The 257,297-nt window shown below is 42.2% G+C and overlaps 8 protein-coding genes and 4 long non-coding RNA genes across 24 annotated transcripts; 7 read left to right on the forward strand and 5 right to left on the reverse strand.

Moving 5' to 3' along the window:
• Positions 1-5,647: 5,647 nt before the first annotated feature.
• On the forward strand, positions 5,648-17,947 carry LOC101171341 (solute carrier family 2, facilitated glucose transporter member 8). Its single transcript, XM_004072805.4, has 10 exons — positions 5,648-6,021; positions 6,563-6,725; positions 7,769-7,975; positions 8,121-8,220; positions 13,141-13,352; positions 13,431-13,580; positions 14,693-14,801; positions 14,877-15,029; positions 15,372-15,517; positions 16,981-17,947. The coding sequence occupies exons 1-10, from the start codon at positions 5,933-5,935 to the stop codon at positions 17,125-17,127; spliced, it is 1,476 nt and encodes a 491-aa protein (XP_004072853.1). The 5' UTR covers positions 5,648-5,932; the 3' UTR covers positions 17,128-17,947.
• Positions 17,948-20,469: 2,522 nt separating this feature from the next.
• On the forward strand, positions 20,470-39,707 carry LOC101162764 (protein HIRA). The gene is made up of 25 exons (XM_023958805.1): positions 20,470-20,506; positions 24,013-24,075; positions 24,166-24,276; positions 26,454-26,544; positions 26,617-26,711; positions 26,787-26,882; positions 27,151-27,311; positions 27,395-27,562; positions 27,644-27,757; positions 27,840-27,910; positions 27,994-28,099; positions 28,448-28,663; positions 28,803-28,888; positions 29,683-29,877; positions 29,960-30,103; positions 30,178-30,391; positions 30,469-30,597; positions 31,796-31,944; positions 32,879-33,040; positions 33,113-33,171; positions 37,046-37,151; positions 37,268-37,390; positions 37,462-37,625; positions 37,843-37,931; positions 39,214-39,707. Exons 1-25 carry the CDS (start codon positions 20,470-20,472, stop codon positions 39,328-39,330), a joined length of 3,066 nt encoding a protein of 1,021 aa, XP_023814573.1. The 3' UTR covers positions 39,331-39,707.
• Positions 39,708-42,357: 2,650 nt separating this feature from the next.
• Positions 42,358-61,771, forward strand: LOC101163013 (interleukin-12 receptor subunit beta-2). 2 transcript variants are annotated; one of them, XM_011479669.3, is made up of 16 exons: positions 42,358-43,031; positions 43,819-43,923; positions 46,624-46,741; positions 46,826-46,956; positions 47,026-47,156; positions 49,399-49,558; positions 49,875-49,957; positions 50,204-50,405; positions 51,574-51,756; positions 54,166-54,264; positions 54,674-54,814; positions 54,890-55,015; positions 55,436-55,520; positions 56,531-56,612; positions 60,386-61,380; positions 61,588-61,771. In XM_011479669.3, the coding sequence occupies exons 1-15, from the start codon at positions 42,959-42,961 to the stop codon at positions 60,788-60,790; spliced, it is 2,124 nt and encodes a 707-aa protein (XP_011477971.1). In that variant the 5' UTR covers positions 42,358-42,958; the 3' UTR covers positions 60,791-61,380; positions 61,588-61,771. The 2 variants fall into 2 exon arrangements, with proteins under 2 accessions (XP_011477971.1, XP_023814574.1); XM_023958806.1 differs by lacking the exons at positions 60,386-61,380; positions 61,588-61,771 and adding an exon at positions 60,140-60,188.
• A 1,502-nt stretch (positions 61,772-63,273) lies between these two features.
• Positions 63,274-69,771, reverse strand: nudt12 (nudix hydrolase 12). Of its 3 annotated transcripts, none has more exons than XM_011479670.3 (8): positions 69,694-69,771; positions 66,766-66,976; positions 66,309-66,603; positions 64,725-64,998; positions 64,474-64,641; positions 64,243-64,356; positions 63,820-64,019; positions 63,274-63,648 (listed from the first exon to the last, which is right to left on the reverse strand). In XM_011479670.3, exons 2-8 carry the CDS (start codon positions 66,969-66,971, stop codon positions 63,538-63,540), a joined length of 1,368 nt encoding a protein of 455 aa, XP_011477972.1. In that variant the 5' UTR covers positions 66,972-66,976; positions 69,694-69,771; the 3' UTR covers positions 63,274-63,537. The 3 variants fall into 3 exon arrangements, with proteins under 3 accessions (XP_011477972.1, XP_020561944.1, XP_004072854.1); XM_020706285.2 differs by having other exon boundaries at positions 64,725-64,875; positions 69,539-69,762; XM_004072806.4 differs by having other exon boundaries at positions 69,539-69,762.
• Positions 69,772-74,031: 4,260 nt separating this feature from the next.
• On the reverse strand, positions 74,032-99,458 carry LOC101171840 (solute carrier family 12 member 2). Its single transcript, XM_004072807.4, has 26 exons — positions 98,792-99,458; positions 96,127-96,249; positions 95,893-95,968; positions 94,827-94,922; positions 93,477-93,616; positions 93,282-93,392; positions 91,316-91,424; positions 91,073-91,200; positions 90,425-90,509; positions 89,470-89,618; positions 86,945-87,052; positions 86,510-86,633; positions 86,322-86,423; positions 86,043-86,198; positions 80,726-80,825; positions 80,216-80,327; positions 80,004-80,144; positions 79,787-79,893; positions 79,469-79,548; positions 78,439-78,579; positions 78,197-78,316; positions 77,238-77,349; positions 76,929-77,015; positions 76,572-76,707; positions 76,409-76,476; positions 74,032-74,466 (listed from the first exon to the last, which is right to left on the reverse strand). The coding sequence occupies exons 1-26, from the start codon at positions 99,251-99,253 to the stop codon at positions 74,331-74,333; spliced, it is 3,309 nt and encodes a 1,102-aa protein (XP_004072855.1). The 5' UTR covers positions 99,254-99,458; the 3' UTR covers positions 74,032-74,330.
• LOC110015658 lies at positions 80,924-86,035 on the reverse strand. The gene is made up of 2 exons (XR_002290910.1): positions 85,790-86,035; positions 80,924-81,778 (listed from the first exon to the last, which is right to left on the reverse strand). It is a non-coding gene; the product is annotated as an uncharacterized LOC110015658 (long non-coding RNA).
• Positions 99,459-103,605: 4,147 nt separating the features above from the next.
• On the reverse strand, positions 103,606-122,316 carry gramd2b (GRAM domain containing 2B). 2 transcript variants are annotated; one of them, XM_020706286.2, is made up of 15 exons: positions 122,081-122,151; positions 121,951-121,985; positions 121,382-121,501; positions 116,349-116,436; positions 116,156-116,225; positions 115,825-115,928; positions 113,196-113,291; positions 113,047-113,118; positions 112,568-112,654; positions 111,592-111,685; positions 110,205-110,339; positions 108,090-108,165; positions 107,906-108,010; positions 107,721-107,805; positions 103,606-105,469 (listed from the first exon to the last, which is right to left on the reverse strand). In XM_020706286.2, the coding sequence occupies exons 2-15, from the start codon at positions 121,953-121,955 to the stop codon at positions 105,428-105,430; spliced, it is 1,179 nt and encodes a 392-aa protein (XP_020561945.1). In that variant the 5' UTR covers positions 121,956-121,985; positions 122,081-122,151; the 3' UTR covers positions 103,606-105,427. The 2 variants fall into 2 exon arrangements, with proteins under 2 accessions (XP_020561945.1, XP_011477973.2); XM_011479671.3 differs by lacking the exon at positions 121,951-121,985 and having other exon boundaries at positions 122,081-122,316.
• A 9,673-nt stretch (positions 122,317-131,989) lies between these two features.
• znf608 (zinc finger protein 608) lies at positions 131,990-218,949 on the forward strand. 8 transcript variants are annotated; one of them, XR_002290912.2, is made up of 10 exons: positions 131,990-132,944; positions 174,759-175,029; positions 188,860-188,947; positions 202,454-204,854; positions 205,765-206,233; positions 209,242-209,408; positions 209,478-209,554; positions 210,425-210,572; positions 213,187-213,243; positions 216,546-218,949. XR_002290912.2 is itself a non-coding variant. In XM_011479675.3 (9 exons), the coding sequence occupies exons 1-9, from the start codon at positions 132,135-132,137 to the stop codon at positions 216,555-216,557; spliced, it is 4,443 nt and encodes a 1,480-aa protein (XP_011477977.3). In that variant the 5' UTR covers positions 131,990-132,134; the 3' UTR covers positions 216,558-218,949. The 8 variants fall into 8 exon arrangements, 3 of the variants coding, with proteins under 3 accessions (XP_011477977.3, XP_011477978.3, XP_020561947.2); XR_002290911.2 differs by lacking the exon at positions 209,478-209,554 and adding an exon at positions 211,592-211,668 and having other exon boundaries at positions 216,546-216,604; XR_002873900.1 differs by having other exon boundaries at positions 209,242-209,554.
• LOC110015660 lies at positions 137,531-137,951 on the forward strand. The gene is made up of 2 exons (XR_002290915.1): positions 137,531-137,678; positions 137,763-137,951. It is a non-coding gene; the product is annotated as an uncharacterized LOC110015660 (long non-coding RNA).
• On the forward strand, positions 142,182-142,781 carry LOC111947935. Its single transcript, XR_002873904.1, has 2 exons — positions 142,182-142,508; positions 142,593-142,781. It is a non-coding gene; the product is annotated as an uncharacterized LOC111947935 (long non-coding RNA).
• On the reverse strand, positions 187,315-196,875 carry LOC110015659. 2 transcript variants are annotated; one of them, XR_002873903.1, is made up of 3 exons: positions 196,566-196,875; positions 187,738-187,852; positions 187,315-187,646 (listed from the first exon to the last, which is right to left on the reverse strand). It is a non-coding gene; the product is annotated as an uncharacterized LOC110015659 (long non-coding RNA). The 2 variants fall into 2 exon arrangements; XR_002873902.1 differs by lacking the exon at positions 196,566-196,875 and having other exon boundaries at positions 187,738-188,851.
• A 1,987-nt stretch (positions 218,950-220,936) lies between the features above and the next one.
• cep120 (centrosomal protein 120) lies at positions 220,937-238,049 on the forward strand. Its single transcript, XM_011479678.2, has 20 exons — positions 220,937-221,194; positions 224,745-224,901; positions 224,976-225,090; positions 225,197-225,341; positions 226,107-226,255; positions 226,326-226,523; positions 226,600-226,818; positions 227,087-227,261; positions 227,331-227,523; positions 228,204-228,353; positions 228,581-228,763; positions 228,839-228,935; positions 229,309-229,476; positions 229,546-229,635; positions 230,450-230,542; positions 231,739-231,900; positions 231,972-232,094; positions 233,840-233,938; positions 237,299-237,444; positions 237,634-238,049. The coding sequence occupies exons 1-20, from the start codon at positions 221,146-221,148 to the stop codon at positions 237,845-237,847; spliced, it is 2,925 nt and encodes a 974-aa protein (XP_011477980.1). The 5' UTR covers positions 220,937-221,145; the 3' UTR covers positions 237,848-238,049.
• The last annotated feature ends 19,248 nt before the right edge of the window (positions 238,050-257,297 follow it).

Below are 257,297 nucleotides of genomic sequence, written 5' to 3' on the forward strand. Positions count from 1 at the left end.
ACTTCTGTCAGTCTTTTTTAACTCCTCTCAACATCTACCTGTTTTTTTTACTTGTCTTGTCCAACAGCTGAGCAAACAGATGAGAGCTGAAGGCCTTTTGTCTTGGACATATTTTATTGTTACTGCATGGAGTTATGAATCTTGTGATACACAAGGTACATATTTGAATAAACCCCTTTTGTAATTTAGACAAAACTTTATTATTATGTTTATGACCATTTTTTGTTTGAGCGGATGGAAAAGAAGAAGATGGAAGAATGGGGGGGTAGGAGGGTGATTATAGAAGGCGGGGGGTAAAATCAGAAAACATAACGCAACAAGTTTCTGGAAGTTTATAATCATTACTGTCAGACAGCACATCTAAAAGGGGCGGGGCCTGTCCACAGACACTCAAATGACATAAACCTACCTGTTGGCTCCAAAAATGTTCACATACAAACATGTCAGCATGTACAAAATACAACTACCGTTCACTCAAGCATACTTATGCATTCAGACTAACATGTGAAACATTTCATTCAGTCATGCAAACTATTTGTTGAAGCCCGGCTTTACTTGAGCAGCGCAGCTGAAAGCCTGCAGTCACAAGGAAAAGGCCTCTGTCAAATAAACACTGACCCTAAGGATACACAAAAAGCAGAAACATCAACATTTCATGTTTGCCTGTTCATGCAAGATTACAAATGAAGCGGCTCAATCCAAACAACAGCAGAACAAACAGGAATTACACAGTTATTCATGGTTTTAACTAGGCCTGCACAATAAATCGCAAATTTATCGTTGTCACAATATCAAGCTCTGCAATATAGATATCGCAAAAGACGGCAAAGATTGCCATAAATGGTTACCTTAAATGTGCTGAAACAATCTAATGAAGTAAGCTTGAAGAATTTAACGAATCAAATAAATCCATGTTTGACCAATCAGATATGTACGTAACTATGTAGACGAGGCAGCAGAGAGGAGATCCATTGTAAAAAAACTGCTGCTTTGATAGATTTGGTCAAAGCTCAGGATACAAAATAAATATAAATAAAACTCAGACACTCATGTTTAATTGCGTTGCAAATCAAGGTTTAAAGGATTGGAAGATAAAATGGGATGCCAAATCACTTGAGTACCTGGGGGTGAATATACCTAAAGACCCAGGAAAACTTTATCAGAATAACTATGAACGTATAAATATCAATATCAGAAAAGACATAGAAAGATGGTCCACATACACTCTAGGATTAAGTGAAAGAATACATGTTATAAAAATGAATATACTACCACGCCTCCTTTACCTCTTTCTAGCTTTACCAGTAGAGATCCCACAATCCCAATTCCAAAAATGGGATAAACTTATATCAAGATTTATATGGGAAGGAAAACGACCAAGAATACGATACCACACTTTACAACTACCCAATATTAAGGGGGGAAGAGCCTTACCTAATCTAAAAGAATACTTTAGAGCTGCCCAAATACATCGTTTAGTATACTGGTGTAATACAGAGTATGTTGCCCGATGGAAAGATATAGAACTTTTTACACCCAAATTCCCAATTCAAACATGTATGGGGGAAAACGGGGTCCCAGCCACTGCTAAAGAGCATTTAGATCTAAATCCAATAACATTATTTACTCTTGAGAACTGGTATTATGTTATAAAACAATTAAAATTAGGTAAAGAAATCAGATTGTTGAAATGGACAGCATATGACGACAAATTTAGACCTGCACAATTTGATCACAGATTTAAACAATGGGCTGACAAGGGTATTACGGCCATGTGCACAATGATAAAGAAAGGTGAAATGAGAGAATTTCAGGAACTTAAGGACACATATGGTCTAATAAATCAGGACCTATTCAGATATATGCAAATGCGAGACTACTATGAAAAGCAAATCAAAACAGAGGAACACAAAGTACACCCAATAATTAAGACATTTATACAGGCCTACAGTGAAAATATTCCCAAGATTATATCAGTTCTATATAAGCACCTTATGGAATCAAAAATGGGTTCAACTCTATATGTCAAAGCAAAATGGGAAAAGGATTTGAGAGAGAAAATCTCAGAGGAGAAGTGGGATGATATGTGGAAAGTTCACCAAACCACTACGCAGTCACTAAAATGGCGAGAATTTGCCTGGAAAAATCAAATAAGATATTTTATAACACCACAAATCAAGGGCAAACTAATTAAAACTCAGCAACTCTGCTGGAGAACTTGCATGGATGAGGACTCAAATCATACACATATTTTTTGGGAATGTGAGAAAATAAAGCCCTTCTGGGACACCATCCACTCTGCTATATGTGAAACACTCAGGTATAAGATACCCCAAACCTGTCTTGTGATGTATCTGGGTTACTTAGAGGGAACAGTACATAAAACGGACCAAAACCTAGTAAAAGTTCTTCTTGTGGCAGCAAAGAAAGCCATAACTAAGAACTGGCAGAAGGCTGAAGCCCCAACACACAAACAATGGATGTATATTGTGGAAGAAATCCAAACAATGGAGAGACTTACATACAAACTAAGAATGAAGGAAGAAAGATTTCTGAAGGACTGGGAAAAATGGTTTTTGTACAAAACAAGAAAAGGTTATGACATATTGTTAACTCTGTGATCAATATCCTGGTTAGGAGGAAAATTTCAACCTGACAACTTTACGTACCTTCTTGTACTAATTTTTCATTTTCTTTGGATTTTTGTTCAATATATGCTGTTTCACTGCTTCTAACTTTGTTCCTGTGTTTAAAAACAATAAAAAGATATTTGCAAAAAAAAAAAAACTGCTGCTGAATGGAAGTCACAGAGCTGCAGGAAGGCCTCGGCCTGACTCGCACACAGCGGAGGCTGAGACACAGAAAAGGTGTGACAGCGTTGGAGAAGCAGACTCATGCTCTGCCCTCGTCATTGCCTGCGCTTCATCTGAGCAGCTGTGGAGACAAACATCAGACCTGCAGAGACTCTGTTAAGTATGGTTCTGACCTGGGTTTAGGGCACATAAGAATCTGAAGAGTTTCACAACAGCCCAGCTTTAGCGTCTGGATGGCTCAGTTGACTGGGTGTAGGAGTGCAGCATGGGAAACCAGGATTTGTCTCTCAGGGGACTTGGTGAGCTTCATCCATTGTGAGTCCTTGGGAAAGATCCTTCATGCTTCTGCCCATCTTTGTAGCTTAGGAATGTCCAAAGTCTGGCCAATGGGCCAAATGTGGCCCACATTCAAATTTCCACCAGCTTTCAGGCTCCTGTCAGCTTCAAAAATGATATTCACAGTATTTTGATGAAAATGAATTTTGATCTAGGACCCTCTTGGCACCAGAGTTTGCCATGAGGTCCCGCAGCCGCCTTTGAGGGATAGAACTCGGATGGAAGTCCGAGATGAGGAATGGGTCGAGAATGACATTGGAGTGGACCCATAAACGTACCCCTCCCAATCCGCGAAATACTGCAGCTGTCCTCGCCGGGAATCCAGTAGTTTCTTGACCAGATAGGCTTCCTTGTTACCAACGATCAAGCGGGGAGTGGACACATTGGAAGCTCCTGACCCCCCGTCCCCAGGTCAGCCAGCGGGCTTCAACAAGAAGATTTGGAAGGTGGGTGGCAAGCGAAGGTGACATGAGACAAGAGTGACTTGTGTTAGAGTTCACGTAATTGTCCTTTGCTTACACGCTATTATCACCATAACATGATTGTCTTAGTTCTATCCTTCAGTAAGAAAACACTGACATGCTTGGTGCTGACTATACAAGATATGATGTTCCTGTTCTGCCTGATTGAATGACCCACTTTCATGTTTTCAACCCCGGCCACCAATAAAACCAGACTGGATCCACTGGGAGGGCAGAACTCCTCTGTGACAGCTTGTGCTGTGACAGACGGGCTTCTCCTTCAGCAGAAGTCTGAGAAAAATTCACATTTCCTGTGTGGTTCTTCTCTTTCATAAGGGAAACTCATAACCCTGAGCCTTGCTTGACTATTTGAAGCAGACCCACGTACCTGGGACTGAGCTTGTTGCTTGGAAGACACAACTGGACATCAAAGGTGGACAGCCAGACCCATTGTCCGGGAGCCAGACACGGCCCTTCTCAGCAATGACGGTCTGCTCAGTGGTCCTGCGGACAGCGTGACAGAGTTGCACGTGAGCCGTCACCCACGCCCCGCATCGAACTATGGAACTATGCATCCACTGCCAGTAGTTCAGACGGAGTCCCTTAACAGGGAAAGAAAAGTGGTTGTACTCCTAACGGTGACAGGCTAGTGGCTCCGTCTTTGTTTTAGTAGTCTATATGCTTTAATAAATCAAACATATGGTGCAAAGATTTGAAGAAAAAAGCCCACTTAAGACACCCCCTTTTAAAAATGCTAATTTATTTTAACTATCCAGATTATAAAATGCTTTTACACAACACTGACCTGTGCAGTTATGAAAGTTGTGCAGGGAGGGTGTCCTGACTTTGGGTTGTTCTGTCAGGAATTTGAGTAAATCATCTGCTGATTATACTGATTGTTCAAATTGATTAAAGGTTATATAAATAAATCAATGTCTTTCCTTCAGATAACAGATATTTACTTCTGGGTGGCGTACTGCCTTTTAGTGAAGACTTAATGATGTTTTTGAAACAAAGAAAATACTTTTTGCAGAAAATTTGCTGTCTTCCAAAACCTGAAATAATTATGAGCAGAGCACCATTCTAAGATAGAAATGCTGTGTTTTGTCATTGAAATGTGTTTACTTTAAAAAACACAACAATCTGACCACTAATTGGCACAAACGTAAAAGCTGATATTTTCAGTTTTTTTTACCTCTATAACTTTATTACAAATTAAGCTTGAATCAAATCTTGGAAGTCTTGAAATCAGACAACCGTAAGATCTTTTTGTTAAAACAGGACGCCTTGAACTTTCGTTTTTTATTTTATTTTATTTTCTATTTAGATCCAGACAAAAAAGGAATTTCATATTGACATTATGACAGTTTGTTCTTCATATATTGAAACTTTACTGACGATATTCATCCAGAATCTGAGCCGATTGAAGTTTTAAAAAAGAAGCATTTATGTCACCATAACAGGAACCAAGGGCACAATTTTAAACCATACGAAACTGCAAACATGACTTTTTTTAAACTTCGGTTTTACAGTTTTTTGTTTTTGTTTATATCTTTAAAAAACACAAGGGTTCTACAATATTTACAAAATATGAAAGAGATTTTTCATGATTTGCAAATGAATCAACCTACTTAACTTAAGAATGTATTTTTGTAATAATTAGCATAAATGATTGGCCTTTGGGGAAAAGAGTAAGGTGAAAACATAAATATTATTTAACTAAACTATGAACAATTTTAACATAGCAACAAATAGGCTTTAGGACTTGGAAGTCTACAGTATTCTTGAAATCCTGGCTTCTGGCTGATGATTTGCGACAGTTTACAGTTTTAAAGGCACAGATTTTTTAAGGATTTTAGGCATTCCCCACTAGTTTTCAACTAACAAACAAAGCAGAAAATTTAAAGGTGCTCTGAAAAAGCTGAAAATTTCAATGTAGTCAAGATCACAGATGGTCTTGGTGTAAAAGAATAAAACAAAATGAAAAAAATCTATTGGATGGACTTTTATTTTGAAAGCAACGCGTGCCGGATTCAGCTGGCGCACGCGGCGGTCAGGTGACCTCGCTGTTGACAAAGCGGATCTGCGCGCAGCTGCAGAGGCAGAGGTTGGTCTGTCTGCCGCGGCTGTGGGTCCGGGCTGGGAGCTACTGAAGGAGCGCCGTCCAACGTGCCTCGTTCTGGTCCTGGTTCGACTTCCGACCCGCTTCGTGCTCTCAAAGCGGCTCGTGCTCCTTCGGTACTTTGTGTTCCAGCCTCGCCCATATCCAGCGGTCCATGACAGAGCTGAATCCGGGAAGGAGCAGGCAGCGCGGCCGCCGGTATGGACAGCGAGAGACGGAGGCTGCTGGACGCCGAGAGCGGCGACGAGACCCCCGCGGGGCTTATATCCGAGCAGGACGCGTATCTGAGGTGGGTCCACGCGAGCATCACGGAGTTCGCGCTCCAACAGGTGCGCTTGATTTTTCCGGCTGTGAGCACCTGGTTCTGCCACGGCTGCAGTCCAGCCTCAGATCATGTGATCGGGATGACGTTACTGCTGCGCATACCTGCGAGCTTCACGGAGGGAAGTGTTCAAAATGTTTCCAGTTTGAGATTAGTTTCTCCAAAACGACCAAGACTTCTGAGAAATGTCAGAAATCCTGCACGCTGGGGTTAAAAAAAATTTTTTTTTTTCAATTGAAAGAAATCAATTATTAGAAATAACATTTTTTATTTGGGGATAAAGACATTTATCCACAAGTTGTCCCAAAAATACATGTAAAAACTAGTCAAAAGTAGTAGATGAAGATTATTTTATTAAGTATACTTGAGTATGAGTATATAGCAAATAGGATATTAGTGTGTAGTGCAGAAAATAACTAAATACTTCTACAGACTAAATTAGGAACTATTTAAATTTCATAAGCTGCACAACTTCTGAGTTGTTCCAAACTTCCTTTTCTCTCCACAGTAAGGTAAAGAATGCGAAGCTCTACCTGGCCACCTTCGCCTCCGTCCTGGGCCCCATGAGCTTCGGATTCGTGTTGGGATACAGCTCCCCTGCCATCCCGGAGCTCACCAGGATCTCTGACCCCCGGCTGCGGCTGGACGACGTGCAGGCCTCCTGGTTTGGGGTGAGATGCCCGCTGGGACCATTCATTTCTGTGTCTGGAGGATCATTTTTAGTCTCTTCTCAGCATTTCTGTGTGCTGCACAAGCACATTTTTGCTGTAGTGTTAAACAGAAAAAAGGGTGATAAAATACAAACTGAGTTAAAGGAATAAAGTATATAGCTCTGAGAATCAGACTCGGTCCAGAAAAAGGTGCTCAGTTGTCTTTATGTAGAAAAACACCAGGATTTTTTTTAAAACGTTCAAAGGTTTCACAGGAAACAACAATTCTGTTTGGAAACACTGAGTACTTTGTTCACCAGTCTACCACCAGTTTCCAAAACATTGAACAAAAACATTTTTAAATAAAACTGGTACTCTTAAAATTACAAAAGACAATTGGTGGGTTTTCTTTTTCATTCTAGTTTTAGAGCAGTTATATCCACTTAAGTTATCATTAAATCATCCTTTCAACTATTTTCAAAGCGTTCCCAGTGGTTTTTGCTGTTAGAATTATGTCATTTTTAGCCAAAAACAAAAAAAAACTGTGTTGTTTTTTAGGCCATAGTTTCTGCAGAGCAGCTGTAGTTCATTAGAAACTCTGAGTTGTGGGCGGGACTCAATTGCATGGATCAACCTGCCCCACCTTCCTCTTCCTGTTCGCTGAGAGCTCTCTACAGCTATCTTACAGCCCCTCACACCACCGCCCTAACATTCGCGGTGCAATAAAAATGGCGAGCAATATCGAAGCCATAAAGCCGTAGAGTTTAGATCCAGATCCCAGCTCGGGTGAGAAAACAAAGACGTTCATGGATCCATTTGTCTGACAGTGGATGATCAGAACGGAGCGGAGCAGGGAGCTTGTGATGTATTTGTCATTTTATTTTATTTTAGTTTATCTATCCCCCCCCCAAATAAGCTCTTTTCTTACCCCCCCCCCCCCTTTTTTTTTTGGCTGTGAAGAGGACCAGTGGGGGCTGCTAAAAGTATTATCTTTGCTCAAGTCTCCATTGGATCTTTGGATCTAATGTGTTCGTTGCTTGTTCTTCTTTCTTTTTTCTTTTCAGTCCATCGTGACGCTGGGAGCAGCAGCTGGGGGGCTGGTGGGGGGCTGGATGGTGGGGAGGATCGGCAGGAAGCTCAGCCTGATGCTGTGCGCTCTGCCCTTCGTCTGTGGCTTCACCATGATCATTGCAGCGCAGAACATCTTGATGCTCTACGTGGGCAGAGTTCTCACCGGCATGGCCAGCGGGGTCACGTCTCTGGTTGTTCCGGTAACTCTCATTTGAAGGGGCAACTGTCACCCCTACATATCTGATGTAACCACCTAGAGTTCAGAGACGTGCTCATTTGAGTCCTCTGAAGCACAGACTCTCCGTCAGCTGTATCCGATTGACATTAGTGTCTGTCCTTGCACAGCTGTACATCTCTGAGATGGCTCATGAGAAGGTGCGGGGAACGCTGGGCTCCTGCGTGCAGCTCATGGTGGTGCTCGGCATTCTACTGGTGTATTTTTTAGGTAAGTCGTCGTTTTCTACAACTTTGAAACTTTATTCTGTAATTTAAGACGAATTGGCAGTATTGGGTTGAAAGAGCTGTAGTCTGTTCTTTTTTTTTTTTTTCGTTAACTCCATCGGCCAGGTCTGCAGTGTTTAATCTGATGTTACCCAACTGCTCCGACACTCTCATGAGGAGACCTCATCATCGTCAGAGGTGGTCAGATCCCTCCTCCTGCAGGCTGCTGCTCTCTAATCTAGTTAACCGCATACCAGTCATATTTGTTCAGACAGTCATGCTGCCTCCTGTTATTCTGCCCCCTATGATGCTCAGGGCAGCCGAGCAGCACGGATGCAGCCCCGTCACTTCATAGTACTCGAACCTGATTGGCTGTCAGGAAAAGCTGAACAAAGTACGAATAAACAGAAGAGAGAAATGCAGTTTGAGACAAAACTTACAATAGCTTAGAATAATCTTAAACTCTTCGACCACCTGTTTTTGACCCAAAGTCCCTGAAGCTCTTCCTAAAAGACCCATATCATGCAATTCTTAAGTCTTTCAGAGAATCATTAATCCACATATATAATATATTACCTTTGGCATATTAAAAAAAATGTTTTTTTAAATGAAATGCCAGTTATTTTTGCAGCTCATTTTCCTAGTAAGACCACTCTATCTCTGAGGCCCCACCTTTTTCTACTAGTGACGTCATCCTAGAGTCGGCCTCGGCAGCGTGTCTGCATTTCACCCACAAAAACAAACAACATCCAAACTTTTACAAAGATCTATGTGCATGTTGTGCATAGCAAATGAAAGCGTTTAGCCGATCACCGCTAGCTCCGTAAAAGTGGGTGTGTGTGTGTTAGCCTTGGGGGACATAGCTGGCAGCTCAGACTCTTCCTGGAAGGGGCGGTTCCTCACTTTGTGACGTCACAATGTGAGAACCTGCTTGTTTTTGTGGATTGGGAGGGGCTGGTGCTCAGGGAGCAGGTTTTTAGAGGAATACTCAGAAACGCGTGAATGGATCAAAATACCGTTTTAGGGTTGTTTTTTGTGAGGAATTAACATTATACAACACTAAACGACTCAAAGAACTTAAATTTGGGCATATTTAAAACCATGCTCCATGGCAGAGTACATACACTTAAAATATGTAGCTGTTGTTATCTGACCATTGCATCATGATAAATATCCCTATGGTGGCTCAGTTGACTGGGTGGAAGACTGTCACACAGGAAACCTGGGTTCCTGACGCGTGCAATCCAGTGTGGGTCTTTAGGCAAGACCCCTTGAGCTACAGCTTATCTGGGTCTCCCCGTGCCTTGAAAACAGTGTTGTGTGAAGAAGGGCATCCGGCGTAAAAAATCTCCAAATCAACTGTTTAAATCCATGAAAGCTGAGTTGCTGTGGCGACCCTTAACAGGATCAGCTGAAACGTGAAAAATGACTGTCAATGAATCAAGATCATCATTTCATTTGGTAATACCCCACTATGATTATAAGAGCACATCTTTGTAAAATAAGAAGTTGAAGCAGGCGGGAACGAGAACATAATAATCAACCACGGCGGACGATGCTGCTGAGACCAGTCATTGGAAGGGAAGCGAGGTCACCGATTGGATTCATGTTCGGGGTGACGGCTCCATTCAGGCCAAACTTGAGGACTCTTATCGCAACCGGGCATTTTTTTTAAAAATTTCCAGCGAAATGGCCGAGCGGGGTGTTGAACCTTTCCAGGGGTGACTTTTTATTCCCTTTCCGACCGTGGACAGAAGCGCGGGGGACCGAAGGCGGATCCTCCTTTGGGGTTCACTTCCCTGTTCGGACCCTCAGATTCTCCAGAGAGGGTTAATAAAGAGTCAACAGCAGTTCTGCTGGGGGAAACCTTCTTTTATAATCGTTCTCCTTCCTCCCTAGCAAACATGAATGCGCACCCCCACTGCCCCTCTCACTGCCCCTCAGAGAGGAGAGAGCACGTTCAGTAGGCAGTATTCCCCATGCTGCGCTGCATGCGTTCTTCTCTCTCTCACACACAAGCGCGCGGCCCCAGCACTTTTTCTTTTTTTCGGCCCCAACACATACACATCCCCATTCCACAACTGTGGGTACAGACGATCCCGGCTCCAATGCCTTCTTAAAATGAGAAGATTGTTATTGTGCTGGCTCCTTTGTGAAAATGAATTTAATAATGCAAAAAGAGATCCGCTGTTGACAACACTGTTGTTGACATCCATTGTTAACGTTAGCTACTTCCCCCTATATACTCTTCTGCACATGCGGGTCATTTCACAGGAGATCACAAAAGTTCGCATTTTAATGAAAATGTGAACGGCCTTGCAAAAAAAATCGGATTTTTTCAAAAAATCTGAATTGAGCATTAAGCCCTGCAGTGCTAACGTTGCCTAAATGACTAATTTGTAAAATGTGATGTCATTTTTAGCAAATTCCTGAAAAATGAGGCAGATAATTGTGAAAGGAGAAATGAAGGGGGGGATATTTCTGTCCAGAATCAAATCAGTGAAAATGCTTTTAAGTCCCTGAAACAAGCCAGCTCAGAGTTGGAAGCTGCTCATGAATCAGGCTGTTGTCTGTGTGGACAATTCTTTTATGTCCTTTGGATTCACATAACGGCATTACTGGCAAAGCTGAGACTGGACTTTCCCTTAGGTTTTTCATTTAATCCTTGTGAGTCAGAAAATCTCCAACTGTCAGGTGAACTACTTGTTTGACTGTCTTCTCTCTTTACCTTTGGCTTTGTCAGAATTTCTTGGGGTCTGCCATTTTGTAGAACTTGTGTTTGCCGTTTTTTAGGCCTGTCCTAATCCACGATTCCAAAATCCAGTGCACTGGAGTTTTCCCAAAAATGTAGTGTCCATCAATGCCAACTTGATTGGTGAATGCAGAATGCAAATGGATTGCCTTTTATATACATTTATTTTTTATTAATCATCCAAGTTTTCATCATCAGAACACAGTGGATTGTAAAATATTAATATTTAAAAGTGAGAATGTGTATGAATTGCGTCAAAATCTACGGCACTGGATAGTCCTGCACTACATAGTCGTTTAGGGGTTGGTTGTCTTTATGTAATAGATGTTCAGGCCCATTAATCACTTGTTTCCAGCCTTTTCCATACCTACCTCTTTATTTTTGCACTTCCTATTAAAAACTCATGACTGAATGTTTAACTAGTTCAACCAGTTCTTCCCAATAAACCAGCTGCCCCTGCCTGACTTGTTCAATCTCTTAGTTTGTTGGCAGGATATTTCAGGACTTTATGGCCCATGTGTGCGTGATATTTTTTAAGGTAGCACTTAGCTATAATCGTAGGGGTTACTATACTTTCCTTGACAACACATTTTACCGTGCCATTCCAACCCCCAATTTTTGACATGACAGCAGTTGTATGTTGCCAAGGTCTGTTGTTTGGATGTACCAAAAACAGACATCACAGTAAAGATCAACTGTTCCTTTACAGAGGGAGTACGCCACCATCTGGCACATGCTGGTCATTGCACTAAAACTACAGAAGTACAGGGAAGTCTGTGTGTGATTTGGTACTGAGTTAGCCAGTTCAAAGATCTGACATTGGTCCTGTAGTGTCACATATTTAACTGACATTGTAGCATTGAAAGTCCCTCCCTGGTCCTGTAGTGACACACCAGAGACGTGCTGTGTTAGAACACGGTTCTGCTTTGGAAAACCTCTGCAAGCTGGCCTCAGTGCGGTTATATAGGTTATATTGGCTCATGTACAGTTGACCTGGTTTAAAGACTCTCTACAAGAGTCTTTAGATCTATTGTAAAAGGGTTCCCAGTGGTCTTTTAATTAGGTTGATGCGGTTTTTAGCCCAAATCAAATTACTTGTGTTGTTCTCCAGGACTTAGTTTCTGCAGAGCAGCCGTAGTTTGTTAGAAATTTGTCTCTGAGTTGTGGGTGGAACCATTGGTATGTTGCGACCCCTTCCCCTCCCTGTCACAAAAACTCTTTTCCCACTAGCTTACAGCCCCTCACACCTCCAACCAAACATTAGCGATGCAACAAAAATGGCGAGCAATATTGAGGCTATCCAGCTGTACAGTTTAGATCCAGATTGCAGCTCAGACGAGGAAACAAAGACGTTCCTGGATCTGTTTAATGCATCAGAATGAAGAGGAGCAGGGAGACTGTGGCCCGCCCAGCATATTTTCGACGTCACAAATATATATTAATACATAGTAATAATCATTATTATTAATTATTAATATTAATTAATAATAATTATATCATAACAATAATGTATTATAATAATGGTAATGATATACATTAAGCGGCTGGGTAGCTCTGTTGGTAAGGTAAAGGGCTGCCACACAGGAATCTAGGGTTCGATTCCTGGAGGGCAATAAACAATGGCACTGGGGGAAATTACCATATTAATGGCGAGCAATTAGCATCACCCAGTGGGGGTCCTTAACCCTAACCGTACTGCCTCCCGTTCAGCTGCAGCCCACCGCTCCCCCAGGCAATGGGTCAAATGCGGAGAAGAATTTCCCATTGTGGGTTTAATTAAAGTATCAATTATTGTTATTATAATCTTTTTCAAGAAACATGTTTTTTGTCTGCTTTTGACTTACAATGATATGAACAAAGAAACGGTCAGAAATGTAATTTTAAACTTAATTTTCTTTATCATTTGTCCTCCATGAGATAAAGGCCACAAGACCATGTTATCATTGGAGTGGCTCTTTGTGCAACCTAACCGGAGCCAGATGAGTTCATCAATGCTACGGAGAGTGTAGTTGGGCAGCCAAGTCGGCCTTTTCCTTTTTTCCACAACAAACCAGTAGCAGTTTTAGATTGATGCCAATTTTTTTCTTCATTGTGAAACGCAGTGGTCAGACATTTGATGTCCCCCTCCAATGGAAATCCTGTTTTTTGAGTTTTGACGTGCATGTGTGGCAGGTCTCTTCATGGATTGGCGCTGGCTGGCCATCTGCTGCTCCGTCCCTCCGACGCTTATGATGGTCCTCATGTGCTTCATGCCCGAGACGCCCCGCTTCCTGCTGTCTCAGGGCAAGAGGCGGGAGGCGGAGGAGGCGCTGCGTTTCCTGCGAGGACCTGACGCTCCTGTTGAATGGGAGTGCGCCCGCATGGAGGATGCCAGTGACAGCCAGGTGAGATGATGACTCATAACCTCACGGGGTAAGGCGTGTTCATGGCTGAGGCTGATGGGCTGTGCTCCGTCTCCTCAGGGGACCAGTTTCCACATATCTGACCTGAAGGACCCTGGTGTCTACAAACCCCTCATAATCGGCGTCATGCTGATGGTGTTTCAGCAGATGACTGGGATCAACGCCATCATGTTCTACGCTGAGAATATTTTTGAACAGGCTCACTTTGAGGTAACGGATCTTTGTAGACGTTTAGGTTGGCGTTTCGGAAAATGTCTCGTAACAGTCCGTCTGTTTAAAATATAAACAGACCCACAGTCAGCTTTTCTTTTATTTTTGAATTTTTCAAAATCTTGTTGCACTTTAATGAAATACTAAAGTCATATTTGTCCATTTGGCCTTTAGATCCTTTAGTTTATTGGTTAAATAAATGTTACCAAAAACTTGAGTTGGTTTAAACTCCGATCATTCATTCAAAAACCAGATTATTACATTTTTAATAAAACCCATAGACATTGTTTTATCTTATGAATGTTTTGGTAAATCATTAAACCAATTAATACCTGGAAAATACCATATTGATGCCTCTAATCTATCAATTAATTATCAAAACTTATATTAAACAAAAAATTAGCTTTTTTCAGATTTTAAATTGAAGACTCTAAGACAGTTTTACCTTTTTGTTCAGTTAAATATTTGAAAACTATTGTTTAAAATCAAACACACATTTAGACATAGAAATTTAAATTTAATTTCATCCTGTTTCATTGAAATAGTTTATTGTGAATTAAAATCCGATTGATTCAGTAGTTGTGGCACTAAACCCACCACGAAGATTTACCCCCACCCCCCAGTATTTGTTGAATAAATGAGCTCATTCTCATCATCAGATCATGGAATTAGACTGAACTTAAAACATTAAAGCGTATCTGACATTAAATGCTCTTTCAGTAAAAAAAAAAGCTTTTCAAAAATGCTTCCTATCTTTTGTGGTTTAGTATCTGTGGTGCAGAAAACATTCACCACCATGACTGAGAAAGGGAAAGGGCTGAAAATGACCGAAAGACGAATGTAGAAACGGTTTATAAAGGTTTAGAGAAGAATGTCGATTATTGAGATAAAACTCAAAAGTCTGGAGAGTCTTAGTCACCAAAGCTGGGTTTGTATTGTACTTTAAAATATTTAGATTTATTGAAACAAAACAATAACATAACACATTATAAGGTAAATGTTCTGCATGCGATTGATCACTAATGTATACATTTATTGGAACATAAGTGGAGAGGAACACGGTCATAAATCTTTATGTTCTCGTCTAAAAATGAAGTGTGGATGTTTTGCAGGAGAGCGACCTGGCCTCCGTGATTGTGGGTCTGATCCAGGTGGTCTTCACTGCAGTGGCGGCACTAATTATGGACAAAGCGGGCAGGAAGATCCTCCTCATAATCTCAGGTGTGCTGACCTCATCAGTTTGCAGCGTTTAGAGCTGTTATTCCGACGAGCCTCACTTGATTCTTTCATTTCAAGGTGTTGCCATGACAATCAGCACTGTGGCGTTGGGGGTCTACTTTCACTTGATGTCCAAACTTGGCAGCGCTGTCACTGACTCTACGAGTGTCACCGCTGAACAGCCAGATCTGTCCTGGCTGGCACTGGCCAGCATGGCTGTCTTCATCTCAGGTGGGTCTCAAACACTTGGACGTTAGATGTAGGTGTCGGCCGCTAGGGATCGAAGTTAAAGCAGTCATGTCCCAGTCATGAGGTTAATGGTTTCATTTCCGGATACCTCCGTCACATGGCAGTGTCCCTGGGAAACACGCTGAAAGCCCCTCTCCCACAGTTATCATGGAGAGAAAACACAGAATTTATTGTCAATTGAAAATTGCTCCTCCTGTGGTCGTTTGAGGAACTGCAAAAGTTAGTACTTCCTGCTTTGCTTCAAATTCAGGAACAGAATGTGGGGGCTTCCTTAGACTTTATTGGTTGAAATTGAAACCGCGTTTTGACGCCACTTCTTTTCAGGGTTTGCCATCGGCTGGGGTCCGATCCCGTGGCTGATCATGTCAGAGATTTTCCCCGCCAAAGCCAGAGGTTTTGCCAGTGCCATGGTGGTCCTCTCCAACTGGGGCATGGCCTTTGTTGTCACTAAAACCTTCCAGGACATGTTGGTAAGTTCTTCATTGCAAAAACCAAAGGTTCTGCAGCTTTTATGTTGGATTCTTGCTGATCCTGGTGGTCAATATCAAAAGTTGTTTCTCACATTTGATTCCTTCAATGAGTGGCGAAAAGTTGCAAAGAAGAGGATTTTTTTTAATCCAGTTCCCATGACTCAACTTCAAGACATTCCTTCTAATGAAATTGGAAGAGAAATTTGTTTTAGTTCTATTTAAAGGGCCTATATCATGGAAAAATCAACATTTTGAGATTTTAAGTGTATTGTAAAGTTTGATCCATTCATGCCCCTCCGAGTATTCCTCTAAAAACCTGCCCTCTGAGCACCAGCCCCTCCCAATCTGCGAAAATGAAAGGGTTGTCACATTGTGATGTCACAAAGTGAGAAACCGCCACTTCCAGGAAGAGTCGGTGCTGCCAGCCCCGCCCCCAGGCTAAAAGACACGCCCACTTTCTCAGTGAAGATAGCGATCGGACAAAGACTTTCATTTAATATGCACTTTATGAACATCCATCTTTGCAAACGTTTGGAAGTTGTTTTCGTGGGCGAAACAGACACAGCCAGCTCTAGGTTGACATCATGAAATGGGCGGCACCCACTAGGAGCAAAAGGCGGAGCCTCAGAGATCGAGTCGTCTTACTTCCGGGTAGGAGTACAGCTGCGAAAATAACTCGGATTTCATTAAAAAGTCATTTTATAAATGTATAGTGTACCAAAGGTAAGATATTTATATATGGATATAGTTTACGCTGAAAGACTTCACAAAAGCATGATATAGGCCCTCTTAAAAAATAAAATAAAATAGAAAGCCCAAATCTGGCCCACATTCCCCCTTAAATAAAACAGTGTCTGAATTAAAGGTGCATAAACTCAGACCATCGGCTGCATACATGCTTATCAGTGCAGCTTTAACACCAATGCTTGGTTTATGCCCAACACAAGAAAGTATGAAGTCTGCAGATGCAGGAGAGATGGAGGTGGGCGATACGGCAAAAAGAAATCAAATGTCCCCAATATCTTTTTTTTTTTCCTTCCAAACTCGATTTTCTGGTGTGAACGTAATAAGAGTTGTATTAGATTCAGTTTATTTATAACGTACTGGTTCACTACTTAAACCTTTGCACAAAATCAGCTTAAATACTTGATTTTTATAATTCAGTTCTGTCCAGATAAAGCAGATAAACCTAAAATACTTCAATTGGATGCTAAGGACGGCAGATTACATCGAAGTGTTTTCAATGAAATCTCTATTGATCAAGCAAATGGTGCAGAACATTTAAACTAAACCTGTTCTGGACTAGATCATCATAACACAGGTTGGATAAACATCCGTTCTGAGCAAACTTTGCTCGGCCTTGTTGATACAGATTCTCTAAATAAGGCTTGTATTGATTGAAGGGTAAATGGTTTATAGCTCTGTCCCTCTGAGACCTCATGTCTGTTCTGTGGTTCTTGCAGATGTCTCTGACCAGTGCAGGAACCTTCTGGCTCTTCTCGTCTACCTGCGTCGTCAACATCCTCTTCACTGTATTCTTCATCCCTGAGACCAAAGGAAAGACGCTGGAACAGATTGAGGCCATTTTCAGAGGCACCTCAGGTCCATAAAGGGCGGAGCCGAAGGACTTGTAGATGAAAGTGGACGTTCCTTTCTCCACGCCGGAGAGGCCAACTTAAACACATCACTACTGTCGCTGATTCATTCACGGTTGATGTAATGATGCCAACCCCGGCCTTCAGTCAGACCGGCCTGTTTCCCATTTGTTTAAAAAAAAAAACTGCGTCTGGAACTGAGCGGCTGACCAATCATTGGATGAAGATTTCTTTGAACTTTTCAGTCCGTTAAACGGAGGGTTTCAACTCTGCTGCAGCTGTTCTGCCGCCCTGCAGATCTCTGCGCCGACACATGGAAAACGGGGATGTTTGGGCACACTTGCACCAGAAATGTTTGTTTTACTGTTGGTAATGAATAAATGTTTGTTAAGCTCAACCTCCTCTAATCTCCCCCTGTGTTATCCTCGTGTTAAGCTTTACTTTTTACTGACCCACTTTACTCAAAGTCAAATGTAAAGACCAGCTTATGTCTGATTAAAGCAGAACTGAAACTTCTGCTCATGACCAAAATTCAGCAGAAGTCTTGACTACAAAGAATACATCATGAAGTGTTGAGATTGCAAGCTGACACATAAGGATTGAAAACTGACATAAATTCTAAACAGAGATGTTTTGAACTTTTGCTCGCCTAGTTTTGGAAAACTGAAGCTGTATAACTTCATTCTTCTGAATGAATCCAAACCAGAAAAGCTTTAACTTTTTGAAAACAGAAATAAAAAAACATGTTCTGTATACTTCAAAATAATGGATTCAAACGTGATGTTTTCTAAAAGATGGTGGCTTAGGTTTCTACAATAAAAGTGACTAAAAATGTGATACTTTCTTTACAACACAATACAATTTTTTAACATGTTGGGAAGATGCTTTCAGAGACAAGGCCCTCTGAAAACACTTTACTGAAGATAATTATCAAAAAGAAATGGATGTGATTAATGCAGACCAGAAAACATCTGGTCTTTGGTGATCAGAGCTCCTGGGACGGTAACCCCTCTTTCCAGCAGATCCCTGGAAAAACCTCAGACATCTCAGTCTAGAAAAGCGCAGGTCTAGGAATGTTAAGAGTACTGAGCAGGATCCTCAAACCCCCAGCCTCTGGTAGATGTCACGTCCAGCTGGACGTAGTAAAAATCAGGTGGTCTTTTCTCCAACAACGCCTTTCATCAGGGTGAATCATTGCTTGAGGTTGATGTAAAATAAATGGATTAGCCTGTGAAGGTTTGGATGTAGGATCATACTCAAAATTAAAGTGGAAAAACTAATCAAACTTCAATGTAATGTCTTTGAAACCAGTCAAAATGAGGCTCAGTAGTGGGTGTGGCCTCCACATGCCCGTATCTGACGTCCCTGCAACGCCTGGGTTTGCTTCTAATGAGGTGGTGGATGGTTTCCTGGGCAACTTTACACTTACACCGAATTCCTTCAGTTCTACCAGAGCCCTGTTTCTGTGAAGGACTTTTCGGTTGTTTTTGATGCCGTTTCCCTCAACCTCACCTATCTTTATAAAGGATCTCCATCTGCTCTCCAACCACAGCTTCATGTGACGGACACTGCTGTCGGAAAACTCTGCTTCTCTGCTTTGAGAAATCAAAACAAAGCCATCCGAAGACTATTCCAGCAGGAGCTAAAAACTGAATCCCCGGCCATAACTTTCTGGACTTCACTTCATGGTCAAATGTGTTGGGAAAAGGTTTGGCTTCTGCCAAACAAATATCTTCTAAACAACAAAGTGAAAGAGGTTTCGTTCAAGATCATTCATAGGTTTTATCCAACAAATCAGGATATGCAAAGGCTAAAAAGGGATATTGATAAAAACTGTTCTTTCTGTTCTCAGTCTGAGGAAACGTTGGTGCATATTTTTTGGACCTGCAAGTACACAGAAAAAATGTGGGACAAATTAACAAACTTGATTAAAACTCAAATTTATCCACATTTTACCTTAACATGGAAAAACATCTTATTTGGTTGCGTTAATTATAAGACATTTTTATTTCAATTTATTTAATAAATCTTCTGATTTTATTAACCAAGTATTATATTCACAAATCTAAATTCAGCAATAAAGCTCCTAATTTTCTTGATTTACTAGCCCTTGTTAGATGTTACTTACATTCCATTTCCCCCAGTACAAACAAAAAAGCTATTAAAACGTGTCACCTTGCTCAGCTGTATAATTTAATATAAGTTTATTTTCTTGCTTGTATATCCCTTGGCGTTTATTTTGAACATTTGATGTACAGTTTATTGTTCCTTGTTCTTTTGCTGTATGTCACTTTGTTCTGCATCAATTAAAAAAAAAAGAAAAGAAAAAAAAGGATGGTTTTCTGGGGTTCTCCTCCCAAACCTGGACCAAAGCATCTGCCAAGTGCTGGACAGTCTGTGGTGCAACCTGGTGTTGGTGGATGGACTGTCCCAATAGTGCTCAATTGGATTATGTGTATATTATGTGTATAGTTTAATTACACAAAAGTGTAATCAAACTATACACAGACTTAATTTTTTTAGCAGTGTGTGTATATAAATATATATGTGTGTGTATAATTTAATTTATATTTAATACATTAATTAAATAATCTTTCAGCTGATTCAAAATAATTCAACAATTGCATAACGATTAAAATAAAAACAAAGAAGAGAATGACAGAAAAAACACTGTGACCTCACGCGCGCACAAACAACATATACAGATATGCAATTGTTAATTTATTTTAAATTAAACAAAAAATCCTGAATGATTCCAATTGTTTGACTGAAATATTACTACGCTGACGAAGAAAAATCACTTGTAAAAATGGTAAGAATGAAAGATAAAGAAAGAAAATAGCAGACTTTTCTTTCAGGACTTTTGAATCTGGACACCCAATGGTTTCTTTTCAAAATAAAAGCATTTTAATTGTATTATTATTATTATCGTACTTAGGTGAGGGGTTTGATCGACGGTTTTATAATCACTACTACTGCAATGTAATAATTAAAAACCGGTTGATAAGACATGATTGGAGAGTGGCTGTTTATGCGTTGGTTTTTATGAATTATTTTTTAAAATCCAAAAGCCACCGCACATCCGCTTCCGGTCCGCGGTCAAAGTAACGGAAACTGGCTCGTTAACCGCCTGGTGTTACCCCGTTTGTCGTCCGGGCCACTGAGTGCTGCTGCCAGCCGCTTATCCTCAGGAAGATGCCCGCCGCAGGGATGGAGTTCGGTTACAATAAAAGCAAAGTACCGGACGGAGTTTGAGACAAAGAAGGGACGCTCGGCGATAGTTCTCGGAGTGAACTGATCGCCGGGGAGGGTGGGGGGCTTTTTAGTGCGGACAAGAAGCTGCAACTCGGGGCAAAGATGAAGCTGCTGAAGCCGAGCTGGGTGAGCCACAACGGTAAGCTTGTGCAGGAATCTGTTGGACCAAGTTGGGCTTTTGTTGTCGGAAGGGGGCGACCTGTTAGGGAGGTGTGATGGTGGGCGACACTATTTGGTGTAGTTCGTGACGGTAAAAAGTCTCTCTGAAAGCAGCTTTGGTTGAAAACCGGGACCGTCGTGCTAGTCGGTCTTTGGAACATCCATCGCTCGGGCTCCAAGTGTTTTGAAATTCGCTAACGCTGTTAGCTCGTTAGCCCCCCTCGGCTAGCTCGGATGCCCAGACGGTGGCTAACTCACTTGGCAAACGAGCCGTGGCGAAGTTCTTTAGCCCCGCGTGACAATTCCCTTCGGATGTGTGGTCGGGTTTTCCACGGGAAGGGGAACGTGGCTCTTTAGCCTGACTGTGGAAAGTTCGACTTCGAGGAATCGGCCTGAGCCGAGGTGATGGTGGTGCATCTACTGTCATACAAACTTACGAGGCCTCCAATAAAAACACCAAACCAGGAGCAAAGCGACGCTTCAGGAATGAAAAGATGCAAATCGTGAGGTTTTAAACCCGCAACCATCTGTTGTTCACGCGATATTTGATTATGTTCTTTAAGTTAAGATAGTCTTAAATCCTAAATTTTAAAATGCAAACCAGACCAGTGACCTGGGAAGTTCTAGAAATCCAACAAAGATCCTTCTTAAACTTGACTTTGTGTGGCTAGAATTAGTGATAATTCACCTCTGATATTATTAAGATTTTTGTCTAATTATGCATCCTCTTTATATTCAGGAAAAGACAGATGCCGGTTGTTCGAAATACTAAAAAATGCAAAAAAACACCAAATACCGATATCTTAGGAGAGACCTGGGAAAACCGACAGTATTTTCTGCCAGTTTAAAGATTTGATCATCTATTTTTAAATTGTTCCCAGTTGTCTTTTAGTCCTGGCAGTTTGTAGCCAAAGAGAAAAAAAAACGTTGTGTTCTAAGACATAGTTTCTGCAGAGCGGCAGGAGTTCATCAGAAATTCACCTCTGAGTTGTGGAGGAACGTTGGCGCGAAGCAACCCCGCCCCCCTTCCAGTCCCCCGCAGTGAGAGCTCTCTGTTTACAGGCTCTCCTGCTAGCTTACAGCCCCCTCACTCCTCCAACCTAAAACGCAACAAAAAGAGCCATCCAGCTCAGACGAAGGAGGACATGGATGTAGTCGTCTACAAGCATCAGAATGGAGCAGAGGGGGGAGCTTGTGGCTTGCCGTCGTAGCTCCTACATCACAGCTACAAGCTTTTTCTGACTGCAATTCTTTTGCCTGCTCCTGTTTCACAATGATTTGAATAAATCTATACTCAAAAATGCCATTTTCAGATTAATTTATGTCCCCCATTGTCAGAAAAATACCACAAGAACACGTTACAAATACCAAAAGCACAATTTTCATCGGAGAGGGTCTTTAAATATATACTGGGGTCAGCAGATTCATTTTATGTTACCCATACTGCAGAAAATGCCGTGCTCAGGCCAGAGGGAAAAATAAAACTTCAAGCTCTGTAATATTCCTTCCTTTGAGGTGATTCTATTGGCTGAGACGGTGGCGTCCACACGTGCACTGATCTGTATTGATGGAGATCATCCTCAGCAGGCTGACTGGTGGGAGCATGCTATAAATACAAGGGTAACTGGAGCCAGAGATCCACTGGAGGGTCTTGTCCCACAGTTTCTATTCACTCCAATGCAAAAGGGTCCAAATGTAACAAACTTAGATTCTGGTTGAAACTAGGGCTGGGAATCACTGTGTACCATACGATGCGATACATTGCTCACAATAACGATACCATCATGATATGGCAATAATGTGATAATCGATATATATCGTCTCTAACAACTCACGATATGTCAATCTTTAAGAAATAAGAATATGAACTTTTGGAAAATATTTCCCCATTTATTTTTAGTTTTTAAACACAATGATAATAAACAACTTGTGTCCTATTTAGTGTAATGAATAACAGACTTTTGTGTAACATTGCTGAAATCAGTAAAACTCTGTCTTTGACAAAATATGACAATTTTCATTTGGAAATATCAGTAAAATTTGGTTTAAACAATAGTAAACATGAACAGCAGCCATTATTTGGTACAAAATTGCTGTAAAAGGATAAAAAATGAATAAGTCAAGTAGCTGTCAGGTACATTGGTATTAACTTTTGAACAAAGCCATTGCATTATTTAAAATAGCTGTAAATCAGATATTAATTCTGTGAACAAATTATAGTGTCTTTGTTAAAAATAAATGACACCATTTAGTGCATTTTCTCCCCCTCTGTATTTAGATTTACTCTCCTGACATCTGTACCGCGAACAAACCTGGTTATTTTGGGTGAACGTTGAAGATGTGCATAAATAAGGATGTGGTCTTTTCATTGATGGGTGAGATGAGGTCAAAACCTTGTCCTCAGAACGGCTTCTGGGTTTGGGCGCAGCACTGGACTGGTTGTAGGATTCCTGTTATGGTTTCCGTTTTAGAGGCTTAGTCATGAGGTGGTCGTCGGGCAGAGGTCGAGCGGTCAACATCTGACCACACACATGTGTGGAGGTGTCAACGTTAAGGGACTGTGCAGTGCTTTGAGCCTCAAAGAAGGTAGAATAGCCATTTAAAAGTAGCAGACAATTGCCACTATTAAAAAGGCATTTTGACTTATTTTCAGTTGTTCCTAATAATCTGTATCACCATATTCTTGTTCATGGATCACCATAGGCCTGTTCGTGTGGGGAAATGCTTGGAACTGCACAGAAACAAAAGTTTTTGTGAAGACAATATTGAGGGAGGAGCAGAGCAGAAACATCTCTATGGGCTGAAGAGGGTAATGATGACTATCATCCAGTGGAGGAAAAGGATATATGAAGGGGCTCCGAGCTATAAATGTATGGGAGACTTGTTTAAACGTATTCAGTAGATGAAGAAGATGAGCCTGCTTTAGTTGAATCCTCTGGACTCGGTCTCTCTTCCTGAAGCCGGTTCTGGATTTTCTTCACTCGTGCTCTCTTCAGGTTTCAGGGAAATCCATCAGACCCGGCCTGTTTTTGGAAAATGTATTTTAAGAGGTCATATCAAAGAAATGGATGTTTGTGTAAGTTAGACAGTTTTTTTTAACAGAACTGTCTTCAGAAATGAAGGCCATGACTCTGTAGATAAAAAACGACGGGTTATGAGACCAGTTTAAAAGGTGTAGATCATCTGACCTTAAAGAGATTTTGACAAAAGGGCTTAAAATTCTCCCTGAAAGCACGCGTGGCGTCACCGTAAGGAAAAACACGGCTGCGGATTTCCCCACGCTATGACTTCTCTGTGGAAAAGCACTGCAGAGCTGGGAATTTTCCCCTAGAATTCAGGTCACAGAGGAGTTTCTAAGAAGAGACGTGTCCCGACAGATGCTGTTTCCTCGAGCTGCACGTGTGGGACATGATCATGTGACCTACCTGTTACTCCAGGATCTCTGGACGTTCAAGGATCATCCACCTGTTGCTTCTGTCTCCACAGGCAAACCCATATTCTCTGTTGACATCCATCCAGATGGAACCAAATTTGCAACAGGGGGTCAAGGTATGCCATGAAGACGAACACGGGCTGGGTCCGTTGCAGATGTGAGAAATGAATAAAAAAAAAAAACAAAAAAAAAACTTCTGTTTACAGGGGAGGACTCTGGGAAGGTGATGATTTGGAACATGGCTCCGGTCCTCCGAGAAGAGGACGAGAAGAATGACAACATCCCCAAAATGCTCTGCCAGATGGACAATCACCTAGGTAACCGGTCACGTCTGACCAGCCTCCTGCCAAAAGAAGCTTCTGCTCATCAGATTAATGTTTCATTTTTAATGAAGGCTTCAGTCAGAAGATGCCAACAGAAAAATCAGTAAAGTTCAACATTTTCATCCATCCATCCATCCATCCATCCATCCATCCATCCATCCATCCATCCATCCATCCATCCATTCATTCCATTATTCATCCATCCTTCCATCCATCCATCCATCCATCCATCCATTCATTCCATTATTCATCCATCCTTCCATCCATTTATCCATCCTTCCATCCATTTATCCATCCATCCATCCATTCATTCCATTATTCATCCATCCTTCCATCCATTTATCCATCCATCCATTCATCCTTCCATCCATTTATCCATTCATTCATTCATTCATCCTTCCATCCATTCATTCATTCATTCCATTATTCATCCATCCATCCTTCCATCCATCCATCCATTCATTCATCCATCCATCCATTCATTCTTTCATTCCATTATTCATCCATCCATCTATTCATTCATTCCATTATTCATCCATCCATCTATTCATTCATTCCATTATTCATCCATCCATCTATTCATTTATTCCATTATTCATCCATCCATCTATTCATTCATTCCATTATTCATCCATCCATCTATTCATTCATTCCATTATTCATCCATCCATCTATTCATTCATTCCAATATTCATTCATTCCATTATTCATCCATCCATCCATCCATCCATCCATTCATTCATTCCATTATTCATCCATCCTTCCATCCATCCATTCATTCATCCATCCATCCATTCATTCATTCATTCATTCCATTATTCATTCATTCCATTATTCATCCATCCATCCATCCATCCATTCATCCATCCATCCATTCATTCTTTCATTCCATTATTCATCCATCCATCTATTCATTCATTCCATTATTCATCCATCCATCTATTCATTCATTCCATTATTCATCCATCCATCTATTCATTCATTCCAATATTCATTCATTCCATTATTCATCCATCCATTCATCCATTCATTCATTCATTCCAATATTCATTCATTCCATTATTCATTCATTCCATTATTCAACCATCCATCCTTCCATCCATCCATTCATTCATCCATTCATTCTTTCATTCCATTATTCATCCATCCATCTATTCATTCATTCCAATATTCATTCATTCCATTATTCAACCATCCATCCATCCATCTATCTTCTAAACCCGTTTTTGTCCCTTTCGAAGTCACGTGGCTGCCGGAGTCTATCCCAGCCACTCTGTTCAACAAAATGTTAAAGGAAAAACAAAAATATTATTAATATTATTTATAAATTTACTGTTGCTTCACTGTTGTCACTTGAATAGAATGTTGGGATGTCATTTCCGGATATTATTCCACTTTTCCAATCCAGTTCTCTCATTTTCATTCAAACCAGGTTTAGCTTGATTTTAATTTTATTTTTATGTTTTTACTCAGTGATTTAAAGTGATAAAAAGGGACACTAGTATTAACAAAACTATGAATTATTGCATAAAAATCTATACATATATTGGAAAAGATATTTAACATTGAATTTTCGACCATGTTTGTGTTCCGATCGGACTAGCGACCCGTTTTTCAGAGCCTCACTTTTGGTGCTTGAATGTTTTCGCCTCCATCAGAGTCTTCGGACTCGTGTGCAATCGAACGATTTGTTTCCAAGACTCTTCCGTATGTAGAAGAGTAGGCCTGCACAATATACCGCAAATTTATCGTTATCGCAATATCAAGCTGTGCAATATGCATATCGCAAAAGACAGCAAATTTGCAATAAATGGTTACCTTAGATGTGGCCAAACAATCTTATGGCAGCTTGAAGTGTTTAATGGATTGAAAGAATCCCTTTCTGCATTTGACCAATCAGATGGACCCCTTCACGTTGTTAACTAATCGGATGGCGCCCTATTATGTTGTATGTTCGCCTCTTATGTCAACAAGGGTCATTTGTAGTATAATTTTTAAGCTGTTGTAATGGAATTGGAATAATAATTTTGGTTGTTTTGCCAATTGTTTATATACCGCAAATTATATCGTTATCGCAATATTAATCACTGATATCGCATATCGCGAGTTTTCTTCATATCGTGCAGCCCTATAGAAGAGCATAAATCACCCGGCTGCTTTTGTCCCTGCAGCCTGCGTGAACTGTGTGCGCTGGTCCAATAACGGGCTCTACCTGGCCTCTGGAGGCGACGACAAGCTGGTCATGGTGTGGAAGAGAGCTGCGTACGTACACCGGCATGTCTGAACTCTGCAGGACGGAGGGTTCTGTGGCTTAACGGCACGCTTTGTCCACAGACTGATCGGTCCCAGCACGGTGTTCGGCTCGAGCACCAAGCTGGCCAACGTGGAGCAGTGGAGGTGCGTCACTATTCTGAGGAACCACACTGGAGGTATGGGAGTCTAACGTTTCCAGGACCTTCTGTGCTTTCTGTGACTCAGACCGGGTTCTGCTGCCCTCTCTGCAGATGTGATGGACGTGGCGTGGTCTCCTCATGACGTGTGGCTGGCCTCCTGCAGCGTGGACAACACCATCGTCATCTGGAATGCACGCAAATTTCCAGGTGGGAAAACCGGAGCTGATTTTTGGAGGAAAAGTGGTTTTTGTCTTCGTTTCTTGGACTCTTCCTGTCAGACAAAGGAGGCAGAAGTTGGTTGATCTTCACCTTTGCATGTTGACACGGAGACCATGTGCCGGGTCACATGACCTCTGGGATGCAGTTGTAGTAACCATATAATTTGAGGAATAACCGTAGATACTAAATAGAAATCCAACAGAAAATCTGTTCAGGTTTGGGTAGTTTATTCTCCTGATTCGCCGGTTCCCCTCAGAGATGGTCACTTGCCTGCGAGGTCACACTGGTTTGGTCAAAGGTCTGACCTGGGATCCGGTTGGGAAGTACATTGCCTCCCAGGCGGACGACCACAGCCTGAAGGTGTGGAGGACCGTGGACTGGCAGATGGACGCCAACATCACCAAACCCTTCACAGAGGTACAGGGTCTGCAGACACGGCTGCAGGTGGGATGTCTGAGCAGCGCATTGATGGCTGGCGTTGGTGATTGTCTGTGCTCCAGTGTGGCGGGACGACCCACGTCCTGCGCCTGTCCTGGTCTCCGGACGGCCAGTACCTGGTCTCGGCTCACGCCATGAACAATTCAGGTCCCACGGCTCAGATTGTGGAGAGAGACGGCTGGAAGACGAACATGGACTTCGTGGGCCATCGTAAAGCTGTGACTGTGGTGGTGAGATGCTCGGCCTGCAGATGTTCTTTTTTTGGGGGAGGGGGCGAGCTGTGTGCTGACCGATCCAATTTGTGTCTGCAGAAGTTCAACCCAAAGATCTTTAAGAAGAAACAGAAGAACGGCAGTTCTCCAAAGCCCAGCGCCCCGTACTGCTGCTGTGCTGTTGGCAGCAAAGACCGCTCGCTGTCCGTCTGGGTCGGTTTGGTTCCGTTTTTTTCCCCTTGTGCAGGATCCTGAGGACCCGGCTTGTTTCTAACCAGTTTTTGATTTTTACCAGCTCACCTCGCTGAAGCGCCCCCTGGTGGTCATCCATGACCTCTTTGACAAATCCATCATGGACATCTCATGGTGAGGGATGCGTCCACGACCTTCAGGGTTTTGTAGCTGCAGCCTGGTTGTGGTTTGTGTTCGTGACGATATGTGTGCGTCAGGACGTTGACGGGCTTGGGCATGCTGGTGTGTTCCATGGACGGCACCGTGGCCTATCTGGACTTTTCTCTGGATGAACTTGGGGACCCCCTGAATGAGGAGGAGAAGGTGAGGTTCTGCTCCTCCATTTCAACTTTACCGACTAACCTTAGGATGTTCAAGGCAGTCTGACCCGCGAGCTGGTATCATACTCGGCATTAACCTGAAGATTTCGTTCTTCTCCCCGTTGGCGAGCAATCATTCTGCGTTTTAAGCCCCCAATCCAGCCCTCGATGCTGTCTAGTAAGGAGGCATTGGGCCCATTTCAATGTTTGACCCAACTGGATTTGAACCCACAGTCTCTCCTAATTTCAGGGCTGACACTCTAACATTAGGCAACTGAACTCGCTAGAGGGGCTTCTGTCTTTGCTTTCCTTAAAAGTCCATGTCCTTACCGGCTCCGGTTCTGTCTCCCAGAACACCATCCACCAGAACATTTATGGCAAGAGTCTGGCTATAACCAACATGGAGGCGCAGCTCTCCACCACCATCATTGAGAACCCAGAGATGCTCAAGTACCAGCAGGAGCGGCAGACCACCACCCAGGCCAGCATGGCTGCAGCCGGACCCGAGTCCTCGGCTCCCAAAGTCAACAGCGTGATGAACGGAGAGTCTCTGGAGGACATCAGGAAGGTGCTCATCCCAGATGTCCTGCTCAGGAACATTTTTACTGGTTTATTTTAAGACTAAACGATAAATGAGGAGTTCGGCAATCGGCCAAGTTTCATTTATTCATGTAAGTATATTTCATGGATGTGTGTTTGTTCGGCAGAACCTCCTGAAGAAGCAGGTGGAGACGAGAACAGCAGACGGAAGGAGGCGCATCACGCCGCTCTGCATCGCTCAGCTGGACACCGGGTGAGAAACAGGAAGTTGGCCATTTTTTTTAAATCCAACATCCAAGTTCACGTTTACCCCTGTGAGCCTGTATGAGCGAGCGTGGAACAGAGCTGAATGGAAGTTCAGCTGGAAACAAAAGGATTTCTTTGCACACATCCAGAAGTTGACATCTTAACCTGAACACCAACAGATTAGACATGCCTCATTTTATAATTCCATTCAATAAATCAGAAAGAAAACGGCCCCAATTTATTGGAATTTTATGGTCAGTTTTTTTTATTTGCTTTTTTTTTTTAAACGGTGATAAAGAGAAACCTTTGAGTTCTTGAAACTGGCTAAACCTTTTAGCCTCTCAAGCAGTGATGTTCCTGTCAGAGCTGCAGCTTTTCCTACGTGTTTCTGGTAGAGACTGTCCTGAAAATAAAAAAGAATGGCAGTTTGCATTTTTCCTCACTGTCAGAAAAGGCTGTGGAGGTAAAGGCAGGAACATCTTCATTGTAAAAGTTAGATGGGTCGATAAAGGTTTGCTGCTCCTTTCAGAGACATGGCGGTTGTAGCGGTGGGGTGTGTGTGGTGTGATCACACCCATCAGCCTGAACTAGACGTATTCACAGTAGCGCGTGTGTCCCTGTGTCCGGGACTTCATACACTTCCAGATTCAGACTTTGAGGAGACCTGTCTGACGTGTTGACCTGTCTGAGACGCTCACAGCCTCGGCGTTTGCTTCTATGTCTGTTTTCTTCTGAACTTTGCTCTGCCAAACGTTTGTTTTGTTTTTTTCAGTCAAAGTGAGCGCTCCTGTTTCTCTGCAGGGATTTTTCTCCCGCTCTCTTCAACAGCGTTCCCATCCTTCCCTCCGGCTCCTCCATCTCGAACCAGCTCGCTCCTCAGCTCAACTCAGACTCCAGCCCAGGACAGATGCCCTCAGGGCTCAGGCCCGGCCAAGACCCCGTGCTCACCTCTCCCCCCAACAGCGCCACCAGAGGCCTGGAGGACCATAAAGATAGGTGTGTGGGTTGTCCTCTTCGCCTTCCTCTCATCTTTGCTCCTTCACGCCTTCACCTCCTTCTTCTTCTTCTCTGGTTTTAGTATGAAGGCCACTCTGCTGCTCACCTCTGCCTCCAAGATCGAGCCCATGAAAGCCTTGGACTCCAGGTTCACGGAGAGGTCAAAGGCCACGCCTGGGGTCACAGCTGCCATCGCCTCCACGGCCGGACTTGCTCCTCTGGACAGGTTAGGAAACTCCTGTACTCAAGAGTCGGATGTGATGCCAGTGACCCAACAATTCTCGTCTGCTTGCATCCCAGGCCAAAAGAAACCCCCGCCGCCCTGAAGGAACCCAAAAGCAAAGAGGAAACTAGCAGTGACAGCGAGGACAGGACGCCCGCCATCAACAAGAACCTGGCGCTGGCCAAGAGGAAACCGGAACTCCTGACGGACGGAGGAGAGGTGGTGGAGAAGAAGAAGAAGGGGCGACCCAGGAAAGACAAGATGCCCTCCCTCCCTCAGCCCTTTACGCAGGTAAGGACGGGCCGAGCCGCCGGGTCTCGACGGAGCGTCGGAGCTTCTGAAGACTCGTTTGTCCCGTCTCCTCTCAGATCACCCCTCCAGCTGAGCGAGAGCCCAGCAGGGCGCCGGCCACACCAGCCCCTACTGCTGCTGCTGCCGCCGCCGCCACCATTCTCAGGCTGCCAACGCCAAGCATGAAGAAGTCTTTCAGCCTGCAGGTACGTCACAGACGGTCTGTCAGAACAGTGGGAAACGACCTTCACCCTTTCACACTGGAGGTGGCGCCAGCAGACAGGAAATGACCTGCTCTTCAAACCGCCGCAACTGTTCTTCTGCTCCATGCTTTTGTTACATTCAGAATCCGTTGGAACTATGTGACAGAGTTTTATTAATTCAAAAATAGTCAAGTCCGCAGCCACAGGATGAATTTGAGGTGAAAAATGGTCAACTATGAAATTCTCTTTGGCTCCCTCTGGTTGAAGGAAGCAGTACTGCAGGTGGGCAGGTGTTCTTCGTTCTTACTGCGCCTTTGAGTGACGATTTCACCACCACCACACACTCAAAGACTCTCCAAAACCTGCACACTCCTAGAACCCCATGAAAGTTCATGTGGGGCTCAGTGAATGACGCCCACTCAAAAATGATGACGTCACAATGGGCAAAACCGTCAAAAGAATGGCGCCAAAGCATCTTATGGGGCTCAAAAAATACTGCCTAATCCACTGATGACACCAAAACACACATGTTGGAGATATCCTAAGGAAATAATTATGGGATGGTCACTGATCCTAGGGCTTGCCGGCCGTTTTTTGGCAATTTTAGCAATTTTCAAATTTTCTCACAATATGGGAGAAGAAACTTTTGTTCGAGGAATCCTCACAAACTTTCACACATGTTGCCAGGTGCAATAAACAAACACCACTCAAGTTTTTTTTAAATTTGACCTAAGGAAGAGGTTTCTATCTTAGATTTTTTCAAACAAAAATCCTCTTTAGTATCAGCTACATATTTAAACTCTAGATTTCTATTTATCACCTCCTTGAGTGTCCTTGGAAAGCTACTTTACTGCTTTTGAACAGCGTTTGTACCGAGCTGTTGGCTCTAGCTGAAAGAAATGATACCACTAATATAAACATATAACAAAAAAAGAAAGCATCAGTGTCCAAGGAAACTCAAAAGTTTCCTTTTGCAGATTCTTTTAAACGTTTCATGCACCTGTTCGTCGCCCCCCAGGTGACCAAAAAGTCAAACGGTTGCTATGGGGCTAAAATGGCCAAAAGGCTTAAATTTAACAGTAACACAAACAAATAAGAGTTTGTTTTTTTTTCTATGCGCTTGAGGATAGAGATCTACTCTAAAGCTCAGATCACTGATGAGAGCTTTGTGTCTGAAACCTTGATTGTTTGTGTTGTGCAGGTCAGCATGGAGCCGTCAGTCTTCCTGGAGGTGGAGAACGAGCTGACCGTGGTTGCGGGTTCAAAGCTCAGCCAGCTGCGATGCACCAGAGACGGGCGGGACTGGAGCACGCTGCTGCCCAGCTCTGTGATGGCTGCTGCAGGGAGCAGGTAGGGGGCGCTGATGAGACCTCGGCGTCTGGTAGGGACGGCGACTCTACCAAACCAGTACTTTTTAAATGCTTTTAGTGTCTTAGCTGGGCTCCAACCAATGTTTCACAAAATGTAAAAAAACTTGCCAATTTTCCCCAAAACCTTTACTTTTGCCGTGGCGGCCTCACAGAGGGACGAAGGGCACTTGTATGCCTAAGATGCTTTATTTCATTCTTTCTAAATCTGTACTGCAGCGCAGCTTGTCCGTTTTCGCTTGCGCTGAAGTAAACCTGTAGGTCAGCGCTCATCGCCACGACAACGGTCTGTTCTTTAGAACAGTGCACACGTCGTTCTCATCCATCAGGTTGAATGAATCTGGATCTGTAGCTGTGAGGTGCAGCAGAACTCTTGCTTGCTTTACGTTTGGTATTTTGAATTGAATGAAACTCCACCTCTTCACCGCCTCGCCTGTTCTTTTATGCCCGCCCCTTTTGGGCCCACCCACAATCGCCAGACAGGTCAAATGATTGGCTAGAATTTTACAGCAGAACTGAATAGAATACAACTGATTGACGTGTCTGAAATGAATCACCAGAATCAGCTTTTTATGTTATCAGTTGTCCTGTATACATTGGCAGCGGTACCAACTTGGCATTGAGTTTTGGAACCCATCTCCACGTATCCTGGTCACAGAGCGGGTGGTCGTTGTTGGGTTTAATGTCACAGGTCCAAATTCTCTACCCATCAAAAAAAGCAGTGAGCTAAAGTTGGAAGCAGATTTTTCCTCAGGAGCTTCTGCAGCTGCTTGGCTTTGACTCTGGAGACGTGTCTACGTCCTGCAGACCTTCTGCCGCCTAAAACCAGCAGAGCTGCTGTGATCAAGACGATGCCCTTTGACCCGCAGTCACCCTTTAACCATGACAGAGTCAATAAACTCCGCCCTCTTTCACAGTGACGTTCTGGCCGTCGTCTGCGTGGACAGAATGCTGTCCGTGTTTTCGGCCTGTGGGCGGCGGCTCCTCCCCTCCATCCAGCTGGCCACGCCTGTGTCTGCGCTGCACTGCTCCGCCCACTTTGTCATGGTTCTGACGGCGGGGGCGACGCTGTCTGTGTGGTGAGGAAGCCAGACTGCTCCCGGGGGTCCTGGGTGTGAGGACGTGCTCATGAAGGTGTTGTGTGTCTGCAGGGATGTCCACAAACACAAAGCTGTGGTGAAGAACGAGTCTCTGCAGAGCATTTTATCAGGTGAGTCACATCAGGGTTAGGCCTGCACAATATATCGCAAATTTATCGTTATCGCAATATCCAGCTCTGCAATATCCATGTCGCAAAAGCCGTAAACCTTAACCCTTGTGCTATCCATGGGACTTTAACGTTGGGAGTTGGGTCATCTAGACCAGCGTTTTTCAACTAGGGTGCCGTGGGAAATGACCCATTAACTGATCTAAAAACATTTTCCATCTCCAGGATATCACCTCTGTGTTCATCCATACAAGACCCTGATAAAACACAGGGGTTGACATAACCCAGAAATTTGCACTGGCCCACAGGGCCAGTAGTTTTTGAAAGTTACTGGCCCGACACCGCGCACAGCGAGACCCGCCGCTCCGCAGGTGCTTGCAACTTTAGGGGGGTCCGGGGGCATGCCCCCCCGGAAAATTTTAATATGGTGCAATTTGGTGCATTCTGGTGACATCTAGCACTTATTTATACACTTTTCAATGACTAAAAATAGAGCATATCCAACTTAAATCTGCTCTAGTCTGTTTCAGATGTTTTGAAGAGAGCGCTGCAGTGTAGTAGGTAACACTAGTTAAGATGTTTTCATGCTGCTTCTAATCACTGCTATTTCACATTTGTTCCTAATCAATAGTTAAGAAGTTTTATTGACTTTTTTGCCCTGACTGCCTTAAGGTTCTGCTTTTTGTTACTGTTGCAAAGTTACATTTACTTTTTAGTTACTTTAGTTACCTAATTAAATTAAATAATTGAAAAATTAAATACAATTAAATTACTGAGATCATTCAGCTAACTAGAAATACTTACTGCTTACAGTGTTGTAAAGAAAAACAAAATTAAGTAGTTTGACCTTATACTCCATTTGAGTCTGAGATTCAGGTATTTTGAGTTGCCTTTGATTCTTTGACATTCAGCTTAAAGCTTAGTGCATACAGTTTCATCTTCAATGCATTCATTAAATATCTTGCTGTCCATAGCACTAATTCCACCCGTCACTCCATCTAACATATTCCTATCTATTCCTGCCATGTCTTCCACATCTCTGACATGCTTCAGTCTCTCTTCAGTGACGGTGTTGGATTTATGATCATCGCGGTGAAAAACCACCAGGGGGCGCTGATATGTGTGTCAGTTTAAATATATCTGCCTAAAATGTAATAATAACCCACTGGCTTGTTCCTTCGTTGTTGCTGTTTAACATTTAGTATTGAATTGTTACATTCAATAAAGTTTGAAAAAAAAATTGAGTGAGCGCGTGCCGCGTGGTGCTCGGCAGTGACAGCCGCGGTGCAGGCGGGAGAGGAGGAGAAGAGTGATAAAAGGTTTCCCATAGAAACCCTTGAAGTCTGAACACAGGACTAGCAGAAAAAGTGAATTATAAAGACGAGGTAAATCTACACGTTTTCGCAAAATATACTTTATTGTAAAAGGTGAAAAATATATTAATTGTTAGATATTTTAGTGGCCCGAATAAAGTCTTGTGGTCCGTACTGCTCGAAAAACAGGACCGGGCCAGCGGACAAATGGCTATGTTGAGCCCTGAAACACTGAGTAGTTGGGAATATGAAAGATCGTAAAAGAGTTTTTTATTTGTGTTTATTTGATTCGTTTTGATAAGACTGACGGTACCGCGATTTAGCTGCAACTAAAGGCGTTTTCTGAAAAGTCCCGCCCCTTTAACTGTCTCCACCAATCATTCTTGGAGGCTTAATCACACGTCATCAGTCTGACCAATCAGAAGTGGTTAAAGTCTTCACTTCCTTGTTCTGATCTGCTCATAAAGTCTCTCAGTTCCAACAAAAATACCAGCTAAAGCTCGTCTTCAGCCGTGTAGCTTTCCACAGAATCTGGTGTCAGACCGTGGAACAAATGAACAAAACAATGAAGCTCAGAGAAGCAATCTCCGGCCGTTTGCGCACTACATCTCCCATGATGCATTGGGTTAAAATGACAGCTTCTCGGCGCACAATGAGTCTCTCCTCTTAACATCTTGAAACCACAACGAACACACAGTTTTAAAATCTTCTAACTTAACTTTTATTACATCTTTTAGAAGAAAAAAAACAGCTTTTCTGCAACAATTATCACAACAATGCATGTGAGATTGTGGAGGAGCTGTAGATCAATACAGACTGATTTTCTCCTTTTTTTTTTTTTTTTTTTTTACTTTTGGATGCTGGTGTGGCGTGGGATTTTTGTCAAGGGTAAAGTATGCTGTGGCTCAAAAAAGGCTGAAAAACACTGGTGTAGACCCACTAGACAGTGCTCTGAACCTTTTTTCTTCAGTGATTTGTGATCTTCACTGGTGTCCATGGATTACATGAAATCTTTCCACCTTTATCCACCTTTGTCATGGTAGGGAGAACATGTCAATGTAAGGGTGGGGTCATTTAAGATAGCACAAGGGTTAAATGTGCTAAAACAGTCTTGTGGCAGCTTGAGGCCTTTAACGAATCAAATAAATCCCTTTATGCATTTGACCAATCGGATGGACGCCTTCACGTTGTTGACCAATCAGGTGGAGGCCTATTATGTTAGATGTTTGTCCCCTATGTCGACGAGGGTCATATAATTCTTATACTGTTGCAATGAAATGGCAATGATGTTTTTGGTTATTTTGCTATTTGTTTATATACTGCAAATTATATCGTTATCGCAATATTAATCTCTAATATCGCAAGTTTTCCTCATATTGTGCAGCCATAATCCGGGTTCACCTGAGCCCTGGGGTGAACCTGTAGTTTACGAAGGACCCGGTCAGTCAGAGACCAACCGCTAACAGCATCAGCAGACTGCTCTGCTTAGTGTTGTTGTCTGGATGGTGATGATCTGAACTCGCTAACATCGCCGTGACAACGAGCTGCATTCTGAGGAACAGACTTAAAACAGCAACATGTTCTGAGTCTGAACCCAGACTCACTGTGGTTTAAGCCTCACATTCGCGGCTCGATGCTCCTCCACACATGTGTTTATAAACTTGGCCCTCCCACTGCGTGTGGGAGGAGCAACAGTCTAAAGTTATTCGCCTCATCGCTACACTAAAGCATCGACTGTACGACTCATTTACAATCCATGAAAGACACGGAGGATGTTGAGAAATCAGGTTGGTTTATGTCAAAGAGCTGTACAAAAGCATCGGTGATGACGTCTCCATGTCTGGGTTCATGACGTCAGTCAGAGACTCACTGAGCTTCACCGTCTGCAGGAGCTTTCAGCGCTACTTCCCTCTCTGTGAGCCACTCAGAGAGGCTTTGCTGTCCTGCATTAGTCCAAGGAGGGAAAATATACAAGTGAGGAAACAATCAGAAAAACGTTTTACTTTGTCTCCATACAAATAAGAAAACTATCTTAAAGATCAGGAGTAGAACCATCAGATTCTCCTCCGATCTCGTCATCAACTCATCACAGGCCAGATCTGAGTTCTTGATTAGTTGATGCAACACAAATTTTTTGGCAAAGTTCCGATATTTGAACTTTGGAAACATCACGACACCCAAAACGCGCTGCTGCCAGTCCGCCACGCCTGACGCCTAAAACGAGCCGCAGGACCTTTAACGGCGTCCATACTTTGACTTAACGCTGAAGCTGGACGCCTCTGACTCACAGATAACATTCTGTTTGAACTTTTTTACGCTTTAAATTATTTGATCATGTTGCCAAACTCTTGAGTACAACTAAAATTCTCTTTATTCTTTGAAACTTGTCTTTTTGTTTCACAAATGTCAGCTGAAGGAAGCAGGTGAGGAATTCTCAGTGACCTTTGAACCCGCAGCAGCACGGCTCTGGCCGCTTGCTCTATAAAACGTCCGGTTCTGAGCCGTTCATGACCGCGTTTATGATCCGGTTCTGAAGAAAACTGTCCTGGGCTCCGTGTGTTCAGGTGCAGACACCACCGTGTCCCAGTCCCTGCTGACCCCACAGGGAGTGCCGGTCGTCGGCCTGTCCAACGGGAAGTCGTACTGCTTCAGCTGCGCGCTGGAGTCGTGGTGAGGACTCGTGTGTCAGATCCTGCATCCACAACAGCAGATGCGTCATATTTTCTCTGTCAGAGCTGTGCTGTAACCCCCCTTTCTGAGCCTGGTGGACTCTGTGTTTGTGTCAGGACTCTGGTAGCAGATAAAGGAGACTCTCTAGTCCAGTGTGCCGACTTCCGGAGCTGCATGGCTTCCCATGATGCACCTGCGTCCTCGGGGCCGCTGGCTGTCATGCAGGGCCGCAACCTGAGGTAAGTTTAGAGGCGGCAGCACATTCCCCGGGGAAAGGTGATTGTAGAGTGACTCTGTTTGGTGTGGATAGCGCCGGGCGGCTGGCGTCCCGCCTCTCCTCCACCCCCCACCACCTGCAGCAGAGCATGACCATGGCCTTCCTGGAGAACCAGCTGGCGTCCGCTCTGATGCTGCAGTCGGCGCAGGAGTATCGGTACTGGCTGCTCATCTACGCCCGCTTCCTCGTCAATGAAGGTGATCAGAATCTTCTTCTTTTTCGTTGTTTTTTTTCTTGTACAGCGCCACCATGAGGTGACATGCAGCCATAACGCTGAAAAACGTCCAGAAAAAGTCATTAGGACACCAAGGCATGGGCGTTTGTGGTCAAAACCCACAAGTTTCCACCTCTAATTTAAATGAGTGTGCATGTGTTTGTGCGTGTGAGTGTAACAGCGTGTTTGTGTGTGTGCAGGCTCAGAGTTTCGTCTGAGGGAACTCTGCAAGGAGCTGCTCGGCCCCGTCCATAAATCTGCAGCTTCGTCCTGGGAGCCCACCACTCTGGTATGAAAGTACCCCCACCCACCCACCCACACACACACACACGCACACACTGTAGGGGGGGCCCTCTGGGGAGTCGGTGTGGTAGAAAGAAATGACTCTGTTATGAACTGTTTGAGTGGTCACAGTCAGTTAATACTGCAAAAAGGAAACAACTAAACTGTATTTAAGACAAAAGAAATCTTCTATGGAGAGTCGGTGATGTTTTCAGTTTTATTTCTAATCCGATTCTGAAGGAAGTTTTATTTTGAAAAGCTGCTGGATTCCCTCTGCTGCATCCGCCTAATTCCTGACGCATGTCCAGTCTCTGATTCCCAAATCCTAAAACCCCCAAACTAGTAAAGTTAATGGTTAAAGTTAACTTCTTTTGGCCGCAGAGAGCCAGTGAGGAAACAGACTTTGACTTCAAGATAAAAGAATAAAAGGAGTTTTTACTCCAAATATGTTTTTCCCACAAACCGTCCTAATAATGCATAATATTCAGTAAACCTGCTGTGTAATGGGATGTGGATGCTGCTGTTCAAACAGTGGAATCACAGTTACTACATGCAAAAACAGTTTTCACACCTTAGAAGTCAGACTTGATGAGCAAAGTGTCACAGACCCACCCCAATGAGGAAAAAAAGAGTCAGGTTTTTTTTACATGTTCTTGTGGCTAACCGCTAGCTTTAGCATCTTGTAAGGAGAAACACTGAAACGAAACACTGAACGCACCAGGCAGAGGATTTTTGGCAGCAGCAGACTTGAAAAGGGTTTTGCTGCGTCTGGTTTGATGCTCCAAGTTTGAAATCACGACCAAAAAAATCCACATTTCTGACACACAAGACAAGTTGACTGGTAGTTAAAAAAAAACAATCAGCCAAAATATTCTATTATTTAACAAAGAAAAACTATAGCATTTATTTATTTTTTAAAGTTTATACGTTAAATGCAAACAGAGGAAGTCACATCATGAAAATATCAGAAAAAAATAACTTTTTTTTTTGTTCTAAGGAACTACTGGATTGATTTCTAATCCATCTTTGTTCTCTGCTTTTGCCCTTTTTCGCGCCGCCTATAAAATGTTTGATTTTCAATCACAAATGAGTCGTTTCTGTTTTCCTGTTTTTACTCCGAACGGCGGAATCGCAAGAGAGCTGGGAAATAAAATCTGATAACCCAGCAGTCTGTGCTCAGAACGACCTGCACCGGGATCTAACCGATTGAAGCTTCTTGTCTTAGTGTTGTCTCGTTTCGGGTAGTTGGCTAAAGTAGTTCCTGATCCGCCTCCTGTTCCCGTGATCAGGGTCTGCAGAAGAGGGAGCTGCTGCGCGAGGTGCTGCCCGTCATCGGAGAGAACCTGCGCTTCCAGAGGCTCTTCACGGAGTACCAGGACCAGCTGGAGCTGCTGCGCGGGAAATGACACGGTGCCACCGCGGCCACGGGTGCTTTCGTCAAACCGGAGATCCAAAAACGTGAGCCGCCGTTTCAGGTCGGCGCGGTGTCTGTGAGACGCTCTGAGGCACAGCTGGAGGAGGACTTGGGCTATTTTCTTAGGCTTTCCAGATTTAAGTTTTTATTACTTTCTCTTCTGAATGTGACATTTCTCTCCTGCCCCCCCCCATACTGCCCGATCATGTGATCATGAAGAAAAAGGTGGAGGAAGGTTGCAGAATGAGCACGACGGTTCAAAAAGGACAAACGTCGGCCGTACGATGCGAAAGAACCGCAGGACGAGGCGTGCATCATCCTGCAGCACAGACGTCCTATCAGAACCAAAAATAAAGTTTGTTTGGGGCAGCAGGACTTTTTCTGAGGATGTGCAGTGTTTGAGTGTGAAGCAGAAGCTTCAGCTGCTTCTGTCAGTCAAGTTCTCCTCGGATCACGTCAGGAATCCTGAGGCCTCGGAGCTCCCGATCATGAAATCAATGACTGTCTGGCAGAAGTGTTTGAAATCATGTGATTGAGAGCTGGTTACGCTTGTAAATAATCTGAGTCCGAAACCGGAGCAGAACATGAAGAATCCAGGCCGTTTGTCCGCCGCCGGGATGAAACCACTGCTGTGAGTGGAGCAGGTGCTGCCCCCACAGGCTCAGAGTGGAAGTGCAGCTTCCACGCCTCGCCTTTCTTTTCCCTTTGCTTTCCCAAACCATCAATTTAAAACGTTTGTACATTTCTCTTTTTGTTTTCTATAAGAAAAAGGAAAATGAAACCAAGTGAATTATTGCTTTGGAAGAAAAATGTAAAGATTAAAAGAGATTTTGGTATATGCTCGTTTGTTTTTCTTTATTTACGTGTAACACAAAACAATCATGACATCCAAAACTGAAAAAGTTGACTCCAAGCTAGAGTCCTGGCTGGACCAGCGCATGATCTCTGAGGAGCTGGGGAGGGAACGGTTTGGACAACACAGCTGCAGATTCAGGACAGCTTTTTCATGTAACATCAGCAGCTCCTGATGGACCTTCAGCTCGTGTGGAAGGAGGCAGAGGTGTCCTCAAAGCTAAAGCAAAATAAAAGAAGACATTTTGTTCCTGCTTAGTGGAACTAAATCTGGATTCCAGAACCTCATTCAGAAAGGACGGTATGCACAAAAAAAGGTGGGAAACGGGACTTTATCAGTGTCTTTAGGAGCATTTTTTTTTGCAAGCGTTGGTATAAATATGTGGAATTTCCTGCTGCCACGAAACCTTAAAGTAACCACTGCAACGTTTACCTGCAGCAAAACAAAAATCACAGCATTTGCAATCTTTAGAGAGATGCCTTAGCAAAAAGTTGAAGTTTTTTTCCAAGTATCATTGAATGTAAGTATATGTGGAGTGTAGGAAGAACGTTAACTGAATCTTCTAAATGGGAACATTTTAAGTTTATAATCTGCACAGGGCTGGACAGTGTTTCGTCCTCACATGGTTCAAATCCCAGCTGGGTCCTTTCTGCATTGAGTTTGCACGTTCTGCGCGTGCACGTGTGGGCTTTCTGCAGGCACTCTGGCTTCCTCCCACATAGCTTTCTTCCTCAGAGTTCATTGGTTTCTCCAAAGTGTCTCTAGGTGTGCATGTGGGAGGGATTGTGTGCCCTGCAACAGACTGCTAATCTGCACACCGTGCCTTTGCCTATCAGTGGATGGAATAGGCTCAAATTCCTGCAGTGTAAATACCATCTTTGGTATGACCTGAGGACCAAGTGCCTAAAAACTTCAAGGTTACTATGAGCACATGTTGAATGACTGAGTTTCCTGTAAAGGATGTTTCCTGACTTTTGCAAATATTTTTAGGGTGCGTTCAGACTGGGAAGTTTGATTCAGATCAGGGTTTGTGGGTGAACTGAAGGGCGGAAGTGAAGCAGTTTGAGTAAACGACGTCAGTCCATAGAAGTGAAAAAAAAATCGAAAGAGAGAAAGAAAAAGTTGTGACATGTTTACTCAGAATTTCTAACGGAGTAAAAGTGATGCAGTAAGAAAACGTAGCCATAGATAATAGCTTTTCCCAATTTGAAATTAGTCAGGCTGGTTGAATTTTCTTCTTTTTTTCTTGGTTTGGTTGAACAATAAGTTGTAGACAATGTGGTTTACTGTGTGTGAACCACACTGTTCTTCGTAAAACTCCTGAATATATATTTCTGCAGCCTCACATTTCTTATATGTCTACAATTAAATAATACATTTATATAATAGTATATATAATAGTATTCATGCTACTCCTCTTTAAGGATTGAAAACGATATAATTATGCAAAAACTGTGCAGTTTGTCAAGCATAAACAAAGATTTCTTGAAGCTGACCACCACTTCTCAGTCTCTTGATGACTTTCTTCTTTTTTTTCTTGTCACACTTGAGCCCATGTCCTAAATAACAGTTAAAAGATGAACATTTGGAGTTTGAGAGGAAATCAGACACACAAGCAGTATTTCTTATCTACAATTCATCAGGTTTCCTGTGTTTTGCCTAGAATGACTTCCTGTCCAAAACGTGTCCAACTGGAGGCAGCAAGAAGCACAAAGAGGAAGCAGAACTTCCTCAACTTTATTGAAGAGAGAGTTCCAGGTAGAACAGAAAGTTTTGCTTTTTAATAAAAAAAAATATATAAAAACTTCAGTTTTTTACTTTTCATTTGTTTTGGTGCAGTTAATATAATTTTCAACACCATTTTGACCATCTGCCTTTTCAACAAGTTAAATCTAGTGTAATTTAAAAAAAGCTGACATCTTTAGAGGGAAAAATTCCTGATAAATAAACCTACAGCAGCTTTTTGTTTCCATGAAATATACCTAGCTTGACGAAGAATTTGTGCAGCTGCTCCACGAGTAAGGAAGCTGCGGAGATGATGCTCCAAACCTCACTATGCGATGAAGATGAGAGGAAAGGACAAACACTGCATATCCTGAGACACAGCAGAGCGGACGGCATCATCACACATGGACCTCGCTTTTTCAACAGTTTCTTCCTGCCACAGTCAGACTGATGGCAAAAAAACAAAACAATAACTGAAATGTGACCAAAACTACGTCACTGCAAATTAACATGCAATACAACCTTTGAAATCGGCAAATGTGCAATATTATGTCTCTCTTATTATTTTTGCACTGTTTCTAGCTCTCTGTGTACCAACTCACATCTTTTTTGTACTTAACAGTATTAATATTATTATTTTCTGGTGTATTATAGACTTCTCTATCCATGTCCTGCGATTCTTCTTTCTTTTCCCTAATCTAAACCGTGACTCTGAGAGTTTTGCACAAGAATTCCAATTTGTTTCAATGTAAGTTGACGCCTACATGTTACTAAAACGTCTGGTTGAGGACTTCCCGAGCTGCTTGCATCATCTCATCTACTTTCATGACAAACAAAACTGCCGCCCTGAAATAGATGAATACGTAGCATAAAGCTGAAGCTCAATTGGGTTCAAATTAAATGTTGACTGCAGGACTGCAGTAACCTCCTGTGCAGCCGCACTCTGTCCTCCTCTCTCACAGTTTCATCATCCGTCCTGCAGGTCTGCCCCCCCCCTGCCGCTCTGGCTGACCTGCCTGCTTGCTCCAGGTTGCTGGTTCAAATGGACCTTGGTGCCGCTCAGCTGTTCTGTGTCGCCTGGTTCCTGGAGAGCGTCCTGGCCCTGGTGTGTGTCGGTGAGTTTCCCCGTCAGACGGGATCACAACAAGGTTTTTTTTTTTTCTTTCTGCCCAGCAGCTGATCTTTGAACATCAACTGTCTGTCAGCCGTCAGCTCAAAGTCTGACGCTGGCCTCACTGTTTACCCGTTTGTGGTGACTGCTGATCATGACGGCTGCTCCTGAAACCACTGCAGCTGCTCTTCTTCTAAGGAAACCAGACTCATTTCAGCACTTCCAACTGGGGTTCACAATAAGAGTTTTGAGGAAAAAAACAGAATTTTTATTTCATGTGAATGTGGAAAATGTATTTCAACAGCAGAGACAGGAATAATTCATAGATAAACAAAGGAAATTAAAAGAAAAAAAGTTTAAATGTTTGAATAAATTAAAACAAATTGGGCTGAACTTTAGGTTTTTAGTTTTATAGGTGAATTCAATTTCAATTATTTTGAAATTACAGTATAAATATGTTTAATGTGATAAAAAGAATCAGAGACAAATGAAAACAACCTAAAATTTTTTAAAGAACTGCTTAAGTTTCTTTTAAAAACAGTTTCATACAAGCTGATTTGTTCCGATGAAAATTGCCTTAACAGAAAAATCATTCTAAAAGATCAAACAGGTTGATCTCACAATAATAGCTGTTATTGGTCACGGCTGAAATGCTATAAGATGAAAAAAGGAGCAGAAAAGTCTTTTGGACTTTTTACTTTGTGAGGTTGGTTCTGTTTCCGATTCACCGACCCGTTCAAAACTCAGGGTTTGTGGGTCTCAGTGTTGCTTTGTGTTCTTTTGTGCACCAGGAGTGACGGTGACACACAAGGAGCTGAAACTGTGTGAGGAAGATGAGCGAGTGTGCGTCAGCGACCTCAGGGACTGTGGAGCGCACCCACCTCCATCCCTGCAGCGTGAGGACTCACAAACACATTTCTTTCTTTTGAAAAGCACAGGAAGGCTGGTAGAACCAGGAAATCGACAGTGTTTTTGCCCCACAGACACTAAAAGACTTAAGCCTGTTTCCATGACCACAACAATCTGAAGTAATCAGATTCCTTTCCTAGTAACCAAAGAACCCAGTTTACATGTTTTACTGCAGATTTCTTTCAGGTTTTATTGTCTGTCTGTGAAGCTTTGAGATCCACAAAATTACACAAAACAAGAGGTTTCATGAATGTAAAGTGTTTTTATTGAGATAATTTGTGTAATGAAAACCATCCAACCACTTTCCTTTGTTTTTATTCTGGACAAGTGGACTCCCGTTTGACTCGAGCCTTCTCCGCTCTTCCATAGCGTGTTTCCAGTCCAGATGAAGTATGGACTGATACAAATTTGGAGCCACAGACTGAAGGATGGGAGACTTTTACAGATTCTAAAGTCTTTTGCATACAAAGACATTTTAGACAAATCCATGCTCCCGCTTTTGTGGGAACCGGTTCCGGAGCGCTCCTTCCCGTTCCAGCATGACTGAGCCCCAGAGAAAAATGCAGGTCCTTAATCGTGTAAAGCCCACAAGGAATTGACAGAAAATGTCATTATTTTGTGGGACTGAGATATTTTTAAGCCCTTTTAAGAAATCCACATAAAAAATGAATATTGTTGTTTGATAATATTAACAAATGAATGAAGTTTTTGCTCACAACAGTGTTTACATCAGACGCAAAAATATTGACATTAAGCACCTTATTTACCCACTGTCTCAGATTTGATCCTCACATTTTTAACATGATGTAACTGTATTATACAGAATTATTTATAAGTACATTTGGCATTCTATTAATACAGCAAGTAGTCGTTCAAAAAACAAAACAAAACAATAGATGAGTTATTCTCCCTATAAAGGTCAGAAAATTAGGAAAACTTTTTCCCCCGCCAAAAGTGTTAGAGAGTTCATGGACGCAGCCATTTTGAAATGAGCAGGAAAAGCTCTTCCACTGCCCCTAGAGCAGGGGTCGGGAACCTTTTTGGCCAAGAGAGCCATAAATGCCACATATTTTGAAATGTAATTTCGAAAGAGCCATACAATAATGTAGTGTCCCTTTCCCACACTGAGGCACGGAGACTTAACCTCTTTTAAAGTTCTTTATTCCGATTACTGCAGACCGCAACAAACGCCGAACAATTAATTCAGCAACTCCCGAATCTCTCCCGCCGAGACGAGTGCGCTTCTCCCAACTTTATATTCCCCTGCTCCCGCTCCGCCCTCCCATTTCCCTTATTCGGCCCATAGCTGAACCCCATTGGTCCAAACTACCTAACAACAGGCTGAGCGACAGAACTGAGGGCCAATCAGATCTCTGCTTGACGCGTTCAATGAACTCCAGAACTTTTAACGCGGCCCAACAGCCAAGTTAAACTCAGTCCGCAACAATATGTTTAAAACTAAATATACAAATGAATGTGTGCATTTGATTTAATTTCAACATTTTTAAAGTACAATAAGTCTGTGGATTCTTTTTAATAACATCGTTATTCTGTTGCTAATAAATGATGAGTATTTCTCGTGGTAGTTTTGCTGATGGTCTAGTCTGGTTGATACGTGGTGAGTTTCTGCTTCATGCAGGCGTTGAGACTTTAAACGTGATCGTAGGTCTGAATGTTCTGTAGATGTGACAAAGACTGATCACATGCAGACGGGGAGCCAAACACACACTCACGCTGCAGTGAGTGACAGGCAGCGGGTTTTACGTTTTTATAATCCCTGCGCGATTCACCTGCTGTCCCCACAACACCTCAGCCTCACCCTCTGCTTTCTCCCTCACACATCCCGTCCCCGCATCTGCACGCTCTTTCTCAGAGACGGGAGCGCGTAGTTTTAGGCACGTCAATTCACAAGTTTCCAGCTGGTACAAACTCTGTGAAATAATAGATAATAGTAAACTGATAGCGCTGGCGCAGATTTCTCTCTCTAAGCACCGCTACTACTGCGCGCCTCTGGCATCGCATCGCGCCCGAGAAGGACTGGTCTAATGAAAAAAAAAAAACTATAATTAAAGATTTGTCTGCGAGCCACATGTGACCATCAAAAGAGCCATATATGGCTCGCGAGCCATAGGTTCCCGACCCCTGCCCTAGAGGAATGATGATGAACTGCAGAGCAGAAAACATGGAGCAAGTTCTACGAAATGGGTTTGTAAGGAATGTTTGGATCATGCTAATGAGGGGTCTCCTCATTAAGGTATTTAATACCTGTATTAAATATGACACCAATGGTTATATGGGGTTATGAGAGGCAGGCCTTGTCATCCAACCACAGCCACTGCACTCACAAATGTGCCTCTGGATTATCAGACCACCCTGTAAAGAGTGGGTAGACTGACTCAAAACTGGCACAAAACAGCAAAATGGGTCAAATAAACATGGTTCTTGACAACAACAAAAAATACACAAAGAATTCTGTTCTTTTTTTTTAAGATCTAACTTTCATCAGTTGGGAGTTCAAATCCCAGGCTCTGTGAGCCAGTGTGCTGACCTTCTCTGTCCTTGTAATTGGCCTTTGTACAAACAGAGGCCTGTAGAGTGGGAGCTGCTGATTTCACATGAATGAGTTTAATCTCTGTGGACGGAGGAATTCCAGATCATTTGAAGACTTTTGTCTTTTGTCTCTGCAGAGAACCTGAACATGTCCTGTTACTACCAGCAGTCTGCAGACGATACCAGTTCCATAAGCTGTGAGTGGAGTGAGGAGCTGGGCTCTCACAGCTCTGACGTCTCTCTGACCTTCAGCAGGTGAACTCAGGCTGACAGTGGAGGTCATGGTTCTAGTTTTGGACATCTTCAGAGATCTTTTGTTTGGCTGTTGTTCTTCATCAGACGGAACAAAGTCATATCGTGTCAGGGCATCTTCAACCCACTGGCTGTCTTCAGCGTCACGGCTAGGATAAAGAACCCGCTGACCGGGACAGAGATCTGGTCTCGGCCTCAGACTGTGTCTCACCCTAAAGGTTAGAGGCTATGGATCAGCTGCTTCCCGTGGTCCTGTGATGGTCCTTCATGAGCTGCTGTGTCCTCAGAGAAACCCTTTCCACCTGTGGTAACTGTGCTGGCCTCCACCCACGACTCGCTTGTTGTGTCCTGGAAAAGCAACACATATGGGAACTGTCAGCTTCGTCATAGACCCAGCAGGACGCCGGCGTGGACACAGGTTAGCTTCATGGAGACGTTGAACATCGTCATTTTCTGGGGTCTTCTGCGGTCCATTTGGACCACGTTTTGACACACAGGTCGTCCAGATGTCTCCTGCTTGTGGTCAGCGACACACTTTAGCATCCAACACTGCCTCACTTTCTGCTCACTCTTGTGTGCGAGTGTGTAAAGAAGACTGAAGAGCTTCCTGTTCTGTGGTGATTTGGTATGCTCAGTTAGTTTAGACCTTCAGAGCTGGTCCAGATGTGTTTGGAGATAAAAGTCTTTCTTAGGATTTGCATTGCAGGATGTGCAAAACTACAAAAGTGCATTGAGGAGTATGCAGATGCGTGACACTAATGTATACGTCTTTGGTAGTGTCAAAAATGTGTACCAAAAGTATTTACTGAAAGCAAATATGGACGTAAAAATGAGACACACGCTCAAAATGTTGGATCAGAACACACAGTCCTCTGATTGTGCAACATCTGAGAGACACTTCTACCAACTGAAGTGACTGAGTCACAAATGAGTTTAGGTCCAAACAAAAACAAAATGTTTAATGTCAACCATATCTGTGTGCAAGTAGTATCAAATTAACCAACCAGGTTAAAGGAAACTATAAAATCACTTGTCTTTTCTACTGTCTTGCTGTTGCAATAATCTCTCTTTGAAAAACCTTTATTTCTTTTTAAACCTGTTAGTCAATGAAATACCATTAAAGACATACAGCGCATCGAAATAAAACATTTGTGACCGGAACTTTTTTGTTAGGTCCGGTATATCATTTCTTAATCCAGACCTAGAGGCCAATCAGAATCGAGTATTCCCCCGGACCGTGCTATAACTTGTAATAAAGCACAGAGGAGGTGCTGTGATGGTGCAGCCAACAAAAGGAAGAGTAAAAGTAAAAACCACAAAGTGCTTTGCAAGACACGATTAAAAGCCAATACAAATGTAATAAAACAAATAAATGAAACATCATAGGTAAAATACAATGAAGGTTAAAACACATAAGAGGCAGTCACAAGCAAAGGTTAGCTACAAGGTAAAAGGACAGGCCTCCACAAGTTTTAAATTTGATTCTCAGGACTTTAAAGAGGTTTTGATCCGCGGACCGAAGAGATCCCTTGGAGGTGTAGGGGGTTAACAGGTCAGAAATACATTTGGGAGCTTGTCCTTTTAGGGCATTAAAGTTAAAACTAAGGTTTTAAAATCTATTCCAAATTTGAGTGGTAGTCAGTGTAGTGAGAATAAAACTGGTGTGATGTTCTGTTAAAAGCCTTGCTGCCGCGTTCTGGACACGCTGGAGACTGTCATGGTTTGGGTTTCTTTGTATTGGTTTTTGCTTTTCGTTTTGGTCTCTGACATGTTTGAGTTCTGTTTCCTGTTTTATTTTGAAAGGTTTCCTGTTGTGTCATGTTTTTGAGTTTTACTTCCTTGGTCCCAATCTGCCCTGATCATGTTCACCTGTGTCTTGTCTGTATTTAAGTCTTGTCTCTGCCTTCCTCTTGTGCTGGTCCATTAATGTCATTAATCTCTCTAACGGCTCTTCCCTGACTCCCTTCTGCCATGTTTCCATGTTTATGCCCACAGTGAGTTTTAGTTTAGTGTTCCTGCTCTGCAGCACTTTTTGTTAAGATTAAACTCCTTTGCCCTGGAACCCTGTGCCTCCCGTCTCTGCATTTTGGGTCCTTCATGCTCCCCAGCCCTCCCAACCTGACACAGACGGGCAACAGCAGATCTGTTAAGACAGATAAAAAGAGTTGCACTAATCTAAACGAGAGGAAATAAAAGCATGCATGACCAACTTTAGGTCAAATTTAGAATGAAGAGACTTCAGTTTGGAGATAGATCGTACATGTAAGAAAATATTTTTAACAGAGTGTCTTAGATTGGCGTCCAGGGACACGGGCTGCTCAAAAAAGAAAACAGAGGTTTTTGAATTGTGGTTTGGGGGTGGAGCATAAATAACCAAGGTGTGATGGGGTGTTGGGATTTTCTATTCAGGTGCAATAATCAGAGTTTCAGTTTTCTTTGGCATTTCTTGGTTCAATTGAAGCCATTTATTGGAAACTCAGTCTTGATTCAAAGAAACGGGGTTCAAAAGCTGTGCACCTTTTAAATAACTTGTTAAATGAACAGTAAAGTTGAAGGTTTTGTTGCTTAGATAAGAAGAGAAGTCCCTGATAGTTTTATAACACCCTGAAGAACCTCAAGGCTCTTTAGAAGCTCATGAACTCATCTGTCTTTGTGTCAAGGTTCCAGATTTCTTCTCGATCCATTCGGGCCAGAACCTGAACTTCAGCATCACAGGCCTCTCACCTTTCACAGAGTACAGATGTGCTGTGGCCTGCAGAGGGGACTCCGGCATCTGGAGTGACTGGAGCTCTGACGTCAGAGGAAAGACACTGGACAAAGGTAAAGGATCATCAACACCTGGAGGAGGTGGAATTATCGCAGTGGAGGAACTCCTCCCGCACCGAGGTGACCACAGCACTCCTGGTGGTCACCTATTTGAAGCTGCAGATATTTAAACCTTTTCCTGGGACAGCAGTTATGGTGAAGTAGTTAATAAAAGTTGAGGACAGGCAAAAGGGGATTCTGCAGCTGACAGAAGAGCAGGGAAGCTCTGTTGATACAGTAAAGAGGAAGAGGGGTTCCAATTCCGTTCAGGCTGTCACAAAGAGGGCCCTTTGAGGTTGGCCCGGACCTTTACTTGTCCTCTGCTCAACAGAACCGTCCAGGCTGGCAGAGGTCTGTTACCGTGTGGAGGAAACCACGTCTAGAGAAGCTCTCCGTCTTCATCTGGTCTGGAAGGTAGATGTGAAAATCTCAAGAATTCTTTTTAAAAGCAAACTTTACTCATGTTTTTTCACATCTTCTACACAGCAACAGCAGTGTTGAAAAAAAATTCAGCAGTTTTCGCTTTCTTTTGTTATGTATAGCATTAAAAATGAGTTTAAAAAAAAAGCTACATTTTACGCTTTTTAAGGTTTTAAAATAAACAGTTTATTTTTAGTTTATTTGTATATACTGTCAACAGATCTTGTCTTTTGTTGTCAGGCTGCAAACCCTCAAAAGGGCGAAGGTCGCGTTTTGTGGTATGAGCTGAGCGTGGAGCCGGGCGGAAAAACTCGAAACATCACAGAGACAACAGCACTCCTGGTGGTCAAAGAGGGAAACTACAGCGTCTCTGTTCGTGGCTTCAACACAGCTTGTTCTGGTCCAACAACACATGTGCAGATAGACACACAGAGACGGAGCAGTGAGTGTTAGGGGACGTCACTCCAGACTCTATACTCTCCGGCCACTTTTTAGGCACACCTGTTCAGCTTTGTGTTAACACAAATTTCTAATCAGCCAATCACATGGCAGCACCTCACTGCATTTAGGCGTGTAGACTGCAGTTCAAACCAGCATCAGAACAGGGAAGAAAGGTGATTGAAGTGACTCTGAACGTGGCATGGTTGTTGGTGCCAGACAGGCTGGTCTGAGTATTTCAGAGACTGTTGATCTACTGGGATTTTCACCCACAACCATCTCTAGAGTTTACAGAGAATGGTCCAAAAGAGAGAATATCCAGTGAGCAGCAATTCTGTGGACGGAAATGTCTTGAGGTCAGAGGAGAACGATCAGACTGGTTCCAGCTGATAGAAAAACAACAGGACCTTGAAGAACCACTGGTTCCAACCGAGGTCTGCAGAAGAGCATCTCTGAACGCACAACAACACGTCCAACCTGGAGGCAGATGGACTACAGCAGCAGAAGACCACACCGGGTACCACTGCTGTCAGCTAAGAACAGGAACCTGAGACCACAATTCACACAGAATAACCAAAACTGGACCATAGAAGATGGAAAAACGTCTGTTAAAATGTGATTAGTAAAAAATAATATGATAATAATGTGAATTTATCTGAGGAAGAAATGGCACCAGGGCCTTCCTGCATTATTAACGGCTTTGCAGTTCATGTTTCAGTGATTGTTTTGACACAAAGTAGCACAGCTGTCATCAGGGTTGTGCTCACAAACCTTCAGTAAGGGACTTTCGTGATGTCAGACTTGTTTGTGATAATTTGTGATGACGATCATGTTAAGGGTGCGTGTTTTCACTCTTGTAACATCCTGTCAGTGTTTTTAGATTTTCATCTGAGAAGGAAGTTTGGTGACAGGATGTTCAGACAAGACGGCACATCTCTCACATCATCTCTGCTGTCGCTTATCTGAGAAACCAAGTGTGAGGTCCACCAGAAAGGAAAAACTGCAACAAAAACATTTAGTCCTAAATTCCATTCTTACCTCATCTTTTAACTTTATTTTTAACTTAAAACACACTTATGGGACACACTAATGTTTTAACATTTCTCTGAGAAAACATGTGTGACTTAAAACATCTTATAAGAACATTTGAAACGGATGGTTTGTTTCTGCAGATCCCCCCTCTGTCAGGAACCTGTGGGTGATCAGCTGTTATCCAGAGAACCGTACGCTTCAGGTGGAGTGGGAGATCAGCGCTGCAGTGAGCCATGTCATCGTCCAGCTGCGCTCCGACGCCAGTCCGTCCACCAGCCGATGGCTCAGAGTCCACGGGTCCACCACCTCTGCTGGTCTGCCAGGTCTGGGGGTCCATGTTTATTCCAGTCAAAGTCAGGATTACAAAGCTTCACTGTTCAGCTTTCCTTCCAGAGACCAAACCAGAACACGTGGAGCCTTGTACATCCACTTGTGGACCATCCAAATGCTCTCTAGGAGACTTTAGGTCTGCACATGGACTGGCTTTAGCAGGGGGACACGTATGCCACTGCAGGAATTGAGTCCCTGGTGGTGAAGTGTGTTACTGATGGTAGTCTTTGTTACTTTGGTCCCAGCTGACTGCAGGTCATTCACTAGGTCCCCCGTGTGCTTCTGGGATTTTTTACTCACTCTTCTTGTGAACATTTTGACCCCACGGGGTGAGATCTTGCAGGGAGCCCCAGATGGAGGGAGATCATCAGTGGTCTTGTGTGTCTTCCATATCCTTATATTTGCTCCCAGAGTGGATTTCTTCTCACCAAGCTGCTTACCTGTTGCAGATTGCGTCTTCCCAGCCTGGTGCAGGTCCATAATTTGGTTTCTGGTGTCCTTAGACAGCTCTTTGGTTTTGGCCATAGTGGAGTTTGGAATGGGACTGTTTGAGGTTGTGGACAGGTGTCTTTTACATAGATAATGAGTTGAGGACCAGAGGATCCTCTTACAGAAGACGTTAAAGGTCTGTAAGAGCCAGAAATCTAGCTTGTTTGTAGATGACTAAATACTTATTTTCCACCATGATTTACAAATAAATTCTTTAAAAATCAGACAATGGGATTTTTTTTATTTTGTCTCTCATAGTTGAGGTTTACCTAGGATGAAATTTACTCTCATCTTTTTTTAGTGGGTGAACTCGACCCATTGGTGGCTGATAAATTTTTTTTCCCGCCACTGTAGAAAGTTCTTTACATGATGGTTGCAGACGGCTGTTAACATAGTATAAATAGTTACCTTATGACATAAAAAACCCACTCTGATCATGTTTGATGAATTTTCAAAGCGTTCCCAGTGGTCTTTTAATTTTGATTTTCCGTTTTTAGCCAGAATCAAACAGCTCGTGTCGTTTTCTTGAGCATAGTTTCTGCATTTCTTTAGAAATCCACCTCTGAGTTGTTGACTGTTGGTGTGGAGCAGCCGGCCCCCATTTTTCGTCATTTATCTGTTCTCACTTCCTCCTGCTGGGTTACAGCCGCTCACACCCCCATCCTAACACTACTGGCCATAACATAAATATATCTGAGCCACACTGCTTTGAGCCAGATTGCGGCTCAGACGACAAAAACAAAGACGTAGATGGATTATTTGTCTGCAGGCGGATCCATCAGAATGGAGCGGAACAGGGAGCCACGCCAGCTGTGGCTTCTATGTCACGACCACAAGCTTTTTCGAACAGCATTTTTCCGTTTGCTCCCAATTTACAACAGTTTCAAAACAGAAATGCTCAGAAGTACAATTTTAATCTTAATTTTTTCATATGTCCTCCATCAGAAAAATGCCATAAAACAAGTGGAAAACACCAAAGACACCATTTTCATTTTGCGCTGGTTTTTACTCTCAGTGATGCTAAAACTCTCCAAACAGCATTCTTAAAGCTTAGATAAACAAACCTTATCACTTTATAAAGGTAGACATTTATTGTTTTTCATTGGTAAAAAACAATCTGGCTTTAGATGGAAAACTGACCTCCCATGTGCAGACAGACAACTGAACTGCAGACGCAACATCAATAATTATAGGATGTTGTAATAATTAAGTAATGATGTGGAATGGGAAAGGATTAAGCCCCAACTATAAATTCCAGAATGTGATGCAAATCAGGAAGTTCCTCATATGACCACTGGAGGCAGATAGAAGAAGTTCCCATCAATACTTGTGTTAAAAAATCAGATTTTACATCAAACTAGACATATTTGCATCATTTTTTTTTTCAAGGAACTTTCTTGATTTTTTTCATGAATTAATTTTGGGTGGAAATTTTCTTTAAATCTTCTGGGAGGTGGACCCAACAAAGCTTTGACCTTTTACTTTCCAGTTCAGTGTCCGGTGGGATCAGATCTACGTGGAAAAAAACTCGTCAAAATGTTTGGATCATATTAACAATTTCAAAACCAGAGCAAGTAACGTGGAGCTCTACAGGGCTCAATATTTGTTCCAAAACTTTTTATACTAGTGTCAAAAGTTCAATAAAATTGATGACGTTATTAAACTGTTTTGTTTTTTGATGATGCCACAGCTTTAGAATTACTGTTGTGTAAAGTTAAAGTGTTGAAAACTATTAACCAATCATCCATTAATGACAGGAATGCTAAATTGATGGATTTTGGACATTTGAAGGAGGGAAATAATTTGTCACACAAAGTTTGGAGAAATCTGTTGACTGATCATGAACATAAACCTGTTTCTATTACATCTGTGCAGCAGGCAGTCCAGGGTCAGACATGTTAACTTGTTTGCAGACGTTGAAGCTGATGAGTCGTACCAGGTCACCGTGTTCCCCGTCCAGAACCAGCAGTGTGGACCGGCCCGGTCTCTGAGCGCCAGTCTGCCGCATGGAGGTTTAACACAAAAAGATCTGTCTCATTTGCTTGCATAAGAAATTATTCAACTTGATTTGACATGTAGACATTTGTTTGATTAGTAAAACATATTCCTCTGCAGTCATGTACAAAATGTTTAAGTCCAAAACAAAACCACAGTGAAAACAATTCGCAAAAAAAAGAATAATCTTTTGATAGGCAAAAAAATTAAGTTTGCCAGTGGGGTAAGAATTCTTTTTTTAAGAAAAAGTCCTAGTCCCTAAGACATGTTTTCTCAAGCGACGATTGTTTGGCTATTAAAAAACTTTCCTGAAATGCTAATTTTTCTTGATACGTTTGTTTACCTTCTATAAATTCAGTCTCTGCAGTGCATAAAGCAGAGAATCGAGTAGAAACAGGAGACCAACCAGAGTCTGTTTGTTCTCAGCACTGATAGAGGCGGTTGGCCTGAAGGTCCTCAGAGTGACAGAAGCAGAGGTCACCATCAAGTGGGCGTGGCAGCCCAAGTCTGGACCAATCAGAGTGAGCAGATACATGGCGGCACTGCGAGGAGACCCACACAGCAGAGGTACTGTTTCCTCCTGAAGCTGCTCCAGCTTTACATTTGAAAAAAACAAATCACCTGCTTGTTTTTCTTTAAAAGCTTGGAGATTATTTCCGGACGAGAACCAGCACACCTTTGTCAACCTGACCCCCGACACAGAGTACACCGTCCTGCTGCTGGCTGACAGCCGTCCCGTGAGCTATGTGGCTGTGAAAACAGATCTCAGTGGGTTTCTGCTCACACATTCCTCTGTTTTAATGTTTAGGTTTTTTTTAGAAGCTGCAATAGCTTTTGATTTTTTGTAAATAATCTGATTTCTAGGAAAGCTGTTAACATTTAACCCTTGTGCTATCCTAGGCACTCTAACATTGGGAGTGGGGTCATCTAGACCCACTAGACAGTGCTCTGAACCTTTTTTCTTCAATGATTTGTGATCTTCACTGGTGTCCATGGATTACATGAAATCTTTCACCTTTATCATGGTAGGAAGAACATGTCAATGGTCATCTTGACCCCAAAGGATAGCACAAGGGTTAAGCTGAAATTTAAAGCTTCTTGGAGCAAAAGAGCGCCCCCTAGTGGCAGTGTTTTAGTTATACCTGCTCAGCTGAACTTAACCCAACCTTATTCTTCATGAATGTGCAGGTCAGGGGCCGGGCGCCGTGGCGATTGCGACTCCTCTGCTGCTGGCGGTCGCTCTCTTGATCCTGTCCGTTCTGTCCAGGACTGTGTGAGTCAAGCCTTTTTCGGTCTCAAGGATCTAATGTGACATTCGAAATCAAGGAGCAAAACATGTAAACCAAGAACAAAACTTCATTCAGAAAACTTGAAAGTGAAAATTAACTCCAGGTATTCAGGGCCGGCGCTGCTTCATCTCCACCCACCTGTGTAGTTCCAGCTTCTGACTGGCTGGACATACCTGAAATTGGAGGTTAAGACAGGATATCTGAAAACAAAACAGGAACGTGGCGCCCAAATATGGAAGACGTTCATTTAGAGTTTACACTTTTAAACAATTTTCTACTTTTCACTTCCTTTCAGACAATTTCTTTTTACTTGTCTTGTCCAGCATCTGAGCAAACAGATCAGAGCTGAAGGCCTCATGTGTTGGACACATTTTACTGTTACAATAGCGGATTGTGAATCTTTGGACACATCAGGTGTACAAACCCATGTTGTATATAAAGTCAATATTTTCCTATTTAACTCATTTTCAGACAACTCTTCATAAAAAAATATGTATTCTAGTATTTTGGAAATAATCTGTGCTAAGGAGGCACCAAAACCCAATATAGAAACATTTTTAGAGATGTGATGGCCAACGCAATGAGGATATTTAGTATTTCAACCTTTTTTTTGTTTTCTTTAAAATATCCCTGCAAGGTGAACATTTGACTCTCCCTTCAGCCTTTGAAACATCATAAATTTGAGCTTTGTTGTCCTCCTCTGACTCTTCCAAACATCTACGCGGCTGACGACCTGCAGGTCGCAGCAGGCGCTCTGACATCATGACTGTGAGCGTTAGTATTAACCTGAACTTTGGGGCAGGAACACGGTCTTCAAACACAGACGTTTGACTCTGTCCTTCAAGGACACAATGAATGGACTTTTTTTTCTCCAGATCAGGTTTTTATTTAGAAGCTTCAAGAAAATGAATTCATTTCATCCACCAAATTATCATTGTAAAGTTCTTGGTTTTAAACTCATGAAGCTATCTGGATCGTTTTCATCTGTGTGCAGGTTCAGGTCCCTCTGCTTCCCGCCTGTGTCGAGCCCTCGAGGAAGCACAGCCGGCCTCTGGCTGATGAACTCAGACCGGCAGGTAAGCGGACTTTACCGCCAATGCCAGACTTTGTGGTAGTTTTTCACCCTTTTGTTTTTCAACATTTCCATATCTGTTTATTGAACTCTTTAACATTTATTTTCCATCCATCTTCTAAATCCACTTTCAGGGTCACAGGGTTGCTGGGACCTATCCCAGCCTAAACAGAACTGCCATAAATGTCCACAAAGGATTAATACGACACCTTTAACATCAAATGAGTCATTTTAAACATCAAACTTGAATAGTTTTTCTTCAACAGTTGTTGCATTCAGGGATGGAAACACCTGCATTTACCTGTAATGTGACAGAAGTTAGCAACTCTCGCTGTAGCTTCCTCACACTGATAAATACGCTTTTATCTCGTTATGTTGCATTCGTGGCTTTGTTCGTGTTCGTTTAGGGAAAAGTTAGCATTTTGAGTTCATTTTTTAGGCTGTCTACACACTACATACATATTGCTCATGTTGCATGTATGAAAATTAGTCATACGTGAATATACGTGGAAAAAGTGAGAAAAGTTGTGGTCTTTATGTGAACTTTTCACAGATGTATGACGAATGAACCACCTTAAAACCACAGAAGTTCGAATAAAACACGCAAAGAGCACGTAGAATCAACATAGAACATGAAGCTGGAATGGAGATTGGAAAGAATTTTTTCAGATTGCAGTTACCAAAACTCTCCAAAATCTCCAATGTGACCAAATAAATAGTTTAAAACAATCACAATGAACATGCTATTGCCAAACAAACAATGAAAACAGCCACAAATGAATAAAACACACATCCAACAAGTTTTAAAGTAGCAAAAAAAGACTGAAACCAGGCTTTTTGAATCAAAGTACAGCAGAAGATGACTGAGCAGCTTAAACCAAACTCAAACTGCGACTGCGCTAACGACACAAACAAACATGGAAATTCACAGTAGAGTCCTAAATGATACCAAGTGAACACAAAAAAACAAAACAACGTACCGCCAGAGCAGAAACACCAAGTAGAATTCATTTACATAACAAAATAGACAAATGCACGCCTGAGACAAAAAAACAAGGTTGTATGAGGTCCTAAAAAGTTCTTCAGGACTGTTTGGTTCTGTTCCTTTATCCCTTGTGCTATCTTAGATGACCCCACCCTTAAGGCCCGTTCACACCGGGACGAATTTCGCCGGCGAAGTTTAACGCCTCGTGACTAAACAAAGGGCACCAATGAGAGTGTGCACACCGACGCGAAAAAATGTTACGCGTCAAAGCGTCAAAAAAAACAAAACGCCTCGGGTTCATTTTTTTTTTTGACGCCTCGCGTCGAAATCTATTCGACCAATGAAAATGGTGCTTTTGCACACGTGTCTGGAGCTTCTGAAGTTACAGTAAAAAACAACTTGGGGGCGCTCAAACACAAAACTGCCTTGCTAAGCACACATACCAGCGAAAAAGATTATAATAATGACGGACATTCTAAAATATCCCCGAACCAAGCACCAGTTGGAGCTACTGGTGCTTGAAATATTCATGTTTTCTTTGTATTATTCTGACAAGTGCGTAAATACTTGCTCTCTTCTTCTGAGTGAAAAGCGACTTTAAGAAGCGTAAAGTTGCACAGCGCCACCTTGTGTACAGGAGTATTTCTGTTTTACATTAAGCGCCATCTAATGTCAGGGAATGAAATTGCATGTTCGCTCGGCTCATCGCCTGGGTGTGAACACAAAAGACGTGGCGAAAAACGCTGGCGAATAACGCCTGGCGAATATTCGTCCCAGTGTGTACCGGCCTTTAAGGCCTGTTCACACTGGGATGAATTTCGCGCGCGATATTCGCCGACGTTTAACGCCTCGTGACTAAACAAAGGGCACCAATGTGAGTGTGCACACCGACGCGAAAAACGCCACGCGTAAAAGCGTCATTTTTTAAAAAGCGCCTCGGGTTCGTTTTTTTGGTTTGACAAACCGCGTCAAAAACTATACGGCCAATGAGAATGGCGCTTTTGCACACGTGTCTGGAGCTTCTGAAGTTACAGTAAAACACAACTTGGGGGCGCTCAAACACAAAACTGCCTTGCTGAGCACACATACCAGCGAAGGAGATAGACGCCAAGTAGCGTCTACACTGCCGCAAAGAAATAAGACGAAGAAGATGCACTCACTGACGGACATTCTAAAATATCCCCGAAAACGCTCAGGATACATTTTCAGCTCTTGTACCAGTCGATAAAACTCCCCATGTTCTTCTCTTCTCGTAACTATGGGATGTACCCAAAATCGACGTCTTTTCCGGCATCTTTCATCATTCAACAGAACAATAATTTCTTCATCGCTGGAACTGGAGCTACTGGTGCTTGAAATATTCATGTTTTCTTTGTTTGATTCTGACAAGTGTGTAAATACTTGCTCTCTTCTTCTGAGTGAAAAGCGACTTTAAGAAGCGTAAAGTTGCGCAGCGCCAGGAGTATTTCTGTTTTACATTAAGCGCCATCAGGGAATAAAATTGCATGTTCGCTCGGCTCATCGTCAGCGAAAATCGCCTGGGTGTGAACACAAAAAATGTGTTGAAAAATGCTGACGAATAACGCCTGACGAATATTCGTCCTGGTGTGTACGGGCCTTTACACTGACGTGTTCTCCCTACCATGACAAAGGTGGATAAAGGTGGAAAGATTTCATGTAATCCATGGACACCAGTGAAGATCACAAATCATTGAAGAAAAAAGGTTCAGAGCTCTGTCTAGTGGGTCTAGATGACCCAACTCCCAATGTTAAAGTGCCTAGGATAGCACAAGGGTTAAAAGTGAACTCTAATGTCTGAGAGTAAATGCGAGCAGAGATCCAGAGACAGGAGGAAGGATTTGGCGAGACATTTACAAGTTACAGCATTTAAAGACCCACTCCGAGGAAAAGGATGTTTTTGACATGTTCTGCTTTTTTCTGATGAAGGACAAACATAAAGAAACTTGAGCCTAAAAATGGATTTCTGAGTATTTCTTTATTCAGATTGTTGAGAAAAAAAAGTGTTGAAAAAGAGCTTATTTGGATGGATGGGTCACAAGCTCCGTGCTCCGCTCCATTCTGATGCATTCACTGTCAGACAAATAGATCCGTGTACGTCTTTGTTTTCCTCGTCTGACCTGGAATCTCCATCTAAACTTGGTTTCAGAGGCTATAAGCTAGCGCGAGAGCGTGTAAACAGATGGATGACGGAAAGTGTGGGCAGGCTTACTCCCTGCTGATAGTCCCGCTAACAACTCAGAGGCAAATGACTCCTGAACTACTGCTGTCCTAAAAAAAGACACAGGTTGTTGTTTTTTTGGCTAAAAACGTCATTATTGTTATTACAGGTCACTTTTATTTTAGCAGGAAGTCCCTTAAGATGAAATCTCTTTTTTTTAAGGGTTCCTGGCCAAGAGACATTGGCACACACAAAAAACAAGCATAAAAAAAAGAAAATAAAACTGTAAAAGGATTTTCTGTACAACATGTGCACTCTTCTGTCCCACACTCAGAGATGCTTTGTTGTATCCCTTGTGCTATCTTAGATGACCCCACCCTTCCATTGACGTGTTCTCCCTACCAGGACAAAGGTGGATAAAGGTGGAAAGATTTCATGTAACCCATGGACACCAGTGAAGATCACAAATCATTGAAGAAAAAAGGTTCAGTGCACTGTCTAGTGGGTCTAGATGACCCAACTCCCAATGTTAAAGTGCCTAGGATAGCACAAGGGTTACAAAAATCAAAGTCCATTAGCAGTTAGATGGTTCCGTTCTGTTTTCGTCCAACAGATGTTCACTGGGAGCATCCTGGACACTGCAGACTTCCAGGTGACGGAAGCTCTTGCAGAGAAGACGCTGTTTTCTGTTGACCTGAGCGTACATCGACCCTCTGAAGAAGCCCTGGATGAAGACTTCTCTCCAGCGGCGGTCAGCAGCCGCCATGACCAGCTGCCGGCGCTCTCACTGTTTGCTGCGCAGATCACAGATGAGACTGCCGAGCATCTCCATCAGCGTGAATATGACCTCTGTCGGTCTCAGGAAGACGAAGAGGGTTGTCCGTTTCGTGAACTCCTGCTTGATGGATTCTGCGGTGGCCTGATGACGGAGACTCTGGGAGGACAGAGCTGCTCTCCTCTCATGTGTGAGACGGAGTATCTGTCCAACAGCTGCTTCCAGGTGGAAACGGAAGATTAGAGCGACCAGAGCGACTGCTCAGGGGAGCCAGTGGAGACCCCTCCTCCCCCAAATACACCCTGTGATGCTGCTTTCCAGAACAAGTCAGGAAGATGAACTGAAAACACATGTGAAGCAGCTTCTAGATGTTACCGTCATGATGGTAGTTTTATCTACATTTTTCTGATAGCAATGTGCAGCAAAAATGGATTATTTAGCATAAAAAGGCTATCATATTATTTTAGAAATTACAGCTATGCTTAATTTGATCAGATAATGTACCCACTTCTGTGGAACCTGCAGGAAAATACCAGGATGCTAACATTTTTCCAAAGAAGATGGAACATTTTTATTTTTATGAATAAACATGTTTTCTGGTTTCATAAAACACGTTTGATGCAAGGCAGCTGGTCTTTTGAGAATGTGAAGAGGTTAGAGGTCATTTTGGATATGACTCCCACTGTTGTACAGCAGGCGACTGGCATTTCATTGCATTCTGTTTCCATGGAATCAAATCCCATTTAGAGTTGTACAGGCTACACTGTGTTTTACCTAGGTTAACATTTTTCAAGCACAATGAGAAGAGATTTACGAGGAAAACATTCACATGAGTTTAACCCGTGCTATCTTAGATGACCCCCCCCTTACATTGACGTGTTCTCCCTACCATGACAAAGGTGGATAAAGGTGGAAAGATTTCATGTAATCCATGGACACCAGTGAAGATCACAAATCATTGAAGAAAAAAGGTTCAGAGCTCTGTCTAGTGGGTCTAGATGACCCAACTCCCAATGTTAAAGTGCCTAGGATAGCACAAGGGTTAAAAGTGAACTCTAATGTCTGAGAGTAAATGCGAGCAGAGATCCAGAGACAGGAGTAGGGATTTGGCGAGACATTTACAAGTTACAGCATTTAAAGACCCACTCCGAGGAAAAGGATGTTTTTGACATGTTCTGCTTTTTTCTGATGAAGGACAAACATAAAGAAACTTAAGCCTAAAAATGGATTTTTTGAGTATTTCTTTATTCAGATTGTTGAGACATAAAAGTGTTGGTTGAAAAAGAGCTTATTTGGATGGATGGGTCACAAGCTCCGTGCTCCGCTCCATTCTGATGCATTCACTGTCAGACAAATAGATCCGTGTACGTCTTTGTTTTCCTCGTCTGACCTGGAATCTCCATCTAAACTTGGTTTCAGAGGCTATAAGCTAGCGCGAGAGCGTGTAAACAGATGGATGACGGAAAGTGTGGGCAGGCTTACTCCCTGCTGATAGTCCCGCTAACAACTCAGAGGCAAATGACTCCTGAACTACTGCTGTCCTAAAAAAAGACACAGGTTGTTGTTTTTTTGGCTAAAAACGTCATTATTGTTATTACAGGTCACTTTTATTTTAGCAGGATGTCCCTTAAGATGAAATCTCTTTTTTTTTAAGGGACCTGGCCAAGAGACATTGGCACACACAAAAAACAAGCATAAAAAAAGAAAATAAAAGAACTGTAAAAGGATCTTCTGTACAACATGTGCACTCTTCTGTCCCACACTCAGAGATGCTTTGTTGTATCCCTTGTGCTATCTTAGATGACCCCACCCTTCCATTGACGTGTTCTTCCTACCATGACAAAGGTGGATAAAGGTGGAAAGATTTCATGTAATCCATAGACACCAGTGAAGATCACAAATCATTGAAGAAAAAAGGTTCAGAGCACTGTCTAGTGGGTCTAGATGACCCAACTCCCAATGTTAAAGTGCCTAGGATAGCACAAGGGTGCCACATAAAATGATAATTTTCTGTTGGGATAATAGACAGTAACTGCATTCCATTCCAAAGCCAACAGTATTAATGGTCCAGTATTTCATTTTCTTTATCATGTGAGCACACTATGGTTTGATTTTTATGTATTCATGTTTTGACTGTTTATGTTGTAAATGAGTGTTTTATGGAACTACAAATATGGCCAAGAGACTTCCTGCGGATGACTTCCTGTCTCTCAGGTGTGGCTTATTACAGCTAATTACAGCAGGAGGAGGGAATGGAAGTCAAGAGGAGGAAGAAGGAGAAAAAAACTGGATGGGTTTGACGTTTGACTGCCGCTTGATGGATGGATTAGCAAAGGATGGTTCTAAACAAAAGCTGAGGAAAAACCCGGAACTGTCTGTCACCATTCCAAAGGTCCTCCTTTATCAGAAAGTCACACGATTTCCGACACAGCTGATCCGGTAAGAAGCCGTTTTCCATCGGAACGCGGACGCAGCGTCACAAGCCCCACCATCTTTGAGACAAAAGAGCCAGAGAAACTTTAAAGTATTGTGTAAATAATTCAAAGACTGGGTTTATTTGGGTGGTGGTTTCAACTAAGGATGGATTTTTTGTATATATGTATATTTTTTTTAAAAATAACAACGTAACTGGGAAACATCATCGTGTTGTGTTGGAGTTGTTTTGTATGACTCGAGAAAAAGAAACAAACAAACGCATCCAGTTAGAAAAGAAAGGAGAACCCTGATTAATTTTTTGTAAATACTCTATTTTCATGCTGGTTGTTACAACACTTTGAAAATGGATCAACAGACTCACATGGTTTTGTTGGACATGCGTTTTTCCAACACATTTTATTCGCCTCAGAACATTTATTCAAATGGTTGTCTGCCAACTTTCAAAATAAGTGGAGAAATATTTATCACGAAAAGGTAAAACGTGTCTGAATCTTTGTGTTTGTTTGTTTTTTTTGTGTTTGTGGAGCACGTGCAGAGCTTTGCGTTTCTGAATGTTAGAGGTTGGAGTTGATGCCGATCCAGTGTCTGATCAGCTGATGGGCGATGGTCTGTCTGGGAGGGATGACTAAGGTCTGGTGAGCTCCTCTGAACATCGAGTCCACCACCTGAAGTGAAAGGCAAACTTTCAGCGGCCTCATACGTCTCAACATAAATGACTAACACAGGAACCAAAGGAGTTTGATCGTGAAGTCCCCGAACACGCAAACAAAAACGGACATTTTATGGAGGATTCATTTCAAATCAGAGCTCTGAAGCCTCACACAGATCGCACGTACCTGTTGTCGTGGAAACCATCGGGCATCCTCAATCTCATCCTCGTCCACTTTGATGTCAGTGGACGTGGCGATGGCATGGCAGCCAATCATGAGGCTGGAGGGCATCGGCCAGGGCTGGCAGGACACATACTGGACTGGACCAACCTTCACCCCGCTCTCCTCCTCCACCTCCCTCCTCACCGCCTCCTCGATGGTCTCCCCTGTGTGAGGAGGGGGGGAGGTTAGGATGTTTTTATCTATTCACATAAATATTATGTATTCATCAATCCTGGTTCTACATATCTACTCTCCTGTATATTTTTTGGGTCACAAACATTAAATCCATGTTCAGGACAGCAGCGCCACCTACTGTGCAAACTAAGCAGTGCACGTTCTGTAGCTCGTGTGTGAGTAGCGTGTGCGGGCGGACCCGTGTGCACGTACCAGGCTCTACGAATCCGGCCAAGCAGGAGAACATGCGTGCAGGGAAGATGCTCTTCCTACCCAGCAGGCACTGGTTTCCATCAGGGTGGATCACCAGCATGATGACAACCGGGTCTGAAAAGATCAAAGCAGAAACTGAAGCTTTGAACATGAAGCTATGATGAATGAAGCAACGAGTCTTGATGAACTGGTTCTTGTTAGAGTCCCGGTTCTGAGGATTGGTGCTCGTACCGACTCGTGGGTAGCAGGTATTGTGGACGCCCTTCAGGCTCCTGCACTCAGGGTTCAGGCAGCTCCTCTTGTGCCCCCCCTCCTGCAGGCTGGTGGGGCTCCCACAGGTGGGGCAGAAGCTGTAGCGGCTGTGCCAGGCCAGGACGGAGCGGGCCTGGGCCACCACGCCTCGGGACAGAACCGGAACACAATTTCAGTTAAAGGACAACTAGGCAGGACGGAACAGGTGACAGGACTGGAGTCTTCCTCACCGGCCTCTTCCTCATCGAGTCTCAGGAGGTCACGGTTTGGGGTCTTTGGGAAGAAGCAGCCGTTGTCTTCACAGCGTTTCAGTAACTCCGCCGCATCTTCATCGGCGTTGATGGCAAACCAAACCGGAGTATCTGGGGTACCTGGCTCCATCTGAGAGGAGGAGGAGGAAGAGTTCTTTGTCCTCTCAGCACCGAGGAAGATGAGTACAGTCGCAGGTTTCTGGAGAAGGTCCTTCACTGCGTTGTACCTGAACCGGCACAGTTTGAGGTCTGCCTGTCAGAGAAGATGTCTTTAGAGACTTGAAGATCATCAAGACACTGATGGGCTTTCCGTTCCCATGCTGGACATCAGACATTCAAGTCTTCAACCTAACGCCGCCGCCTCTGTTTTGTCGCCCGTCATAGTCATGATGTTTACCCAAACTGTGATCATAAGCTTTACGCTCCCGCCGCATGTGGGAGGAGCTGCTGTCAAAAGGCTTTTAGCCTCATCACTACATGAAAGACACGGATGACGATGAGACATCAGGTTCATTTTTTGTGAAGAGCTCTAAAAAGGCAGTGTGATACATCTCCACGTCTGGGTTCATGAGATCATCCAGAGACTCTTCCAGTATGCTGAGCTTCACCATCCAGCTAGAGGACCTTCTTATTATCGGCTCAGCGCGTAGGACTGGTGCATGAGAAATCAGGGTTTGATTCCCAGGGGGAACTTATCTGGACCCCAGCCCAGATAGATGACAGGTTTGTGTCAGGAAGGGCATCTCTGCCAAATCACCTGTGTGAATCCGTGAAAGCTGATTCGCTGTGGCGATCCCTAAAGGGGTGTGCCGAAAAGTAAACTACAAAAAATAAAGAAAAATGTCAAAGTTCAGGAGGAGAACGATTAGATCCGCCTCCCATGTTTGTTCTAGACTTCACCCGCTGGTTACATTCCCAACGAGTTACGGGTCAAAGCTGAGTTCCTGGATGATTGACACACAGTGGCGCCTAAAACCTTTCGCCGCTGGTGAATCGTGCCACCAGAAGTCCCACTTTGATCATCTTTTGATCAAAGTCTTCCCAGTTGTCTTTTCAAACATAGTTTCTGCAGACTGGAAGAGGTTAATTCGGTGCAGAGCAACCCCGTTCCCACTTCCCGTCACCCATCTGTTTACATGCTCACCTGCCAGCTTACACCTTCAACCTCACAGAAAATGGCGAGCAACATTGGATTCCAGCTCAGACGAGGAAGACAAAGACGTACACGGATCTGTTTGTGAATGCATCAGAATGGAGCGGAGGAGGGAGCTTGTGATTGGCCGATTGTAGTTTTTACGTCACAAATATGATCTTTTTCAACTCGAATTTTTTCATCTGCTCCTGATTCACAAGGATTTAAACAAAGAAAAAAGAAGAAATGAAATTTTAAGATGACTTTTCTTTATCTAGGTCCTTTATCATCAGAAAAATGTCTTGAAATTGTGCCGGATCATGTCTGTACATTCACTTAACATTGAAACTGTCCGGCCCCGCTGTGCAAATCCCGTTAGGTGTGAACATAACTTTACCCTACTGCATTCAGCCACAGGTAGAGGTATGTACCCCGTCTCCGCTGGTGTCCTTGGTCACGGTTGCCATGGGGCTGAGGTTGGAGAACAGGAGGTAGACTGTGTCCGGGTCTCTCTGTTTGGCTTCTAACCAACCCGCGTCGCTCCTCTTCCCACTAAGCCGGTCCAGCGTCTCCCTGCTGAAGTAGTTCTCCTGCGGGTGGAGCGTGCTGCCATGCAGGGTGCCGTCGTCCGCGCGGCTCAGGAGCCGGGCGATGTGTCCGTGACCCCAGAACTTAGCGATGTCGTAGGCGGTCTGAGACGAGCTGTTTGTGCAGAGCTTGTTGCAGCTTGAAGGACAGATTTACAGAAGGAAAGAGCTTCTATTCAGACACATGTAAACCGGGCCAGACTGCCTTTGCTGCCTTTAACCTTTACGCTTGTTAACTTAAACCAAACCATCATCTCTAGAAAGGTATAAGCGGAGAGTTTTCAGAGGAAGTGGCGTGTACCCGAGTGACAGCAGCTTCTCCGCCACATGATGGTGGCCGTTGCGTGTGGCTAGCATCAGCGCCGTCCAGCCGCTGTATCCAGTCTGGTTAAGGAGGGAGGGGCTGTGGGACAGCAGAGCTGACAGCTGGCTCAGGTCGCCTCTGGCGGCAGCATCCAGAAACTTCTCCACCATCTCCTCCTGCGCGCTCATCTGCAGGCTCGTCATCCGGCCTGAGGAGGGAAAAGGTATGAGAAGGTCCACACTATTTTAAATATTGTTAACCTCAAAATAATTGATTTTGCTTGGGCTTTTAGTTTCTTTCCCTTGTGCTATCTTAGATGACCCCCCCCTTACATTGACGTGTTCTCCCTACCATGACAAAGGTGGATAAAGGTGGAAAGATTTAATGTAATCCATGGACACCAGTGAAGATCACAAATCATTGAAGAAAAAAGGTTCAGTGCACTGTCTAGTGGGTCTAGATGACCCAACGTTAAAGTGCCTAGGAAAGCACAAGGGATAAGGGGTTGAAATATTCTGCTGTTTTATCCCAAATAATAACATAAAAGAAAAGCTTTAAATACCAACACACTGTGGTTTAAAAAAAAAAAAAAAACCTTCAGCGAACTGTCCTCTTCAAAGTCCCACCCCAATCTTTCTTGACCTACTGCAAGCATTCTTTCTATGTTGATGATGCCGTTTTTTGTCTAGATATAAAGAACTTGTGTCGTTTTCTAGGACAGTTTTCGTTTTCTACAGTTTCTGTAGAGCGGCTGGAGTTCATTAGAAATTCCCCTCTGATGTCGTCGCCACTTTGGGTTTAAGCAAACTCTCATCTACTCACCAATCCATTTTTCTCACCTGCCCTAAATGATTTTGGTTTTAAAACCAAAGGAATTGTGCTTTTTACTGATTTATTTGTTGATGGTTCATTCATGCCTTTGAAAACATCTGTAAAAAGTTTTATATTCCCAAGTCTCATTTTTTTCATATACCTAAAGGTCCGCAGCTTCGTAGGGAGACACTTCACCACCTATCCAACACAATCACTTCCTGGTTGCCTGCAACCTCAATTTGCCACCAAAGGTCAGATTTCGCAAATATATCATCAACTACATCTCATTGATCCTACGTCACTAAATCCGTTGAAAAACTCCTGGGAGCAAGAGTTGAATTTGGAGATTCCAGAGGAAATCTGGAACATAAGTATTACTCTCATCCATTCAACATCCATCTGCATTAGACACAGTTTGACACAATTCAAGGTTTTTCATCGCTCATACTTCACAAAGGCTAAGATGTAACCAGTCACCTGCCACGATGAGTCGCATGTTCTGCTCATGCACTGCCTTAGGAGAGGTCTGGGACTCTGCTTTTAAAACTTTTTCACATCTGTGTGGGAGGAAAATGGATCCCGATCCATTTACAACAGCTCTCCTGAACTAAGAGGGCCTAAGCTCACATCAATTGAATGCAATAGCTCTTCTATCTCTCCTGGCACGAAGACTGATCCCAGTGAAGTGGAAGGATAAACAGCCCCCCCCCTTCCTTTGTCCAGAAGCTATTATGTGTCTACAAAAGGTGTGGCTCAAAAGCCATGTATATGTACATACTTGTTTCTTTTTTTTCCTCTGAAACTGTACAGTTCTAAAGTTGCTTGTTATGCGTGTTTCTATAAAAATGTGAAAATCTTTAAATACAGCGTTAAAAAAAAAAAAAAAAATCACCTCTGATTGGAGGGCGGGACTGTTGGGGTGGAGTAGAGCTGCCACTACTTCCCATTATCAGTCTGTTTACACTCTCTCCCTCTAGCTTACAGCTCATCTCAATCCCAAACTATTAGCAGTAGGGGAGCGATCTCGTAGCTTTGCAGCCGTACAGTTTAGAGTCAAACATCAGCTCAGACAACGAAAACAAAGACGTTCACCGATCTGCAAGTGGATGCATCCGAATGCAGCAGAGCAGGGAGCTTGTGGGTTGCCGTAGTAACTTGTACTTCACAGCTACAAGCTTTTTCCAACGACATTTTTTTGTCTGCTCCTGATTCAAATCAATTTGAATAAAGAAATACTCAGAAATGAAATGTTGAGCTTCACTGTCTTAATATATTTTCTTCATCAACAGAAACATTCTACATGTTAAAAACATTTAAAAAAATCATTTTCATCTGTGTAAGTCTTTAAAGATCAAAAACCTTTATTTAACCACAGCAAAGTTTTGATTTATTGCTATTTTTTGAAATAATTTCAGCCATTCATGTTTTTAAAGCTCTATTTTTGCAAATGTGGCTTTTGTTTCGTCATTCTTTATTTTTTTAAACCAACACATTTCTCACGTATCCAAGAAAACTTTAATATATCTGATTATACATATTCTGGATATAAATATGTATTAAATAAAGTGGAAATGTAAAAAAAAAGACATTGCCCCATAAAACAGCGTAAAAGTGAATTAAAAAAGTCTTGATTTAATTTTAATATTAATATTGATTAATAGCATATTTATTAAAACATTTTGCAGTTTCTGTATAAATCAGAGCTAGATTGGACTTTTTTTCTCTAAAACATGAAGAGTTCAAAGTGAGCCAAGCACCTCTCATTGGAGAATAGAGCTGTCAATCAACATAAGGCTCCACCCACCGGTTATGAATGATGTTTTCCTCAGTAACATAACTGACACGTGCAACAATTTAAGGTTGAAGTCCACGGTTTCGTTGTCTCCTAACCGGGTGTTTCTTACATCCACGCGGGACTTAAAGACACCTCAACGGGCTGCTGGGGGGTCAGACTCACCGTGACTGAGAACGCAGCTAGTAAGTTCAACGACTCTGGACTTGTTTGCCGGTCCTCTGCCGGTTCTTGAGTTCGTTTGAAGTGTGTGAAGGTGACGAGTTAATCCCACGGAACAGAGTGTGTCCACGCTTCCTATAGGGTCCTCGGATACTCACATAACTCAGTCAATGAGTCCTCTTCTCTGCGGCTGCGTGCTCAGCTCTCACTTTCTGAGGGCGTGTCCTGTATGTCACGTGGGGCGTGTCATCCAATGGCTGACTAAGCTGCTTGATAAACTGTCAAACTACCGGAAATTACTTATTTATTCTATTTTTATTGAAAAACTAGAACTCTACAGAACAAGCCATGGCTTGACATTGTAAAACAGAATCTTTAAATAATTACAAGCAAACAGAGGAGACAATTGCAGAATTGAACAACAAAAACAAAGCTAATAAAATAAAGATCAATTTGAGCAAAGTGAGACAAACAACATTGTTTTTCACTTAAAAAATAAAACAAAGGGGACGTTTTCAATCTATTATATATTATTTTTATTTTTGGTCACTTGGTGAAGCAGGAAATTTTAGGTAAAAGCTGCCTTCTTGTTTTATTGCTAATACTTAAACTGCAATGACAAACATTTATGTGCAAAGAGTCAATTCACAGCTACGATAGTCTCAAGGGACCATGTAAAACACTGATGAAAATTGCTTAAAATGTGAACCATCATGACCGTCATTATGCCCTATATCAAACAGTGACTTGTTAGATCTGCTGGACCACCACAGGACATCCTGCCCACGACCAAACACACAACAAATACCCCCTGAAGAATGTTTTCTGTTGATGGTTGACATATAGTTAAGCTCAAAATTGCATTTCTGAGCATTTATTTTTTTTAGATCTTTGTGAATCAGGAGCAGAAAAAAAAAAGCTGTTTGAAAAAGGCCGTACTTGTGATGTTGAAAATATGCCGGGCGGGACCAAAAGCTCCCTGCTCTGCTCCATTCTGATGCTTCCATGTACATCATTGGTTTTTTTCTCATCTGAACTGGCAAATGTTTCAAATCAGGTTTGTCACATGGAATGATTGTAGTTAATAATTCCAAAACATAGATATCACCAGATTAGGTCAATTCCGTTCATTTACTTCAAATTTGGAATTATCTATTTGCAATATTAGTTTTAAATTATTTTAATGATTTATACTTTGTAAAAATTGATATGCTTTTTGAAGGTCATAATGTAAAAAAATATTTGAAATGTATATATATTATTTATTGCAAATATTTTCTGTTTTAGACAATACCGACAGTGTTAATGAGGATAAATTATTATAGGTTTTGATTTTTTTAAAAAAATCAAATAAGTGGTTGCTAAATAAGTGGTTATTTTCTGTTTTCTATTAAATCTGTAATAAAGAAAAAAGTTTAAGAGTTTCAAAAATAATGTTTGCACAAAAATATTTGAGTGTAACATGAGCTAAATTGACCTGTTTTTTTGTCTTGTTTTGTTTTTCTTTGCTAATAATCCTGGAGGAGTTTTGAAGCAAAAAAATAAATAAATGAAATTCATAAGTTGACTAAAACCCATAATAACTAGTATCCACTTTTGTTTTTTCTTTCCAATTATACATGAAACATCTCATGGATGCACTGGGATTCGCATCCTCAGAGATGTATCCTGAGGTCATCGGGTGTTTCGGGTCTCACAACATCATACACCCTCACTCAGGCGACCCAGCCGGGGTTGATCAGACCCCGACTTGCGTCCCAGCAGCAGTCCACCGATCAGCCCTCTTCATCCACAGCCACCTCATAGCCTTCTCTGCGGCTTCGCTCACGGATTGAATGGCCCTCTTTTTGGCCGCCCCTGTGATGCCTAATCGGCAGAGGACTTTACAAAGAGAACGTCCAACTTCTACAGGCTCAGAACGTTTTCCAGCCTCTTTCCCTGCACCCCTCAACCAGTTCCTGGTACTTAGCGCGTTTCCTCTCGTTTGCTTCCTTCATACGCTCTTCCCATGGCACCGTGAGTTCCAGCATGATCAGGTGTTTTGAAATCTCAGAGATCAATAACATGTCTGGGCGGAGATTTGCACTCACAATGTGCTGAGGGAACCTTAGCTGTTTTTCTAGGTCGACCTGCAGCTGCCAGTCTGAGGCTTTGTGGAGGAGGCCTGTTGTTAATTGTAGTCGCGCCTGAGGTTTCTCCCCAGCCGTGATGAAGGGTACTGCCTTCTTTGGAGTGCGCTGGTTTTTGCTGGTTTTTATGGCTGAGGCTAAACTCTCAGCAAGTGCTTTAAGCACCAGGGGCCTCATTTATAAAACTTTGCGTAGGATTTGCGTCAGAAGTGGCGTACGGATGAAACATAGGACGTGCGTACGCACAGAAATATTCGGATTTATAAAACCGTGCGCACGCACATCCTACGCATCTTTCCCTTAATAAATCACAACCGATTCTAAATGCTGCGCAGCTTTTGCGGCCTCATGACACGCCCATAGTTGCCCATAAATAGTCCGTGAAACGCCCACAAATGAATATTCATTGATTGCGAAACCACGGCAAACACCGTGAGGAAATGAAAAAAAACGTATCTTCACTCAATGTGAAGTAGAATTTATCGTTGGCGAGGTGTAAAAGAGGAGAAAAGTGTTGTTTGGAGGGCGCAGTGTGGGCATTACTAATGCCAAAAAGCCACGTGAGTGGCAGACGCCGTTAATGCTGTAGCCTCACAACCTCGGACCGTGGCCGAAATAAAAAAGAAATGGTCGGACATCAAAGTCAAGGCAAAAAAACGTCTGGCGCTGCATCGCCAGAGTGCGATGCAGGAGCTGACCCCTCTTGATGAGAGACAAGCGGCAAGAATTGGGGAATCCTTTAGTGGAGTGGTGACTGAGGCGCAGGGGGACACCGACGCGCCAGATGCACGGGGTGACACCCCCCCAAAAGCCCGCAGAGGTCCAACAGGACGGCTCGAGGAAGTCGGAACCGGCTCATAAGCCACTCGTCCTCGTTTGCCAGCACGTCTCCTTGCTGTCTAAAGATGCGTTCACTCCGAATTCTTCCATTTGCCACATCTTCTAAGAGCGCAAGATCAGCCATTGTGCGTCAAGCTACAGATGTCGGGAATAATCGATGTGGAAATGGGAAATTGTTCAGCGCAAATGTAATTTCTTGTTGCTTTCTGAATGGTTGAGACATACGCCATACATTGTTTTATCAAAAATAAAACAAACTAAAGGCATATGCATGAATACCATAATTCTGTAGCTTATTAAGAAATGTTTTACTATGAAAACAACTTTCCCTAGTGGACAATTAATGCATCTCTCTCTATCTATCCATCTGTCCGTCCGTCCGCCCGCACCTATATCTGCTCCGCCAGACGGACACACTGACGAGAATATCAGTTTTGTAAATTATTTCGTTCTGTTAACTATATTATTTATGAGGATGAATTGCACAACATGCCAATATTGCAGAACATATTTCACTTTTCTTTTTGCAAATAAATGTTCATTTGAATTTCTGTTGTAATTTTCGTTTGGTTTTTTTGTTTGTTTCACTGCTGATCGATCAAACGGGTGTTCGTATAGGCTGTTAATTGTAAGTCTTGCTTTGTGAAGTCTTCATGTTATTTATGAGAGGCAGTATTGTCATTTTCACTTTCACGTGTTTCTTCCATCTGCCAACGGTGTCGCCGTTTCTCATTTCACCCGTTTTTGTGCGTACGCCTGGGTCAGAGCTTGCGTGAAGGACCGCACATTTTCCCGTCAAGTTTGCTTTTTATAAATCTCAACTATTGCGTAGAGAGTGGCGTACGCCTTCTTTTGTGCGTACGCAACGTTTATAAATGAGGCCCCTGGTCATGGCGCCAGCGGTTGCGACTATCAGCCAGGGCCCTTGGGCAGCTGCTAAGGAGATGTTCTAAAGAGCCACTCCCAGAGCAAAGAAGGCAGGATGGTGTTTCACTCTTTCCCCAGACATGGAGGTTTGCTGGGCTTGGCAGGACATCATAGACAGCTTGTACCAGGAAACGGACCCGATGGAAGTCTGCCTGCAAGATGTCTGCCTGCACTGCAGTGTACTCTCCCACCTAGTCCATGCTCCCTGCTGCCGAAGACCCGTCAACCTGCTCGCTCGCTCTTCCTCCACACCTGCTCGGACCTCTTCCTGGAGAAGACGGTGTCTTTCCTTGCCATGGGCCTGGCTGACCATAGTCTTTGGGAAGTAGCCCAAGCCCGCTCCGCCTGTCGCCACGGTGCCCACCAGTGCCTTTTGTTAAATATAAAATTTAGAGTCATTCTGCCACAAATGTTTCTGCAAAGTAACTGGAAATTGTTTTTTAAAATGTGTTCTGAAACATAATTTTTTTGAGGACTGTTTGGAATTTTTTTTAGCAGCAAGACTGATTCATGTTTAGCTAAAACATTTCATTTGATACAAATACTTTTCTTTGAATAGTTTTTAAATGAGATTTTGATTTAGAAAATCTGAAACATTAGAAAAAAGCAACAATTTTTTATTTAAAAAACACACACACACAATTTAGTTAATACTTGAATAAAACAGTGTACAAAATTAAGTTAACTGTTACTTTGTTCTGCCTCATAAAAGTAAAAATACACCTTCAGAATACAATCACATATTCAGAAATCACAGTCAATGCAAAGAAAACTTAAAGACTGAAGTTTTACTGGAGTTAAAGCCTCCATGAAAGAAACCAAACACTGACAGAGTGGATTAATTTATTAATGGAATCCAAGCAAACATTCAGAGCAGCCAGCAGGACCGTGTGCGGGTGTTAGGAGTAGAAGGTGAGGACGCTCTGGTGGTTCCCTCGCACCAGCAGCAGCGGCGGCAGATCTTTGGACAGAGTCTCCAGCCAGCACATGTAGAGGGCGCTCGACACCGTACCCTTCCTGGCCAAAGGCATGCTTCTGCACACACACACACACACACACACACACACACACACACACACACACACACACACACACACACACACACACACACACACACACACACACACACACACACACACACACACACACACACACACACACACACACACACACACACACACACACACACACACACACACACACACAGAAACATTAGTCAGTTTCAACGTTTAAAAAATAAGTTATCTAGAGCCAAAGACCAACGCTTCAGTTTGCCGAGAGAGTTAGGTTTCTGGATCCCACAAATATTTGAAGCCATTCAAACAAACTTAAAGTTTAGGTATTTATAAGGGTTTAATAATTAATCAACTTATCGATTTCTATTCCTATGATCAAACCAAATCGACCTGGCTGAAGCAGAATCAAATCGAATCGACTAATACCATTAAAAATAGTTTCAAAGTTAGATAAATCGATCATCGAATCGAAATAGGAAAATACCATTTGGATTGAGACTGGATAGGTTTATTTTACTACAACCTAACGATGACCAGATCTCATCACAGCTGACAAGCAAAAAAACATCAATTCATCATTCCGGTCCAATGTGTGGAAACACCAAATAGTGATGATTAGATGATTCCAGCTTTATGACATGGCGCCTCATCCTGCTGGATAGTAGCATACGATGATGGTACACTGTGGCCAGAAAGGGATGGACATGGTCAGCAACAATACTCAGGTAGCTGTGGCATTGGAACAAAAGTCAACTGGTACTAAGGGGCCAAAAGTGTGCCAAAAAATATCTCCCACACCATGACAACACCAACACCAGCCTGAACCGTTGAAACAAGGCAGGATGGATCCATGCTTTCATGTTGTTGAGGCCAAATTCTACCATCTGATTGTTGCAGCAGGAATGGAGACTCATCAGACCAGACAAAGTTTTTCTGACCTCTGGGATCAACAGGGCGTTTCCACCCACAGAACTGACGCACACTGGATATTTTCTCTTTCTCTGACCATTCTCACAAAGGGTAGGGATTATGTAACTTTGCTTCCTTCCACTCCCTTTCAAACAATATTTTATTTTATGTCTAATTATCCTAAGTTTGATACATCATTCTCTGTAAACCCTAGAGATGTTTGTGGGTGAAAATCCCAGTTGTTCAGCAGTTTCTGAAAGCCTCATAGCAGCCCACCTGCGCCAACAACCATGCCACGTTCAAAGTCACTTCAATCACCTTTCTTCCCTGTTCTGATGCTGGTTTGAACTGCAGCAGATCATCTGGACCATGTCTATATGCCTAAATACATTCAGTTTCAGCCATGTGATTGACTGATTAGAAACGCGAGTTGACTAGCAGTTGGGCATGTGAGTGTATTTTAACTTATGTGGTTTGATGATGATAGATGACACTGTGGACATGGCTGTGTGAAGTTACATGCTTAAGACAAAAGGACTAGCCATGTGTTTCAAACCATATCGAGGTTTACTCACTGTCTTAACTTCCACAAACATTCTCACCAAATTTCATTCTCTGCTTCAAATGAGGAATCCAACTCTCAACGCCTGTCCACTGGTGTTCCACAGGGTTTTGCTCTGTCTCCTATTTCTTTTTCATACCTTATGTCTGAGCTCCTTCATGGAAACATTTTACTGTCAGCATAAAGCAACAATTTTTTTTCTTCAGTAGATTGCCTACTTTTGTTCAAATGGCTTCCTCGTTTATTGGCTTAGTGCCCAGGAAACCTCAAAAGTACCACCTGAAACTGCTTTAGCCTCCTCTTTCAAAAGCTGTGTTTTTAGGGAAAAAAAAAGTTTTATCATAGATTTTCGTTATGATAAAGTACAAAGAGCTGTTTGGATTTGGTAGGTCTTGTATATATTCTGTTACTATTAATATGTGCCAAATATTAATTGTTATTGTATTGATGTTGAGTTTCTAAACAAAGGCCAGAAAAAAGGCGCTCTCACATCACGATGAGCTTGGCGGAGCTGGAGTGTTCCCTCAGCAGCTCGTTCAGCCGGATCTGACGGTTGGTCTGAAAGTCACACGAGAAGTGCAGGTGAGTGCCAGTCTGGTGTGCAATCAGAGCTTAGCTCAGTAATTAGTTAGAGCAGTGCTGGATGGGCAAACCTTGGCCTTGTAAAGCTCCAGTTCATTGTCCGTGATTCTCCAAGGTTCCTGAGCCTTCAGCCGCTCCGCAGCCTCCTGCTCCATGTCGTCCTCCTTCAGCCTGTACGGCTCAATGAGCTCCTTGAAGCTCAGCTTACTGGTCCAACGATAAAAACAAAACCAGGTCTTTACAGAGCAAAAACGTCATTGTTTATATGCAGCATCTGTTTTATGTTAAAACATTCATAATCTGTTGATCACTTAGACAAAACCTTTCTGCCATTTCCGAACGGCACTCTCTGGACTCTCAGGTCCTTGTCAGTGTAAATTCTGCGGCACAGAGCGGATTCATGTCTGTAGACTCATCAGAACTCTTACTTGTGCTTCTTGGGTTTGGTGTTGATGTCCCCGAGGACGTTGATGTCAGAAAAATCGATTCTGAACTTGCTGAGCAGCGTGGCCATTCTGAGGAAACACAAACAGGATGTGTGGAGCACAAGACTCAAACATCTGAAACACGAGCTGCTGTTGGTTCATGAACGTGAGTCGTAAAAAAATGAGACTGAGATGTCTTTGATTTACATCACTCTGGATTGTAAAGTACTGCGTGTCTGGCAGAATTAAAAACTGCCTAATCCTGACTCATCTTGCCAACAAAATGAAACCTGGTAACATCTGAGGACTCACGCTCGACGGTCATGGTCGATTCGGTTGATCTTCCCTCCGATGAAGACTCTGATCCTGCAGTCGCCCCACTTACTCCTATTGGTCAGCAGGTATGGAATGAGCAGAGTCAGACCTGCAGACACACAAGGGACAGAGTGAACTTCAACCAGTTTGTGTGACGCCATCCATCCTTCCATCCATCCGTCCATCTATCTATCTATCCACATGTCCATCCATCTGTCTATCCACATGTCCATCCATACACGCATCTATCTTTCTATCCGTCGAGAAGTTCTGAACCGTATTTGTGACAAAGTACCTCTGGCTTGTAACAACTGTACACGTTTTAACATTACCTTAGTATACAGTAAGGAATCATCTTTTTAGAAGTGTCTACAGCTTTAGTTTTCATTCGAATCAAAATAAATAGTAAATATTTATTCATAAATAATCAAAGAAAAGATGTTCCATAGAATAGTCATCAATAGTAGATCAATCTTAAAAATTAAATTAAATTGTTATTCAATAATTATTTAATTATTGGTGCAGTGGACACTACAGTGATATTTTAAGTAATTAATAATATAATTAATAATATAATAAGTAATAAGTCACTCGTTTGAGTCCAGGCCTTATTGCACTCTGGCACAACTCTTTGAAATGAGACACAACTAAAACACAAAACAACCCACCTCAGTTTGCATCTGATTTAAGAAGAACACTGAAATTTGACACAAACAAAAACGATCCGGGGTTTAAACTAACGGCCTTCTGTTGTGAAACTGACCCCTAAACAGCTGCCCTAAAGAAAGACATCGAAAGTGAAGGGCATCTTTTTGATGCAACAACTCGTCCTTCACCCCGAATGAACTTTTTCTCGTTTATTTGTCAAAATGTTGTACTCATTAGGCAAACACGGGTTTGGTATTTTGCAGAGTTGTAGGGGGTGTCACTGATGTGGGGGTGGGCTGAAAACTGACCTCCGTCATCAAACAGCCACCACACATCGATGCTTCCTTTGCCTTGTTTCTTCTTAAACTGTTGGCTGCTCTCCAGCAGCCGCTGGTCAGTTAGACTCAGAGGAGACTTGATATCTGTAGCTGCAAGGAAACACAACAACAAAACATGTTCTAAATACACAAAGTCACACTAAGTCCTATGATCTTTAGTCAGTGGGGAACGTTGGCAGTCCAGAACAAATGGAAATGGTCTGATTCTTAACCTCGTATGATGAGTGGGCTGCTTTGGTTGCTGGTGGACTTTGAAGGGCAGGAGTCCGAGTCCGAGTCTTTCACCAAGTTGACAGATATTAAGGCATCTTTGGCGCCCACTGGTGGCTTCTCGTGGGATGACAGCAGCTCATCTGTGGGGGAGAACTGAGACGTTAAATGACTTATCATAATTCGGAAACTCTGTGCTGGAAAGAGAAGACTTCAGGAGTAAACAGAAGGGGGGTCATCAGGGTGCCAGAGCCAATCCCAGCTACTGTTGGGTAATAGGGGGATGCACCACCCTAACCAGGCTACATCAACACAGGGCCACACAATCACATTGACACGAAGGGAACACCTGGAATCATCAAGTAACCTATGAAGCATACTTCTAGACTACGGACAAACACCATGCATGAAAGGTCCCAGCTGGGATTTAAACCTTTATGTTGTGAGGCAAGACTGCTAACCACTATACCACCATGCAACCAAGAGCAGAAACATCTTAAGGAAATGTTCTTTCTTCAGATTGCTCACCCTTTAGAATTCCCAGAAAAACACAACCTACAATCTTATCTTCTAAAGCGTATATGACTCAAGGGACTTCCTAAATAAATCTACCAAAAAATGGAAATTTGTCATTAACAGCTTTTTAAAATTATGGGTAAGTAATCTAGATTTCGCAAGGTTTGATTCAAGGATTGAATGATTCAAGCCTTGGTGAAAATGTCATTATGTCACCATGATGTGAAACTTACTGATCTGATGAGGTTTAAAATGTTTCCTGAGTCAAACTGTCCTTAGTAAAGGACTTCTCAAAACCTTAAACCCACACACCTACGGGGATGCTAACAAACCTGCATGGTCAAGTCTTCTTCTACTTGATCTCTTCAGCTACCACACACTAAAGAGACACGTCCAAATGTGGACAGGAAATGGCTTCTCCCTGAGTCTTTTCTACAACTTTACCAGCTGCTTCATGTGTTTTGTCATCAATTGAAGCCCTGTGGTGCCCAGTGTGGAACCTTTAGAGAGGCGTACCTGGTCCCTGAATGTGAGAGATGTCCAGTCCGTCCAGAAGTCTGAGGATTACAACTCCGAACTGCAGGTCAAAAGCGTCACTGCAATGACAGATTTCTGCTTCAACATAGAAACCCAGAGTTTATCTTTTGACTTTTAAAACTCTGAGATTGATTTTCCTTGACAGAGCACATCCAATCCAGACATGTTAAGTCTTTGTAACATGCTGCTTTTCTAAGGTTTGGAGCTGCTTTGTTGCACTGAGGTTGTTCTTCTTTGGTCCACTTTCAAATTAGTTTGATGAAGAAAAGAAAAACTCGACCAATGAAAGGTCTTTACTGTATGATGTTGATGTAGTTCTCCACATCTCTCATGTCTCCATCACTCCAGTTGTTCTTGAAGCCCATGACCAGTGTGTTAGGCTTCAGACGTCCCAAACCAACAGCCTGAAAGAAACTATGAATTGTTTAGCCCAATTCTACACAAAACTTATTTTTCACATTAATGAAAGTTATTAAATGTGCTCATATTTAAAATGCTGATGTGCTGCTCATACCTGCAGAAGTAGCTGCGCTCCGTACCTCATGTTCTCTGCAAAAACTGGAGCATAAAACGCCTTGATGCGTTTCTTGGAGAGCCAGCGCTGACAGCGAGCGTAATCCTGAGTCAGCTCTTTGAAGTTGGGCCTTCGGGAGACCTGCAGGAGAAACAGGACTTTGGAGGACTGGTTCCATGTAAACCTCAAGAGTTTGGTGTGTCGGTGTGTACCGTTCGGATGTGACCGCAGACCATGAGGCTCACATTCTTGGTGAAAGAGTTGACCAACTGAAGCAGAGCGGGTCGAGAATTCGGATAACCGGCCAGCACCAAGCACTGTGGCCTATTTGCGGGAAAGAAAGGCATGTTTAATTCCCACAATTATTCCTACAAATCAAAGAATACAAACTGCTTTCATCTGATAGTATTACAGCTGCACACTGAATCAGAATTATTCCTTTGAATTGGGAGTCAAGTTGGGCTGATCAAACCCTAAAGCGATTAATTGGTTAGGAGTTCATGTGTTGAACTGACTGTCATTATGTCTTTTTGAGTAAAGCTTCTAGCCCACTTCGCTCCTAACAGTACAAACACTGAGATGAGTGACAGGATCCTACAAATGCAATGTAAGGTAGAATTGTTTATGTGATCATTTCTTCAAACAGCATATACTGCACACAAAACAATTGGTTGACATAAAGTCCTGCATTGTAATAACAATTAGAGTCTCCTCGCACTGACCTGAAGTTTTTCACATGTTCTTCGACTGAAGTCAAGTTCAGACTATGAGTCAGAGCCTGGTTGTAGATCAAAGCCTGAGTGGATGAACCCCAGTTCACATCTGTGGCAAACAGCAAATCACAGGATGAGGAGATGAACTGATGTTACTATGGTGATGACTGTACCAATTCAACTAAATATCTTACCTAACCACTCTTGGTTTTTTTTACCAATAAAGTGAATAATAGCTCACCAAAAATGGTCAGTTAAGCTGTTTTGCTAAAAAAAAAAACAACTATAAAATTAAAAACTGACCTGGGTTCAACTTCAAACAGTTATAGCTAACTTCATGTTAGTATTAACATTCTGCTCTAAATAAACACTGGACTTTTTCCATTATCCTTCATTATGGGGCTGCCATGGCGCAGTGGCAGGGCGGTTGACCTCTGATTGGAAGACTGCATGTTTGATTCCTGGCTTGCCTCCCTCTGTATCCTTGGGCAAGACACTGAGCCCCACATTGCATCTGGTGGTTATTGGTTGGTGCCAGTGTTCAGCAGCAGAGGCACTATGAGTGTGTGAATGGGACTGTGACTGTGAAGCACTTTGGACCTTTGAGGAAGGAAAAAAGCGCTATACGCTCAGTGTACACCATCTACCCCATACACGCTGCCTCTGAATTAAAGAAACTCATCAGATTTTGTGAAATTCACTTTTGTAAAAGTCACAACAAAGGTTCTGAAGTGGACTAGGCATTCATTTACATTCTGTCTCTCTCACAGTTTAACATTAGGTCTATAGACCTCTCTCACGTTTTTAAGTAAGACAACTTTCAGAATCTGTGATTGACAAATACTTTTTTGTCCCACTGTGACATTGCTGCTAAAACAACAACGTAAACCAAACTGACATGACGTTCAATAAGACAGTCCATGTGGAAATCAGAAAAAAAAAACAGTTTTGTCCCTAAAACACCTTTTTGCAACCTACCCACATCTCTAAAAAACTAAAAAACAATGTAATTCTACTTCTATGTTGGTGGATGGTGAACCAACAGAGACTGCAAACTGCTACCTACTGCAGTGTTTTTCAACCTTTTTTGAGCCACGGCACACTTTAACCTCGACAAAAATCCCGCGGCACACCAGCATCCCCCCCAAAAAAAAAAAAAAAAGCAGAAAGTCATAGTCTGTTTTGATCTACAGCCCCCCCCCCCCCCCCGGCAATCTGACGTGCATTTTTGTGATAATTGTGGCAGAAAAAGCAGGAAGTTGCAGATGTTTTTCTAAAAGATGTAATAAAAGTTAAGTTACATACAAGCTGTATGTTCGTTTTGTTTTCAAGACGCTGTCCCTTTAAGCCAATGCATCATGGGAGATGTAGTGTAAAAACTGCCAGAAAACGGCAGAAAGACTCGCGTCTCTAAGCTTCATGGTTTTGTTCACTTGTTCCACGGTCTGATACCGGATTCTGTGGAAAGCTACACCGCTAAAGACGAGCTTTAGCCGGTGTTTTTGTCGGAACTGACTGAGTTATGAGCTAATTTGGAACAAGGAAGTGGAGACTTTAACCACTTCTGATTGGTCAGACTGATGACATGTGATTAAGCCTTCAAGAATGATTGGTGGAGTCGTGGAGACAGTAAAAGCTGCGGGACTTTTCCTTACACAGTTATAGCTGCAGCTATTTCGCGTTACCGTCATTCTTATCAAAATGTCTTTAATAGAATCAAATAAACACAAATAAAAAAGTATTTTATGATCGTTTATATTCCTAACTACTCAGTGTTTTATCAGCCACAGGGGTTGCAAGCCAGTAACTTCTGTGCCGGTCCCAAGCCCGGATAAATAGAGAGGGTTGCGTCAGGAAGGGCATCCGGCGTAAAAATTGCCAAAATAACCATGCGAATCATCCACAACACTTTAGACATACCGGATCGGTCGAGGCCCGGGTTAACAACGACCGCCACCGATGCTGTTAACCTACAGGGTGTCGGTGGAAATTTGACTACTGTTGGTGGAAGAAAGAGGGGAGGCAGAAGGGTCCGTGGCCAGAGAGAGAAGGGAAAAGGCAGGAACATAGGTTTGAGAATAGGGACTCTTAACGTTGGCACAATGACAGGGAAAGGCAGAGAGCTGGCAGACATGATGGAGAGAAGGAAGGTAGATGTACTGTGTGTGCAGGAGACAAGGTGGAAGGGCAGCAAGGCACGTAGTATTGGAGGAGGATACAAACTGTTCTATCATGGTGTTGATAGGAAGAGAAACGGGGTAGGAGTGATTCTGAAGGGGGAGTTTGTAAACAGTGTTCTAGAAGTGAAAAGAGTCTCAGACAGGATGATGAGCTTAAAGTTAGAAATCGAAGGGGTGATGGTGAATGTAGTCAGTGGGTATGCGCCACAGGTTGGCTGTGACTTAGAAGTGAAGGAGAGATTCTGGAGTGAGTTGGATGAGGTCATAGAGAGTTTTCCCAGAGGAGAGAGAGTTGTTATTGGAGCAGACTTTAATGGGCATGTTGGTGAGGGCAACAGAGGTGATGAGGAGGTGATGGGCAGGTTTGGTGTGAAGGAAAGGAATCTGGAGGGACAGATGGTGGTGGACTTTGCGAAGAGGATGGAAATGGCTGTAGTCAACACTTACTTCCAGAAGAGAGAGGAACATAGAGTGACATACAGAAGTGGAGGTAGGAGTACTCAGGTGGACTACATCCTATGTAGACGAGGTCATTTGAGAGAGGTTAATGACTGCAAAGTGGTGGTAGGAGAGAGTGTAGCCAGACAGCACCGCATGGTGGTGTGTAAAATGACTCTGGAGGTCAGGAAGAAGAAGAGAGGGAAAACAGAAAAGAAGACCAAGTGGTGGAAGCTACAGAATGAAGAAACTTGTGAGGAATTTAGGCAGAAGTTGAGGCAGGTCCTGGGTGGTCAGGATGAGCTTCCAGAGGACTGGGAAACTACAGCAGAGATTATCAGGGAAACAGGTAGGAAGGTGCTAGGTGTGTCATCTGGAAAGAGGAAAGACGGTAAAGAGACTTGGTGGTGGAATGAGGAAGTACAGGAATGCGTCCAGAGGAAGAGGTTGGCTAAAAGGAAGTGGGATGTAGAAAGGACTGAGGAAGGTAGACAGGAGTACAAGGAAGCGCAGCGTAGAGTGAAGAGAGAGGTGGCAAAGGCCAAACAGAAAGCTTACGATGAGCTATATGACAGGTTAGACACAAAGGAAGGAGAAAAGGACTTGTACAGGCTAGCCAGACAGAGAGACAGAGATGGGAAGGACGTGCAACAGATAAGGGTGATTAAGGACAGAGATGGAAAGGTGCTAACAACCCAGGAGAGTGTACAGAAAAGATGGAAGGAGTATTTTGAGGAGCTGATGAACGAGGAAAATGAGAGGGAAAGAAGGGAGGAAGATGTGGTTGTTGTGGAGCAGGAAGTAGCAGAGATTGGAAAGGATGAGGTTAGGAAGGCTCTGAAAAGGATGAAGAGCGGAAAGGCCGTTGGTCCTGATGACGTACCTGTGGAGGTATGGAAGTGCCTAGGAGAGACAGCAGTGGAATTTCTAACAAGGTTGTTCAATAGGATTTTAGAGAGTGAGAAGATGCCTGAGGAATGGAGGAGAAGCGTTCTGGTCCCGATCTTTAAAAACAAGGGTGACACGCAGAGCTGCAGCAACTATAGAGGAATAAAGTTGATGAGCCACACAATGAAGCTGTGGGAAAGAGTAGTGGAAGCCAGGCTTAGGAAGAAGGTGGAGATCTGTGAGCAGCAGTATGGTTTCATGCCCCGTAAGAGCACCACTGATGCCATTTTTGCTTTGAGAATGTTGATGGAAAAGTACAGAGAAGGTCAGAAGGAGCTGCATTGTGTGTTCGTAGATTTAGAGAAGGCGTATGACAGGGTGCCGAGGGAGGAGCTGTGGTACTGTATGAGGTCGTCTGGAGTGGCAGAGAAGTATGTCAGAGTAGTTCAGGACATGTATGAGAGAAGTATGACGGTGGTGAGATGTGCTGTAGGTCAGACAGAGGAGTTCAAGGTGGAGGTGGGACTACACCAAGGATCAGCTTTGAGTCCTTTTTTGTTTGCTATGCTGATGGACAGGCTGACAGACAAGGTAAGACAGGAATCTCCCTGGACAATGATGTTTGCGGATGACATTGTAATTTGCAGTGAGAGTAGAGAGCAGGTGGAGGAACAGCTAGAGAGGTGGAGGTTTGCTCTGGAAAGAAGAGGTATGAAGGTCAGTCGTAGTAAGACAGAATACATGTGTCTGAACGAGAGGGATCAAGGTAGAAGCGTTAGGTTACAGGGGACTGAGGTGAAGAAGGTGCAGGAGTTTAAGTACTTGGGGTCAACAGTTCAGTGTGATGGGGATTGTGGAAAAGAGGTGAAGAGGCGAGTGCAGGCAGGTTGGAGCGGTTGGAGGAAAGTGTCAGGAGTGTTGTGTGACAGAAGAGTGTCAGCAAGACTCAAAGGAAAGGTGTACAAGACAGTGGTGAGACCAGCTCTGCTCTATGGGTTAGAGACGGTAGCAGTGAGACAGAGACAAGAGGCTGAGATGGAAGTAGCAGAGATGAAGATGTTGAGGTTCTCCTTAGGAGTGACCAGGTTAGACAGGATAAGGAACGAGTACATCAGAGGGACGGCTCATGTTGCCTGTGTTAGCGACAAAGTCAGAGAAGCCAGACTGAGATGGTTTGGACATGTTCAGAGGAGGGATAGTGGATATATTGGTAGAAGGATGTTGGAGATGGAGCTGCCTGGCCGGAGGGCAAGAGGACGACCAAAGAGGAGATATTTGGATGTCTTAACAGAGGACATGAAGTTGGCTAATGTTAGGGTAGAAGATGTCCATGATAGAGTGAGGTGGAAAAGGATGATTCGCTGTGGCGACCCCTGATGGGAAAAGCCGAAAGAGAAAGAAGAAGACTCAGTGTTTTATCAGGACCTGTTTGGATGAACAAAGAGCTGATTTCCTGGAGATGGGAAATGCTTTTAGATCAGTTAATGAGGGCAATTTTCCACGGCACACTTGACCATCTCCCACGGCACACTAGTGTGCCGCGGCACACTGGTTGAAAAACACTGACCTACTGTATGGGAACTCATCAGATCATTATGGACAAAAGAACGCTGGACAGGTAGAAGTCAGACTTCTCTGTATTGTCTGGTGTTAGTGGCCCCCGTCTGCTTTTCTCACAACACTGCTGCTCCACAGGATGAAGGATTTCACTGCTACAGCAAGGGTGTCAGGTCATCTTGGCGTTCATGAGCATTTATTTACAGCGGTTCCAAAAATGTTCTGAGTTTGCTGTGTTTATGTAGGCACCATGGCGCCCCCACCTGGTTTCTTGTAACTGACGTAGATGTACAGAGCAAGCACAATCAGCAGGGTGACCAGGGCCGCCCACCAGTTGATAACGAACATGACCACGAAGCACAGGATGGCTCCTGCCAGGGATACCCACATATTGTAGTACTTGAAGCTAGGACGCCACCCTGTAGAGAGAAAAACTCCAATTTAGCTCAATTCAAGAACATTTAAAAAAAAACTGTAACATTTTAGTCATGCTCCTGGTGAGCGTCATCCTAAACTAAAACCAAAATGGCAGCAGAGTTTACCTGGAGAGTTGGCCAAAGAGGCGTGGAAGACAGAAAAGTTTATGAGTGCGTAAGAAGCCAAGAAGAAGTTGGAGATGATGGGAGCAATGACGTTCAGCTCGGCTGGAGGAGAGAAAAACCACGAGTTTGTTACCCAAACCAACTGTTATGTTTGTTTCTGACACAGAGGAGTCGGGTTTACAGCCTACCGATGAGGATGAAGGCGAGGCCGATGCAGAAAGTTAGGACGTAACCCCGGAGAGGCTCGTTGTTCTTTCCATACCCCTTCGCAAACACACTCAGCCCGGGATAGATGTTGTCTTTGCAGAGAGCCTGAAAACAAGACAGCCTTTGTCTCTTCATTGATTCAAAAATAAGATCTTGATCCCCTGTTGAATCCTGCAACATTTCTGAACTATTTTTACACTCATATGAACCAAAGTGAAGGGTCACTTCTTCTGCTTTTCTTCGAAGAGCAGATCCTTCTTCAGTAGCAATAACTCTCCAAGAGGCTCTGTTTCTCGGGTGACAGTGATGTTTTTTTGTTACTTCTTTGTGCAAAATTATTCTTGCTGCTCTGCTTAGATCATTGTATGAACCCTACATTTTCAGACAAAACCAATAAACCAAAGGAAGAGCTTAACCTGAAAGACTTTGGGAGCAGAGACCAGCGAGGCCAAAGCAGAGGACAGAGTAGCAGAGAAAATGCCTGCAGAGATCAGAGGGCTGAAGGCCGACACCAGGCTCATCACCTGTGCATCACACAGAAAACACACAAACTCACTCAACACATCACTGTCATTTTGCTGTCGTGAAACATGCCGCAGGTCTTTGACGAGATGTTTCTTCTGTCATGTAAACGAAAATGTTACTGTTTTCAAGTTCCGACAGAATACAGATGGAAGTCCCACTCTGATCATCTTTTGATCCATTGTCAAAGCATTCCCAGAGGCATTTTAATATGAATTTTTTCCTCTGAGTTGTGGGCGGGGAAGTAAGCCCGATCCAAACTTTGCGGAGTTACTGTGGTAATACACTACCGCTAGGAGCAGTCACACATTTTATTTGAAAACATTTGTCCTCAGTTTGAATGTGTTTATGGCATTAGTGCTTATGTTTTATGAATCTTCAGTGTGTCATTTCACTAAATGTTTATGGATAAATTAGGAAAACATTCCTTCATGCAACTCCACTGTTGTCTTTGGCTGTCATTCTGAGGGTTTGGGACACAACACTGCACCTTGTCAGTGATATCAGTGACAGTGTTCATGTATCTGTGCGTACATGCATTTCAGTGCACAGTGTGTAGGTGGTTGGTTCTCAATGCTCTCATTCAGATCTGTGTGGAGCAGCTTGTGACTCGAGACAACAGTCACTATTATGTTTGCTGCACTTTGTTAGGGAACGGCTCTGTCTGTCGCACACTCGCACAAGTGTGTGTTTGTATCCAGAGAGGCAGCACCAAGCCACATCATTTACCTGATAAGCCACAAAAAAAGCTGAAGTTCAAAGTTTAAATCTTGATAAACTTGTCTCTGTTTGGTCAAAAAAAACCATCACTTTCATGTTAACATGTTAAAATTAAGAACCGAAAGGTTACAAGGTCGGTCCACGTGGACGAGTTTGTCTGAAGTGGATGCGTCAGCATACAGAGATCAGCTGAGAGGACGGTGGGAAATAAGACATTGTTCTATCCTGACAGCCTTCATCGTAGCCACCGTGTTGCCTTTCAGAGCAAACAATAGCTGCGGGCGTGTGGACACACGTCATTGCGCTGAGTGCCTTCATTTACACACATTCCTCCTCGTCCCTGAAGGGTTACTGTCTATTATTACAAACACTTTGAACCCTAATGCCAAACCAGCCATTGAGTACAGTTTCAATACATTTGAAAGAACCACTGATGGAAATAGTGTTTTGAACATACTGTTGAAGCATTTTTCTCATGAGGGAGGACAAATAATGACAATTAAGTTGAAGTTTTGCTTTTCTGAGTATTTCTTTTTTCAAAATGTTGCAAATCAGGAGCAGACAGAATGCATTTGGAAAAAGATGTAGCTGTGACGTAGAGGCCACAATCAGTGGGCCATTAGCCCCCTGCTCCGCTCCATTCTGATACATGTACCTGCAGACAAATAGATCCATGTCTGTCTTGGTTTTCCTCGTCTGAGCTGGAATCTAGATCAAAACTGTATGACTGGATAGTTCCAATATTGCTCACCATTGTTTTGCATTGCTAATGGTAGGTTGGGGGTGTAAGGGGCTGTAAGCTAGCAGGAGATGGTGTAAACAAACTGATGGATGATGGAAAGTGGGGGGAAGGCTTACTTAAAAAGTTAACTATATATATAAAAACATTTCATTTGTAATAGACAATGGAAGAATCAAAATGTTAATATAAACTTGAGAATAGTAATTACACAAAACATTCTCATCAAAATATTCTAAAGGCACATTCCAATGAAACTAATGTTTTTGATGTTTTTAACATATTATTGTGGAATTTTTCTGATGACGAGGACAAATATAAAGAAAAAGAATATTAAAATTGCAATTTTCAGTATTTCTTTATGAATTAGGAGGAGATGAAGAAATGCGGTTTGGAAAAGATGGTATTGGTGACAGAAGACACGCTGGGCCAGCCGGCCACCAGCTCCCTTCTCCGAGCTCTAAGCAACAGAGAGGGGGAGGGAGGGCGAGTTTGCTCTGCATCAACAGTCCCACTCAGAGGTGAATTTATGATAAACCCCTGCCGCTCTGCACAAACTATGTCCTAGAAAATGACACAGGTTTTTGGATTTTGACTAAAAATAGCATAATTCTGATTAAAAGACCACTGGGAACACTTTGACAATAGATAAAAAGATGATCGGAGTGGGTTTTAAAAACAAAAACAAAAATGAATGTATTATGTTTTACTATCCCACATCAGCTTTTACCTCTAAATAATCAAAATGTAAGATGGTCTTAACTCTAAAAATCTTACCCTTCATTGCTATTTTCTTGTTGAATAAAATAACTACCAGAAACCAAAATATGGCTGACGGAGTTAAAGCAGCTCAGAGTTCTGTCCTCTGCAGAGGATTTAATGAACACAACATGTTGTATTGTAACAGGTTTTTTTCAAATTACTTCAAGCATCAGTTGTGCGTCTTTTTATTGTTTTCACCTGAAAATCGTTCATCAGGCCGTACTTGCAGCCCCCCTCTTCACAGATGGAAAAGTCATAGCCGAGTGTGCAGGCAGCGTCTGTGCAGTTCACTGTGTCCACCACTGTGTCGTTATGGTCACCGGTTGCATCTCTGACAATAGTTGCACCTTAAAATGAGACAAAATAAACACGGTCAGACATTTTTTCGAGGCACTAGCCAGAAATCTGACCAGTTGTTTTGTCTTGAAATGTTGATTCTTCAGTTTGTATATGTGTATGTATACGTGAGTATGTTTATGTAGGACCTGGATGTGGGTATGTTTGGGGTTGGGAGGGATATGGGGAGATCAATGTATCAATGTTAAAAAGTCTTACCTCTTGAAAATATGCTCTGTAGTTTAAGGTTTAAATAAGGTTTAAAACATAATTAAAAAAAAACCTTGGAATAAAAATAGTATGACTGTAATTATCCAAAAGAATAATTATACTCTCCCAACTTAATGTTAACATCCGCGCTAACATTTTAGTATATTTTTATTAATATTGTTGACTGAACTAGATCTTTTTTTTTTTTTCATCATCTAAACCATTTTGTCCCCTTCGGGGTCACGGGGCTGCTGGAGCCTATCCCAGCCCCTCATGGGCAAAGACAGGTTGCCATTCTGTCGCAGGGCCACAAATCACACACCCGTTAACACCTATGGGACAATTTAGAGCAACCAATTAATCTTTAATGGATTTTTTTGGATGGATGGAGTCCCCAGAGAAAACCCACGCATGCTAACTCCACACAGAAAGGTCCCCCATTGGTTTTCTGTTTCAGGTCCCCCAGCTGGGACTTGAACCGGGGGCCTTCTTGCTGCCAGTCAAGTAAGAGCGCTAACCATTGCGCCACTGTACACCCAGAACAAGAACTTGATCAATGTTAAATAAATCCCAATGTAGATTAAAAAAAAGTTAGACTCAAGCCTACCTGTGGAGATGGCAACAGCCACATAGGTGAGTCCTGTAATGAGGATGGCCAACAGGGTTCCTTTAGGGATCGCAGACTGAGGGTCCTGATCATGGAGACATCATAAGGGTCAAAGTTGTTTTGCTAAACCATAAAATATGCATTTGGGTACAAGACAAATTTACTTTACATGACGGTTAGTCCATAAAAACTAGAATGCCCAAAACAAAAGCTTCACAGGAAACGGAACGTCTGACACTTAAAAAAACCTTAAAATATGTTTTCACTCTGTGGCTCACTGATTTGATCAGCCTGTCTGCCAATGGTATGATGGTTAGGGGCTCAAATCCCAGGGGAGCCAAACACAGAGTCCTCAAAGGTAACTAAAAGACTAACACAACCAAGCATTACAACTTGTCAAGCACCAAAACATAAATTAAAGATAATTTGAATAACATTAAACTAAAGTCCCAACTATCTGACAGACAAACATCTGAATCAAAAGAATGTTGGCCAATCTATTGACTGTCTAAACTGGTGTTTTGTGTAATGGAGCTTTGGCTGCACCACAAATGTTTTGTAGAAATGGAAACATCAGTCCTACATCAGGTGGAGCTGGAAATCTGGAGTTATTTCTCAAAACTGCTTTGTTTACGTCTAAAAACCCACAGCAAGGTCACCGGAGATGTTGGCTCCAGCCAGGATCCCAGTGGCTGCTGGGAAAAAAATGGCAAACACAGAGAAGAAGGTTTCTTCATCCCTAAAATCTGGTCCAAAGTTCTCCACGAGAATGGCAGCTGCCAGAGAGCAGAAGTAAAACAAAATTACAGTTAGTACAACATCACAATGGGGTATGGCTTTTTACACAACAAAAATAATATTTGAAAAGGAAAAATCACAGTAAAGACTGACTTTGATAACCAAAGTATCCTTTTGGCTTTTTGTTTTCGGATGGCATGACGGTTCCTATGAAGAAGTTGGCGATGGCTCCCAACAGGATCACCAAGAGGACAATCTGAGCCTGATGCACAAAGAAAATAAATCTATAAAACATATATGTGCATGTTGAATTACAACACATCAATCTCATTTACAGTATAATATCAGTTGATAAACATTTCTTTCCTTGATTCTGGCACTAACTAAACTCATATGCACTGTTCTTAATGATGAGCCAAAACTGAGCAATAAAGATCAAATAATTTCACTAAAATTCCCTAAATGGTCATATTAAAATTTTAATATACCTTTAGCCTATAATTTAAATATAGGTTTAGAAAAAAAACTGTCACTGTGTGTATAATCCAACTTTGACACTCCAAGTATGTTTCCTTATCAGTCTTCCAGGACTACAATCTAGACTCCAATTCAAATTCAAAGAATTTGCCAGACTTTGTTCACATGTTTATTCATATGTGGTCCTCCTGTACTGCATGATTTCCTTTTTTGGGGGCTAAGACACCTGATTCAAATAACTATGACTCATTTTCAGGTCTCTATGCAGCTGATGATTGGATTAAAGTTTCTCAGACAAACGAAAAAGCTACTATATGCAGGGCACTTGAAGACTGTTGTTTGTAAGCAATGGTCCAGATCAACTAATCCTGTTTACTTAACCCCCCCCCTCCGGAAATTATCAAAAACCATGGAACTAAGCCGGAACTATGCAGATGACTCACAACTTTTTATTTCATCTATTTTGAACAGACCAATAAATAGTTTTAACCGGAAGCCTGTCTGCACCACATTAAATTTGGATGTCTTATTGACTTCTATTCTTTAGTCCCACCAAAACGGATGTGATTAGCCTCGACTCTAAAACATCTACCATGATCTGTTCCTCTGATGGATTCATTCCTGATCCATTCATTCCTGATCCCTCCCAAAGAGAACCTCAACATCTTCATCTCTGCTCATTCCAGTTCTGCCTCCTGTCTCTGCATCCGTGTCTCTAGCTGCTCCCACCACAGTCTTCTACACCTTTCCTTGTATTCTGGAAGACACTGTTTAGTCACACATCACACCTGAAACCTTCCTCCACCAGTTCCAACCGGCTTGCACATGCCATTTTTTCCGTCTTTCCCACTCTATGTTGTTCTGGACAGTTGACCCTAAGAACTTAAAGTCCTTCACCTTCTCCACCTCTGCGCACTGTAATCTCACCGTTCCACCACTCTAGATGTTCCTCCACCTCAGGGCTGCTCATTCCTGGTTCTCTACCAACCTGCCTGTTTTTCAGCTCTCCCTGTACTGCTTACTGCTGATTAACTGGGCCAGGTGTGTTCATTCAATCAGAATCTGGAAACATCTGATTGAGCTAATCAGCAGCTAGCAGGGCTTGGAGATCTGGAAAACAGACAGAGTGGTAGATCTCGAGGACTAGGAATGAGCAGCCCTGCTATACATGTTCCCTACTTTCACTACAGATCAAAATGTCCTCTGCAAACATCATGGTCCACACAGATTCCAGTCTAATCTCATCTGTCAATCTGTCCATCATCACAGCAAACAAGGAGCTGAAAGCTGATCCTTGGTGCAGTCCCACCTCCACCTGGAACTCCTCTGCTTCCTCTACAGAACATCCCACCACTGTCTTCCAGTTCTCATGCATGTCCTTTGACATTTTAAGGAATCTTACTTGTGGAATTTTACTTAATAGACATTTTACTATATTTATTAAATTAAGCACTTTGAGTTGCAACTTTGTTGCAAATATACTACAATCATTAAAATGATGTCAACTTTTTTCATCTCAGATTTTTTTTTTTATCATTGAGCTGTGCTGCTGGAAAGTTTGAATGAATTTTATGAAATATCAAAACCTTTTTTATTCCTTTAAACTAAGGCTACAGCAAAAGAATTGAGTGTTCATCTCCACCTTGGCTTCCCATTCCATTCCGGCCACAGAGATTCCCAGCAGCAGGATGACGGTCAGAGTCCCAACGATGCGAATGTCATTCAACTCGTCAAACATCAGAGCATCCACATCCTGCAGCCAGTAACCATGTCATTATTCATTTGACAGCTCAGTCAAGAAAAATAAAGATGATTCGTTATAATAAAGTTTCCTTACGTTGAGCATCTCCACAACAGTCTCAGCAAAGCCTACAACGTACATGGCCACAGCCACTGCATTGGCAAAGGCAAAGATGAGGCCAATGGAGCCTCCAAACTCTGGCCCCAGACTCCTGGAGATGAGGTAATATGCACCACCTGAAAGCAAATGTTTACAGGAGAACCTCAGAGAAAATAGTGTTACAAGTTGGTGTCAAAGACTCGTAAAGGTATTGGAGAGTTTTAGGGAATGCAAACACTCTGGTGGTTTCAGTTGTTCTTTCTGGGTCTGAGAGGTTTCAAAAATGTCATTAGAGGCATGAACGTAAGGGTGTGATCAGAATGGAAAAGTCTGTTTGTCCAGACTGAGTCAGCTTAACCCTTGTGCTATCCTAGGCACTTTAACATTGGGAGTGGGGTCATCTAGACCCACTAGACAGTGCTCTGAACCTTTTTTCTTCAATGATTTGTGATCTTCACTGGTGTCCATGGATTACATGAAATCCTCTTCACCTTTATCCACCTTTGTCATGGTAGGGAGAACACATCATCTTGACCCCATAGGATAGCACAATGGTTAATTTGGTGCAGATCGAGTCCTGAACCTTGCGTTTGGTCTGTTTTCAGACTGCCAGCAAGCAGACTTTCCTGTTTTGAACCAAAGCTTGTAAACAAAACAATGTGACTAAAGATCTCTTCACTCATCGGCCAGGAATTACGAGCAATTTTGAATGTCCGTATCAACGTCGGCTTTTTACTTTGGTCCGGTGGAGGCATGCTGCAAGATGGTTACTGAGGAGATGACGGCTAAGAAGGCACACTGCTCAGTGTTTATGACATATGGATTGTGAAAAGCAACGTGAATCACGTTAAAAGTTGCCCTAATGAATCTGCATTCATTCGACCACATTTGAATGAGTTGCTGTGTCTCATCGTTGTGGTGTTATGGCATTGTTTTTAAGAGAAAGTTGCTAAGGACCTACAAGATAGCTTTTAGGCTGACGTCAACACGACAACCGTTACTTTACATTTGTCCACGGATCATCGGTTGCTACATTCTACTTGTGTTTAGATCATTTGACCCCTACGTTGGCCGTTTTGGTCTGCTCCAAGCATGGAGCCTGATCAGACCGAAGAATCTCAGTCGAATTGGAGACGAACTGAAATCACCTTGAAAAATGGGTCAGATGTATTCAGACTGAAAACTTGCTCACGATTATTGGAGGACATAAACTCTGGTTAACTTAAACCAAACCAAATGTGTCCAAAGGAGTCGCATATTTATCTTAACATATACAATTCAGGCTTTCTGTGTTTTCTATGTGGCTTTGTTGTGCAGGCTGAGTGCCGCAGAAGCCTCAGGACTCACCTCCTCGGACAAAGCCGTTGGTTGCTATAGCTGAAGTGGACAGACCGGTGATGGTGGTGACCACAGTAGCCATCAGAATGATCGCAATCGTGAGTCCTGTTTAAAAAAACAAGATGACACAAAACCCTGTAAACATCTGTTTTAAAAATGGAATACTTTAGGAAATGTCAAGTCAAAGTAAAAAAAAAAAACAAACATCAAATGATTACATTTGATTTATTTCAACTCTTTAAAATTAGGATGAAAAGCAGATGATTTTGCTTTAAAAAAGATCTGTTTCTTAACTATTGGTTATGCAAAATGTGAAAGGCAAAGTCTAAACTGTATCAGATAAATGCAAAATGTTGGATATTTTTTCAAACAATTAAGACATTACGAAAACTTAGTGCACAGAAGTGTTACAGAAAGTCAATCTCAGTGTTTTCCTGTGGGACAGAGGAGTGTGTGGAAATGCTCAGGGTCACGGGGTCACAGGCAAATACATCGAGTCCCGAAACATCGATTCAACTGAGCGAGCATGCGCTCTGAGGCTCGTTTATTAGACTAAAACATTATGGGCCAAAGGTAATAATATATTATCATGTAAATGTATATAGTTTCCTCTGAAAGGCTTAAGAAAAGCATGACATAGGAAATTTAAATGTTATTAATTTTACACGAAAAAGAAGTAACATACTCCTTAATCTGAATGTATTAGAATTGACAACTGAAAGAATCTGACCTTTTAGAGAACCCGAGACCAGGATGAAGGTAGAGACTAACTACAGATCATCCGCACTAACATAATAAATCAAAGGCATTTTATGTCCTAAGGTTATTCTTTAATAATCCTACATGACTTTTGTCACTAAAGAATTAAAAGCAGGGAAGCTGAACCTCAGATTTCGGTGTTTTTCTGGTTTTTTTTCAAATGTTGGTGTTTTTAGTCAGTCATAATCTGGAACGCTGCTCATCACTTGCTACTAGGAACAGAAAGTGAAAGAGTAAAGAGCAGATCTAGTTCAAGGCATCGTGATCCACATGAAAACAAACCATCTGATACCATCAAGGTCTCATTGATACTCACCAATTCCAGCCTGACCCACAATCCAGGACATCCTGATGAAGAGCATCACGCCCCAGATGTTCAGCATGCAGCGCACCTGGAATGAAAGGAGGACACAAAGTGATGAGGAAGAAGGATGAAGAACCAGGGCACATGTGCTGCTGTTTATTGTCCCACAGCAGATGATTGCCAGCAAACAAGAGGTCCAGATTTCACTAAACCGGCTTTTCTCCACACGCTCCACCTGAGACTAACCAGGACTCCTTTGACCCAGCCGAACTTGACCATCCCTCCTTTCGCCTCTTTGGCCATCAAAGCTGCTGCCTCTTCGGCTGCCGATGGTTCGTCTCCATTGGCCAGACCGTCCTCGAATGGTTCCTGATAAGGCAGAAAAGCAGAATGAATAATGAGAAAAAGGTCAGAGGTGGAAAACCTCCTATAAAGTCCAAGTTTTATTTGTTCAACTTTCAAGAACAAAAACATACAACCAGAAAAATATTACAAAGTATATAATTGTACAAGTTAAAATGTATTTTCTGGGGTATCTTTAATGCTTTATGATTCACAGCTTTACCTGCTACGATAGGTTATGACTTTGCTTTTGACTTTGTGACTGCAATGCATTGTGGGACTGAGTCAGAAAAGATGTTCTTCTGCTAAAGAAGATGAAAAAAAAGGAAAGCCAAGCCACCTCATTTGCTTTTCAGTTTGCTGAATGTCCTTCTCAAGGGAAACACCCAGAAAATAAACGTTAATAAACTCAGTAAAAAAATAATGGATAACTTTTCAGCATCGGAAGGCTGAAAAGTTTACGCTTTAATTTTTCTTTCACTTGTTTTCCACGATCCTTTCTAAGCACAGAACTAAAGACAAAAACAAATCAAACCACGTTTATTTTTTTACATTTTTTTTAACATTTGCTCATGTGGAGGCAACTACCCCCCTCTTGCCTGTTCACAAACAAAAAAACTGAAGAAGCATTCGTCCCTCCACAGCCTTTCATGTTCACTTTTCATGTATGTTATTGCCGTGACATCAGATTTGCTCATTTTGGGATGTTTTTTTTCTCTCTCCACTCCATGTGTTGCACTCATTTTTGTTCTTTGGTGTGGATAGCAGGTCATTTATGTGAATCCCACCACAGTTTAGGCCCTTTGGGGTAGCAGGAGGTTAGATGCAGAGTCAAATACTTGACTTTGATAGCAGGTGAGCTCTCACTGATGACTTCAAGCTGCTCCTTAACATAAAACTTCAATAATAATCATTTTTTTGATGTCCTTTTAAAAAAAAATCAAGTTAAAGTAAAGAAAAAACGTAACAATTTGAACTGAGTGTTGTTATTTAACTTACAGCTTGTCTTTTTTTCACAATCAGCTAAATTAAAATGCAGACACGATTCTGCTTATTTCAGGAGTTCAATGGAAAGTTGATTTGTTTATTGACTGCTTGTTTACATTTACAGTGCGACAAAAAAAAAATTGTCTGCCACAGACAAGAGTTTTTGTCTCTAATGTCCATCATCGAGACACTTCACCTGTTGGTGTCATGGTTTGGGTTCTTTGTATTGGCTTTTTCTTTCCGTTCTGTTTCCTGTTTTATTTTGAAAGGTTTACTGTTATGTCATGGTTTTGAGTTCTACTTCCCTGGTCCCAATCTCTCCTGATCATGTTCACCTGTGTCTTGTCATTGCTGTTTGTATTTAAGTCTTGTTCCTGCCTTACTCTTGTGCTGGTCCATAAATGTCTCTTCCCTGGCTGTCATGTCCATGGCTTCTTCTGCCCTGTTTTCATGTTAACCCACAGTAAGTTTAGTTCTGTTTCCCTGCTCTGCAGCACTTTTGTTTAAGAATAAACCCCTTGCCCTGGAACTGTGTGCCTCCCGGTGTCTCTGCATTTTGGGTCCTTCGGGTTCATCAGCCCTCCCTCCCTGACAGTTGGAGACTTGAGTTTAACAACAAATAATTTAGCAGCAATTGTTAACATTATTTTCATAGCAAAAACAGAGGGAGGAGGGGGGGGGGTTGAATTTCTGTTTTTTCTTTTGGGGCCAATTAGGGGATTTACCTAATCTTTCTCTTGCATGACGCAGTTGGAGTTGAAAAAAGACAGGAATGGCAAATACACAGTTTTTATTTACTTATGTTTTTAGTTGAGCATTGAAAATCTATTGAAAGATGAATTAAAACCTCTCAAAAGTTCTGTTTTTTCTTTTTTAGTTTTAGGGTGACTAAGCCCTGTAAGGATGGGATCGAATTTCACTGGTTTGCATTGATGGTTAAGGTAAAGCAACACATGAGCACGCGCACTGGCTGCCTAAAACTATGCTTCCTCACATGTACCCTAACTACACGCATGCATGCACGCACAGACAGGCAGACACGTATTTGCAACATTCAAAATTCAAAGATATTTGCAACATTCAAAATTCAAAGTTAGTCAGAGCTGAAGGATTTCCCTAGACGCGCCCCCTTTTAGATGTAGACACACCTCGCGTCAGACTCAGAGAAGCGCTTTCGAATGCGCGCTCCCCTGGCTCAGATCTGGAAGAGGCGCAGCTTCAATTCTGCTGGAGGTCAGAATCGGACAGTCCGTTGAACAAGCTGACACTTCTAGTGACCTCAATCCAAACGTTTTATAATGTAATTTGAATTTTCTTTAGCCTGGAATTTTTCATAAATTGTATTTTGGTATAGCTCGGGTTCAGATGGTCTTTATGAGTTGACTTTATTTTAGGTTGAAACAGTTAAAAGAAGCACAAATCCTGATTTTTAAAATAATTTACTCAAGTTGAACTAAATTGGTCATTTTCTGCTTCTTGGTCATTTTCGGCGCGTAAACATAACTATTGTAGGTACTTTTCATCCAGAGTTTTTTAATTTTCTTGTAGGAAAATAAGAAGAAAATCTTTCAAATCGAGTTACTTTATCGAGTTCATCGTGCAGCTCCGACAGGGACGGTCTGGTCCTCTTCTCCCCGAAAGGCGCCGCAGTCTGCCGGTAGAACTCGATGTTGGGGACGGCGTCGATGGTGTTGTGGCCGAAGGTCCGCATGTAGTAGGTGTTGGAATGGGAGTCAGAGATGTGCGTGTGGCCCGTGCCGGTGGAGTGCAGGCTCACTGAGTCGCTCTTTGTACCGTCCGGCTCGTGGAAGACGTCCGGGGGGAGCCCAATGTCCGAGGCGGTGCCAAGCGCACCGGGGTCCAGAAAGCCCACCACCCTGAACCGTCCCCTGGACTCCTCAGGAGGCCGCAGGCCATCGATGGTCCCAGGGACCGGAGGGGTTTGACCCGCAGATGCAGCGGACGAAGCCTCCGTGACCACGTCAACCTGAAAGCGGCTTTGAGCGGAGCCGCCGGTCTTCAACGACGGTTTCTGTCCCGACATCTCAACCACCGAAGCAGAACCCCCCACCAAGCTTTAAAGCAGAAAAAAGTCTTTGGTTCCAAAGCGGAGCCCCTTCAGAACGCAGCGCTCGCGTCAGGGCGCACTGCAGAGATGTCCTCGCGCCGTGCGTAAAGAGCGCAACTCCCCCCTCTTCTGTGGCGCTCCACCTTGTTGTGGCTCAAACAGTTTATTGTCATCTGTTCTTGTCTCCTCTTTCCCCCCTGTGGTGGAAGGGGGGGGGGGACGCACAGAGGGAGGGGGGGTCGTTGTCGTTTGCACTCCCTGCGCTCTGACGGCTCAGCGGAATCCTGGACTTTCATTTACGCATCAGATAAAAACAGTAGAAATAAAGGAGCTTGGTTTCATTGTCATTTCTCTCTTTACGCACGCGCCAGAGCGCGTGCCAAAGTGAACACCACGAGAAAAGCACAGCATGTGCGCGTGCATGAGAGTTTTCAACAAAGGCATTTGTTATCAGTGCTGGTGACGCACTCTGAGGCCAAGACACTGATGGGAGGGGGGCATTAGCATAGAAAACAAAAGCTACTGTTGATGCTGAAGCCAAACACCAAACAATAAATAGCAACTTTATCAAAGTGAACTAGCGTGGTTTTGGTTAGCTTGCGCATCAGATAAAAACTTTGCCACCGGGGCTTTTGTTGTGCTTTACTCAGAGATCACGTGACATGCAGGAGATCTGTCTGTGGTGCTGAAGGGACACCTGTGGATGCAGATGACTGCTGCGTTTGACTCTGGAAAATCCTGGCACCTTGTGGTTGTAGATGTAATTGCTGGACTAACCTTGTCTGATTTAAAGGGCATTTCATGTCTAAAATAGATCAAATGTCTGACATTCTTTTGTTTTCTTTAGTATTTAGTATATTTTGGACGAGAATGAAGTTCAAACTCCAGGAACTTCAGGAAAGCAATCAAAGAAGAAACTCGTCCAAGCAGCAGGAAATAATGATCCTCCCCTTCAAATCTTCTTGATCTTCTTTTTTTTTTCACGGCTTCTCACTATGATTGGGGCAGGGGGTACGTTTGACCTTTGGGTTTCTGATTGCCTTGAAAAGATGAATGGCACAGTGAGGAGAAAGCAACTTAACTTGTAGAACGCCCAAGTAGGGGGAGCCAAATTAGAAGGGCAGGTTGGACCTATGGACTTCAGGCTGGGGGTTGTTCTGCGGCAGCCTGTAAACACTCCAAGAAACTCCAGGATAAGACCCTGCCACAATTCGGTTAACACATGATGAGTGTTAACTAAGGGTATTACGATTTATTTTAACAATTTGTTTCATCTGATTTATTGTTGCTGATCTTATTCAAAGTCGATATTTGTTCATTTTGAATGATCCGATTCTCTGATCTAAAATGGATCCAGAACATCTTTATCCAAAACGTCAACCAGTGTGACTCAGAGAGAAATTCCTGGTACTGAACAGTGCAGGTGAAGTTTTCCAGATCTCTTGGATTTCTTCAGGAGAATCAAGTGTAAATGAAATGTGTCCAAACAAACGAGCCTAAAGCTCAGCTCACGGTTGTTTTTTCACATCCAAAGAATCCAAAGGGAACATTCTTAGAACATTCAAGCACACTTTATGGTCACATGTCTTTACTAAATTGAAAGAGTTTCCACACATTTAACTGGAATGATGGACTAATCCGGTTTTGCTGCATCGCATGTGTATTGTCTGCTGCAATGACACGTGGTTGTTTTTGTGTTATGGTAAAATAAATCTACCATGTTTCAATCAAAATGGTATCATCTCAAATTGATATAACTGATTTATTTCATTTTGTGATGATTCGATTTAACCCTTGTACTATCCTAGGCACTTTAATATTGGGAGTTGGGTCATCTAGACCCACTAGACAGTGCGCTGAACCTTGTTTCTTCAATGATTTGTGATCTTCACTGGTCTCCATGGATTACACGAAATCCTCTTCACCTTTATCCACCTTTGTCATGGTAGGGAGAACACGTCACTGTAAGGGTGGGGTCATCTAAGATAGCACAAGGGTTAACATCTTACCTCAGGCAGATCTACTGTATTTGGTTAAATCATAGCAATAGATAGCGATTAATCAAATAAGTCGATTAATCGTTACACCCAAGTGTCGAAACAACCTTGCAAAACTCTAAACTACCACTTAGATTCATGAACCGTCTCCTTTTAGAATGTTTCCCAGGACCCAGAGGAGAACATTATGGGCAGATCCTGTATGGATTACATTCCTGTTCATAGCTTTGTTTTCCATGACAGGGTCTCAACTCTGAATGTTGAGTCTATCTCCTCTTCTTGAGAAACAAGATTTCTGTTTGACCTGAAGTCCAAGTGTAAGTTGAACTCCACCTGTGCCAGCAGGAGTTCAGTATGTGATCTGCTCCAACACATCTCACTGCCAGCGGGTGGCTGGGAAACATCGGAGGAGCGAGCTTGTCTTTCTAGGTCAGTCCTTCATTGCTGGAGCAAAATGTGAGGAGGAAACCACCAAGAACGCCAAAGCAGGATAATAAAGTCAGAGGAAGCTTTAATCCAAAAGTGCTAAAGATAGTACTTGAAACATGAATCCAAAAAGTCTACCTAAATTCTTGAAGGATCGACAACAGACCAAAAAGTAAAGACACCGTAAAACACAGAGGTGGATCATCAAAGAAAATAACACAAATGAGCACAGCTGTGTGCTCCTCCATGAGGAAGTGGATGGACATAAAATGGGAGGAGCCACAGTAGACCACGACCTGTGATAAGCCCAGCTCCATTTTTAAATTTCCCATTTGACCAACAACCACAATACTGCGCTGCAGTGTTTTTTTTCCTGTGTTTTGGCTGTAAATATAATGTAAAAACCGAATCTTAAAGTAAAAAGATATTTTTTTTGTGACAAAATGCCAAATAATCTTATTATCACAGTTTTTCAATGTCAAAATAAGCTTAGTTTAAGAAAACTTGTCTTGGTGACTCAACTTTTTTTCTTAAAATAAGAAATCTTGGTAAGACAATTTTTCTCACCCCATTGGTTATTTAGAGAAAATCTGGCATTGGGGTAGGAATTTCTGACTATTTCTATAGGGAGTATTATTACAGTTTAAAGGTCTGTTGCACTAGACTATGTTAAGGTAAAAATGTGTCGAAATGGACGAGCTTCTAGATTTGATGTGAGAACTTGTAAAATAAGACTAGGTAACAACGTTAGGATGTACATAAATGAATGAGTCCAAAACATGATGGCATGTTGCTGACAGTGTTATGTGGATTCTCATGTTGCTATTTTGACCATAACTGTGAGTTAGTTCTCTGAAACACATCAATAATCACCTGAATCATTAAAGCAGAGCAGTCATAGTTGGTTGAGTTGACCTAAATAGTTTTTGGAGATGTTCACATGACCGTACAATGAAGCTGGAGAACACAGTCATGGACCGTGTCACCTTAAACAAACGGTCAAGAAACTAGCTCTGTCCTTATCTCTCGTTCTTGTTCACTACCTAATTGGGTCTCGGTAAATGTTTTTTTTTTACGATTTATGATGAGTCATCGTGTCACTTCAAAATCTAAAAAAGAAGTTTACTTAGCTTAGAAAGGTTTCTTCTTATAAGCTTTTTATGAGCACAGCAGAAAGATCCCTCCATGGTCATCCTGGGTTAAAGTTTCTCTAGTCATTAGAACAAACTCCTTCTCCCCCTGCAGAGGCAAATCATCAGCCAGCCAGAGACCAGCGAGGTCAGCAGGTTTTAGGACAGAGGCTGGAAAGCAGCACAACCCAGGTTTGGTGGATTGACCACCTTCGGATGCTTTCACTCTAAACAGGAATCCTCCTTGTTATCTTTCTGCCCACAGCCAACACTTTAAGAAAAGAGGATGTGCTTTGGCCCCAAAGTGGTCATAAAATGACACTGCAAACGTTCAGGGAAAAGACAGATTAGATTTTATTGAGTTCATGTCATTTCACTGAGAGCTTCTTCCTCTCAGAACAGCCTGAAATTTAACCTGATGTTTACATTGGGCAGCCTCTGGCCAAGGAAAGCATGTGCTCAGCAATCATTGTAAAACAAAAAGTGGGGGTGGTGGTTATATCAACCTACATTTTTTATAAACATGTCAGCTTAAAGGTTGTGTGACACTTTTTGACACGCATATTATTCTGAGCATGGACGTAATTTTCCCCATTTTCAAGTCATTTATTTTATATTATATAAACTGTAATGCACAGGGACAACAGAGTGCTTTAAGGACATCACAAAGAAGTTTGTTAACTTTGTTTTCCCTTCATATCACTCAGAATAAAAGAATACTAGGCTCACATTTAACTTTGTCAGAGAAGAAAAGAGAAAACACAAAAGACTCACCTTACAGCAAAAATAAAACTTTATTTATATAAGCTCATTTTACAAATTAACATCACATCTTTCCATTCTTCAGTTTCTCTGTTCTTACTTCCTATGTTACTTTACACTCTGCTGAAAAAACAGAAAGAACACGGTCTGGTCCATATCATTTTTAAAGTTTATTCATTCATTTTTAAAGTCATCATCCAGCTATTAATTTAATAAATTTCTCACTAACTCTTGTTTTTTTTTTTTTTTTTAAAGATAACCTTCCACTTTGAATTTGCTTTTTTTCTTTTTCACATTTAGTCCTCAATGAGGACAGAGGAGACTTAGATTTGTAACTTAAAAGAAAACGTCAACATAACTAAAGCAAAACTTGAAGCACGATAAACGAAAAGCAGGAAAATGATGAGGCAGAGGACAACTGAAGTCCATAGAGATGAAACACAAAACCAGATGTGCTGTGATGGGGAAAACAAAACAGAACTTCATATAGCATGACTAAAGAAAAGAAAGCCAATACAGCTAAACTGAAAACAGGGAGATCACCAAACTTTCTCAGCCTATTACATCATTCTGACCAAACTCAGAGCTCTGCTTCTTTTTGAGTTGGAGAAATGTTTTAGCAGAACCACAAAATGAAAAGTTCTAGAATGTAGCCACGTGGGAACCAAAAGACCAACATTTTTCTTCTCCCTTATTTTAACATAGTTGTAGATTTGAAAACCTAAAAAGTAAGAAATAAAAAGAGATGGACAATAGATTCATTCACTTTATCACAGATCATCCATCCATCCATCCATCCATCCATGCATCCATCCATCCATCCATCCATCCATCCAACCCACTGAATCCCTTTCCGAGTCACATGGTTGCTGGAGCCTATCCCAGCCACCGTAGGGCAAAGGCGGCGTACACCCTGGACAAGGCACCAGTCCAGTGCAGGACTGCACACATACACATTCACACATAAGGGACACTTCAGAGTCACCAATTTACCTATGAAGCAAGGTTTCGGCTTGTGAGGAGAAGGCGGAGTAAAAGCCTTGAGGCTGCTGTCAAAATTCCACCATGTATCCACCGACCATGTATTTTTTGGGGGGTTTCCATGCAACATGTCTAACACCTGGCCAAATCATGTCAAATCAAGTCATATCCATCAACTTCCTCTTCTTCCGCTCATCCAGGACCAGGTCATGGGGGGGCAGCAGTTTAAGCAACGATGCCCAGACTTCCCTCTTCTTGTCCACTTCCTCCACCTACTAGTCTCTTCAGCGTGTCCTTGGTCTTTCCCAAGGCCTCCGCCCAGTGGGACATACCCAGAACACCTCTCCAGGAAGGCGTCTAGGAGGCATCCGGCTCATGTGGTCCACATATCACAGCTCTGTTACTGAACCAGAAATGTGCCAAAAGTAGCCCAGATTAGACCCCAACCATGCGTGTCATCTGTACATCTTGAGGAGACTGAGAGCCATCAGTAGATTTCATGTGCAGCAATTTTGGACCACAAACATTCATGATTATTGTGATGATCAGCAAGGTTTTACTGGCTGTGCTGGTGAGTTGGTGAGGTGTCCATGCTGGGTTTGTGGTTTGAATCTACAGATTGATCAGTAAAACCGCAGACTTCCCTGTTTGACATTCGGGAGGAATGGATGGATAGATTTAAGGATTGGGATGCTGCATTGGAACGCTGCTCCACAGCGTTCGAAGCAGGTCTAAAAGTGAAGTCCAGGCAGCCATGTGATCTTCCCCTTATGCGCCAGAGTCCAGCCCTGTCTGTAACAAGGGCTAAAAGTGAATTCAATATTTACAGGATCAGTCCTCTCTATGTAGGAGCTTCAGACAGCTTCCTCCAGCAGCCTCTGGAGGTTCTTCTGCACCTAAAAATCAAACAGTCATTTAGTTATTTAGATTGACACTTGTAGCTGAAGTTCACAACAATCCTTAAAAGGCCGGAGCACGTTTGACCCCAAAGGCTGGATTGTATATTTGACCATATATATGACTTCTCTGATTGTTCTAAAGTGAGCCCCAAAAAGTGCAAAGCCGAAGTTCTCTAAAGCCCTGATGATAATTGACTAACATCCCAACACACATGTTAACGGCTAGAGACAGCTCAGACGGGGAAAGACTGGTATGTTGGTCTGGAAATCAATTCAACGTACTTTACAGAGAAAAAGCACTTTTAAGTGAAATCCCAAATAAAAATCTAAAATCAGGAATTGTGATCAAAATAATGTAAAACTAGAACAAAAGAATGTTGATAAAATACATTAAATAGACATAAATGAGTTAAAACAAACACTTTTGTCCTAGAATGTAAAACCCACTTTTAGTTCTGTGAGATCTATTTTTTCTATTCACCTGTTTCTGTTGTTTAGTTGCTGGTGGATGGTGAAGCAGAGTAAAGAGTGCTCGCTGCCACCTTTTACATGGGGAAGTTAAAGAGTGACATTCATCCTCATGCCTGAACTGATTTGGAAAATTCGAGCATTGAGCCTTACATTTCAATGTGAGCAGGAACTTTGTCACATTAGAATGAAAACCTCACAGCCAAAGGACATTTCAAGAGGCTGATGGGATTTATGGGAGTGGCTGTAGGGTTAGACAGTCCAGTCCGCTGTGGTTGATCACACAGCAGAAAGGTTGATTGGGCCACTGGATGCTTCAGGAAGGGGGTATGTGGGCCTGGATGAGGGAGTTCAGTTAGGAAGGTGCTATTGAGCCAGCCTTAGTCACAACTGCCCTTATGGGTGGATATAGGGTGTCTGTTGGTAAAAAAAATGGGCAAATTCGTTCGGGGCACGTAGGTGGCCTGCAGAAAAAATACTTGTCACGACAGCTCGGTGAGCCCGTAGAGCGAAAATGCACAAGAGGCCAGTAAGTACTGTTCAAATGATGAGTGAAAGATGAATTATGAGCAGCCTGACTGTCAGAAATTTGGTGAATTGGACAGTTCCAGTGTGGTTTGTGTGGACACCTATGGACATCCTTCGGGCACTTACGTATCACGTGGACATCCCGTGTGTGTGTGCACATGCGCATGGTCGGTAAGGGACCAGTACTCACACCTTACCAATGACTAGAATGTGGCATAAGTATACGAAAGAATCCCCCGTACGTCGTAAGTGTGTGCAACTCCCATTTGCCTTAGGAATACTTTAAGATATTTTTACCACACGCACGATAATGGGACGTTCCATTTTCATGACATTCCTTGAGGGAACTGTCTTTCTTCTCTATGACCCTCCATGGGCCCGGACAACAAAAAACCTGCAGTGTCTACCCTCCCAAATCTAGGGTTCAATGGCAGGCATCTTGCAGGTGTTTGTCGCAACTTGAGGCTGATTACCTGGATCAGGTGTTTTTGCCAATGAGAAGAGACAACGGCAGATTAGTTGGAAAACATGTAGGACGACGGCCCTCCAGGCCTGGAGTTTGACACCTGACACCTGTGATATAGACGATCTTTAGAGGTTAAAATCTAATGGAGCAACGGGAAACTGGTGCTGATCTCTGAACTGTAGTGTGACGCGTCCATGTTTGGCCGATAAAATATGGAACATGCTGCAGCATTTGCATCAACTGTAGATGCTCGTTTATGATGGTGAGGCGGTGGATTGGCAGGAAAGAGGAAATTGAGAGACTAAGCTGAAGATGCGTTTCTTTCAAGCAAGACCAAATCTAGCTTCTGCTGTTGACACGACCTGACTGAAACGCTACTGCTAAATGATGCAGAGCCCTACAGGTGACACCTCCACTGATCAGATCACCAACCATAAATGTTTCATTAATTCCAAGAAAGCTCAAGTTAACCTTCACTCTCTGTGAAGCCTCAATGTTCATTCTGCTCATTAAGATGAAAGAAATACAGTTACAGCTTTTTTAAAAACAATGATCTAAATAAGAACATATTTGACTCAGTCATTACTAGCTCCTAAAAAGATCTAAAGTAAATCTGAAGTTGTTTTGGTGAAAACATCTCAAAGAGGTTAACATCTGTAATGTTTACATTTAAAACTTAGGAATTGGCACAAAAAAAGGAAAAGAATTGTCAGCAGGCATCGATGGGGAGGGCGACACTCTGGGTGTTCTGTCTGTTTTAACATGAGTCAGACGGGAGCAACCCACCTTCTCCAGCTTCAGCAGGTTGACGGTCAGTAGTTCAGAGAAGAGCTCAGTGTTTACCTCAGCACTCCTCGAGAGAATGCTGTTTCTGAGAAGCAGACACAAAGCAGCGTGTAAGTTTATGCGTAAAAACACAGGATGGCTTAGAAAAGTTTACTAAAATAAGAGTAACCTCCAGACATACTTACTCATGAAGCCTCAAGTCGGGCACTAAGCTGAGCGACGATAGCCTTTGCTCCAGCGACACGATTCTGAACGTCAGGTAACACGAGGACAGGACCAAGATGCAGACTCTGATGAAGGGCATGGACAGGTCAGATCCGTGAGACCGCATCATTCAAAAAAAAACACGCAGGACTGAAGGAGCCTTACAGGAAAATGTAGATAATCAGCAGATTGTTGAGAGAAACTGGTTTCAGGAGGCTGTTGTCAATGCTGACCTCTGAGCCTAAAAGGAAATACAAAAAAGTTAAACTTCTCCTGTTTTAAACCCAAACAAAGCTGGAAAAAGGTTAGTGTCACTGCTACTAAAGAGGCAGTCTTAAGCTCCTGAAAGGCCTGGAGTCTGAGGTATTGTGTTCGGGTCAAAATTGACCCATTTTCAAGTGTGAAATTGGGTCAATTTTGACCCGAAAAAAATATAAAGGTAAAAAAACAAGTAGGAAAGAGAAACTAGGACAAAACTGCAAATTAGAATATCATGGGAAAGTGGAAAAGTGTTTTTATTTCCATGAGTCTATTCAACAAATTCAACTTTTATAGAATATAGATTCAGGGGCCACTGTTTAATAATATCAAGTAGTTTTGTTTATTTTATATAAATGGGGTTTCCAGATCAAGGAACCCACAAAAGCAGAATTTCAGAATGATGTGGAAGAATTCTGTGGAACACAAATGTTTTAAACTGAGTTTCACCAACTAATCATGTTCTAAACTCAAAGCACAGGTTCACCAGATGTCCTTAGATCAGTCCAGTTTGGAAGTCCACAACAATATCTCTCTCTCTCTCTCTATATATATATATATATATTTATTTATGTCCTCTACCAGAGGCCTGGGAGCTTGAGGGTCCTACGCAGTATCTTAGCTGTTCTTAGCACTGCGCTTTTCTGGACTGAGAGGTCTGAGGTCTTTCCAGGTATCTGTTGTAGCCACTCCTCCAGCTTGAGGGTTACTGCCCCGAGTGCTCCAATTACCACAGGCACCACTGTCACCTTCACTTTCCAGGCTTTCTCCAGTTCTTCCTCCAGTTTCTCATGTTCCTTCTTCCTGATGTTCCCATCGCTTGGCACTGCCACATCCACCACAACGGCTTTCCTCTGTTCTTTATCCACCACTACAATGTCTGGTTGGTTCGCCATTACCATCCTATCAGTCTGGATCTGGAAGTCCCACAGGATCTTTGCCCTCTCATTCTCTACCACCTTCGGAGGTGTTTCCCATTTTGGTCTTGGGGTTTCCAGTTCATATTCTGCACACATGTTCCTGTATATTATTCCAGCCACTTGATTGTGGCGCTCCATGCATGCTTTCCCTGCCAGCATCTTACACCCTGCAGTTATGTGCTGGATTGTTTCAGGCGCCTCTTTGCACAGCCTACACCTTGGGTCTTTTCTGGTGTGGTAGATCTACACCTTGGGTCTTGTCTGGTGTGGTAGATCTGAGCCTCTATTGCTCTGGTGCTCAGGGCTTGTTCCTGAGCTGCCAGGATGAGCGCTTCAGTGCTGTCCTGTAGGCCAGCCCTTTCTAGCCATTGGTAGGACTTCTTGATATCAGCCACTTCAGTTATGGTCCGGTGGTACATCGTATGCAGGGGTTTGTCCTCCCATGAAGATCTGTCCTCCAGCACTGTATCCTCTGCTCTCCATTGCCTGAGACATTCACTGAGCATGCTGTCAGTTGGGGCCTTGAGCTTGATGTATTCATGCATCTTGGATGTTTCATCCTGGATAGTGGCTTCCATACTCACTGGTCCTCGGCCTTCTTCCTTGTGGCTACCATATAGTCTCGGGGTGCTGGATTTGGGATGGAACCCTCCATGCATGGTGAGGAGCTTTCGTGTCTTAACATCCGTGGTCTGTATCTCTTCCTTTGGCCATCTTATTATTCCTGCAGAGTATCTGATAACTGGCAGTGCGTAGCTGTTTATTGCCCGGGTTTTATTTTTGCCATTGAGCTGGCTTCTCAGGACTTGACTTACTCGTTGGAGGTATTTAGCTGTTAGCATATAGCTTGATGTCATCCATGTAGAGGAGGTGACTGATGTTGGCCCATTTCTGAGTTGGTATCCATAGCCAGTTTTGTTGATTATTTGGCTGTACAACGGCAAACGTAGAAATTCAAAGGTAATAAACACAACACTGATGTGTTTTAAACTCATGAATTTGAGGAAAGGATTCAATCTTTCTAAGGCAAACAGGTCAAAGCAAGTCATGAGGGAAAAAACAAACAAACATCAGCATTTTGTGATTTGAAAGAGTCTCTGACCGGTGCCATTGGGGCTGTGCTGCTTGACATCTGTGCTCTGCTGGTTCAGATGCTGCTTCTTGGCTTTGTGCTGCTCTGCAGCTGATGTGTTTTCAGCGTGGCTCAGAACATTCAGAAATGGAGGAACAGTGAACTCTGACGAAAAGAAGAGATAAGAAGTTACTCAAAACACAATTTAACTTTGCTGTAAGCCTTTAAACTCATTTGTTCTCTGCTGCAATCTATTTGTTGTAATAAATACTGATGAACTGCGTATATATTCTTTTATAGCGGAAAAATGAAAATGTTTTGATGTGTGCCAATAAAGGTTTGTGTAAAGCAGTGGATTTTAATTGCTGCACTGAATAAAACAAAATGATGCCAATTTGCATATTCAAACTTGTTGAAATGGTACAGTAATACATTTTCTGACTGAACACAACAATATGGCTAAAAAGAATATCTTATTCAACAATTTTGGCAAATTGTCCAGGAGTAGTTTCTTAGCATAAATGAAGCTGTTGGAATGTTTAACTTTTAAAGAAGCACAAAACCATCTTTTAGAGAGGTTCTCTAAAAGCATCACTTAAATCCAAAATAGACTGAACTTGAAGCCCCCCTGGACCAAACATCTACTGGAAAAAGAAAGTCTAACAGTCGACACTTTGTCAACAGCATAAACAAATAAAGACAGGACAGATAATCTTTGAAGTCGCTCATAGGATTTCAAAATTCAAAAATGAAGCCTGAAAAAGGAAAGGCACACTGAAAAGTGTATTTTGCCAAATTTTAGCAATGTGCTAAAAATGGTCAAAAACGGGGGGAGGAACTACTTGGCAGTGGCCCCCCTCCCATGGTTGCTGCATGGGAGCAACTACGGTGCAGTTAGACATGTGGGACCCTTGGTGCTTGGCCATCACTGCCAGCAAGGAGCAGATGTCCTCTCAGTGCCCTACCTGCCAATTTTAACTGCACCCTTTACTACACCTCTACCCCATCCCTGCCGGTGGGAACCAGACCCTCGGCAACGGCATCTGAGCCTGGGGGTGTGCGTGTCCCTGTGGTGCCGGTTCTGGCCCTTGCCCTTGAGCAACAGCCTTCTCCAAAACTCCTACAGTGGGTGAACCTGGGGTCATTTTCACAACACTCCTTGAGGACCCACACTTCTCTTGGCCATTCTCCTCCCGGGCAGGAGGGGGCGGCCCCTGCCTTGTTCTCTCCAGGACCTCCCGTGGGCTAGGTGGGTGGCTGCCTGGAGCATGTTACAGCCATGCAACAGCATGTCAGCCATTTTTCTAACTCTAGGAGACTGTCCATGCACAGCAGAGAGGCCCACTCATCCATGTTTACCACTTCAACTGGAAAAGGCTTTGGATGTTTGCACTATATGTTGGTTTTCGGTGGTTACCTGCCATCTTGTCGTATTCTAGATTCTGAGAGTCGGAACTGCTGCTCTCCTCGGACTCCGGACTCCTCTGCCTCCTTCCTCCAACTCGGTCACTCTGCAAGAAGTCCATTATCTTCAATGTACTTTGTTCTCTAATCAGTTTTTTCTTTATTTTTTTTTGACAGAAACTCTTCAAACATGTTAACGAAACATCTAGACTGGGCATCTACTATAGATACATTTAAAAGTTTGACCGTAATGTTTGATAGACGAGAAACACATGTTCGTGTCATGTGTAAAACTACATTCCAAACAGGATACAGAAGAGTTTACATCCTCTGGTTTCAGTTTAAGCAGAAGATTGATTTTAAATTAAGTTTTGCTGTTGTAATCACAAAGTTGTTTGGAAGTTTTACTCTGACCAGCATTTCTGATTGCAGCTTCAGCTGGACCAAATCCTCCTGGGAACTTGTGTCCTGGATGGTATGTTGATGTTGTTATTTTTGCTGAGGCTTTTGGTCAGAGTCCAAAGTCAAATGGATGTTTCTGACATTCTTAACCTGCAGTTTGGCCTCAGTTTGACCTCCAGAAGAATCAACAAGAATCCACTGAGCTGGACCTGAGCAGAATATCTCTGTTCTGACTCAGGAAGACGTTTCTGAGCGTCCGGTAACGGATGTAGATCTGTGTCGGGATACAGGGTCATGTGCAGCTGCATGTCATCATGTTGCATTTAGTTAAGATAATTCGTTTTGCTTGTGTCAGAGAGGAACCTGGTTAACCTTTCAGACCACTACAAAAACTTTCCATGGATAACTGAAGACAACAACAAAGTCATGCCCAGTTATCCATCAAACTGCAGCAAATCGTCCTTGGTGGGGGTTTGGGAGGGGCAAGGCAAACGAAGAGACCAAAAATGAGTCCTATGGACCCATGTTGACCTGTCAGCGATTTGACCCCCCCCCACCACCCAGTTGTCTGTCATTCATGGACCCACCAGAGGAAAACGAGGCGACAGCGGCGACCTCTGGCTTGTGAAGCTGTGATCAACTGAGGATGGGATGGGGCTGCTGCACGGACTCTTCTGTGCACATAAAAAAAAACAGTTTTCAGGCACGAGTCTAAGAAACATCTTCAAATTTTGGTTGCAATAACTCTTTAAAACAATGGGTGTTGTGTTGCACTTTGATCCTTTTACTCAGAAAACGTTGCTCCTATACATCCTTTGCCACCATTTAATTTCGATAGTTATGTTGTGTCTTTAAGCACTCAGTTTCAGTTCACCTAAAAAACAATCTCAGATGATTCCTTAAATCATTAAAAACCATCAAGTAGTTTGTTCCCCAAAAGATCCTCTGAAATTAAAGCTGAAATTTTTTTTATGGATTAGAAAAACGATTCTTTTATGTTTGATTGTTTTCAGGATCTCAGCCTGATGTCAGGGACAGGAAAGGTTGTGTGGGAAGACTTTCTGACCTCCAGGTGAAGACAGGCGGAGATCAGAAACTTGTAGGTGTTGTCTCTTGACAGGAAGGACACAAAGACGTACTGCAGAAGAACCAATTGAGAAAAATAGTCAACAAAAACAGACAGCTGCTCTTTAGGAATTAAACTCTGCCTCTCACCCTGTCGTGTGCGGTAGCAACCACCAAAGCATTTGGCAGAAGGATGGCAGTTTTGGTCTTCTTGATGTTCGTGATGGAAGTCACTGGAATGGCAATCTGGGATGTAAAAACACAGAGGTGATTCCAGATTTTTGCTTAATGTTGGGATGTTTTCTGTCCTTCTTTGTGGGACGCTAGTGTCAGAACTAGGCTGCTGTCTAGTGAACCAGAGGGACAAACCAGAAAACCACTTAGGGATGATTAAAAAAAAGTAGTGTCTCTGAATAGAAGCACTGGGAATTGAAGGATTCTTTTTGCTGAAGAAGGTTTGACGTGTAGACCAGGGTGAGGCGCTGGTGAGTATTAGGGTTCCCAAATGGTGAGAAAGAGAAAGACGTGTCCTGAGTTTTATTTTAGTAATCCATGAAGATAATCTTGTGATCACAGAAAGCCCTTAGCATTGCAACTTGTGGTTTGTACGGGTGATTGTTGAGAACTATAGGTAACTTGTGGTTGGGACAGGCAATTGTCAGGAACCTGACATGGCCACTTGCTGTAAGGAGCAACTGTTGAAAGTGCAGTGTGGTAACTTGTGGTTAAAAAGGAGAACAAAGGTTGGAAACTGCGAGTTGAAATTAAATGAACAAGACACGAGTGATTTACTTTCCCTTGATAATAATAAGTGGAAAAAGGCACAGGAAGTTCCAAATCCTCCTTATATTAGACAGAAGAGCGTAACATGTCAGAGCTTCTATCTTAACAATCGTTTTAATCAAACCTGCTGTACAGATAGAACTCTGCTTTACGTCTCATTCTCTTTAGATATCAGAAAAATGAACTCCACCTTCATCCCTTTAGCTACACCTGCCCTGAAACCCACAGTTATATTCCAATCAACTAACTTCAGAGAACACAAAGTCTTCTCTCTGTCCTATCTCCCATCTTATATGAGGTTCCGTTTGTGCCAAAAATCTATACGTTTTGCGCATTTTTCGCATATGAAACTTGGATCTTTTGTGATCCATGCGTAATATACGTCATTCATAAGTCTTTCTTGCGTTCATCGATGTGCGCAGGTGTCTGTTGAGGGTTTCAGCTGACAGGATTCACTTTATGTGAATTCAATTTTGAGCCGTTAAAAAGTTTTGGTCAGTTGAGAATAACGCAGTTTATTCGTATTTTACATTGTTTCTAAGCAATTATTATGTAAATCTTATGTTATTGTACGTAATTTTTGCAAGTAGCATGAGCAAATTTGTCTTTCCCCGACCCTTCAACGTTTGTCTAACAGACTTTTCACGCATGTGCCACTGATGTATAACTTTTATAACGTGGAAACAGTGCACATATGACAATAAAATTGCGTTGTTGTTCTTTGCGTGATTTTTTTGTGTGCGCCTTCTGTGGTTTTAATGTGTTTCATTCATGGTTAATTCATGACACAACACGTAAAGACCCCAACTTTTCTCACTTTCTCCACGTGTATTTACGTATGACCAATTTTTATATGTTAAATGTGCATAGTGGCTGTGAGACACGGCCTTTACAGTGGTTTTGTCTGCATGAAATGTTTCTACTTAGAAAAAAAATCAAGTCTGTCATTTAACCCAATGGAGATGTGGCTTCTCTACCCACATGTTTAAAGTTAGTGTGGGGCTGTTTTTACATTCATCTCTAAGATGATCTGAGGTGGAACAGATGAACCTCATCTGTGAGGATTATATATAAGGCTAGATCAGTCTCAGAATTACACTTCAATGAGCTGCACAGTTTCCAAACTCTGAAAATGTTTCTGAACGTGTTTCTGTTGATCAGAAAGGAAATGACCAGACACATGTTTGCAAGAAGAAATGTCTGCAGAAATGCTCTTCATTTCATTATCTTGAACTCCAAACGATTTGGAGCGAACAGACTAATCATTTTATTGACAGCTTTGTCTTGACTTTTGTTTAGGTGCTGCTTGTTTACAACATTAAAACTCTTAAGAAATACACTACATTAGTTAAAAAAGTAATTTTTAAAAGTCCAAGCACAATTCTGTGCACAGTGAGCGGACATCTGCACATATTCAAATGCGGATCCTTGCAGACTGCCCTGGAGTGATATTGAGCTTTTATGAATGCAGAAAAGCTCCACATGAATGGATTCACAACTGAAACGGAACAGAAAGTTTAGCTCCATGACATTAAATGATCGTTGTGGATCTTTGGCTCGATTTCACTGAGGAAGATCTACCTCACTTCCAGGTAACCTGGGTTCTTACATCACTCACTCTGCACGCCACTCATCAATTAAGCCTTCGCTCTAATTGCTAAATACCCCGCCTTTTCTTCTCAGCCAATCACAGTCACATTTTTCTCTCTCACTCTACAGTCATGGCAGAATTACCGATGGTGGGGGGGGGGTTTATTTATTTATGATCCGAGGCTATCCCACCAGCATTCAGGACGTCATTGGCCGCCAAGTGTGGAATAATTTCATTCACATCTTTTGTGTCAGTCTTTAATTTTTCTCATTCTCCTTACTGAATTATCATTTCCAGATCTTAAACGAGGTCAGAGATCATCAGAAGAGGCTCATGACGCGTGACATCACAGCATTTATCACTGGTCAGCAGCAGAGTGTGAGGAAGATGGATTGTGTCTCCTACCTTGGTGTCTCTTCCAAAAACTTTGGAGTGAAAGCAAATCCAGTTATCGGAGACAAACATCCGCCCCTGATAGAGGATGTCCTTCTGCAGGGCGCAGGTGTAACCTGACAAACAGGTCAATTTCATCAGGTTACATCACCAAAGGTAACCCAACCCCCTACTTTTAAAAGCAGTAAATTATGGAGAACCATTCCGAACATGTTCAGTCGATCAAACTGGGATTCGCTCCTGAAACATCAGATAGTAACTAAAACATCTTAGTGGCACCAAACTCTGAAGCTTCATTCAGTATTTAAGGTGGAATGGTTTGTTTGGATCAGTAAAGACTCACTCTGTCTGAGCTGCTCGTCTTTGCTGATCTCCTTAAATATTTTATGGTAGTGGCTGTTGCTCTTTGAAAGCTGAACCAGAGAAGAAGAAAGAAGCACAATGATGAAGAAGTTCAAGTACATTTTCATCTTCAGAACTGCATCAAACAGACCCTGGATTGTCAAACGGGATAGCGGTAAAAGGTGACGCCTCACCTGGCTGTAGTGAGACTTCTTTCTGTCCAACTTGGAGTCTGCGTCTGTTTGGACTGACGTCAGCAGCGAGTTATCCAAAGTTTTTGACCTGAAAACAGAAAAGTCGGGAAAGGTCACTTTAAAACCATAACATTTAAAAACAATTCAAGCAAAAACATCACTAAAGATCAAGTTTCCAGCAGAAAAGAAGTCACAAAGCCTGAGAGTCAGAGAAGGTCTTCTTTAGAAAAATGCCACACCACTGCTATGTTGAGAGAGTTCCTCTCAACTACTCTCTGAAGGCTGGTTCACTTTCCACGAGTCATGGTTAAGTTCTTAGGAAAACTTTTTAAAGCTGTTTTCTTATCTTTTGCTCAAAAAACATTGTGTGTTTTATCAGCAAATTAAAGCAGACACGGTTAATGTAGTTAATTGTGTTTTCTTCTCCTCTTCCTTTAGGACTTAACTTATAATACTGTAAAATCCTGACCCCCTTCATTAGGTCTGGTTTTAGGAGAGAACTAAAGACTGAAGTGGATCAAACTACCAGAAAAAAAATCCCAAAGTTCCTAGCACTGCTCATGTGGTGGCAGTATTGGATCAAATGAGCTCTGACTGAGATTTAAAGAAAAAAAAAGGTTATTATCAGAAAGCCAACAGAATCTTTGGCTGCCATGCAAGCACTTCACCATTCATGGAGGACTTACTGCTCCTCAACTTCCAATGATCTATGTCTTCAGATACGGACTGTGGGCTGTTGTTTGTTTTGCAGTATTGTCTCTTTTTTTTCTCTCCTTATTTCTTTGATGTGTCTGCTTTCACATTTAAGTGAATTGCACCAGAGTTCATCTGCAAGTGAACATAGATCATCGTTCTCTAAGCCAGTGTTCTTTAAACTTTGGTACTCTAGTGTACTATGAGAAATGGTCGGGTGTGTCATGGGAAATTCTTCAATTTCAACTAATTGGTCTAAAAAACATAAACTCTACGATCATCCAAACAGAACCAGGTTTTTAACTGAGTTGGTAGAAATATGATACATCATCATAAACTTTTATTATTTTATTGCTTCCTGTTCAAGACACTTTGATAAGAATGACTGCATGATGTTAATACACACTCCATGGTTTCTTTTTTTGATATATTTTCAGTTGGTGGTGTGCCTAGTGATTGTCATCAAGAAAAAAGTGCATCTTGACTGAAAAATGGTTGAAAACTACTGATCCAGAGCACTATAGTTTGGCCTACTTCAGAGCTCAGGTGAGCTTTCACACCTAACAAATGAAGAGGACTACCTGAGGAAACAACATTTTAGTGCAGTCAAGCAAGTACCAAACATATTCATGTGCTTTTATTGTCTATAATCAATTGTTTTTAGAATTACATCTAAGTACAGCGTGGCTATAGACACATGAAAGTTGAAATAAATCAATCCTAAAAATATGTAAATATCTTCAATATCCTTTATAAAAATATGACACAAAAAGGCAGGTGAATCAAAAGTCACTAATGCAAATTTTCTTTACTTTTTAGAGAAAATGTTGAAACTTTGATCAATTCTTCAGTCTGTCCGTAAACAAAGAAATACATCTTAGGGTCATGATCATGATTTTACGGAGCCCCTAAAGTGACATAGCAGTAAAAAAAAAAGGTTGTGGTGAGCCCGAAAAATCAGATCATTTTTTATACTCCTGTGTCCTTTTAAGGGCTCTGCATGATTTGGTGCAACTGCAATTATTTTGATCTCCAATTAAGTTTAGTAAAAATATTATCTAGAAATCTCTTTGAAGCAACTTGCATTGTTTGCTCTAAGCCAGGGGTGTCAAACATGCGGCCCGCGGGCCGTATCCGGCCCCCCAGATGATTCAATCTGGCCCAGACATAAAGAGTAAAAATTATAAACGTTTCTAGTCCATTCCTGTGGCGAGTTATGATTTTTTTAAAGAAATAACCGAAATGAGCAATTCCGCCACTAGGGGGAGCAAAGGAAAAGCAAAACAGGTGAAACAGCTTGCTAAAAGCAAAACCAAACAGCTCTGCGGCTGGGTAAGAGGAAGTTTGGTTCCCTGCGAGCCTCACCGCTGTTACATTGCTATAAGAATGATCAGTATTGACACAATAATGACCAAAATGTTGTCAAAAAGAAAAAAAGGTTAAGGTGGAGTGCTGAGCTTTCCACGAAAAATGAAAAGCGTTTTATTTGTTCACGGAGCTGAATGCAAACCTGCATGCTTGGTATGTTATCAATAAGTCTCAGTGCTCAAAGAATATAACATTTAGCACCACTATGAGACTCAGTATAAAGAAAAGCTTCACCAGTTGTAGTTAAGAAAAGAGAAGATTTATCAAATATTAGTTGGACGGAAAAACAACCGTCTGCATTTACTGCAGCCGTGACGTCAATGATGGAGCAGTGAAAGAAACCTTATTGCAAACAAGTTGGAGCAAACATAGCGGTCTGTCAACATGTCAATGATTACGATTGCAGATCCAATACCTCTGAGGATACTTGGATGCCAAATGAAGGAATCCAGTCATTTATTTCATTTTTTGTTACTATTGATGAAAGCACTGACATCACAAATCTATACAGCTGTGCATATTTATTAGAGGTGTTGAAGAGACGTCAAAGCGGAGTTTCTTGAGTTGAAGTACACAACAGCAGCTGATAGTAAGCTCTCTTGTTACTGCGCCAGACTATTTTGGAGTGAACTGGTCACGTTATGTCAGTCTGGTCACTGATGGCGCTCCATTAAAGGTCAGGAAGTAGGCAGGTGTTGACACAAAATATCGGACAGCAACCAGGAAAAGACTCTTGGACATTTCGTGGTGTTTTACACACTTGAATGACAGTAAATGTGTTGCTGCTCAGGATCTGAATCCTGATATTAATGGCCGGGTGAAGTTTCAGGAGAGAAAGGAGGTTAACTTCAAATTCTTATGTTCATAAATGTTTGCAAGTTTAATTTCGTTTAATGTTTTATTGATTTGCACATTTACATTTTAGGCAGGGTGTTTCATTTCTTTCCGTAGCCCCTCTTGAGTTTATTATCGGGATTACTTCAGTGTCAGATGTAAAATATTCAATCTGTATGAAATTGAATAAACCAATTTTTTTAAAGTGAAATGCATTTTATTTGAGATCCATTGGCCTCTGTGAATGAATGTGTAATAATAACTGATTAGGCGACCATGTTGGTTGAGGCATTTTTTCCAACTGAGTAAAAAAAAAGAAGCTGTTTTTTGCTTTTATGTTACTGGTCCGGCCCACTTGGGATCAGACGGGTTGAATGTGGCCCCCGAACCAAAATGAGTTTGATACCCCTGCTCTAATCAGTGGGGGGTTGTCACTATGCCACTTTATTCTCAGACTTTTTAGTGTACATACAGTATGCTAGCCCAAGAAAAAAAAAGATTTTTTTATGGGAGTGTTTAATTCAATTCGGATATTTATTAAAAAAGGTGTATTCAGACTGGAAAAGTCTGTTGGTCTGTACCGAGTTTGATTAATCGCTTGAGTCCTGAACCTTGTGCTTGGCCTGTATACAGACATTTAACCGGAAATTGTAAACAAAACCAGATGAGTAGAGATCTCCTCAGTCACTGACCAGGAATTACAGTATGAGAGCAGGGCAAAGCAACAGGAGAAAGAATAATGGAATTCCTGCGCTTTGGAGTCTGTGTCGGGATAGTTCACTGATTCACACTTTATATTTGGCTGACCAGTTTTGAACGTCTGTATCAACGTCGGATACAACACTTTTTACTGCTACTTTGGGATGGCAGAGGCATGCTGCAAGACGGTTACTGAGGAGAAGGCAGCTGATAAGCTGCGCTGATTAGTGTTTGTGACATGCAGATTGTCAGCAAAGCAGCGTGTATCACGTTAAAAGTTGCTCCACTGAGCTTGCATTCATCAGACCAACAGGTTTCTGTGTCTCACTGTTGCTCCGTTCCGCTACTCCATTTACATTCTGGCTACGGTGGCAGTTTGGAGTCTATTCAGGCCTGTTCAGTAATTGTATAACAGTCAAAGTATTTTATATTTTAAGTTTTGTATCTTACAGAATTATAAAATAAATTCCTTTAAATTTAAATTAGACAAATATTCTTGATAGGGTTCCTTTAGTCCACATTTGCTGCTTTACCTCATGAGCCAACTTAGAACATAGGAACGAGGTTGTGGGCTTGTTTTAGAAGATCTGCACTCTAAAAAAGAGTATTTGGGCTGTAGTTGGGAAATTAAAATTAAATTAAATTAAATTATTTAGTTTGGTGAAAATAAATCTTTTTTTTTTTAGTTCAGTCAACTTAAAAATAGCACATAGTTGTCCGACATAGTTATTTTACTTTCAATCAACTTTATTCAATTAAGCTGGTGTAACTTTGGTGTGAAGCTGTCAATGCATCATGACGTCATAACGTAAGGCAGCGCAAGGAATTGTGGGATACCATTTTCTTTGCCTGTCTGGGCAGATTGGGGTTTAAGTGTGAGTTTTTGTCCTTGTGTTTTGTTGTCTAACTGTTTTACTCTGTTTTAAACTGTTATGTTTATTTCTTTCTGCACCATGAGTTAGCGTTTGGGAGAGGATGGTGACCAACCCAATTTAAGTTGTATAAACAAAATTGAAAAAAAACATTTTCAATTAAGTTGGATAGACAGAAAATTAAGTTGAATAAACTGAATTCAATTACATGTTACCAATTGAAGTAATTCATTTAAGTTGGATCAACTTTTTCTTTTTAGATTGTAGACTAAAGTGTTAGCACCTCTGTTACAACAGTTTTGTCATTTGAGTCTATATGTGTTCCGCTCAAGATCTTGAACAGAATACTGTAGTCCAAACACTCCAGCAGATCTACAATGGACTGAAGAGAAAACAAGGATCTGCAATGATGCAGAAGTCCAGACCTCAACCTAACCTAGAATTCTGAGTGGATCTTCAGAGATCTGAACCTTCTTTGAACTGTTGCAGTGTTTGACACTGAGTTCCTGAGAGTAGCCTTTAATTGCTGTCAAAGAAAAATTGGACAAAATTGGACATTTATTCTACCTGACCAGCACAGGTTTCTTCCTGCCTGGAAGCTCCAGGTGGTCCTGGTCAGCCTGCAGAGCCTCGTCAACCATCCTCCCACATCTGTGACAATGTCCTGTCGTATTTTCAATGTCGGAACTGCAAAGGAGAAATATAAAAAAAAGAAGTTCACCTTCAACTCAACGGTGTTTCAAGTTCCATGAATCCATTCCCAGATCAGTGTCAATTGGCAACAACAAACAGATCTGATTGGTTGGAGGTGTGGCTTTCAGCCTCTCCACTAGCCAACCAGAAGACAGTAAATAAATATTTTACTCTGCTTGTTCATGGGATCATGTTGATCATGATCCTGTGTTTAAAACTTAAAGACGTTTAAATGATCAATATTGGAATTCCATTCACAATTGAATTTTCATTCTGATTTGTCTTCCTGCTGAGATCATTTTTTTTTTTTGTTTTTAATCAAAAAAAAGTCATGCAGATTATTTTTAAATATAAAATCTAAATTTCTAAGCTCTTGATTCTGTAGTTTTTGGTGCACATCATCTTTAGTAACCCAAAGACTGCGCTCACAAAGTTGACAGTACCTCATGTTACCATTTCCACACGCTTGATGCAACCTCTGAGGATGAAGCTGAGATCAATTACTATATAAACTCCCTCAAGAAGATGAAAAACATCTTCTAAAGCATCTGGATCCAATGAAGAGGAACTCACTGGTAGTCTCTTTCCTCAGACTTTAGGGTTCCTCTGTTGCTCCCCCGGACGTCCTCCTGCGATGTCTGCTGCTCCACACACTGCTCTGTCATCACACGCTCTGGATTCGTCCAAGCCAGCGCCGGCGTGTGAAGCCGTGAGAGCTGAAAGCTGAAGCCTGATCTGCTGCTCCCGCACCTGGGGGTGGGAGTGTCTGCTGGGCTTCTGGTGTCACATGTCATAGCCAATCACATGGAAAGGACAGGGTTGTGTGTGCGTGAAACAGCATGTAAACCTTTGATCTGGCTTTTCCTTCAGGTCTGTTCAGAACTTCCATTTAACAGGAGTCAGGACTTTTCCAGGATCTGGAGGAACCCCTGACACTTCCTCAACCATCGTGTGTGTTCATGTTCTTTGAAACAATGTCGGCTGTGTTTCACACTCAGTGATTAACAAACATGTTAATGTTCTGCAAAACAACAAACTACTTCCCTCTATGATTGTGCATTTTTAACAGAGCATGCTAAAGTTCTGTCTTCATTTGCTTTGTCATGGTCAACTTCTGAGGAAGAAGCTGCCATACAGCACAAACTGATGACTGTCTGCGGTCTCCTAACGTGTTCTGATATAAAAAAAATCGTAGTTTTCAGCCACACGATACTCCTGATCAAATTTAATTGGGTATTCAAATTTCATGCAGTACAAATGAGACCCACTGACAGCCTGTCTACTTCCAACCTTATATCTTAGTTTACCATGTTTTTTATGCAGCAATTTTAAAATATAAAAGTGTGACTGTAAGAACATAGAAGAGTTAAAACAGCATGTTTTATGTGGTTAGGATGGCAGCCATTGGACAGCTTCACTTAATTCATCCTGAATGTCCACAGCCTTAGTCTCTCTTGTTTTATTGCACACCGGGACATTGGACTGCTGTGTACTACCATATGTCTGCCACCTACAGTTGGAAGTGGATCGGTGCAAAACTTTGAAGCGGTGCAAAACTTGGCAGTGGTCCCCCTCCCCTGGTTGTCATATGTGAACGCCCCCCCCCCCCCCCCCCCATCTCGGTTTTAAATTGCACCTTAGACATTTCAGGCCCCTTGGTAAGGAGGGTGATTGGACATCACTATGAGTTGTCAGGAGATGTCCTGTCAGTGCCCTACCTGCCAATTTTAACTGCACCCCCTTAATACACACACCCTTTACCCCCCAAAAATATACTTTCCAACACACATCCACGCACGCACACACTCATGCTTACAAACACACACACATACATTATACAAGGACGGTGGGACATCGAACCATCTGTCCCCTACCCCATCCCTGGTAGGGGTTACCAGGCCTTTGGCGACAGGGGTCGTGTTCTTTAGGTGCTGGCTTCGTGGGCCCGGCGGCCCTCTCTCCACGCGGGGAGAGGGATCCCTGTGCTCTCTGGCAAGACCAAGAGCCAAGGATCACATCACATCTGAACCGGGGGGTGTCTGTATCCCTGTGGTGTGGGTTCTGGTCCTTGTTCTCGAGTGCTGGCCTTCTCCAAAAAATGGTAACAACACTTCTTGTGGACCCCACCGCTCTGGGGTGTCATCCTCCTGGGCAATGGTGGCTGGCCCCTGCCTTGTTCTCACCTGGACTAACCGTGGGCTAGGTGGGCGGTTGTCTTGAGCGTAGGGTCTCCCTTGGGGGCCCTGGCCCGTGCCCGGGTTCAAGGTGGGGGGATGCCCAGAACTGCTGGGTGGCGGTGGGTTGCTTGTTTGGGGCTGGGGGTGTGGGGATGACTGGGCACTCTCCTTCCTTCTTTATTCATTCCATCATCCACTTTAGAAGAACATAAAGATCCACTCGAGCACAGGTGCTATCTCACCTCTTAACAAATATTTTGAGTGATTGAATAAAATATTTCACATGGGTCGGTCCGAATTCATAAGTATACGTGTGTGAATATTAGCTGTATGGTGTACATGTTGACATGTGTTGTATGTGGGCATTTTTTGAGCCCACAGGTATGTTTGTGGTATTTGGGTGTGTGTGTGTGGACAGGCTCGGCCCCCTTTTGAATTTAGATTACTTTTAAACCTGACTGTAATGATTTTAAACATCCAGCAACTTATTGCCTTATGCTGCCTTACAGTTCTACCCCCCCCTCCTCTTTATTTACCCTCCTACCCCTCCTCTCTTCTTCCCTTCTTTTCTTTTCCGTCCGGTCCTACAAAAGACTGTTACAGATATAAGTAAGTTCAATAAAGTTTAGCCTAAATTACAAAAGGGGTTTATTTAAATATACACCTAGTGTGTCAAATGTTTCATAACCTCTATTGTAACAGTAAAATATGTCCAACACAAGAGGATTTCAGCTCTCATAAGTCTGCTCAGCTGTTGTACAGGACAAGTTAAAACAAATTAAACAAAAAAAAAGTTTGACCTTGTTTGGTGGACAACATTCAATGGGCAAGCATTTCATACGTAGAGCACAAAAATGGTCATAAAAACTTGCAAAGCTTCATGTGATATCAAGACTTTAGAAAGTGGAATCTCAAAATGTGCGTTTACATAGTCTTTTCATTGGAAGTGGTCACTTGAACGCAGTTTGCCGAGGGCGGTGTGAAGACTGTTTAGCCTATAAAGCCAAAGTGCTGGTCTGTCACCTCTGGAATTTAGGCATGTGATAGCAAACTGGCTGTCAATTCTTAAAAAAAGGCAATCTTAACTCTCAGAGCTTTATCTTTGCACTGAAATGGAATGTCACATGGATAATGAATAAGTGACAGCAACGTTTTCTCCATTTTTACCCATCTGCCACACAACAGCAGCTAATCAGTTTAACCCTTAACACAGAAAAGAGCTACAAAAAAGGACTGGGTTACATATAATCATGGCGTCTGTTTAAGATATTTTGTTATTAAACTAAAAATTACAAATTTAACTTAATGATTTCTCACATTAACTTGTCAAATGTGTTGTTGTAAGAGCTCCCATGACTTGACAGAAAGTCTAATGTTCTACTTAAGCCCCACATTCTGCTACCAAATGTACAACCAACCCAGGAGGACCAAATGCTGCAGTTCCTCAAATGACCACTAGGAACTGGTTTCAGAGGGGAGCCGTTATCAATGAACTATCATACAAAAGAATGAGATTATGCATGGACTATAACACGGCCATCCATACAGCGATTTTTAACATCTGATTTTTGTTGGGATTTTCTTGATTATTTTTCTTTAGTACTAACATTTGTCTTTTCTTGGGTTTCTGCGCAGGGACTGTGACTCCGCCCATTCACCTGTGGATACTGTGGAGCAGTCAAAGCATGCTTCCCCTTTGCTAAATAGCCACAATGCATTTAAGGAGCTCTCCCTGAGGTTTCAGTGTCATCTTATCTTGTTGAAATCCAAGTTATGTGCTTCCATGTCCTCTTTAGTATGTGTTTTGTGAATGAATTCTTGGGAGTTTACTGCATCTTTCTTTGGGTTTATTCCCTCCAACTGGCTCCTCACCTGCTCACCTCATTCTGACAGCTTGGGTCATTTTGGGTCACAGGGTTGCTGGAGCCTATCGGAGCTACTGTTGGATGAAGGCGGGGTACCTCCTGGACAAGTCGCCAGTCTTTTGCAGGGCCACACAACCACAAATGTTCACGCTTAGTTCTTGGAGGCAGTGGGAAAAAGCGGGAATTCCCAGAAAAAGTGAACAGTGTGGTTAAAAAACTTTGTGTGTATTTCTTCATTTTCTTTTTGAGACCACTGTGTGTGTCTGTGTACGTCTTTGTGTTTGTGGAAGGAGAGTTATCATACCAGTCAATTGTGATTTTATTTGAGCTTTTATTTGTCCTCTACACAACTCCTACTTTACCTTGTCCTGTCGATCGGTGAAGAATTATAAACTTGGGTGGAGTGATTTCCAGTCTGCAAAGCTGCGCCATTTCAAGGTCTCAATTTCTTTATTCAACATCTGATGGTGACGTTGGTGAGTATTGGTTCAAAAAATATATGTCTGCAGTTATTCAGGAAAAACAAAAACAGTTTTTTCTTAAACTAAATTTTGCCAATTTTGACCAAAAACATTTGTATTTGCCAAACTTGTAAAGTTTACATTTAAAAACACCTGTGAATTAATTAAAGCATTTGCCTTTTAGAAAGCCACATTTGGACAGTATATGTGTTGTCTGTTTTTAACATAAATATTAGCATTTTTTCCTTTTTTCAGTTTCAAAATTGGATAAAAAGGTATTTTATTCGACTTCACCAATAAACTCTAAAACTGATTTATTTTACATTTGTTGTTTAATTGAAGACGTTTTGAGTGAACAGGTTTGTCAATTTGAATGGGTAACATTCAGACACAAATGCATATAATCAAAGAAATTCCTTGACCTATTGAGTCCTTTCTAAAGATTTCCTCATAAAAAACATAAGAGTTTGACACATTTATACTCAAATCAACAATAACAAACATTGTGCTGACCTGCAGAAGGGAAGCCCAGACAAAATGTTCCAGGCTGACAGATTTGAGCCTCTGTTTATTTACTTACTTACTGACTTTAGCCCCTTTACTGACTGAACACAGATACTACGCGATGCCCTTTGAAATCCAGACTGGTAAAGAAAGATTTACACACATAATGTGTTTTTGCATCAGCACATTTTGCTTTTTCAGACTGTTTTTTCAGATTTGCTTTACGTCAGTCAAATTCATCTTTAGGGGGTAACAAAGGTGGCAGGCTGGAGAACTGTCCAGAGTGTACCCCACCTTCACCCAACAGCAGCTGGGATAGGCTCCAGCAACCCTGTCACCCCAAAAAGGATTGAGTGGGTTTAGTAGATGGATGGAATAATAATTTGTATTTCTGAAAGGCTTCTTTGGTCAAAAAGGATTTGTTTCTAGTATGTCGGCAAAAACACACTCCACAGCACTCAAAAAGTCACGAAAGCATAATTCTGGTTCATCAACCTCTGCTCTTTCGGTTTTGTTTACACTCTTAAAAATCAAAGTAATCGGTCATCGCAGACAACCCAGCTGGAAGACGCCACCTTATGTCTGCATCAGGAAAATTAAGCGCTGTAACGTGTTGGTAAACAGCAGAGTTGTAGTTCAGGGAGTTTCTTTAGAGGCGTGAATCAAATGACGTTGAAAAGTTATGTTGACATAAGTCAAAGTGTGTTATCCTGGTGTCCTTGCTCAAATGGTGACACGTGAATGACTAAGTGCACAGCGTTGGAGTCTGATCTCCTCCACAAACCAGGAGCGACGAAAAATGAATTCCTCTGCAGCGACTCAAAAATGGCTGCACATTTACAAAGAACTAGCCATCCATCCTCTTAACCTGCTATATCCCTTTCGGAGTCAGTCGGTTGCTGGAGCAACTCCTGGCTACTGTTTGGCAAAGGCAGGATTCATACAGCATGGTCACTAGTTTGTGCAATCACTCACACAGGCACACTTTAGAGTGACCCATCGATCTATGAAGCATGTTTTTGGAGTGTGGGAGGAAGCTGAAGTGCCTGGAGAAAACCCACAGCAATATTCAAACTCCAGGTTTCAACTGGGAATTGAACCAGGGCCCTGTGACTGTGAGTGAAGAGAGCGCCAAAAACTGTACCACTGTGCAGCTCTAGTAAGAACGATGCTACACTATGCAGACCTCTGTGTTGAACTGAAGAGGGACTTCAAAGCCGCATGTTTGTCAAACTCTAAACTTCATCTGCATCGCAGTGAACAACTAACCCACAAAAAGAATAGATGTTGAAACTAATATACCAATTCAACAAGAATCAATGAAGACCTCCGTGTGTTTGTGTTGTGCGTTTGCCTTGAGGCTGCATGTGTGACGTTGTTTGGAGAAACACAACCACAGCACGAGGTTGCTGCATGCTGAATGCAAACAGAGCAGATGCCCTTTGAAACGCAAACACAAACCGGATGATCGCAAACTCTGTTATTCAGGCCAAAACATAAAAATGGAAAGGCTTCCCCTGCAATTCACCTCTGAGTTGCGGGCGAGATCGTTGGCTCAGAGCAACCCACCACAACTTCCCGTAACTGAGGGCTCTGTGTTTACACGCTCTCCCACTAGCTTACAGCCCCTCACAACCTCAACCTGACATTAGCGGTGCAACAAAAACGATGATCAATCAGAGTCACCATCAGGTCAGCTACCATGGAAACACCTCAAACCAGGAACCTCTTTATTTCTTTTCTGGGTTTAGGCTCTGATTCAACAAGCAAGAATCATAACTCTGACCTGCTGCCCCAAATCTGTAACCTTTGCTCAGATGTTGACCTCGTCATCACTTTCGCTGCAGGAATACAGACAGGGGAGAAACTTTTAAAACATGTTTGTTTGAGAAAACATCAAAAGTTCCATTAGTACACTTCTCCATTAGAAACAGGAATGCCTTATAAGGTCAGAGGTCAGGCCAGGAGGCTGCACACTGCCACATTCCAGAAAAAAACATCTTCAATCTGTCGCCCATTTTAGAGTCATTCATCGAGTGGTTCATTTCTCAGGAAGTAAAAAAACAACAAAGACGGGAAGATTATAAACAAAAAACATCTGAAATTCCCCTAAGCACATTAAGGTTTCTCCCCTAAATATGTCCATGAAGGTTGTCATTCACCCAACTTAAGTCTTTAAGTTGAATCATGACATCCATCTGTTTTCTCAGCCTGCTGAATCCCTTTTGGGGTTGCAGGGCTGCTGGAGCCTATCCCAGGTACTGCTTGATGCAAGCAGTGAACAGGTCACCAGTCCTTTGCAGAACCACACACCTAAGGACGATTTAGAGACATGAATGGATCTATGACCGTGGAAGGGAAGTTGTGGAAGTTCCTGGAGATGAGAACATGGAAGCTCTTCACAGAAAGAACCCAGCTGGGATTTGAACCTTCCTGCTATGAGGCAAGAGTTCACCGTTCACCCTAGTGGCTTCTTGTTGCTGCGTTGAATTGCCCTTAAAACCTGCAGTTACTGAACTTAGTGGTAAAGGGGGCCCCCTGGTGTACCAGGCAGTGGCCTTCAACGTCTGGTTCCACAATAACCAAAAAAATAAATACGTGTATTGACTGAGTGATAGGCGCTTGAAAGACTCATGGCCCAAACCCAGTTTTCCCATGATGCCGCATTCTAATCGGTGTCTGGAGGGCTGTGCTCACCAGGTTCTCCTCGGGTTCTCAAAAAGGACAGATAGATGGTGGATCTTCAGATGAACGGTTTGCAAAGGAAGAAGACAAAGACTTGTTTAAGACTTTGCCTGCCACAGGTCCAACTACATCAGGTTTTCATGACTCAGTATTTAGTTTTTTTAACTACATTGGTTAGCATTTTAAATGGTTCAAATATTTTTTAAAAAAACTGAAAGCAAGGATCCAATTAGTCATTAACCATGTGATCTGTTTACTGAAGCGTTGTGTCTATTCATCAGGGCTGGTTAGTCTTTTCTGTGAGAATAAAGTATTTTAACAGATTAACAGCTTTATCCAGTCTTCAAGACGCTAATTATTTGGATACAAATCTGCTGTTTGTTTAGAACTTGATTGACTAGAGGAACAAAATGATTAATTCACTAAGTAAGTTACTGTGACAGCACAAACAACTTATTTATAGTCAAAAGAACTCAAACTTTATGATTTGGTAAAATAATATCCAGTTCAAAGGATCTTCAAAGCAGAAACAAATTATTACCAAAAAATCCAGAAAATGTATTTATTCATCTTTAGGGGGTAAAAATAGTGGCAGACTGGAGAACTTACCCCGCCTTCACCCAACAGCAGCTGGGATAGGCCCCAGCAACCCGGGAACCCCAAAAGGGATTGAGTGGGTTTAGTAGATGGATGGAATAACAATACAGTATGTTTTTCTGAAAGGCTTCTTTGCTCAGAAAGGATTTGAAAGGAAAACTATAATTTCAAGGAAAAATGTAAATGTATTGTATACAAGGCACGCACAACCAAAAAACGGTTTTGTGTCCACGTGTGGAGTAAGGCTGTAGAACAGAAATGATATGTATATTTACAAAACACAAGTAATCATCTGTAAAACATTTATGAATATGAATTTGAATTGTTTGGGGGGGGGGGGGGCTCTTGATTGTGTTGGGGAAAAGTCTTAACCAAATGAGTTTCAGTGCATGATTGTTTCAATGTGTACATTTATCTGTATGTGTAATTACATGTGTATATGGATATCTGAATGTGTACTCATTAGAGAGGGAACAGGGCTATAATATATAGTAGGGTGGGGTTGGGGGGTTAGTAATATATTTGGTCAAGGGTATGGGGGGAGAATTTACAAGGCTTGTAATTCTTTTGACTCCCTTTTGGATGTTTTTTTCCTTTTTTTCTTTTCCTTTTTTTCTTTATATGTCCTAAAAAAGAAAAGTCCTCATATCATATCAAGAATGAGTCCAGAGTCGGTCAAAGCATTTTTTCTTCTCTCTCTGTGCTGCAGGTTCATTGAGGTTCTGTCACTGAACCGTACAGGGATGCAGTCACGTTTGTCTCAGAATTAGTCTGATCCTCATTTATGTCGTTTTTGCTTTAATCAATTCACTCTAGAGAAATGCAGATTCTTTTTTTTTTGTCTGTGGAGCCAGGAAGAGAGAACATTTATTGTTGCTTTTTTTGTATTTTAACATCCACTTCAAGTGGTTGTGAATTAGGAGAAGACAAAAAATGTTTGTGTCAGATAGCAGTGACGTAGGTGCAACAGCCAGCTGGCCATGTGCTTCCTGCTCCGCTCCATTCTGATGCTTCCATTTCCAGACAGATCGTTCCATGTATGTCTTTGTTTTCTTTATCCGAGTTAGGATCAGTGTGGCTGGTTACCTAGAATAGTTTTGTTGCACCAGTAATGTTAGGTTGGGGTTGGGAGGAGCTGTAAGTGTAAGCTAGCTCGAGGGTATGTGAACAAAGGGATGATGGGAAATGAGGACAGGCTTACCCTGCCCCAATAGTCCCACCCACATCTCAGAGGGAATTTCTAATGAACTCCTGCCGCTCTGCCGAACCGATATCCTAGAAAACTACGGTTTTAAGCTAAAAACTGCATCATGATGACTAAAAGACCACTGGTGTTGTATTTGAACAAATTGAACAAATTGGTTAATTACTGCATAAAAAATATTTGCTGTACTCCTATCAATTCATTTTAAGCATTTCATGTTCTGCAGTGTGTCTTTAAAATTTTTTTTCAATGTATTTATTTTGTTGGTAAATTTTATTCATTTTTAAATTAATATTTTATTTATTCGTCACTATTTTGTTCAACAGGATTTTTTATATTTGTACATTTATTCCTCTTCTTGATTCGTTTCAGCCTTTTTTAAGTGAATTCTGATTTTCCAGTTTTTTTTTCTTTAAGGACCTAACATTTTTGTTCTATTGTGTTTTCTTAAAACCAAACTTAATTTGTTGATAAATGTTTTTTTTAATCATTCATGCATTTTTACTTGGTCAATTCATTATAAAAGTCCACACAGCAAGAATTTGTGACAAAAAAAACTAGGTCTAAATGATTTCCAAGAATGATTATGAGAAACCCTGAGACTCAACAAAAACAGCTTTTCTTTGTCTGGAAGGAGCCGCTGCGGGCCGCACAGCGCCCCCTGCGGCCGCTCAGTGCATGACAGTATCCTCAGAAAGGATGAGGAGCGTTTTTTTTTATCTCAGCGTTTAATAAAGTCTCCTCTCCTCAGGAGAAAGATTAACAACAAAACAGACTCAGCAGCGCCGCCTTGTGACGGTGGAGTGCTTTAAACAAGAGTTGAGAAACCTGGAACAAATTGGGAGAAAAACAAAACTTAAAACTAAAGATCACGTTTTATAACAACCATAAAGATTTAACAGTCAGATGTAAACATAAATGTTTTTGTCAGTTTGTTCCTGTTTGTGTTTCTGCTGCGCTTTTGTTTGTTCTGCAGAAGCTGCAGTTGAAGCTCCTCCACGCATCTGCTGGGGACGCGCAGGCCCGCCGGATCCCGCAGACCCGGTGCGGGCTGCCTCACTGCGGCTGCGGGGCTCACGATGACCTGAATGCTGATTATCCCGGAGATCAACAAAGGAAACGAGGGGAGGTGAGATGAACCGTTTCCTGAGAGCGGAGGAGAGCGGAGGCCCGCTGACGGACTGCAGGGAGCTGTCACCCAACCACACCTCCTCTTCCTCAATCTCCATCCCCACCACCTCCTCCTCCTCCTCCTCCTCCTCCTCCTCCTCTTCCTCCTCCACCGCCGCTCGCTCATCAGACGCGGCCTTGCCTTTGCTCCAGACCCGGGGACCGAACGGCGGCGGCGGGTCGGAGTCGAGGAAAGCCGCGCTTACACGCCGAACCGGCCAGGAGGAAGGAGAAGAGGCGGAGGCGGCGGGCGGTTCCGCGGCTGCGTCGGCGCGCTCCGGGCTCGCTGAGCCGCGTCCGGGAGCTCAAGGACGCGGCGGCGCAGAAGGTCTGGAGATGATCTCAGCGGTCAGCAGGGATGCGGATGGCGGCAGCAGCAACAACGGCATCTCGGAGGTGGCCGCGGCCGCTCCCGCCGCGTGCGCCAAAGGCAAGGAGGAGAGGAAGGGGAAGAACGTGATCCGGGGCTGGAAGAGGGAGAGAGACAGGGAGAGGGACCGGGAGCGGGACGCCGCCGCTCCTCCTGCCCGCACCAGGAAGGAGAAGCCCGGCGATGGCCCGTCTCCTCCTCCCTCCGTCTTCCTCCCGTCGTCCGCCCAGTTCGAGCATCCTCTGTGCCGGGACGGGCCCGCGCAGAGCCGCTGCGGGGCGCCGGGGGACAGCGGCGGCTGCGGGGGGGCCACGCAGGACTGTGGACTTAAGAGCGGCGCTATTGTTGTGCGGCGGCAGCTGGACGACACGCCGGCCGCCAAGAAACACCGAGGAGCCGACAAGGTAAGACCAGCACGCACACGCGTGCGCGCGGCAACATTCTGACAGGAGATGGAGGCCACAAAGAAGGATGGATGCACGCGGCTGAGCGCGTGCCACATGTTTATTTCCTTTTGTTGTGCTGCTGTCATTGTTCTCGGCAAACTCTTCATTTTTCTTCAGCTTTATTTTGGAGAGAACATGAATCATTGAGGAGGAAGGATCTTATTATTTGTTCTTTAATCTTTATGATGCAGCTTTGTCCTGCTGCTAGTCTAACATTTAAATGTAAAAATGTGCAGAATTGCCACGCAGACGTCTGCAGGTCAACACTGAAGGCGGAGGCTGCCTTTAAATTCTTCCTAGAAGTCGGAATTTCCGAGTTCAAGGTCGAACATTTGAATGGGACGCGCTCCATTGCCTTTAGCCTGCAAAGGTGAACTTTTGACTGACTTCACACCTGAGCGGAGTTTTTCCTGTTCAACAGCACAAACCAAAACAGACAGAGGATCCGTATTTTGAGTCTCTGATCCTGAAAAGTAAACCTGATGCTTTGATTTCCAAAGCACTTCAAAATAAAAACACGAATCATGAGATTAAAGCAGAGAAAGTGCTGTTCTTTTCACATTCTAGTATTTATGTCTGATTTCAGATGAATAAAGCTGTCACCAAGTGTAGAAGTAACTCACTTTCTCCACATTACAGCAGCTACTCTGAATTTATATTTTATGGGATTTTTCTCATTTGCATCATCGATGAATGAATGAATGAATGAATGAATGAATGAATGAATGAATGAATGAATGAATGAAACTGTATTTCTAGCACTTGACGCCATCAGGGTAGCAACATAATTTTCAATAAAAGATATAAAAAGAAAATTTAAAATTAAGCAGATCAAGAATAACAAGAATCAAAAACCTGCAACCTGGTTCGAGCAACAGGCAACAAAACCAAGCAAGAAAAATGTGCCTTTGCACCATTTGTGATCCTAAAGAGATCTTGTAATTATAAACATGGCTGCTGTTAGTAATACCTAATGAGACTATAGAAAAAAATTTTTTTTTTCTATTTCAACTTCTTGCACAAGTTCAGGGGGAAATGAAAGGGAACAGAAAGAAGAAAGCTTGGTTAACTGTTCATTTTTGCGATAAGAAAATGTCAGATAAAAAACAAACAAACAGATGATGTGGCAGTATTTAAACCTGGAGTTGGACCTCCTCAGCCAATCAGGTGCTCCGGACAATTTGGGCTCCAATCATTACTTTTGAGTTGTTGATTAACAGAATTATTTTTTTAAAACAAACTAATGAAATAGGGCTGGACAAAAATGATGGTACCCATAACTTAATATTTTGTTGCACAACCTTTTGAGGCAATCACTGCAATGAAACGGTTTCTGTATTTGTCAATGAGCCTTCTGCACCTGTCCACAGGTATTTTGGCCCACTCCTCATGAGCAAACTGCTCCAGTTGTCTCAGGTTTGATGGGTGTCTTTTCCAAATGGCATGTTTCAGCTCCTTCCACAGGTGTTCAGTGGGATTCAGATCTGGGCTCATAGAAGGTCACTTCAGAATAGTCCAAGGCTTTTCTCTGAGCCATTCTTGGTTTTTTTTTGGCTGTGTGTTTTTGGATCATTGTCCTGTTGGAAGACCCATGACCTGCGACTGAGACCAAGCTTTCTGACACTAGGCAGCACATTTTTATCCAGAATGCCTTGATAATCTGGAGATTTCATTTTACCTTGCACAACTTCAAGACACCCTGTGCCAGATGCAGCAGAGCAGCCCCAAAACAGAACTGAGCCTCCTCCATGTTTCACAGTATGGACAGTGTTCTTTTGGTTGGATGCTTCAGTTTTGAGTCTATGAACATAGAGCTGATGTGCCTTACCAAAATGCTCCAGTTTGGTCTCATCTGTCATTTTCCTAGACGCGTTGTCAACATGCATTTTTGCAAATTCCAGTCTGGCTTTTTTATGATTTCCTTTCAACAGTGGTGTTCTCCTTGGTCGTCTCCCATGAAGTCCGCTCTGGCTCAAACAATGATGAATGGTGCGATCTGACATTGATGTACCTTGATCTAGGAGTTCACCTTTAATGTCTTTGGAGGTTGTTCTGGGCTCTATGGATACAGTTCCAACTATTCGTCTCCTCAATTTGTCATCAATTTTCCTCTTCTGGCCACGTCCAGGGAGGTTGGCTACTGTCCCGTGGGTCTTAAACTGCTGAATAATATGTGCCACTGTCGTCACACGAACTTCAAGCTGCTTAGAGATGGTTTAATAGCCTTTACCTTTGCGATGGACGTCTATAATTTTGTTTCTAATGTCCTGGGACAAGTCTCTCCTTGGCTTTCTGTTGTCCATGTTCAGTGTGGTTCACACCTTTTCACCAAACAGCAACGTGACTATTTGTCTCCCTTTAAATAGGCAGACTGACTGATTATGGGTTTGAAAACAGCTGTGATGTCAGTTAAAGGACAAGTAATGGCTGATTTTGATTATTTAATTTTCAATAAATTTTAATTTATTGTTACTTTTGAACTTTTCAAGTCATTTCAGGGGGCATTGTGGACTTTCTTTCTACCAACAATTTTGTCCACCACTGTAAATTTGTTTGTGGTTTACATTAGAGTATTTGGTTTAAATAATCCAGAATATCCTAGACCCTGACAATTTTGGTCTTATTTCTAATTTTCTAAGTTGTACCTGGAATTAAGCAACAACGTTCATCTTTTTTATTTTTGAAGCAGTTCTTTTTCGAAGGTGATTTGTAATTTGATTTCTTTAATTGATTGTTTTAGACTGCTCCATATCTTGAATCCTTGAATGGAAACACATTTGTCTTTTGTTCTTGGGCTCAATCCGGTTGGTCAATGAGGTGAAGGGCTCCATCCGGTTGGTTAATGAGGTGAAGGGCTCCATCCGGTTGGTCAATGAGATGAAGGGCTCCATCCGGTTGGTCAATGAGGTGAAGGGGCTCAATCCGGTTGGTCAATGAGGTGAAGGGGCTCAATCCGGTTGGTCAATGAGGTGAAGGGCTCCTTCCGGTTGGTCAATGAGATGAAGGGCTCCATCCGGTTGGTCAATGAGGTGAAGGGGCTCAATCCGGTTGGTCAATGAGGTGAAGGGCTCCATCCGGTTGGTCAATGAGGTGAAGGGCTCCTTCCGGTTGGTCAATGAGGTGAAGGGCTCCTTCCGGTTGGTCAATGAGGTGAAGGGCTCCATCCGGTTGGTCAATGAGATGAAGGGCTCAATCTGGTTGGTCAATGAGGTGAAGGGCTCCTTCCGGTTGGTCAATGAGGTGAAGGGGCTCAATCCAGTTGGTCAATGAGGTGAAGGGCTCAATCCGGTTGGTCAATGAGGTGAAGGGGCTCAATCCGGTTGGTCAATGAGGTGAAGGGCTCCTTCCGGTTGGTCAATGAGATGAAGGGCTCCATCTGGTTGGTCAATGAGGTGAAGGGGCTCAATCCGGTTGGTCAATGAGCTCCATCCGGTGGTCAAATGCGTACAGGCTCTCTTTGATTAAAGATGCCATGAGATGTATTTGAGATGTATTTGAGATGAGATGTATGTACAGTATTTGCCCAGTTGTAACATCTTCTAGTTTGCCCTCACCAAAGAAATGTATGTTTAAAGTTGAAAAATACCCTCAGTGGCAGTGTGACAGACTGAGTAAAAACAGCACCTCGTCTTTTGAGCATCTTCTTCTTTGTCTTTCAGCTGCTTCCTGTTGGGATCACTGCAGCAAATCACCTTTCCAATGTAATCGTCTCCTCTGCATCCTCCTCACTCACACCATCCACCCTCATGTCCTCCTTCTCTACATTTATAGATGATCCTATGCCCTATCTGACCCAAAGGCTTTTCACTTCATGTTCCTATTTAAAATCCCACACATTTAGTCTCTCTGCCTAAATACAAACATTTCACATTTTAAGACTATTTGAGGTAAAAAAAGAGGAATTAGCCTTTTTGTTTTAATATTTTTAAATCATTTGCTCCAGAATTAAACATTTTCCTTTTTGTGGTAACTGTGTTTTTCCATAAAACCTTCTTGACTAAGATCTGCAATTCAGCACTGACTTTGCAGTATGCAATGTTGAGGTTTGCTAGATGTCAAATCTTTGACTTCTTTGTTCTTTATTGTGGCAGAAGACATGCCTGTCACATTGTTTTAAATAAGTACTCCCAGAGAGACTGTGGAGCAAGATGGAGGGAGGTAAAGTGAGGACAGGGTGAAGGAATGGAAATGACAGCAGAGGACAAAATGATGGTGGAGGGAGGATGTTCAGGAGGATTTTTTTTCTACATCAGAATCTGCAGCAGGCAGAAGAAGCAGTAGATTTAAAAGCAGGCATTAGCCCAGTCTGTGGAGACGGAACGTCACATCCTGACATCCTGAACCTGAATTGTCTTATTTTGTGTGGACTAATGGCTGCAGCTTTAGTCTCAGAAACGTATAAATAGAATTATCTTTTTTATGACATTCAAGGGAAGTTAGATATTTCTTCTGGGAGCTTCAAAGATCCACTCCAATGAAAATTGTGTTTTTAGGATTTTTTTTTAGCATGATCTTGTGGCACTTTTTTGAGGATAGAGAACATATTGTCATGGTGCCTGTCGGGCTCCTCCCCCTCCAACACTGCCAGCCATGCTTTCTAATCATCTCCAGCTGACACCACTCATCTCATCTACCTGCTGCTTAAAAGGAGACCCAACGCATCAGTTCAACGCCAGTTCGTTAACCTCTATGGTGACTAGTCTGGTCTCATGTCATGCTAAGTCTCGCTATTGTCCTAGTCCTCGTTTTGATACTAACTCTGATCTCCCGCTCCAGGAAACCCTCGTCACGACACGAGAGACGTCAGTAGGAGCCTCGGATCCCTCCACAGCAGCCCACCGGACCACGTCTTCCACGCGGACAGCGTCCGTACCTCCAGCCTCGCCACTAGCCACAGCTGCCTCGGAACCGACGTCAACACCTCAGTACTCCCAGGAATCAAAATAAACTTCTGCTTACCTGTCACTACCAGTCTCGCTCTCTCTGGGTTCCAGCATCTGGGTCCTCCCGCTTGGAAAATCATGACAGAACGAACTGGCCCTACCCCGGACCCAGCTGACCCGGAAGGACTACGTTTCGCCGTCAGTCAACAGGGCATCGCCCTGGGCCGCCAAGCCGACGCCTTGTCCCAAATCACTGCCGCCCAGCAGGAACTTTTTCGACGGCTAGACGGACTCACGCAAACCTTGATGGACGTTTCAGGGCAGTTAGCTTCGCCGGCTACCGCGGCATCACTTCCGGCCCCCGGTAACATCGTCACTTCCGCCTCCGGCTCGTCACCAGAGAACTTCCGCATACAGCCGGAGCCGTTTTTCGGCGATGTAGATGCCTGTGGCGGATTCCTCCTCCAGTGCCGCCTTCTCTTCCAACAAGCGCCAAGGTACTATCTATCCGATCACAGCAGGATAACCCTTATCGTTAACTCACTTCGTAGCAAAGCCCTACAGTGGGCTCAGGCTTTCCTAGCGGTCAACCCCATCACTCACCTCACTTTCGAACGTTTCATTACTGAATTCCAACTGGTTTTTGACCAACCCAAGAAACAGGAGGAAGCTACACGTAAGCTACTAGCCTTAAAACAACGCAACCGTCCTGTTTCTGACCATATCATTGATTTCAGAATTCTGGCGGTGGAAGCCGGGTGGTCAGATCCAGCGCTAAAGGGAGTGTTCTACCAGTCCCTCAACGAGAACATAAAGGATCATCTGTGTACGCAGCCCGAGACCAATACTTTTGAGGAGCTCGTCACAGCCGCCCTCCGCTCCGACGCTCGTCTGCGGGAACGACACCGCGAAAGACCCCCTCCATCTCGCAAGAGTCCGGCCCTGCCCACGCAGTATGCTTCACAGCAATTCGCTTCTGGTTCCCCTCCCGAGGTCCGTCATAGCCAGACGGATGAACCGATGCAGGTGGGACACTCCAGGCTCACTCCTGAAGAACGTCAGAGACGTCGGGAAGAAGGTGCGTGTTTCTATTGCGGCAAGATTGGACACCAGGTTAATCAATGTAGGGCCCGGTTAAACTCCGGAGCCCCCCGCTAGAAGACAGGCCGCGGGTGGCTGCTGTTGACTCTGCTTCCAAAGCCTTCCTCCACTTACCTGTCAAACTCGTTCACGTTACCGCAATCATAGAGTTACGGGCCTTAATCGACTCCGGGGCAGAACAAAGTTTAATAGATCACAGCCTTGTTTCTCGTCTAGGTCTATCCACGGAGAAACTTCAGGCCCCCGTTAAAGCTACTGGGTTGGGTGGTCAACTTCTGTCCATTATTACTCACTGCACCGAACCTGTTCAGCTTATCACTTCTGGGAACCACAGAGAAGTCATTCGTTTTTTTGTTACTCACTCTCCTCAAAATTCGGTCGTGTTGGGGTCCTCTTGGCTTCAACAACACAACCCCCAATTCGACTGGAGCCGCCACACTCTATCTAAGTGGAGTGATTATTGCCTTGCCAATTGCCTTAAATCGGCCGTTCCTGCTATTGGCAAACCCTCCGTTATTGAGCCTGAGAAGGTAGACTTATCTCACGTACCCGAATGCTACCATGACTTACGTGCTGTTTTTAGCAAAGCTAAAGCTAACTCTCTACCTCCTCACCGGCCGTACGACTGCTCCATCAATTTATTGGAGGGTGCCTCGCTTCCCAAAGGTAATCTGTTTAACCTATCTGGTCCCGAGAAAGCAGCTATGGAGAATTACATCCATGAGGCACTTTCTTCGGGACACATTCGACCTTCCTCCTCTCCCGTTGGCGCCGGTTTCTTCTTTGTTCAAAAGAAAGATAAGACCCTGCGCCCGTGTATAGATTACCGTGGACTCAACCAGATCACCATCAAGGACAAATACTCCCTTCCTCTAATCTCCTCCGTATTTGATTCCATTCGAGAAGCTCGTATTTTCTCCAAATTGGACTTGCGGAACGCTTACCACCTCGTCCGGGTCAAAGAAGGAGACGAGTGGAAAACCGCTTTCAATACTCCCTTAGGGCACTACGAGTACCTTGTGATGCCATTTGGGCTCACCAACGCCCCCGCTGTTTTTCAGCGCCTTGTGAATGACGTACTGCGCGACTTCATCAACCGCTTTGTATTTGTTTATCTCGATGATATCCTCATTTATTCCACTGACCCGGTTCAACATCAGGAACATGTCCGTTTGGTGCTTCAGAGACTTTCTGAAAATCAGTTATTCGTCAAAGCCGAGAAATGTCAATTCCACTCCTCTGTCATCCCCTTCCTTGGTTATATTTTCGGGGCAGGTTGTATTCGTCCCGACCCTGCTAAAATTGAGGCTGTTTCCTCATGGGAGCCACCCTCCTCTCGTAAAAAACTTCAGCAGTTCCTTGGTTTCGCCAATTTCTATCGCAGGTTTATCAGGAACTATAGTGCCATCGCGGCCCCCCTCACTCAACTCACGTCCATTACTAGGGCTTATGTTTGGAATGACGTGGCTCAGAGCGCTTTCGATACCCTCAAAAGACTGTTCGTGTCAGCCCCCATTCTCATCCAACCGGACACTACCAGACAGTTCGTGCTCGAGGTGGATGCTTCAGACTCTGGCGTTGGGGCCGTGCTCTCGCAGCGTGAGGAAAAGACTGACAAACTAAAACCATGCGCCTTCTTCTCCAAAAAACTCACGCCGGCAGAGCGCAACTATGACGTGGGCAACCGGGAACTCCTAGCAATCAAGTTGGCTATTGAAGAGTGGCGTCATTGGCTGGAGGGAGCGGTCCATCCCTTTATCGTCTGGACGGACCACAGGAACCTTGCGTACTTACGATCTGCCAAGAGACTGAATTCTCGCCAGGCTCGGTGGTGTCTGTTTTTCGATCGGTTCAACTTTGTCATAACCTACAGACCTGGAAGCCGCAACGTAAAGCCAGACGCCCTCTCCAGGATGTACTCTTCTACTGACAGTCAGGACACCACCTACACCAGCATCATCCCCGACACCTGCATCATAGGACACTTAACTTGGGACATTGAAACCAAGGTACTGCAGGCTCAAGGTGAGGAACCTAACCATCCTGCCCCTCCCGCTGGGACCCTGTATGTACCTTCATCCCTCAGGTCTGAGGCTATAACTTGGGCTCATACATCTCGAGTAGCGTGCCATGGAGGCATAGCGAGAACTCTCAGCCTACTCCGTCGCCGTTTTTTCTGGCCCTCCATGGGAAAAGACGTCAAGGAATACGTCGCGGCCTGTACCACCTGTGCTCGCTCCAAATCCTCATCTTCTCCGCCATCTGGTCTGCTCCATCCGCTGTCCACTCCTAGTCGCCCGTGGTCTCATATTGCGGTCGATTTCGTCACCGGACTACCCCCCTCTCAGGGTAATTCCGTCGTCCTTACTGTTATCGACCGTTTCTCTAAGTTTGTACATTTCATTCCCCTGTCCCAGCTCCCCTCCGCCGCAGAAACTGCTGAGGTTCTGGTCCAGGTTGTCTTTCGCCACCATGGGATCCCCTCGGATATCGTGTCGGACCGAGGGCCCCAATTCGTGTCCCAAGTGTGGAAGGCCTTCTGTTCCGCCTTGGGTGCCACTGTCAGCCTCACCTCAGGGTACCACCCTCAATCAAATGGACAGGCTGAAAGGGCCAATCAGGAGCTTGAGACATCCCTCCGTTGTCTGGCCGATCGAAACTCCATGGACTGGTCAAAATACCTTGTGTGGGTCGAATATGCGCATAACACCCATCCCTCCTCTGCCACAGGTCTTTCTCCGTTCGAGGCCGCCCTCGGGTACCCACCACCCTTGTTTCCATCCCACGAACTGGATCTGGCTGTACCCTCCGTGCAGGACCATCTCCGGAGGTGCCAGGATGTTTGGCAGCACGCAAAGGCCTCCCTCCTTCGTGCTAAAGAGGTCTATTGCCGATCAGCCAATCGCCGCAGGGTGGTGGGACCCACCTACCAACCAGGTCAGAGGGTGTGGTTGTCCTCACGGAATATTCCGATTCAGGCTACTTCTCGTAAACTGGCTCCTCGTTACATTGGGCCCTACGTCATTGATAAAATCATTAACCCCACCTGTGTCCGTCTTCGGCTCCCGGCGGCCCTCAAGGTCCACCCTTCATTCCACATCTCGCAGATCAAGCCAGTTATGGACAGCACGCTTTGCCCGCCTTCCGCTTCCCCTCCACCCGCCCGGCTCATCGACGGCGCCCCCGCCTACACGGCCTCTCGTGTCCTGGATGTCCGCCGCCGGGGTCGTGGCCGTCAGTTCTTGGTGGATTGGGAGGGTTACGGTCCGGAGGAGCGCTCTTGGGTCTCCCGCTCCCTCATTCTGGACCGTTCCCTCATTGACGACTTCTTTCACGCTCACCCGGATCGGCGTCCCGGACCGCCTGGAGGCGGTCGTTGAGGGGGGGGTACTGTCATGGTGCCTGTCGGGCTCCTCCCCCTCCAACACTGCCAGCCATGCTTTCTAATCATCTCCAGCTGACACCACTCATCTCATCTACCTGCTGCTTAAAAGGAGACCCAACGCATCAGTTCAACGCCAGTTCGTTAACCTCTATGGTGACTAGTCTGGTCTCATGTCATGCTAAGTCTCGCTATTGTCCTAGTCCTCGTTTTGATACTAACTCTGATCTCCCGCTCCAGGAAACCCTCGTCACGACACGAGAGACGTCAGTAGGAGCCTCGGATCCCTCCACAGCAGCCCACCGGACCACGTCTTCCACGCGGACCGCGTCCGTACCTCCAGCCTCGCCACTAGCCACAGCTGCCTCGGAACCGACGTCAACACCTCAGTACTCCCAGGAATCAAAATAAACTTCTGCTTACCTGTCACTACCAGTCTCGCTCTCTCTGGGTTCCAGCATCTGGGTCCTCCCGCTTGGAAAATCATGACACATATATTAAGAAAATGAAGATTAAAATTGCATTTCTGAGTGTTTCTTTATTTAAATCGTGTTGAATCAGGATCAGACGAAAAAATACTGATCGTAGTATGATGCTGGAAGCTCCCTGCTCCGCTCCATTCTGATGCATCCGTTTACAAACAAAAAGATCCATGTAGGTTTTTGTTTTCCTCTTCCGAGCGGGAATCGGGATCAACAGCGCTGGATAGCTCCAACATTTCCCGCCATTTTTGCTGCACAGCTAATGTCAGCTTGGGGTTGTTGGGGGCTGTAAGTTATAGTTAAAGAAACTGTACACAGATCGGTGAGGGGAAAGGGGGGGGCATTTCCCCTCACAACTCAGAGGTGATTTTTTAATGAACTGCTGCTGCTCTGCAGAAACTATGTCCGAGAAAAAAACAGAGGTATTTGATTTTAGCTCAAAACTGCATCATTGGTTGAATCCTGCAAAGTATTCAACCCAATGTTTTCCTGCATCTCTTTCTAGTATCTTCTGCCATTTTTTGTCACTTAACTCCTTCTCTTTTTCACCTATTTTAACCATTCAACTATTAAAATGTTCAGCTTTTTCCAGCTGTGACTTTTGTCCTTCAAATCCTTGAACTTTTTAAGATATTCCAGGATTTCCAGGATTTTTGCCTCCATTGAAGAACATGGGGAATCCTTGGTGCAGAAGTTCGATACCCGGTGCTGGCATTTTTCAGAAAATACATTTTTTGTTATTGTGCTGTTATCACTTTATTTATGGTTGACTTTGATCATTTCTTTATTTAGCTTTTTTTAAATGTTTTGCCAATTATTATCCTGTAAGTTTCAGTTTCATTCAGAAATATAGAATTCAAACCTGCATTTTCTTCTGGACATGCAGCTCCTAGTTTTAAGTAAAAGACCATTGGGAACGCTTTAACAATAGATCAGAAGATGATTGCAGTGGGACTTTAATGTACAATGTTAAGGGAAGAAAAAGAAAAGAGAGCCGGTTTAGCTCGTGCTGGTTTGCGGCGCCTTCCGTCTGTGAAACCAGGGTTCGACTCCGGGCTGCTCCCTCTTCCCTTCTCTACCTCTGCCGGTTCCAAGCCCGGTTTGAGAAGGTTGCGTCAGGAAGGGCATCCGGCGTAAAACATTGCCAAATCTACCATGCGACTCGTTCGCTGTGGCGACCCCTGATGGGAGAAGCCGAAAGTGGAAGAAGAGTTAAGGGAAGAAAAACCAAAAACAGATTTGGACACGAGTCACATCGGTTTTCTTGGCAGTGATGTCTTTGCCCGATCTGATCCGGAAGGCAGATTTCTGCTGCATGTCCTGCAGGTGTTTTGTTCTGGAGAGCCGCACATCTGGTTGATGCTTCCTTCCAGTTGGTTTCGGATTGGTGAAGCAGCCTTTTCAGGGAACACCATTTGAGGATTAATGAGACGTGGAGCTTTTTCACATTTGTCTTCATCAGGTCCCACTCCAGCACTGAAACTCTGCTTTCTCATCTGGCAGCAGAAGTGAGAGCAGGAACCCCCCCTCCTGTCAGAACATTCGTCTCTGCTGCCTCCATCCTTCAACTCTTGGATCTGATTAAGCTTATTGTTTATGGACTCTGCAGCGTTTATTCATATCTAAGGAAAACTGTTTCTGTTTGTCTGATTCGCTTGAAATGTTGGAACTAGATTGATCTGTAAATTCCGCTTTACACGCTCTGCGTTTGATGTCATTCAGGGATGTACTGACTAATCATGTTAATATCAGCTGTGATGGTCTCTTAAAATCAGAACTTGATGCCATCCAACATTGATTTTGCAATAATAAAAACATTTGCATGTTAAACCCGAGTGGTATAGAAGCTGAAGTGGCTCCAGACTTATTGAAGCAACAACAAATTTGTAGACACATTAAAACACATTTAATTCATAATAGGAAATCCCAATTTTTTAATTGCTTATAAAACTTAATTGTACTTTAAATTTAACATTAGATAAAGGTAAATATGCTGCAGGAGGATGATCCTATGTATTTTATTACAACTTGTATTGCTTCTGTCAAAGTAAAACAGATTCTGGCTTGTCTTTGCAATTGTATGCAAATAACTGTAGTGTATTTATACACAGTAAAACCATAAACAAAGTACAGACTTTCAGATAAACACCAAAGTACAATTATAGGCTAATAGATTGCACAAGGATACAAGATACTTTAAGCCCCGCACACCTAATGTTCACATTTTACATTACTGAAAAAAGCTAAATGATAAAAAAAAAATTATTTTCAAAAAATTCTTATTATCACAGGTGTGAGGGTGGGGTGAGGTCCTGCTTGCTGTGGGGGCCTGCATTTCCTGCATAAGAGCAATATGTCAGCCGTGTTAATAAAAGGAGCAGCTCTCTCTGCCTTCATTCGGTTATTCAAACAGCTCCTCAGTTGTGGTTCAGCAATCTGAACACCGTCCTTTTCCAGCTGTGATTGATGAACGTTCCCTGACTGAATCAATGTGACTCCATCCTTCACCTGACTGGAGGAAAACATGCTCGCTGCTTTGGTTCTGAAGAAGCACAGTCAATAATAAAGAAGAAAATAAAAAGAAAAAATGAACAGTTTCCAAAAATACCTCCTAATTAGGCCTGCACAATATACCGCAAATTTATCATTATCGCGACATTAAGCTGTGCAATATGCATACCGCAAAAAACAGCGAAAATCGCAATAAATGGTTACCTTAAATGTGCTTAAACAATCTCATGGCAGCTTGAAATATTGAACAAATGAAAGAAATTCCTTTATGCATTTAACCAATCGGAAGGACCCGTTTACGTTGTTGATCAATCAGATGAGCCCTTTTATGTTTGATGTTTGCCTGCTACGTCGACGAGGGTCATTTGGAGTCTAATTTTTAAACTGTTGCAGTGAACACGGAAATTATGTCTTTGGTTGTTTTACTATTTGTTTATATACCGCGAATTATATCGTTATCGCAATATTAATCACCAATATCGCATATCGCGAGTTTTCCTCATATCGTGCAGCCCTACTCCTAATCTTTTATTTTGGCTGCCAGTTTGGAGATAACTCAAATTTAGTTCAAGTTAATTCATTTTACATTCTTTATTGCTGTTTGAGAGGCAAAGTGTCTCAAGGAAACACAGGAATTCTTCTGATTACTGTGAGGATTACATGCCATGCTTTCACACTGAGTTAACAGATTACAGTCATAGCCAATCAGATCATTACTCTATGAATATAATGAAATTCAGCTCCTCTTTCTCAGTCAGAAGGTGTTTCCTGTCGTCTCACGTTAATGTTGGGAAGAATTTTGATTCTAATTTGTCTCATTTTGTTAATGTTGGGAATGATGATGTGAAGTGGCTGACTTTAGAATTAAACTGTTGGAATTTGTCATCAAATAAAGCAAAAGGAAACCTAAATGCTACTTTTTGGTTTGAACCAAAGAATAGTTTGAATATACAGAATAATAACATTTGGGCTTTTCTTTTATTTTTCAATAACTAAGAAAAACTAAACTGCATCCCTGAAAGTTACACATTGGTTACCCTGCTGCGTTTGTCATTCCTCGATGTGTGCAGATGTCCGTCGAGGGTTTCAGCCGACAGGTCTTTACGTGAATTCGGTTTTAAGAGTTTCAAACTTTTTGGTCTGTTGTGATTTACGCAGTTCATGCATACTAGTTTACATAGTTTATAGACATTTATTACATGAATTATACGCAATTATGTGTGATTCTTGAAAGTGGATACGCAAATTCGTGGTTTTCCACGACGATTTGATGTCTGTCTAACAGACTTATTGTGGTTGTACCACTTGTGTTTAACTTTTATGTTGTGTACATATCAAGTTAAAATTACATAACTGACGCACTAATCACTAAGAATTTGCATATAAACAGCACAATAATCAGTCACGGTTCATACATTCATTGGCGTGAGGGGTCTTTTAATGAACCGATCTTTCACCCCTGCAGCAGTCTCTCTCTCGCCCCCATCCGGCTCGTCCGATGTTAAGGTCTATCACAGAGCGAGCTCTATGTGGAAGGGGGCTGGGTACGGCGGGTGTGGATGCCACTCTAGATGCGGACTTACAAATGTTGTGGACCAGGGGAATCCAACAGTTTAAACACGGCAAAGCATGGCGAGGGCCCATGGCGAGACCTGACCATGGTGCTGACACGATGTGATTTCTGCTCTGAATGTTTGTTCATACTTCTTCCGTGGTTTTAACATGGTTCATTCGTGATACAGCTGTGAAAATTTCACATAAAGAAACACAACTTTTTTCACTTTTCCCATGTATCTTCAGGTATGAACAATTTTCATCCGTGCAATATGTGTTCATAGCTGCAGTGAAACATGGCCTTTAAAGTTTTTTAAATGAGATTTTACCACGATAATGGAAACGTCTTTGGTATCAAAAGAAAGAAAACGTTTTTGACTCATTGGTGACTGCTTTGGACCTGATAAACAGTGTTTCTGCACTGGTCTGATCTGCATTAAGGTTCATTTAGTCAGATAGTCCATTCTGTGTTGTTGTCTGAAAGCTTTGCTGAACTCTGGTATGGTTCACCTCAGTGTGAATGCAGATGGACTTTCTCCAGAAAAAAAAGAAAACTAAAGAGAATGAATGATGTGAGCTCTTTGCATTAGAAACATAAAAAGCATCCCATTGTCTGATGGGTTCACTGTTGTAGGGAAGAGTTTCAGGTATTTAATAATACATGAAAGTCAGGGATCCAGGGGGACAGGTTTTTCCCTGAATACCAAACCGACTATCAGCTCACTGATAACAACTAATTGAGCAACAGTCAACTAACAAATCCACTAATTGATTAATCAAAACAGTGTTTGTTCCGCACTACAGGGCGCACTGGATTATGAAGCACTCCGTCAATCAATGGTTGACTTTTGAAAATATGTCATAAGGCGCACCGAACTATAGAGCGCAATGAGCGAGACAAAAGAAAAAAGTCTGTCAGTCAGTAAGATTTTTCTGGTCTGCGCCAATGACTGGGAAGGAGCCAGTGCTCACCAGAGATGGCGGCAACACTTCCACAGAGCATGTTTCTGAAAGGATGGAGACTTCTGTCAATGGTTGAAGAGGATGGTTTTAAAGACGTGATTGGGGAGCTGCACTCTGGCTACCACCTAAGTCCCGTTTGCAAACTAATGGAGGAATTAGTTTGTAATGTTTTACTGTTCACTAATTGCAATAACCTTAAACTTTTTCTGTGGAAAGTTAAGACAATGATTTAGTGCAGGAATCAGGAACATTATCTTTTTCCAGGTGAAGTTCATAACCTATTAATGTAAAATTCCAATTTCTGTTAATGCGCCATTCATCAAGCATTGACAGTACCATACATGATGTGAGCCTCCACACACTGAGAAGCAGCCCTATCACCTTTTGTAAAAAAAAAATAGCCCATCACTTTACAGAAACAATAATCCTTGACTGATCGACTAATAAAATAACCGTCAGTGACAGCCCTACTATTTCTCATAAACTCGTAAAGCAACTTCACAACGCCAAGTTCATGTTTCGGTGTTGCATGTCTTGCTACTGAGACTCAGGCTGTCGTTTCCTTGACAACGAGATGCTCCAGAGTCTGGTTGTGATTGGCAGAAGCTCCTGTCAGTCTGGATCCCGGCTGGAGACGTGATTCTAAAACGTCAAAAACTCTCTGCTCCTCACAGGATTCAGCTTATTCAGGTTTTCACAGAGTCACATGAACGAGGCCTGTGGAGGCTCAAGCCAGCGGGATTTTAACAGGCCCGGTTGCCATGGCGACTTTCACAGTGTTAGGTGGGTTCAGCGTGCCTTGTGATCTGGGTGTGAAGCAAATCTGAATCTTTAATAAGTCGTTCCAAAGATTTACAGAGTTTTCTTCTTGTTTGGATTTCTTTTTTATACCTCAGCTCAATTCCCACAGACTGACACCAAGGGGGGGTTAAAAAAGATGTAATTAATGAAATATATGGATCTGTTTTCCTTTGAAGCATTGCTGCCAATCAACAGCTTTTCTGTAAGATCTGAACCTTTTTTCCTTTGTTCAGTTTAACTACTGATGGACAAGCCTTTTTGTAAAACATCAGATCTAATAGCAAAAATAAATCCATATTTAATAAAGTCATGAATCTGGTAATGAACCTCAAAACATTACTTGAATTGATTCAAGAATTTGGAAGAATATTCATTCTCATTTAAAGTTTGAAGGTAAACTGCACAGGATGAATCAATGACACCAAATGCATGTTAAAAAACAGAAGTATTTGCAAACATTTGCACAAAATATCAAACTTTCTGGTCACCAGTGGGTGTGTGACTCACGCCTGTAACATCTGACACTCAGTGACGTTCTGGGAGTTTGGAGGAACCTCGTGAACTGAGGTAGAACAGCCATCAGAGCTAAAACTGACTTTTCAGGTCGACAATATTGTTGCAGGAGAGGCCGGTTCTGTCCAAGACGACACCGAGAAGATAAAGGTCGGGCCCGACGGTCATAAAGTCTGGAAATTTTCAACAACATTTGCACATCTGACTGTGAAATATAAACATCCAGCTCTCGAGGATCAAACGGCTCTGTTTTATCAGGGCCCTGCAGGCTCTCTGAGATGCACACAAATGTTTCCTGTGCACTGACAATATGAGGCGCCCACGGCAAATGCAAATGTCATTCTGGAGTGTTTTATCATGAAAAGTACAAACCATTCTTAGAAAGCAGCTGGTTGGAGAAGCAGTTCAGAGCTTTAGTCACACCTCACCAAGCCGTCCATCTTCTTCAAACTGAACTCATCCAGGTCAGCTCTCTGACAGCCTGAAGGATAAAAACATCCATCCAAAAAGAAAGATTTATCCAAAAACATCACATCATCAAAGAGGTATTTTGGAAAGTATATGTGGAGATGGAGCTCACACTGCTAACAATTGCAACTGTAAGCTGAAAAAGCTTACTCACATGGAGAGGCAGTGTCATGAGTCGTCCCTCAGAAATAAAGCAGAAACATCTCTAATTGGTTGGATTTATTTCAAAATGTGGCATTTTATTCTGGAAAAGACAGAGTCTGCGGGCATCAACCCTTAACCACACTCCACCAAACAGTCATTGGCTTTGGAGTGTCTTACTCTCGTTTACATTTTTGAAATGACTCAATATTATACCCAATAGGGCAAAAAAAAAAATTGCAATAAAAAGAGATTACCACACAAAACTTGCAGTCACTGACAGCTGAGAACAATTTAAGGGGGACCACTAGGACTCACAGCAAGAAGATCCTGGTTCAAATCCCAGCTGGGAACTTTCTGTGTGAAGTTTGTATCCTCTCCCTATGCATGAATGGGTTTTCACCCAAAGACATTACTCTAATTTGTCCCCAGGTGTGTGATTGTGAAAAACTGGCAACCCATCTTCATCCAACAGTTGCAGGGTTAGGCTCCAGCAGCCCCAGGACCCCAAAAGGGACCCAGTGGGTTAAGAAAATGGATAGATGGATGGAACAGGGCTCCCTTGCTATATTGTAGTAAACCTTTTATGGCCACAATGTTTCACGCTTTTTTTTTTTTTGGTGCAACTTTGAAGGTTTTTTTTTTTCTTAACAGTGCGCTGTGTTCTGTGTCCTGATTGGCACCAGACCATTGTCAATCAGTCTCCTCTGTGCCATGTCTCCTGTACTGAATGCGTTCAGTTTGGTAAATATACATAAGTCTTTGATCTGGATCAGATCTTTTTTTTCACTCTATTATCCTGGACTTATTTTTCTATGAAGGTTTGAACTTTGAGAGTTTAGAGAAAAGTGTGAAAATGTTCATATCTGTCTGAGAAAATTCTATAAAGTGTTCAGTTGGAAATTTTAGAGCCTAATAACCATACTTTGCAGATTTCATCCTGGGTTAGTTTTAGAACGTAGCCCCCGCAACAAACAATGGAACACTGTATCAATAGAATACATTTTATGAATTTAAATAATTTTATTTAACTTATCATTTTAAAAAACAACCAAAGTAGTTTTTAGCAACATCAATGAGCTGCTTAATGTTTAACTCTCTCAGTGATGGTGAAGGATTCAACACACAAGATTTCACACTTCCCATGAGTCTTAGTGGCTATAGGCGGGGCTAACCCCCTGGTCGCCACTGTATTAACTTTGCGCCGAGGCGGAAGTAAAGTTAGCCATGAGTTTCCTCCGAGATGCTTTTAGGTGACGGACAGTTAGCATGTCAACATATGGCTAATGCAGACGCGACGCCAGAGATGAGGACCCCCCCCATCTTCCTGTGTGGGAACACTTTAACTTTGTTGTCAGGATCCATTAAGGGAAAAGACAATTGGATAAGTCAAATTCTGTGTGTTGACATTGTTACACAAAGACAGTGTATGCCACAGTAACACATCTAATCTGTAACAACTGTAACAACAACGACTGGAACAAATCGGGTCTACAACAAAAGAAAATGTGCAGTAAAATGTTTTTGGCAGCTAATAGTTGTTCTTATTTTATTAAGCAGATCACCTACAGAGGTCAATTTTATTTATTGTTATGTAAATCCAATAAATGCATTTTGTAAGTAATTCTTTTCTGCCTAGTTTTTTGTACCGACAAAAATACAGAAGATGGATAGATAGATAGATAGATAGATAGCTAGATAGATAGATAGATAGATAGATAGATAGATAGATAGATAGATAGATAGATAGATAGATAGATAGATAGATAGATAGATAGATAGATAGATAGATAGATAGATAGATAGATAGATAGATAGATAGATAGATAGATAGATAGATAGATAAACTTTATTCATCTCCCAAGGGAGAAATTCATGTGTCCGGCAGCAAAAAACACACAATAAAATAATAGTTCATAAAATAGCAGTTCATATCAGGCAGATTTGTTAAACAGCAGTACCGAAACCGAGCCCAATGAAATTCTGAACCGAACCGGATTGAGATTTTAGCGTATCGTTACACCCCCAATGTTTAGGATGTATAACATGCCTAAATGAGTTCTACAGGCTGGCAGAGGCGAAGAACCAGATAAAATCAGTGTTTTTATATTTACATAGAGCTCTTGAGGCTGTAACATGTCATGTTTTTGGAGCAATAATTAAAAAAAGAAATAGTTTGAAAATGTGACAGTACTACACTTACCAGAGAGGTGCCATGAGGCAGACAATTGGTCAGAGAGATTGATGGGAAGTTTTTCTTGTAAACTGTGTTGTTTGCTATACTTTCACCTGCAATAATCCGTTTTTGCAAAAGACAGCAACGTGACAAATAAATCAAATTGTATTTACAATAAGTGTTAAGTTGTACATAACAGTACTTTCACTTTTACACTTCATTGTGTTGAAGCACAATACGTGTCACTTTGCTAGGCTCCTCACTGCAGTACTTATTATTCTCCAAAATTCCATCTTGATTTAAAAAAAAAAAAGATTAAAAAAAAAATGCTGTAACCCTTTTAAATGTGTATAACCCTTGTGCTATCCAACTCCCAGGCACTGGGAGTTGGGTCATCTAGACCCCACTAGACAGTGCGCTGAACCTTTTTTCTTCAATGCTTTGTGATCTTCACTGGTGTCCATGGATTACATGAAATCTTTCAACCTTTATCCACCTTTGTCATGGTAGGGAGAACACGTCAATGTAAGGGTGGGGGTAAAAAAATTGAATGCGTGTCTTCATTCGCCTAGGTCAATCACAGTAGCATGTAGTGCAATATTCAAAGAATCATTTTTATGTCCAATAAAGAGCTCCAGAGTTCACAGAATCCGTTTTCCAGTGGAAATTTACTCCAATTGTAAGAGAACCACTGTGGTCCAAACATAAGACTCTCAGCCTTCTTTGCTCAGAGCCTCCTGCAAAACGGTTGAAGGTAGAGGAACAATGACTGAGGCTTTGACAGGTAACACCAACAATCACATAGATTTGCTTTTAGTGCCACCTGTTTTTTCCATTTTAAAGTAAACGTTTGTGCAGGGGTTCCTTGATAAAAACACCTCATGTTACACTACCTAATGTTACAAGGAGTTTATGTAAATGTAATAAAAGTCCTTCCTGAATCAACGCTCAAAATGCTCCACTTGTGACATATCTGTGAAGAATTTCATTCATCCAGGTTGATTTCATGGTTGTAGTAGGTTAAAAGGTTGTCATCTTGGTTTTTAATGTTGAAAATGTTTCACCTCTTATCCAAAAGGGTTTGTCAAATCTTAAATAGCTGGTTCACTTGTGACAGTAAATAGTTACTCTTATTCAACCTATTTTGTTTACAAATCCTTTTGTGATCTGCATTTCTTGAAAGTTTAGAGAAGAGGTTTAACTGCCCTTCGGGAGCTGTTTACTGTGGAGGACATGGCGGGTGAAGCCAGAATGCCAACACTGTCAGCAGCTTTACGGAGAAAGATCAGTCGGTACAGTATGCTTCTATCTAGGCTGTTCTCAGTGAGTCCAATAACCTGGTAGTGGAACACGAAGGACACTGCCAAAGCTTTCTGATTTGGTACCAGTGCAAGAATTGCCCACACCCTTAGAGTGCATGTTTTCCACTGCAGTTTTCAGCTAGGAGTGGGCCTGTCTATTTCCTGGAAAAACAGACATTTTTCTAAGGAATTGAGTGATTATAAACAGCCTCAATTATACTGAGCTGTCTAAAACGTCCTCTACTTTATTGAAACTGTGTTCACGTTTGTGTTGCATTGATGGACGTTCTCTTCCTTTTGTGTCTGTTTCTTTGTATATTAGTTTAAGAGATAAGCCCAGAGAAGTCATGATGGCCAAATCCTCCATCATCTACACTGTAAAAGAAAGGTAGCCTAAAAATAGGGAAAAAAACTCAAATCTTAAGTGGAAAATCACTAAAAGGTAGGTAAGTATCTGTCAATGAAGCAAGTTATTGTTGTTTAACAAGAAATCTTATAATAAGATATTAAAATTCAGAAACATAAAAGCTCCACAAAAGCAATCAAAAAGGACAAATGCTATTAAAAAGCTTATTACTTCAAATTGGATGTCAAACAGCCTAATAAGTATTTTTGTGGAATTAATTGTGGTTTACTTCGATTACAATGGCAAAAACTATAATAAGTAAACTTTAATAAGTCAAATGACTCATTTTTAGAACACGGCGTGCGACGTGAGAATGTGATTTTATTACAAGTTGGCACATTTCAATAAATCCTAATAAAATCTAAAATATAGCACTTATTCTTAGAACATAAATCGAAATTTTTGTTTCCAAACTAAAGATAATGAATGCCTGTCTGCACTTTATAATAACATCTTTAAAATAAAATCAGTATAAAAATAAAATAAAAATAAAATAAAATCAGCCTTCAGTTTTACAATTTAGACCTTGGGTGCAGACTTGGTCATCAGTAGTTTTTGGCATACATGCACATACAAACGCTTACACACGACAGCCCAGCAGCAGCTCAGCAGCAGCGACGTCTTAGCCACGCCCCCCCTCATTGATTTGTTTTTTCTGTTTATATATTGTTGTCAGTCTTTGAAACAGCTGTTCCTAATTTATCTTATTGGTTTTGTTTCTTGTTTTTTCTTTGTATAATTTAGGGAAATAATTGTGGTCGAAGTAAATGTTATGAAAGACATTAGTGAATTATATTGTTGAAGGAAATAGGAAATATTTCATGAGAATCATTTTCTCTTCTGAGTAGAGTGAATAATTAGGTGGGAGTGGCAAAAGAGGTACATAAGAAGGCGCCTCACTTTCACCATGGCAGAGGGACTGAGAGTTTGGAAGAGAAATGGGCAGAAGAAGTGCCAGACTGAAGGAAACACAAGAAAGGTGAATTGTTCTGAAATCAGATACATTTATGTTGTTTTGCCCTCGTCCCTGCTTTATTTTTTTGTATCTCTCAAACACTCTATTAAAAGGGTAAAAACCCTATGAAATCCCTCCTGGCTTGCCTACCAGTTTTTGTTTACATGTTTTTCTGGACTTCTTGAGAGAACCCCGCGACAAACCTGTTGTGTTCTAACTGACGACTTAATGTGTCCAGTTGCACCACAAAAACCGACATTTTTTAGTCATTTCATATTTGACCGGAATGTAAACAGATCTATTTGATCAGGTTTGGAGCTTTTGCAGTGGATGTGACACAGATAAACCGAACTCTTTCTTCTCTGGTTGCTGTTTGGCTTTGCATGAGTAGACGAGTTAGCTGCTGTAGTGAGTAAAAGCTGCTTTCCTGCTCATGTTTTGAGTCGTGAAAACATTTACGCCTCTTGGATTAAAGCGTGTGAATCCAGTTAAGATTGATGTCTGACAGAGATGCTGCTGCTCTTGGCGGGTTTGTTTTGCTTTTCTCTCCGCTGCGCTCTGACTGACAGGAAGCTATTAGGAGTAAATATGTAAATTGGGCAGCAGCAGACCCCCCTGATGGATCAGAGGAAAATCAGAAGCTTCTGATGCTTTATAAAAAGCAGCGAGTCAACTCAAAGTAAAAGTTTCCTCTTAGCTTCTCTGTTGTGTGGAGTGCATATTCAGTCATGATGGTGGCGTCATCATCCGTCAGTTTTCTCAGCTTCTCCGATAATAAAACACTTTTTTTTCTTCCCGTCATCAAGATAACCTGTAAAGGAAGGAGAAGTATATTATTTCAGAGGGTTGGCTAGGAACTTTTTTTTCTACCCTGCCAATCATATAATCTGAATTCTTTTTAATTATTTGGCAGGATTCGTTTTGTGTTTTTTTTAAAGCGAGCAGGCATAAAATCTTGCTTTTAGGAGATCAAATTAGTGACCTTTTTTTCTCTTAAGATAGAAACTCCAAAAATTAGTTTTACTATTCCTTAGGGGTGTAAGGATTCATTTTGGCAACAACTCAATTCGATATTTGTGGTCGACAATTTGATTTTGGTTCATTTTAAACGATCCGATTCACTGACCTAAAATCGATCTAGGTTACTTTTAGCCAAAACTTCAACCATGTGTGTGTAAACATCAGTTGAACTGTGTACAGTAAACCCTCTTTTTTCGCAGGGGGTTACGTTCCAAAAAGAACCCGTGATAGGCAAAATCTGTGAAGTACAAACCTCTATTTTTTTTACAATTATTATACAATTAAATACTCTATTATACATTGAAAAGAAAGAACAAACCATTTTACAGGCTCAAGCATTTGTTTCACAAATAAAAGTACTTTATAAACGTTTTTTCAACAAATAACTTCTGTACTGCACTGTCAAATAATAATTTTAATCATCAATGTGAACAGAAGGCTTCAAATTGCGGAGATTAGCCCCGCCCACCGCAACCCGAGTAATTGGATTAAACGGGAGAAAATTTATAGTGCAAAAATTTAAAGTACAGTGGGACAAATAGTGACTCAGGTGTATTTCACTGCTCTTCAGACTGAGCCGCTGCATCCTGACTCCGCTCTGCAGTGTTTTCTTCTTTTAAAGCCCGCGGTGCAGCTGTGTTTGTTCAGGAGAAGAACAAAGTGATTGGCAGTTGTTGTCGCTCTTTTTTCTATTGGTTTTAGAGAAACTCGAAATTGCAAGAGAATTTGCACGTACGTGTTGTAAATTTCGCAAGCTGATTTACGTACGTGTACATATTAAACTGCAACATTATTGACGCACAGGTAGAGAAGAAGCGGAGTGACTTTTTAGCCAATCAGAATGCAGAACACAATGCATGATGCAAATCCGTGAAGTAGCGAAACCGTGAAAAGTAAACCGCGTTATAGCAAGGGATAACTGTACATGTTGACATGTTTTGTATGTGAGATTTTTTGGAGCCAACAAGTATGTTTGTGGCATTTGGGTGTGTGTGTTTGGACAGGCCCTGCCCCCTTTTGGATATTTGCATCACTTATAAACCTGACTGTAATGATGATTAACATCCAGCAACTTGTTGCTTTATGCCGCTTCACGGTTCTAATCCCCCCCCCCCTTCTTCCCTTCTTTTCTTTTACGGATAAGTAAGGGTAAGACGAATAAAGTTTAACCTAAATTACAAAAGGGGTTTATTTAAATATACACCTAGTGTGTCAAAGGTTTCATAACCCCTTTTGTAACAGTAAAATTTGTCCAACACAAGAGGCTTTCAGCTCTCATCTGTCTGCTCAGGTGTTGGACAGGACACGTTAGAAGAAAAAGAAAAAAAAATACTTCAACCATGTGACTCAGTCAGACATACCTGGGTACTGAACAGTGCAGGTGAATTTTTCCAGATTAATTGTGTTTCTTGCAGGGTAATGAAGTGTAAATTAAATATGTGTACAAAGCAACAAGTAAATCCATTCACAAGTGATGCACTTGGTCGCTTTTTGTTATAGTAAAATAAATAAAGTTTTAAAATAGTGGGTTGTTTTGTTGCTCCCACTGTGATCTTTTCATGAAAATGTGTGCATTTGTAATAAGTTCTGCAGAAACAAATGGTTCTCAGTTTGATCCCTTTAGCAGGTTTAATTAATAATATATCCCCTGTAAATCAGGCTTTGAGATCTGATGTAAATCGTCAAAATCAATCAACACATTTGCCAGGATAATTAGTTCGAGGTTGAAAGCTGCTGTGAGGACTCACCGTTTCTGTAGCATTTATTCCTTTTGTTCAGCCTTGATTCTGAGAAATGAACTATAATGATAAGTTTACAAGAAACACTCTAAGAAGACATTTTCTTTGTCACTATTTTGTTTCAACAAAAGAAGGCAGAAACACGGTGGTTTAACTGAGAAAAGGAGACCATTCTCAAACCCTAAATATTCATTCATTCAATTCTTTAATCCATTATGTCCTCTTCAGACTCACAGTGCTGCTGGAGTCCACCCAGCTATTGTCAGGGGAAGATGAGGCCAGCAATGAATATCTTTCCTGCAGGAACATTTTCATGTCCACTCGAATAGGCTCCACTACACACCGAAATTCAAACACAAACGAAGGGTGAAGGTCTGCAGGACTCACATACAGCAGTAACAAAGTCTGCTGTGATGTGTGGGTTCATTAAAAGGCCCTTTCTCCCATTTACAAATTAAACTGTATGAGTTAGATGGATCCATCAGCAAAAATCAACATCCGCAACCTAATGAAACGATAAAAGAAATCAAACTTCACATTGCTCAACATAAATTACCGGTATGTTACCATTTCCACACTCCAATCTAAACAATCTGTTCTGGGTGACGCCCTTCCCCGTCTAAGCCAAGTTTCCTTTAGGGTCTTGCTGGCTGTCTTTAAATTGGCTTTTTGTTCAAAGGCGGGACCCCACAGTCTGTGTTCGTGTACAGAAACAGGCATAAAAACAGATTTTACAACCTAAATCAGACATTAAAAGATACCAAGCGAAGCTTATCCAGCATTGTGAATTTTGCTAGTATATTAATATGAGAACAACCGTCCCCACAAGTGATCATTGATAGTTCAATCAAACCCGAAGGCATCAAGTCTGCAGGGAGATTGTTTTTGTTCAGACAAGTGGGAAGTGCCATTTGGCTGTGGCTCCTCCCATTATGACCCCGCCCCTCTCCACGGTCCAGCTTGTGTTAGTCATAGCTGCCTGCACTTAGTTGTTAGTGTCATTGTTTGTGCGTTTCATTTGTAGCTGTTTTTCCAGCCCTGTTTCCAGACCTGATATTATCTCAAGCTTGTTTGTGTTTTCTTTGCTAGAGTTTTCCCGCTCTGTGAGTAGACTTTTTGTTTTTCCACTCCTTGAATCTTCTTTCTCTCCTCCATTGTGTTCCTCCTCGCTCCTGGGTTCCTAGCTCCGAGTCTGGCTGTATCACACCGGATCACAGATTTTTTCATCACACAAAGCTGTGTTGACTGTTGATTTCAAACACAGATAATCTGTTAATTTTTAGCAGACTTCAAACACTTAAAACTCCCTAAAAGTTGAATAAAAAAATTATGACAATTTGTACAAATTTTTTTTTTGTAATGAACTCACCCAATGCTTTTTCTAGGATGCACAGATGAACATGGGGATCACCAGAGGATAAATAGTCAGACAAGTCTGTACAGATTATGGAGATTACTTATTAACAAAGAAAAAAACTTCATTTTTGCTTTGACACACTTGATGAATTAAATATGATGAATTAACTATAAAAGGGTTAGGCTCTGCCCACAAGTGGCACATTTCAGACTGCCATGTTGACTCATAATGAAGGACGTTTGTAAGGAGAATCACATGCTCTCAGTCTGGGAGTAGATTTGACTCCAAAAGAGACGGAAAACCATTTTTATTTTTTTTGTTTGAGCCCGTTCAGCAGGAATTCTGGAAAGAAGAGAAGCGATTGTTAGCGTGAGGAAGCAGTTCAGAGCAGCGCCTCATCTGTGGGCTGAGAGTCCATTAGCTGTCAGAGCATCGGTGGCAGAGCACGATGAGGCTTTGTGCAATGTGCATGACCACCTGCTGCGCTCTGCAGGCCTGCCAGGATTCCTCTACATACAATCGCTGCATTCATCGGCATAAATCGGTTATTACCTGCTAAAAATCTCCTTCATACATTCTGCTTTTTTTCTTATATTTTGTCCAGCTGTAGAATTTCGGATGGTTTTTCTTCTGCCCTCATTTCAAATGAAAACTATTTTTACAGTATTGATTGTTCCAATAGGATCAGAGGCACAGTTGGGGGAATTGTCTGCATGTGCCGTGGGTTTTTGTGTGCATCAGGTTGATTATCAGAGTCCTGAGGTTGAAAACCCACAGAATGTGGACATAGTAGAGCAAAATGACTGCTTAACTTTAGTGCAAATGTGTCACAATTTTTTTATTTCTACAAGTGAGGAATAATGGAAAACACAACTAACCCATAAAATTAATAGACTGATTTTTTCTGAATGGTGCTTCTAGAAGCATTATGGACAGATTTAGGAGTCTTTTTTGCATTAGTTATGTCAATGTTGAGAAATTTTTGGCTCTCCTTAATCTCCTTTTTTTGTTTTTTTCATCATTGCTTTTTCAAATTTAAACTCCTTCATGTTTTTAATTCTCTTTTTCAACCATTCTGGTATTGAAACTTTTATCATTTGATCATAGTTATGGAAAATGACTATGATCAAGCTTTTTAGCTGCGCTAATAAACCTGCTGCACTTGGAACCAGCCGTCTGCCTGTTCTTGTGATAGGAATGATGGACTGATCAGTGTTTGCTGCGTCACGTGTCTGTTGTCAGCTGTGATGGACTTTGTCATTTTTACGTTATAGCAAAAAAAACAACAGTGATTAACCAAAATGACATTTTCAAAAATTGATAAGATCGTCCTCCAAGTTTATTTCATTTTGAAACGATTTTAATGTGATATATACATTGAATTAACAACTTGCCTCAGGCAAATCAAACTGGTTGGATCATAAGAAATCAATTAGTTGATTAATCATTTCACCCCTAAATCTTGGTGAATATAATTTGTGATGCTTATCAAAAAGAAAGAAAGATTGTTTCAACCATCTTGAATAAAAAACAACCAGTGAAGGAAAAATCAGAATTTTACATGAGAAAAACCCCAGAACAAAACCCCCGAACAAAACCGAAATCACAAATTCAGCAGTAGAGTTCTCATTAACAGAGTGGAAGAAGGCACACTTTTCCTAGCCCAGGTTCCACAAAAACATTGAACATATTTGTCATTTTAACTTAAATTGCATCATCATCAGTGTCTTTGGAAGTGACTCCCTAAAGTAATGTATGTCTTGTCTTCCAAACAGCTGATTTTGCTTCCCCTTAATAAAATCAGTAGAGTTGGTTCCCTCCTATTCTTCACTGAGTAATTTGGACCATACACACAAAAACTGAAGGAAAATGTATCTCCAAGTTCTTTGAATCAGTGAACAAAGAAAAGAAGACAGGGCAGTCAGATGTTGGCACTGATGGAACAAATGTTCAACCGATTCACTTACCAACCAGTAAGGACAACCGTCCCCCGTGCCAGGATGAAGGTGCACCAGATATCTGTTGGTAGCCATGATCTCCTTCTCAATCCTTCACTGGAGGTCACCGACCCGTTCACAGCCGGAGCTTTGAACAGCATCTGTCAAAAGCCCATCTGCAGAAAAACCTGTGGCATCACGACACCTGTACTCAGAGAGCACAATTTCAGGAACAAAGACTTCTTTCCAACTGTATCACACCAACCTATCGCAGGAGATATCCAAAACATTGTCATTGTATCCTCCCACCACTCTCCACATGCAGAAAAAACTGGTGAAGAATGAAAAGCATACTCCCTCCCTGCTTTTAATCAGTTAGGCAAACTTCCTCCACAGCAGTCTGATGTTCATCACTGGACAGAGATCTAAAACAGACATCATCAACCGCAAATTGCCCAGCTTCACAACCCCAACATATCTGAGTTTGGACAATGAGGCTGCAGAAGACAGGATCCAGGAGGAGCTGGGAGTCCTGTTAACAGCAGATTCCAGGCATAAAACATTGTTTCTTCTGCAATTTAAGACCTTTTATGCATGCAGAACGAACAGGTAAAATTCCTTAAATTCATCTGTTGCTAGTGGAGATGGAACAGATGTTTGTCATAAGCATGGCCTCCAGCCAGATACAGAAGCTCATAAGCAGTTCGAAGACACTAAGTCACCTCAGTCTAAAAGCATCCAAACAAGAGGAACTGTCAGTCAGAGGCTGAACCCCTCTTCTCTACTAGAAGGTAGGGGACAGCCGGCTTCAACTGACACCGCAACTCAGTGGCCTTGAGGTACAGTGTCTGCCCTGAGACTGGTAGGTTGTGAGTTCCAGTCCATGGTGGAGGCAAACCAAAGATTCTGAAAGTGGGGCCCAATACCTCCCCGCTAGACAGTCAGCAGTCAGGGGTTGATTTGGGGGGTTAAACCACCATATGGTTCCTGAGTGCAGCTGTGACTTCAGCTCACCGCTCCCCCAGAGGATTGGTCAAAGCTGGTGAACTTAAATCCACAATAGTCTTTTGACTTATGTTGATGAGACACACTGGAAGAGGTCTGTGCCAAAGAGTCAAAGCGACCGATTCATTGACAACAAAAGTTCTACCCTGGAAGGAAAGCTAAGGCAGCGGCTTTTTCTACGAAGACAGTCTGCCCCACACTCCCTTTATGACACCTTCCTTGTTCTTCCTCTGGAATTCAGCTGAACTCAATATAAATACCCAAAACTGAATTCCCCCGGGATACCAGCCAGACAACTTTGGAGCGTAGTCCACTGAGCGTCCCATCCACAAGGCTGTGCTTGTATCCTAGCTTACTTTAGCAGAGGACACATTCTGAAACAACATTAAACTCTTACAGAGATGGTCAACATTCTTCAGATGACTGACATCTTCAGCACAGGTAGAAACTACTATAGAAGGTGTGTGAGACAATCCCGAAGGTCCAAATCCGCCAGATAGATGTCCTGTGATAAGACATCCTTGTCTAAAGCGTTTCTGTACCACAGCGGGGTCTGCTCAGTCACCCTCTCACCCTAACCAAACAAAAAGTCTCTTTATAAAGCAGCAAACAACAAAAGAAAAAAACTACCCAAGGCCAAAGGCAGAAAATCAGAGTGATTAATCCTCTCCAAAGCTGTCTTTTGGTCCAAAGGTTTCCCAACGTTAGAATCCTGGGATTTACAGGGTATCAAAAGAAAGTAAAGCAAAGTGATTGGTCACCAATTGTAAAGCAGTCAAGGCTTTCTATTTCAATATTAAAAAAATGCATAATGGTATGAAGCAACAAACCCACAGGTTTCATAATAATCAAACTGTTCAAAAAGTCTATTAATTGATTATCAAGGTCAACTGGCAGCCCGTCCAACCTTGAAGATCCCCCCAAAGCCATATGACCCACCAGCCATCAGTTCCTCCACAGAGATGGGGGGTATCCAACACACCTCCGTCTGTGGCACTTAGCTGGGAAGGCCCCTCTAACAGTTGGTCCACACAGTTACTGTCAAAGTTTTCCAACCTGAAAAGTGTGTTGGAAAAGTCCACTTCGTGTTGTTTTTATAATGGCTGGATCAGTCGTAACAGCTCCATTGGGAAGGTGGAAAAAGAGCAGAAAGCGACCCTCCCCTCCCAAAGAACTAGGAGTATAGGGGTCTTTGGCACTGGAATCTCCCAGGATTCTGGGTTGTGGAAGGATCAGAGAGCTGTGCTGGTAAAAAACATGTTTTACCTTTTTCATCTCTGCACCACGTATGTCCCAAACTGCAAACTGGAGCTTTTTTTTCAAAGTGTCTTTGGGAATGAACAAGAAAATAACCTGTGTTGGTGGGAGATCTGCAGGACAATCGCCTGGGTGTGAACACAAAAAACGTGGCGAAAAAAGCTGGCGAATAACGCCTGGCGAATATTCGTCCCGGTGTGTACGGGCCTTAAGCCCTTATCCATACAAGAGGCATACGCAAGATTTATATGACACAGCATCTTTTCAACAGCCAGGACAGGAGTTTCCACCATCTAAGAAGGGTCGGGTCAGCACAGACCCCATGTTTGAAACAAAAATGATCTGCAGTTCACCAACACAAATCAGGCAAAAATGAACCACCCAACTACAGTCAACAACAAAAAACTCAGACTATCTTACTCACCCACACTGTCAAACTCCCAGCATGCAGTGCAAACACAGGAGTGGTCTACCTACTGACTACAGGAGACCAAAGGTCACATTTTTGAAATGCTTATTTTGTCATTTCTGAGATTTTTGTCTGAAATTTGCTTTTTGCTTAAACAAATGCATCAAACGGCAAGGCATGCCCCATGAGGACTGTTCTAGTGCAAACGTTCATAGCTCGGAGCATCAGCATTCACATGCGTCAACGTCATATTTTACATATGTTACCACAACAGTCAATTCTACTTAAATGGAGCCGTGTTACTGCGTATGTAGAGGGTTCGCTACAGTAATAGCTCGGGTCTTAAGACGTTAAGACTCATTACAGTGACAGATGTGGTCAGACTGGTGTCTCCATAATGGCCATAGGAGTGTATGAGTGTGTTATAGTGACGTCCTGCGACAGACTGGCAACTAGTACGCCGCCTTCGCCCAATGGTAACAGGCCAGTGATTCCGGAAGAGATTCAGCAGTTTCTAAAAACAGATGGATGAAAATGGAAAATGAATAAAGATTCTGTGTTTTGGTTTGGTTTTTGGTAAAGTTCTGAGTTTCCCTCAGACACACTGTTTTCCGGTCCATCATGATCCACAGCTGTCATCGTTTTAGGTAATTGTCCTCAGCTTTTTTAAGTGTCTGGTTTTCAGTTCAGAGCTCTGCACTGTCGTATCACCTTTTTTGTTACTCCATGGGTTTTGTCATGTTTCCGTTTGGTTATTAAATCTTTTATTTTCAGTCACTGTGCCTGCTCTCCTGCATTTTCCTCCACCACCAGTTCCTGACATTGAAAAAGGAAAAAATTGTCCTCAATTTTCAAAATCAATCGTGGTGACTGAACATTTCCTTCTGTGAACTTGTGATCTTAAAAGTCTTGCAGATTTCCATCAAACACAAAGATGAAGCAAAACTGATTGAGGTTTTTTATTGGTTATTTTATAACAAATCCTCGCTGACTGATCAAAGCACACCTATTGTTGAGCTCTATAGATGGCTTCCCTGCCTTGCCAATTTGTAGCTCTTTGAGTTTTATTTAGCTCCATTTGTTACAAACCCAGCTGCTGGTCAGGTTCCCTCATTATCTAAATGAATGGGAAGGACACTCAGTTTTCCTGTGTTTGCAGCTCCTGTTATTTAATGAAATCAGGGAAGTATCTTAATTTTAGTCCTCCTGAGTGGCTTTTGAAAGTGTCACACCCCACCAGCTCTGATTGGCACCGTTTAGAATCTGCAGATAGATGCGCTGCAATTGTGTTGCTGGGATTGTTGTTGATGGTGGATTGTGCTGCAGCGGCTCGCCCTCTCAGTCTGCACCAGCAGAAGTTATTACAGCCCTGAAAAATGCCCGTTGTTTTCCTCTGTCGGTTTAAATGCCATCAGAGCTCGTCATTCAGAGGAGAGTGAACGGTGTGTAAAAGTCCGAGTCAGTGTGTGTCGATGTGTCGAGACTGAAAACGAGCGAGCGGCGCAGCAGAGGGAAAACGGAAAAAGATGGCTACTATTCGAAAGCGCACACAGCACAAACACTCGACAAGCTGCAGACTGCACACACACACACACGCACGCCTCACACCTCTTTCCACAGACGCACAATAAAGACAGGGATGATGTTTTTTTTCTGTAGCTGCTCACTGAGGGGTTTAATAGGAGGGGAGGAGGAAGAAGAGCTGCTAACAGAAAACGGAGGAGAGGAAGGACACAAAGCAGGGAGAGGAAACCTGTAAAATGAGGGAAATAAGAAAAAAAGATGGCAGGAAAAAAAAGGTATAATAAGGAAAAAGGAAAAGACAAGTTTAAAGACCAAAAATGATGAGAACGGAGGATGAAAAAAAAGATGGAGGAGAACAAAGGTGAGAGAAGGAAGACAGGAAATGTGTACAAAAGAAGGGCTCAATCAAAGAGAGAAAACTGAGAAGACAAAAGAAGAAAGGATGCAAGAAATGAGCAAATAAAAGGGGAAAAAGATGAGGCGATAAGAGTCAATAAAACACCAAAAGAGGGGAAGCCCAAAGAGAAATCATATTGATTTCTAATTCTTTATTGGCATTTTCTAACAAACATGTTCCTCTGATGTTTGAGCGCATGGAAATGTGATAAAGGATTAAAGAGCAGAGCGGAAATTCGTGTCTTTGTTTAACTATATATTTTAAATGCAGATTTAATGGAAAGTCAGCCAGCTCCCATGATGCCCCCATCAGCCTTCCCCCCTGATTAATCCAGTTCAGCGGGCAGGTTGGGACAGATGTTTGTTATTTAGCCTATAGAAAAGCTGCAGACGAGCGAGTCCTCCATCCTCCAAAAGCGGAATCTAAGGAGTCAGCAAAAAAAGGTGAAATTGATTCATCTGAAGAGTTGGTCTAAATCTTTGGTGAGATCTTCCGTGACTGTTCTAGGCTTTTGTCCCAAATAGAACAGATGAGGAGGAGGATATCTGCAGAAAAAAATCAGGAGAACAGAATATCAAGAAGATCTCAAGGATGTGAGGCTCCATCTTCCCTTTTTACCAGATCTTCAAGCTCAGAGGTTACCTTTTCATCCACAGTTCTGGCCTCCTCGAAGGTCAAAGGTCAGGTATATGTACTGACTGCACATGAGAACTGGACTGAGTGAGGGTGATGTCACCCATTTTTCTCTATAAAAAGACGTTTAACAACATTGCTAGCTTGACTTTTGTCAGAAGAACAGGTAGACGGCTGGATCCAGCTCAGTGCAGTGAAGTATGCTGGTTGGTGAATGACTGAGAGTCAGGTGTGCGGCATCCAGGAAGTGTGTGCTGGGAATGCTGGGAGCTGTAGTGTGGCTGAAAATAAGGAGACAGTTCCCGCCGGTGACCAGAGGGGGAGGCAGAGTTCGGATTTCTGACAACTTTAATTATCACTGCTATTATTTTACATATCAATCTGGCTTGTTGGCACATCCGAACCGTAAACTGCAATCACCAAGAGATCTAAATGTAAACACACATGTGCTGCAAGGACAGATAACAATGACAAAACAGCTTTCATCAACAACACAGCAGTGCTGTGAATGCCGAACACTTCCTGATTCACACTTCCCAAATACGTCACTGGAAAATCTGTTTATCACAATGAAAGTTGCTACTTGAAAAATCCACACCAAGGCAACTCAAATCCGTTTCTGAAAGTCATGCATTGAGCAAAGGTTCGGTAAAAATTGAGTTATCATGAACAATTTGGATGGAGAAGATGAATTTAATGCCAAAAGTTTGACATATTCTAAAAATAAATCAGCACAGAAAATGCTGCGGGGGATGTGGAAACACTAAATAAAAGAAAGCAGTCAGGATCTTTTTTACACAAATGGGGAGAAGCTGGTAAAGGTCAAGTTTACACAAGCAAAAAACAACATGTAGCTTATGTGCAGATATTTGAAGGTACGGTGTCACTAAAATAACGACATCTGGACAAAATCAATCAACAACTTGATGCTTCTTCAGCTTAACCTTCAAATCACCTCTGTTGCAAATTTGGACAGGAAAACAACAGTTATTGAAGAAGCTGTTAATAATGAAGTGACCTGCTTTTTTTTGGCAGGAAGCTGAAACACAAACAGTGGAGGTCTTCCGCCTGAACGTGAATGGATCTGAACTGCTGAGTAACGAGAGGAATATGTGCTGTGCGTTGGTGCACAGCTCCAGGGTTCATGCATATTTTACTGTTGTCTGGGTCTCTGAGTTCCTTTCTCCTGCATGGTTTATTTAAAGGCATCATGCTGGAAGTTTTGGCTCTGTTTTCCTCGTTCTTGAGATGTTTAAGGATCGATGTTTTTAGAGGGTCCAGCTGCAGTTTCTACAAAGATAACCTGACAGCTTTCAAGTATCAGAAGATGTAACAATGAGGATGTGGCAGCTCTTAGTTACACAGTGGTTGCAAGTAAAGGCCCGTACACACCGGGACGAATATTCGCCAGCCGTTATTCGCCAGCGTTTTTCGCCAGCGTTTTTTGTGTTCACACCCAGGCGATTTTCGCTGACGATGAGCCGAGCGAACATGCAATTTCATTCCCTGACATTAGATGGCGCTTAATGTAAAACAGAAATACTCCTGTACACAAGGTGGCGCTGCGCAACTTTACGCTTCTTAAAGTCGCTTTTCACTCAGAAGAAGAGAGCAAGTATTTACAAACTTGTCAGAATCAAACAAAGAAAACATGAATATTTCCAGCACCAGTAGCTCCAGTTCCAGCGATGAAGAAATTATTGTTCTGTTGAATGATGAAAGACGCCCGAAAAGACGTCGATTTTGGGTACATCCCATAGTAACGAGAAGAGAAGAACATGGGGAGTTTTATCGACTGGTACAAGAGCTGAAAATGTATCATGAGCGTTTTCGGGGATATTTTAGAATGTCCGTCAGTGAGTGCATCTTCTTCGTCTTATTTCTTCGCGGCAGTGTAGACGCTACTTGGCGTCTATCTTCTTCGCTGGTATGTCTGCTCAGAAAGGCAGTTTTGTGTTTGAGCGCCCCCAAGTTGTGTTTTACTGCAACTTCAGAAGCTCCAGACACGTGTTCAAAAGCACCGTTCTCATTGGTCGTATAGTTTTTGACGCGACGCGTCACACCAAAAAAACGAACCCGAGGCGTTTTTAAAAAATGACGCTTTTATCCGTGGTGTTTTTCGCGTCGGTGTGCACACTCACATTGGTGCCCTTTGTTTAGTCACGAGGCGTTAAACGTCGGCGAAAATCGCCGGCGAAATTCGTCCCGGTGTGAACGGGCCTTAAAACGGTTCAATTTAGTTTGACACAGACACAACAATCTCCTCACCCATTCATTGGCCTGAGATGTGAGGAAAATATTATGGTTGCTTGTAACGACTTGCTTTAATGGAGGCTGCAATTTACATTTAAAGAGTTTTTTCTAGGCCTGCACAATAAATCGCACATTTATCTTTATTGTGATATCAAACTTCGCAATACCCATATCGCAAAATACGGCGGAAATTGAGATAAGGACTAACCTCAAATGTGCTAAAAGAATTTGATGGCAGTATGAATTATTTAACAAATCAAATAAATCCCTTAATGCATTTTACCAATGAGATGGACGCCTTCACATTGTTGACCAATCAGATGGAGCACTTTTATGTTAGGTGCTCACCTCCTACATCAGGGGTCGGGAACCTTTTTGGCCAAGAGAGCCATAAACGCCACATATTTTTAAATGTAATTTCGAAAGAGCCATACATTAATGTGGTGTCCCTTTCCCACACTGAGGCACTGAGACGTAACCTCTTTTAAGGTTCTTTATTCTGGTTACTGTAGACCGCAACAAACGCCGTACAATTAATTCAACAACTCCTGAATCTCTCCCGCTGAGACGACAGCGCTTCTCCCAACTTTATATTCCCCTGCTCCCGCTCCAGCCCTCCCATTTCCCTTATTCGGCCCATAGCTGAACCCCATTGGTCCAAACTACCTAACAACAGGCTGAGCGACAGAACTGAGAGCCAATCAGATCTCTCCTTGATGCCTTCAATGAACTCCAGAACTTTTAACGCTGCCCAACAGCCACCCAGTCCAAGTCAGTAAGCAACGATATGTTTAAAACTAAATATACAAGTGAATGTGTGCATTTGATGTAATTTCAACATTTTTAAAGTACAATAAGTCTGTGGATTCTTTTTAATAATATTGTTATGCTGTTGCTGATAAATGAGGCGTTGAGACTTTAAACCTGATCGTAGGTCTGAATGTTCTGTAGATGTGAGAAAGACTGATCACATGCAGACGCGGAGCCAAACACACACACCCACGCTGCAGTGAGTGACGGGTAGCGGGTTTTACGTCATTACAATCCCTGCGCGATTCACCTGCTACCTGTGCCCACAACTCCACCCCCCACCCCCACCCTCTGGTTTCTTCCTCACACATCCCGTCCCCGCTACTGCGCGCTCTTTCTCAGAGACGGGAGCGCGCAGTTTTAGGCACGGCAAATTCACAGGTTTCCGGCTGGTACAAACTCTGTGAAATAATAGATAACAGTAAACTGATAGTTTTCTCTCCAAGCACCGCTACTACTGCGCGCCTCTGGCATTGCATCGCGCCCGAGAAGGACTGGTCTAATGAAAAAAAGAAAAAAAAAGTATAATTAAAGATTTGTCTGCGAGCCACATGTGACCATCTATGACCATATATGGCTCGCGAGCCATAGGTTCCCGACCCCTGTCCTACATAGACGAGGGGTTAACTCTTATTTATATTAAACTGTCGCAGTTTTTAGTTGTTTTGCTAATTGTTTATGTATCGCAATTTATATCATTATCACAGTATTGATCACTAATATTGCACATCGTGGGTTTTCCTCATATCGTGCAGCCCTAGTTTTTGCTGTAATAAAATTAACTTTACAGTCTCCCTATGACAATTTATTAAACAAAAACACTACACGCTTTACCCAACTGTGATTTTCCGTCAGCTCCTGAGTCACGTTTTGAACAAGAAATTCTCAGAAATGCAATTTTGAGCTTAATTTACGTGTCTCGTCAGAATAATGCATTAAAAATTTTAAAACACCATTTTCATTGGAGTGTGTGGGTCTCTAAAGCTATTCTGGTGTTGCTTCTCTCACAACCAGAACCCAAAATAAAAATGTGAATTTGGGGAAAATGGGATTATTCATTTATCCTTTTTTTTTTTTTGAATGAGACTCATCTTGATGAGAGGGAGAAGCCTTGGGTTTGCACAGATTTCTTTATTGTTCTTTATTCGGCTCATCAGTTTAGTGTGTTTTTTTAAGTGTGGTTTTGTTTCTTTAATGTCTGTTTGCTTTGGTGACAGAGACTGCGGGGGTCTGAGCACAAACCTTTAATCTGTCTAACAGAGAAGTTGAGCTGTGCAAAGCACGTTTTGGCAAAATGTAGGAGTTCAAAAGTGACAAGACTATTTTATTAGGAATCAGTTTGACCTACTAATTCTGGTCCACATAACAAAACAAAAGCTTATTTTAATTTTCCCTTTTCTGCTGGAAGTTGAATGCTGCATCATTTTATCATCAGTGCTGCCAGTAAAGAAATGTTTTCTAGTTTTTAGCATATCATTAGGAGCGGCAGATTCTGGCACTGCAGATCTTAGAGCATGGTCTGCTGGTCTTTACTCTCTGCAGCTAAACTGAGGTTTTACTGACAGATGTCATATTTGAAGCTTTATCTGTCACAAGTTAGACTGTAAACTTTGACTTTTGCCACCCATCCATCCTTTATTCTTGCCAGATATCCAAACTATCCCATCTATTACCTCTTGATGTGGAGGAGCTTTACTTTTAGGCTGACACCCCACCTCATTTGAATCAGCCTAAGATGGAATCTTTTACCCGTCATCTTCACTGCTCAAAGCTTGTGGGTGTAGGTGAGGGTCAGCATATAGATTTATCTATAAATTATTGTCTTTGTCTTTAGACTAAGCTCTTTTTTAACACAAGGGGAAAATACAAAGTCTATGTTTCTGCAGCTGTCGTGCTAATTCATCAGTCACACTCATGCTCTGTCCTTTCCGTCACTTTTGAACAGAACCTTTGGACGCATGAACTCCTCCACCTAAAGAAAGGACTCATTCCTAACATGGACATGCACTCCTGCCTTCAGACTGCAAGGTTCTGAATTCAAGCAGCCGCTCTAATCTTAGCTGCAAATGACATCCAAGGCAGCTGAAGTCCATGGTTTGATGTGACCAAAAGCATCACATCATCTGCAAACAACAGTGGCAGGATTCCAAAGAACCAAAGGCAAATCCATCCACACAAAGAAATCTGTGTCCATAAATTTCAGGAAGAGAATGACTGACTGACAAAAAACAGATTACTGGAGTCAAGGCTAATCTACTCCCATCATAACAAATGAAGGATCTGCTCTGTTTGTGTAGGGATCAAATGACCCCCAACAGTACTCCCAGAGCAGCCCCCATTAAGAGGTCCGGTTAGACACGGTCCTGTGACTTATTCTGGTCCACAAAACTTGACCTCTCAGGGAAAATTAGAGCTTATTAAAATATTTAAAGAAGTTTCTATGTTTTTAATGCTTTGATGAAAACATTCCTCAGAGAGGAACATGCAGTTCATGCAGTTGTTGCAGATATATCAGCTGAACATCCATGATGCCAATCTCCTGTTCAACCACATCCCAAAGGTTCTCTATTGGGTTGAGATCTGGTGACTGTGGAGGCCGTTAGAGTCCAGTGAACTCACTGTCATGTTCAACAAGCCAGTCTGAGAGGATTGTTGTTGACGCCAAATTGTACCATCTGAATGTGGAAGCAGAAATGGAGATTCATCACACCTGGCAACGTTTTCCAATCTTCTGTTGTCCAGTTTTTGTGAGTCTGTGTAAACTGTAGCTAAGTTTCCTGTTCTTAGCTGACAGGATTCAAAAGAACTGATTCTCCTCTGACCTCTGCCAAGGCATTTGTTGATGCCACAGAACTGTCGCTAACTGGATATATTTTTTTTTAGGATCATTCACTATAAACCTTAGAGATGATCGTGGGTGAAAATCCCAGCAGGTCAGCAGTTTCTGAAATCCTCAGACCAACCTGTCCGGCACCATCAACCATGCTACGTTCAAAGTCACTTCAATCACCTTTCTTCCCTGTTCTGATGCTCAGTTTGAACTGCAGCAGATCATCTGGACCATGCCTACATGCATAAATGCACTGAGTTGCTGCCATGTGATTGGCTGATTGGGAATTTGCATTACTGAGCAGTTGAACAGGTGTGCTTAATAAAGTGGCCATTGAGTGTCTGTGACAATTTTACCATCATTCCAGTCAGGTTCTTTCAAAGGAGGTGCATGGTTGATGCTGCAGCTGCAGCTGATGTGGAGCTTAGCTCTGGAACAACAGAACTGTCGCGCCTCTCCTACATAAACAAATCAAACCTAGGAAGATCTGTGAGAAATACATTGGGAAGGAATTGATTCTCGTGAAATTAAGGCAGAGGCCTCAGATGCTCAGCACTTGACATCCACAGCCTGCACTTAATTTTTACTTCTTTAATTCGCTTGGAAAAGTGGTGAGTTCTAAACTGTGATGGTTATTGAGTCAGAGCGGCTGACGTCTGCGCTCTCTCAGTACAGTGATTTCCCGGAGCTCCTGTAATCGAGGCTTTAATGAGCGCTGATGATGGAGTGCAGCTCTGACATGGATTTAATGACATGTAACCATGGTTATGGTGGTCAGGATCATTCACAGCTCAGAAACATCAAAACTGCAGCTTTGGTTTTTATGAAAGGCTGCTGGAAGCAGACAGATCTGAAGTGGTTTCACACTATCAAACTATGCAGCATCTGAAGATCAGCTCAGACAGTGTTTGATAAATGATTTAAACCTTTCTGACAATGTTTCACGGTCTCAGAATTTCACTGTTTTCTTATTTTATTTTGCTCATATTTACAGATTCCTTTTGTTTTCATGTTGGCTCGGGGTGAATATGAGTTTTGCTCAGCATCACTGCAGTCCACCGCTCAAACTCGCACTGATGAATCATTGATGTCTAAAGGAAAATGCTGCAGATGTGATGTTTCTCTGAGAATCGCAGTTTTAGGACAAAACATCATTTGTGCCTAAAAGTCTGTTGGTTTCAGCTGTGCAAGTGCACAGAGTTTTGTTTTGATAATTGCAAATTATTACCTTCTGCTAAACACTTCATTATGATATTGTTGGTGTTTGCTGTAACACTTGAAATTTTTTCCATCTTTAGGAGTTTTTAAATCTCAAAGTAAAATCGATTCTAGATTTTTTTCACAAAAATACATCTGCAGTATGTTCTGCATTGTGTCTGACATGTGGCTTTAAAATGTTTGAAGACTCTTGTTTTCACTTTTCACATAACACACAGACACTTTAAAGACCCACTCTGATCATCTTTGGATCTATTCTAAAAGTGTTTCCAGTGGTCTTTTTATCAAGATTACGCTGTTGTTGTTGTTGTTGTTTTTTGTCAAAATCAAAAACCTTTGTTGTTTTCTGGGAGCAGCAGCAGTTCATCAGAAATTTGCCTCTGAGTTGTGGGCAGGACCACTGGTGCAGAGCAACCCCACCTCCCCTTCCCCTCTCCATTGCTGAGAGCTCCCTGTTTATAGGCTCTCCTGCTAGCTTACAGCCCCTCACACCCCCAACCTAACCTTACCGATGCAACAAAAATGGCAAGCAGATATGGAGTTGTTCAGTTGTACAGTTTTGAGCCGGCTCGCACAAGGAAAACAAAGACTCTCATGACAGTCCTTCATTTTTCATCAAAACGCTTGTATTTTGCTAAAACCTGTATTTTGTATTCAAATTTTAACGTTAACGTGTTTTGAGTTTTGCGATTTAAAGAGTCTAGTTCTGTAACCTTACAGTGTGGTTTGATTTGTCTGCATCAATCAGAGACCTGCAGGGGCTCAACATGTGACCAGTTTTCTTAAAAGGACAAAACCTTTCAGAGAAATGAGCCAAAGAATTCAAAAGTACAAACCATCTTTGGTTTCTGTTCTGTCCATGTCTAATGTAGGGAAATTGTCCAGTCCAGTGATTAGAAAATCTGAAGGGAGGCTCTTCTCAGTTTTTGTCTGTGTGCCGCTGATGTTCATCATCTTCAGCCTGAAGCAGAATCTCCTTTGCAGACTTTTGTGGCATGGAACCGTGCAGCTCTGCAATCTCAGTCGCTTAAGATTTCAAGGATCATTTTCATTAGAAGTTTCAGTGGAAACATTCAGGTTTTGCTCTTGAAATGGAATCTGATGATATTCATGTAGATACATGAAAGAAGAGAGAATGAGTCAAAGGGATTGAAATGTCAGAGACTTCACTGTAAAATAAATTAAAACTGCAATACTGAGATCCTCTTTCTTAATCTCAAGTGTTCTTTTGGTTCCCACCTTTCATATCACCAACAGAAAAAGAGCTTTCATTAACTGCTAACTCTGAAATTTCAATATTCTTGAACAATTAATACAGTCTGAATCCCATTATTCCTTGCCTTCTCACTCTCATGTTTCATATTGTGTTCCATCAAACTTTTATTTTATGTCAAAAACCTCCTTATTTAATATATATAATATCTTAAATGTGACACTTATATGTCAAACATATTTTTAATCTTAATGTTAATCTCTAAGACATATATTGAAATTAATATTAGTGTAAATCCACTTAAAATAAAATAAAGAGTCAATGTAATCGATTACTTACATTTTTACTTAGTTATCCATGTTTATTTTTTATGATTTAAACAATTATCATGCATCCGTATTCCCCAAAATATGTCATTGTCACATATTTTACTTCTTTCTGTTTCCTTCTTTCAATAATCCACAAATCATACAGTTGAATAATCTGTGTTTTACAAGTCAAATCACAAGTTTTTCTTTTTTTCTTTTTTTCAGGTGAACCCCATGTTTACGGCACCCGCTCCTCCTGCTCCAGTCCACCCCGGTGCCCCTGGATCCTCTTTGCCCTTGACCCCTTCCTTTTACCCTCCGGCCTTGCCCATCTCCAGCCCAAAGCAGCTGGCGGTGAGGACACGGTCCGTTGGCACCAACACTCAGGATGGCGGTGTCTCCGGGGTGTCAGAGGGAGAGCCCCCCTGCATCGGGCCATGTCAGCCCGGCACCAGCGTTAACCTGGAGGGCATCGTCTGGCACGAGACAGAGGAAGGTAAGGTCCAGAAGAATTTATGAAAGAATTTGCTGTTCTGAGCAGTAAATTATTGGCTTTGAGCTTCAGAATTGATGATGTGAGCTTGACTGTGGATGTTTGTTGTGAACTTTATAGTCATGCTGTCAGTTGGAGAAATATAGGACATGTTGGCACTTTGATCAGGCTTCTACAAAATCTCATTCTTCTGTTCACATCCTGGAGGATCCTGACAGTGGATTTTGCTGCTGTGTATTGGAACATCTTTCTTCTCATATCAGTCAAATAGTAGTTTTTCCATCCAGGAATCAGAATCAGAGGGCGAAAACTGGTGGAAATCTCATCTTTAGCAGAGCTCCGATCCCCAAATTTCAACAGGGAACAAACAAAGAAAAAGAAAGAAAAGAAAAAACCTACATTACAAATACAGAGCAAATTATCTGTGTGTAAAATGAATATAAAATCCTGTCGGGCGGTTTTATGCGGGTTTGCATAGATTAGTTATACAGTTTTATTGCCACAGGAAGGAAGGACCCTCTGTGGCTCTCAGTCCTTGGTAAGGGGAGTCCTATGCTACGTTCACACGGGCGTGTGACGTGCTGAATGCTGGTTCTTGATGCCGTTTAGCATATGATCATCTGTCACTATCCAATACTAGAGCATGTACTCCAGGGCTCCAGACTGCGAGCAATTGGTCGCATTTTGCGACCAAAATTTGAGAGTGTGCGACTGAATTTTACATCCAGTCGCACATGTGCGACCAGTAAATTTGCCTCCCCCACCCTTCGTATTTTTTATACATCAAACGTGGAAGGGGCACGTCAATGATCAATGAAATAATCAATGAGACGCAAGCCGCCACACGGACGCAGGCAGACACACACACTCGCGCACATACTCATGAAACGCGAGCACGTACACTCTCGCATGATACCTGTCTGTGAGGCAGCCACTGCGTGTGAGAAGAATAGGGAAAGCCACTGTGAGTGGCTAAAATGCGTGGAGGGGGAGGGGCCTAGAGATAATCGAGCGCACGTAAACATCTGTGGGAAGGAAACTGAGACAAATATCACAACCTGATATGTGCGTCTGAGCTATGGGTAAGCGAACTATTGATTCGTTCTTCCGACCTGCGGCTAGTGTACCAGTGCCAGAGTGTACAGCAGGGGTCTCAAACTCACGGCCGCAGGCTATTTGCGGCCCCCAAGATGATATTTTGCGGTCCCCGCCTTAATATGAAGGTTTAATGTTACTGCAGCCCGCCAGTTTGTATGAATGACACTTTTTCATCGTCGTGCACGGAGCTGACCAACCAATCACAGTGGGGTATATGACTCTTGGGGGGCGTGACAATGACAGGGTTTGAAAGCAGGAAACCTGACAGCCCCCTCCCTCCCCGGGCCACATTAAGAAGTTCCTTACTTTCCTTTTGAACGTATTTATTCGCTCGTAATTTTCTAAATACATGCAGTCCGTGCTGAACTTTTCTCTGGGCCGCACAGACCCGGAGGAAGGTTTAGGTTTTGGTTACGGCGGCGCATCAAACGGGTTACGGCAGCACACCGACCGCTCCCGTCCCGCGGGAGTCGGGTCAGCTGAGGAGAATAAATGTCCCACACCTACATGCGTGACAGCTAACGGGGCTTGAACTTTAAACACGTGCGAGCAAAAACAACATTAGTTTTAGACTCACTGAAAATACGTGGGGAAAATGCAACGATAGACGTGTTTGAGATGAACCGGCACCTCGCCTGGATCGTTGGGGACACCAGGCGGGGGGGCTGAGAGATGAAAGCGAATCTGCAGCAAGACTGAAGGACAGCAGTTGGAGTTGTCCTTAACATTCAATTTAATTTTAATATTATTCTCCCCCTTAGCATGATCTGTGTTATTATATATTTTATGATTATTTTAATGTTTTGTGATGTATGTAGCCTTTTTTAATGAATTGGTATTTTAAATTATTTTAATTAATCACTCCACTACAAAAACCATCAGGACACATGTCCCATAATGCATTGTTTTGTAGTCTCTAGTTTCCAGCTGTGTCCGGGTAGGTTTGCCCCTTGCTCCCACCCCTTTCTCGCGATATTTTTGTGATGATTGACAGTTAATGTTGCAGCAAAAACAAAAATATATGTCACACACCAGGTGATCTGCGCAGCGTTGAGTCCACCTGGGTGATCTCAAACACGCTTGTTGTGCATCTTGGCTGCACCTATTTGGGGTCACAAAGATAAATTTCCATCCGTTTTCTTTACTTATTTGTACCGTCATGACAGCGATGGTGCTGTCAGTTTACCTTCTTGTTGCATCTTCAAAAGTGCAGAATAAAATGTGACACTGCATTTGAAACAGCACATTGTAATTTCTGCATCTATTATTAAAGTATTTATTAGTAATACAGTGGAAATTTGTAGATTTGGTTAGAATGTTGATTTACGGTATGCGCCCCTAAATTTTCTGGTTGCGCCCCTAAATTTTTCAGTTAGGGGCCACTGTGCTCCTAGTGAAAAAAGTTAGTCTGGAGCCCTGTACTCACAGTCGGAAGAGGCTTGGCTTTTTCTGTCACAGCTCTATTCTGATATGTGAAACCCTTTGGTCTCATGTAATTTAATGTGATGTAATTTAATGTGATGTAATTTAATGTGATGTAATTTAAGCCGGGCACAGACAGCAATTACTGATTTCTTCTCCATGATCAATTTTCAAACCGTTTGCACTTCCATGTTTTAAAAAGAGGTGCCATCCATTCATCAATACCAAATCTGAGTCCCTGATTGGTCAAAGGTCAACCTGGTTTAACTTTCAACGTTCAATGGTTGCGCCTTTTGACCCCAGAAATGATCTTGAAAATGTGTATAGCTACGCGTGAATGTGAGAATTTTAAACCTCAGTCTGTTTGAGTCTGAGACCCTCAGTCTGCTGCCCCAAGCCATCACAGCAAATGAGAAGAGGCTAGAGACCTCAGACTCATAAAACATCCTCATCATGGGTCCACAGATGTTAAACGACCTGAGCCTCCTCAGGAAGCAGAGCTGGCTCTGACATTTTTTAGAGAGAGCATCAGTATTCAGACCCAGTTCCGTTTGTTGTCAATACGGACTCCCAGGTACCTGTAGTACTCCACTCTGTCCTCATTGACCCCCTGGATGGAAACAGGGGTCACAGGAGACTTGGTCTGCTTTAGGTCCACCGCCACTTTCTTTGTTTTTATGATGTTGAGCTGCAGGTGCTTCAGCTCGCACCATGATGCAAACTCACCAATAACACTCCAGGACTCCGACTCCTCCTCTTGGTTGATACATCTAACTAAAGCAGAGTCGTCCGGAACTGCTGCAGATGACAGGACTCAGACCGGTAGCCAATGTTTGTGGTGTAAAGGGGGAAGAGGAAGGGACAGAGGACGGTTCCTTGAGATGCCCCAGTGTCCTGTGCCCCTCTGTCATACTGCGGCCTTCCTACTACCTCAGCAATCCAGAACACAAGAGGAGCACCAGGCTGCATCTCGTTCAGCTTCTCATCCGACTAAGCCGGGCTGATGGTGATCCAGCTGTGTTTTCTTTGTATACACATCTCTACCTGAGCTTTGCTGGACCTGGAAGTGAAAAACTTGAAAAAAAGTCTTCATAAATGGCTAAATCTGAAGAAAAACTATGTTTCTTTTTTTTCAAACTTTACTCTGACGGACATAAATTGACACAATTGGACACATGTAAACACTGACTGACAGGCCTGCGCTGATCCTTTGGTTCATTGACATGACTAAGACCTTAAATTCTGGTGTCAGCTCTGTCAGAACATTTCTCACTGCTCTGTTGTGTGCATGTCTGCTCCCTCGTTTCTGTGTCAGGTCTATTGAAGTAGTTTTTGCCTTTAAGGCACAAAAGCTCATTTAGGAGTTGAAAGCTATGCTGGGACATCTCTGTTGTCGTATTCCTCTCAACTGAGTTCAAGCTGAAAGATTACACATGAAATTATGTTTTTTTGTGTTGTGCTGAAGTGAGTAAGGATGAGAATAAAGGCTAGAAGGAGAAATTTCTGGAGCTTTCTGTGCAGTCAGAATGGGCTTAGCTGGCGTCAGACGAGGATAAAAGACCATTTTTGACGTCTCTGTGAAATCTCAGCTGCAGAATTTTCTTACTTTACTTTGACAGAAGACTTCATGAGTGAAAAAAAACCTCTTTGAGCTGGAACTTCCTCCATTGCTGCTGATATTATTTCTTGTCCAAAGTCTTCCAACTGATGAGTAGATACATTTTCTTCAAACTTTAGAAAAGTAAAAGTTGCATCAGTCTGGTGAAACTTTGCAGTAAATCCGATGTTTCTGTCCGTTACATTGAACTGTCTATTGATTTGCTGGTTGAAAAAAAAATCCAGTTTGTTCAAGAGTCTCAAAAAGATTTTGGACCAGAGCCACATTGAACTTTCAGCTACAGGATCTGTTTTCCTTTTTTCTGTTGAGTATTTTATGTGTCTGGCTCATTATAAAGGTCCCTGCTGTTAAACAAAACGTGTTTTTCAAATGTCCAAACTTTGTAACATATTTTCCAAATAAAATCACGGTAAGTCTGACTTTTGTCATATTTTCAATGGCATGATAAACATTGCTAGCAGAACTTGAATCAAGCTCCACTGTCTCATTTGAACCATTTGAAGCTCATTTTTAATTTAAATCTTTTAAACCAGTGTCATCAGAGAACACGATGGCCAGAAGTTCCTTTTCTATCTGCCCATAGTTTCTTCACTGTGTCTGTGCTCCAGAATTTAGATTCAAGGTCTCTAAGGTGTATTGATAGTGCACCTGGATGCTTGGTTCTGTTCTCAATTACATCGGCTTCTAGCAATCATCTTTAGTCGGTGAGGTTTTCCCAACTAACTTCAGGCATGTTCCTGTGGTTTCTGTGCTCTGAAGGGCTTCTTTTTCTCATCTCTTGTGCCACAGTTGTTTGTTTTTTCCATTCCTTGTTGGTGTTTAGGCTTTAAAGAGCGACTCTGATGAAAATAATGTTTTTGGTGCTTTTAACTTGTTCTTGTGGCATCTTTTCATGATGGAGGACACAAAGAAAAATCTGATTAAAACTGCATTTCTGAGTGTCTTTTCATTCAAATTGTGCATCGGGGGAGAAAAAAAAAGAAAGCCTGTAGTGGTGATGTAAGGTGAAACAGTCCATGGGCTACAAGCACCCTGCTCCGCTTCATTCTGATGCATCCACTTGCCGATGACTAGATCTATGAACGTCTTTGTTTTCCTCGCCTGAGCTGGAATCTGGATCTTACAGTTTTTCTCAGTCGCTTTAGTACAATTCTCAGATCAGAATGAAATCGTAATTAAAAAACCCATGGGAACACTTTAAAATAGTTTAAAAGGTGCTCAGAGAGTGACTATAATGCCTTAGTCATAACTGCCCTTATGGGTGAATACAGTCTGCTACAATACATGCAAAGAATGGACAAAAGTATAAAGAGCACACACGAAATTTTAAGATGGGGTAAGTAGGGGTGTGGTAGGTGGGATGTAGGCATGTCATATGGCCTTTTCATTTCTCAACCCCACCAAAACCTGCAAGTGGTGTTAAAGTGGTGTTAAAGTGATAAGTTTGCGCTCCTTGTGTGCAATCTGACTGCTAGAAATTGAGAAATTAGACAATCATCGTGCAAACATCCTAAGGACATACTACAGGCACTTAAGTAGCACATCCACACCCCATGTGTGCAGCCTCTGCACACGCTCAGTAAGGAGCCAATACATGCTACCTTACTAACAACTAACACAACGTGCAACTTGCATTATCTTTCCCTTTATGGTACACGTACCACATGCACAACAATGGTACGTTCCATTTTCATGACGTCCCTTAAGGTGCCCGTATAAGCCTCAAGGGAGCTGCAGGACACACCTGCAGTCTCCTCTCATGATGACCCTCCACAGTCCCGGAAGACCCAAAAACCAGCAGCACCCATACGGCTCAACCCTTATACAGGTGCATGAGACTAAGGCATAGGTGCCAGATTCTGATCTCTATCCAGCTTTTCTTTAAGACAGTGATCATTCATGCTGAATACAATTCAGTCCCTGAGCATGTAGCTTTCTACTGTGCAAACGCTCTAAAAAAAATTTCTGTGACAGACAGTGCATTTAAAACGTATGTTCAACTATTGTTGCTGGTATTTCACATTCATCCTGTAGGAATTTGTGTTGTAAATTTCTAGAGCATCCTCGCCCAAAACACGCATGGTACTGTTTGGTACTGTTTTCTACACATCCGAGCGTAGCAGCCTGTTTAGCGTCTAGCAGTTAGCTTTAACATTTATGTCAAACGACTCCAGCAAACAGAGAAATGGGCCGTCTTCAGACACCATGCAGTAGGAACAGGAAAATCATCTTAACACTTTGATCATCCTGATGTTGAGCAGACGAGATAAGAAAAGCCACATTATCACCTGTCTTGACTTTTGATCCGGGTCTGTCAGTCTGTTCTTTTATGAGTTGCAAACAAGGTTGGGTGTTATTGTAAATATGCTAATGCCAATAACTTGTTGCGGTGTCTGACTGTTTTTTTTTAACTTGTTACTGACAAGGTTGAGAGTTAGCAATGTTGTTTTAGGTGTTATCAGTCTGTTTATTCTATATGTTGCAGACAAGGTTGGGAGTTAAATACGCAAACACGACCAATATATAGCATGCTGTAAACAAGTGCTAGTGTTACTGCGAAGTCTGTCTGACTGACGGACTTATATCTGACTCTTGTCTTGCCTTAGTCGCCTTATAGATCAGTGCGCTTTATCTATTCCATTCGTTTAAAAATAAACTATTAATTGACAGTGTGTCTTATAATCCGATGTATGTAACATTTAATGAACGCACAAAACGAATTTACGTTCCATTTGCAAGACCCACCTGCGCTCCCTTTACGCCGAACCTGTACGGATCAATCCCCCCCTACAGGGTGTATGTGACTGAGACTTAAACAGCTGAGGTGCAGCTCTCCAGGATCAAGCATCAGCCAAACTAAAAACATCTTTGTTTCGTTTCCGCTCTGCTTCTGTAGAGCGTCTGCAGAAGATGTAGACCAAGATGAGCAGCGTCTCCATCCCAGCTTCAGTCCATCATTGTCTTTGTGTTAGCGTTTCACTTTGTGTGTGGGGCTTCTTCAGCTCAGAGGAGTTTGTTTTAGGCCATGTCTGCCAGAGTCTGACCCCCACTTTTAATGCTAATGCTTGTTTCATGGTCCTGCTCACGCAGAAAGATGTCTGTCGTCCTGCAGCTGCGTTCATCATTCTCATCACAAACCGTGAGTCACTCTGAAGGAGGAAGACAGCAGCTGCTGTGAGCAAAGAAGCAGAGCTGTGAGCATCAACATAGGCAGTCGCAGAAACATCAACACACCAGATTTATGTTAAGTGACTTCTTCCTCCTTCTGTCTCCAGCTGTTTTTATATGCGAGGCGAGTGTTGATGTTGCTGCTCCTTACGTAATTCTTCTAAAAAAACATCTACTTTCTAAAAAAATGTTCGTGCATTTCTTAGTAAAATATCTTTACTTGAAAACATTAATCAATTAAATGCATAAATGAAATATATCTTAATTGTTTTTATATTTGCCATGCAAAAAATTTGACTTTTGGTGTTAAATGTCTCTAAATCACGCTAGTCATAGTGCATTTCTGGTGTTAATCTCAAAAGACACCTTTATGGGATGTAAAAGTGTGACATTGCTTTCGCTGTGACACTTTTCCTGAAGATTAATGCCCTCCCCAAAGGTCAGAGCTCATAGCCTTAGTATGAGTTTATTTATGTCTCAATAAAATAAACAATATTTCACGACTCTGCTCTGATCAGCATGGTTGCCATGGTAATTGTAGGCAGTAGATGAGGTCTGATCTTAGGATACTAAAGTGTGCAGCTGAGTCTATTGTGTACGAAAAGCCGTAAAGTCAAAAATAACAACCCCATATCATCATTCCTCCACTGCCATGTCTCACTGTCAGGAAGATGAAATGCTGTTTGGTTACATTTGCCACCAGGGTTTTTAAAAAAGAGTTTACTGATGTAAAACAAGGGACACTGCACAAAAGAGCAATAATCACATGAAATGTAAAACGACATGTTGTGCCTGGTTTGAGCAAAATTGCGAACTGTACTTCCTACAAAAGTAAGAATAGGAAACCAAGAAACTAATAAAAACAAAAGCAAATAAAATGAAAAACGATAAAAATACTAATAATAAACGATAGAATAAAAAAAAATAACAATCTTAATAAATAAAATAAATAATAAAAGACGCTTGTTGTGTTGATATTTCTTTAAGATCTACTAAAGTCTGCTTTTTTTAATGGCTCATTTAATGCTCACGTTGCCTTTCCTTAAATGCAGAAACCTCTGGGTTTTATAATGTTCATTTTTTTTCTCTTTGTTACTTCACCCACTCGCCATAGAAGCTAGTTTCCAAAATCTAGAAAAAATTGCCACTAAAATGACAGATGATTTTGTGAAGCGGTCTGCACTGTCAGCTTTCCACAAAAGCAGGCTCTCCATCATAACTGAGGGGAGTGAGCGCAGCAGAAAAATGCTCAGACTGAGTGACAGCTCTGACTCTCTGCGGAGGAAAGGTGAAGGATAGAGGGGGAACATAAACAAAAATAAATTCATTAAAAAACACCAGATGGCCTGATGTAAGAGAGAAGAGGGAAAAAGAAAGAGAAAACCATGAGAACGGCAGTGAAGGATGCTGCCGATGAGGAATGGAAATGCAGAGGGAGGAAGATGGAGGCAGATTTCATCACTGATGCATGCGGAGTGACGCCTGATGTCAGAGTAGGGAAGACAGAAAGAAGGATCCAGACTGTTTTTCTTCCTGCTGCTCGAGGACAATTAGGAGGTGTAGCGATATGTGAAGCCCCCTCCTGGTGGCAGCGGAGGGATGCGAGGTGGGGAGACGCAGGCTGCATGTTAATCAGGCTGAATGCTAATTGGACAGACGGGAAGGAGAAGAAGAAGAGCTCCTGGCTGCAGGGGGCCGACTGATGAGTGCTAATCAGGCAGAGATGAGCTTCACTCTTAATTACATACAGACTGACTGACGAGTAAATTATGGAAAGTTATTTTAACTTTGTAAACACATCCAGTGAAGCAGGCGGTTTTTGGAGGATTTTTCTATTTCTATGAAGCAGCTTGATCAAACAGGGCTCTCACACACAAAAGAAATTCAAATTGCTTTACAGAGACACAAAAAGGCACCAAACCTACTATAAAATCAGTTAAAACAATGAATTAAGAGGAATGAAAAGTACATATATATATGTGTATGTGTGTGTGTATATATGGTGTGTGTGTGTGTATCAGAATCAGAAGTACTTTATTGATCCCAGTCGTGGGAAATTTGTGCGTTACAGCAGCATTGTAACCATAAAAGAAAGGCTGGAGGAGCAACAGTACTGCTGTCTACAAGAAGGCCTGCAGCAATCTCTACTTCCTTTAACGTGTGCAGCAAGATGCTGGAGATCTTCTGCCAGTCTGTGGTGGCCAGCACCTTGTTCCCCTCTGTGGTCTGCTATAGGGAAGCAGCAGCATCACAGTCAGTGACGCCAACAGACTGAAGAAGCTGATCAGGAAGGCGGGTTCTGTCATTGACTGCAAACTGGAAACATTGGAAGCAGTGGTGGAGAAGAGGTCACTAAACAAGATCTTATCCATCATGGACACTGTTGTCACAACAGTGGAGCTCCTTCTCTAGGAGTAAGATGCTAGTAAGATATTTATTAGCATTGGCAAATACCCAAAAGTGTTAATAAGATTCCTTAACATCTAAAGTCAGACCATTGTCTTCAAAGTCCATTTAACTTAACTGCTTATAAGCTTAACAAATGTATTAATTAACTTTGTTAACAGTTTATTAATTGTTTTGCAGCACCTCATCTAAAGTGAGGAAGGTTTTTACCACAAACAACCAAAAAGCATAAAGCCTGTACAAAGAACTTTATATATGGATGGATGAAACAACTTATGGTTAAGTTGATAAAACAATGAATGGATGGATGGTTAAAAAAAAGGATGCATGATGGATGCTCAATGGATGGATGGATGGATTAGGTTTGAAATGTTGAAATGTTGTGTTGAAATAAATTAAATGCATTTTTTCCTTTTTCTTGTGTATCAATAACAAAGTTTATTGATAAGTTTACTTAAATGACAAACTATAGAAAATAAATGGTTAGAAGTAGAGCACAGAGGTCAACCTGCGATTGGAAGATCCCAGGTTCAGTTCCCGCCTTGCCCGCCAATGTGTCAAAGTGTCCGTGGGCAAAACACTGACCCGCACTTTGCTCCTGGTGGTTGTAGGTTGGCGCCAGTGTTAGACAGCAGATCATTGTGTTACTGTGTGCTTATGGGTAAATGAAGATGTGACTGTAAAGGGCTTTGGGCCTTCTAGGAAGATAATAAAAACATATTGAATTATATGCCTTTTATCATTTTTGATTCTATTTTTTCTGGGTAAAATCACATTTCTTAATTAAGTGTTATTGCAGAAACAATTAACTTCTTCTGAAGTACTTTTTTATTGAGTTGTTATATCTGCAGGATCAAAAGACTGTGAATCTTCTGTGTGTGTTTTTTAGGGGATGAAACGTGAAGCTGAATTGAAACCAGAATTGAAACCAGGCTGGAAGCTAGGCTTCATCTTGGTTTTGGACATTTGTGAAGCTTGGAATATTTGGGTTGAGGTCAATGTTAACATTTATCTCCTTTCTGCTTAGACCTGAATGTTTATTGGTTAATGTTTTAGTTTTTGTTTTTTAATGTTCAAAATTTAATAAATTACAATGTGAAACCTTTTGTTTGTTTTGCCTCCACCTTCACAACATCTGGGCGTCACGGAAACCCCAGAAGTGTCTGTTTTTCTTGTGTCTTTTTTTTCTATAATGCTTCAATAGAGACCCCTAAAGGGTCAGGATACTCCAGTATGCGGAAATAATTCAAGTGTGCTACTTCCAATCCTTAAACGCCAAAGGAAGGACGTCAAAAGGTTCACTGCTTTTTAATTTATTTGTTTGGAGATTAACTTTGTTGTGGATTGATGACTACAAGCAACGTGAAATAAACTTAAAGCTTAATTAACTTTTTAAAGAGGGATTTTGCAGGATTGAGCTGCAATAGTGAAATCTTTACATTTCATCAAATAGAAATGTTTATTGCGGTGTTTCAACACGTGGATCTCAGCTGTTATTTGTGTTCTGCGATACCACCCTCCCCATCAGACTACATTAACCAGCTCTGTGTGTGAGCGGCAGTCGCAACTCATTTAAAAGCTGTTCTGTGTCCAGAATTTCATTAACTTGGCTTTGCCAAGAGCACGTCACAAAACAGAGGTTAATTGTTTTCAAATGTCAGTTAGAGGACACCAGGAGAAGAAGATGTTCACTCATTGTGGCTGAAGGCCCTAAATATCCAGAGTTTTATTCCAGAGAAACTTGAAAAGCAGGCGTTAGTGGAAGCCTGAGCCAATCTGGGCCCTTCCCAAACAAAGCAAACTAGAATCATTTTAGACAATCAGATTAGAGTTTGGACTGAAGTTTGAGATGAAGGCTGGTGATGCCGTTGCCTCAGAGGAATTTAGTGGCGTCTACCTTTCTTTGATATATTTTACAGTTAGTCGTTTTTTAAGAAATATTTTTAATAAGTCGTACATCTATAGAATTATACCATGAAAAGTGTGGTTGGAGCTGATAAGCTTAGGTGTGGGTCTGCCCACAGGAGGATCAAGTTACTCAGCCTTTGTACTGGAGCCTGACTGGATCAGGCTTTGATTTTTCATCTCCATTTCCCACAAGCCCTTATGTCTATCCTCCCCCTGGGTGGGTTTTAAGGGGACATTTGGTCACCTTGGAATTGCTCCAGTCTATCCCCCAATGTGATGTTCAGATCCCAATGGTTTCCTCAGCCTAGTTTCTATCTGGTGTGGGACCAGAATATAGGAATGCAGGGCTCCTCTGGGCCCTAAATGAGGGAACTGGCCTTGGTGAATAATTGCCATTATTTACCTAAAATTTGGATAGGTGACTGCTTGTTGCTCAGGCTCCACATCCTGTGGGAGGGGGTGGAATTGCACCAAGTATCACATTCTTTCTCACAGTACCACATTTAACTGTCAAGCAGGCATCGAGTCCTATTTTGTAGAGTCTTTGGTGTGACTCGGAATGGGTTTGAGCTCACAACCTTCCACTCTCAGATCTATCATAAGGCTAAAATTGTCATGAATCTCGGAGAGTGGCGAACCCAGGCGCTGGAACCCAGAAATACAAAAAGTGGCGGGTAAGAAATGATTTATTTCTTTCCAGGAACTTTTGAATTTTGTGGTGGCGGAGGTCCGAACAGGACAGAGGCTTGTGGCGTGGCTGGAGCGTTTGGCTGTGGCGTGGCTGGAGCGTTTGGCTGTGGCGTGGCTGGAGCGCTTGGCTGTGGCGTGGCTGGAGCGCTTGGCTGTGGCGTGGCTGGAGCGCTTGGCTGTGGCGTGGCTGGAGCGCTTGGCTGTGGCGTGGCTGGAGGTGTTAAGCGCGGTCAGCATAAGCCAAGAGATCTTCTACTTCTCAGAGAGCTTGATGGATGATCCAACTGGCGTCACTCGTGGGATGATTCTCCTGAGGTTAGACAGCAGAATTAATACAAGGCAAACTTGACTTGACTTGACTTTAACATGAACATGAATAAGACTAGACCAGGCATAGTCACCATAAGGGGTAACGAACTGGCGTTGAATGATTGAGTTGAGTCTCCTTAAGAGCAGAGGAGGTTGATGAGCTGAGTGACGACAGCTGGTGGAAATCAGGAGCAGAGTGGAGAGGAGCTGGAGGGGGGGGGGGGAGATCTGACAGATGCCTCATGACAAAAATTGGTCATTTGTGAATGTAGGTGGAGAGATTAAGAAAAGTTGTGGTTTTCAAGTGAAATATTCACAGAAGAACCACAATAAAACCGTGGAAAAAGTATGAATAAACCACGCAAAGAACACGTACACTAATGTGGAATATGAACAGTGCGTGATTATTGTGCTTTTTTTTTGGCAATTTATTAGTGATTTGTGCATGATGTGTATATGTGATATAAAATATATACATTGGTGGTACATACGTGAAAAGTCCGTTAGACATATGTGAAACGGACCTGGAAAGACACAGATATGCATCTCGCAAAAATGACGCACAAGTGCACAAGATTTACACAATGGTTGTGTATAAATTACTTCAAACATGCCAAAACTGCGTAATTCTCAAGCAACAAAAATTTTGAACAGCTCAAAACCGAATTCACGTAAAGACCCGTCGGCCGAAACCCTCAACAGACATTTGCTCACATTAACGAATGGCGAACGCAATAAACTTTTTTTATGAATTATATATATCACACATGTGTAACGAAAAGACAGAAATCTGTGAAAAATGAGTAAAATGGACCAAGTGGTTGTGTGACACAGCCTCTAAGTATTTTACTGTCATGTTCTCTCTTTGTTTTGGTGTTTATTTTTTTCTTTCTCTGTCTGTACCCCTATTGTTCTTTTTCTGCACCAACCTTACTCTCATCCTATCCTCTATCATGAACCTCGGAATGACTACTACAGTCTCACAAAAAACCCGCATAAGCAGGGCTTCAGAAACCAACACCTTTACCATCTCAAAGAGAGTCTATTGAACACTTTGTCTTACATTCGGCATATACATATGGCATCCAGTGTCTAACACTGTTTGGAGAGCAGTCTGACTTGTGAACAAGGATAATTGTTTTTTATTTTATCTGGATGTTATGGTTTTAGTAAATCCATCACTGGATCTTCTACCTGCTCCTTGTGTCTAACAGGTGTTCTGGTGGTGAACGTCACCTGGAGGAAGAGAACCTACGTGGGAACTCTGCTAGATTGCACCAAACATGACTGGGCGCCTCCAAGGTAACTTTCCTTTCTCCTGTCTCTTGCTGTATCACAAACACAAAAAGATTATCTAACACAGTGTTTTTCAACCTTTTCTGAGCCACGGCACACTTTAACCTTAAAAAAAATCCCGCGGCACACCAGCATCCAAAAATTAAAAAAAAAGGAGAAACTCATACTCTGTATTGATCTACAGCCCCTCCACAATCTCACATGCATTTTTGAGATAATTGTTGCAGAAAAAGCTGGAAACTGCAGCTGTTTTTTTCTAAAAGATGCAATAAAAGTTAAGTTAGAAGATTTAAAAACAGCTTGTGTGTTCCTTGGTTTCAAGACGTTTAACACCAGATCTCCTTTTGCGCTGTCACTCTCACAACCCAATGCATCATGGGAGATGTAGTGCATAAAACGGCCGGAGATCGCTTTTCGGAGCTTCATTGTTTTGTTCACTTGTTCCACGGTCTGATACCGGATTCTGTGGGAAGCTACACCGCTAAAGACGAGCTTTAGCTGCTATTTTTTTTAGAACTGAGCGACTTTACGAACTAAATCGGGACAAGGAAGTGAAGACTTTAACCACTTCTGATTGGTCAGACTGATGACATGTGATTACGCCTTCAAGAATGATTGGTGGAGACAGTTAAAGGGACGGGACGTTTCCAAAATACAGCCGAAGGTGCAGCTGAATCGCGGTACCTTATCAAAATGTCTTTAATAAAATAAAATAAACACAAAGAAAAAGTATTTTATGATCTTTTATATTCCTAACTCCTCAGTGTTTTATCAGGGCCTGTTTGGATGAACAGAGAGCTGAAATCATGGAGATGGTAATTGCTTTTAGATCAGTTAATGAGGGCAATTTCCCACGGCACACTTGACCATCTCTCACGGCACACTAGTGTGCCGCGGCACACTGGTTGAAAAACACTGATCTAACAGGACCAGATGATATCCAAGTACTGAGGAATCTCACAGCTTAAAGCTAAAAGTATTACCTCCACAGGTACTTCTTTCTGAACTGTCTTTAGACACAAAGTTTTTTTTTTTTAATAGAAATCTTTTTTCTCTATCCGTTAGCAATTCTCAGTTCACTGTTAGTTAAAGTCCCAATCTAAACATCTTTTGATCTATTTTCAAAGTGTTCTCAGTGGTCTTCTAATTAAAATTCTGCTGATTTTAGCAGAGAGAAAAAAATGTGTGTCGTTTTCCATGACAGTTTCTGCAGAGCAGCAGCAGAACATTCAAAATTCACCTATGCGTTGTGTACAGGACCGTTGATATAGAGTAAGCCTACCCTCATTTCCCATCATCCCTTTGTTGACACCCTCTCCCACGACCTTACAGCTCTTAACAACCAAGACCTAACATTAGCGGTGCAGCAAAAAAGGGCATAAATCTCAGAGATCCGGATGTACAGTTTGGAGCCAGATTCCAGCTGAGACGAGTGAAACTAAGATGTACATGGATCTAGCCATCTACAAGCAGATGCATCAGAATGGAATGGAGCAGGGAGCTTGTGGCCCGACCTCCATCATGAGAAAAATACAAGAAAATGTTAAAAACACCAGAAACACAATTTCTTTTGGAGTGGGTCTGCAAACCACATTATTTCAAACAACAAAGCAATGCTTGGGAACAGTGAACGATACCACCTCTATGTAGATGACATCTCTGTGACTTTTTACGGCTGGTCTTTATTCTTCAGACCAGAAGCATTTAATCCCAGCCGTGTCATGCTTGTTTATCACTGATCACTGCTTCATCTTCTGCTGATTATCTGATTCAGACGCATTCTATCAATGAGAAGAACAAGGAGCAGGAGCATCGGACCCCTCTGCTTGAGGCTGGTGAAATGAGCAGAAGCATGTAATTGATCCAGTCTTTTTTTGCTACCCATCCAAACAAATACCATATGCAAATGGGAGCCTATTCTAATTTTTTCCAAGATTCTGCTCTGCTTTTATCTTAGTTTGATCCACAAGTCAGAGCATTTTATCGTTGTGTTTAGCCTTTTACCGTAGGGCCCTTTTTACTTTGACGTGCTTTAAAGCCCTGAAATGATAAAAGCTGTAAATTGGCTCAGAGGTTGTCCTCTGCTGTTCAGTGATGAGCTGACACAAAAACACTCGCCTTCGCATTCCAGCTGTTCCACAAACGCTGAGAGCTTTTTGCAATCGCTGAGTGGAAAATGTGACGCTCCCTCCGCGCCCCGCTGAAACCTTTCAATTATTGCTCCCGATTGTAAATGATAGTTGTCATGGCAATTACAGCTTAATCTCAGAAAGTGAGGACTAAATTACTTTATTCATTTGCATGCTCTGTACTGTTGTGTCTGCCAACAAAATCTGAAGCTTCATTATGTGAATCAACAAAATAAAAGACATACCCTCTGATTATTTACCCTTTGGATAAAGGTTGAAACCAACATATTACATTAAAAAAGAACGTTGTTTCAGCACATGTGATCTCAAAGTCTCTGCATAAAGACATGAAACAAAAAAGTGAAATGTCAAAGTAAATATTTCATTTTAAATCTGCACCACCTTCAGTCACACTCACCCGGCAGTAATAAAAAAATAAAAACATTTGCAAACATTGCAAGAAATGTCAGATACTTAAGATCAACCACAAGGGAAGAAAAACAGTCTGGGTTTGATGTGTTCTGCAGTCTGGTTCATTAAAAATCTGGTTAACACCCCAATCAGCCTCTCGAAGGTCAGAATTTATTCATTGACTATTGAACACCAAGCAGATCTGTGATAGAGTTGCAGTTAACACATTAAGAGGCCAGCTCCGGCGCAGGGCTGGAGGTCAGCTTTTAATGCAGGACTGTGGATAATTTCCTCATCACCGCAGACGCTTTTTGATATGTAGAACATGAGAGCATGAAAAAACAGAGTTAAGATGCGGGAGGCAGCAGTGAACACCATCAAAGGACTTTTTATGAAAGGCCTGGCAGGTGAATGCAAAATATGTCTGCGTAAGAGATAACTGACGGGTCTTCAGGTTTTTACTTTTATCATTTTCAAGAGCTGACTTTTCACAGTGGAAAATCACTGGTTATCACATCTCTATAAGTAGTTCCTGTGAAGTAATTCGAGTTCAGATGGGGAGATAGAGAACATTAAAAACCTTTCAAGAACTCCAAGATAAGATCTCTGCTTTTCATGTCTGATCCAGGGTCATGACTTTTCTACATTTAATATGCAATAAAAATGTTTAAGAAATTGTTATCAACTTCAGGCTAACTTTTACACAGCGCACGAACAAAGAGAAGCCCCCTTAGGTGATTAACCAAACAAGAAATACGTGAAGATGCTGGTCTTACCAGATGAGGAGATGAACAACACTTTTTCTTCAACAGTCACCTGCGACCACAACTCTCAGAGAGATCTGAATTTTGAGCAAACCGACCTTAAAATATGCATTGATAATGAAAACAACCTTCAAGACATCGACCCTGATCAATTCTTTTCAATTTGGACTGCAAATGTTACAGTATAGATGACTTTAAAACTCTGTTAACCCAGAAGAAAAGCTGTCAATTATTCACTTTAACAGCAGAAGCATGTATACCAACTTTGAAGACATCAAGGACTATCTACAAAATATGGGGCATTCCTTTGATATCATAACCATATCTGAAACTTGGTTCAGCCACGACAAGGACGCGGACTTTGAATTGGAAAACTACGAACTTAACTATGTGAACAGAGTAAACAAAAAAGGTGGAGGAGTCGCAATATATGTGAAAAAAAATATGAAGTTTACAGTAATTGATAAATTGTCTGTTGCAGTGGATGGAATACTGGAATGTCTTACTATTGAAATATATAACGATACAGGGAAAAATGTCATTATAAGCTGTGTTTATAGGTCGCCAGGGTCAAGCTTAGAAGTGTTCAGTGACTGGATGGAAAAGATGTTTACCTCTCTAAATAACAAAATATTATACATATTATACATCTGTTGAGACTTCAATATTGATCTGATAAACCCCAGCAAACATAAAGCAACCGACGACTTTATCAGCAGAATGAATGGAATGAGTTTCTGTCCAACCATAACAAGACCCAGCAGAATCACTACTCAAAGTGCTACTCTTATTGGTAACATATTAACAAATCACATAGAATACACTCATATGAGTAGACTAATGATATGTGACATAACTGGTCATTTACCAGTTTTTAAACTATTTGATATCAAGGTAAAGACAAAGAAAATTATAAAAGAACCAGTCTACAAAAGATTAAGAAACAAAAAAAAATGAAATCTCTTAATGACTTATCCAGACAAAACTGGAACTCTGTGTACAGACAGAAAGATGTGGATACCGCTTATGAATGCTTTTTAGAAATATTTACAATTTATAAATTTAAGAAAAAATTTGCCAAATGCCCTTGGTTAACTACTGGTCTACAAAATGCTTGTAAAAAGAAAAATTACCTCTATAAAAATTTTTAAAACAGAGGACAAGAGAAACTGAACAAAGATATGAGTCATATATATTAAAACTGAAATAACACGGCACAGTAAAAAAAGTGTACTTTAATAATCTACTGAATTAAAATAGAAACAACGTAAAGCCGGTTTGGGAAATATTAAACAACATCATTAAAAATGGGACAAAAAAAGCAAACATATCCAGAGTACTGATGAGAAGGGTCAAAGCTTTAACATCAATGAAGCAGCAAACGGTCTCAATAACTATTTTGTAAACGTGGGTCCAGAGTTGGCTGCGGAAATTCCAAAATGCAAAACTAGCAAAGACAATAATCCTCCCATCGAAAGAAACCCACACTCAATATTTCTCTCTGATGTGAACGAAAATGAGCTGATATCAATTGTAAATGAATTCAAGAGTAAAATTCAAAAGATTGTGACGATACAGATATGAAGGTGGTGAAAAAGGTCATTCATAGTATCTCTAAGCCTTTAACATACATATGGAACTTATCATTACAAACTAAGAAATTCCCAAACGAAATAAAAATTGCAAAAGTGATTCCTATCTATAAGAGTGGAGACAAACACCAATTTACAAACTATAGACCTGTTTCTCTGCTTCCACAATTCTCAAAGATTTTAGAAAAAATATTCAATGATAAATAAGTTTTATTCATTGAAAAACATAACATTATAAATGAAAACTAATATGGCTTTAGAGAAAACAGATCAACCTCATTGGCTATCATTGATGCTGTGGAGGAAATCACAAATGCTCAGGACAAAAAGAAATATGCAGCTGGAATTTTCATGACTTAAAAAAAAGCATTTGACTCTCAATCATGACATCCTACTTGACAAACTGGAAGTGTATGGGATAAGAGGAATAGCGCTAACTTGGGTCAAAAGCTGTTTAACGGGAAGAAAACAATTTGTCAAGATTGATGAATTTACATCAGAAACCAAAGAGATAAGTTGTGGTGTCCAACAAGGATCAATTCAATTCAAGAAAATGCATAAAGAAACCCTGATTTCATGATATGAAGATATGAGGATTTAAGGATCAACAGGTGTTTGAATAATACCAAATACATGTGTGAACTAGATTGTGTTGAAATAATCAAAGCTCTTTGAATTACAACCAATGAGTATTACATTGTAATGTGCATTAATTAATACTGAAAGGTTTTAATTACAATCAATAAGCTAATGATTTTGTTTACTTGATCTGCAATGTGTAACAATAATTAATGGTTTAACATGATCATGTGTTCTAATGATAATCAATGATTATTACATATCGGTACCGTAACTGTTTACTGAAATTGTGAATGAATGTTTTCTGAAGATGATCAATCATCAATAAGCACTGGATTTTGTTACTTGAAGAGAATCTTATTTGATCAGAACCGGACTTCAAAAACTGTAAAACTATCAAATGAATTACCTCAGCAGGGGTGGGATTATATAAGCTTTGTTCTTCCCACTCCTTTTCGAGCAATAAATCAAACTCTACCTAACTTTATTTAATTATCTGGTAACACTTTATATTAAGATTCCTTAACAAGCTTTGTTTACACATTAACAAGCATTATAAATGAATTTATAGGGTGTTAACACGCTAACGACCGACCGGTACAGAATCAAAGATGGGCGGGGCTTTTTTCGTCACCTGTGTGAAAGCAAAGTCTAAGAGGCCATTCAATTGGCTGAAAGTGAGCACGCCTGCTTTCCTGATGAGTTTGATTGACAGATTCATTAGCCAATGGTGACATTAGTTAACCTGCCCATCTTTGATTATGAATCGATGGGCAGGTTAGCGTGTTTGCTTTAGCATGGCTCCTGTAGGTTTATTGTCGTCGGTCTTCAAAAATGACTGGCTTGTGCAACTTTCTTGTGGACTTTGAAGCAAGGCAACAGTGGTTGAATGCAGTTGGCATTGAATGCAGAGGATTGTCTCCTGATGATGGGATTTGCAATGAATGTTTCACTCAGGATAGATGCTAATACTGTATCCTTATTAGCTATGATGCTAGTCATCCAAGACCAGTATATATGTTTTTAAAAAAAAAATATTTTTCTGAATTAAATTATTATATATCTTTTACAGAACGATTTGTGTATGTTTAGTCTGTTTTAATGTCGTAAAGTTCTTTTTACAATCTTTATGCTTTGTGGTTGTTTGTGCTAAAAAAACATCCACATTTTAGATGAGGTGCTGCAAAACAATAAACTATTAACAGAGTTAATTAATACATTTGTAAAGCTTATAAGCAGTTTAGTAATATGGATTTAGAAGACAATGGTCTGACTTTAGATGTTAATAAATCTTATTAACACTTTCAGGTATTTGCAAGACATCTATAATGCTAATAAATATCTTACTAGAACCCCAAACAATAATAATACTTCTTAATTTGTTAACAAAGGTTGTTAATAAATCTTATTAAGCTTATTAACACTGACACATTTGTTAGGCACCTATAATATCAGTAAATGCATCATTAGCATCTTGAAAACATCCTAATAATAATGCTTGTAAATGTGTTAACTAAGTAATTTAATGAACCTTATTAGAATTATTGTACTAATAAATGTCTTACTAACACCCTATAAATTCATTTATAATGCTTGTTAATGTGTTAACAAAGCTTGTTAAGAAATCTTAATATAAAGTGTTACCAATTATCTCTATATTTAATTAAGCAAATGTGATTCAAGTGACTTTTTTGTTTCGTTTTATTTTTTGTCTTTTTAAACTATGCATTTCAACAGTTTTGTAATGAGTTTGATAAATATGTGTAATTTCTTTATTGCTTTGACTACAATGCTTGAAACAAATCAAATCAAACCATACAGGTATATTTGCTGCAGCTCATTTTATAAACGGAGTGTCATGGCAACCGCCGCCACGCCCCGCAGCGGCTGCTCATCAGGGCTAACTCTCCTCACCTGCCCACGTCAGTATATATTGCGGTCGCACCGCTCCGTCCCTTGCCGGAACGGCTAAGTGTATTACTAGACCACCAGTCTGCTCTCACGCTCTGTATGCCAGTCTGCCGCTCGTCTGCAAATCGGGATCTCCGCTCCTCGCTCTCAAGTCTGAGTTGCTGGGTTTTCCTATCGTTACTACTCCTGCCGCTCGTGCTGAACCAAGCTTTCTCCTGAGTTGCTGTTACTGACTCACCTGTTGCTGGGACCACCTGTTCGTCATCGCCAAGCTCTGCCTCAAAACTCAGCCGTAAGACATCTCCTCTGCTCCTCTCTGTCACGGACTTCCTCATTCAGGAATTGGCGTCCCGCCCCCTTCCATGAACACTGGACTCTGCTCTGTCTGTTTCTCTCCCCTCACTCCTGGCCTCCCACCAGTCTGTCTCCACGCCCCCTGGTGTCAAGATTCTGCATAACATCCTGCCTGCTCTGGCCCCCTTTAAATAAACTAAAGATCTCGTACTCCTTGGGTCTGTCATCTTTTGTGGTTCTCAAGTCCTGGTTGTGACACGGAGAACAGTATGTGAAGTCAAACAGATTGAATTGTATGGTTTTAGTCCAGCCCGCCAGAGGGTTTAGTCTGGTCCACTCATGAGGAGTAAAAATGTTGGATGTTTTTTAAAAAAAAGGAAGTTTCTAGTCCATTCCTGTGATGAGTTATGATCTTTTAAACAAATAACCGAACTGCGCAATTCCGCCACTAGGGAGAGCAAAGGAAAAGCAAAACAGCTTATCTCTGCACGTGCCAAAAGCAGAACCTAACAGCTCTGTGTCTGGGTAAGACGCAGTTTGGTTCCCTGCGAGCCTCACCACTGTTACATTGCTATAAGAATGATTAGTAGTGGCACAATAATGACCAATATGTTGTCAAAAAGAAAAAAAGGTTGAAGTGTACTGCCGAGCTTTCCAGGAAAAATGGAAAGAGTTTTATTTGTTCACTAAGCTGAATGCAAAACCTGCATGTTTTGTATGTCATCAACAGGTCACAGTGCTCAAAGAATATAACATTCAGCACAGACTCACCGTAGAGAAAAGTTTCACCATTTGAAGGGGCAGTTAAGAAAAGAGAAGACGTACCAACTATTAGCTGGACTAAAAGAACAACCGTCTGCATTTACTGCAGCCGTGACGTCACTGATGGAACAGTTACAGACACCTTATTGCAGACAAGTTGGTGCAAACATCCAAACCATTTTTAGATGGTGAACTTGTTAAAAAATGCTGAAGGCTGCAGAAGTCTTGTGCCCCAAAAAGCAGTCGACCTTTGCCAACATGAGTCTGTCACGGATTAAGATTGCAGTTCCAACATCTTTGAGGAGACTTGGGCGGCCAAATTGAGAAATCCAGTCATTTATTGCATTTTCAGTCGCTATTGATGAAAGCATCAACATTACAGATACATACAACTGTGCATAGTTATTAAAGGTGTTGAAGAGACCGTCCCATTGGAGTTTCTTGAGTTAATGGACAATATTGGAGTGAACTGGTCACGTGATGTGGCAGTCTGGTCGCTGATGCCATCCCATCAAAGGTCAGGAAGAAGGCAGGTGTTGCCACAAAATTCAGGCAGCCAACCAGGAAAAGATTCTTGGACATTTCATTGTGTTTTGCACTCTTGAATGACAGTTAATGTGTTGCTGCGCGTGGTCTGAATCCGGATATTGATGGTCTGGTGAAGTTTCAGTTTCAAATTCTTGTTATGTTCACAAATATTTGCAAGTGTGATTTAGTTTTATTTTTTATTGATTTGCACATTAACATTTTAGGCAGCGTGTTTAATTTTTTTCGTAGCCTCTCTTGAGTTTATTATTGGGCTTGTTTCAGTATCAGATGAAAAATATTCAGTGTGTATAAACATGAATAAACCATTTTTTTTATTTGAGAGCCATTGGCCTCTGTGAATGAATGTGTAATAATAAATGAGTATGTCACCATGTTGATTGAGGAATTTTTTCCAACTGAGTTTAAAAAAAAATATATATACAGCAAAGCTGTTATTTAGCTTTATGTTACTGGTCAGGACCACTTAAGACGAGTTGAATGTGGCCCCTGAACCAAAATGAGTTTGACACCCCTGGTCTAGAAACACAGACAAAAGTGTTCTAACCTGGAAAGCAGGTTAGAAAACTTTCACATTGGCAAGTTTCATCCGCATCAAAGTTTATTTCCTTGCTTTGATTGGCAGCGGTTTAAGCTTACCTGAATTCTGGTTTGGACCAAACCCTGTTCCAATAAAGAACAAGGTTTTTGTTGACTGATAAATTAATGTGATGTGAATGCAGAGCAGTGTTTCTACAAATCAAAGAGAAGAAAAGAGGAGGTGCTGTTGGCTATTCTTAGGATAGTAAGAGAACTGGTGGGACCCTTCAGTTTTCTTCTTTTCCATTATAGTGAGAGCTACTTCCAGGCAACATTGGGAACTGTGTGACTTTTCCCAATGGCATGGCATGGTCTTTTTCATTCAATTCAATTCAATTCAATTTTATTTGTATAGCCCAAAATCACAACAACAGTCGTCTCGATGGGCTTCGAAGTAAAACATGAAATCAAAAGGATCACGAATACAAAGAGTTCAATAGAAAAATACTAAAATTAACTAACAAACTGACTAAGCTATACTGGCATCCCTGCCCTTAGACCCCCCTTCGCGGTAAGGAAAAACTCCCAAAAAAAACGGATTCCGGAAAAAACGAAGAAACCTCAGGGGTGCCCACATGAAGGAGGGATCCTCCCCCAGGACGGACAGGCGATTTACCAGAAATCTTAGAGAAGAATTAACTTATCTAAATCTACAACTACATACATAAAAGTCCAGCAGACGAGCTTCATCCAGCCGTGGTTGTGGGGACAGTCAAAGGCGCGAGTCGAGCCGGAGACAGGAACCACAGCCAGGTGTAGGAGCAGGAGCAGAGGCGAGGTACTCGGTCAGGTACAGAGCAGAGACGAGCCAGAGATGAGCCGGAGACAGGATCCACATCCAGGTGTAGGAACAGGAGCAGAGACGAGGTACTCGGTCAGGTACAGAGCAGAGACGAGCCAGAGATGAGCCAGAGGCAGGATCCACAGCCAGGTGTAGGAGCGGGAGCAAAGGCGAGGTAAACGGTCAGGAACTGGAGCACGGATGAGCCAACTGGAGTCTGGAAGCACTCCCACTCCCCAGGAGGGGAGAGGAAAAGAGGGACAATACATGAATCGCACTGCACCAAACAGAGGCATGGAGAACTAAATGATAAATTATGATCAAGAATAGAGGAGAGGAAGGGTAGAAGTAGAAGAGAAAAGAGGACAGAACCCCAGTGCACCATAGTTACCCCAGCTTCAACTTCTAGCAGCCTTTTAAAAGAAATAGTTATTATTAAGTTTAATTTAAACAAATTAACATTAAGTTAAATAATCTCTGAATACTAACTAGTCTGACAATAAGCCTGTCCAAAGAGGAATGTTTTCAGTCTAGCTTTGAATGTAGAAACTGAGTCGGCCTCTCTTACATGAGCTGGGAGTTTATTCCATAAGACAGGGGCTTGGTGGCTAAACGCTCTACCTCCAACCGTACTTTTACTAATTCTAGGAACCACAAGCAGTCCTGCATTTTGCGAGCGAAGTGTTCTCATTGGATGGTAAGGGACTATGAGGTCCTTAATATAGGACGGGGCCATTCCATGTAAGGCCTTATAGGTTAACAGGAGGATCTTGAACTTGATTCTGGAATCAACTGGGAGCCAAAGGAGCGAAACTAACACAGGAGGGATGTGATCTCTTCTGCTAGTTCCAGCTAACAATGTAGCTGCTGCGTTCTGAACAAGCTGGAGACTTCTTAAGGAACTCTTAGGACACGCTGCTAACAAGGAGTTACAGTAATCCTGCCTCGACGTAACAAATGCATGGATGAGTTTTTCAGCATCACTCTTAGAAAGTATATTTCTGATCTTAGCAATATTCCGCAGGTGAAAAAAGGCAGTTCTGCACGCCTGAGATATGTGAGCCTTAAATGATAAATCCTGGTCAAGTAAAACCCCAAGGTTTCTAACTGTGGAATTGGGGGCTATACTTATGCCATCCAGGGAGACTATCTGAGCAGACAGGGTATCTCTGAGGTTTTTAGGACCATCCTTTGATTCTCTACTGCATTTGTCATGTGTGAAACCAAACCAAATGAAGGTATATCAACTAAGTCCATGGGATCATCCAGTGTAAAAGTAAACCCACATCACCTATTGCCTTACTCATTGCATGTTTTTGAGTTTTTTGGATGAGGACAGACTATGAGAATTGGTGGCGGTGAAAAAGTACAGCCTTCACCAGGATCAATGAATGAAGGATCTGATTTGCCTTGTAGCATAGACCAGGTCCACTGGATTTTGGCCCATAGAGTTGTCGTAGATAGGTGTGGTTGCATCTTAAACAGAGGGCAGGTGTGTCTTGAATTCCCTTGAGCCATGCGCAGCCACCTTAAGGGACAGCATATGAATGGAGTGGGAGGAAAATTTAAATTTATCATGAAGTATTTGTAAGCTAATGTAAGTTACACTCACTTATGATGAATGGGTGATGCTATCGAACAGCATCCTTACGCCACACTGATGTGAGTACTGGCTCCTTATTGACTGTGCACAAGTGGTTATGTACGGGGTGTGCACGTGATATGTAAGTGTCCATAGGACACTGTAAAATATCCGCACAAACTACGCTCTGATTTTCTAATTTCCTCATTTCCAGCAGTCAGGCTGCACGCGCAAAGTGTGCAACAGGTGTGCATTTATCACTTGAACAGCACTACTTACAGCATGATTGAATGACTGAAATATTTCACACTAGTTGGTTTTAAGGCATAAGTGTGCGTGTGAACACTATCTGTTTTGTGTACATGTCGACATGTGGACATTTTTGCAGCTAACAGGTGTGTTTATAACATTTGAGTGTGTGTGTGGACAGGCCACGCCCTTTTTGGACTACATTTGAACCTTACCGTAATGATAAGCAACCAGTAAACTTGTTGCTTTATGATGCTTCATGGTCTTATCCCCCCTCCCCTCGTATTATCACCCTCCTACCCCCCTCTCTCTAAAGTCCCTCTCTCTTCTTCCCCTCTTTCCTTTTCCGTCCGGTCCAACAGCCAAGATTTTCAAACATGGTTGCAATTAATAAAGTTTGGCCTCAATTACAAAAGGGGTTTATTCAGACAGACCTCTGGTTTGTATGAAGATTAATAACCCATCTTGTTAAAGTAAAATATGTCCAACACAAGAGGCCCTAAGCTCTCATCTGCCTGCCCAGCTGTTGGACAGGACAAGTTAAAAAAAAAAACAGCACTTACAGGCTCCTTGTGCAGTGTGCAAGGCATGGATGTGGTTGAAAAATTAAAAACCCATATGAAGTGCCTGCATCCCACCTACTTCACCCTTACTTACTTGCGTGTTAAGTGATTGCTACGACCTGTTGCTCGCAGCATTCCCGTAGCAAAAATGTGAATAAACATTTTTGCTCTGCAGGCTCACCAAGCGGTCTACAACCTTGATATTTTGTGCAGGCCACCGGTGTGTCCTTCTCCACTGAAAAAAGTGTTTTTAGTGATTTTAACATGTTGTAGCATTTTTGATGTAGCACATATATAAAAGAATTAAAGATTAAAACTGCATTTCTGATTATTTCTTTATTTAAATCCTGGTGAATTAGGTGTACCTTTTTGTTTTCCTCGTCTGAGCTGGAATCTGTCTCAAAACTGTGCGGCTGGATAGCTCCAAAATTGCATGCCATTTTTGTTTCACCACTAATGTTAGTTTGGGGTTTTGAGGGCCTTAAGGTTAACGGGAGAGAGTGTAAACTAAGGGATTATAAGATATCAGCAAAGGCTTACTTCGGTGCCAACATTCTGGCCCAGAACTCAGAGGCCAGTTTCTGCTGCTCTGCATAAACATTGTCCCAGAAAATGACAGGTTTTTTTATTATTGGCTAAAAACTCTAAAATTATAATCTAAAAAAGTTATATTTGAAAAGTGACTTCACAAATCTGATGTAAGATCACAAAACAAACCGGTGAAGCTAATGTTTTTTCTGGCTCTGATCATTTTCCCTTTTTTTTCACAGGTTTTGTGAATCTCCTTGCAGTGATCCTGAGTTTCCGGGTGCACGTGGTCGGGGAAAACGGATGCGGATGGCCATGGTCGAGCACCCCTTCATAGAACCATCGGGTGGTAAAGTCCGAGGATTCTCTCACCACCGGAGCCGTGGGGGCAGTGTGGCAGGAACAAGTGCACCTATCCACAGCAAGGGAAGGAGGGGCAGCCTGAACCTCATAAACAATTGCAAAGCTCCTTCTTCTTTTTTCACTGTGGATGAGGTGAAAGCGACCAATAGCACCTCCTCTGGGAAGCGAAAGAACAAACCACCAGCTGACTTAGACTTGAGTTTGGTTTCCACAGAAGATGTAAAAAATGGGAACGGGAAGAGGATACGAGCTAAATCTCGGAGTGCTCCATCTACACCACAAGGCAAATCTGATCCTTCATTCATGGATCCCGGTGAAGGCTGTACTTCTTCACCGCCGCCAATTCTCATTGACTGTCCACATCCAAACTGCACTAAACGCTATAAGCACATTAATGGCCTGCGCTACCACCAGACACATGCACACCTGGAGGCTGAGGAGCAGAGGAAGCCTGAGCTAGACCCCATGAAGGACGGAGACAGTGAAGACCGACTATCAGACTGTGATGATGCCATCAACAACATAACCTATGACCTCTCAGAAACAAACAGCACTAATACCAACAACTCCTCAAAGAAATCTGCTCCTCTCTACAAGGTGACCACTGTTGGACCTCCTAAAAACAGGAGGCTACTCCTCAGCACTGATCACAGCCCCTCAGTCAACTCCAAAACCAGAAGAACCTCACTACTCAAAGACGGCCTGATCGATGACCTGAGCAATCTACCTATTATCTCCAATATGACTGTAGTTTTGGAGAACTGCATGGTTTCAGATAGGACCTCCTCAGTAGAAATGCCCAAGCTTGAAGCAGAGGGACTGATAGAAAAGAAGGGAGGTGCAGGTGATAAGGGCAAAAAGGCCAATGGGAAAGTAGAGAAGTTGTCCAAGACAAGAACCAACCGGCCAATCGCCCCTGCACCTGCTCCTCCAAAACTAATTGCCATTCCTAACACAACATTTTCAACCAGCACAGCAGATGTAGTCAGCCAACAACAGCCATCTCCTATGGCAGCTGCAGGTTTAACCAATAAAAATGTTGCCCTGAAACCCATCAAACCAAAGCTGAGTGTTGTTGTGGAGCCAAGCCCCCTTAAAATCTCTATGGTTACCTGCAGTAAGGAAACCAGGAAAAAAGAAAAACGACGGCTTAAGGATAAACACAATAAAGATGTATCAACAAGGACAGCTAATGGTGAAAGCCCTGGAATCCACATGGAAGACGGTGGATCTAAAATTGGTGCAAAGGAAATTCCTGGAAGCCTTCTAAAAGAGCACCTCAGCAAACAGGATGTGATGAATGGACTTACAGAGAGCCAGGAAAGTCGGATGGCCAGCATCCGTGCTGAGGCTGACAAAGTCTACACTTTCACAGACAATGCCCCAAGTCCCTCCATTGGCAGTTCATCACGACTTGAGGCGGGTGGTGGTTGCTTGGCGACAGGAGACAACGGCAGTAAGAACAACAGTCCCGCTTACTCTGACATCTCGGATGCAGGGGAAGATGGGGGATCCTCTGATGGGCCCAGATCAAAATCGGGTTCCTCTGCTTCTTCCGAGGTGAGCTCCAACAGTAACCATGGCAACTGTGGTAAAACCCCTCCCACAACATGTGCACAGCCAGCAAAAGAGCCCCAGTCCCCATTTTACCACAACTACGAGCCCTACTACCTTCAAGGGTTCATGCCACCTGAAAGGCAGAACAGCAGCTTCCACAAAAACTCTGCCAATGACTGCAAAGGGAAAGAGAGAAAAGAAGAGACAAAGGAAGAAAACACGAATACATCCTATGAGTTCTCAGATTCTAAGAAAGTTGATGGGCTGACCCAGTCTCAGCTCCAGCTGGCCATGAATCACACCCAGACAGCCTTGGCTCAGTCTTTGTATTATGGGCAGTACTCCAGAGGACTGTACATGGACCAGAAACTGTTGATGGCCTCTAAATGCTGTGACCAAACATCCTCGGCCAAGCAGAGAGGACTGGGTATGAGAGACTCTGAGGATGGTAAACACTCTGCTAGTGGACCCATGCTAGGTAAAGGTCCAGACGGTGCTAAAGGCTGTTGTGCCAAATCTGTCCTATCCTACGTGGAGATGAGTGAGAGAGGAGAGAGGGGGCACAGTCTGGGCATAAAGACTGTGCACAGCGGCATGGTGGACCAGCACCAAGTCGCAATGAAAGACTGTGATGACATCAAGTCACCCTCCTCTTCCTCTTCTTCTTCACTCCTCAACCCAAACAGTCAAACAGATCTGGACTCAAATGTTCCCTTTTCCAGTGTAAGTTTTTCCCTCTGTTTGTAACCCGCCGCCGCTGCTGATGGTGTTGTTGGTGTGCTTTAATAACTGCTGTTGAGGGTCACGACGAGATTAACCACACATTGTGTATATCTAAACCAATAGGTGCTAACTACAAAGACCATGTGGCTTCTTTGGTACCGTAGCTCCACTCTGACATAGTTCTTCAATCTTTCTGAGAATCAAATGCAACCTTTTTTGGCGTTTAGAGTGAGATTTCATGGAGGAAATATGTAATTCTATTTTACCTGTAGAAGAACTACACATAGTATGATATGAGTCTCTTCTTCAGCTTGTACAGATTTTTACCCCTATCACCTCACAGTGCGGCCAACAAATAACTTGAGCCATGCTGGGTAGTCAACAAAGGCCGTATAAATAGAATGCAAGTATTTTTTTTCCTCCAAATTGCTCTAAACTCTGCACTTGATCTTATGTGAGGCTTTTCCTGGTTGGTGTCATTCAGAAGGAAGCCTCCCATCTCACTGCTGAATGGCCGTCTGCTGTTAATTCATCCTTCATTAACATGTCACGCAGAGCCAGCGATAGATGGTCTGTCTAAGGCTCTGTTCACCCCAGTACTCAGTGTTTCCTCTATAGTCATTCAGCAGAGGTGGGCCACTGCTGCAACAAAATCTCTACCCTGCAAAAACTCAAAATGAATGTAGACGTCAAAGTCCTAAATTAGCTTTCTCTGATCAAAAAGCACTAAAGAGACAAAATCAACAATTTTTCCTGATGATATGAGAGGGTCTTTCCATTAACCCTAAGCAAGACCAAGACGTGGACCAAAGTTGAACCAACTCCAAAATGACTTCCACCCACCACTGTTAACAGTATGTTATAGGGGAAACACTGCAACTTGCACCAACTCTTGTCCCCATCAATATAGCCCTCAGACAGACCTGCCTGGCTCACAGCCCACCTCACTCACAGCAAATACTCAGAGCTACAGAGTCACCACGGCGATGAGGAGGGTCAAGCAGACAGTGGGGATGAGTGGGGAGCTGCCCTGGAGCCTGCCGGGGCCAAGATGACCCCAGGGAGAAGAAGAGGAGAGAGACGAAGTGTGCCCAAAGACCCAAAACAAGCCAGAGTTCTTGGATGCCATGATTTCCGACTCAACATGGATAAGGAGGATACCAACAGGCTGGACGAGCTTGAAGATCAGTGTCAGGAAGCAATAGGGGAACCGTCCGAGGAATCACAAACTGCAAGGACAGCCGTTTCTCCTCTTTTGACTCTTCAGCAGCCCTACATCAAGTACCAGCAGTCCTCCTACCTTCCCTACCTAGGAGTGTGTGAAAGTGGGGGGGCCTCCTACCAAAGGGTTTCCTCAACCCTGATCCAGAGTTACCCAGGTAGGAGTTTGGTAAAGATTTTGGATTCAATGTTAAGGACTAGGAAATTGCTTTAAATTTTGATACCCAATAACTTGAACTTGTTTAATCCTTTAACACCAGAGATGTCACCAGTGACACCTAAATAACACACGCTCTATGACATAGTGTCAATCTTTGACCGTTAACGTGATTAACGTGAATCAGCTGTTTTTGACGCAGAGTCTCTGCATCAGAAACAGCTGATTCTCGATAATTGCATTATCACCTCACAACTGTACAGTGTTGAATATCAGCGCAAGACTGCTTTTCTTTAGAATCATTGGACTTACGTTAATTTTGTCAGCGGTTAAAGAGTTACAGTAGTCGAAAGAATGTCAACACAAGAGCTAAAGCGCTGTTGTAAAAGGGCCAAACAGTAATTTTGACATTTATTGTGTAATTTAATTTGTAGTGTGTATATTAAAGTATAGTTTGTGTTTTATTCACTGGCCACCAGCGAGAAAAGTGAGTGCAAATACAAGTCCACCATGTGAAGTACATGTATCAAATTCTAGTCCTCCAGAGCCAATACCCTAATTTTTTTTTGCCAAACGTACTGTTGATTAGCTGGATCTGTTGATTTCAAATTCTGATGGGAAGCAAGTAGAAAACAAAACAGACCCTGAAGACCATGATTGGGCATATCTAATGTAAAGCTAGAATCTTAGAAGGCAATGACAGTTCCAGAGTAAAAATAATATACAATAAAACACACGATTTATATAAAGTCATCACTTTTCATCATACTCAAGGCATAACACGAGTTTTGATTAAACTCTCTACCAAAGTTGATCTCAAATTTACCTGGAGCTAATCTAAATGCATACCTGTATTGCTGGATGGTCATTAGATTTTTGTTTTGTGTCTGAAATCACTCACACTTTCTGGTTCACTGGAACAAAATCTAGAAACAGTTTGAGACTGACTACTTTGAAAACAATGATTAACTTTACTGCAAGACCAAGTGAGACTCTACAATTTACAAAACAAAAATGAAAATCCAAAAACCACTGAGACGCTTTGGAAATCCATCTCAAAAGACTGTAGCAGTTTGGGCCCCATCTATAGAACTCATTTATCTCTTGGTTAAGATTGGGAAACCGAGTTCTGTACCAAGTACCAAGTTCTGCCACCACCTACACAAGCAGGAAGGAACACCAGGCCAAAATCTCCTGCATCCCTGGGTCTCACTCATCCCAACACATGGAAACCAATTTAGAATAATAAAAGATAAAAAAAACTAAAAGGATTCATTGTAATGTAGCATAAAGTTTGTGTTTGGGGGTATGATAATGAAAACCTCTCAGGTTTAGACAAACTTAACCAGAAGCTACTTTATTTAAAACCTCACATGAGATGCTTGTAAAGCTGTAGACCCCACTTCCCACCCTCCAAAAAAACAACTTATACTGTCATACACCTCCCCCTAGTCCCTACATTGGTAGTGGAGCTGAAATTGTACCATTGTCCTGGTACACATCTGGCGCACCAAGGTTTCAATAAAGCCCAGGCATAATGAGAAAACTGCAATCATGCTAGCAAACTCCCATCTGCGTTGTAGAGACAAATCCCACTCCTCCCTCCCAATCTGGATGAACATCTGAGATAAAAATACCCAGTGCCCCCATCAGCCCTGAAAGATAGCCCCACCACAACCTTAAATACATTAGAATTAAGAAGCAAATACCCAGCTCTGGGTGCTCTCCAGATTAGTTTCTTTGTTTGAAGCCCCCCAGGGGTGTCACTCTCCAGTTCTCAAGGTGCAGTGTACTGCTTCTTTTATTCCTTGCCTTACCTGATGCTGTTTACCTGGGAAAAAGAAAATGTTGATGGCCCTTCAGTTAGATATCAGTGACATTTATCAGAGTAGTCCACCTGAATCTGTCACAGCACATGCAGAGGCTGACTGTGTTCAACGGCAATAACTGGTTGTGGTTTTCTTATTTCGCATACCGTCGCCCTGAAATGTAGATTTACCCATGATCACACTGACAAAGAGAGAACTGAACTGGTTTTTACTTATGGCTGAGTCACAACTGCGTTTATGGGTGGAATCGGGCTGTCTGCTGGTGAAAAATGGACAAACTTGAACAAGGAACGCAGGTGACCCACACAAAATATTAAGATTATAGGCTTCTTGGTGAGCCTGTTGAGCAAAAAATTTCAATGCACATTTTTTTTCAAAGTGCTTGCTGTGAACGACAGGCCATAGAGAACACTTAAACAACACGTGAGGGTAAGTTGGAGTGCATCTTACTTTAGCATCACAAATACTTCACAATACACTTACCACATGCTCAACAATGGTGCGTTCCATTTTCATAGTGTCCCAGGAGGTCTCTGTAAGAACCTCAAGGGAACTGCGAGATACACCAGTACTCCCTTTAAGATGCAGTCGCTTTTCTATGCAACCCTCCACGGACCAGGACAACCCAAACCCTGCAGCCCCTATACAGGTCAACCCCTGTGGAGGAGCATGTGACAAAGGCTTTAGGTCTATCCAGCAAGATTAATGAGGTTTACATGAAAAAAACGTATGCAATGATTTATGACTCAATGAATTTAATTAACAAAAGAAGCATGTACAAAGGCTAATAAAATATCTACTCACTCAGCTGTTGTAAAAGAATCAGGATAGGATTCAGAGTTTTCCCAACTCTTGGTACTATACTTTCTGAGTGTTTGATGTCTGAAGACCCAGACAGTTGATTATTGTGAGATCCTAAAGGTAGGTCAAGCAGTACTGAGCACGATGTACCAAAAGGCACTTTCAGACGCAGTGCACATGCTGTGGTGAAACCATGACGGTCAGGATTGTAGGGGTTTCTCCAGTAATGAACTGCGAGGCCAGGGTTTTTTTGGAAAAGAATCAGGCCAACCTTTAAAGTGTTTGACAGCTCTGATTTAGATAAAACACTGATGACCACAGTAGAGGGTGTTTCTGAGCACAAGCAATGGAAAGTTGAGTTTTGTTTTATCTCCACCAGGTTTCCACTATCCTCTGTATGGTAAGACAGCAGGCAGGGAGGAGTCAGAGTTGACTCCACCCACCAAAGGAGCGAGCAGCAAGCAGATCAGCAACTCTTCCTCTTCCTCCTCCTCGGTGGAGCCACTGCAGCAGCAGAGCCTTCAGTATCATGAAAACTCCCCCGAAGTGAGGTTCCACTCCCCTCAGTGCCACATCCATTGCATCACTGCTCTGAAATTTGTTTTCCCTCATCAGACAGATCTGAGATGTTCCACAGACAGAAAAAACACTCAGGGAGGGGCTGAAAGGAAGACAAACACCAAGGCTTTAACGTGAGCTTGTGAGAGCGATTGCTGCTGCGTCTGAAACAGATGCATGCAGCGACACAAACCAGTAGAGTAAGATGTGAAAATATTCAGACGACACAGCTCCTCAGATTTTTAGGTTTTTGAACCAGCTTCTGTTTTGGCTCTTTAGTTGGATAAAATTCTGAAGTCTGTTATCTTCACTCTTAACTCAGTTTTTATTCCTGCTTTTCCTAATAGTCTCATTAGACTTTTCATCGTTCAAAGCTGTACTACTTCATTTAATTTTAATTAAAAGTAAACAATTAACACTTTTTAATTATTATAAAAGTTTAACTGTTTGACTGGTAGAACCTCTGATCTTTGAAATTTTCCTGATAATTGAGATCCAAAATTTTCTGATTGTGTTCAGAATCATTTTTTTGGAGGCGGCCACTAGCAAAATGTTTGTAGCAAACCATTTAGCTATAAAACTAAATGCACTAAAGAGTTAGAAGAAAAGTATTCATCTGGCTGTAATGAAAAGCAGGAAATGAACACAACTGCCTGTAAGATTCCAAACAGATCATAAAAAGAAACATCTTTTGGTTTTATGCACCATCAGTGCATGTGTGGAAACACATTGCATTCAATCAAAAAATGTAAAAAAAAACACGGGTGATCTTCGTTCTAATTTTTTGTGTTTTGTTTGTTCTAGTATTTTAAAGAACCACAAAAGCAAAGAACTACAAACTAAAATGTTAAGATGAGCTGCAATTATAAGGTTTTTGAAAAATAAGTTTTAATTGTGGTGAAGAAATCAAGCATTTATGCTTGAAACAGCCTTTAGAAATACAACAGTGTAAACTTCTGTGTGTGTCCATGCGTGCGTGCGTGTGTGTGTTTGTGTGTGTACAGCCTGGTGAGAGGGGTTCCCCCGAGGCAGAGAGGGAGACGGCTGCGGAGAGGAACCAGGTGTTGTTTAGTCGGCACCTCCACTCGCACCATCACAATCACCTGGGTCTGAGCTACAACCTGATGTCAGGACCGTACCACATCTACCAAGGTACAGACCCTCAAACCCCTAAGACCCTTAAGCCTAAAATAGCATTTCTGAGTATTTCTTTATTCTTATCACTGTGAATCTGTAGCAGATGAAAAAATGATGTGTAAAAAAGCCTGTAGGTGTGACATAAAACCCACTACTGCAAACCACAAGCTCCCTTCTTCGCGCCATTCTGATGCATCCACTGACAGACAAAATAGATCCATGAACATCTTGGTTTTCCTCCTCCTAGCTGGAATCGGCTGTACGGTGGGATAGCTCCAATATTGCTTGCAAATATGTCACACCCCCAACTTTATATTACAGGTGCAACAGGTGCGAACTGGTGGGAGAGAGCGTAAACAGATGGATGATGGGAACTGGGGTGGGCTTACTCCTTGCCAACAGTCCCACCCACAACTCAGAAGTGAATTTCTAATGAAGCATTACCGCTCTTCAGAAATTATGTCCTTGAAAACGATACAGGTTTGTTAAATTTCGGCAAAAAACAGCATAATCATAATTAAAAGACCTCTGGGAACACCTTTATCATAGATAACGAGTGTGTGGGACCTTAAAGAGTTTCATCGCTAGTGAGGCACCAAGTTAATTGCGTTACAGTTGTAAAAACTTGAGAATCTTTTTCGCAATTCAATTGGCATCTGGTAAAATGACTAATGTTTCCATCACAAAGCACTGCTTTATACAACCGCACACGTGATTAACACAACACACACACATTGAATTCTAACATCTATATTTGAGAAAAACAGAATATTTTAGAGTGGAATCTGTCATTTGTTTATTTCAAACCAATGTTAGGGCTGTACTATGGTCCCAAATCCCTGCTGGGACCTTTCTGTGTGGGGTTTGCATGTTCTCCTCGTGCTTGCAGGGTTTTTTTTCTTAGGCACTCTGTCTTTCTCTCAGTCCAAAACACCAAAAACTGGCTTAAGACTTTGTTATTTGGTGATTCTAAATCGTCCCTGAAGTCCTAATGTGAGTGTTTTGTTGTCTGTCTCTTTGTGGCCCTGTGATAGACTGGCAAACTGTCCAGTGTCCCACCTCAACTCTCCAGTAGTTGGGTTGGCTCCAGCATCTGTGTGACCCTAAACAGGTATAAAGCTGGTTTAGAAAATAGTTGGATAGAAAAATATGTTAAAACCATTTCAATCCTATACTGTTTGCAATGATCCTCCTTCAAATAAAAGCTCTGTTACTTTCGTTGTCGTTGTTACTTTTGTTAGAAAAGTTCTAGGTCTCTTGGAAGAATGTTGTACTGCATATTTACTCTCCTGGACATTTACACAGAGAAAAATTAGCCACATAATTCAGTGCTGGTTAGAGGATTAGCAAGAGATGTTAGTTTTGTTCTTTCTGCTTAGATATCTTTAACTGGTTTTAGTCCATTTAGTGCAATAGTGTGCCCAAAAAACAGCATTTGGAACTTTGACCAATCAGGGACTCTGATTTGGTAGTGATGTACGAATGGCGTCCCTTTCAATTCACGGAAGCCAACCGTTTGAAAATTGATCATGCAGGTGAAATTAATAATTGAATCGGTTAGTTCAAAAGGGGCCCCAAGTCCATAATTTTTCAAAATAGAGAAATTGTATGTTCTATGGTCTTCAAGGGAAAAGCCATCTGATTATGTGCAAAAAAGTCCCAAGTCCGTTGTAATGTATTGACTATGCTTGACATTTAAAATGCATTAAGTGCAAAATTCCTGGACTTGGGCCTCTCTTGCATGGGTTTAGCTTTATCCCATTGAAGGCAGCACTAGTTATCCAATATGGCAGCGCCCCTGTTTAATTCAAGAAACTCCAGAGACTTTAGTTTGCTAGTCCTCTGAAATGATAAAAGTGAGGTGCTTCATATTTTAACATTTGTAAGCTATGAACTGGTGCTAAATCTGGGTAAAGTATTAATCATTTGGTGTAGCCTCCCTTTAAGCTATGCAAATAAAATCACTTCCTGGAAAAACAAACCTCTTGTACTTGGGCCCCTATTGAACTAACCGATTCAATTGTGGTTTGTGCTCAACCAGAATTCTACGGCAATAAGTCTTTCATTTATTGGAATAAAGCTGTGACAGAAAAAGCCTGGAGCAAGATTTGGGAGATTTGCACCATTTTGACATTTCGCATCAAGCCTCTTCCAACTGTAGATAAGGAACATGCACTAATAAACAGTAGAAAACAAAGAAGCAAATAAAAAAAGCCCTTTCCTACTTGTCCAGTGTGAACACAGTAGGATATACTTTCATATCATGCCTGGTGTGTCCATAGCTTAAGAATGTAATCCATCATTTTTCTTTCATTATGTGCAAGGACAGTGTAAAAATATGTGTGCCCATAACATCAGTGTGCTGATTGGTTGACCATGATATTGTCACAAATGACTGAAATGAGCCAGAATTAGGCAGCTGCTCTGCTCTGTCTCTCTGTAATTGTTTTTTGGGGAGCCTCATCTCCACAGTGGGTGAAAATGCATTTTTATGTCAAACATTTCACTATAAGGAGTGTTGGCAAATAATCAGGAGTTTGTCTCTGGTCCAACTTTGTTGTGGAGGATTTTAATGCAGAATTGTCTGTTCCTGTGATGTTTTTTTGATGTTGTCGGTTCTGTGTTTCAGGTCTGAGCTCCAGGCCGCTGGTCTCTGGTCAGCAGGTATCAGGACACTCCTCAACAGGTGCGTCTGAAACACTGCAGGTATGCGTTCCACTTTAAGACAAGGCAGCTCGTCTTTGTATTTTTAAATGGAAAATAAACTTGGTTCTGCACTGCCTTTGAAGTGAGGGCGGCTATCGTCCTCCAGGGGAGATAGAAAGACCGATACGCAATATCTAGCATTTGCACTGAAATGAAAGGTGTTACTATCAGAGAATCAGCATTCATCATTTCATCTTATGCCATTTCATGTTGTCCAAATTTGAGATTTTCTCCTCTGCCTGTGTTCTCGCTGCAGCGTTGACACTGAAAAATGTTTTTACAAATCCTTCTCCATATCTACCTTATTATATTCAGCCATCATATTTTTCTAATGTCATGCAACATTATGATAAGAACATTAAAATTAAAATCAAAGAATCCTCAAAAGACCTTCTTTCCTGAACTTTTTTTACACTGATGCAAACAGAATTTCTGTAAAAAAACAAAACAGGAGATGAAAGCCAGACTTTTTTTGAAACATTCCCAGTTTAACTTTAATGAGAAGGAAGGAAAACAAGAATCCCCCCCCCCCCCCCCCCAGTGTTGAAATGGGTCTAATTCAAAAAGTTTAACTGCTTTTTCACTCCTTTCACAGATTCTGTCCCCAGCTGTTTGCGCTTTTGCATTTCACAGAAAAAATGATCACAAATATTCTTTCATGTAATGAAAAGTGAGATGAAAAACTGTCTGCATAAAGCCGTCTGCTGAGTCGAAACTGTTGGGACTCGTGGGAAAAGCAGCTTTTTTATGTTTGACTGAGAAAAACTGCAGCTCAAAGTGTCTTCCAGATGATCATCAGCAACTCTGCCAGATCTCCTCATTTCCTGCATCACCACTTAGTTTAAACATGTGAAATAATGCAGAGCGAACCTGCCGGGCACTTCACAGCGTCTTATGAAGTGCAAACACTTCACGTTTCTGCGGATCGAAGTGTCAAACAGAGGAAATTAACTCAAGTAATGGAGACTGTACAGACTGAGCCTTCAACATCACTAATGAAAGGTCTGCTGTAAGAGCTGTAAAATCATTACCTCATTAATGTACAAGAGCGGCAACCTGTCATCCTGTTCATTTAAATGCAGCGTCTATGATTCCCTTTATGGCTGCAGAGTAGATTTCAACCAAAACAACAACGTTAAACAGATGCTTTACAGTAATTCAACCAAACATTTAGCATCATTCAACACCATTTAGTTTTCCTGAACGTTTCTTTTCAAGATTCCTGGAGTAGCCTTCAGTTTGGCATTTTATTATGAAGTAGTTTACGACTTTTGGCTTATATTTTGGCTCATTTAACATTCTTCATCATTATTTTTGCAGCAGTTGGTAGTTGATTTATCAGCAGCTGAACTTCCATGGCACCTGTGTGCAAAACCAGAAATATCGAAATAACACAATTTTGCGATTAAACTGTTTCCATTAAATCCTAATTATGGGAATAAACACAAACCAACTCACGCGATAAGTCATTCAGAAACGCGGTGACGGACGTGAACAATACTTTGATTGACAGCAGATTCATTCAGATTTCTGCCACGGCACTAGCGCTCATCAGCATCTAACAAAGGAGACGTCGCCGTCTTCTTCAGGCCATGGAGCGGCGAGCTCCTCACACATGGGAGTGGCTACAGATGAAAGCATTTTGGGAAATGGTGGTTGGTGATTTTCCAGAGAAGCTGTGGATCCAACAATTCCACATGACACGCTCAACTTTTGATGATCTGTGTGACGCTGTGAGACGTCTTGTGGCGCCTGCTGTGCAGTGCTCCCGGTTCATGGTCACGTGACTCATTTAATTTGAGAAAGTGTTTCCATTGCAGTTTTGTCAAATATGTCAATTTGGAGACGCCTCAAAAACCACCTCCTACAAGCGCAAAAACTTTTTTCTTTTCTTAAATACGAGTATTTTCTAAATCGGCGTGTTTCCATTAGGCAATTTATCACAAATCCAGTTTTTGCGCGATTTCATAGTCAATGGAAACACAGCTATTTGCTTCATATCCTGCTGAAGCTCCTGCTGTTTTAGTCTATGTTGTAACATTTTCTTTCAAATTTGTGGCAGGTATTTTACAAGTTCCTGCACTTGATATAGTTTTTTTCTTATCAAAGAATAGGCTATGCAATGTGTAACTCTTAAGGTTTCAGCATCAAGTGCTTTTTCTGGCCAAATATTTGGCTTTTTATGCAGATATTCAATACATTCAGAACTTTGTGATCAAGCATAGTTTCACTGTTTTTAAACAGACTTCCTGTATTGCAGCTTATTTGATGAAAATGTGTTACAAATCCAAACTTTTCTTCAGACACGTCCACAGAGAGAGCTGCGGTTTCAGCAACCTTTGGCAAAGATTTAACCTTTTTTGAAACACTCCAACATATTATAGCCTTTAAGTAAACATATATAGGATTGTCGTCATTACTTTTCTTTATTTAGCTAATTTTTACTTCTTAAATTGACGGCGCTTACTACACTAACAGTTAACTCTCCTTACAGTTTGGGTCAAAGCTGAACTTTTGGGCCACGGTTTTGTTTTCGGTTCAATGTATGATTTGTGTAAAACAAAACAACAAAAATCAGAAAATACTTTTTTAAATTTGCTAATAAATAAGAATGCCAGAAAACCTATGTGGCTCGCACTAAGCCTGGTGTCATACTAAAACAATTATTGAAGGTGTCATTTAATGTAGCACAACACACCTGTTTGACATTTTCAACATAAAAAAAAAAATTCAAACACAGATGCAACGATTCGGTTCCATGGTGTAACCAAAAACTGACATCACTACTGTTTAACTACTGGAATAAGGTTCAGTGTACCACAAGAACAGGTAGACGGCTGGTTCCACGTGCAGCAGGTTTATTAGCTCAGCTTAAAGTCCACAAAGCTAAATCAGGGTCAGGCAGGCATGAGAGCATCACAGAGTCAGGATCCAGGCGAGTTTCAGGGCAGGCGGCAGGCAAACAGTCAGGAAACAGAAGATCAGATCCAGATACAATGCTCAATAATGAAGGCAGAGTGGCACAAACAATACTCAGTGAGGCTCAGTGCAGAGCTTAAGCAGGCTGTGATTGATTTGTTAAATGAGAGTCAGGTGTGCAGCACTCAGAAACTGGACGCTTGGGGTGCTGGGAGATGAAGTGCATTCAGCACTCTGGAGACTGATCCCGCCGGTGACCAGAGGGGGAGACAGAGCTCTGACACAGTAGAAGTGAATCTTTAGCATCGTGAGGTTTAGTTTTCTTATATTCTGGAATAATTGCTTGACAATTTCTCTCTGCAGACAGTGAAGTGAAGAAGTAGGGCCACGTGACCACGTCTCAGATGAGAAACTGCAGATCCGTCAGACGTCGACTCCGTGGTGTTTGCATAAGCTTTGCCTCACTGACGGGCAGACAAGAAAAAGTAAAAGCTCCCGTGTAGACAGCCACCAGTTTTTGAAGACAACTCACATGAGCGGAGGAGGCGGCGAGGGGGCAGAGGGCAGAACCTGGACCTTTCTGGAGGAGGATTTCTGTAAAAGTCCACAGACGCTGACGTCTGAATCAACGCTGTGCAATCAGCCTGACTGCAGCTGCTGTGTTCAACTTTACAAATGCACATTTACAACGAGATGTATTATAATGGTGAGATGACTGAATGTACTGATGATGACTGACACTGTCTCAAAAGTGTGGATCCTTTTTAAACTCCTGTTTGAACAAAACCAGATATGAAAGCTCAAAAGTATATAATTATCCCTCTTGTTCTCTTTGCTGAAGTCGTCCTCCTTCCATAGTGCTGAAGCTACATTTGTATTACTAACCTGTACTTGAGTGTAACCATGTTGATTGTATCGTCTTTATGTGAGAGTAAACCTTCACATCGACAGCGCCACCTAAGGTTCCAGTGGTGTAAATATTCTGTACAGATTAATAGCAGAGCACTGAAATGCTTTATTGTACATAACATTGATCTCCATCAGCCATGCAGGGGGGCAGAGGGACGGGCAGAGCAGATGACATGAGTTTTGTTGGTCGGGGAACAACAGCAGATCTTTCTGAAGCCTTTGTTTGGCAGGAAACCACGTGAGGACTTTGCTGTAACTCTGATCCGCACAAAAACTGCCATTTATTTGGAAAAATGCATTTCAAAAGCCTCACGTTTTCCTCAGCTACTGACTTAAGATCGGAATTAAGAATTTTCAAGTGTTTTCAGTGAATTTTACAAAGGACGGACACCTTTTTATCGAAGCATTTTGTTTGTTAAAATCCAGCTCACTGACGATAAATCTGATAAATTTACTGTCAAACTCATCAAAGCAGTAAATATGTGGTCTTAGCCTGTGAGGCGGAATTCCGACGCTTTGGTTTCTGGTGTCACAACCCTGCTGCTGCTGTCTGTACACTAATCCTGTGGGTTTTTAGACAAATTACTTCACAGAACCTTGATGGATTTAGTATAAAATAATCAACATCAAGATTTTAAAAAATAGATTTCAGCATCTGAATTTATGTGTTAATGTAAGACACCTCCACACACTCACTTGAGTGTTCATTTTGGCCTTTGCAACACTCAGCAGTCATGCTGCTTCTTCTCCAAATCCCAGTGGCAGGCTAAGAAAACGCCGAATATGAAAGTGGCGTGAAGAAGCTGGAGTTTCACTGATGCTGTGTGAGGGTTTCCTGACCTCTCCTGAATGCGTCATAGATGCTGGTTTGACTGGACCCCCAGAGTCCCTCCTCCCTCCCAAGTTTCTTCAAATGAACTAGCTCAGTGCAGACTCAGCATCAGGTTTGACCTCTGAGGTGACCCCTTCCTTAAAACTGGGATTCACACTACAATTTTCAATAAGAAGGCTGAAGCGTTTGTCACCGAAATGCATTTTTTACTTGTTTTACAGCGAAGAATGGTGGTACTTTACAATAATTTGGAACTGGAAGTAAAAACGAGGCATCTTAATATTTAATTATGAGTCAAAAGTAACTGATGAAAGAAATATGAGCTAAAAGTTTGAACATAACATCTCAACAAATTCCAAATATTGAAAAAATAATTTGAATGAACCATATGAAAAAACATTGTCTGCAGCATTTCTAGCATCAATAAGCATTTCACAATTAGTAAAATCAACCCCTAAGAAGATATTAAAACAATGTTTGTTCTCAGAGTTTTATCCAGAAGCACATGGTACATTTTGATGAAACTTCTGGACGTCTGGAACTGCAGCAAAACAGTGGAAAGATTAAAAAAAATTCCAGTTTCTGAGAGCTGTTTAGTGGTTCAGACCTGCTTCAATCCATAAAGAATATCCAGTTTCCGTAGATCGAAAACCCAACACTGTTAAATGGACAGCAGCTGGTGTAAACATGAAAACCTGAGCCAGTCGTGTGTCTCACCCTCAGACCTGCGTCAGAACTGCCTGACCTGGTTTCATTAGCGGCTCTGCCTCTCCTCCACAGAACCTCATCTGCGTTGTATCTGTGGTCATTCTCTTACTTGAAAAGAGTGCTATAGCTCTGTTTACAAAAAGCTCTTCACTGTTCTGGGACAGTGATGTCTGAAGGCTGCTCGGTATGTTGGGTTTATCCACCAGTAAATAACAAAAAAACAAACAAACAAACAAACAAACCTGCTGTTGCTTTTTTATACTGTATATGCCTTAATTCATATGTTTGGCAATCATGATTAAAGGATCTTTATATATATTTGCTTGTGTGTGATTCTTTTTCTACCTTGAACAATCAAAACAAATAATTATTCATCAGAGGAAGATTGAGGTCTGGACTTTTACTGCAGCTCCTTGATTCTTCTCTCTGTCTGTTCAGTTATCAGTTAGCTGCTGTGCTTGGACGACGGTTCTGCTCACGACTGTCCTGTCCTTTAGTGCAAAAACTGGCCTGAACATCTTCAGTGTTCCGTTACAAAGGAGATGATCGTTTATTCACTCCACTCCACATTAACAGCACCCAAGTAAAGACGGTAAAAACCTTCAAACTCCTCTGCACCCAATCAGTGAAGATCTCATCTGGACTAACATTACGAAGGCTCAGCAGAGACAAAGCTGAGGAAGTTTGTATTACCTTCCAGGTTCTTGATCAACTCCTACAGATGCACGGTGGAGAGATAAACTCCATCACTACAACGTCCAGGACAGGAAGGCTCTTCAACAGGTCACCGAAACAGCTCAGCTCCTCTGTGGAGCAGCCGTTTAGGGAATTCATGACGCTCGGGTCACAAAGAGGGCACACAGCATCATCAAGGACGTGCCACCCACAGCACACGCTTCAGGAGTGTGAAAGGAAGAACATCTAGTTTAGGGGGTCCCAAATCCAGGATTCCTGCTGGTTTTCCAGAAACCCTGCCTTATCTGCTGCTGATTACCTGGATCAGGTGTGTTTCGCCAATAAGGAGCTTCAATGGCACGTTGGTTGGAAAATATGTTGGACTCCGGCCCTCGAGCCCTGGATTCCGACACCGTGATCTAGCCTAAAAAAATAGTTTCTATCTACAAACTATCAGTCTGCTGAGCCAGTAATTGAACCCTTCAACAACTTTCTCTACAGTCACTGTGAAATCTGCATATTTGTGCAGCTGCCAAAGCACATCAGCTCATTCCACATCTGTTCAAAATTTTTCTGCACCTCCACATAGACTCTGTCTATTTACCTGTCTATTTTTGGTACTGATTAGGATTAGTATCTTAGGTGGTATTTACATCAATTTAAATAATTCTGTACAATCAATATTTTAAAAATTCATGTTTTTCAGACATTCCTTTTTAATTGTCCCAAAAGTTGTTTGAATTATAGAGGTAAATAAAATTTAAAAAATCATGAATTCATTAAAACATCAGTTCTTGTATTTTTGTGTCTTTTATAATCCAAAGAAGTGGTATGTGTTACAGCTTATTTATATTATTGTAGTGACGGTCACACACCCATTGGTCTGCTGTCAGATCTGGTAGCGCAAAGGATTATGGGATGCAATTTCTTCTGCTGGTTTTGGCCTGATCTGAGTGGGTGTGTGGGTTTAATCTATGTGTTTTATTGTCTGACTGTTCTTCCGTTTGGGGTTAGTTATTTTACTCTGATGGTTTATTTTGTCCTGCATCGTAAGTGAGGAGGGGGGCGAGGAGAATGACACCACTGCATGTCACACTGTTTGAGGAAAAATAAAGAAGTCAGTTCTGCGAAGTTCCTATCTCTGCCTCGTTCTTCGTAGCGTTGCTACATTATTATTTACACATTTTTCTGGAAACGTGTTTCTGATTTTTCCATTAACTTTATGGAGAATGTGAGGAGCTTTTTGGTGTTTTCTGGAAAATAAGTATGTTTTTGTTTAGTAGTGTTTAATGTTGTAATTTTGCTGTTCTGTTTTGTATCTCAGCATTGGGAGATTTGAAAAGGAAAGCAGTTGACTGAATTATTTGCTCTTTAGCCAAATAATCAACTTGCACTGATCCTTCTTCATGATGAGTAGCTGCAGAGAATCTTCCTCTAAACTTTTTGTTAGAATTTAAGCACTAGTTAAAATTATTTTTATGTAATGCTTCAAAAGTCTAACATTATTTTTTATTTTAGTTTCATGATAAACGATTTTTTTTTAAATCTCAAGAGGAAAACATCTTTTTGATTAACACTGCAGTTCAACCTCCAACCAGCAGGCGGCGGTAGTGGGTTTTAGGTCACTAGTTTTTAAATGAAATGGGTGGCGCCAAAGCTTGACAACAGAGCGGCTGCCTGACGTCGTAACGGCGGCTCATCCTCTGCCTTCGTCCTAATTAAATCCCCACCGGTCATCTTTGGTCTCTTTGAAGATCGCTCTGAAGGGAACGGCGGTCATAAGACGGAATTTCTCCCATTTGAGCAAAGCTTTTCCCTCAAAGCTGCGCAGATGTCGACATGGCCGCGAAGACAGACCAACTTCTCATTGTTGTGTCCATCCTGGAAGGTAAGCCGGGTTTTTTTCCGGGCTCGCGCCGCTCGAAGCGCCAGGCTGTTGTTGTTGGTTCGCTCTGAAAGTTACAAAATTCAATAATGCCTTTTAAAAACAAGTCATTTAAAAGAGTTCGCGTGGAAACCGCGAGTCTCACAGCACATTAGATTACAACCGTTGTTGCCAGATCCAAAAAAAAAAAAAGGAAAAACTACATAACAATCGAGTGAATTTACGAAAACCAGATGACTGCAACTACCACTAATAAAAAAAAATACTTCCAAACACTATGCCGCCTAGCTTACTATATTTCAACATTTTAAAGCGTGTTATTACGTTTAGTAACATTACCAGTTGAAACTATACATCTGTGCGCAATGGCACACATTACACTCATGTGGATGTGTGGAACCCCACAGCTTCAAAGGTTCACTTTTGTTGATTTAAGGTGATTATAGCAAAATATTATTAGACGATGAATTAAAAAAAATACATATGAGTGTATATAATGCCTCCACCAAATATTGTATCGCGATTTGTGATATTAAAGAATATTGCGATGACTATATAACTTGCAATATACGATAAACAAATAGCAAAGCAACCAAAAACATCATTTCCATTTCACTGCAACAGTTTAATTTAGATAAGAGTCAAAAGTAACTTAAATTATACTCCTCGTCTACATACATGGGAGACATACGATTGGTCAAATGCATAAAGGGATTTATTTGATTCGTTAAATACTTCACGCTGCCATAAGACTGTTTTAGGACATTTAAGGTAACCATTTATTGCAATTTTCATCGTCTCTTGCGACATGTGCATTGCACAACTTTTGCAGGCCTTAGATGTATTTAATGAGCATTTAAATCCTGCTGGATAAAGTTGACAAATGTTGTCATAAGTCACGCAAACAGTGACATTTCCTGATACTTCCTGTCTTCAATACAAACTGATAGAAGAAAAGAAGAAACACAGTCATGTTTAATGAAAAAACAGCCAAATTAAAGATAAAACTCCTTGATGACCATATTTAGTTCATAATATGAGCTGTTCATATTTCACTGTGGATGTTCTATTGTTTGTTTATATTTATTTGTGGTTGTTTTGGTCATTGCTGTTGGGTAAAAGCAGCTTTTTTTTTAGTATGATGGGCCTGAATCCCCTGTGACAACAACAGCACCTTTGCATGTGACGTACTCATTGTTTATTATTCCTGCTCTTACACATTAATATTCAACATCCATGTGAATCACACTATTTAGCTCATGAAAGTCTCACAGTTTCACAGTTACTCTCAGCTGAATTTGCACAACAGCTGATTTGTGTAGAGGTTTAGTCATTTACTGATGCATAGTTATATTTTATGTTATGCGTGAATTTTCAGAAATCCTCTATATATCCTATCCTATCTTTACTTTATTTTCTATAACCTTTTGGCATTCAGAGCAGACCAAAATAATCATCTCATTGTACAGGGAAACCCGTTTCCTTTCTGTGCTTGTGAAAATAAACCCCTTTGAATCCTGATGGCAGCAGATCAACTGACTGTTTCTCTGGTTGGTTTTGTCTTGGATGATGTCATGTCCGTTTTTCTCACTCGGTCACAGCAGAGTAGTTCTGTTGTGTTTACGTCAGTGTTTTTCAACCTTTTTTTTTGAGCCAAGGCACACTTTTTCCTTGACAAAAATCCCGCGGCACACCAGCATCAAAAAATTGAAAAAGGAGAAACTTTACAGTCTGTATTGATCTACAGCCCCTTTGCAATCTCAGGTGCATTTTTGTGATAATTGTGGCAGAAAAAGCTGGAAGTTTCAGCATTTTATTTCTGAAAAGTTGTAATAAAAGTTAAGTTAGTTTTCAGTAATAATTTTCAACTAAATTATTTGAAATTTTATCAAGAAGATTTAAAAACTGTTTGATGTGTATTCGTTGTGTTTTCAAGGCGTTTAACAAAGACGACTCATTGCACGCTGAGATGCTGTCAATTTAACCCAATGCATCATGGGAGATGTAGTGCAAATCTGCCGTCGATCGCAGACAGACTCTCTTCTCTGAGCTTCATTGTTTTGTTCACTTGTTCCACGGTCTAACACCGGATTCTGTGGAAAGCTACACCGCTAAAGACGAACTTTAGCTGGTATTTATGTTAGAACTGAGAGACTTTATGAACAGAATCAGAACAAGAAGGTGAAGACTTTAACCACTTCTGATTGGTCAGACTGATGACATGTGATTAAGACTCCAAGAATGATTGGTGGAGACAGTTGAAGGGGCGGGACTTTTCAGAAAACAGAGCTGAAGCTGTGGCTAAATCGCGGTACCGTCATTCTTATCAAAATGTCTTTAATAGAATCAAATAAACACAAAGAAAAAAATATTTTATGATCTTTCATATTCCTAATTTCTCTGTGTTTTATCAGGGTTTGTTTGGATGAACTCAGAGCTGATATCCTGGAGATGGAAAATGTTTTTAGATCAGTGAATGGGTCATTTCCCACGGCACCCTGGTTGAAAAACTTCTACATTTGAGGAAATGATGATTCTGTGATCCGCTTACCACAGACCACGATCTTTGGTGGCGACTAAAACAGAAACTGAGCCGTCACTTTGGTGGTTAAAGCTGCACCCTTTGTGTTGAAATCAGGTTAGGGCCTAAGTGTTTGGCTCCAACAGACTTGAACTGCATTCTGGATTGAATCCATTGTTCTGTGGCACCACCGGCTCCACCTGTAGGGGGTGCTGTTGCTGCGGTGCTCGTTCTCATTGGGTCAGCCGGGGTCCCGCTCTGTGGTCTGGTAGCCGTGGAATGGACCCTAGGCTGCTCTGTGTTGGGGGGGCGCTGTGGTAGTGACCCCCGTGGTCGGGCTGGACTTTGGAATTAATCAATCCCCATTCTATTATTTCTGCACAGCAGAACCGAGCCGAGCCAGACCTTTTCTTTAAGCTGCAGTTCTTTGTTTTTGTTCAGGTTTCTACTGGGGGAACTGGGTGGGTGGAGGGAGGAATCTGGTGAGGGAGGGGGTCCCATCTGTGTGTGACTGTCCTGTGTTTTCTGTTTAAATTGATTTTCATATTTTATGACTATTTTATCTGCTTTTATGTTTAGCACTTTGTGTTTTTAACCAAAAAGCTATACAAGTTCATAAAGTTTGAAGTTTGAATGTGTGAAAAGGAGCTTGAATGTTGTGTGTCTGTCTGCCCTCTGCAGCTGTGTAACGCTGTTTTCAGAAATGATGATGATGATGATGTTCAGGTAAACTGCTTGGTGAGATGAATGTTCACGGAGCTCTCAGGTCATGCAATCTGTGGATCAATTCCCCTTTAAAGCAAAGTTCTTGTTGGTTTTTGTTTTTCAAAGCAGACAATAGTTTTAGTCTGTTTTTATTATAAGAATTTTTAATTTAATCCAAAGAAAGTTTCACCTCTGATTAGTTTATATGGTTTCTTAATAGAACTGTAAAGGATATTTACTATTATTGCATTAAACAGTGAGCTGTTGAATCTAAACTGAGTGGATTCTGGGATTTGATGTTGAAATCCCGCCCCCCTGCTTTTGCAGGTCGTCAGTTTCCAAAGAGCCCCCGCCTCAGTCTGGAGGTTCAGGCCAGCTTCGATGGCGAGCAGCTGTCTACGGACCCGGTGGAGCACCGCGAGCAGCCGCAGTTCTGCACCGAGCTGGCGTGGGAGCTGGACCGTCGGACGCTGCACCAGCACAGGTTATTTTCGGGTTGGGGGGTTTTGGTGACTGCTTTGATAACTCTGTGACCTCTGAGGAACTCTGTCTCGTCAGGCTGCAGAGGACTCCCATCAAGCTCCAGTGTTTCACCCTCGACCCCACCAGTAAGAAGAGGGAGAACGTGGGCTACATCATCCTGGACCTGCGCTCTGTCCAAGAGGCCAAACGGGTGAGTGGTGGACACACACGCGCACACACACACCCACACACACACACACACACCCGCTGTGTTCATTCATGTGAGGCAGAGTTGATGATGGTCTGCTGTGTCTTAGGAGCCGCGCTGGTACCCACTGCTGAGCAGCAAATACACCAAGCAAAGGCCGGCCCTCCTCCTCAGCCTGATGCTCGAAAGCGACTCCAAGGCCCCCCAGTCCTCCCCCGACAGATTTAAGGCAAAGAAGGCCCCGCCCCGACAAGGTCAGCAGCTTCTCCAGCTTGTCCATCATCGTCCTGGCTGTCCATTTGGAAAGTTCTGCCATCGTATCACTAAATATACTTGACAGATTTCTGCACTGAAACCCCATCAAATATAATCACATTTTACTCTGGATGCATGAAAAAACAGTCTTGATATCAAAAATAGAAAGATGAGCTCTCACTTAGAGCTGGGGGGAAAAAAGGGAAGCGGAAAATTCTACAACGTCACCAAAAACAAGGAATTTAGAAGCCAAAGCAGAGTTGGGCGTATCAGCGATGCAGAAAAAGTTATCATAAAGATTATTTGGTGTTTGGCATACTGCCCTGCAGGCAGCACTCATCCAAAAAAGAAAGATAAATCCAAAACCCACATCATATAAAAACAAAGGTTTCTAATCCAAACACAATCAACGTAAAGTTGCAGCTTCAGAGATGGAGTGAAGTGAAGTTTTCTCTGAAGAACCAATCCCAGCTGCACTGGATCATTTCAACATTTACTTTATTTAAATATTCTAATTTAAGTTAAAAAATGAAGAAGTATTTTCTGTCCATCAGTTTGGATTTAGAGCAGCTTCAGGATCGTTGCCCTTCATCTACATCCAGAAAGCCGTTTGGCTGAACCTTTGCCACCACTGACCACTGCTGGTCCTACCCGCATGAGATTTCGCTGCTTGTTTCTGTTCTGGATTCGGCTGCAGACAGACGGGGCGGTTGGGGGTAACTCGGGGCTCGCCATCTCTCATGTCTCTGCTGCTTTCCTCATAGACTCCTCTTTAGTTACTGGTCTCCTCCCTGACAAGCTGGAGGCGGTGCTGGTCTCAGACCAGGGCTACCATCAGGTGGGACCTCCAGATCGCTGCACGGACATGTTTGTCTTGTCCGTCACCCTGGCCTTCGCCTCCAGGCTGGAGCAGGTAACGGAACCAGAATGAGGGCTTTTCTGGACTTCCAGTCAGGTTTACTCTGCAGCTCCTCTTGTTGCAGTTGGTTCCGAGCTCCATGAAGCTGCCGGCGGCAGATTCCTGTTTCTTCTTCTACTACTCTTTGCTCGGCAACGACATCACCAGCGAGCCTTTTCACAACCTGCTGAGTCCTGACTTTGAGCCAGAGCGCGCCTCTGTGCGCATCCGCAGCATCAAGCAGATCCTGCAGGCCTTCCTGTGCCAGCAGCCCAGCATACAGGCGAGTCCGACCTCAGGCTAACCTGCTGCTACTTTTGCAGGTTAGCCTGTGACTAAACACCTGCCTTGCCCCCCAGGTTCACCTGTGCTGCCGTAATCACTCCCTGGGCAGCACAGACGTGTCTCTCTCGGCTTTGGCTGCAGTTTCTGTCGACCTGGAAAGGTCGGCGGCGACTGTGGAGGGCGTGTTTGTGCTGAGGCCGCCAAAGCGCACCAAGCTACCGACGCTGCCCGCAGACCTGCAGCCCACTGTCGGAGTGGCTGTTACTTTGAGGAGGGAGGAGCTTCCTGTGCAGGTACCTCAAAGCCAAACAACAGGGAGATCCTCCTTTGTTGTTGTAATTTCTTACCTTTTTCCTTCATTTTCCTTCTTTTTTACTTTAGTTTTCTCATTAGAATTTAATTTATTTCTTCCACAAAAAAGGTGAATATTTAGAAAATTGCTGATTTCTTTATTTTACAGTTTTAAACATGGCTTTCCTGTCATTTGGATCAGAGTTGTTCACGTCGGATTGGATGGAGGTTGACTTGGTTGTTGTCTCTTGTCTCCCGTCTTTTCTGCAGTCTGCAGAAATGCCTCCTTCTCCTCCAGCTGAGCGCCGACACCAGAGCTCCTCCTCAGTCCAGAAACCTCCCGACCGCTCTCTTCCTCCTCCTCTTCCTCCACTGTCGTCTCGTACGGAGAGTGAAGCAGAGAGTCTACAGGAGGAGCTCCAAAGGGAGCAGGATGGAGCAGCAGGTGGGGTTCAGAAGCCTGACTCCACATAGATGTTTCAACATTGACGGTGAAATGGGTTTTCCTGTTCAGGTCCAGCTGCATATACTGAAGCTGCTCCACCCAAGGCTCCACCTGCAGCATCAGCAGAGGGCGGAGCCTCATCTGTCAGCGTGTCTGCTCCCAAAGTGTCCATTCCCTCCTCCGCTCACCACTATTGCTTCTCTCTGGACCTCCACAGTCTGGGGAAGCTCAGCCTGCCTCATCCCATCTCAGCGATGCTCAGGTGAGTAGAAACGTTTGGTTCTGAGGACACGTTCTGGTCCGGTTCTAACGTCTTCTTAGCCTTCAAAGAGAGGCCCAGACTTTGTTCAGTCCTCTTTCCAAGGGTTTTGTACAAACACAGTTCTTACTTTATCCCCTCTGACCCTCTGACTTTATCCCCTCTGACCAGCTCTATTTGTCTGACACACTTGATTTAAGACAGAAATGTTTGACACAAAACATTCAGGAAAACAAAAGATATACGCAAAAATTGGCTCGACTTGATCGTTTTGGTAGATTTATTTTCCTCATTGCTGCTCAGACTTGAGGCTCCAGTTCTTATATCAGTAAACGATTTATGCCTCTGAAAGTCAGATCAGTTTGACCAGCCTGGCTTCCATAAGATGGATCATTGTGATCAGTTAGGAACTCTGAGGATCCGACCAGGAACTCACACCTGCACATCTGCCTCTCCATGGCTCCTCCCATCTAAGATATTGAGGGGGGGGTTGAACCTGATTGTGTTGTATGGTAGAGTATAGTTACTGAGTTCAAACAATGCGTGATGGATGCAGGTAAAATCGTGTGGGAGGGGCCGTGAGGCACTGCTCGTCAACAGTATCACCAGCAAAAAGACAAAAAACCCAGCAGCTATTTGTGTTTGTTGTGACATGGTTGTGTGATTGTTGTGCTGTGTTTCAGGTATTCGTACCAGTTCTTTGGCAGCGCCGCCCCCATCATGTCAAACCCCCCTGTGGACCTGCAGAGGAACATGGAGGCGGCTTTGCCGCAGTCCTACTGCGCCTTCAACTTTGCTGCTCTGCCTCAGCAGCTGCAGAACACCTTCCTCAGGTAAAAGCCCTGCTGCAAAACCAGAACACCTTCCCAAGTCAAACACAGACCCACATGTCCGAGCTCCTGGCCCCTCCTGAGCTTCTGCAGCTCTCATGGAGGCAGGAACCGAACCCAGCACAAAGACCAAGGGTCGGACTTCCTGAGTCTGCAGACGATCCACCAGAGAATCTCAGGCAGAGTTTCAGCTGGAAGGGTTTTTTTAACACTTTCTCTCTGTGTTGTAGAATTCCTCTGGTGGTGGAGCTCTGGCACAAGGGCACCACTAGCAGCGATGAGCTGATTGGTCGAGCCTCCATTCAGCTATCCCACCTGCTGAGCTCAGAGAAGACCAGGTTCACGGGTCCAACCGGAGATCCGAGCTGGAGGCAGATCTACCAAGACCGGATTGCTGTGGTCCACGTGGAGCGGTGAGAAACCTCCTGATGCCGATGGAACCTGGTTGTTTTCCTCCCCGATGCTGACGGCTGTGCCTCCATCATCAGACCCACAGAGAAGGTCGCAGAGCTGAGCTACGTGGCAACGCTAGAGGACCTCGGCTTCATCAAAGCCAAGCAGGTGGAGGTGTTGGACTCCTCAGAGGTTAGAGCAGCAGGTGGTTTTCACCTTCTCAGAATTAAACACCTTCATTTTGGTTTGTGAAAGTTTCTGTGGGATTAGATAAAGGTTTACTGGTACTGTTATTGATAGCAAAACTTAAACCAGTACTAGTTAATGTTTCATGATGGAGGACATTTAAAAAAAAAGCTTAAAATTGGGTTCCTGTTGTAAACAAAGCCCCGCCATAGAGCAAGATGAGGCTTTTATTATTGTTTATCACTATTATTATTATTACTAAGTGCATGTTGGCTTATAGTTTTTAAATCCCCGAGGAGGAGGACATAAGGATGGATTGTGAGAATGAGGAGAAGATCTAATCAAGCCTTTAATACAATGTTATTCTGTGTTTTTCCAGAATGAAGTTCCAATGCAAACGGCCCCCCCATCTGTTCCACCAGCGCTCAGACCTGCTGCGCCCAACGCCTCACAGGGTCCTGCAGCCCCCAGAGACACCCTGGAGTACCGCACAGCTCTGGAGCTGGAGCTGTGGAAGGAGGAGCAGGAGGACCTGTTTGATGACCAGGTAGGGACTCCGACGCCTCCTTCAGTCTGCAGGACGGAAGCAGTGCTGATGAGGACGTTTGCCTTTTAGCTGCGGATGAAGGAGCTGCGACACATGCAGGCGCTGGCAGAGGAGTGGAGGAGGAGGGACGCAGAGCGGGAGGCCCTGGTCCAGAAGAAGGTGGAGAGTCTGCAAACACACACCTCCCAGTCACAACGCTGGGTGATGGTTGGAGGACGACAGCAGTGACTTACAGTCTACACGTATCCAGCTTTAGTGAGACCTGTTTTTGGCCCCTTACAACACGTATTACCCAGAATCCATCTCTCTGTTTAAAATGCTTCATAAAACGTGACAATTCCTGTGAAAGCATCATGACGGCGTTCCTCACTCACAGACGTTCCAGAACTTCTGGTTTAGGTTTTTCTCATTTGAACCTTTAGTGGGATTACTTTGGCTTTATTAGATTCCTTATTTGTTTCTTCAACAGGCAGCAAACAATAAAGTGTGTTTTCGGTTTGCCTGGTTCGTGTTGAAAGGTAAATTCATGGGCTTGGTAATTCTCTCCATCCTGATTGGATGTGACATCACTGAACCCCAGATCAGCTCCTGACCAACCATGGCCAGTAACACCGGAGGTGTCACCATTCTCACCTAAATAAGCCACCTGCTGGTTTCCTGATGAACTGACGTGGCTCCAGCTACTTTTAGTTTTTTAGGAGGGCTTCAATCTGGAAATCAACTTTTATTTGGTTTTAAAGTCAATGTTTCCTAAAAGCTGCTGCTACCTGGTGGTTCAGTCAGCTGGGAAATTTCACAAAATAAAAGTCATTGTAGTCGTTTACTGAAAGTATATGTTTTTGTTTATTCTTATGAAGTAAACATCCATTAAAAAGAATTACTAAGACCATTTAGCTGCAAAAAAAAAAGAAACCATGTACAAGTCACAGAACCTGTGCACCTCTGCAGCTGAATGACACTCCCCTGTTTGCAGGAGGCGGAGTACAACCGGCTTGAGGAGCGGCTCCAGAAGACTCTGTCAGAGCTGGAGAGGAGGGAGAAGGAGCTGGCTGAGGCCGAGCTGCAGGTCGGAGCCTCCTGCTGACTTCACACGATTAGACAGATGCTTTGTCTGGGAATGTGTCCCAGCCATCGACTGTAAATGAGAACTGGAATGAGTGGCCTCTCCCCCCTCGCGTTTCAAACAGGAAGCACCTACTGGCTCCAAGAAGCCAAAATCCTACAGAGAAATCGATTGAAAGATTCAAAGGGGTTTATTGTCATTGGCACAGCAAGGAAACGGGTGTCCCTGTACAAGGACATGCTGACTTTGCTGTCTGCGTCCGGTTCCAGCACGCTGACGTCCGCATCTCAAAAAATAGCGACTGCATTTCTGTCATTTCATTGGGACCAGATCTATGGGTGATGTCTCACTCACTCGTTCCAACTCTCATATACAGTCAATGGTCAGAACTGGAGCGCCCCCTGGTGGTCAAACAAAATCTGCTTTAGCAAATCTGTTCTTATTTTAAAGGAACTTGTTTTATGCAAACACCTGAGTTTGTGTTGTATTCATTGGAAGGTTGTGCTCTTCATGGACTCAGTTATTTAAAAACTCACAACGTTCTTCGTGTTGAGAAAAGATTTGTCCAAACACTTGTGACATGAATGTCTCCTGCACAACTTACCGAGGAAGCATCAGAGTCTTCGGTTACTTCTGTTCACTGTGAGTCTGCAGTCATCAAAAGCTGCAGCTGTTCAGAAATCTGAGGAAAAATGGGAATCTCCAAACTTATGGCTGAACAGACCCAACAGCCATGTGAGAATAGAGGTGAAGAGGTTGGAACAGGTGGAGGAAGGTTTGAGGTGTGATGTGGGACTAATGAAAGGAAAGACGTGGAGAGAGCAGCCATGTTGTTATTTTAGATCAGGGCTCTGCAACCTTCAACAATAAAAGAGCATTTTTGGTCCATTTTCAAAACCCAACAAGAGCCACAAAGTCCCACCTAAAATAAGCTTTTTGTGATCACAAAACGCTGCCAATAATTACATTATAACAGTGTTATATGTTTCTACATATAAGAATTTTAACTTAATTTGTTTTTGACAGCACCACATGCAGGTTCCTTTCAAAATAAAATACAGACTGTGTTGGATAAAACCCTTCTGATTTTTTTTTTTAGATCAAGCATGGCATGTCCCCAGACTTTGGTGCACCATCATGTTTCCTTTACTATCGGATATAAACATGAAGACGATGGTGTCGAACTGGTTTTTGTGCAGACTCAGCGCCTGCAGAGGGAGCTGCGGGCCGAGCACGAGCTGACCCAGAGGGAGCTGCAGGAGAGCAGCAGGAGGCTGCAGCGCGAGTGCGACCATCGGGTGGCACTGGAGAAGGAGAAGGTCCAACTCATGGAGGAGGAACGGGTCCGGCTGCTGCAGCAGGTACTGATCCGTTTATCTGTCTGGGCTTCTGATCCGGTTCTTCCTGATGAGACTTCTGTGATGTTTGTCAGATTGCAGACGGAGAGTCTCGATTCAAACAGCTGGAGAAAGAGTTTCAGCTCTTCAGGGAGCAGCAGAACCTCAGGCCCGAGTTTAGGCTGCAGTCGGAGAACAACCTGCTCACCCTGGAGAAGGTGGGTTCCTCCTAAACCCAGCTGCTACAGAACCTCCGGAACCGCAGCTGTTCAGTTACTCCTGCAGGAAAACACGTGTCAGTCAGAGTTTGTAGTGGTGCTTTAACTGAAGCTGATCCTCTCTGAGCCGGACGCTTTCAGCTTTACCAAGACAAACTGGGCCGTAAAAGTAAAGTCACTGTTTGCTGCTTTCATTTGTTCACTTTGAAAAGTAAAATGTCATTTTTGAAGTGCCATCCTTTGGTGATGAGCACTCAGAACTGGACAGTCACGAGAAAAAGAGCTTGGAAATATGATGCCGCTAAAGATGTTGAGGTTCAACGACTGAAGGAACTTTAAATCCTAAACTGTTTCTGTGAAAATATAAATACATCAAACCACAAAGATTTCCCAATAAGTGCACGTTATTAAAAGGGATCCTATTAATCAAAGAAACTACAACAACAGCTTAGCTCCATTCTGATTTAGCATTTTAAATGTTTAATATAATGACATGCCAAATTATTAGGTAAAACAAAAATAAAGTTCCTAAGATCTATAGAGGACCTAAAATCTATTTATGCAGGCTTTAAAAGTCCTCACTACACATTTTATGGACTTTTCTCAGACAGACGTGAGCTTTTTCACACTTTTCATTAAACCTTCAACGTTTTATAGAGAAATAAATCCAGCATTAGAGCGTGAAAACAAAGATCTGATCTGGATCCATGATTTAAATAGATTTGATCAACTGAACGCAGCGTGGTCCCCAAACTGCAGCCCGCCTCCACATTTGGCCCGACCCCCTGAACAATATCAGAGATGTGTGGTTTCCTTTTTTCCAGTCTAGACCTATGCCTTCATAGGCTGACATTTTATTCCACCCTGCTTCAGTCTGTGCCCCTATTTGTTATCAAGAAGAACTAAATTAGCGGCTGGATGGCTCCGTTGGCTGTCCCCCAGAAAAGCAAGGAGCCAAATCCAGTGTGGGTCCTTAGACCTTTAAAATACAGCAGTTCTGTGAGGAAGGGCGTCCGGGCAGAAAGACTCTCCACCAAACTACCCCTGACGGGATGGGGCAAAAGGTGAACAACAACCCAAAGGGTCAAATAGTGCAGAGGCATTCAAAGGTTAACCAATCTTTCTGAAAATGTGCAGAAGTTATGGGACTGAATCCACATTTGGATGGGACCAAAGTCCCGGTTGGTCGTGGGGCAGAGGTAGTGCGGCTAAGTGCAGGTTCTATTTCCACCTGGAAAACAGTTTGACATTTCAAAATAAAAGCAGCTGAATGTTGCAAAAGCTGAAAACCTGACCAAGTAGGAAATGATCAGGAATACGAAGGACTTGAATGTTCTCCAGAACCGAACCGTGAGATTCATTTCAGATGGATTTCAGCAATCCTCCTTTTTTTCTTCTTTTTTGTTTAAAAATGAAATGTATTTATTTCACATGTAAATGAATTAAGTGAGAAACCGTTGAACAGACACGCTCCAGTGACACCCCCCCCCCCCAAAAAAAAAAAAAAAAAACACCTTCCCCTCCAGCACTAAGCGGGAATAGAAGATGGATGGATGAACAAGTTCCTGTAGTTCTGCAGTCAGACTCGGTCATATTGTTAAACTGAACTGATCCTGGGCCAGATCATGTTTTTATGGTTCATGCATTGACTACAAAATCCACACTCTAACGTGGAGCTCGGTTCTCATCAGAGATCAGTTTGGGTCGTCTCTGTTCTGAACTGAAGGTTTCCTCTGACTTTGAAGGTGGAGCTGGAGAGGAAGCTGGAGTCCACCACCAAGTCCAAGCTTCACTACAAGCAGCAGTGGGGGCGCGCCTTGAAGGAGCTGGCTCGCATCAAACAGGTACGGTTCTGGACTCGGACCCAGCAGAACCCCTCACCCTCAAAGACCATTGGCTTTTCATAAAACCTTCAATGACTGAGACATCATGTCTGGAATCGATCTGCTGATGACTCGATGAAGGTCAAAGACCACCCAAGTCCTGAAGCAGTGAGAGGACGGAATGATACAAACACACTCGGACCTGGAGACGCTTCGGACATTTGCACAATGAAGCCCACACCAGAACCGTCAGGAACCTTAACAGACCCAGAAGATCCACTTCCCTTTTTGCTGCGTTTCCACGTCAGATAGATAGATAGATAGATAGATAGAAACTTTATTAATCTCCCAAAGGAGAAATTCAGGTGTCCAGTAGCAAAACACACAACCACACACAACAAACAACAGTAAAAAAGACAGTTCACAAAATAATATCAGTTCATATCAGGCAGGTTCATTAAACAGCCTGATAGCTGTAGGGACAAAAGAGTTCTTAAAGCGCTCTGTCCTGCAGCGCAGTGAAAGGAGCCTATTACTCCGTGGGCTCCTTTGTCCAGACATCAGTTTGTGCAAAGGATGTCTGGGATTGTCCAGGATGCTCTGAGTCAAGGCCTTCATCTTCTTCTGCAGCACAGATCCCAGAGAGTCCACCCTCCTCCCGATCAAAGATGCACATCTCTTAATCAGTTTGTCCAATCGAGTGCAATCCCTTGTGGTCATACTGCCACCCCAGCATACATCCCCATAGAAGACAGCAGTCGCCACAACCGACTGATAAAAGAGGAGCAACATGTCAGTACATACATCAAAGGACCTCAGCTTTGAATTTGATTTGCTGATCCGTGTAGCTTCTCTGTGTAGCCTGTAGTGACGCGCAGAGTTCTGTGTGCGGCTGAGGTTCAGCAGTCCTGCTGTTGTTCGGAATCTCCCTAATCTGCCTTTAAGTGTTTTCTGTCTTTATCTACGATAAGTTCATGTGCAGGATACGTGTTCTGGTCGTGAATCTTCAGGTTTAAACCCTGGAGAACCCAAAAACCGTTTTCTCCAGGACTTTTAAAGTGAATTAACCACATTCGATTTGTTTGTTCATTTTGGGAAGCAGCAATTAACAGCAGCCAAAAAATATGAATACAAACATAAAAACGGAAAAAGTTTAGTTTTCATGAAAGTTCTGCCAGCGTTGATGTTTACAGAAAGGAAGGTCAGAGTTTGACCTTTAGACTGATCTGCTGCTCCGTTCTGCAGGTTTGTGATTGTTGTGGCCTTTCTGTCTGTGTTCCACATGAGGGCGCTGTTGGTCACTGAATGCACAGCATCCTGGGAAAAGTGACTGGAGGATTCCAGCCTGAACGCATCACAGAGCTGTTCATCTGATAAACTGCTCTTAAGTTTAAAACAAAATTACAAATCCAACCGTCAGGTTTTCTCATCTGAGAAACTATTTTGATTTTCTCCTTTAAAGTGTCACGCTTTAAATCGTAAAGTTTGTTTTCTGTGGAATCAAACATCACAAACAAATGTCAGCTCCAGAACCAGAACTTTGTGACCCACTTTGGCATTTTGGACTCTAAGAAAGTAAAAGTTGAGTGGAGACGGGTTTGTCCCGTTAATGTTGGAGAGTCGGAAGCAGAGTAAAAATTGCTTCCTTCAGTGGTTTGAATTATGAAGGTCATGAATTCTAACGGATGAAGCTTCAGCTTCTACCAGCCTGTGGAAAAGAGGCCTGTTCCTCCGGGTCTGTCGGGTTTCCTGATGGTGGTGGTTCTGGTGTCGGCTCCATTGTGGAAATGGTTGTGTGTTTGTCCCACTCCGTCCTCTAATTGTTTCGGGGCTGGGGTTGTCTTTGGCAGACCCCCCGCCCAGGGTCTGGCCCGTTTGTTTTTCTTGTCATCAACCCTGACACCGTCTGTAAGGGGCGGGTCAGCGGCCCGCCGACAGCCGGCCTGTGTCAACACGTCGCCGTGTGAAAAGCGCCTGTGCCTAGAGAACATGTCGGTTTTCCCTCCCAGACCGGACCGCCGTGGTTCTGCTGAGCATCACCGACATGCTCAGAACACCAGGCAGCTCCAGACCCCCACCCCCCACCTCTGTGGAGATGATCTTCACTGATGAACGGCTCACAGCAGACGCACTTTGGTTCATTTAGAAAACTGGAATTGAAGGAATCTGGTTTCATATTTCAGTTTTTAAAAATGTTCATCTTTTAAACAACATATGGTCTTTATGTCAGAAGTTCTGAAAACTCCTGGAATTTGAAGATGAAACTTTGGTTTAAATGTTAAAGTCCCACTGTGATCATCTTTGGATCTATTTTCAAAGCGTTCTCCGTGGTCTTTAATCATTATTCTGCAGTTTTAAGCCAAAAACATTGGACATAGTTTCTGCAGAGCGGCTGGAGTTCATCAGAAATTTGCCTCTGAGTTGTGGGCGGGGCTGTTGGTGCAGTGGAAGCCTGCTCTCATTTCCCATCATCCATTTGTCTACACACTCTGCCACTAGCTTACAGCCCCTCCCTCACATCCCCCACCTAACATTAGCGGTGCAGCAGAAATGGCGAGCGATGTCTGAGCTATCCAGCCGTCCAGTTCTGACCCAGATTCCAGCTCAGACGAGAAAAAACAAAGTTCACGGATCTGATTGTCTGACGGTGGATCATCAGAATGGAGCGGAGCAGGAAGACTTTGACCCGCCGCTGCGTCACAACTAAAAGCTGCATTTTTTCGTCTGCTCCTGATCCACAACAACTTAAATAAAGAAATACTCAAATGACACTTTTAAGCTTAATTATCTCCATCATGAGAAAAATGCCACAAGAACATGTTAAAAACACCAGAGGTACCATTTTTGTGGGAGTGGGTCTTTAACTTGAGTAAAGAGAAGTTTCTTCTTGCTTCGGGGTAAATGTTCCAGAGTTTCTGCCTCACTGTGCTTCTGAAGAACAACCCCGGGGCTTCTGGAGCTCCAGCATGGAGGCTGATCACAAAGCTCCGATTCCAAACATTTTGGATCAGAAAACGTTTAAAGGAGCGAGACCTCTGGAGTTCTGGTTCTGACCCGTTTAGTCTCACTCAGCTGTTGCAGTGCTGCGTGTCTTTCTACTGGACTTCATGCTCCTAGATTAAGCTTTAGTTAATCGTTTAGGAGTAGATAAATGCAGACACACCCTTCGCCCCCCACCCCCGTGAGGCCCACTAATTTATGAGCATGCAGTGGGAGCTGTGGACTGGGCCAGCGCTGTTGTTGAGAGAATTATGGTCCAGACATTTCTAAAGTGGTTCTGTTCTCACAGTGGTGCTGCGGGTCTGTGTGTGTGAAATTCTCGTGGAGGTCAGGAGGTTAGATCCTGCAGAACCAGGTCCTGACTTCCATGTTTGTGCGCAGCGGGAACAAGAGAACGCCATGACGCGCCTGAAGAAGCAGCAGGCAGAGCTGGAAGCCCTGAGGCTGCGTTACCTAGCAACGGAGGAGAAGGAGGCGGTCCGACAGGACAGACAGGAGCTGGAGAACATCCGAAATGAGCTCAACAGGTGAGGAACAAAAGACATGGAAATCCAGAACCAGTGTAGAATCAACCGTTGACTGTGATGTCATCTGAGTGTACACACTTACTGAGCACGCTCAGAACATTATCATCTTAAAAATGTAAAAAAAACAAATGATCTAACCTGATTACCGGTGACAATCCTGAAAATGTGATGTTAAAAATGTCTTCCCAGTTTGAAAAAGCAGGATGAAAAGCTTGGCCCCGCCTCTTCAGAGCCTGACCCCTCCCACAGTCTAAATGAAAGTGCGGAGGAGCACCTAAGCCGCCTCCTGGAGGAGAGAGACACGCTGCTGAGGACAGGAGTTTACACGCATGAAGACCGGATCATCGCCGAGCTCAACAGACAGATCCAGGAGGCCATGAGGGACGGAGGGAAACGCACCTGAGGCGGCAGCCAATCAGGAGCAGGGACAGAAAGGAAGACTTCTGCCCTGAATCTGCAGCCTCAGATGTTGGGATGGAAGTTTCTGAAAGAAGCTTAGAGTTCTGCAGACAGATGCAGAGTTTCAGAAGCAAACACAAGTCTTAAATATTATTTATTATTTCATCAGACCCTCAGCTGATTTCTACCAATAAATTATTAAAAAATCACATAAGAATTTCTCTGTTTTTGAATTGAATAAGAATGTATTTTTATTTATGGTTTTGCTTGTGCTTCATATTCATGTTTGGTATGGTTGCCATGTCCAAGTCCAACGTGTACATCAAAACATGTCATTGCTATAGAAAACGTTGGCATGCCAATTGCTGTGTGATGTGCACATCATACATGTACACCAATGGATACAAATATACTAAGCACATGTTCTGATGTGCCTTCACATCAAAGCTGCAGCCAATCAGAAGACGGGAAACTTTGTGAATGAAGCTGCAGCCTTTAAAGCAAGAGATGTGCTCCTGGCTTCAACCAATAGTGTTAAAGCAAAAATGTTTACAATACCTGCAGTCCACAAAGGGAAAGACACGCCTAAACGCAGCCAATATAAGGAATGGGAATGTTTGTGGCTGAATCTGCAGCCTGTTAAGCAAGAGAGACGCCCCCAGCTGCTGCCAATGAAGGTTAAGGACCTTTGAAAATGAAGCTGCAGACTATGAAGGAAAAAACACGCACCCAAATGCAGCCAATCAGAAGAAAGGAAACTGAAGAAAGTTGCAGCCTTTAAAGGGAAAGACACGCCCCCACATCCAGCCAATGCATGTAACATGGAACAGTCACTCCAGTTTGCTTTCTAATGCTTTAGCTCACTGCAGTAAACTTGCATGGGGATTTTCTTCTACCCATCATCTCATCATCGAGATTTTAGCTTCCATGGATGGCCTGGACGTCTCTGAAAGATGGTTGCACTTCCACCTTTCTTCAATTTTGGGATTACTTTTGCTTTAGGATTTTGAGTCTTTCAACATGGCCTTGAAGTCATTTGTTGGGAATATCACTTTTTTGTGAGTGCAAATTAACATATCTTGTTTGACCACCTTTGTTGATGTATTTTGAAGTATAGTTTTTCACAGAGAATGCAGATTCTAAGAGGACACTAAATGTTTTCTGACTAATGTACTGGGGTGTACTCATTAAGGTTGAGAAATGTTTTGTGTACTGTAATTGATGTGTGATGTGCACATGGCAACGGTCACTATGGTTGAAATGCTTACTTCACAGATGAAAACATTTTCTTTGATGTGGGATGTGCACATGGCAACAGTTGCTATGGTTACCCTACACAAATCACACATCAAAGACATTTGCCATTGATGTGTGATGTGCGCATGGCAACAGTTGCTATGGTTACGTTATGCCCATCACACATCAAAGACATTTGCTTTGATGTGTGATGTGCACATGGCAACAGTTGCTATGGTTACGGTACACAAATCACACATCAAAGACATTTGCTTTGATGTGTGATGTGCACATGGCAACAGTTGCTATGGTTACGGTACACAAATGTGTTATGTGTGCATGGCAACAGTTGCTATGGTTACGGTACACAAATCACACATCAAAGACATTTGCTTTGATGTGTGATCAGTGCATGGCAACAGTTGCTATGGTTACGCTAAACAAATCACACATCAAAGGAAATTTTTTTGATTAAAGCTGCAGCCAATAAAAGAAGTGACACGCCCCCAGATTCAGCCAATAATAAGAAGGGAAAATGTGTGAATGAAGCTGCAGCCTTTAAAAGAAGAGATGTGCTCCTGGCTTCAACCAATAGGGTTAAAGCAAAAATGTTTACAATACCTGCAGTCCACAAAGGGAAAGACACGCCTAAACGCAGCCAATATAAGGAAAGGGAATGTTTGTGGCTGAATCTGCAGCCTGTAAAGCAAGAGAGCTGCTGCCAATGAAGGTTTAGGACCTTTGAAAATGAAGCTGCAGACTATGAAGGAAAAGACACGCACCCAAATGCAGCCAATCAGAAGAAAGGAAACTGAAGAAAGTTGCAGCCTTTAAAGGGAAAGACACGCCCCCACATCCAGCCAATGCATGTAACATGGAACAGTCACTCCAGTTTGCTTTCTAATGCTTTAGCTCACTGCAGTAAACTTGCATGGGGATTTTCTTCTACCCATCATCTCATCATCGAGATTTTAGCTTCCATGGATGGCCTGGACGTCTCTGAAAGATGGTTGCACTTCCACCTTTCTTCAATTTTGGGATTATTTTTGCTTTAGGATTTTGAGTCTTTCAACATGGCCTTGAAGTCATTTGTTGGGAAAATCACTTTTTTGTGAGTGAAAATTAACATATCTTGTTTGACCACCTTTGTTGATGTATTTTGAAGTATAGTATTTCACAGAGAATGCAGATTCTAAGAGGACACTAAATGTTTTCTAACTAATGTACTGGGGTGTACTCATTAAGGTTGAGCAATGTTTTGTGTACTGTAATTGATGTGTGATGTGCACATGGCAACGGTCGCTATGGTTGAAATGCTTACTTCACAGATGAAAACATTTTCTTTGATGTGTGATGTGCACATGGCAACAGTTGCTATGGTTACGGTATGCCCATCACACATCAAATACATTTGCTTTGATGTGTGATATGCGCATTCCAACAGTTGCTGTGGTTACCCTACACAAATCACACATCAAAGACATTAGCCATTGATGTGTGATGTGCGCATGGCAACAGTTGCTATGGTTACGTTATGCCCATCACACATCAAAGACATTTGCTTTGATGTGTTATGTGCCCATGGCAACAGTTGCTATGGTTACGTAATGCCCATCACACATCAAAGACATTTGCTTTGATGTGGGATGTGCACATGGCAACAGTTGCTATGGTTACGGTACACAAATCACACATCAAAGACATTCGCTTTGATGTGTGATGTGCACATGGCAACAGTTGCTATGGTTACGGTACACAAATGTGTTATGTGTGCATGGCAACAGTTGTTATGGTTACGGTACACAAATCACACATCAAAGATATTTGCTTTGATGTGTGATCAGTGCATGGCAACAGTTGCTATGGTTACGCTAAACAAATCACACATCAAAGGAAATTTTTTTGATTAAAGCTGCAGCCAATAAAAGAAGTGACACGCCCCCAGATTCAGCCAATAATAAGAAGGGAAAATGTGTGAATGAAGCTGCAGCCTTTAAAAGAAGAGATGTGCTCCTGGCTTCAACCAATAGGGTTAAAGCAAAAATGTTTACAATACCTGCAGTCCACAAAGGGAAAGACACGCCTAAACGCAGCCAATATAAGGAAAGGGAATGTTTGTGGCTGAATCTGCAGCCTGTAAAGCAAGAGAGCTGCTGCCAATGAAGGTTTAGGACCTTTGAAAATGAAGCTGCAGACTATGAAGGAAAAAACACGCACCCAAATGCAGCCAATCAGAAGAAAGGAAACTGAAGAAAGTTGCAGCCTTTAAAGGGAAAGACACGCCCCCACATCCAGCCAATGCATGTAACATGGAACAGTCACTCCAGTTTGCTTTCTAATGCTTTAGCTCACTGCAGTAAACTTGCATGGGGATTTTCTTCTACCCATCATCTCATCATCGAGATTTTAGCTTCCATGGATGGCCTGGACGTCTCTGAAAGATGGTTGCACTTCCACCTTTCTTCAATTTTGGGATTATTTTTGCTTTAGGATTTTGAGTCTTTCAACATGGCCTTGAAGTCATTTGTTGGGAAAATCACTTTTTTGTGAGTGAAAATTAACATATCTTGTTTGACCACCTTTGAAGATGTATTTTGTAGTATAGTTTTTCACAGAGAATGCAGATTCTAAGAGGACACTAAATGTTTTCTGACTAATGTACTGGGGTGTACTCATTAAGGTTGAGCAATGTTTTGTGTACTGTAATTGATGTGTGATGTGCACATGGCAACGGTCGCTATGGTTGAAATGCTTACTTCACAGATGAAAACATTTTCTTTGATGTGTGATGTGCACATGGCAACAGTTGCTATGGTTACGGTATGCCCATCACACATCAAATAGATTTGCTTTGATGTGTGATATGCGCATTCCAACAGTTGCTATGGTTACCCTACACAAATCACACATCAAAGACATTAGCCATTGATGTGTGATGTGCGCATGGCAACAGTTGCTATGGTTACGTTATGCCCATCACACATCAAAGACATTTGCTTTGATGTGTTATGTGCCCATGGCAACAGTTGCTATGGTTACGTAATGCCCATCACACATCAAAGACATTTGCTTTGATGTGGGATGTGCACATGGCAACAGTTGCTATGGTTACGTTACGCCCATCACACATCAAAGACATTTGCTTTGATGTGTGATGTGCACATGGCAACAGTTGCTATGGTTACGGTACACAAATCACACATCAAAGACATTCGCTTTGATGTGTTATGTGCACATGGCAACAGTTGCTATGGTTACGGTACACAAATGTGTTATGTGTGCATGGCAACAGTTGTTATGGTTACGGTACACAAATCACACATCAAAGATATTTGCTTTGATGTGTGATCAGTGCATGGCAACAGTTGCTATGGTTACGCTAAACAAATCACACATCAAAGGAAATTTTTTTGATTAAAGCTGCAGCCAATAAAAGAAGTGACACGCCCCCAGATTCAGCCAATAATAAGAAGGGAAAATGTGTGAATGAAGCTGCAGCCTTTAAAAGAAGAGATGTGCTCCTGGCTTCAACCAATAGGGTTAAAGCAAAAATGTTTACAATACCTGCAGTCCACAAAGGGAAAGACACGCCTAAACGCAGCCAATATAAGGAAAGGGAATGTTTGTGGCTGAATCTGCAGCCTGTAAAGCAAGAGAGCTGCTGCCAATGAAGGTTTAGGACCTTTGAAAATGAAGCTGCAGACTATGAAGGAAAAGACACGCACCCAAATGCAGCCAATCAGAAGAAAGGAAACTGAAGAAAGTTGCAGCCTTTAAAGGGAAAGACACGCCCCCACATCCAGCCAATGCATGTAACATGGAACAGTCACTCCAGTTTGCTTTCTAATGCTTTAGCTCACTGCAGTAAACTTGCATGGGGATTTTCTTCTACCCATCATCTCATCATCGAGATTTTAGCTTCCATGGATGGCCTGGACGTCTCTGAAAGATGGTTGCACTTCCACCTTTCTTCAATTTTGGGATTATTTTTGCTTTAGGATTTTGAGTCTTTCAACATGGCCTTGAAGTCATTTGTTGGGAAAATCACTTTTTTGTGAGTGAAAATTAACATATCTTGTTTGACCACCTTTGTTGATGTATTTTGAAGTATAGTTTTTCACAGAGAATGCAGATTCTAAGAGGACACTAAATGTTTTCTAACTAATGTACTGGGGTGTACTCATTAAGGTTGAGAAATGTTTTGTGTACTGTAATTGATGTGTGATGTGCACATGGCAACGGTCGCTATGGTTGAAATGCTTACTTCACAGATGAAAACATTTTCTTTGATGTGTGATGTGCACATGGCAACAGTTGCTATGGTTACGGTATGCCCATCACACATCAAATACATTTGCTTTGATGTGTGATATGCGCATTCCAACAGTTGCTATGGTTACCCTACACAAATCACACATCAAAGACATTAGCCATTGATGTGTGATGTGCGCATGGCAACAGTTGCTATGGTTACGTTATGCCCATCACACATCAAAGACATTTGCTTTGATGTGTTATGTGCCCATGGCAACAGTTGCTATGGTTACGTAATGCCCATCACACATCAAAGACATTTGCTTTGATGTGGGATGTGCACATGGCAACAGTTGCTATGGTTACGTTACGCCCATCACACATCAAAGACATTTGCTTTGATGTGTGATGTGCACATGGCAACAGTTGCTATGGTTACGGTACACAAATCACACATCAAAGACATTCGCTTTGATGTGTGATGTGCACATGGCAACAGTTGCTATGGTTACGGTACACAAATGTGTTATGTGTGCATGGCAACAGTTGTTATGGTTACGGTACACAAATCACACATCAAAGATATTTGCTTTGATGTGTGATCAGTGCATGGCAACAGTTGCTATGGTTACGCTAAACAAATCACACATCAAAGGAAATTTTTTTGATTAAAGCTGCAGCCAATAAAAGAAGTGACACGCCCCCAGATTCAGCCAATAATAAGAAGGGAAAATGTGTGAATGAAGCTGCAGCCTTTAAAAGAAGAGATGTGCTCCTGGCTTCAACCAATAGGGTTAAAGCAAAAATGTTTACAATACCTGCAGTCCACAAAGGGAAAGACACGCCTAAACGCAGCCAATATAAGGAATGGGAATGTTTGTGGCTGAATCTGCAGCCTGTAAAGCAAGAGAGCTGCTGCCAATGAAGGTTTAGGACCTTTGAAAATGAAGCTGCAGACTATGAAGGTAAAAACACGCACCCAAATGCAGCCAATCAGAAGAAAGGAAACTGAAGAAAGTTGCAGCCTTTAAAGGGAAAGACACGCCCCCACATCCAGCCAATGCATGTAACATGGAACAGTCACTCCAGTTTGCTTTCTAATGCTTTAGCTCACTGCAGTAAACTTGCATGGGGATTTTCTTCTACCCATCATCTCATCATCGAGATTTTAGCTTCCATGGATGGCCTGGACGTCTCTGAAAGATGGTTGCACTTCCACCTTTCTTCAATTTTGGGATTACTTTTGCTTTAGGATTTTGAGTCTTTCAACATGGCCTTGAAGTCATTTGTTGGGAAAATCACTTTTTTGTGAGTGAAAATTAACATATCTTGTTTGACCACCTTTGAAGATGTATTTTGTAGTATAGTTTTTCACAGAGAATGCAGATTCTAAGAGGACAATAAATGTTTTCTGACTAATGTACTGGGGTGTACTCATTAAGGTTGAGCAATGTTTTGTGTACTGTAATTGATGTGTGATGTGCACATGGCAACTGTCACTATGGTTGAAATGCTTACTTCACAGATGAAAACATTTTCTTTGATGTGGGATGTGCACATGGCAACAGTTGCTATGGTTACCCTACACAAATCACACATCAAAGACATTTGCCATTGATGTGTGATGTGCGCATGGCAACAGTTGCTATGGTTACGTTATGCCCATCACACATCAAAGACATTTGCTTGATGTGGGATGTGCACATGGCAACAGTTGCTGTGGTTACGTTATGCCCATCACACATCGAAGACATTTGCTTGATGTGGGATGTGCACATGGCAACAGTTGCTATGGTTACGTTATGCCCATCACACATCAAAGACATTTGCTTTGATGTGTGATGTGCACATGGCAACAGTTGCTATGGTTACGTTACACAAATCACACATCAAAGACATTCGCTTTGATGTGTGATGTGCACATGGCAACAGTTGCTATGGGTACGGTACACAAATGTGTTATGTGTGCATGGCAACAGTTGCTATGGTTACGGTACACAAATCACACATCAAAGACATTTGCTTTGATGTGTGATCAGTGCATGGCAACAGTTGCTATGGTTACGCTAAACAAATCACACATCAAAGGAAATTTTTTATTAAAGCTGCAGCCAATAAAAGAAGTGACACGCCCCCAGATTCAGTCAATAATAAGAAGGGAAAATGTGTGAATGAAGCTGCAGCCTTTAAATCAAGAGATGTGCTCCTGGCTTCAACCAATAGGGTTAAAGCAAAAATGTTTACAATACTTGCAGTCCACAAAGGGAAAGACACGCCTAAACGCAGCCATATTTTTGCACTGCATTGTGTACTGTATTTGATGTTTCATGAGCAAGTGGAAACAGTCACTATGATTGAAATGCTCTCATCACAGGTGAAAACATTTGCCTTAATGTGTGATGTGCATATGACAACAGTTGCTATGGTTACGCTAAGTACATCACACATCAAAGCAAATATTTTCAATTAAAGCTGCAGCCTATAAAGGGAAAGACACTTCCCCAGATTCAGCCAATCAGAAGAAGGGAAAACTTGTGAAGAAGCTGCACCCTACAAAGTGAAAGACACGCCCCCAAATGCAGCCCATATGAAGAAGGGAACATTTGTGGCTTAAGCTGCAGTCTGTCAAGCAAGAGACACGCCCCCAGCTGCTGCCAATGAGAGTACAGGAAAACATTTGAGTATACCTGCAGCCTATAAAGTGAAAAACACTCTCATTACAGTGCTCATTATAAATGAATACACCCATTTAAAAAGTACTAATGGAATCAGTAGCTCAATGAACAAAAGAAAAATTTCTAAATTTTCCACAAGGTTGAGTTTTATTGAACACTTCTTTCACTCCATAACATGAAATTAAGGTTTGTGATCTAACTTAGATCACATAATCTTCAGTGAACCATCACTGAACTGCAGCTCCCCCACACCAGCAGCACTCATGCAGCCCCTCACAAGGACACTGCCCCAATCGTGTTTGACTGTAGGCACCATGCCATTTTCTTTGAAAACCTCACCTTTTGCAACGCCATATACTTTTGAAATTACTTCCAAAAACTGACATCTTTCTCTCATCACTCCAGAGCAGCGGTGTCAAAATCAAAATCACAGTGAACCAAAATTAAGCAGTGAAGGAAAGTCACGGGCCAAACTCAATTGAAAAATCAATTACAAATGATATGTAATGTTTAACCTTTTCCTATAGTGTCTTTTTATGTTATATCAGTGGTTGTCAACCTTCCCTTTTGGAGGAGGAAAAATGTTCATTCCCTCCACCGTGAAAAAACTCCAACAAAATAAGCCCAATATGTTAAACTTTAATTCAGAATCAAAATCGTAAACGTTCCTGCTGCTAGAGACTAGAAAAAGATGAAATAAAGGATCATTCACTTTGTAGGAACAACAATATTGAATCTATGTGCGATAAAACCTATTGTGTTATTGGCTGCAATGTGCTCACTTTGTGCTACACATCTTTGTAAAACCAGGTTGCAGGTTTGTTACTGCAACTCTCAAGTCCTGCTCAGCAGCTGCTGCTGCGTTACTGGATCTGTCAGCCTGTTATGTTGAGCACTGTTGTCTGGGAAATCTTTTAGAGAGAAACCTCGCAGGGAATACATGTGCTCTTTGAGACACAGAATTACTGTGGTGGTGCAAGAATTATTTCTTCAACCAAGGTCACTCAGATTCTCAAAGAAGTCAGTGTTTCCTTGGTCAAGTCGCCTGCTGCACATCTCCAGCGTACGAGTGAATGCGCTGATGTTGTCTGCCAGGTGAGGTAGGTCTGTGTCTCTGCCTTACAGCTGAAGATTAGTCTCCTAGTATCTTAGTGAGCCAGTAGGTGGCGCTGCAACCTCAGCTGAACTTCAAGACTGCCTCCTCTGTCATCAGACCCTAAGCTGAGATCTACTAACAAATGATTATAAAATCAAAAAAATGTTTTCTCTTTTTATAGAAATGCAAGAATGATCTAGTTATAGACTTTACTTTACTTTTTTCTAAAGTTGTAGATTTTCATTGAATCATGTTTAAATTAAGTTCAATTATATTTGGGTAAATGTTGGTGGAAGATTCTGTAGGAGCTGTTTCTTTAAGCAAAAGAATGAATTCAAGCAACTGACTGATGAAGAGTCTGTTCACAACCAGACAAAAGTGCAGATCTGAAACCTTAAAAAAGTTTTTCTCTTAGTTTTGAAGTAAAAAAGTAAGTAGAAATGTAATTTTCAATTGTAAACTGTAATTAAAGTACCTGGGTTTTATGAGGCTGAATAATATGAAGACTAAAAGTTTATCAAATATAACTGCACACACATGTGCACTGAACTTAACAGAAGAAAGAGTTCAAGCACAAATGCAGCTTCATTCATAAATTTTAAAGTATTTGAATCTTGTAACAGCTGATCCTGTAGTAGATAGTTTGCATGATGACATTGTTTTTATGCAGGATGTGAGCATTCCCGCTCTGGAACCTTTGACCCGCTGGTTGAAATCCCTGCGGCATGAACAGCATCCCTGCTGATCCACAGATGGAGGGCAATCAAGCACTCCCCTGACTTACTGCTAAATTGTTGCACTAAGAATACTTTTTTAAAAATGAAACGTGGCTCAAACTTCCCCATCTTACCTTGTTGTTCACCTTTCAGCGTATCCCTTCAGGGGTCACCACAGTGAATCAGCTTTCACACATTCTCACATTTGGTTTGGCAAAGATTTTTGGAGACTTGGGCCCCCTTGTGGCTGCACAGTTAGGCAGCAGCGCGAAGGGTCTTGCCCAAGGACCCACACTGGATGAAGTTCATCGCCCCCCCCAGGGGAATGTCCTCCAGTTCTACACGCAGTCGAATGAGTCATCCAGCTCAGAGCCAAGTTTTTTTTTCTGTCAAGATGTTTCCAATTCCAAGGGCAGAAAAACTTCCACCCCAGAGCAGGAAATCCCACCAAAAGCAAACCATTAAAACCATTACAGCCATTAAGAGCTGTTCAATGTGCAAAGGTTTTTGTCTGAATTTTCTTTCAGGCAAAATCTTTTTTTCCTAAAAAGGTCAGTTTGAGTTTGAAGAAACGTCAGCACTTGTTCGCACAGAGCCTTCAATGAAAACTTTACATTTTAAAAAATCTAAAGGAAGAAATGTAAAAAATAAATATTTTTTATGCTTAGAACTGCTAAGATTTTCAAAAGCCAGGAGACAGTTTCACTGTCAGCGTGCACACGTAAGTGTATATTTATTAAATTGTATTATATTGATTATTTACAAGCTATATAATTTATGCATTTTTTAATTGTTATGAGAGCTGTCATAGACTCCAAGCTCATTGGAAAATTAAATAAATTAACAACATGCTATAAGCTTACAGTGAAAAGGACCTATAGATTGTTTTATCATGGCTCACCTGCTGTGAAAAACGTTGGAGAACGTTTTCAGAAATAATTGTTGTCCACTGAATAATCAGTATTTCATACATTTTAGGATTTAAGCGACTTAAAAATGATCACTCCAGTGAATCCAATGGGTGCTACAAATCAGTGTCCTAATGAAATATTAAAGAAAAAAACATTGAATTTATTGTCCTTGTGAAATATTTTGGAAAAAGACAACAGAGGAAATGTTAACTTTGATTTTTGTTTTGTTTTTGACACTCATCTGATCAAGTTAAATCTGTAATACAGTACACTGATTAATTTAGAAATTATCCAAGCATCTATATTTTTGAATTAGATTATCTACATGTGGGTCATAACCTGTCTTATTAGGGACAGGTAATAAATCCATTGGGTATTTACATATCAAAAGTTTGCTTTTTCTGATGCTCAGGCGGTAGAGCAGTCCAACAACCGAAGGGTTGGCGGATCAATCCCCGCTCTCCCCAGCCAGCTGTCGCCCCCAGAGTGTGGCCAGACTGCAGCCCCCCCCCCCCCCCCCCCCCCCCCCCCCCCCGGGGATGGGTCAAATGTGGAGAAGAATTTCCCCGTTGTGTGATAAAGTATATAATTTCTTTTCTTTATTTAAGCAGCATGAAAACTTCAGGACAGCTGGTGTGTTGCATTGTGCTAACATGTGTAAAAGCTTCAGTTTGCTCTTAACTAACAGAAGTTTTTGCTTGTTTTCTGTTTGATAGTTTTAACGTTCTCAGGTTGTGCCAGAAAACTTTAGACGACAGCCAAAAAACTCACCAATTCTCTGCTTCTGGGTGTCCGTCTCTTCATTCATAATGTTTATTAGTCTAATGAAGCCTGGTTAACCAGCAACTGTTTAACCCTTGTGCTATCTTAGATGACCCCCCCCCCCCCCCTTCCATTGACGTGTTCTCCCTACCATGACAAAGGTGGATAAAGGTGGAAAGATTTCATGTAATCCATGGACACCAGTGAAGATCACAAATTATTGAAGAAAAAAGGTTCAGAGCACTGTCTAGTGGGTCTAGATGACCCAACTCCCAATGTTAAAGTGCCTAGGATAGAACAAGGGTTACACAAGGACATCCTGGCCTTTCCACTGATCTCTCATGTCTGGGAGGAATTATGGGAAGCTTTGGTTTCTTAAGGAGATCAAATTGAGTCTATGGGCTGCTTCTATGGAGGATGTTGAATGTTTCGCTTATGGAGTGTGCTATTCCAGAGGAAAGGGTAGTTCAAGTACCTCTGTGAAGTCATGTCAAATTGAACTCCACCTGGTTTTACCGTAAAGTTTGATCAACTGTGAGAAGCTGTTCTGATCTAGGATGGAGTAATCTGATTACATTCTCATGGTTGATCTTTTGTCACTGTCCCACTGCCTGCTTCTCTTATCTAGACTCATCTGTGAACTTGTTCTGGATCGTTCCATTTGGGTCATAAATCATCTGCTGCTGTTTTTTTTCTTCTCTCTCTTTTTTGCTTCTTCCTTCAGTCTTTTTTCACATGAACTTGTTCAAACAAATGAAACTCCAAACAGTTTTCCTCCTCTGTCAGCAGCTGCTCTCCCTCTGTTTTCCTTCCCTCGCACTAACTGCTTCTAATTAAAACTATCTCAGCCGTAATCTCATTACATGAAACCAAACCCAGACTCATTTAGAGAGAAGAAAAAAAAGAGGGGAAAAGTTCTGCAACTCGTGGCTGTGTGCTCATTTGTTTGGCCTTTGGTTGTGGTTCCCACGGTGAAAAAACAGCCGTGATTGATGCCTGAACGCTGCGGCCGGGTTTGTTTGGGTGAATTTGTGGAACCCTCGCAGGAATAATCTCTGAAATCAGGTCTGAGCGTTTCAGCGTTTGCAGCGAGCACAGGCAGCTGCACCGCACAACTGGACCTGTGGGTCACACGAACTGAAAGTATGCAAAGGACATACTCTCACTAAATTGAGGGAAAATAGATGATGATTTGACCCTGATTCTAAACCACACCCACTTTCTACATACTAAAACATGACAAATTCTGATCTGCTCTATGCTGACCTTCTCTGTATTGACACATTTTGCAACAAGTTACACCAGAGACAAACACACAGTGGAGTCAGAAAAATGAGTGAGACCAAGAAGGAACCCAAAGTGCGCTGCAGCGGTGCATGTACAGGGTGACCGCATTCCTTGAGTAGACGTTTTCACAGCGACACACGTTCTTCGACTGTGTTCAGTGTGTCTGGGTTCAAACGTTCTTCCTCTGCTGCTGATTGGCTCTATAGTAGGGATGTCCAAATCCAGGCCTCGAGGGTGTGTTTTCCAACCAACCTACCATTGAAACTCCTTACTGGCTAAACCTTCCTAATCCAGAAAAAGCAAGGTTTCTGGAAAACTAGCAGGAGCCCAGCCCTTGAGGCCTGGATGTGGACACCCCTGCCATATAGTTTTCGTTTGTAACCCTTGTGCTATCTTAGATGACCCCACGCTCACATTGACGTGGTATCCCTATCATGACAAAGGTGGATAAAGGTGGAAAGATTTCATGTAATCCATGGACACCAGTGAGGATCACAAACCATTGAAGAAAAAAGGTTCAGAGCACTGTCTAGTGGGTCTAGATGACCCAACTCCCAATGGTAAAGTGCCTAAGATAGCACAAGGGTTAAGGCCGTGTCCCACAGTCACAACGTACATTTTGTGCATTTTCCACGTATGAAATATCGGTCTTCCGTAATACATGCATGATATATGTAATTCATACGAGTTTCTTGCATTTGTCATTTGTCGATGTGCGCAGATGTGCGTCAAGAGTTTCAATTTCAGGATCTTTCCGGGAATTTGGTTTTGAGCTGTTCAAAAAGTTTCGCCAGTTGAGAATTATGACGTTTTTGCGTATTTTATGTAGTTTATATGCAATTATGACGTAAATCTTTGGCATTTGTGTGCGATTTTAGCAAATTTGTGTCTTTCAATGACTTTTCTCGCATGTACCACCAATGTTTTACTTTTATGTCGCGTATACGGCGCACAGACGTTAAAATCAGGTTATTGATGCACAAGTCACTAATGAATTTCATGTAACCCTTGTGCTATCCTAGGCACTTTAACGTTGGGAGTTGGGTCATCTAGACCCACTAGACAGTGCGCTGAACCTTTTTTCTTCAATGATTTCTGATCTTCACTGGTGTCCATGGATTACATGAAATCTTTCCACCTTTATCCACCTTTGTCATGGTAGGGAGAACACTTCAAAGTAAGGATGGGGTCATCTAAGATAGCACAACAGCGCAATAATCACGTTCTCCATTGATTAACTTTGGCAAGCTGAGTGCATCCTGTACAGAAGACACGGCACAGAGGAGATTGACTGACATGATCAACAGCCAATCAGGAGGACGCAGAACACAGTTTGCTGTGTAAAAATGAAGAAATATGCATGCAAATTTGTGTGTAAAAAATCTGTAAAAACAGAGAGATTGAAAAAGGAAATCTGCAACATCGCATGGGAATACTGTTCTGCCAGGGAGGGATCTTCATGTCTTTGCTCTGCAGCTCAAAATTTAACGGTGACAGCAGTTCAATTCATCTCAAAAAATGCACCAAAAGTCTTTTCAGGCACAGATTGTTTGCTCTTGAAAGCTTTACTTAAACTTTTCCACAAATAAGAAAACCACAGCAAAATGTTAATTATTACAAATATGCAAAGAAACTTAAAAAAAACATTTCTCTTTGATAAAAAATTGTGTTTTGGTGTTTTTAAGGTATTTGTCATGATGGAAGAAAATATAAAGAAAATTAAGCTTAAAATTGCATTTCTAAATATTTCTTTACTCTGAGTGTTGTGAATCAGGAGCAGGGAAAAATTCAATTTGAAGACTTGTAGATGTAGAAGCTACTACGGCAAGCCGCAAGGTCCCATTCTGATCCATACTTGCAGACAAACAGATTCATGTGCGTCTTTGTTTTCCTCATCTGAGCTCAAATCTAGATCAGAACTAGCTCCAATATTGCTCGCCATTTCTGTTGCACTGGGGTTATGAGGGGCTCTCAGCAAAGGAAGAGAATGTAAACAGATGGGATGACGGAAGTGGGGGTGGGCTCACCCTGCTCCAACAGTTCCGCCCACAACTCAGAGCTGAAAAGTATGTCATTTCTTAGGAGCTAAAAATAGCATAGTCGTAATTAAAAGACCACTGGAAGCGCTTTGAATATGGATCAAAAGATGACTGGAGTGGAACTTAACGGCGCTTATTTTAAACATTCATGTGCCTTTATGATGCTTGTAAATATGATAAAGTGAACAAAAGCTGAGAAGGAAAAAAAGCACAGATTGTTTCTGATAAGATTAAAAACTTATTTCAGCTTTATTTCCAGAGGAATGATGTCTTTTTGGTTTCAGGTTTCATTCTGTACATTCATTACAAAAGAGGGAGTCAGGAAATCATGCAAACAAGGACGAGTCCAAACCAGCTGCTGACTTCTTCAGCCCGTGTGGTTCTCCTCTGCTGATCCAGAAAGGTCCAGCAGTGTAGCTCAGCTGAAAGTCAGAAACGTTCCGTTTCCAGGTCCAGTCAAGCTCCAAGAAGTCCAGAAACTCCCAGTTTGTCACTGAGCTGCTTTTGGGCCGCGGCGACGCTCCAGCTGGACTTTAAGGACACAGATGCAGGTCTGGACTTCCATCACTCTGCCGGTCTTTGGGTCGAGCAGTTAAAGCTTTCATTGGTTCAACAGGATCATTCTTCTTAAAGCTTTTTAATTCTCAGGCACAAACTTGATCAGGCGTCGGTGGAATAACTGAGTTTTTAACCCTCATTCTTCTGAACTCAGAAGTATTTACACGTGTGAGGACTCAAAGCGGGCCGAGTGGCACATGAACCGTCTTCATCACGAGGAGGAGGAGGAGGAAGAGGAGTGCTGGACAAAGCTCTGCCCTTTCAAAGAGCTGAGCATCAACCAGCATGTATGAAAGATAAAAACATGAGTAGAGAAAGAGGACATTTAACCACATGCTGAGTCAGCGTCATGTTCAACACGGTGAATTGTTTCTATAAGAAATCACAGGCTCTTCTCATGTCTGTCAACACCGGAGCTGCAAAGATGACCTCATGAACATTTCAGAACAAAAGTGCTTGCAGCACGACATGGCCAACAAGATAAATAGAATTTTTGTCTTTTTTTTTTCATTTTGATTTTTTTTTTTTCCAACACATACTCCTTAATTTATTTAAAGTCTATGTCCCCTTCATGTGATGAGCTCTTAGTCTGCTTTGGTTTTGTCTCCTTTGGCTTCAAAGTTGCAAAGAGAATGAATAAAACTGCACAGTAAAGCTACATTCTGACTTTTTTTTTTTGGTATATCCATAGTTTTGTCAAAATTAGAGCAAAGTTTTCTTTGGAAGGAAACAAATTGAGACAGTCAGAGTCCCTCCTACTGCTCCACCTGGAGGTTCAGCTTCTCTGCAGGGAGAAGGATCTTTGGTTTGGTTCAACGAGGGTTCTCCTCAGCAGGAAGGAAGAAGTCCAGGTGACGTCTCTCTGATTCGGTCAGTCGGGGTTCCATTTGTCAGCTCCATCTGAAAATATCCCGTTCAGGTGGTTTTCCTGCCTATCAGTCCACACGGACACAGATGACGCCCTCTCTAAACTCCAACCCCGCTCTCTGTACCAGGTAATAAAGGTCACAGAACGGAGGAAAAAAGAAGAATGAATCAGATTTTCATTCAGGAAGCATTTTCTTATCATAACCACAATCCACGAAGGACTGTGTGAGGTCAAATATGAGGTCAACAGGAGCTCCTGTTGGTGATCTGGCGTTCCATCAGAGCGAGGCCGCCTTTAACAGATTCTGCAGCCATAATGGGGCTTTATTGGATGGAGGAGCTGTTCTATAAATAACATATGCTGTAATGTTTCTTTTATGAATTCATATGAAGAATTAAGATATGCCTAACAGTTAGATAAAAGGTTTAATAAAAATTGACCAAATCAAAACATGGCAGCCGGTCACCAGCCAATCCTGTTTTAGTTTAGTGTTTGCTTGTTTAACGGTTTGGTTTATTATTCTGGATTGAGTTTTTATAAACATCAAGTTTTGCATTTTGTCCTCTGTTGATACAAGTTTTTCTGATTTTCTTTCGTTTGACGCGAAAAAACAGCACACACACAAAAAAATATTACATTTCACATCAAAACATTTTTAAAGTGCTGTCTTTTTTATGAATACTTTCAAAATAAAGTGCTTTTAACTTTAATGAATCCTGTAAGACTGAAAAACTGGAGATAAATAAAAAGCTACAATACTTTCAAAATGATTTTAGAACTACAAAAAAACGTTTCTTTAGTCATGTAGCTTGTTATGGATTTGTTGGTTGGTAATGGTTGGACTTCTAAAAACCAGAGAGATCGATGGGGTAAGGAATCTGTCAAAAAGAAACATATTCATAAAGACAAAGTTGAGCACAAATGAATACTTTTTGCACAACTTTGCATAAAAAATATAAATATAGCAGTTAGTTTTACGTTTAACATGTCTGTTTTGAAAATGACTTTTCTTTGAGTTGAATAGAAAATTTTCTGTTAATTCACTGTCAAAAATAGGTCACGGGGTCACAGGCATAAACATCGAATGCCGAAACATATAATGTTTTCAATTAAGTTTATTTATTAAACTAAAATAAAATAGAACTTTTTAGAATGCAATTGTTTCCAAAAAAAAGGAAAATAATTTTGTTACAATAGGTCTGTTGAAAATGGAATAAAACAAAAGTAATACAGCGATCTCCGGCCGCATTTTGTCGTGTAAACATTGCACCTGCTAACAGTTTCAGACCTAGAAGTGGTGGGAAAAGGACCAGAAAGAGGTAGCAGACATGCCACTCTACTCATTAGACTGAAAAAAAGGTGCATGTCTGTCAAAATTGGTTGACATTCAGAGGAAAACTAAATGAAAACAGCTAAGTTAACTCAGAGCTAAAAAATGCTAATAACTGGCATCCGACCGCTTCTGCAGTAAAAAAAAAGATCAAATAAATACATCAATAAATAAATGTCAGTAGGATTAGAATACCCAGCTTTTCTTTTTTTTCTTCCTTTTTTTTTTTAATATCGCTACGGTCGACCACCAGTTAGTCTACTTTAGCTCAGATTTAGCTTTCTAGATTTTATTTTCCATCCATTTTATTAACCCACTATCTCCCTTTGGGGTTCTGCCAGATGTGCAAAAGCAGGGTCCACCTGGACAGGTCCGGGGGCTGGAGCGAGCCCGCCATACCGGGAATAAAATGGCTGGCGGAGCGGGGATCCCCCGCCCTGCTTCACCGCCAGCGCCACCTCCCGCTGTTAGCTGGCCGCCAGATGGCAGATTCTATTATCCCTTGTGCTATCCTAGGCACTTTAACATTGGGAGTTGGGTCATTTAGACCCACTAGACAGTGCTCTGAACCTTTTTTCTTCAGTGATTTGTGATCTTCACTGGTGTCCATGGATTACATGAAATCTTTCCACCTTTATCCACCTTTATCATGGTAGGGAGAACACTTCAATGGAAGGGGGGGGTCATCTAAGATAGCACAAGGGTTAAATTATCATATCTTTTTATGTTGAACATAAACTTTTTTACACCTTATATTAGGGATGTTGGCTGCTCTTTCTTCCCACCACTTCCAGGTTGTTTATTCAGTCAGCTTTTTTCACCCGGAAACAAAAAATGCGGCAGGACATCGTTGTTATAATCTTCTTGTTTTTTTTTTTAACAGAGTTTATCCCTTCCAGGGAATCAATACTATTCTAAAAAGTTTCATTCTGTTTTAGTTCAATAAATGAGGCTCAGAACGCATGTTGAATCGATGTTTCGGGACCCTTTGACATATTTTTGACAGTTTGTTAACGGGGGAAATTTCTTATTCAAGACCAGCAAGAGTCGTATTTAAAACCGACATGTCAAACATAAAACTAAATGTTGTATTCTTGTTTTTTATTTTAAGTTGTGAAAAAAGTATTAATTTATGCACAACTTTGTGTTGATGTATATGTTTCTTTTTGATGGTTCTTACCCCACAGAGATCCACCATTTACCAGCAGGTTTTTGATCTGCATTAGTTGTATACTTGTTAGGTGTCTTTCCATAAAACTCTGCATCCTTTACATTACAAAGACCCGCTGGAATCAGGATCAGCCAGCAGCAGCACCTTATGTCAAGCTTTAATCAGAGACTGAGAGTTTTCAGAGATGGACGCTGCTCCTACAGAGCTTCGGTTAGCTTAGTAGGAGGGTGCGGGTTCATGCTAGAGACCTGTGCGACGCATAACTCTAAAAAAGGGGAAGGAAAAGATTTAATTAAGGATCAGAACTGATTTGTCAGCGAATCCTCAGAATTATAGAAAAGCACAAAGACATCGACATGGAAGGGGTTGTGAAGATTGGCCAGGATGTGAACTTTTTCCATAAAGCACATCTTTTCAGAAGTTTTGAAAGAATAAAATTACCTGCTAAGTCACTATTTATCAGCATTAAACTGAAACTTAGGAAACAGTCATGTGGTTGGATAAAAAAACAAACGCTTCCTGATTGTTAATCTGATGCTGAGAAGATGAAA

Source organism: Oryzias latipes, chromosome 9 (genome assembly GCF_002234675.1).
Source record: "Oryzias latipes chromosome 9, ASM223467v1".
NCBI classification, from domain to species: Eukaryota; Metazoa; Chordata; class Actinopteri; order Beloniformes; family Adrianichthyidae; genus Oryzias; species Oryzias latipes.

Bases quoted from the DNA above. Each gene is read 5' to 3' on its own strand.
- LOC101171341 (XM_004072805.4), top strand. From the start codon at position 5,933: ATGGACAGCGAGAGACGGAGGCTGCTGGACGCCGAGAGCGGCGACGAG. The intron at 7,976-8,120 runs GTAACTCTCATT...GTCCTTGCACAG, and splicing joins TCACGTCTCTGGTTGTTCCG to CTGTACATCTCTGAGATGGC. The intron at 15,030-15,371 runs GTGGGTCTCAAA...ACTTCTTTTCAG, and splicing joins CATGGCTGTCTTCATCTCAG to GGTTTGCCATCGGCTGGGGT.
- LOC101162764 (XM_023958805.1), top strand. From the start codon at position 20,470: ATGAAGCTGCTGAAGCCGAGCTGGGTGAGCCACAACG. The intron at 27,563-27,643 runs GTGAGATGCTCG...TTGTGTCTGCAG, and splicing joins GTAAAGCTGTGACTGTGGTG to AAGTTCAACCCAAAGATCTT. The intron at 27,758-27,839 runs GTCGGTTTGGTT...GATTTTTACCAG, and splicing joins ACCGCTCGCTGTCCGTCTGG to CTCACCTCGCTGAAGCGCCC.
- LOC101163013 (XM_011479669.3), top strand. From the start codon at position 42,959: ATGGACCTTGGTGCCGCTCAGCTGTTCTGTGTCGCCTGGTTCCTGGAG. The intron at 46,957-47,025 runs GTTAGAGGCTAT...CTGTGTCCTCAG, and splicing joins GACTGTGTCTCACCCTAAAG to AGAAACCCTTTCCACCTGTG. The intron at 51,757-54,165 runs GTCTGGGGGTCC...ACTTGTTTGCAG, and splicing joins CACCTCTGCTGGTCTGCCAG to ACGTTGAAGCTGATGAGTCG.
- nudt12 (XM_011479670.3), bottom strand. From the start codon at position 66,971: ATGACGAGCCTGCAGATGAGCGCGCAGGAGGAGATGGTGGAGAAGTTT. The intron at 64,999-66,308 runs GTACATACCTCT...CTTCTCTGACAG, and splicing joins AGGACACCAGCGGAGACGGG to GCAGACCTCAAACTGTGCCG. The intron at 64,642-64,724 runs GTGAGGAAGACT...TTCTGTCCCGAG, and splicing joins ACTCGATGAGGAAGAGGCCG to GCGTGGTGGCCCAGGCCCGC.
- LOC101171840 (XM_004072807.4), bottom strand. From the start codon at position 99,253: ATGTCGGGACAGAAACCGTCGTTGAAGACCGGCGGCTCCGCTCAAAGC. The intron at 94,923-95,892 runs GTGAGTATCAAT...TTTTTTAAACAG, and splicing joins TGTGGGTCAGGCTGGAATTG to GACTCACGATTGCGATCATT. The intron at 74,467-76,408 runs GTGAGAGCGCCT...GTGTGTGTGCAG, and splicing joins TCCGCCAAGCTCATCGTGAT to AAGCATGCCTTTGGCCAGGA.
- gramd2b (XM_011479671.3), bottom strand. From the start codon at position 122,301: ATGACATGTGACACCAGAAGCCCAGCAGACACTCCCACCCCCAGGTGC. The intron at 116,437-121,381 runs GTAGAATAAATG...TTCTGTTTTCAG, and splicing joins AAGAAACCTGTGCTGGTCAG to GTCAAAAACTTTGGATAACT. The intron at 111,686-112,567 runs GTGGGTCCATGA...GACTTCTTGCAG, and splicing joins TGTCGCCTCGTTTTCCTCTG to AGTGACCGAGTTGGAGGAAG.
- znf608 (XM_020706288.2), top strand. From the start codon at position 132,135: ATGAACCGTTTCCTGAGAGCGGAGGAGAGCGGAGGCCCGCTGACGGAC. The intron at 132,945-174,758 runs GTAAGACCAGCA...TCTTTTTTTCAG, and splicing joins AACACCGAGGAGCCGACAAG to GTGAACCCCATGTTTACGGC. The intron at 206,234-209,241 runs GTAGGAGTTTGG...TATCTCCACCAG, and splicing joins CCTGATCCAGAGTTACCCAG to GTTTCCACTATCCTCTGTAT.
- cep120 (XM_011479678.2), top strand. From the start codon at position 221,146: ATGGCCGCGAAGACAGACCAACTTCTCATTGTTGTGTCCATCCTGGAA. The intron at 224,902-224,975 runs GTTATTTTCGGG...CTGTCTCGTCAG, and splicing joins CGGACGCTGCACCAGCACAG to GCTGCAGAGGACTCCCATCA. The intron at 228,354-228,580 runs GTAAAAGCCCTG...TCTGTGTTGTAG, and splicing joins CTGCAGAACACCTTCCTCAG to AATTCCTCTGGTGGTGGAGC.